Source organism: Hemitrygon akajei, chromosome 8, assembly GCF_048418815.1.
Source record: "Hemitrygon akajei chromosome 8, sHemAka1.3, whole genome shotgun sequence".
NCBI lineage: Eukaryota > Metazoa > Chordata > Chondrichthyes > Myliobatiformes > Dasyatidae > Hemitrygon > Hemitrygon akajei.
This window is the reverse complement of record NC_133131.1, coordinates 816,535-1,043,630: the sequence shown is the minus strand read 5'-3', so window position 1 is coordinate 1,043,630 and position 227,096 is coordinate 816,535. Positions and strand designations below refer to the sequence as shown.

The window sequence follows — 227,096 nt, the reverse complement described above, 5'->3', positions numbered from 1 at the left end:
CACACACACTCACGGTCTCTCACAGACAGACACACACTCTCTCTCTCTCACACACACAGGTTCTCACACTCTCCTTCCCTCCCTCTTCCTCTTGCACTTTATCTCTTCTCTCTCCCCTCTTCCTTTTGCATCCTCCCCTCTCTCCCCCTCTCTCCTCTCTCCCTCTCTCTTTCTCTTGCACACAACTTTCTCTCTCTTCTCTCCCTCCCTCTCTTCCTCTTGCACTCTCACTCCCTTCTCTCTCTCTTCCCACTTCCTTTTGCATCCTCCTCTCTCTCCCTCTTTCCCTCTCTCTCCCCTCTCCTCTCTCTCTCCCCTCTCTCTCCCTCTTCATCTTGCACTTTATCTCTTCTCTCTCCCCTCTTCCTTTTGCATCTTCCCCCTCTCTCCTCTCTCTCCCTCTCTCTCCTCTCACCCTCTCTCTCTTTCTCTTGCACACACTTCCTCTCTCTTCTCTCTCCTCCCTCTTCCTCTTGCACTCTCACTCCCTTCTCTCTCCTCTTGCCCTTTCTTACCCCCTCTCTCTCCTGATCTCTCTCTGCCCCCCTCTCTATCTCTTCCCTCTCTTCCTCTTGCACCCCTCCCCCTCTATCTTGTCTCCCTTCCTCTTTCTCTCTTCTCTCTCTCTCTCCCCTTCACCCCTTTCTCTTCTGCTTTCCCATTTTCTGTCTCTCCCCCTCTTCTTCTTGCACTCTCTCTCTCTCTCTCTTCCCCCTACCTCTCTCTCTCTCTCTCTCTCTCTCTCTCTCTCTCTCTCCTCTCTCTCTCTCTCTCTGCCTGTCTCTCTCTCTCTCATCCCCACTCTCTCTCCTCCTGCAGAGACCTGTTTAACCCAATGTCTCCACGTTATGACCAGTCCATAGATTAGAAATTGTGGAAAGTAAAGTCACACCTGCCAATTTCTGACCAAATAGAGGCAATTATTGCCCATTAAAGGGGAAAGGTCAGGGTCCTTCCTGTTTGTTGTGTGATCCGGAGCCCTGGGGGTTACTGAATTGGTAGCTTGCTGTATGGAGGCCAGGTCTCCAGGATCGCCATCCCCCCGCCCATCCAGCCTCTGCTGGACACCATGTTACCAGACAGAATCCACCCCTCTCATCCAAAGTCTGAGCTTTATGGCCACACCACACATTTTCACTGTCGAAGTGGGGGCAAGTAATTTGGTCTGCATTTGTTCCAGGTTAACCTATTCTGTCCTCCCCCCTCAGTGAATACACACAGACTCACACACACACACACACACACAGACTCGCTCACAGATGCATACAGACTCACACACACACACAGACTCACTCACACACACACAGACTTGCTCACAGATGCATACAGACTCACACACGCACACACACACAGACACACACTCACTCAAACACACACACTCACTCACACACACACAGACTCACACACGGACACACACACACTGACTCACTCAAACACACACACACAGACTCACACACACACTCAAACACACACGCACACTCACTCAAACACAGACACAGACTCACACACACACACTCAAACACACACACAGACAGACTTGCTCACACACACATACTCAAACACACACACAGACACACACACTCAAACATACACACACACTCAAACACACACACAGACAGACTTGCTCACACACACATACACACTCACTCAAACACACACTCACACACACAGTCTCAGTCAGTGAAGTTACACAGGGAACTCCCTGTCAGAGGTGGTGGTAGAGCCAAAAACATTAGGGACATTTAAGAGACTCATAGGCAGCTGGATGGTAGAAAAATTGAGGCTTTGTGGGAGGGGAGGGTTAGATTTATCTTAAAGTAGTTTAAAAGGTCAGCATAGCATTGTGGGCTGAATGGCCTGTACTGTTCTATGAACAATAATACAGAGTCAATTTGCACGATGCTATTACAGCTTGGGCCATTGCAGTACAGAGTTCAATCCTGGCTCTATCCGTAAGGAGCTTGTACATTCCCCCTGGTGACTGTGTGGGTTTCCTCCCACAGTCCAAACACGTACAGGTTAGCAGGTTAATTTGTCGTTGTCACTTGTCTTGTAATTAGACTAGTGTTAAAATAGTGGGTTTCTGGACAGTGTGGCTCGTTGGGCCGGAAGCGCCTGTTCTGCTCTGTATCTCGAAAATTCAATCACATCGGAACAACTACAGTTTTCATTTACATAGCGACTTTAGCATCAGGGCTCAGAGAACAGACAGAGGAAGGATCCCAGATGCGGAGATGGTCACTGAAGCAGGAGAGAGGTGGGGTGGTGGGGAGAGGGGGGAAGTTTGCAGACACACTCCGTGGGGAGAGGGGGGGAAGTTTGCAGACACACTCCGTGTGGAGAGGGGAAGTTTGCAGACACACTCCGTGGGGAGAGGGGAAGTTTGCAGGACACACTCCGTGGGGAGAGGGGAAGTTTGCAGACACACTCCGTGAGGAGAGAGGGAGGTTTGCAGACACACTCCGTGTGGAGAGGGGGAGGCTGCAGACACACTCCGTGGGGAGAGGGGGAGGTTGCAGACACACTCCGTGGGGAGAGGGGGAGGTTGCAGACACACTCCGTAGGGAGAGGGGGAGATTGCAGACACACTCCGTGGGGAGAGGGGGAGGTTGCAGACACACTCCGTAGGGAGAGGGGGGAGGTTGCAGACACACTCCGTGGGGAGAGGGGGAGGTTGCAGACACACTCCGTGGGGAGAGGGCGAGTTTGCAGACACACTCTGTAGGGAGAGGGGGAGGTTGCAGAGACACTCCGTGAGAGAGGGGGAGGTTGCAGACACACTCCATGTGGAGAGGGGGAGGTTGCAGACACACTCCGTGAGGAGAGAGGGAGGTTACAGACACACTCTGTAGGAGAGGGGGAGGTTGCAGACACACTCCGTGGGGAGAGGGGGGAGGTTGCAGACACACTCCGTGTGGAGAGGGGAGGTTTACAGGACACACTCTGTAGGGAGAGGGGGAGGTTGCAGACACAGTCCGTAGGGAGAGTGGGAGTTTGCAGACACAGTCCGTGTGGAGAGGGGGAGGTTGCAGACACACTCCGTGTGGAGAGGGGGGAGGTTACAGACACACTCTGTTGGGAGAGGGGGGAGGTTACAGACACACTCCATGGGGAGAGGGGGAGGTTGCAGACACAGTCCGTAGGGAGAGTGGGAGTTTGCAGACACACTCTGTAGGGAGAGGGGAGGTTGCAGAGACACTCCGTGAGGAGAGGGGGAGGTTGCCAGACACACTCCGTGGGGAGAGGGGGGAGGTTGCAGACACACTCCGTAGGGAGAGGGGGAGATTGCAGACACACTCCGTGGGGAGAGGGGGAGGTTGTAGACACACTCCGTAGGGAGAGGGGGAGATTGCAGACACACTCCGTGGGGAGAGGGGGAGGTTGTAGACACACTCCGTAGGGAGAGGGGGAGATTGCAGACACACTCCGTGGGGAGAGGGGGAGGTTGTAGACACACTCCGTAGGGAGAGGGGGAGATTGCAGACACACTCCGTGGGGAGAGGGGGAGGTTGCAGACACACTCCGTGGGGGAGAGGGGGAGGTTGCAGACACACTCCGTAGGGGAGGGAGGGGGAGATTGCAGACACACTCCGTGGGGAGAGGGGGAGGTTGCAGACACACTCCGTGGGGAGAGGGGGAGGTTGCAGACACACTCCGTGGGGAGAGGGGGAGGTTGCAGACACACTCCGTAGGGAGAGGGGGAGATTGCAGACACACTCCGTGGGGAGAGGGGGAGGTTGCAGACACACTCCGTGGGGAGAGGGGGAGATTGCAGACACACTCGCGTGGGGAGAGGGGGAGGTTGTAGACACACTCCGTAGGGAGAGGGGGAGGTTGCAGACACACTCCGTGGGGAGAGGGGGAGGTTGCAGACACACTCCGTAGGGAGAGGGGGAGATTGCAGACACACTCCGTGGGGAGAGGGGGAGGTTGTAGACACACTCTGTGGGGAGAGGGGGAGATTGCAGACACACTCTGTGTGGAGAGGGGGGAGGTTACAGACACACTCTGTGGGGAGAGGGGGAGATTGCAGACACACTTCGTGGGGAGAGGGGGAGGTTGCAGACACACTCCGTGGGGAGAGGGGGAGGTTGCAGACACACTCTGTAGGGAGAGGGGGAGGTTGCAGACACAGTCCGTAGGGAGAGTGGGAGTTTGCAGACACACTCTGTTGGGAGAGGGGGAGGTTACAGACACACTCCATGGGGGAGAGGGGGAGGTTGCAGACACAGTCCGTAGGGAGAGTGGGAGATTTGCAGACACACTCTGTAGGGAGAGGGGGAGGTTGCAGACACACTCCGTGGGGAGAGAGGGAGGTTGCAGAGACACTCCGTGGGGAGAGGGGGAGGTTGCAGACACACTCCGTGGGGAGAGGGGAAGTTTGCAGACAGCACTCCGGTGAATCTTGTGGGGAATGCTGAGGACCAAGGCTGGGAGAGTAGGGTGAGGGGGGAGGTGAGGTCGTGGTGGAGAGAGGGAGGTTTCAGGGAGTTGTCTGGTGAATCATGTGGGGGACTGAGGCTGGGATTGTGGGGACATCAGAGAGCAGGGAGGGTTGAAGCGAGAGGTGTGGAGCTGGGTGATGGGGGGGGTGGGTGGTGGTACTGACCGCTGTGGAGATGCTGACCTTGTGAGATGGTTGCGCTGAGGGGGAGAATCCAATCACAGCGGAGGGCCTCCCTTCAGCAGAGTCCTGGGATCAGTACAAGGCCAAAGTTGGTGTGCCTGTAAGCTGAGGTCCCTGGGTCAGAGGCCCGATATCTGTGTCTGGCCCCGCGGGGGTGGGGCCCGTCCTGTGGGTGGGTGGGTGGGGAAGGGTTTTGTTGTTCTCAGCTGAACGTCGTGGCCGTGCTGTGCTGGCAGTGGAATGTGTGGCCACACTTGGTCATTGATGCAAACAATCTGTGCGGTTCGATGTACATGTGACAACTGCATTGGATTCTGAGTGTGGAGAACAACAGCCCACTCCTCGTGGAAGGAAGAGGATTCCCCGGGGTCTTGAGCCAATGTTACCAATGAACCAAAGTCACAAACGGAACTGATGTTGTCGCTGTTAGTGGGAGCGGAGTATCAAAAACCAGCTCTTCTGGTACAGAACCGGCCGGCTGGCAGTGGACACGCACCAGTCCCCATGCAGAAGTCAGCAGTTTCAGCTCCCTGAGGATCTGTCCTGGGCCCAAATAATCAACACCCTTACAAAGAAGACACAACAGAGGATCTATTTCATTCGGATTTTGAGTCGATTTGGTCTGTCACCAAAGACTCTGGCAAATTTCTACCAATGTACCATGGAGAGCATTCTAACCGACTGCACCACTGTCCGGTGTGGGGAAGGGGGCACTGCACAGGATCGGAAAAGGCAGTAGAAAGTTGTCAACTCAGCCAGATCCACCCTGGGCACCAGCCTCCCCAGCATCGAGGGCATCTTCGAAAAGTGATCCATCCTCAAGGACCCCCATCACCAGGACATACCCTCTCCTCATTGCTACCATCAGGGAGGGGGTACAGGAGCCTGAAGACCCCTCTCCTCATTGCTACCATCAGGGAGGGGGTACAGGAGCCTGAAGAACCCGCTCCTCATTGCTACCATCAGGGAGGGGGTACAGGAGCCTGAAGACCCCTCTCCTCATTGCTACCATCAGGGAGGGGGTACAGGAGCCTGAAGAACCCGCTCCTCATTGCTACCATCAGGGAGGGGGTACAGGAGCCTGAAGAACCCGCTCCTCATTGCTACCATCAGGGAGGGGGTACAGGAGCCTGAAGACCCCTCTCCTCATTGCTACCATCAGGGAGGGGGTACAGGAGCCTGAAGACCCCGCTCCTCATTGCTACCATCAGGGAGGGGGTACAGGAGCCTGAAGACCCCTCTCCTCATTGCTACCATCAGGGAGGGGGTACAGGAGCCTAAAGTCACTCAGGAACAGCTCCTCCCCTTGCCATTAGATTTCTGAGTGGTCACACACCCGTGAACACTACCTCACTATTTTGCTCTCTTTCCGCACTATTTATTATATTTTATATACTTTTTGTAATTTATAGTCATTTTTATGTATTACACTGTACTGCTGCCAGACAACGAGTTTCATAACATTTCAGTGATAATAAACCTAATTTGGGTTATTTAATTCGTTTTTATTTTCAATACAGAGTGAACAGGCTCTTCGGGTCCAACGAGCCACACCACCCACGGCCCAATCACGGGTCAAAGACCAATTAACCTACAACCGGCACATCTTTGGACTGTGGGAGGAAACCGGAGCGCCCGGAGCAAACCCACACGGTCACAGGGAGAACATACAGACTCCTTACAGAGGATGCTGGAGTTGACCTCTGAACTCCAACGCTCCAAGCTGTAATGGCGTTGCGCTAATCGCTATGCTACTGTGGTGATCAGATTCTGGTCCTGAATTCATCTCCCTTGGGTCACCGGGAGTTGGGATTTTCTCAGCAGTGGGTGGTGCTGAGTAAACGGGGGGAGAGGGGCTTTCGGCACTGCCTGGGACTGCAGTGACACAGACTGATTGAGCTGGGGGACTGCGGGCTGGATGAGCAGTGAAGGGGTTAATGGCTTCAGGTATGACTCAGAGTGCAGGCATCTCAGAGAGCTGAGTGTAAATCTCCATCTGTTTGACAAGATCAGGCGCATGGTCTGTGGCGGCGGGGAGGGGGGGTTACAGCCTCCCCAACCCCACCCCCTCACACCCTTCCCCACTCTTGTACCAACCTGTTCCGCATCTGTCATATTGTGAATGCCTGACCCACAACCAGATCTCCACAGCCCCCTCCTGGCACCAAAACACACCCCACTCCGTCACACCAACCCAGGCTCCACAGAGGGAAGGTGTTTCTGAGGGAGGGGTGTCACTGAGGGAGGGAGTTTCTAAGGGAGGGGTGTTTCGGGGGGTGTTTCTGAGGGAGGGGTGTTTTCTAAAGGGGGTGTTTCTGAGGGAGGGATATTACTGAGGGAGGAAGTTTCTGAGGGAGGGGTGTTACTGAGGGAGGGAGTTTCTAAGGGAGGGGTGTTTCGGGGGGTGTTTCTGAGGGAGGGGTGTTTTCTGAAGGGGTGTGTTTCTGAGGGAGGGATATTACTGAGGGAGGAAGCTTCTGAGAGAGGGGTGTTACTGAGGGGATGTGATTCTGAGGGAGGGGTGTTTTCTGAGGGGGTGTTTTCTGAGGATGTGAGTTTCTGAGGGGGGTGTTTTCTGAGGGGTTGAGTTTCTGAGGGGGTGTTTCTGAGGGATGGGTGTTTTCTGAGGGGGGTGTTTCTGAGGGATGGGTGTTTTCTGAGGGGGGTGTTTCTGAGGGAGGGGTGTTTTCTGAGGGGGGTATTTTCTGAGGGCGTGAATTTCTGAGGGGTTGAGTTTCTGAGGGGGGTGTATAAATGAATGCACTCAGTTTCTCTGACTCCGAACTGTAAAGGCCATTTTCCAGCTGCTCGCAGTACGAATTTTGGAACGGGTAACGACAGTTGTGGGAGTCAGACTGTTCTGTAGCTACTGCCTCAATGATCCACTCCTTCAGCTTCATTACACAGTCTTAGACAGTAAGACATTGGAGCCCATCGAGTCTGCTCTGCCATTCAATCATGGCTGATCCTTTACTCCCCTCCTCAGTCCCACTCCCCATAACCTTTGATGCCATGGCCAATCAAGAACCTGTCAAGCTCTGCCTTAAATTACACCCAATAACCTGGCCTCTGCAGCTGCCTGTGATAACAAATTCCACTAATTCTCCACCCTCTGGCTAAAGAGATTTCTCTGCATCTCAGTTTTAAATGGACGCCCCTCTATCCTGAAGCTGTGCCCTCTTGATCTCGACTCCCCCACCATGGGAAAGATCCTCTCAACATCTGCTCTATGTAGACCTTTCAACATTCAAAAGGTTTCAATTAGATCCCCCTTCATCCTTCTAAATTCATTTTCAACCTCTCACTGCTATGGGCAGAAGTTCCCACTTGCTTCAAAAAGGCAACAATTATACCAGTGCCTAAGAAGAATAACGTGAGTTACCTTAATGACTGTCGCCCGGTAGCACTCACATCGACAGTGATGAAATGCTTTGAGAGGGTGATCATGCCTCGGCAATTGCAATTTCCCTATCGCCACAACAGGTCAACAGCAGACGCAATCTCCATGGCTCTTCACATGGCTTTAGACCAGCTGGACAATACGAACACCTACATCAGGATGCTGTTCGACGATAGCTCAGCATTTAACACTATCATTCCCACAATCCTGACTGATAAGTTACAGAACCTGGGCCTCTGTACCTCCCTCTGCATTGAATCCTCGACTTCCTAACCAGAAGACCACAATCTGTGCAGATTGGTAATAACACATCCTCCTTGTTAACGATCAACACTGGTGCACCTCAGGGGTGTGTGCTTAGCCCACTGCTCTACTCTCTATATACCCATGAATGTGTGGCTAGGCATAGCTCAAATACCATCTGTAAATCTGCTGATGATACAACCATTATTGGCAGAATCTCAGATTCTGTACAAGAGGGCGTTCAGGACCAAGATATGCCAACTAGTGGAGTGGTGCCGCAGCAACAACCTGGCACTCAACGTCAGTAAGACGAAAGAGCTGATTGTGGACTTCAGGAAAGGTAAGATGAAGGAACACATACCAATCCTCATAGAAGTGGGGAGAGTGAGTAGTTTCAAGTTCTGGGTGTCAAGATCTCTGAGGATCTAACCTGGTCCCAACGTATCGATGCAGTTATAAAGAAGGCAAGACAGCGGCTATACTTCATTAGGAGTTTGAAGAGATTTGGTATGTCAACAAATACACTCAAAAACTTCTATAGATGTATTATGGAGAGCATTCTGACAGGCTGTATCATTGTCTAGTATGGGGGGGGGGGGCTACTGTACAGGACTGAAAGAAGCTGCAGAAGGTTGTAAATCTAGTCAGCTCCATCTTGGGTACCAGCCTACAAAGTATCCAGGACATCTTCAAGGAGCGGTGTCTCAGAAAGGCAGCGTCCATTACTAAGGACCTCCAGCACCCAGGGCATGCCCTTTTCACACTGTTACCATCAGGTAGGAGATACAGAAGCCTGAAGGTACACACTCAGCGATTCAGGAACAGCTTCTTTCCCTCTGCCATCCGATTCCGAAATGGACATTGAACCCTTGGACACTACCTAACATTGTTAATATATATTCTGTTTTTTTGCACAATTTTAATGTATTCACTATAGGTAATTGATTTATTTAGTTATTTATTATTATTTTTTCCTCTATATTATGTATAGCATTGAACTGCTGACGCTGAGCTAACAAAAGCTGACGCATGCCTGAATTCTGAGTGCAGCAAGTACAGACCTAGAACTGTCAAACTTTCCTTGTATGATAGCTCTTTCATTCCTGGAATCATCCTTGTGAACCTCCTCTGGACCCTCTCCAATGCCAGCACATCTTTTCTTCGATGAGTAGCCCAGAACTGTTCACAATACTCAAGGTGAGGCCTCACCAGTGCCTTATAAAGCCTCAGCATCACATCCTTGCTCCTGTATTCTAGACCTCTTGAAATGAATGCTAACATGGCATTTGCCTTCCTCACCACTGACTCAATATGCAAGTTAACCTTCAGGGTGTTCTGCACAAGGACTTCCAAGTCCCTTTGCATCTCAGATTTTTGGAGAGAGTGGGAGAGGGAGAGACAGAGAGAGAATGGGTGAATGAGAGTTTGGGAGAGGGAGAGATAAGGGGAAGGAGAGATGAAAGGGAGAGGTAAGGAGAGGGAGAGAGTGGGAGAAGGAAAGATGGAAAGTGCGGGAGTGAGATGGGGAGAGGAGAGGGAGAAAAAGCTGAGGAGAGGGAAAGATGGAGATGGGGAGAGGGAGATATGAGGAGACGGAGCAATGGAGAGAGAGTGGGCGAGGGAGAAATGGGGTGAGAGTGGGAGAGGGAGAGTGGAAGAGATGGGTAAGAGAAATAGGGAGAGGGAGAAATGGGGGAGGGAGAGAAGGGGAGAGAGTGGGAGAAGGGGAAGAGAAGGATAAGGAGAGATGGAGAGAGTGGGAGAGCAAGAATTGGGGAGAGTGGGAAAGCTGGGGCAAGGGGGAGATGTTGGGAGAGTGGGACAGATATGGAGACAGAGAGGTGGACAGGGTCTGAGATAGGGAGAGATGGAGATAGTGCAAGAATGAAAGATGGGAAGAGGGAGAAAAAACTGGGGAGAGGGGGAGATTCGGAGATGGAGAGAGAGAGTGGGAGAGGTAAGAGTGTGGGGAGAGTGAGAAATGGGGTGGGAGTTGGACAGGGAGAGATGGGAAGATAGTGGCAAAGGGAGATATGGAGTGATGGGGAGGGAGAAGGTGGTAGGTGAGACCAGATGCAGAGGTAGGTGGGTGGATTTTGCATCACATACTGTAAGTCCGTGATAATAAACCTGAACTGAATTCTCGGTTAGAAACTTCTGAGCATATTTCCATTTAAAGATTAGTTTTATTTGTCACATGTACATCAAAGCATACAGTGAAATGTGTGGTTTGTGTCAATGACCAACACAGTCCGAGGATTGAGCTGGGGGCAGCCCGCGAGGGTCACCACACTTCCGGCACCAACATAGCGCGCCCACAACTCACCAACCCTAACCCGTACGTCCTGGGAATGTGGGAGGAAACGAGAATATCCCGAGAAAACCTACATAGTGACTGGGAGAATGTGTTACCTCCTTACAGGCAGTGGTGGTAATTGAACCCGGGTCCTCTGGGTTAAAATGTTATGAAAACTGTGCCTCTATTCTGTTTTACTCTAAGTAAAGGAACTGCAAGGGTTAACTGTGGGAGCAGGATGAGGTCCGAAGGTAATGGAAAATCAGCGGAGATAACTGTGTGTCAGCAGGCTGACAAGGATTTATGTTTCCCTGGGTTCTGGCAGGAGCCGATAAGGATATGATAGATGGGGGTGTAATGCTGGAGCTGTGGGAATCTCAGCTGCTTGAAGATAACATGACATCACCGGCTGAAGTGTCCCCGTCACCTCCAGGTAAACACAGAGTGCGTGGTGGGGGCAGTTCGCCGGCCAAGGCACAGTCTACTGCATCCAGCATGCCTGCCTTCCCAGAGAATCTCGCAGCCATACATTTTTGCAGCAACTTCGTCATAGGTGCAGGAAACAGAGCAGTAATGCAGCACGGTGACTGCCACAGGAACTGTAGTATGACAGCAGCATGGTCGCAGTTGCAAGAAATGGCCCAGTCCGACAGTGCAGGAATTGCAGAGACTTGCAATGCATGCACTGGTGCAGAATCTGCAACATCAGAATCAGAATGATTATAAGATCATTAGGCCAAAGTTCAAATATTCAAAGTAAATTTATTATCAAAGTACGTACAGTATATGTCACCATATACGACTCTGAGATTCATTTTCCTGTGGGCATACTCAATAAATGCATAGAATAATAACCAGAACAGAATCAATGAAAGATTGCAGCAACGGGGTGTTCAAACAGTGTGCAGAAGACAACACACTGTGCAAATACAAAAAGAAAGAAATAATAATACTACTAAATAAATAAGCAATTAAATATTGAGAATATGGGAGCAGAATTAGGCCATTTGGCCCATCAAGTCTGCTTCACTATTCCATCATGGCTGATTTATTATCCCTCTCAAACCCCGTTCTCTTGTCTTCTCCCCGTAACCTTTGACACCCTGACTAATCAAGAATCTATCAACCTCTATTTTAAAGATACCCAATGACTTGGCCTTCACAGCCGTCCATGGCAGATTCACCACCCTCTGGCTAAAAAATTTCCTCCTTATCTCTGTTCTAAATGGATATCCCTCTATTCTGAGGCTGTGTCCTCTGATCCTGAACTTCCCACTATAGAAAACATCCTCTCCACACCCACTCTATCTGTGTCCTCTGGTCCTAGACTCCCCCACTATAAGAAACATCCTCTCCACATCCACTTTATCTGTGTCCTCTGGTCCTAGACTCCCCCACTATAGGAAACATCCTCTCCACATCCACTCTGTCTGTGTCCTCTGGTCCTAGATTCCCCCACTATAGGAAACATCCTCTCCACATCCACTCTGTCTGTGTCCTCTGGTCCTAGACTCCCCCACTATAGGAAACATACTCTCCACATCCACTCTATCTGTGCCCTCTGTCCTAGATTCCCCCACTATACGAAACATCCTCTCCACATCCACTCTATCTGTGTCCTCTGGTCCTAGACTCCCCCACTATAGGAAACATCCTCTCCACATCCACTCTGTCTGTGTCCTCTGGTCCTAGACTACCACACTATAGGAAACATCCTCTCCACATCCACTCTATCTGTGTCCTCTGGTCCTAGACTCCCCCACTATAGGAAACATCCTCTCCACATCCACTCTGTCTGTGTCCTCTGGTCCTAGATTCCCCCACTATAGGAAACACCCTTTCCACATCCACTCTGTCTGTGTCCTCTGGTCCTAGACTCCCCCACTATAGGAAACATCCTCTCCACATCCACTCTATCTGTGTCCCCTGGTCCTAGACTCCCCCACTATAGGAAACATCCTCTCCACACCCACTCTGTCTGTGTCCTCTAGTCCTAGACTCCCCTACTATAGGAAACATCCTCTCCACATCCACTCTGTCTGTGTCCTCTGGTCCTAGACTCCCCCACTATAGGAAACATCCTCTCCACATCCACTCTATCTGTGTCCCCTGGTCCTAGACTCCCCTACTATAGGGAACATCCTCTCCACACCCACTCTGTCTGTGTCCTCTGGTCCTAGACTCCCCTACTATAGGAAACATCCTCTCCACATCCACTCTGTCTGTGTCCTCTGGTCCTAGACTCCCCCACTATAGGAAACATCCTCTCCACATCCACTCTATCTGTGTCCTCTGGTCCTAGACTCTCCCACTATAGGAAACATCCTCTCCACATCCACTCTGTGTGTGTCCTCTGGTCCTAGACTCCCCACAATAGGAAACATCCTCTCCACATCCACTCTATCTGTGCCCTCTGGTCCTAGACTCTCCACTATAGGAGACATCCTCTCCACATCCACTCTATCTGTGTCCTCTGCTCCTAGACTCCCCCACTATAGGAAACATACTCTCCACATCCACTGTATCTGTGTCCTCTGATCCTGAACATCCCACTATAGGAAACATCCTCTCCACATCCACTCTATCTGTGTCCTCTGCTCCTAGACTCCCCCACTATAGGAAACATTCTCTCCACATCCACTGTATCTGTGTCCTCTGATCCTGAACTTCCCACTATAGAAAACATCCTCTCAACACCCACTCTATCTGTGTCCTCTGGTCCTGGACTCTCCCCACTATAGGAAACATCCACTCCACATCCACTCTATCTGTGTCCTCTGCTCCTAGACTCCCCCACTATAGGAAACATTCTCTCCACATCCACTCTATCTGTGTCCTCTGGTCCTAGACTCCCCCACTATAGGAAACATCCTCTCCACATCCACTCTGTCTGTGTCCTCTTGTCCTAGACTCCCCCACTATAGGAATCATCCTCTCCACATCCACTCTATCTGTGTCCCCTGGTCCTAGACTCCCCCACTATAGGAATCATCCTCTCCACATCCACTCTGTCTGTGTCCTCTGGTCCTAGACTCCCCCACTATAGGAAACATCCTCTCCACACCCACTCTGTCTGTGTCCTCTGGTCCTAGACTCCCCTACTATAGGAATCATCCTCTCCACATCCACTCTATCTGTGTCCCCTGGTCCTAGACTCCCCCACTATAGGAAACATCCTCTCCACATCCACTCTATCTGTGTCCCCTGGTCCTAGACTCTCCACTATAGGAGACATCATCTCCACATCCACTCTATCTGTGTCCTCTGCTCCTAGACTCCCCCACTATAGGAAACATTCTCTCCACATCCACTGTATCTGTGTCCTCTGATCCTGAACTTCCCACTATAGAAAACATCCTCTCCACACCCACTCTATCTGTGTCCTCTGGTCCTGGAAACTCCCCACTATAGGAAACATCCACTCCACATCCACTCTATCTGTGTCCTCTGCTCCTAGACTCCCCCACTATAGGAAACATTCTCTCCACATCCACTCTATCTGTGTCCTCTGGTCCTAGACTCCCCCACTATAGGAAACATCCTCTCCACATCCACTCTGTCTGTGTCCTCTTGTCCTAGACTCCCCCACTATAGGAATCATCCTCTCCACATCCACTCTATCTGTGTCCCCTGGTCCTAGACTCCCCCACTATAGGAATCATCCTCTCCACATCCACTCTGTCTGTGTCCTCTGGTCCTAGACTCCCCCACTATAGGAAACATCCTCTCCACACCCACTCTGTCTGTGTCCTCTGGTCCTAGACTCCCCTACTATAGGAAACATCCTCTCCACATCCACTCTGTCTGTGTCATCTGGTCCTAGACTCCCCCACTATAGGAAACATCCTCTCCACATCCACTCTATCTGTGTCCCCTGGTCCTAGACTCCCCTACTATAGGAAACATCCTCTCCACACCCACTCTGTCTGTGTCCTCTGGTCCTAGACTCCCCTACTATAGGAAACATACTCTCCACATCCACTCTATCTGTGCCCTCTGTCCTAGATTCCCCCACTATACGAAACATCCTCTCCACATCCACTCTATCTGTGTCCTCTGGTCCTAGACTCTCCCACTATAGGAAACATCCTCTCCACATCCACTCTGTGTGTGTCCTCTGGTCATAGTCTCCCCACTATAGGAAACATCCTCTCCACATCCACTCTATCTGTGTCCTCTGGTCCTAGACTCCCCCACTATAGGAAACATCCTCTCCACATCCACTCTGTCTGTGTCCTCTGGTCCTAGATTCCCCCACTATAGGAAACACCCTCTCAACACCCACTCTATCTGTGTCCTCTGGTCCTGGACTCTCCCCACTATAGGAAACATCCACTCCACATCCACTCTATCTGTGTCCTCTGCTCCTAGACTCCCCCACTATAGGAAACATTCTCTCCACATCCACTCTATCTGTGTCCTCTGGTCCTAGACTCCCCCACTATAGGAAACATCCTCTCCACATCCACTCTGTCTGTGTCCTCTTGTCCTAGACTCCCCCACTATAGGAATCATCCTCTCCACATCCACTCTATCTGTGTCCCCTGGTCCTAGACTCCCCCACTATAGGAATCATCCTCTCCACATCCACTCTGTCTGTGTCCTCTGGTCCTAGACTCCCCCACTATAGGAAACATCCTCTCCACACCCACTCTGTCTGTGTCCTCTGGTCCTAGACTCCCCTACTATAGGAATCATCCTCTCCACATCCACTCTATCTGTGTCCCCTGGTCCTAGACTCCCCCACTATAGGAAACATCCTCTCCACATCCACTCTATCTGTGTCCCCTGGTCCTAGACTCTCCACTATAGGAGACATCATCTCCACATCCACTCTATCTGTGTCCTCTGCTCCTAGACTCCCCCACTATAGGAAACATTCTCTCCACATCCACTGTATCTGTGTCCTCTGATCCTGAACTTCCCACTATAGAAAACATCCTCTCCACACCCACTCTATCTGTGTCCTCTGGTCCTGGAAACTCCCCACTATAGGAAACATCCACTCCACATCCACTCTATCTGTGTCCTCTGCTCCTAGACTCCCCCACTATAGGAAACATTCTCTCCACATCCACTCTATCTGTGTCCTCTGGTCCTAGACTCCCCCACTATAGGAAACATCCTCTCCACATCCACTCTGTCTGTGTCCTCTTGTCCTAGACTCCCCCACTATAGGAATCATCCTCTCCACATCCACTCTATCTGTGTCCCCTGGTCCTAGACTCCCCCACTATAGGAATCATCCTCTCCACATCCACTCTGTCTGTGTCCTCTGGTCCTAGACTCCCCCACTATAGGAAACATCCTCTCCACACCCACTCTGTCTGTGTCCTCTGGTCCTAGACTCCCCTACTATAGGAAACATCCTCTCCACATCCACTCTGTCTGTGTCATCTGGTCCTAGACTCCCCCACTATAGGAAACATCCTCTCCACATCCACTCTATCTGTGTCCCCTGGTCCTAGACTCCCCTACTATAGGAAACATCCTCTCCACACCCACTCTGTCTGTGTCCTCTGGTCCTAGACTCCCCTACTATAGGAAACATCCTCTCCACATCCACTCTGTCTGTGTCCTCTGGTCCTAGACTCCCCCACTATAGGAAACATCCTCTCCACATCCACTCTATCTGTGTCCTCTGGTCCTAGACTCTCCCACTATAGGAAACATCCTCTCCACATCCACTCTGTGTGTGTCCTCTGGTCCTAGTCTCCCCACTATAGGAAACATCCTCTCCACATCCACTCTATCTGTGCCCTCTGGTCCTAGACTCTCCACTATAGGAGACATCCTCTCCACATCCACTCTATCTGTGTCCTCTGCTCCTAGACTCCCCCACTATAGGAAACATTCTCTCCACATCCACTGTATCTGTGTCCTCTGATCCTGAACTTCCCACTATAGAAAACATCCTCTCCACACCCACTCTATCTGTGTCCTCTGGTCCTGGACTCTCCCCACTATAGGAAACATCCACTCCACATCCACTCTATCTGTGTCCTCTGCTCCTAGACTCCCCCACTATAGGAAACATTCTCTCCACATCCACTCTATCTGTGTCCTCTGGTCCTAGACTGCCCCACTATAGGAAACATCCTCTCCACATCCACTCTGTCTGTGTCCTCCTGTCCTAGACTCCCCCACTATAGGAATCATCCTCTCCACATCCACTCTATCTGTGTCCCCTGGTCCTAGACTCCCCCACTATAGGAATCATCCTCTCCACATCCACTCTGTCTGTGTCCTCTGGTCCTAGACTCCCCTACTATAGGAAACATCCTCTCCACATCCACTCTGTCTGTGTCCTCTGGTCCTAGACTCCCCCACTATAGGAAACATCCTCTCCACATCCACTCTATCTGTGTCCTCTGGTCCTAGACTCTCCCACTATAGGAAACATCCTCTCCACATCCACTCTGTGTGTGTCCTCTGGTCCTAGACTCCCCACAATAGGAAACATCCTCTCCACATCCACTCTATCTGTGCCCTCTGGTCCTAGACTCTCCACTATAGGAGACATCCTCTCCACATCCACTCTATCTGTGTCCTCTGCTCCTAGACTCCCCCACTATAGGAAACATACTCTCCACATCCACTGTATCTGTGTCCTCTGATCCTGAACATCCCACTATAGGAAACATCCTCTCCACATCCACTCTATCTGTGTCCTCTGCTCCTAGACTCCCCCACTATAGGAAACATTCTCTCCACATCCACTGTATCTGTGTCCTCTGATCCTGAACTTCCCACTATAGAAAACATCCTCTCAACACCCACTCTATCTGTGTCCTCTGGTCCTGGACTCTCCCCACTATAGGAAACATCCACTCCACATCCACTCTATCTGTGTCCTCTGCTCCTAGACTCCCCCACTATAGGAAACATTCTCTCCACATCCACTCTATCTGTGTCCTCTGGTCCTAGACTCCCCCACTATAGGAAACATCCTCTCCACATCCACTCTGTCTGTGTCCTCTTGTCCTAGACTCCCCCACTATAGGAATCATCCTCTCCACATCCACTCTATCTGTGTCCCCTGGTCCTAGACTCCCCCACTATAGGAATCATCCTCTCCACATCCACTCTGTCTGTGTCCTCTGGTCCTAGACTCCCCCACTATAGGAAACATCCTCTCCACACCCACTCTGTCTGTGTCCTCTGGTCCTAGACTCCCCTACTATAGGAATCATCCTCTCCACATCCACTCTATCTGTGTCCCCTGGTCCTAGACTCCCCCACTATAGGAAACATCCTCTCCACATCCACTCTATCTGTGTCCCCTGGTCCTAGACTCTCCACTATAGGAGACATCATCTCCACATCCACTCTATCTGTGTCCTCTGCTCCTAGACTCCCCCACTATAGGAAACATTCTCTCCACATCCACTGTATCTGTGTCCTCTGATCCTGAACTTCCCACTATAGAAAACATCCTCTCCACACCCACTCTATCTGTGTCCTCTGGTCCTGGAAACTCCCCACTATAGGAAACATCCACTCCACATCCACTCTATCTGTGTCCTCTGCTCCTAGACTCCCCCACTATAGGAAACATTCTCTCCACATCCACTCTATCTGTGTCCTCTGGTCCTAGACTCCCCCACTATAGGAAACATCCTCTCCACATCCACTCTGTCTGTGTCCTCTTGTCCTAGACTCCCCCACTATAGGAATCATCCTCTCCACATCCACTCTATCTGTGTCCCCTGGTCCTAGACTCCCCCACTATAGGAATCATCCTCTCCACATCCACTCTGTCTGTGTCCTCTGGTCCTAGACTCCCCCACTATAGGAAACATCCTCTCCACACCCACTCTGTCTGTGTCCTCTGGTCCTAGACTCCCCTACTATAGGAAACATCCTCTCCACATCCACTCTATTTGTGTCATCTGGTCCTAGACTCCCCCACTATAGGAAACATCCTCTCCACATCCACTCTATCTGTGTCCCCTGGTCCTAGACTCCCCTACTATAGGAAACATCCTCTCCACACCCACTCTGTCTGTGTCCTCTGGTCCTAGACTCCCCTACTATAGGAAACATACTCTCCACATCCACTCTATCTGTGCCCTCTGTCCTAGATTCCCCCACTATACGAAACATCCTCTCCACATCCACTCTATCTGTGTCCTCTGGTCCTAGACTCCCCCACTATAGGAAACATTCTCTCCACATCCACTGTATCTGTGTCCTCTGATCCTGAACTTCCCACTATAGAAAACATCCTCTCCACACCCACTCTATCTGTGTCCTCTGGTCCTGGACTCTCCCCACTATAGGAAACATCCACTCCACATCCACTCTATCTGTGTCCTCTGCTCCTAGACTCCCCCACTATAAGAAACATTCTCTCCACATCCACTCTATCTGTGTCCTCTGGTCCTAGACTGCCCCACTATAGGAAACATCCTCTCCACATCCACTCTGTCTGTGTCCTCCTGTCCTAGACTCCCCCACTATAGGAATCATCCTCTCCACATCCACTCTATCTGTGTCCCCTGGTCCTAGACTCCCCCACTATAGGAATCATCCTCTCCACATCCACTCTGTCTGTGTCCTCTGGTCCTAGACTCCCCTACTATAGGAAACATCCTCTCCACATCCACTCTGTCTGTGTCCTCTGGTCCTAGACTCCCCCACTATAGGAAACATCCTCTCCACATCCACTCTATCTGTGTCCTCTGGTCCTAGACTCTCCCACTATAGGAAACATCCTCTCCACATCCACTCTGTGTGTGTCCTCTGGTCCTAGACTCCCCACAATAGGAAACATCCTCTCCACATCCACTCTATCTGTGCCCTCTGGTCCTAGACTCTCCACTATAGGAGACATCCTCTCCACATCCACTCTATCTGTGTCCTCTGCTCCTAGACTCCCCCACTATAGGAAACATACTCTCCACATCCACTGTATCTGTGTCCTCTGATCCTGAACATCCCACTATAGGAAACATCCTCTCCACATCCACTCTATCTGTGTCCTCTGCTCCTAGACTCCCCCACTATAGGAAACATTCTCTCCACATCCACTGTATCTGTGTCCTCTGATCCTGAACTTCCCACTATAGAAAACATCCTCTCAACACCCACTCTATCTGTGTCCTCTGGTCCTGGACTCTCCCCACTATAGGAAACATCCACTCCACATCCACTCTATCTGTGTCCTCTGCTCCTAGACTCCCCCACTATAGGAAACATTCTCTCCACATCCACTCTATCTGTGTCCTCTGGTCCTAGACTCCCCCACTATAGGAAACATCCTCTCCACATCCACTCTGTCTGTGTCCTCTTGTCCTAGACTCCCCCACTATAGGAATCATCCTCTCCACATCCACTCTATCTGTGTCCCCTGGTCCTAGACTCCCCCACTATAGGAATCATCCTCTCCACATCCACTCTGTCTGTGTCCTCTGGTCCTAGACTCCCCCACTATAGGAAACATCCTCTCCACACCCACTCTGTCTGTGTCCTCTGGTCCTAGACTCCCCTACTATAGGAATCATCCTCTCCACATCCACTCTATCTGTGTCCCCTGGTCCTAGACTCCCCCACTATAGGAAACATCCTCTCCACATCCACTCTATCTGTGTCCCCTGGTCCTAGACTCTCCACTATAGGAGACATCATCTCCACATCCACTCTATCTGTGTCCTCTGCTCCTAGACTCCCCCACTATAGGAAACATTCTCTCCACATCCACTGTATCTGTGTCCTCTGATCCTGAACTTCCCACTATAGAAAACATCCTCTCCACACCCACTCTATCTGTGTCCTCTGGTCCTGGAAACTCCCCACTATAGGAAACATCCACTCCACATCCACTCTATCTGTGTCCTCTGCTCCTAGACTCCCCCACTATAGGAAACATTCTCTCCACATCCACTCTATCTGTGTCCTCTGGTCCTAGACTCCCCCACTATAGGAAACATCCTCTCCACATCCACTCTGTCTGTGTCCTCTTGTCCTAGACTCCCCCACTATAGGAATCATCCTCTCCACATCCACTCTATCTGTGTCCCCTGGTCCTAGACTCCCCCACTATAGGAATCATCCTCTCCACATCCACTCTGTCTGTGTCCTCTGGTCCTAGACTCCCCCACTATAGGAAACATCCTCTCCACACCCACTCTGTCTGTGTCCTCTGGTCCTAGACTCCCCTACTATAGGAAACATCCTCTCCACATCCACTCTATTTGTGTCATCTGGTCCTAGACTCCCCCACTATAGGAAACATCCTCTCCACATCCACTCTATCTGTGTCCCCTGGTCCTAGACTCCCCTACTATAGGAAACATCCTCTCCACACCCACTCTGTCTGTGTCCTCTGGTCCTAGACTCCCCTACTATAGGAAACATACTCTCCACATCCACTCTATCTGTGCCCTCTGTCCTAGATTCCCCCACTATACGAAACATCCTCTCCACATCCACTCTATCTGTGTCCTCTGGTCCTAGACTCTCCCACTATAGGAAACATCCTCTCCACATCCACTCTGTGTGTGTCCTCTGGTACTAGTCTCCCCACTATAGGAAACATCCTCTCCACATCCACTCTATCTGTGTCCTCTGGTCCTAGACTCCCCCACTATAGGAAACATCCTCTCCACATCCACTCTGTCTGTGTCCTCTGGTCCTAGATTCCCCCACTATAGGAAACACCCTCTCAACACCCACTCTATCTGTGTCCTCTGGTCCTGGACTCTCCCCACTATAGGAAACATCCACTCCACATCCACTCTATCTGTGTCCTCTGCTCCTAGACTCCCCCACTATAGGAAACATTCTCTCCACATCCACTCTATCTGTGTCCTCTGGTCCTAGACTCCCCCACTATAGGAAACATCCTCTCCACATCCACTCTGTCTGTGTCCTCTTGTCCTAGACTCCCCCACTATAGGAATCATCCTCTCCACATCCACTCTATCTGTGTCCCCTGGTCCTAGACTCCCCCACTATAGGAATCATCCTCTCCACATCCACTCTGTCTGTGTCCTCTGGTCCTAGACTCCCCCACTATAGGAAACATCCTCTCCACACCCACTCTGTCTGTGTCCTCTGGTCCTAGACTCCCCTACTATAGGAATCATCCTCTCCACATCCACTCTATCTGTGTCCCCTGGTCCTAGACTCCCCCACTATAGGAAACATCCTCTCCACATCCACTCTATCTGTGTCCCCTGGTCCTAGACTCTCCACTATAGGAGACATCATCTCCACATCCACTCTATCTGTGTCCTCTGCTCCTAGACTCCCCCACTATAGGAAACATTCTCTCCACATCCACTGTATCTGTGTCCTCTGATCCTGAACTTCCCACTATAGAAAACATCCTCTCCACACCCACTCTATCTGTGTCCTCTGGTCCTGGAAACTCCCCACTATAGGAAACATCCACTCCACATCCACTCTATCTGTGTCCTCTGCTCCTAGACTCCCCCACTATAGGAAACATCCTCTCCACATCCACTCTGTCTGTGTCCTCTTGTCCTAGACTCCCCCACTATAGGAATCATCCTCTCCACATCCACTCTATCTGTGTCCCCTGGTCCTAGACTCCCCCACTATAGGAATCATCCTCTCCACATCCACTCTGTCTGTGTCCTCTGGTCCTAGACTCCCCCACTATAGGAAACATCCTCTCCACATCCACTCTGTCTGTGTCATCTGGTCCTAGACTCCCCCACTATAGGAAACATCCTCTCCACATCCACTCTATCTGTGTCCCCTGGTCCTAGACTCCCCTACTATAGGAAACATCCTCTCCACACCCACTCTGTCTGTGTCCTCTGGTCCTAGACTCCCCTACTATAGGAAACATCCTCTCCACATCCACTCTGTCTGTGTCCTCTGGTCCTAGACTCCCCCACTATAGGAAACATCCTCTCCACATCCACTCTATCTGTGTCCTCTGGTCCTAGACTCTCCCACTATAGGAAACATCCTCTCCACACCCACTCTGTCTGTGTCCTCTGGTCCTAGACTCCCCTACTATAGGAAACATCCTCTCCACATCCACTCTGTCTGTGTCATCTGGTCCTAGACTCCCCCACTATAGGAAACATCCTCTCCACATCCACTCTATCTGTGTCCCCTGGTCCTAGACTCCCCTACTATAGGAAACATCCTCTCCACACCCACTCTGTCTGTGTCCTCTGGTCCTAGACTCCCCTACTATAGGAAACATCCTCTCCACATCCACTCTGTCTGTGTCCTCTGGTCCTAGACTCCCCCACTATAGGAAACATCCTCTCCACATCCACTCTATCTGTGTCCTCTGGTCCTAGACTCTCCCACTATAGGAAACATCCTCTCCACATCCACTCTGTGTGTGTCCTCTGGTCCTAGTCTCCCCACTATAGGAAACATCCTCTCCACATCCACTCTATCTGTGCCCTCTGGTCCTAGACTCTCCACTATAGGAGACATCCTCTCCACATCCACTCTATCTGTGTCCTCTGCTCCTAGACTCCCCCACTATAGGAAACATTCTCTCCACATCCACTGTATCTGTGTCCTCTGATCCTGAACTTCCCACTATAGAAAACATCCTCTCCACACCCACTCTATCTGTGTCCTCTGGTCCTGGACTCTCCCCACTATAGGAAACATCCACTCCACATCCACTCTATCTGTGTCCTCTGCTCCTAGACTCCCCCACTATAGGAAACATTCTCTCCACATCCACTCTATCTGTGTCCTCTGGTCCTAGACTGCCCCACTATAGGAAACATCCTCTCCACATCCACTCTGTCTGTGTCCTCCTGTCCTAGACTCCCCCACTATAGGAATCATCCTCTCCACATCCACTCTATCTGTGTCCCCTGGTCCTAGACTCCCCCACTATAGGAATCATCCTCTCCACATCCACTCTGTCTGTGTCCTCTGGTCCTAGACTCCCCTACTATAGGAAACATCCTCTCCACATCCACTCTGTCTGTGTCCTCTGGTCCTAGACTCCCCCACTATAGGAAACATCCTCTCCACATCCACTCTATCTGTGTCCTCTGGTCCTAGACTCTCCCACTATAGGAAACATCCTCTCCACATCCACTCTGTGTGTGTCCTCTGGTCCTAGACTCCCCACAATAGGAAACATCCTCTCCACATCCACTCTATCTGTGCCCTCTGGTCCTAGACTCTCCACTATAGGAGACATCCTCTCCACATCCACTCTATCTGTGTCCTCTGCTCCTAGACTCCCCCACTATAGGAAACATACTCTCCACATCCACTGTATCTGTGTCCTCTGATCCTGAACATCCCACTATAGGAAACATCCTCTCCACATCCACTCTATCTGTGTCCTCTGCTCCTAGACTCCCCCACTATAGGAAACATTCTCTCCACATCCACTGTATCTGTGTCCTCTGATCCTGAACTTCCCACTATAGAAAACATCCTCTCAACACCCACTCTATCTGTGTCCTCTGGTCCTGGACTCTCCCCACTATAGGAAACATCCACTCCACATCCACTCTATCTGTGTCCTCTGCTCCTAGACTCCCCCACTATAGGAAACATTCTCTCCACATCCACTCTATCTGTGTCCTCTGGTCCTAGACTCCCCCACTATAGGAAACATCCTCTCCACATCCACTCTGTCTGTGTCCTCTTGTCCTAGACTCCCCCACTATAGGAATCATCCTCTCCACATCCACTCTATCTGTGTCCCCTGGTCCTAGACTCCCCCACTATAGGAATCATCCTCTCCACATCCACTCTGTCTGTGTCCTCTGGTCCTAGACTCCCCCACTATAGGAAACATCCTCTCCACACCCACTCTGTCTGTGTCCTCTGGTCCTAGACTCCCCTACTATAGGAATCATCCTCTCCACATCCACTCTATCTGTGTCCCCTGGTCCTAGACTCCCCCACTATAGGAAACATCCTCTCCACATCCACTCTATCTGTGTCCCCTGGTCCTAGACTCTCCACTATAGGAGACATCATCTCCACATCCACTCTATCTGTGTCCTCTGCTCCTAGACTCCCCCACTATAGGAAACATTCTCTCCACATCCACTGTATCTGTGTCCTCTGATCCTGAACTTCCCACTATAGAAAACATCCTCTCCACACCCACTCTATCTGTGTCCTCTGGTCCTGGAAACTCCCCACTATAGGAAACATCCACTCCACATCCACTCTATCTGTGTCCTCTGCTCCTAGACTCCCCCACTATAGGAAACATTCTCTCCACATCCACTCTATCTGTGTCCTCTGGTCCTAGACTCCCCCACTATAGGAAACATCCTCTCCACATCCACTCTGTCTGTGTCCTCTTGTCCTAGACTCCCCCACTATAGGAATCATCCTCTCCACATCCACTCTATCTGTGTCCCCTGGTCCTAGACTCCCCCACTATAGGAATCATCCTCTCCACATCCACTCTGTCTGTGTCCTCTGGTCCTAGACTCCCCCACTATAGGAAACATCCTCTCCACACCCACTCTGTCTGTGTCCTCTGGTCCTAGACTCCCCTACTATAGGAAACATCCTCTCCACATCCACTCTATTTGTGTCATCTGGTCCTAGACTCCCCCACTATAGGAAACATCCTCTCCACATCCACTCTATCTGTGTCCCCTGGTCCTAGACTCCCCTACTATAGGAAACATCCTCTCCACACCCACTCTGTCTGTGTCCTCTGGTCCTAGACTCCCCTACTATAGGAAACATACTCTCCACATCCACTCTATCTGTGCCCTCTGTCCTAGATTCCCCCACTATACGAAACATCCTCTCCACATCCACTCTATCTGTGTCCTCTGGTCCTAGACTCTCCCACTATAGGAAACATCCTCTCCACATCCACTCTGTGTGTGTCCTCTGGTACTAGTCTCCCCACTATAGGAAACATCCTCTCCACATCCACTCTGTCTGTGTCCTCTGGTCCTAGACTCCCCCACTATAGGAAACATCCTCTCCACACCCACTCTGTCTGTGTCCTCTGGTCCTAGACTCCCCTACTATAGGAATCATCCTCTCCACATCCACTCTATCTGTGTCCCCTGGTCCTAGACTCCCCCACTATAGGAAACATCCTCTCCACATCCACTCTATCTGTGTCCCCTGGTCCTAGACTCTCCACTATAGGAGACATCATCTCCACATCCACTCTATCTGTGTCCTCTGCTCCTAGACTCCCCCACTATAGGAAACATTCTCTCCACATCCACTGTATCTGTGTCCTCTGATCCTGAACTTCCCACTATAGAAAACATCCTCTCCACACCCACTCTATCTGTGTCCTCTGGTCCTGGAAACTCCCCACTATAGGAAACATCCACTCCACATCCACTCTATCTGTGTCCTCTGCTCCTAGACTCCCCCACTATAGGAAACATTCTCTCCACATCCACTCTATCTGTGTCCTCTGGTCCTAGACTCCCCCACTATAGGAAACATCCTCTCCACATCCACTCTGTCTGTGTCCTCTTGTCCTAGACTCCCCCACTATAGGAATCATCCTCTCCACATCCACTCTATCTGTGTCCCCTGGTCCTAGACTCCCCCACTATAGGAATCATCCTCTCCACATCCACTCTGTCTGTGTCCTCTGGTCCTAGACTCCCCCACTATAGGAAACATCCTCTCCACATCCACTCTGTCTGTGTCATCTGGTCCTAGACTCCCCCACTATAGGAAACATCCTCTCCACATCCACTCTATCTGTGTCCCCTGGTCCTAGACTCCCCTACTATAGGAAACATCCTCTCCACACCCACTCTGTCTGTGTCCTCTGGTCCTAGACTCCCCTACTATAGGAAACATCCTCTCCACATCCACTCTGTCTGTGTCCTCTGGTCCTAGACTCCCCCACTATAGGAAACATCCTCTCCACATCCACTCTATCTGTGTCCTCTGGTCCTAGACTCTCCCACTATAGGAAACATCCTCTCCACATCCACTCTGTGTGTGTCCTCTGGTCCTAGTCTCCCCACTATAGGAAACATCCTCTCCACATCCACTCTATCTGTGCCCTCTGGTCCTAGACTCTCCACTATAGGAGACATCCTCTCCACATCCACTGTATCTGTGTCCTCTGATCCTGAACTTCCCACTATAGAAAACATCCTCTCCACACCCACTCTATCTGTGTCCTCTGGTCCTGGACTCTCCCCACTATAGGAAACATCCACTCCACATCCACTCTATCTGTGTCCTCTGCTCCTAGACTCCCCCAGTATAGGAAACATTCTCTCCACATCCACTCTATCTGTGTCCTCTGGTCCTAGACTGCCCCACTATAGGAAACATCCTCTCCACATCCACTCTGTCTGTGTCCTCCTGTCCTAGACTCCCCCACTATAGGAATCATCCTCTCCACATCCACTCTATCTGTGTCCCCTGGTCCTAGACTCCCCCACTATAGGAATCATCCTCTCCACATCCACTCTGTCTGTGTCCTCTGGTCCTAGACTCCCCCACTATAGGAAACATCCTCTCCACATCCACTCTGTCTGTGTCCTCTGGTCCTAGACTCCCCCACAATAGGAAACATCCTCTCCACATCCACTCTATCTGTGTCCCCTGGTCCTAGACTCCCCCACTATAGGAAACATCCTCTCCACATCCACTCTATCTGTGTCCTCTGGTCCTAGACTCCCCCCACTATAGGAAACATCCTCTCCACATCCACTCTATCTGTGTCCTCTGGTCCTAGACTCCCCCACTATAGGAAACATCCTCTCCACATCCACTCTATCTGTGTCCTCTGGTCCTGGACTCCCCCACTATAGGAAACATCCTCTCCACATCCACTCTATCAGTGTCCTCTGGTCTTAGACTCCCCCACTATAGGAAACATCCTCTCCACACCCACTCTATCTGTGTCCTCTGGTCCTAGACTCCCCCACTATAGGAGACATCCTCTCCACATCCACTCTATCTGTGTCCTCTGGTCCTAGACTCCTCCACTATAGGAAACATCCTCTCCACATCCACTCTATCTGTGCCCTCTGGTCCTGGACTCCCCCACTATAGGAAACATCCTCTCCACATCCACTCTGTCTGTGTCCTCTGGTCCTAGACTCCCCCACTATAGGAAACATCCTCTCCACATCCACTCTATCTGTGCCCTCTGGTCCTAGACTCTCCACTATAGGAGACATCCTCTCCACATCCACTCTATCTGTGTCCTCTGGTCCTAGACTCCACCACTATAGGAAACATCCTCTTCACACCCACTCTATCTGTGTCCTCTGGTCCTAGACTCCCCACTATAGGAAACATCCTCTCCACATCCACTCTATCTGTGCCCTCTGGTCCTAGACTCTCCACTATAGGAGACATCCTCTCCACATTCTCTCTATCTGTGTCCTCTGGTCCTAGACTCCCCCACTATAGGAAACATCCTCTCCACATCCACTCTATCTGTGCCCTCTGGTCCTGGACTCCCCCACCATAGGAAACATCCTCTCCACATCCACTCTGTCTGTGTCCTCTGGTCATAGACTCCCCCACTATAGGAAACATCCTCTCCACATCCACTCTATCTGTGCCCTCTGGTCCTAGACTCTCCACTATAGGAGAGATTCTCTCCGCATCCACTCTATCTGTGTCCTCTGGTCCTAGACTCCCCCACTATAGGAAACATCCTCTCCACATCCACTCTATCTGTGCCCTCTGGTCCTAGACTCCCCCACTATAGGAAACATCCTCTCCACATCCACTCTGTCTGTGTCCTCTGGTCCTAGACTCCCCCACTATAGGAAACATCCTCTCCACATCCACTCTATCTGTGCCCTCTGGTCCTAGACTCCCCCACTATAGGAAACATCCTCTCCACACCCACTCTATCTGTGTCCTCTGGTCCTAGACTCCCCCACTATAGGAGACATCCTCTCCGCATCCACTCTATCTGTGTCCTCTGGTCCTAGACTCCCCCACTATAGGAAACATCCTCTCCACATCCACTCTATCTGTGCCCTCTGGTCCTAGACTCTCCACTATAGGAGACATCCTCTCCACATCCACTCTATCTGTGTCCTCTGGTCCTAGACTCCACCACTATAGGAAACATCCTCTTCACACCCACTCTATCTGTGTCCTCTGGTCCTAGACTCCCCACTATAGGAAACATCCTCTCCACATCCACTCTATCTGTGCCCTCTGGTCCTAGACTCTCCACTACAGGAGACATCCTCTCCACATCCACTCTATCTGTGTCCTCTGGTCCTAGACTCCCCTACTATAGGAAACATCCTCTCCACATCCACACTATCTGTGCCCTCTGGTCCTGGACTCCCCCACCATAGGAAACATCCTCTCCACATCCACTCTGTCTGTGTCCTCTGGTCCTAGACTCCCCCACTATAGGAAACATCCTCTCCACATCCACTCTATCTGTGCCCTCTGGTCCTAGACTCTCCACTATAGGAGACATCCTCTCCGCATCCACTCTATCTGTGTCCTCTGGTCCTAGACTCCCCCACTATAGGAAACATCCTCTCCACATCCACTCTATCTGTGCCCTCTGGTCCTAGACTCCCCCACTATAGGAAACATCCTCTCCACATCCACTCTGTCTGTGTCCTCTGGTCCTAGACTCCCCCACTATAGGAAACATCCTCTCCACATCCACTCTATCTGTGTCCTCTGGTCCTGGACTCCCCACTATAGGAAACATCCTCTCCACATCCACTCTATCTGTGCCCTCTGGTCCTAGACTCTCCACTATAGGAGACATCCTCTCCACATCCACTCTATCTGTGTCCTCTGCTCCTAGACTCCCCCACTATAGGAAACATTCTCTCCACATCCACTGTATCTGTATCCTCTGATCCTGAACTTCCCACTATAGAAAACATCCTCTCCACACCCACTCTATCTGTGTCCTCTGATCCTGGACTCTCCCCACTATAGGAAACATCCTCTCCACATCCACTCTATCTGTGTCCTCTGCTCCTAGACTCCCCCACTATAGGAAACATTCTCTCCACATCCACTCTATCTGTGTCCTCTGGTCCTAGACTCCCCCACTATAGGAAACATCCACTCCACATCCACTCTGTCTGTGTCCTCTTGTCCTAGACTCCCCCACTATAGGAATCATCCTCTCCACATCCACTCTATCTGTGTCCCCTGGTCCTAGACTCCCCCACTATAGGAATCATCCTCTCCACATCCACTCTGTCTGTGTCCTCTGGTCCTAGACTCCCCCACTATAGGAAACATCCTCTCCACATCCACTCTATCTGTGTCCCCTGGTCCTAGACTCCCCCACTATAGGAAACATCCTCTCCACATCCACTCTATCTGTGTCCTCTGGTCCTAGACTCCCCCACTATAGGAAACATCCTCTCCACATCCACTCTATCTGTGTCCTCTGGTCCTGGACTCCCCCACTATAGGAAACATCCTCTCCACATCCACTCTATCAGTGTCCTCTGGTCGTAGACTCCCCCACTATAGGAAACATCCTCTCCACACCCACTCTATCTGTGTCCCCTGGTCCTAGACTCCCCCACTATAGGAAACATCCTCTCCACACCGACTCTGTCTGTGTCCTCTGGTCCTAGACTCCCCCACTATAGGAAACATCCTCTCCACACCCACTCTATCTGTGTCCTCTGGTCCTAGACTCCCCCACTACAGGAGACATCCTCTCCACATCCACTCTATCTGTGTCCTCTGGTCCTAGACTCCCCCACTATAGGAGACATCCTCTCCACATCCACTCTATCTGTGTCCTCTGGTCCTAGACTCCCCCACTATAGGAAACATCCTCTCCACATCCACTCTGTGTCCTCTGGTCCTAGACTCCCCCACTATAGGAAACATCCTCTCCACATCCACTCTGTCTGTGTCCTCTGGTCCTAGACTCCCCCACTATAGGAAACATCCTCTCCACATCCACTCTATCTGTGCCCTCTGGTCCTTGACTCCCCCACTATAGGAAACATCCTCTCCACATCCACTCTGTGTCCTCTGGTCCTAGACTCCCCCACTATAGGAAACATCCTCTCCACATCCACTCTGTCTGTGTCCTCTGGTCCTAGACTCCCCCACTATAGGAAACATCCTCTCCACATCCACTCTATCTGTGTCCTCTGGTCCTAGACTCCCCCACTATAGGAAACATCCTCTCCACACCCACTCTATCTGTGTCCTCTGGTCCTAGACTCCCCCACTATAGGAAACATCCTCTCCACATCCACTCTATCTGTGTCCTCTGGTCCTAGACTCCCCCACTATAGGAAACATCCTCTCCACATCCACTCTATCTGTGTCCTCTGGTCCTAGACTCCCCCACTATAGGAAACATCCTCTCCACATCCACTCTATCTGTGTCCTCTGGTCCTAGACTCCCCCACTATAGGAAACATCCTCTCCACATCCACTCTATCTGTGTCCTCTGGTCCTAGACTCCCCCACTATAGGAAACATCCTCTCCACATCCACTCTGTCTGTGTCCTCTGGTCCTAGACTCCCCCACCATATGAAACATCCTCTCCACATCCACTCTATCTGTGTCCTCTGGTCCTAGACTCCCCCACTATAGGAAACATCCTCTCCACATCCACTCTATCTGTGTCCTCTGGTCCTAGACTCCCCCACTATAGGAAACATCCTCTCCACATCCACTCTATCTGTGTCCTCTGGTCCTAGACTCCCCCACTATAGGAAACATCCTCTCCACATCCACTCTATCTAGGCCATTCAATATCCAACAGGTTTCAATGAGAAACTCCAGTGAGTACAGGCCCAGAGCCATCCAGGAGCGTTCACGTGGACCCTCACAAATGCCAACACACCGTTTCTCAGATCGCTGCTCACGATACTCTGAGCGCAGTCTGACCGATGCCTGTCCACTTACATATGTTGTGAAATTTGTATTTTGCCCATGGTCCAGAGCAATACATAAAAATTCCCATAAGTTACAATAAGGACATATAAAAATAATTACAAGTGCAAACAGAGAGCGAAATAGTGAGGTGGTGTTCATGGGTTCACTGTCCATTCAGAGAACTGATGGCAGAGGGGAAGAAGCTGTTCCTGTCTTCAGGCTCCTCACTGGTGGCAGCAATGAGACCTTTGTGGGTTTGGGGTTTCGCTGACCTCCCTGCCCTGGAAGGTGAGAGTGGAGCAGGAGAAGTTCACCAAAGGTCAGAGGTAAAATAAATTTATTATCAAAGTAATATATGTCACCGTATACCACAAGGGTGGGAGGTGACAGAGGTTGGAGGTGTGATGGTTACAAGAGACTCCAGCGCAAGAAAACCCCACCCATAGTGATCCAAGCACCCAGTGAATGTAGAGGAATATGGTCTTCCTGTACATCTCGAATCTGGGGAGATCCCCTGGTCCTCTGGGGTCATCTTACACCCCAAGTTTGGCATTGAGAAGCGGAGATTGTGGCAGGCCAATAGCAGAGGCTGCAGTGGCCACTCCTCTGGGAAATGGTGGGTCAGTCACCTGTACATCATGTGTAACAATGAACAGGTGTCAGCTTGGAGAACTAAAGGGGGGAGGGAGAGGGGTGTGGGTGTGGTGAGATACCAAGACTATTATAGTTTAACATTGTAAAACTATTGAACAGTGCCTTTGTACAGTAAGATAGATTCTTGACCTCACAATCTACCTCATTATGACCAAACCGTAAACCAGACTCGATGGGCTGAATGGTCTATTTCTGCTCCTATGTCTTATGGTCTATGGTCTAATGCAGAAGAGTTCTGCAGATGCTGGAAATCCTGGTCAACACACACGAAATGTGGAGGAACTCAGCAGGTCAGGCAGCGTCCATGGAGAGGAATAAATAGTCAAGCTGAGACCCTTCATCAGAACTGGAAAGGAAGGGGACAGAAGCCCGAATAAGAAGATGAGAGGGAGGGCAAACTGGCAGGTGATAGGTGAGGGGGTCGTTGGATGGGTGGGGGAGAGGGGATGAAGTAAGAGGCTGGGAGATGATAGTTGGGAAAGGTAAAGGGTGGAAGAAGTAGGAGAGGAGAGTGGAACGTGGGAGAAAGGGAAGGAGGAGAGCTTCCAGAGGGAGGTGGGGAGAATTAAACTCAAGGATCTCGCGGCCTGTTGTCACTTCCTCTGTAACACTTTTTTCTGCATTCGGTTATTGTTTTACCTCAGTGCACTGTGTGATGATCTGATCCTTATGAACAGGATGTAAGACAAGCTTTTCAACAACTCTTGGACAATAATAAACCAATTCCTATTCTGAAAGTGTGAATCCTCCAAGCCCTGTGCTCAGAGACCTGCCATACCGAGTCCGGGCTGGGTAACTGGCCACCGGACCACCCTCTCCTTTACCGTCCCTTGGGTCGGACCCTCGTAGGGCTAATTCTACCCCCAGGAAGAGCGAAGTGGCATATTTCCTCTCTCTCACACACGGTGTCGGTGTCAAACTGACCCTCCCTCAGTGGGTGAGAGTCGGCACATCGGGGACCCGACCCCGGTGAGAGTCGGCACATCAGGGACTCGACCCCGGTGAGAGTCGGTACATCGGGGACCTGACCCCGGTGAGAGTTGGTACATCGGGGACCCGACCCCGGTGAGAGTCGGTACATCGGGGACCCGACCCCGGTGAGAGTCGGTACATCGGGGACCGGACCCCGGTGAGAGTCGGTACATCGGAGACCGGACCCCGGTGAGAGTCGGTACATCGGGGACCCGACCCCGGTGAGAGTCGGTACATCACGGACCCGACCCCGGTGAGAGTCGGTACATCGGGGACCCGACCCCGGTGAGAGTCGGTACATCGGGGACCCGACCCCGGTGAGAGTCAGTACATCGCATCGGGGACCCGACCCCGGTGAGAGTCGGCACATCGGGGACCCGACCCCGGTGAGAGTCAGCACATCAGGGACCCGACCCCGGTGAGAGTCAGGACATCGGGGACCCGACCCCGGTGAGAGTCGGTACATCAGGGACCCGACCCCGGTGAGAGTCGGTACATCGGGGACCCGACCCCGGTGAGAGTCGGTACATCGGGGACCCGACCCCGGTGAGAGTCGGTACATCGGGGACCGGACCCCGGTGAGAGTCGGTACATCGGGGACCTGACCCCGGTGAGAGTCGGTACATCGCATCGGGGACCCGACCCCGGTGAGAGTCAGGACATCGGGGACCTGACCCCGGTGAGAGTCAGTACATCGGGGACCTGACCCCGGTGAGAGTCGGTACATCGGGGACCCGACCCCGGTGAGAGTAGGTACATCGGGGACCCGACCCCGGTGAGAGTCGGTACATCGGGGACCCGACCCCGGTGAGAGTCGGTACATCGGGGACCCGACCCCGGTGAGAGTAGGTACATCGGGGACCCGACCCCGGTGAGAGTCAGTACATCGGGGACCCGACCCCGGTGAGAGTCAGTACATCGGGGACCTGACCCCGGTGAGAGTCAGTACATCGGGGACATGACCCCGGTGAGAGTCGGTACATCGGGGACCCGACCCCGGTGAGAGTAGGTACATCGGGGACCCGAAACCGGTGAGAGTCGGTACATCGGGGGACCCGACCCCAGTGAGAGTCGGTACATCGGGGGACCCGACCCCGGTGAGAGTCAGCACATCGGGGACCCGACCCCGGTGAGAGTCGGTACATCGCATCGGGGACCCGACCCCGGTGAGAGTCGGTACATCGGGGACCCGACCCCGGTGAGAGTCAGTACATCACGGACCCGACCCCCGTGAGAGTCGGTACATCGGGGACCTGACCCCGGTGAGAGTCGGTACATCGGGGACCCGACCCCGGTGAGAGTCAGTACATCGGGGACCTGACCCCGGTGAGAGTCAGTACATCGGGGACCCGACCCCGGTGAGAGTCAGTACATCGGGGACCTGACCCCGGTGAGAGTCAGTACATCGGGGATCTGACCCCGGTGAGAGTCGGTACATCGGGGACCCGACCCCGGTGAGAGTAGGTACATCGGGGACCCGACCCCGGTGAGAGTCGGTACATCGGGGACCCGACCCCGGTGAGAGTCGGTACATCGGGGACCCGACCCCGGTGAGAGTCAGCACATCGGGGACCCGACCCCGGTGAGAGTCGGTACATCGCATCGGGGACCCGACCCCGGTGAGAGTCGGTACATCGGGGACCCGACCCCGGTGAGAGTCGGTACATCGGGGACCCGACCCCGGTGAGAGTCAGTACATCACGGACCCGACCCCGGTGAGAGTCGGTACATCGGGGACCCGACCCCGGTGAGAGTCGGTACATCGGGGACCCGACCCCGGTGAGAGTCAGTACATCACGGACCCGACCCCCGTGAGAGTCGGTACATCGGGGACCTGACCCCGGTGAGAGTCGGTACATCGGGGACCCGACCCCGGTGAGAGTCGGTACATCGGGGACCCGACCCCGGTGAGAGTCGGTACATCAGGGACCCGACCCCGGTGAGAGTCGGTACATCGCATCGGGGACCCGACCCCGGTGAGAGTCGGTACATCGCATCGGGGACCCGACCCCGGTGAGAGTCAGTACATCAGGGACCCGACCCCGGTGAGAGTCGGCACATCGGGGACCCAACCCCGGTGAGAGTCGGTACAACGGGGACCCGACCCCGGTGAGAGTCTGTACATCGGGGACCCGACCCCGGTGAGAGTCGGTACATCGGGGACCCGACCCCGGTGAGAGTCGGTACATCGGGGACCCGACCCCGGTGAGAGTCGGTACATCGGGGACCCGACCCCGGTGAGAGTCGGTACATCGGGGACCCGACCCCGGTGAGAGTCGGTACATCGGGGACCCGACCCCGGTGAGAGTCAGCACATCGGGGACCCGACCCCGGTGAGAGTCGGTACATCGCATCGGGGACCCGACCCCGGTGAGAGTCGGTACATCGGGGACCCGACCCCAGTGAGAGTCAGTACATCGGGGACCCGACCCCGGTGAGAGTCGGTACAACGGGGACCCGACCCCGGTGAGAGTCAGTACATCATGGACCCGACCCCGGTGAGAGTCGGTACATCGGGGACCTGACCCCGGTGAGAGTCGGTACATCGGGGACCCGACCCCGGTGAGAGTCGGTACATCGGGGACCCGACCCCGGTGAGAGTCAGTACATCACGGACCCAACCCCGGTGAGAGTCGGTACATCGGGGACCCGACCCCGGTGAGAGTCGGTACATCGGGGACCCGACCCCGGTGAGAGTCGGTACATCGGGGACCCGACCCCGGTGAGAGTCGGTACATCGGAGACCCGACCCCGGTGAGAGTCGGTACAACGGGGACCCGACCCCGGTGAGAGTCAGTACATCATGGACCCGACCCCGGTGAGAGTCGGTACATCGGGGACCTGACCCCGGTGAGAGTCGGTACATCGGGGACCCGACCCCGGTGAGAGTCGGTACATCGGGGACCCGACCCCGGTGAGAGTCAGTACATCACGGACCCAACCCCGGTGAGAGTCGGTACATCGGGGACCCGACCCCGGTGAGAGTCGGTACATCGGGGACCCGACCCCGGTGAGAGTCGGTACATCGGGGACCCGACCCCGGTGAGAGTCGGTACATCGGAGACCCGACCACGGTGAGAGTCGGTACATCGCATCGGGGACCCGACCCCGGTGAGAGTCGGCACATCGGGGACCCGACCCTGGTGAGAGTCAGTACATCAGGGACCCGACCCCGGTGAGAGTCGGCACATCGGGGACCCAACCCCGGTGAGAGTCGGTACATCGGGGACCCGACCCCGGTGAGAGTCTGTACATCGGGGACCCGACCCCGGTGAGAGTCGGTACATCGGGGACCCGACCCCGGTGAGAGTCAGTACATCGGGGACCCGACCCCGGTGAGAGTCGGTACATCGGGGACCCGACCCCGGTGAGAGTCGGTACATCGGGGACCCGACCCCGGTGAGAGTCGGTACATCGGGGACCCGACCCCGGTGAGAGTCGGTACATCGGGGACCCGACCCCGGTGAGAGTCGGTACATCGGGGACCGGACCCCGGTGAGAGTCGGTACATCGGAGACCGGACCCCGGTGAGAGTCGGTACATCGGGGACCCGACCCCGGTGAGAGTCGGTACATCACGGACCCGACCCCGGTGAGAGTCGGTACATCGGGGACCCGACCCCGGTGAGAGTCGGTACATCGGGGACCCGACCCCGGTGAGAGTCAGTACATCGCATCGGGGACCCGACCCCGGTGAGAGTCGGCACATCGGGGACCCGACCCCGGTGAGAGTCAGCACATCAGGGACCCGACCCCGGTGAGAGTCAGGACATCGGGGACCCGACCCCCGGTGAGAGTCGGTACATCAGGGACCCGACCCCGGTGAGAGTCGGTACATCGGGGACCCGACCCCGGTGAGAGTCGGTACATCGGGGACCCGACCCCGGTGAGAGTCGGTACATCGGGGACCGGACCCCGGTGAGAGTCGGTACATCGGGGACCGGACCCCGGTGAGAGTCGGTACATCGGGGACCCGACCCCGGTGAGAGTCGGTACATCACGGACCCGACCCCGGTGAGAGTCGGTACATCGGGGACCCGACCCCGGTGAGAGTCGGTACATCGGGGACCCGACCCCGGTGAGAGTCAGTACATCGCATCGGGGACCCGACCCCGGTGAGAGTCGGCACATCGGGGACCCGACCCCGGTGAGAGTCAGCACATCAGGGACCCGACCCCGGTGAGAGTCAGGACATCGGGGACCCGACCCCGGTGAGAGTCGGTACATCAGGGACCCGACCCCGGTGAGAGTCGGTACATCAGGGACCCGACCCCGGTGAGAGTCGGTACATCGGGGACCCGACCCCGGTGAGAGTCGGTACATCGCATCGGGGACCCGACCCCGGTGAGAGTCAGTACATCGGGGACCTGACCCCGGTGAGAGTCGGTACATCGGGGACCCGACCCCGGTGAGAGTCGGTACATCGGGGACCCGACCCCGGTGAGAGTCGGTACATCGCATCGGGGACCCGACCCCGGTGAGAGTCGGTACATCGGGGACCCGACCCCGGTGAGAGTCGGTACATCGGGGACCTGACCCCGGTGAGAGTCGGTACATCGGGGACCCGACCCCGGTGAGAGTCGGTACATCGCATCGGGGACCCGACCCCGGTGAGAGTCGGTACATCAGGGACCCGACCCCGGTGAGAGTCAGTACATCGAAGACCCGACCCCGGTGAGAGTCAGTACATCAGGGACCCGACCCCGGTGAGAGTCGGTACATCGGGGACCCGACCCCGGTGAGAGTCGGTACATCGCATCGGGGACCCGACCCCGGTGAGAGTCGGTACATCGGGGACCCGACCCCGGTGAGAGTCGGTACATCGCATCGGGGACCCGACCCCGGTGAGAGTCGGTACATCGCATCGGGGACCCGTCCCCGGTGAGAGTTGGTACATCGGGGACCTGACCCCGGTGAGAGTCGGTACATCGCATCGGGGACCCGACCCCGGTGAGAGTTGGTACATCGCATCGGGGACCCGACCCCGGTGAGAGTCGGTACATCGGGGACCTGACCCCGGTGAGAGTCGGTACATCGGGGACCCGACCCCGGTGAGAGTCGGTACATCGGGGACCCGACCCCGGTGTGAGTCGGTACATCGGGGACCTGACCCCGGTGAGAGTCGGTACTGGGACCAGACACCAGGAACAGAACCACACACACAAAATGTTGGATGAACTCAGCAGGCCGGGCAGCGTCTGGGAAAAGAGAACAGTCGACGTTTCAGGCCGACACCCTTCAGTAGGACTGGAGAAAAAAATATGTGGAGTCAGAATTAGGAGGAGGGGTGAAATAAAGAGCTGGGAAGTTGATTGGTGAAAGAGATAGAGGGCTGGGGAAGGGAGAGCCTGATGGGAGAGGACAGAAGGCCGTGGAAGAAAGAAAAGGGAGAGGGAGGAGCACCAGAGGGAGGTGATGGGCGGGCAAGGAGAGAAGGTGAGAGAGGGAAATGGGGATTGAGAATAGTGGGGAGTGGTAGCTCTGCCGGAAGTTAGAGAAATCGATGTTCATGCCGTCAGGTTGGAGGCTACCCAGCCGGTAAATAAGGTGTTGCTCCTCCAACCTGAGTGTGGCTTCATCTTGACAGTAGAGGAGACCATGGACTGACATGCCGGAATGGGAATGGGAAGTGGAATTAAAATGGGTGGCCACTGGGAGATCCCGCTTGTTCTGGCAGACGGAGCTTAGATGACGGCGAAGCGGTCTCCCAATCTAGGTCGGGTTTCACCGATATACAACAGGCCACACCGGGAGCACCGAGCACAGTAAATGACTCCAGCCGACTCACAGGTGAAGTGTCGTCTCACCTGGAAAGACTGTTTGGGGCCCTGAATGATAGTGAGGGAGGAGGGGTAGGGTAGGGGCAGGTTTAGCACTTGTTCCGCTTGCAAGGAGGGAGGTCAGTGGGGAGGGACGAATGGAGAAGGGGGTCACATCGGGAGCGATCCGTACGGAAAGCAGGAAGTGGGGAAGATGTGCCTGGTGGTGGGGTTCTGTTGGAGGTGGTGGAACTTCTGGAGAATTATGTGCTGGGTGGGGTGGTAGGTGAGGACAAGAGGAACCCTATCCTTAGTGGGGAGGCGGGAGGATGGGGTATGAGCAGACGTGCGTGAAATGGGAGAGGCAGTTGAGGGCAGCGCTAATGTGGAGGAGGAATCCTATTTGTTCTGGAGTGAAGAGCCTCATCCTGGGAGCAGGCGCGGCGGAGACGGAGGAATTGAGAGAAGTGTGGGGGGGTGGTGGAGTTTTTACAAGTACTGTAACACGGTGGGAAGTCCAGGACACTGAGAGCCTGTGGGTTTATAATAGACAGCGGTAGATAAGCTGCCTAGAGAGATAGAGAAAGGGGAGGGAGGTGTTGGAAACGGACCAGGAAACTTTGAGAGCAGCGTGGAAGTTGATGAAGTCGATGAGCTGCGCATGCGCGCAGGAAGCAGCGCCAATGCAGTGGCCGATGAAGTGCGGGACGGACACCAGTCTAGACTTGGAACAGACTGTTCCACGTAGCCGACAAGCAGGCAGACAGGCAGAGAGGCCACTTTGCGAGACGAGCGAGTGCTGGGTGGCTCCGCCCAGCCAGCACTTCTGGCATCAGGTGCAAGAAGTTTCTATGTTCTGAGCTGTCAGAAGCGTTTGCGTGTCAGCTCCCGGATTGCCTTCACTCCCCCGTTCTGCGAGAGCCCAAAAAACATCTCATGCCGGGAAATCAGTCAGTATCCGGCATCGCTGGAGGCAAAACCCTGCCTGGATCAGGGTTGCAAGTGGGATGGGACTGGCTTCAGGCTCGGGGGCACGGTAGTGTGTGTAGCAGTTAGTCCGGCGGTGTACAGTGCCCCGCTGTCTGGAAGGAGTCACGTTCTCCCCGTGACTGACGGGTTTCCTCTGCGTGCTCCGGTTCCGCCCCACTTGCCGAACCGGTACGGGTTGTGGGCATCGTATCGGCGCCGGACTCTTGTGAGCAGCCCGAGACCAATCCTCGCTGATTCGACCTGACGCAAACGACGAATTGTCACTGTGTTTCAGTGCAGGTCTGACAAATACAAGTAATCTTTGAAAAGATCTTTATCTTTGTCAGTAACACGCGGGATCTGAACAAGGGTTTTTTTTTTTGTTTACTGTCTATGGGCATCTCTGTGGAGACCAAAAGTTTATCCCCATCCCGGTCCCGGTCCCGGTCCCTGAGAGGGTGGGATGTGGGAGAAACCGCTGCACACTACTGTTAGTGACCGTGAAGGAACACGAGGTCTTTCCAGATGAGGACAGAGTGTAAATGTCTTTTGTATGAAGATAGCTTCATTTGCCACGCCAACACTGAAACATGGCGTGGATGCAAGCGTCGTTTGCACTAATGACCAACAGAGATGTCTGAGGGCAGCCCGCAAGCATCGCAGGCTTCCCGCGTGTGGAATGATCTTTCTGTGCCACGGACAGAGAGCAGCTCCGCACACGTGTCTACCAATCAGACGGTGTGTTCAAAGTTCAAGTTGAAAGTAAATTCATTATTAAAGTACATATGAGGGGTGATTGATATGTCCGTGGCCTAAGGTAGAAGGAGTCAATTTTAGAAAACCTAGCACGTTTATTTTTCAACATAGTCCCCTCCTACATTTACACACTTAGTCCAGCGGTGGTGGAGCATACGGATCTTGGACCTCCAGGAAGTGTCTACAGCAGGGGTGATTGATAAGTTCGTGGCCTAAGGTAGACGGAGATGAGTTATACAGCTCTCATCACATGCACATAATTATGCAGAAAGTTTGAAGTTAATAACATCTCCTTCTACCTTAGGCCACTAAGTTATCAGTCACCTTGATGCGTTATTAATTTCAAACTTTTTGCATAGTCACTCAAAGAGTTGAACTGCGTGTGCACGTAACGAGAGCTGTATAACTCATCCATGAAAAAGATGATAAACTCTGCAAATACAAAAGAAAGAGAAAATAATAATCATAAATAAGCAATAAATATCAAGAACATGAGATGAAGAGTCCTTGGAAGAGAGTCCATAGGTTGTGGGAACAGTTCAGTGTTGGGGTGAGTGAAGTTTTAGAGTCTGATGTTTGAGGGGTTACAACTGTTCCTGAACCTGGTGGTGTGAGTCCCGAGGCTCCTGTACCTCCTTCCTGACAGCAGCAGTGAGAAGAGAGCATGTCCTGGACGGTGGGGTCCCTGATGATGGACGTGAGAGAGAACGTGTAATGGATGTGAGAGAGAGCATGTCCTGGACGGTGGGGTCCCTGATGATGGATGTGAGAGAGAGCATGTCCTGGACGGTGGGGTCCCTGATGATGGACGTGAGAGAGAACGTGTAATGGGTGTGAGAGAGAGCATGTCCTGGACGGTGGGGTCCCTGATGATGGACGTGAGAGAGAACGTGTAATGGGTGTGAGAGAGAGCATGTCCTGGACGGTGGGGTCCCTGATGATGGATGTGAGAGAGAGCATGTCCTGGACGGTGGGGTCTCTGATGATGGATGTGAGAGAGAACGTGTAATGGGTGTGAGAGAGAGCATGTCCTGGACGGTGGGGTCCCTGATGATGGACGTGAGAGAGAACGTGTAATGGGTGTGAGAGAGAGCATGTCCTGGACGGTGGGGTCCCTGATGATGGATGTGAGAGAGAGCATGTCCTGGACGGTGGGGTCTCTGATGATGGATGTGAGAGAGAGCATGTCCTGGACGGTGGGGTCTCTGATGATGGATGTGAGAGAGAAGCATGTCCTGGACGGTGGGGTCCCTGATGATGGACGTGAGAGAGAACGTGCAATGGATGTGAGAGAGAGCATGTCCTGGACGGTGGGGTCCCTGATGATGGATGTGAGAGAGAACGTGTAATGGATGTCAGAGAGAGCATGTCCTGGACGGTGGGATCCCTGATGATGGACGTGAGAGAGAACGTGTAATGGATGTGAGAGAGAGCATGTCCTGGACGGTGGGGTCCCTGATGATGGATGTGAGAGAGAGCATGTCCTGGACGGAGGGGTCCCTGATGATGGACGTGAGAGAGAACGTGCAATGGGTGTGAGAGAGAGCATGTCCTGGACGGTGGGGTCCCTGATGATGGATGTGAGAGAGAGCATGTCCTGGACGGTGGGGTCTCTGATGATGGATGTGAGAGAGAGCATGTCCTGGACGGTGGGGTCCCTGATGATGGACGTGAGAGAGAACGTGTAATGGATGTGAGAGAGAGCATGTCCTGGACGGAGGGGTCCCTGATGATGGACGTGAGAGAGAACGTGTAATGGATGTGAGAGAGAGCATGTCCTGGACGGTGGGGTCTCTGATGATGGATGTGAGAGAGAGCATGTCCTGGATGGTGGGGTCCCTGATGATGGATGTGAGAGAGAGCATGTCCTGGACGGTGGGGTCCCTGATGATGGATGTGAGAGAGAGCATGTCCTGGACGGTGGGGTCTCTGATGATGGATGTGAGAGAGAGCATGTCCTGGACGGTGGGGTCTCTGATGATGGATGTGAGAGAGAGCATGTCCTGGATGGTGGGGTCCCTGATGATGGATGTGAGAGAGAGCATGTCCTGGACGGTGGGGTCCCTGATGATGGACGTGAGAGAGAGCATGTCCTGGACGGTGGGGTCCCTGATGATGGACGTGAGAGAGAACGTGCAATGGGTGTGAGAGAGAGCATGTCCTGGACGGTGGGGTCCCTGATGATGGATGTGAGAGAGAGCATGTCCTGGACGGTGGGGTCCCTGATGATGGATGTGAGAGAGAGCATGTCCTGGACGGTGGGGTCCCTGATGATGGATGTGAGAGAGAACGTGCAATGGATGTGAGAGAGAGCATGTCCTGGACGGTGGGATCCCTGATGATGGACGTGAGAGAGAACGTGTAATGGATGTGAGAGAGAGCATGTCCTGGACGGTGGGGTCCCTGATGATGGATGTGAGAGAGAGCATGTCCTGGACGGTGGGGTCCCTGATGATGGATGTGAGAGAGAGCATGTCCTGGACGGTGGGGTCCCTGATGATGGATGTGAGAGAGAACGTGTAATGGATGTGAGAGAGAGCATGTCCTGGACGGTGGGGTCTCTGATGATGGATGTGAGAGAGAGCATGTCCTGGACGGTGGGGTCCCTGATGATGGATGTGAGAGAGAACGTGTAATGGATGTGAGAGAGAGCATATCCTGGACGGTGGGGTCCCTGATGATGGATGTGAGTGAGAGCATGTCCTGGACGGTGGGGTCCCTGATGATGGATGTGAGTGAGAGCATGTCCTGGACGGTGGGGTCCCTGATGATGGATGTGAGAGAGAGCATGTCCTGGACGGTGGGGTCCCTGATGATGGATGTGAGAGAGAGCATGTCCTGGACAGTGGGGTCCCTGATGATGGATGTGAGAGAGAACGTGTAATGGATGTGAGAAGAGAGCATGTCCTGGACGGTGGGGTCCCTGATGATGGATGTGAGAGAGAGCATGTCCTGGACGGTGGGGTCCCTGATGATGGATGTGAGAGAGAGCATGTCCTGGACGGTGGGGTCTCTGATGATGGATGTGAGAGAGAACGTGTAATGGATGTGAGAGAGAGCATGTCCTGGACGGTGGGGTCCCTGATGATGGATGTGAGAGAGAGCATGTCCTGGATGGTGGGGTCTCTGATGATGGATGTGAGAGAGAGCATGTCCTGGACGGTGGGGTCCCTGATGATGGATGTGAGTGAGAGCATGTCCTGGACGGTGGGGTCCCTGATGATGGATGTGAGAGAGAGCATGTCCTGGACGGTGGGGTCCCTGATGATGGATGTGAGAGAGAACGTGTAATGGATGTGAGAGAGAGCATGTCCTGGACGGTGGGGTCCCTGATGATGGATGTGAGAGAGAGCATGTCCTGGACGGTGGGGTCCCTGATGATGGATGTGAGAGAGAGCATGTCCTGGACGGTGGGGTCCCTGATGATGGATGTGAGAGAGAACGTGTAATGGATGTGAGAGAGAGCATGTCCTGGACGGTGGGGTCCCTGATGATGGATGTGAGAGAGAACGTGTAATGGATGTGAGAGAGAGCATGTCCTGGACGGTGGGGTCCCTGATGATGGATGTGAGAGAGAGCATGTCCTGGACGGTGGGGTCCCTGATGATGGATGTGAGAGAGAACGTGTAATGGATGTGAGAGAGAGCATGTCCTGGACGGTGGGGTCCCTGATGATGGATGTGAGAGAGAGCATGTCCTGGACGGTGGGGTCCCTGATGATGGATGTGAGAGAGAACGTGTAATGGATGTGAGAGAGAGCATGTCCTGGACGGTGGGGTCCCTGATGATGGATGTGAGAGAGAACGTGTAATGGATGTGAGAGAGAGCATGTCCTGGACGGTGGGGTCCCTGATGATGGATGTGAGAGAGAGCATGTCCTGGACGGTGGGGTCCCTGATGATGGATGTGAGAGAGAGCATGTCCTGGACGGTGGGGTCTCTGATGATGGATGTGAGAGAGAACGTGTAATGGATGTGAGAGAGAGCATGTCCTGGACGGTGGGGTCCCTGATGATGGATGTGAGAGAGAGCATGTCCTGGACGGTGGGGTCCCTGATGATGGATGTGAGAGAGAACGTGTAATGGATGTGAGAGAGAGCATGTCCTGGACGGTGGGGTCCCTGATGATGGATGTGAGAGAGAGCATGTCCTGGACGGTGGGGTCCCTGATGATGGATGTGAGAGAGAGCATGTCCTGGACGGTGGGGTCTCTGATGATGGATGTGAGAGAGAGCATGTCCTGGACGGTGGGGTCCCTGATGATAGGTGTGAGAGAGAGCATGTCCTGGACGGTGGGGTCTCTGATGATGGATGTGAGAGAGAGCATGTCCTGGACGGTGGGGTCCCTGATGATAGGTGTGAGAGAGAGCATGTCCTGGACGGTGGGGTCTCTGATGATGGATGTGAGAGAGAGCATGTCCTGGACGGTGGGGTCCCTGATGATGGATGTGAGAGAGAGCATGTCCTGGACGGTGGGGTCCCTGATGATGGATGTGAGAGAGAACGTGTAATGGATGTGAGAGAGAGCATGTCCTGGACGGTGGGGTCCCTGATGATGGATGTGAGAGAGAGCATGTCCTGGACGGTGGGGTCCCTGATGATGGATGTGAGAGAGAGCATGTCCTGGACGGTGGGGTCTCTGATGATGGATGTGAGAGAGAACGTGTAATGGATGTGAGAGAGAGCATGTCCTGGACGGTGGGGTCCCTGATGATGGATGTGAGAGAGAGCATGTCCTGGACGGTGGGGTCTCTGATGATGGATGTGAGAGAGAACGTGTAATGGATGTGAGAGAGAGCATGTCCTGGACGGTGGGGTCCCTGATGATGGATGTGAGAGAGAGCATGTCCTGGACGGTGGGGTCTCTGATGATGGATGTGAGAGAGGGCATGTCCTGGACGGTGGGGTCCCTGATGATGGATGTGAGAGAGAGCATGTCCTGGACGGTGGGGTCCCTGATGATGGATGTGAGAGAGAGCATGTCCTGGACGGTGGGGTCCCTGATGATGGATGTGAGAGAGAGCATGTCCTGGACAGTGGGGTCTCTGATGATGGACGTGAGAGAGAGCATGTCCTGGACGGTGGGGTCCCTGATGATGGATGTGAGAGAGAACGTGTAATGGATGTGAGAAGAGAGCATGTCCTGGACGGTGGGGTCTCTGATGATGGATGTGAGAGAGAGCATGTCCTGGACGGTGGGGTCTCTGATGATGGATGTGAGAGAGAGCATGTCCTGGACGGTGGGGTCCCTGATGATGGATGTGAGAGAGAACGTGTAATGGATGTGAGAAGAGAGCATGTCCTGGACGGTGGGGTCTCTGATGATGGATGTGAGAGAGAGCATGTCCTGGACGGTGGGGTCTCTGATGATGGATGTGAGAGAGAGCATGTCCTGGACGGTGGGGTCCCTGATGATGGATGTGAGAGAGAACGTGTAATGGATGTGAGAAGAGAGCATGTCCTGGACGTTGGGGTCTCTGATGATGGATGTGAGAGAGAGCATGTCCTGGACGGTGGGGTCTCTGATGATGGATGTGAGAAGAGAGCATGTCCTGGACGTTGGGGTCTCTGATGATGGATGTGAGAGAGAGCATGTCCTGGACGGTGGGGTCCCTGATGATGGATGTGAGAGAGAGCATGTCCTGGACAGTGGGGTCCCTGATGATGGATGTGAGAGAGAACGTGTAATGGATGTGAGAAGAGAGCATGTCCTGGACGGTGGGGTCCCTGATGATGGATGTGAGTGAGAGCATGTCCTGGACGGTGGGGTCCCTGATGATGGATGTGAGAGAGAGCATGTCCTGGACGGTGGGGTCCCTGATGATGGATGTGAGAGAGAGCATGTCCTGGACAGTGGGGTCCCTGATGATGGATGTGAGAGAGAACGTGTAATGGATGTGAGAAGAGAGCATGTCCTGGACGGTGGGGTCCCTGATGATGGATGTGAGTGAGAGCATGTCCTGGACGGTGGGGTCCCTGATGATGGATGTGAGTGAGAGCATGTCCTGGACGGTGGGGTCCCTGATGATGGATGTGAGAGAGAGCATGTCCTGGACGGTGGGGTCCCTGATGATGGATGTGAGAGAGAGCATGTCCTGGACAGTGGGGTCCCTGATGATGGATGTGAGAGAGAACGTGTAATGGATGTGAGAAGAGAGCATGTCCTGGACGGTGGGGTCCCTGATGATGGATGTGAGTGAGAGCATGTCCTGGACGGTGGGGTCCCTGATGATGGATGTGAGAGAGAGCATGTCCTGGACGGTGGGGTCTCTGATGATGGATGTGAGAGAGAGCATGTCCTGGACGGTGGGGTCCCTGATGATGGATGTGAGAGAGAGCATGTCCTGGACGGTGGGGTCTCTGATGATGGATGTGAGAGAGAGCATGTCCTGGACGGTGGGGTCTCTGATGATGGATGTGAGTGAGAGCATGTCCTGGACGGTGGGGTCCCTGATGATGGACGTGAGAGAGAGCATGTCCTGGACGGTGGGGTCTCTGATGATGGATGTGAGTGAGAGCATGTCCTGGACGGTGGGGTCCCTGATGATGGACGTGAGAGAGAGCATGTCCTGGACGGTGGGGTCTCTGATGATGGATGTGAGTGAGAGCATGTCCTGGACGGTGGGGTCCCTGATGATGGACGTGAGAGAGAGCATGTCCTGGACGGTGGGGTCCCTGATGATGGACGTGAGAGAGAGCATGTCCTGGACGGTGGGGTCTCTGATGATGGATGTGAGTGAGAGCATGTCCTGGACGGTGGGGTCCCTGATGATGGACGTGAGAGAGAGCATGTCCTGGACGGTGGGGTCTCTGATGATGGATGTGAGTGAGAGCATGTCCTGGACGGTGGGGTCCCTGATGATGGACGTGAGAGAGAACGTGTAATGGATGTGAGAGAGAGCATGTCCTGGACGGTGGGGTCTCTGATGATGGATGTGAGAGAGAGCATGTCCTGGACGGTGGGGTCCCTGATGATGGACGTGAGAGAGAGCGTGCAATGGATGTGAGAGAGAGCATGTCCTGGACGGTGGGATCCCTGATGATGGACGTGAGAGAGAACGTGTAATGGATGTGAGAGAGAGCATGTCCTGGACGGTGGGGTCCCTGATGATGGACGTGAGAGAGAACGTGTAATGGATGTGAGAGAGAGCATGTCCTGGACGGTGGGGTCCCTGATGATGGATGTGAGAGAGAGCATGTCCTGGACGGTGGGGTCCCTGATGATGGATGTGAGAGAGAACGTGTAATGGATGTGAGAGAGAGCATGTCCTGGACGGTGGGGTCCCTGATGATGGACGTGAGAGAGAGCATGTCCTGGACGGTGGGGTCCCTGATGATGGATGTGAGAGAGAACGTGTAATGGATGTGAGAAGAGAGCATGTCCTGGACGGTGGGGTCCCTGATGATGGATGTGAGTGAGAGCATGTCCTGGACAGTGGGGTCCCTGATGATGGATGTGAGAGAGAACGTGTAATGGATGTGAGAAGAGAGCATGTCCTGGACGGTGGGGTCCCTGATGATGGATGTGAGTGAGAGCATGTCCTGGACAGTGGGGTCCCTGATGATGGATGTGAGAGAGAACGTGTAATGGATGTGAGAAGAGAGCATGTCCTGGACGGTGGGGTCCCTGATGATGGATGTGAGAGAGAGCATGTCCTGGACGGTGGGGTCTCTGATGATGGATGTGAGAGAGAGCATGTCCTGGACGGTGGGGTCCCTGATGATGGATGTGAGTGAGAGCATGTCCTGGACGGTGGGGTCTCTGATGATGGATGTGAGTGAGAGCATGTCCTGGACGGTGGGGTCCCTGATGATGGATGTGAGAGAGAGCATGTCCTGGACAGTGGGGTCCCTGATGATGGATGTGAGAGAGAACGTGTAATGGATGTGAGAAGAGAGCATGTCCTGGATGGTGGGGTCTCTGATGATGGATGTGAGAGAGAGCATGTCCTGGACGGTGGGGTCCCTGATGATGGATGTGAGAGAGAGCATGTCCTGGACGGTGGGGTCCCTGATGATAGGAAAGGTTCAGAGGCAAGAGGACTAACAGGGAAATATGACGACTTGAGGCAGACTCCTTGGTCAGCATGGACAGGTAGGGCCAAGGGGCCTGTTTCCGTGACGACAATGTCTTTGCGAAGCACAGACACCGGTCAGTGGTTATCTGCTGCTGACAGTATGCTGTGGGTCAGCTCGGAACTGACCAGTATGTAGGTCAGGTCTGCATTGACCTTCCGCAGGGCAGGAATACGGGAACCTCGGGGTACGGAGGTGTAGAGACGCTCGCTGGGCTGGTGTGCCTGCCCCTCGGAGTGAGTCCTGCGTGCAGAGTCCCGGGCGTATACTGCCCTCTGCTGCAAAACCAAAGAACTGCTCCCTGACCAGAGCGGGTCAGTAACTTTAAATACCTTGCTGCAGAGGGTCTGTCTTCAACTGCACGTAACTGCCATTGGAAAGAAAGCTTGGAAGCGCCTCTACTTTCTTAGAAGTTCATGTAGATCCGGCATGTCATCAAAAACTGTGACGAACTTCTACAGATGCACAGTGGAGAGTACCCGGACTGGTTTCATCAGGGCCTGGTGTGGAAACACCAACCATCAGCTCCCTGAACCAGGTGTGGATGTCTTCACTCACCTTTACCACAAACTAAAGATTCACTTCCAAAAACTCTTTACAACAGTATCATTTTTATTTGTAGTTTGTCTTCTTTTGCACATCAGTTGTTTGTCAGTCTTTGTTTATGTGTAGGGTTTTTTTTGGTAAAATTCTCTCGTATTTGTTTTCCCTGTTAATGCCTGCAAGAAAATGAATCTTAAGGTAGAATATGGTAACGTACTTTGATAATAAATTAATTTTCAACTTTGAACTTTGAGCTTCTGAATTTAAAGCACTCTGTAAAAAACAATCTACCCTCTGACATTCCCCCCTAAACTTTCCTCCAAACTGCGTAAAGTAGCCCCTGGTGTCAGCCATTTCCACCCCGGAAAAAAGTCTCTGGCTGTCTACTCGATCCATGCCTCTTTTAATCTCGTACATCTTTAAAAAGTCACCTCTCACGTCCTTTCTAAGATGAGGTGACCAGAACTGAACACAAAGTTCCAAATGTGGTCGAACCGGGATTTTATAGAGCTGTAATTTTACCTCGTGGCTCTTGAACTCAATCCCCTGTCTAATGAAGAGCAACACACCAAACGCATTCTCAAGCAGCCTATCAACTTGTGCAGCAATTTTGAGGGATGAGTGGACGTGAGCCCCATTCCTCCACACTGTCAAGAATCTTGCTGAATTGCTCTATCAAGTTTAACCTTCCAAAGTGAATCACTTCAGTTCGAAGTGGGCTTTGCTTCAACCTGAGTCAGGGTATCTGGGCTGGAGGCTGCTACTAACAACTTCTTTTTACAAAATCATATTCTATTTTCTAAAGGTTGTATATCTCAGATTCTGCAATTCCAGATAAGCGAGTGTTGGTGATACTCAGTGAGTCTTGCAGTGTCTGTGAGGCACTGACCTGTCTCTACCCCCACAGATGCTACTTGACCTGTTGAACATCCTCAGGAGATTCTGTACAAGCCACGTGGCCAAGTTTGCAGAAGAGATGCATGGGGCAGGTAGTGCTGAGACTGCAGGAGGATTTGGACCGATTGGGAGTGGCAGATGGAATATAGTATTGGGAACTTTGGTACAATGAATAGGAGTGTAGACTGTTTCTGAATCGGGAACACCAAAAGTTCTAAGTGGAAAGGTTAAGCTGCAGGTTCATTTGGTGATAAGGAAGGCAAATGCCTTCGTTTCGAGAGGCAGGATGTAATGATTGATCAGACTGCACTAGGAATATGTGAGCAGTGTTGGGCCCATATTGAAAAAAGGATGTGTTGGTATTGGAGAGAGTCCAAAGCAGGTTCATGAGAATGATTCTGGGAATGAGAGGGTGATGGCTCTGGGCCTGTACTGAGCTTAAAAGGATGAAGTGGGATCTCATTGAAACCTACTGAACATTGAAAGGCCAATACAGAGTGGACATGGAGAGGATGTTTTCTATAGTGGGTGAGTCTAGGATCAGAGGGCACAGCCTCAGAAAAGAAGGACATCACTTTAGAACAGAGGACAAATTTCTTTAGTCAAAGGATAGTGAATCTATGTAATTTATTGCCACAGACATCCGTAGAACCGTCATTGAGTATATTTAAAGGAGAGTTTGATAGGTCTTGATTAGGGTGTGAAAGGTTACGGGGGGGGGGGAGGCAGGAAAATGGGGTTAAGAGGGATAATAAATGATGGAATGGCAGAGCAGATTTGATGGGCTGAATTACCTAATACTTTTTCAATATTTTATGGTCTTATGTCATTAATTTCACATCGACACTCTCCCACTCAGGCACATCTTTCACACCTTTTATCGGCGGTTGTATCAACAGTGACTCCCCAGGCCCACCAGGGGGCGATGTGGTTCCTCTGTTGCGCTTGGAGGCGGCAGGTTGCCTCTTGTCAGTGACCTGCTGTCGTTGTCGGCGGCTGGTCCTCCGGCGGTGGCGGCGGGGCTCCGAGGCTCCTCTTGCCGCCCGCGCTCCTCCTCGTTGGCGGGATGGCGGCGGTTCGCGGCCTGCGGGCCAGAGTGGAGACCGAGGCCGGCGATACGGGCTCGGTCTCGGACCCGGACCCGGAGCCCGGGGAGCACGGCTCGGCCTCGGAGCCCGAGTCGGAGCGGGGGCGGGAGGAGGAGCCGATGGAGGTGGAGGAGGGAGAGATAGAGCCCGAGGCCGACAAGTTGGGCTCCATCTCGGTGCGGCGCTCCCTGAAGGATCTGCTCCCGGTGAGTGTGTGGCCGGGGTGGAGGGGTCGGGGGCTTTGCCGCTCCGGTGTCAGTGGAACTGTGTGGAGCCGGGCGCAGGGCAGCACTGAGGGAGCGCCCTGCCGCCGGGTAACGGGGAGGCGAGGGAGCGCCCTGCCGCAGGGTAACGGGGAGGCGAGGGAGCGCCCTGCCGCCGGGTAACGGGGAGGCGAGGGAGCGCCCTGCCGCCGGGTAACGGGGAGGCGAGGGAGCGCCCTGCCGCAGGGTAACGGGGAGGCGAGGGAGCGCCCTGGTAATGAGGAGGCGAGGGAGCGCCCTGGTGGTGGGGAGGCGAGGGAGCGCCCTGGTGGCGGGGAGGCGAGGGGGCGCCCTGGTGGCGGGTAACGGGGAGGCGAGGGAGCGCCCTGGTAATGAGGAGGCGAGGGAGCGCCCTGGTAATGAGGAGGCGAGGGAGCGCCCTGGTAATGAGGAGGCGAGGGAGCGCCCTGGTAATGGGGAGGCGAGGGAGCGCCCTGGTGGCGGGGAGGCGAGGGGGCGCCCTGGTGGCGGGTAACGGGGAGGCGAGGGAGCGCCCTGGTGGCGGGTAACGGGGAGGCGAGGGAGCGCCCTGGTGGCGGGGAGGCGAGGGAGCGCCCTGGTGGCGGGGAGGCGAGGGAGCGCCCTGGTAATGGGGAGGCGAGGGAGCGCCCTGGTGGCGGGTAACAGGGAGGCGAGGGAGCGCCCTGGTGGCGGGTAACGGGGAGGCGAGGGAGCGCCCTGGTGGCGGGTAACGGGGAGGCGAGGGAGCGCCCTGCCGCAGGGTAACGGGGAGGCGAGGGAGCGCCCTGGTGGCGGGTAACGGGGAGGCGAGGGAGCGCCCTGCCGCCGGGTAACGGGGAGGCGAGGGAGCGCCCTGGTGGCGGGTAACGGGGAGGCGAGGGAGCGCCCTGCCGCCGGGTAACGGGGAGGCGAGGGAGCGCCCTGCCGCCGGGTAACGGGGAGGCGAGGGAGCGCCTGGTTGTCGGTGCTGAGGTGAATGAGGGAGCCTCTGGTGCGCAGATTGCCTGTCAGCCAGTCTCACCAAACGAGAGCGGCTGGGAGGCTCTGTGGAGAACATCAGCCTTAACGGGACACGGACAAGCTCGGGACTGTCGGACACAGAGTTAGGAATGGGCAATTATAGGCCTGCCAGGAGTGGTGGCATTTGCCCCACACATCCCTGGACTGGTCGTTCACACCAGCGACATGTTCCATCGCAGGTTTCGATGTCCGTGTGGCAAGTAAGCTAATCTAATCTTCAAAGCTTTCAGTTTGTAGATCTAGTTTACCACCTACATTATTAATATAGACAAACAACAGAGCCAGCAGCAGTTGCAGGATCGGGAAGACGCGAGTCTTTCTCCCCAAAGTGGAAATGTACGGTTCTAGCAGAGATACGTGGGAGTGGAAGCGTTTTAAAGCAATGTTTTGTGCTGGATGCGAGGAATGCACTGTTTGGGGAAAGTTGGATGGAGATGTGGGAGCGATGTTTAAAGGGAATGCAGGCATCCTCCTACATTTGCTAAGGATGGAGATACACACCGGGTGCAGGAAGATGGAGTTAATTCGGGTTGGCATTCTGGGTTGTACAGCAGCAGACAGGCTCTTCAGCAGGTGGTCAGAACTGCCCAACGCATCTCCGGTACCCGCCTGCTCACCATCAATGACATATATACAGAAAGGTGCTGGACAAGGGCCAGTAACATCATGAATTTTCATGAATATTCATGAAAATCATGAATAACATCATGTTAATTCCGCAGAGAGGTTAGAGAGACTGGGCTTGTACACGCTGGAATTGCGGAGATTGAGAGGGGATCTGATTGCAACATATAAGATTATTAAGGGATTGGACAAGATAGAGGCAGGAAATATGTTCCAGATGCTGGGAGAGTCCAGTACCAGAGGGCATGGTTTGAGAATAAGGGGTAGGTCATTTAGGACAGAGTTAAGGAAAAACTTCTTCTCCCAGAGAGTTGTGGGGGTCTGGAATGCACTGCCTCGGAAGGCAGTGGAGGCCAATTCTCTGGATGCTTTCAAGAAGGAGCTAGATAGGTATCTTATGGATAGGGGAATTAAGGGATGTGGGGACAAGGCAGGAACCGGGTATTGATAGTAGATGATCAGCCATGATCTCAGAATGGCGGTGCAGGCTCGAAGGGCCGAATGGTCTACTTCTGTGTCTATTGTCTATTGAAAGATCCCACCCACCCAGTGCGCTGTTTGTCCCACACCCATCAGGGAGGAGGCTATGTAGAATCCACGTCAGGACCACCAGACTCAAAAACTGTTACTTTCCCCAAGCAGTGAGGCTGATCAACCCTTCCATCCACTGACCCACCCCTCCACACCCCCAGTCACCACTCCTTTAACATTTCCTGTCAGTCACCTTATGTACAGACACTCCTGTGCCTGGCGTCACTTTATGGACATACAATCAATCTGTAGAGAAGCTATCTTATGTTTTTATTGTGTTGCATCAGATTCAGAGTAACAATTATTTTGTTCTCATTGTTTACTGTAAATGACATTAAACTATCTCAATCCTGAAGGACCTTTTCCTGTCATAAATTCTAAATTTTAAAATGCAGTGGATTCCAGTTATTTGGCCCTTAGCTAATCGGGGCAGCTGCTTATTTGGAAGATCTCTTAAAGAACAAAAACTAATTGAGAAAATAATAAACACGAGATTCTGCAGACGCTGGAAACCCAGAGCAACTCTAATTGCTGGAGGAACTCAGCAGGTCAGGTAGCAGCTGTAGAGAGGAATAAACAGTTGACATTTTGGTCTGAGACCCTTCTTCAGGACTGAGAAGGAAAGGGAAAGATGCCAGAATAAAAAGGTCAGGGAGGGGGAAGGAGGACAGCGAGAAGGTGACAGGTGAAGCCAGGTTTGTGGGAAAGGTAAAGGGCTGGAGAGGGAGGAATCTGATAGGAGAGGAGAGAGGACCATAGGAGAAAGGGAAGCACGGGGTTGGGGGGGGTGATAGGCGAGTGAGTAGAGGTAAGAGGCCAGAGTAGGGAATAGAAGAAGGTGGGGGGGGGGGGGACTTTTTTTTACCGGAAGGAGAAATTAATATTCATGCTGTCAGTTTGGAGGCGACCCAGATGGAATACAAGGTGTTGCTCCTCCATCCTGAGGGTGGCTTCATTGTGACTCAAGAGGAGACCGTGGACTGACCTGTCGGAACGGGAATGGGACGAAATTGAAATTTTTGACCACCAAGAAGTTCAGCTTTAGGCGGATGGAGCGGAGATGCTCGACGAAGTGGTCCCCCAATTTACGACGGGTCTCACCAATGTAGAGGAGGCCACATCAGGAGCACCGGACACAATGAACGGCCCCAGCAGGTTCACAAGTGAAGTGTTGTTTCACCTGGAAGGACTGTGTGGGTCCTTGAATGGAGGTGAGGGAGGTGCTGGATGGGCAGGTGTGTGACTTTGGCTGCTTGCAGGGATAAGTACTAGGAGAAAGATTAGTAGGGAGGATGAATAGACAATCATCTTGAAGATTCTTGAGAATGAAAATTTGAAGGATGCAGTTGTTGATATCTTTGAAGGTAGTTCATTATGTGTTCTAGGTGTTTTTGCTGGCTTTGTTCAGTTACTGTCAACCAAATGACACAAGGCAGCGTGCACTGAAGGAATTCCTCAGGCTACAGCCACACTAGACCGGATAATTTTGAAAACGCCGGTTTTGCGTAAAAACGATAGGCGTCCACACTAAAATATCTCCATCTACATTGAAATGAAGATTTTGGCGAATCTCCTCCTACTGCGCATGCACAGGACACATCTACCAAAAACAAGCGACATGTTTGGTGTCGACTCTCGTGAAAACTGGTGTGTGTTTGTTCAGTTGCAGACTAGAAAAACTTAAACGACGGGCAGCTGTTGGCTCTCATGCAGTGGGATTTAAAAGTTTTTTTAAAAAAACAAATACTGAAGCATATGGAGGCAACCAACAGGGAGTTCACGGACAGATTGATCCGGCCGACGATGAACATTGAAAAACTGACTAACTCTGTTGCATTAATAAAGCCCCTTGTTAAATGTATAAAACATGTCTGCATCAGTGTTATCTTGTATTTCCATACAATGTTACATTAGGCTGTTACACATCTATTGTCCGAGAAGTACTTGCATAAGTAGGTAAACCACCTTCATACAAGCAAGGACAGAAAACAGGGCAAAGAGAGTATACTTATTTATTCAGTAAGTTATGGGTCAAATATTGAGTGTATTTCTAACTCTTCTGGCTTCAGTCTCATTGCCGTCTGTTCTGAAATTGTTAGGGTGCGTTCAAGAAAACAATGAAATAGCGTGCTGCCGTCTGACAGCGTTTTCAGATTTCTCCAGTTACCCCATCCACACTGATCTGCCCGAGCAACGTTTTCAAAAATAACCGCCCTGGAAAGCGTTTCTGAAAAGCTCAGGTTTCGGGGGATGAAAACGCCATTTTCGTGTGGACAAAGGGTCAAAACGAAGAGAAAAAGCTTCAGTTATGGATTTATCCGGCGTAGTGTGGACGTAGCCTCAGTTAGTAACTTATAGGAACTAATACCGAATTTTATAGTCATTGTCAAAATCATCGTGTGTGCCGTATTGTATGACGTGGGTGATCGTGGTTTTCCATGACCACGATTGTACTTGGCAAAATTTTCCACAGAAGTGATTTGCCATTGTCTTCTTCTGGGGAGTGTCTTTACAGGACAGGTGACCCCAGCAATTGTCAATACTTGTCAGAGATTGTTTGCCTGGTGTCAGTGGTCACAAATCTGGGACTTGTGATCTGCACCGGCTGCTCATACGACCATCCACCACCAGCTCCCATGGCTTCACGTGACCCTGATTGGGGGCAGGTGCTTCACCTTGCCCAAGGGTGACCTGTAGATGTGCCTCACCCTGCAGTCCAAAGTTTTATAGTGCTGTGGTATTATTGCTGGTGTTCTAGTTTGTTCTGTTTCTCATCTAAATACATAATTTGTTACTCAGTTAAATGGTAGCTTGTCTATTTCCATGAAACTTTGGCTAATTGGGACAGCTGCTTCAATTTGCCAAGATGTTCTGGTCCCAATTTGTCCGGATTAACCAGAATCCACTGTCGTTTGTTTTCATTCTTAAATCTCTACGTTTTCTACCTTTTGCTGTTTCTGCTGTTCTGCCCATATCCTGTTTCCGGACTTGGTAGATAACTGCTGTGCAGGCAGAGTGAGAAAGTTCTACAAGCTGCTTGTAGTTTGCAGATGAGAGAGTTTACATGCTTCAAAGCCGGTTCTGTACAGCTGTGATTGATTCTGATACAATGCCTCAATAACTCACTTGATAGTACACTTTGAAGTGACAAGCTCTGAAAGAAGTTCTATAAATAGAAGTGAGAAGACGAAGCTGTTATTGTTGGCTAGCCAACTCATTCTGTTCCGTGTAGAGTGACTAACCCAGGCACTGCAACTTCCTTCAGCACCTTACATCTTCAACATTGAGACCGGATCCCGGGGAGAGTCGGTACGCTGCAGGGGCTGTTCCCCAGGGGGGAGTTGGTATGCTGGGGAGCTGTTCCCGGGGGGACGTACCCTGTGGAGAGTCAGTACGCCGGGGGGGAGTCACCACCATTGGAGAATGCATTAGAAGACGCACTGTTAATTCTCTCTTCTCCCTCTCCATTGGAAAAAAGAAGTAAAAAAACCTGAAAGCATGTCGCACCAGCCTCAGTGACAGAGTCTAGCCTGCTGCTAGAAGACCATTGAATGGTTTCCCAGTATAATGTGTCGGATTCCTGAGCTCTCAATCTACCTCGTTTTTACCTTGCATCGTGTCTGTGCTGTTCCACCTTATTCCTTTGCCGTTTGTAAAGGCGATGGTTGTGTGTGTTACGCTTTGACCTTGTCCTACCTCTGTGCACTGTGTAGTGATCTGATCTGTATGAAGAAGCTTTTCACTCGACCTTGGTAAATGTGACAATAATAAACCAATTCCAGTCGTAACTTACCATGGCATTGCTTTGCCAGTCCTAGACCAGTACGGCACAGAACAAGCCCTTCGGCCCACAACGTTATGCTGAGCCAATTAAATCATTAATCAAATGGCCAATCCCCCTTCCTACACAATATCCATACCCTTCCATGTTCCTCACATTCTAAACGTCTCTTAAAAGCTTCGACCACCACCCCAGGGAGCGCATTCCAGGCACCCACTACTCTCTCTGTAAAAAAAACACAACTGTTCCTCACATCTGCTTTGAAATGAACCCCTCACCTTCAAAGCATGCCCTCTAGTATTAGACGTTTCAACCCTGTGTGCGTACTCTCTCTATGCCTTTTGTAATCCGGTGTGCGGTAGTGTAGGTTTTATGATGACGGCGTTACAGCTCGGGCCCTCGGGTTCAGAGTTCAGTCCAGGCATCCTCTGTAAGGAGTCACTCTCCGCCTCCCTGTGGAATGTGTGGGTGTTCTCCGGGTGCTCCAGTTACCCCTCTCAGTACCGGGTAGGGTAGTTGGTCATGGTAAATTGTCCCTTCAGTGGGTTACAGTTGTTGAAGGGCCAGGAGGGCCAACTCTGCACTGTATTGTTAAACAAATAAATAGTCTTATAAACTTCCGTCAGCTTCCGCCTCTCCACTTTAGTGACGTGGTGCAATCTTCTTGTTTCCCTAGGACACGAGCAGGCGTTACGAAAACAAGGCTGGAACGTTCATCACCGGCATTGACGTCACATCAAAGGTAGAACCTCATTCACCCTTTGGGAGCTCGGTGAATGGTTCACCAACCTGGCAGGCGGAGTTTGAACGATGGGCTTTGATGACTATGGGTAGCTGGTGGTGGCGATTAAAGGCCTTTTGTCTGTAATGTGGATGAGAGCATTAGGTGATGTCAGATGGCACTGAGCTGTGACGTCCGTCGAGCTCGTGGTTCAGACTTAGTTGTGTTTTTAAGTTTGAAGGGATGGTTTTGAGGTCAATGTGGGGAGTCAGGTCGGGTTAGGGTTTAGGAATAGGGATGAGGGGTGTCAGAGGATGGTTTTGAGGTCAGTGTGGTGAGTCGGGTTGGGGTTTAGGAATAGGGATGAGGGGTGTCAGAGGTCACGGGCAGTAAGTGAAGGGGATTGGAAGCCGGAGGTTGCACTGTTCAGGGGTCAAAGGCCAGCGATCCCTGTACCTGGGTGTTTGGCAAGCACTGATGATGGAGACCACCGATCCCCGAGGTCAGGAGCTGAGGTTGGCATGGTCGATGGCCGACCCTGGGTTGTCTCATTCTGTTGTTTGTGTTGTTCTGCTGAACGCTGGTCGTGCTACGTTGCTACCAGAATGTGTGGCAACACTTGTGGGTTGCCCCAGCAAATCCTTGGGTATGTTGGTTATTAACACAAGCAACACACTTCACTGTACGTTTCAATGTATACGTGATGAATCTGTGGCTGCGATGGGTTGGATCAGGTGAACTGTTTGTGTGAGAGTGTTTGCTTTGGTCGTAGACACTGGCCAGCCCTGAGGCTGAGGTCACTGTGTTACATTCCTGGTAAACTTGTGCAAAGGCTGTTTAAGGCACAGGCTGGCTTCTCTCTGCGGATGTGTCCTTGGAGCATACTGAGTGAGCTGGGAGGATGTTTCCCCGCGAGTAGAAAGGTTAACGTATAGGGAGTGTTTGATGTCTCTAGGCCCGTACTCGCTGGAGTTTAGAAAAATGAGGGAGGATCTCATTGAAATCAATTGAATATTGAAAGGCCTAGAGAGAGTGGATGTGGAGAGGATGTTTCCTATAGTGGGGGAGTCTAGGACCAGAGGACACAGATAGAGTGGATGTGGAGAGGATGTTTCCTATAGTGGGGGAGTTGAGGGCCAGAGGACACAGATAGAGTGGGTGTGGAGAGGATGTTTCCTATAGTGGGGGAGTCTAGGACCAGAGGACACAGATAGAGTGGATGTGGAGAGGATGTTTCCTATAGTGAGGGAGTCTAGGATCAGAGGGCACAGATAGAGTGGATGTGGAGAGGATGTTTCCTATAGTGGGGGAGTCTAGGACCAGAGGACACAGATAGAGTGGATGTGGAGAGGATGTTTCCTATAGTGGGGGAGTCTAGAACCAGAGGACACAGATAGAGTGGGTGTGGAGAGGATGTTTCCTATAGTGGGGAGAGTCTAGGACCAGAGGACACAGATAGAGTGGATGTGGAGAGGATGTTTCCTATAGTGAGGGAGTCTAGGACCAGAGGACACAGATAGAGTGGATGTGGAACGGATGTTTCCTATAGTGGGGAGTCTAGGATCAGAGGACACAGATAGAGTGGATGTGGAGAGGATGTTTCCTATAGTGGGGGAGTCTAGGACCAGAGGACACAGATAGAGTGGATGTGGAGAGGATGTTTCCTATAGTGGGGGAGCCTAGGATCAGAGGACACAGATAGAGTGGATGTGGAGAGGATGTTTCCTATACTGGGGGAGTCTAGGACCAGAGGACACAGATAGAGTGGATGTGGAGAGGATGTTTCCTATAGTGGGGGAGTCTAGGACCAGAGAACACAGATAGAGTGGATGTGGAGAGGATGTTTCCTATAGTGGGGGAGTCTAGGATCAGAGGACACAGATAGAGTGGGTGTGGAGAGGATGTTTCCTATAGTGGGGGAGTCTAGGACCAGAGGACACAGATAGAGTGGATATGGAGAGGATGTTTCCTATAGTGGGGGAGTCTAGGACCAGAGGACACAGATAGAGTGGATGTGGAGAGGATGTTTCCTATAGTGGGGGAGCCTAGGATCAGAGGACACAGATAGAGTGGATGTGGAGAGGATGTTTCCTATACTGGGGGAGTCTAGGACCAGAGGACACAGATAGAGTGGATGTGGAGAGGATGTTTCCTATAGTGGGGGAGTCTAGGACCAGAGAACACAGATAGAGTGGATGTGGAGAGGATGTTTCCTATAGTGGGGGAGTCTAGGATCAGAGGACACAGATAGAGTGGGTGTGGAGAGGATGTTTCCTATAGTGGGGGAGTCTAGGACCAGAGGACACAGATAGAGTGGATATGGAGAGGATGTTTCCTATAGTGGGGGAGTCTAGGACCAGAGGACACAGATAGAGTGGATGTGGAGAGGATGTTTCCTATAGTGGGGGAGCCTAGGATCAGAGGACACAGATAGAGTGGATGTGGAGAGGATGTTTCCTATACTGGGGGAGTCTAGGACCAGAGGACACAGATAGAGTGGGTGTGGAGAGGATGTTTCCTATAGTGGGGGAGTCTAGGATCAGAGGACACAGATAGAGTGGGTGTGGAGAGGATGTTTCCTATAGTGGGGGAGTCTAGGACCAGAGGACACAGATAGAGTGGATATGGAGAGGATGTTTCCTATAGTGGGGGAGTCTAGGACCAGAGGACACAGATAGAGTGGATGTGGAGAGGATGTTTCCTATAGTGGGGGAGTCTAGGACCAGAGAACACAGATAGAGTGGATGTGGAGAGGATGTTTCCTATAGTGGGGGAGTCTAGGATCAGAGGACACAGATAGAGTGGGTGTGGAGAGGATGTTTCCTATAGTGGGGGAGTCTAGGACCAGAGGACACAGATAGAGTGGATGTGGAGAGGATGTTTCCTATAGTGGGGGAGTTGAGGGCCAGAATAGAGCAACGGTAATTTAGAATGGAGATGAGGAATTTCTTTAACCAGAGGGTGCTGAATCTGTGGAATTCATTGCCACAGACGGCTGTGGAGACCAGGTAATTTTGGGTTTCTTTAAAGCAGAGGCTTAATGAAACATCTCAGCCTGAAACGTCAACTCTTTATTTCTCTCCTTAGATGTTTCCTGACCTGCTGAGTTCCTCCAGTAACTACTGAGGCTGATAGGCTCTCGATTAGTCAGGATAAGGGCGTCAAAGGTGGGGAGAAGGCAGGAGGATGGGGTTGAGAGGGGTAATAAATCAGCCATGATGGATTGGTGGAACAGACTTGATGGGCCAAATGGCCTAATTCATCTCTGTCTTGTCCTATGGAAAACTAGGAAGGGTGAGATGGGTGGGGATTCTGTGACACTTTAGTCCTTGACAGTGTAAGGCTAAGCACTTCACCCCTGCAGCAGACTAATCTCTGAAGCTGCGCTGCAACATCGATGACTAGCCCAAAGCTGTTGCTGGCCAGGCTGCTGTTAAATCTGTGAGCTCTCTGTGAAGTCAGTTTGATTTTGCAGGAAGCGGTGGAGAGGAAGGAACAGAGGGCGCGGAGGTTCCACTTCAGGGCGGAGGTGAACGTCACCCAGCGCAAGGTGGTGCTCGACAAGGAGGTCCTGAGGGAAGGTAGTTCCGTTCTGAAAAGCCTGAAACAGAAAGCTTTAAAAAATGTGTATTAACCTCGGGATGGCGTTGAAATCGAGCCAGCTCAGGCAACAGTCCCTTAGCTCCCACACCAGCAGGTTCAGGAACAGTTATTACCGTACAACCGTCAGTCTCCTGAACCTGTGTGGTAACTTCACTCACCTCAACTCAACTGATTACACAGCCTGTGGACTCACTGTCAAGGACTCGACATTCACGTTCTCAGTATGAGCTGTGTTTTTGTTGTCTGCACAATTTGTCGTCCTCTGCACATTGTCAGTCTTTGAGTAGATTTTTCCAGATTCTATTGTATTTGTTCATTTTCCTGTGAATGCCTGCAAGAAAATGAATCTCAGAGTATTATATGGTGTCATACACAGTGTATAATTTGGTAATAAATTCTACTTTGACTTTGATGGCAACATTGGCTAAACATCTATCAAATCAGATGTATGTTCATGTGAACTTCTCCAATCTCATCTTCCCCTCCCACATAGCCTCCAGTTTTCTGTCATCCATGTGTCTATCTCAGAGTTTCTTAAACTAATGTATCTGACTCACTCACCACCCTTGGCAGGGTATTCCACACACCCACCAATCTGTGTATAAAAAACTCTCTGACATCCCCCAATACTTTCAATTATACTTTATATGTACAGTACCATGCAAAGGTCTTAGGCACATATATATAGCTAAGGCTTTTGCACAGTGCTGTAGTAATTTTATGTATTCCACTACTGCTGATGTGAAAAAACAGATTTTATGACATATGTGAGTGATGATAAACCTGATTCTGATATGGGTCTCTATTGTGGACTGAGAGTGGGAAGGGGGCAGGGAGAGCGGAATCATGGTTGGGAAAAGGGGAAGGGAACAGGAAGCACCAGAGAGACATTTTGTAATGATCAATAAACCAATTGTTTGGAATCTAGTGACTTTGCCTGGTGTCTCAAGGCTGGGTGTGCCTGCCCCTGACACTCCTCCCGTGGTGCTTCACCCTCACCATTCTCAACAACCTTCACTCCTGCCGGATTTACAAACTCGATCTCCGCTCCACGTTGACAAATACGGTACCGTGCAAGTCTTAGGCAGCCTGTTGTATACAGATTGTGCATAAGACAATACCGTACACACTTTGATAGCAACATTGTCCAAGCATCTACCAAATTAAATTTCTGTTTATGTGAGCATCCTTCATTGTGTCATCCTGTCACCCAGGAGGAGGAGAAAACGTCAGGGTTATACATCATGGAAACAGACCCTTTGCCCATTTTGTTTGTGCAAACTAAGATGTCCATCTGAACTAGTTCTTTTTGCCTAGAAGAAGGGTCTTGGCCTGAAACATCAAATATTTGTTCATTTCTGTAGATGCTGCGTGACCTGCTGATTTCCTCCAGAATTTTGTGTGTATTGCTGCTACGTGCCCGTGTCTGGTCCATATTCTTCCAAGGCCATCCCACCAGGCACAAGGTCAAGTTTTGCACTGTGTCTCAGTACATGTGACAGTCATAAGCCAATTTCAAGTCCAATTTTAATCCCTCAGGCCTGTCCAAGTGCCTTTTAAAAGGATTTTATTTTGCCAGCTTGCTCTGCCACTTGAGACCATGGTTAATCTTCCAATTCCTGTCAAGTTCCTGTACTTTTCCCATACCTTCATCTTCCTAAATCTCCGTCTTAACTGGAATGCAGTTAATGACCCAATTGTCAAAGCCCAACAGGATGTAAAATTGCAAAGGCTCACCATCTTTCACTCTGAGACTGTGGTCCCAGGAAGAAACACCTTCCTATGCACCCTTTTGAGACCTGATCGCCTTCCACACATCGCTTTGTTTATTGAAGTAATCTGCCTGTGTTCCTAGATTTATTTACCTATCAGCGTACAACGAAACAAACAGTGAAATGCGTTGTTTGCATTAACAACCCACACAATCTAACGCCACACAGGAGGCAGCCGGCTAGTGTTGCTACACATTCCACCGCCGGCATAGCATGTCCACGGTGTTCAGCAACGACGCAATAACAGAAACGCAACTGTAAAACAAGCCCCTTTCCTGCCTCCCATTCACAGAGACATTGGTAGCTCAGACAACCATAACACCAATGTTGGTGTGAGTTACTGTTGGTAGAGGGCAGTCTGGTGATGGTGGACGGTAAAGTTGTGTGTCCAGAAATTGTGAAGTGCTTGAAGTCTGTCAGATCTGTAATGAATGCTCCATGAATTTTGTTCTTTCCTCATTCTCATGCTTTCTGCCCTCCCTGTGGTAATGCTGAAGGGTAGGGGTGGCAGGTTGGTGTAACACTATTACAACGCCAGTGACCCAGGTTCAATTCCTGCTGCTGTCTGTAAGGAGTCTTTACGTTCTCCCCGTGACCGCATGGGTTTCCACCGGACACTCCTGTTCCCTCGCACACTCCAAAGGCATACTGGTTAATAAGCTAATTGGTCGCGAGGGTGGAATTGGGTGGTGCAGGCTCATTAGGATTGAAGGGCCTGTTACTGTGCTGAATATCCAAATCAGGGCTTCCCAAAGTTTTTTACGCCACGCAGCCTTACCATTAACCAGGGGGACCATGGGCCCCAGGTTGGGAACCCCTGTCCTAAAAAATAAAATACCTCCGCACCGTCCTTCTGGATCATCCCCAGCCGGCCCAGCCATTCACCCGTAAAGTTAACCTTCTGCTGGAACAACAGCCATGCTCCTTGTTAACCATTCCTCCTGTTACACCACACCGAAACAGGCAGTACGGCCCATCGTGTCAGTGTTGACCATTCCTCCTGTTACACCACACCGAAACAGGCAGTACGGCCCATCCTGTCAGTGTTAACCATTCCTCCTGTTACACCACACCGAAACAGGCAGTACGGCCCATCGTGTCAGTGTTAACTTCCTGTTACACCACACCGAAACAGGCAGTACGGCCCATCGTGTCAGTGTTAACCATTCCTCCTGTTACACCACACCGAAACAGGCAGTACGGCCCATCCTGTCAGTGTTAACTTCCTGTTACACCACACCGAAACAGGCAGTACGGCCCATCGTGTCAGTGTTAACCATTCCTCCTGTTACACCACACCGAAACAGGCAGTACGGCCCATCCTGTCAGTGTTAACTTCCTGTTACACCACACCGAAACAGGCAGTACGGCCCATCGTGTCAGTGTTAACCATTCCTCCTGTTACACCACACTGAAACAGGCAGTACGGCCCATCGTGTCAGTGTTAACCATTCCTCCTGTTACACCACACCGAAACAGGCAGTACGGCCCATCGTGTCAGTGTTAACTTCCTGTTACACCACACCGAAACAGGCAGTACGGCCCATCGTGTCAGTGTTAACCATTCCTCCTGTTACACCACACTGAAACAGGCAGTACGGCCCATCCTGTCAGTGTTAACCATTCCTCCTGTTACACCACACCGAAACAGGCAGTACGGCCCATCGTGTCAGTGTTAACCATTCCTCCTGTTACACCACACCGAAACAGGCAGTACGGCCCATCGTGTCAGTGTTAACCATTCCTCCTGTTACACCACACTGAAACAGGCAGTACGGCCCATCCTGTCAGTGTTAACCATTCCTCCTGTTACACCACACCGAAACAGGCAGTACGGCCCATCGTGTCAGTGTTAACCATTCCTCCTGTTACACCACACCGAAACAGGCAGTACGGCCCATCGTGTCAGTGTTGACCATTCCTCCTGTTACACCACACCGAAACAGGCAGTACGGCCCATCGTGTCAGTGTTAACCATTCCTCCTGTTACACCACACCGAAACAGGCAGTACGGCCCATCGTGTCAGTGTTAACTTCCTGTTACACCACACCGAAACAGGCAGTACGGCCCATCGTGTCAGTGTTAACTTCCTGTTACACCACACCGAAACAGGCAGTACGGCCCATCGTGTCAGTGTTAACCATTCCTCCTGTTACACCACACCGAAACAGGCAGTACAGCCCATCGTGTCAGTGTTAACTTCCTGTTACACCACACCGAAACAGGCAGTACGGCCCATCCTGTCAGTGTTAACCATTCCTCCTGTTACACCACACTGAAACAGGCAGTACGGCCCATCCTGTCAGTGTTAACCATTCCTCCTGTTACACCACACCGAAACAGGCAGTACGGCCCATCGTGTCAGTGTTAACTTCCTGTTACACCACACCGAAACAGGCAGTACGGCCCATCGTGTCAGTGTTAACCATTCCTCCTGTTACACCACACCGAAACAGGCAGTACGGCCCATCGTGTCAGTGTTAACTTCCTGTTACACCACACCGAAACAGGCAGTACGGCCCATCGTGTCAGTGTTAACCATTCCTCCTGTTACACCACACCGAAACAGGCAGTACGGCCCATCGTGTCAGTGTTAACTTCCTGTTACACCACACCGAAACAGGCAGTACGGCCCATCGTGTCAGTGTTAACTTCCTGTTACACCACACTGAAACAGGCAGTACGGCCCATCGTGTCAGTGTTAACTTCCTGTTACACCACACCGAAACAGGCAGTACGGCCCATCGTGTCAGTGTTAACCATTCCTCCTGTTACACCACACCGAAACAGGCAGTACGGCCCATCGTGTCAGTGTTAACCATTCCTCCTGTTACACCACACTGAAACAGGCAGTACGGCCCATCGTGTCAGTGTTAACTTCCTGTTACACCACACCGAAACAGGCAGTACGGCCCATAGTGTCAGTGTTGACCATTCCTCCTGTTACACCACACCGAAACAGGCAGTACGGCCCATCCTGTCAGTGTTAACTTCCTGTTACACCACACCGAAACAGGCAGTACGGCCCATCGTGTCAGTGTTAACCATTCCTCCTGTTACACCACACCGAAACAGGCAGTACGGCCCATCGTGTCAGTGTTAACCATTCCTCCTGTTACACCACACCGAAACAGGCAGTACGGCCCATCCTGTCAGTGTTAACCATTCCTCCTGTTACACCACACCGAAACAGGCAGTACGGCCCATCGTGTCAGTGTTAACTTCCTGTTACACCACACCGAAACAGGCAGTACGGCCCATCGTGTCAGTGTTAACCATTCCTCCTGTTACACCACACCGAAACAGGCAGTACGGCCCATCGTGTCAGTGTTAACCATTCCTCCTGTTACACCACACCGAAACAGGCAGTACGGCCCATCGTGTCAGTGTTAACCATTCCTCCTGTTACACCACACCGAAACAGGCAGTACGGCCCATCGTGTCAGTGTTAACCATTCCTCCTGTTACACCACACCGAAACAGGCAGTACGGCCCATCGTGTCAGTGTTAACCATTCCTCCTGTTACACCACACCGAAACAGGCAGTACGGCCCATCGTGTCAGTGTTAACCATTCCTCCTGTTACACCACACCGAAACAGGCAGTACGGCCCATCGTGTCAGTGTTAACCATTCCTCCTGTTACACCACACCGAAACAGGCAGTACGGCCCATCGTGTCAGTGTTAACCATTCCTCCTGTTACACCACACCGAAACAGGCAGTACGGCCCATCGTGTCAGTGTTAACCATTCCTCCTGTTACACCACACCGAAACAGGCAGTACGGCCCATCGTGTCAGTGTTAACTTCCTGTTACACCACACCGAAACAGGCAGTACGGCCCATCGTGTCAGTGTTAACCATTCCTCCTGTTACACCACACCAAAACAGGCAGTATGGCCCATCATGTCAGTGTTTAACTTCCTGTTACACCACACTGAAACAGGCAGTACGGCCCATCATGTCAGTGTTAACCATTCCTCCTGTTACACCACACCGAAACAGGCAGTACGGCCCATCGTGTCAGTGTTAACTTCCTGTTACACCACACCGAAACAGGCAGTACGGCCCATCGTGTCAGTGTTGACCATTCCTCCTGTAACACCACACCGAAACAGGCAGTACGGCCCATCGTGTCAGTGTTAACCATTCCTCCTGTTACACCACACCGAAACAGGCAGTACGGCCCATCATGTCAGTGTTAACCATTCCTCCTGTTACACCACACCGAAACAGGCAGTACGGCCCATCGTGTCAGTGTTAACTTCCTGTTACACCACACCGAAACAGGCAGTACGGCCCATCGTGTCAGTGTTGACCATTCCTCCTGTTACACCACACCGAAACAGGCAGTACGGCCCATCGTGTCAGTGTTGACCATTCCTCCTGTAACACCACACCGAAACAGGCAGTACGGCCCATCGTGTCAGTGTTAACCATTCCTCCTGTTACACCACACCGAAACAGGCAGTACGGCCCATCGTGTCAGTGTTAACCATTCCTCCTGTTACACCACACCGAAACAGGCAGTACGGCCCATCGTGTCAGTGTTAACTATTCCTCCTGTTACACCACACCGAAACAGGCAGTACGGCCCATCGTGTCAGTGTTAACCATTCCTCCTGTTACACCACACCGAAACAGGCAGTACGGCCCATCGTGTCAGTGTTAACTTCCTGTTACACCACACCGAAACAGGCAGTACGGCCCATCGTGTCAGTGTTAACCATTCCTCCTGTTACACCACACCGAAACAGGCAGTACGGCCCATCGTGTCAGTGTTGACCATTCCTCCTGTTACACCACACCGAAACAGGCAGTACGGCCCATCGTGTCAGTGTTGACCATTCCTCCTGTTACACCACACCGAAACAGGCAGTATGGCCCATCGTGTCAGTGTTAACTTCCTGTTACACCACACCGAAACAGGCACTTCAGCCCATCGTGTCAGTGTTCACTATTGCTCTCTTCTGTACCAGTAATTAAGAGATTTGCTTTATTTGTCACATGTACATCCAAACATACCGTGAATTGTGTGGCTTGTGTCAACAACCAGCAGTTTGAGGATGTGCTGGGGGCAGCCCGCAAGTGTCTGCACGCTTCCCATGCCCACAATTCACTAATCCTAACCCCTATATCTTTGGAATGTGGGAGGAAACCAGAGCACCCGGAGGAAATCCACATGGTCACAGGGAGAACGTACAAACTCCTTATAGACAGCAGTGGGAATTGAACCCTAGTCGCTGGGTGCTGTGAAGGATTATGGTAACCACTGTACTTCTGTGCCCTCCCCTCGGCTATCGTGGAACTCCCATGGTAGCAGATGTCACTGTCAGCATTCAAAGCTGTTTCTTTGTGCAGTCAAGCAACACACTCAAAATGCTGGAAGAACTCAGCAGGCGAGGCTAAAACGTTGACTGTACTCTTTTCCATAGATGCTGCCTGGCCTGCTGAGTTCCTCCAGCATTTTGTGTGTGTTGCTCGGATTTCCAGCATCTGCAGATTTTCTGTTGTTTTTTTTCTCTCTCTGTTTAGCTGTTTTTTTTGTCATGCATTTCCAGTATCTTTGCATTTTGTATAGTGTGATTATATAATTAAATTTCCAATCAGTTTCTCCAAAGAAATTCTTCCATTATTGTATTGAAATTCCTTCCCATCCTGTCTCCGTAATCTCTCCAGGCTCAATCTCTGTATTCCTCCAAAACTGACCAAATATCACCTCGTGTGGCTCAGTGTTAAGAACGAGCAGGTCCTTGTGATGTGTGTTAATGGTCACGTAGATCTTTGTCCATTCTCCTGTCCGTTGGCTGTGATTAACTCCTGCCTGTGCCTTGCAGCAATCCCCAAGGTACGCCTGGAAGCTCTCCACGTGATTGGGGTCGATGAGATGAGCACTGAAGAGATATTTGCCTACTTTAAGGAATACCCCCCATCCAGCATAGAGTGGATTGACGACTCTTCTTGTGAGTGTTCAGTGAGGTTCTCACTCTAGAACGAGAAGTGATGTTGATGTAACTACTGAAATCCTGTCAGAAAGCAGAAATGTTGGAAAAGCTCAGCCAGCTGACTATCTGCTGAAAGAGAAAGCGGTCAACATTCTGCATCAGGGTCCTTCCATCAGAACTGGGGAATAGTCCCTGGTTTCTAACGGTGTTTGAGAGGGTGGATGTGCCTCCTCATGGGAATAGAATCGTAGAGGAATACAGCACAGAAACAGGTCCTTCAGCCCATTTAGTTCTGTTACTCTGCCTAGTTCCGTTGACCCCCGTCTGCACCGTAGCCCTTCATAACATTCCCATCCAAAATGATGCAGTCAAACCCACATCCACCACTTGTGCAGGTAGCTCGTTCCACACACTCACCACCCTCTGAGTGAAGAAGTTCCCCCCCCCCCCCCCCCCATGTTCCTGTCAATATTTCACGTTTCACCATTAAGCCATGACCTCTAGTTCCATTCTCGCCCTACCCCTGGGAGAAGCCTGCCTACAAGTTCAATATAATCCCCTCCAACATAACTGTTTATCTTAACAAGGTAGACTGTGACATTAAGAATCCATCGTTTTCTACTAGGGAGCTATTTAATAATCTTATACCAGTGAGGTAGAAGGCACCCTTGTCCCAAGGGTTGAGGTTCAGCCAGATAGTAGAGACCGGTATCCGAAGAACTGTCCTCACTTTGCTACCCTCAATATCAGATTTGTAGTCAGGTTCCTTCACCCCAGGAATGTCCGAACCTACCTGTCCTTGATATCAGACTTGTAGTCTCTATTCCTTTCCTAGCACGTCCATCTCTCAACGCAGGTCGAGGGGGGCCAGCACTCTTTTGCAGAGGCAGAGGGTGATGCTAAGAGGAGCCAAGGTTGGCAGCATTGCAGGAGAGGTGCTGCATGGGAGACGCGTTCTGCCCTGTCAGATTAGATCCGTTCGCAGCTGCTTTCACCTCACCCAGTCCTGGAACCACGTTTGTGTGAGCGGCAAAGTGACCTGGGCCAGAATCCATCCGTGGCCAACGTCAGCTCAACTGGTTGTGTCAGTGCTGTCTGGGAGACAGTGAAGTAATAACTTCACATCAGGGTCATTGAGGTGCCTTTGGCTGGTGAAAAATTTAGAAGGAGCCCTCTTAGAGCCATAGTGAGCTACAGCGCAGAAAGAGTTGCCATATGATGGCTCTGGGTCTGTACTCACTGGAATTCTCATTGAAACCTACGGAATGGTGAAAGGCCTTGAGAGAATGGATGTGGAGAGGATGATTCCTATGGTGGGAGAGTCTCAGACCAGAGGGATGTCCATTTAGAACGAAGATGAAGAGCGATTTCTGTAGCCCCAGAGTGGTGAATCTGGAATTCATTGCCACAGGTGGCTGAGGAGGCCAAGTCATTGGATACATTTAAAGCAGAGATTGATAGATCTTTGATTAGTAGGGACATGAAGGGTTATGGAGAGAAGGCAGGAGATTGGGGCTGAGAGGGAATTGGATCAGCCATGATGAAATGGTGGACCAGAGTCGATGAGCCAAATGGCCTAATTCTGCTCCTGAATCTTATAGTCCAGAAACAGGACCTTGAGCCCATCTCGTTTGTGCTGAACTGTTAGTCCCATCAACCTGCACCTGGACCAGAGCCCTCCATGTACCTATTCAAATTTCCTTAAACATTGCAGTTGAGTCCGCACATCCATCATTCCCAGTGCCCCATCCTGTACCAAACCAACCGCTTCCTACCGGTCCGATGTCTGCTGGGTGGTGGGGAGAGGCACAGAAGCTGGTGTGAAGCTGCTGCTGTGGTGTCTTGCTTCTGAATCTCTCTCTCTCTCTCTCTCTGTTTCTCTGTCTGTCTCTCTCTCTCTCTCCCCCCCTCTCCCCGGGTGTTTCGCAGGTAACGTGGTCTGGCTGGATGATGTCACGGCTGCTCGCGCCATGATAAACCTCAGTGTGGGAGCAGACAGCAGCACCAGCGTTGATAAACTGGCTGGTGGCGAGGGCAGACACAGCTCAAGAAAGCAAGGTAGCCCCATGGACCACTCCTAGCTTGGAGTTGCTTGGCATTGCTAGAGGTGTGGTATGGTCAAGAGAGGCATGGAGTGGACAGTCAGAGCTGTGGAGGGGGTGCAGAGGAGACTCACCGGGTAACACACACAAAATGCTGGAGGAACTCAGCAGGTCAGACAGCACCAATGGATGTTTTGAGCCGAGACCCTTCTTCAGGACTGGAAAGGAAGGGGGAAGACACCAGATTAAAACGGTGGGGGGGTAGGTGAAGCCAGATGGGTGACTGGTGAGGAAGGAATCTGATTGGAGAGCGGAGTGGACCACGGGAGAAAGGAAGGAAGAGGGCACCGGGGGAGGTGATGCGCAGGAGACGAGAGGAGGTGATGGGCCAGAGTGAGGAATTGAAGAAGAGGGGGGGAAGAATAACCAGGAGAAATTGATATTTGTGCCATCAGGTTGGAGGCTACCCAGACAGAATATGAGGTGTTGCTCCTCGACCTTGAGGATGCCTCCTGGATTAGAGAACGTCTTATGAGGAGAGGTTGAGAGGACACGTGACAGAGGTGTAGGCCGGAAATGGTCAGTGCCAGAGAGCATCCATTTACGAGGATGTCAGAGATCGTTTTTTTCACACAGAGAGTAGTGAGGGTGTGGAACGCCCTGCCAGGGGAGGTGGCAGAGGCAGATACATTAGGGATGTTTAAGGGACTCTTAGATAGGCATGTGGATGAAAGAAATGTAGGTTATGGACTGTGAAGTAGTGAGGTTTAAATTGATGCTAGAGCAGCTTGGATAGGTTGCCACAACATTGTGGGCTGAAGGGCAGATTCTGTGCTGGAGTGGAATGTGGGAGGAAACCCACGTCCTCATGGGGAGAACGTACAAGCTTCTTACAGACAGCACTGAGAATTGAATCCAGGTAGTTACCCTAACTGCTATAGTGCCGTGCTGCCCCCTAAACAACCTTTTCCGACCAGGATTGAGGACATCTGATTGCTTTTTATCCAGGCTGGACTTTGTGTCTTGGAGCAGAGATTAACTGGTAGAAAGCGGAGAGTAGAACCCTGGGCACTCAGCAGTGTGAGGCTGACGGGAGTCTCTTCAGTAACACTCTTGCAGAGACTCCGCGTCGGGCTGTTGCTTGGCTGTCCGAATGTGATGGAATACTAGTGTGATTATTTAGGTGGCTGTTGTAAATTGCAGTCTGAGCTAGCTGCCCTCAATACTCCAGCCAGTGTTACACGGCCCAGGATTCCTCTTCTTGAGAATTTGGATTGAATTGGTTCACAGCCAAAGACTCTGGCTTTATAAGGCATTGGTCAGACCATGCTTGGAGTATTGTGAGCATTTCTGGGCCCCTTATCTGAGAAAGGATGTGGAGAGAGTGCAGCGGTGGTTTGTGAGAATGATCCTGGGGGTGGAAGGGTTATGAGAAGCATTTAAAGACTCTGGGTCTGTACTCAATGGAGTTTAGTCAAATGAGAGAAGATCTCATTGAAATCTATCAAATGTTGAACGGCCTAGGTAGAATGCTCATTGAGAGGATATTTACAATAGTGGGTCGGTCTTGGACTAGAGGGCACAGCCTCAGAATGGAGGGACATCCATTTAGACATGGAGGCCATGTCACTGGGTATATTTAAAGAAGAGGTTGTTGTGTTTTTGATTAGTCAGGGCGTTAGAGATTACGGGGAGAAGGCTGGAGAATGGGGTCGAGAGGGATAATAGATCAGCCATGATGGAATGGCTCCTACAGTACTGTGCAAAAGTCTTTTATACATAACAGCCTCAGACTTTTGCATACTACAATAGTAATGTTATGCATTGCACTGTACTGCTGCTACAAAAAAAAACTTTTCATGACGTGTGAGTGATAAACCTGATTCTGATATGGGTCTCTATTGTGGACTGTGAGTGGGAATGGGACAGGAATCACAGTTGGGAAAAGGAGAAAGGAGAAGGCAGGGAGCAGAAAGCATCAGAGAAACATTTCCTCGTGTTTGGTCGAGAGAAACATTCTGTAATGATCAATAAACCAATTGTTTGGAATCAATTGACCTTGCCTGGCATCTCAGGGCTGGGTGTGTTTGCACCCACACCCACACCACCACCGCCCTGGCACTCCTTTTCTGCCACCTGTCCCACACAGCCTCCCATAACGCTCCATTCCTGACATCTTTGCTCCTGTCAGATTTACAAATGCTCTCCACTCCACATTGACAAATTCAGTAATGTACATGGAACTTCAAGGAGGGGAGCCAATTGAGGCATTTAAAAGACAGTCGGATTGGTACATGCATTACATACAGAATGCTCGAGGAACGCAGCAGCTAAGGTGGCATCTGTGGAGAGAAATAAACAGTCGATGTTTTGACTGAGACCCTTCATCAGGACGAACAGCTGAGACAAATTGAGGACTCCTCAAACAAGGAGGTTCGAGGTTTCAGTCCTGGCAAGGGTCTACAAAGAAGATCAAAAGTGGGTACTTGGAAAGATTTAGAACTCATCTGGAGTTCCTCTAGCATATGTGTGTTTCTCTGGGATTCTGGCACCTGCAGACTCTCTCGTGTTTATGCACAGGTACATGGATTGAAAAGGTTGGACCACAAAAACTGTTTCTATGTGACTTTGTCAGCACCTCGACTGAATGCGGTGTATTTATTTTGGTGGCAGACGGCTCTGATGTACACGACTCGTCCGAAAAGACTGATGAGGAGGAGGAGGAGGGTGAGTTAGAGAAGGAGCCAGCGAACGCTGAGGAAGTAGTGTGCAAACTGCTGGCAAACAACGAGGTATGTCTGAGGGTCGCAGCTACACTGGGGTAAATACGGCTGTCGAAAGCATTGTACGTCAGTCCCATCGCGTTGGTGAATGGCTTCTTTCCCCAGCGGCTCAGCAAACGTACCCTTGGGCAGATGCTCCTCCTCTCGTAGCCCCTCCCTTTACTGAGGTGCTGTTCCCCGTTCTCGACCAATACTCTAACTCTCACCCCTGAGCAGGTGTGACAACACTGTTCAGCAAGGGTGTGATGCTCCCTACAGTTCAATTGCACCCTGGCTGTATAAAGAGTTTTATTTGTCACAAGTACATCAAAACACACAGTAAAATGCATCGTTTACGTCAATGACAAACGCAGTGTGAGGATGTACCGGGGGCAGCCGGCAAATGTCACCATGCTTCCTGTGTGTACGTAGGATGCACATAACTCACTAACCCTAACCCGTATGACTTTGGAATGTGGGAGAAAACTGGAGCACTGAGGGAAGCCCACATGGTCATGGGGAGAATGTGCAGGCTCTTCACAGGCAGCGGTGGGATTTGAACCCAGATCACTGGCACTGTAAAGCATTGCGCTAACTGCTACACTACCCGTGCCAGTCAGCAGAATGTCCTTTTAAATACAATCCATTGAGCAGCTCGTTCTGTGGACACCGTCAGGGAGGAGGCATTAGCAGCACCTCCTGTTTGACAGTGTATAGCAGGCTTGTCATTTGAACTTTATGTGGAGAGACAGCACTTTGGAATGTGGGAGGAACTCCACAGGGTCCTGGGGAGGGCATACCCATTCTTCACAGACAGTAGCGGGAATTGAGCGTGGATCGCTGGTGCTGTCAAAGCATTGTGCTACTGTGCCACACCCAAACATCGAGTAGTAAGGATTCATCTGTGGTGCTAATGTCTTCGGTGCACAGACAGTCTTCCTGAGACGTGGTGTTGCATTGTGTGTGTGTTTCTCTGTCTCTGCCTCTCTCATAATGGTGCCAGACACCTAGTCCAACAACCGAGGGCTCCTGTGGCTCCATGTTGCGGGAGAGCCGTGACCTTGTGTTCTCCTTGGGGCAGTGGGAGGCTGTTATGCTGCGACGTAACCTCTGCTCATTCTGGCCGGGGCACGTGCACTTACCTCTTTGTCTCATTACCCAGCTGGACACCCTGTCACAGGCTGAGCAGGCGTCAATCCTTCGAAACGACCTGAGGCCAGCGATCAGGACTCCGCAGGGGAACAAGCTGCAAGTGAGATTTGCCACAAAAGGTGAGTGAAGTTCTGCCTAGGATAGACACCTGGCCTGCTAGCCCAGAGAGAAGACCAGCTGGCTGAACGGCTGTAGTCGGCATCACATTCTTCCCAGGGTCTCCTGCAGTCAGGGTGAGGTGTGCAGGCTGCTTTTCCTGAAAGGGGAGGGAACTGTGGTAGTGTGTTACAATCTGCTATCATCCACTCCACTTAGACAACGCTAAAATGACTCACCAGGGTCTGTTTCATTCACTTTCCTTCATCCTGATTCGTCCGTTCATTATGTTTCATGTTGTATGATCTGGGTGATCGTGGTCTTTCCGGGACCATGGTTGTTCTTGCAAATTTTTCTACAGAAGTGGTTTGCCATTGCCTTCTTCTGGGCAGTGTCTTTACAAGACGGGTGACCCCAGCCATTATCGATACTCTTCAGAGATTGTCTGCCCGGCGTCAGTGGTCAGTCACATGTATCAGCTGCTCAAACGACCATCCACCTCCTGCTCCCATGGTTTCACGTGCCCCTGATTGGAGGCTAAGCGGAGACTACCCCCTGCCCAAGGGTGAGCTGCAGGCCAGTGGAGGGAAGTTACGTGCACAAGTACCCGTATGCTCATTAATACTTGCAGCAACATCACAGACAGCATCAGAAAATCAGCATTCACAAGAAAAACATAAGCATAAATTAAACACAATTTTCACAAGGAAAGACAGAACAAAGAAACGCAAACACGAGGAAATCTGCAGATGCTGGAAATTCAAACAACAACACACACAAAATGCTGGTGGAACACAGTAGGCCAGGCAGCATCTATAAGGAGAAGTACTGTCGACGTTTCGGGCCAAGACCCTTCGTTGTCTTGATGAAGGGTCTCGGCCTGAAACATTTATTGTTTATTCCTCTCCATAGATGCTGCCTGACCAGTTGAGTTCCTCAAGCATTTTGTGTGTGTTACTCCAGATTTCCAGCATCTGCAGAACCTCTTGTGTTTAAAAGAAACACAAAATCCATTTCAGTGCAAAGTGATTCAGATTTTGCCAGGTGGTTCAAGTACCACATAGCTGAAAGGAATTTGCTGTTCCTGAACCCGGGGGTGTGGGACTTTGGGCTTCTGTACTTCCTACCCGATAGACCCAGATGGTGGGGAACTTTGATAGATGTTGCTTTTTTGAGGCAGCACCTCATCAAGGTGTACGAGCTGGAACTTGGATGTATTCGAAATGATGGTGGCGAGCGACATGCCTGCACTGCATTGGGACAAGTCCACTACAGTTTACAATTACACACATTCCTGTACGTTCAGATTGCTGTACCAGACCGTGATGCAATCAGTCTGGGTATTTTCAAAAACACAAGAGATTCTGCAGATGCTGGAAATGCAAAGCTAATGCTGGAGGTACTCAGCAGGTCAAGCAGCATCCGTGGAAATGAACAGTCGACGTTTTGGGCCAAGACCCCTCTTCTGGACTGGAAAGGAAGGGGGAAGAATCCAGAATAAAATATGGGGGAAGGAGAAGGAGGACAGCTGGAAGATGATGGATATAGCCAGGTGGGTGGGAGGGGTAAAGGGCTGTAGAGGAAGGAATCTGATAGGAGAGGAGAGTGGACCGTGGGAGAAAGGGAAAGAGGAGGGACACCAGGGGGAGGTGAGGGGTGGGAAAGGTAAAGGGCTGTAGAGGAAGGAATCTGATAGGAGAGGAGAGTGGACCGTGGGAGAAAGGGAAAGAGGAGGGACACCAGGGGGAGGTGAGGGGTGGGAGGGGTAAAGGGCTGTAGAGGAAGGAATCTGATAGGAGAGGAGAGTGGACCGTGGGAGAAAGGGAAAGAGGAGGGACACCAGGGGGAGGTGAGGGGTGGGAAAGGTAAAGGGCTGTAGAGGAAGGAATCTGATAGGAGAGGAGAGTGGACCGTGGGAGAAAGGGAAAGAGGAGGGACACCAGGGGGAGGTGAGGGGTGGGAAAGGTAAAGGGCTGTAGAGGAAGGAATCTGATAGGAGAGGAGAGTGGACCGTGGGAGAAAGGGAAAGAGGAGGGACACCAGGGGGAGGTGAGGGGTGGGAAAGGTAAAGGGCTGTAGAGGAAGGAATCTGATAGGAGAGGAGAGTGGACCGTGGGAGAAAGGGAAAGAGGAGGTGGCCCAGGGGGAGATGAAAGGGGGTAAGAGGCCAGAATAAGGAATAGAAAAAGAGGGAAAAGAGAGGAGAAATCAATATTCACGCCACTAGGTTGAAATCTACCCAGATGGAACAAGAGGAAGCCGTGGACGGAATTATGGGAATGGGAATGAATGTTTGGCCACCGTGGAGCGGCAAACCAAAGCCAAAGCATCTGCTGCCGCCAGAAACCCAGTGGATTTGTTACACTGGCTCTCACTCCAGCAATGATTGTTTCAAAAGTCGAGCATCTGTATTCCATCCTTTATTAGCAAACAGATAAGCTTGAAGCGATGAAACCACAGCGTACCCCAATGTAAGCTAAGTGTTATTGAGCAATCGGCAAAAGATACGGCCTCCGTCAGTCCCCAGTACAAACGGCAATGAGCAAAGCATGAAGATGTGACTTATTCCCTTTGCTTTTACCCTGCCCCCACTTGTGGCTAGGTACTAGGTAAACGCACAGAATATAATGCAGATAGACAACGGATGCAAGGCTCCTAAATTCCAAAACCATCATTATTATACCAGAATACTTACAATGGCATGCTACTAAGACACAAAATCTCAACATTTACACTTGACGTCTTTCTGGTGAGCAGTCTATCCCAGAATGAGATCATCTCCTTATAAACCAGGTTGTTGTTCTTGACTGCATTCAGGAAAATCTGTTTTGAATCGCTGCTCCTGAAGTGCAAAACTGAAATCCCATTAACTGTCATGTCTGGCAGAGTGTGGCCATTCCCACCACCACGGTCTCCTCCCCATGGTCTGTTACCAGTCCAACCCAGCATAGGGTCCATCGTTAACACTTGCAGTGGCTGCAATGCCTTAACCTCATTCACCCCTCGGTTTCCTTCAAATGAGACCATTCCTGATGATCTCTCTGATAAGGAACGTTCCTTTTGTAAACAGGCATGCATTCCTGTGGATACATGCTTAGCCAGCCACCTTCAATCCTGAAATGATGTAGCTATTCAGAACCTTGTCATGACCCATGGTGCATAAGAGAACGCACATTTCTTTTGCTGTCAGGTTGAGCTTGTTTATGAGGCTCACTGTGCATAGTCCATAATCCAGGGAAGTATAAATACCCACCGTCTTGTTACCCTTCTTAGACATCACCTGAATCGGAATTAGAGGAAGTTTACAATCATGATCACCAGCCCCCGAAAGGCCGGTAGATACCGGGGTGGTACTCGCTGCTGTGTTTGCTTCAAATCTGTATCCTTTTCACCAGTTGCAGCTTCACTTTCCACAGTAGTGGGAAAGCTGCTTCCTTTAGCTTGAGAACCAGATTGTTCACACCTTTGCTTGCTGCTGGTGATGTAGCATTGTATTTCTTTACAAACACCGAGTGTGTAGCAATCTTTACTTGCCTTTCAATAAAATCAATACTGTCTGCGAAATTAACCTTACAGTTGTGTTTTTCTTGTTGTTTATAGACTGCCAATCTCCATTTTTCCCTAAGTTTATCGGGTAATTTATTCACAACAATCCACATATTAACAGGCATGTCCAACTCTTATGTGTCCTGCACATATCGCACGACATTGACTATAATCTTAAAGAGCTTTCACGTCTTCTGATTTGATACGTGACCAAGAAACAGCCTTTTCCATATAGGCTGCAGCAATTTGTGCTTATCACCAAAATGTTCCTGTAGTAAAGCTTGGGCCTTTAGATATCCTTGCTCTGGGTCAGCCCATTGGGAACTTTTAACAAGCTCTCTAGGGGAATCTCCAGTGAACTGTTTGAGTAATTAGCAATGGCCACCACAGTTATCAGTCTTGCCTTCGATGCTGTTCCTGAAAGCCCTGATAAACGAATGACACTGCAATGGATTGCCATTGAAGATTTGAATCTCTCTCTTAGGCAGAGATGCAATGCGTTGTTGTTCATCACTCTGCTTGTTATTTCCTTTCGCAGCGTCTTTAGACTGGTATCATCTGAATCACCGGTGTCAGTCAGTGTCCTCAGAAGCACCGTGTGCCGCTGGATACGGCATAGGTTCGGCGAGCCCCCTCCATTCAGCCTGAACTTCCGCTTGCGGTTCAATCTTGTTGCTTGTAGGAGCAGATGTATCCACATGGACATCGAGTATGTTGGATATTCTCTGTTCCATGTCACCATAGAGCTGTCCTGCTGGAGCACGTTTAGATTCAGCTCTTGTACTCTGGCCATCCTGGCTTCGGTTTCTTCCTGCAACTTAAAGCTGCTCCATCTTTTTTCAAAGTTGTTCTTCCATTTGTTTCTGGTTTCATTAAAGCTGTTCCATCTTTTCTTCTAAAGCATGTTTATCCCTCAATACTTGTCTTGCGTTTAACACAGCTATATCAGTCTCCATCCTAGTGCATGCCGATGAGGTATCGTAGTCACTCTGCTAGCAGTAGAACATGCTGCACGCATGTTAACCACGCTGTCTTCAGTGCATATGCCGTCCTGAAAGTCAGCTTAATACGCAGTCACAGCCTGTTCTGTGGCTCTATAAATATTTTCATTTCCTCCAATAGTCTGACCTTCAACATCGCATGTTTGTTTAATTTCTCTCTGTCTTGACTTCAAGGTCACTGCTTCCAGCTTGATTCATGTTGTTTAACAAGTGCACGAACCAGACAAAACATCGCCAAATTCAATTCAGCTGTCGGCAGGCGAAGCAGTATTTCAGTTCACATTTTAACAGAACCAAGCGTGAAAGTACTCAGGTAAACACCACTATACAGCTTTCAGTCCCCAACTGGACAGGCAGCGTGTTTCAAACCCAAACACACAGCATAAACCAACAAAAGGCCATTACTTGCCACGAGCTGCAATGCTTCTGATTTCACCGACCTGTCCGAATGCTGACGTTAGTTTGGTATAACTGTCGAACACTTTTGCTGACTGAGCGTAGCAGCCAGCACAGTTACTACTGCCTGTGAGGCCATGCATTGTTATACTTGCATGATGTGCCCCTTCACAGAACGGGGTTTCCCTCCTCCACGGTCACCCTGTCTTCCCACTACCTTAACAGTGATAGAGTTCCTCTTGTTTTTACCTATCACTTCACGAGCCTCTACATCCATCCTCTGAAACCTCTGCTACCTCCAAAGGGATCCTACCAGCAAACGCATCTTTACCTCCCCCAACTCTCCGCAGGGATCGCTCCCTCTGTGATTCCCTTGTCCATTTGTCCCTCCTGGCACCTATCCCTGCAAGTGGCCAAAGTACTATACCTACCCCCACACCTCCATTCAGGGCCCCAAACGGTCTTTCCAGGTGAGGCAACACTTCACCTAGGAATCTACTGGGGTCGTCTGTTGTGTCCAGTGCTCCTGGTGAGACCAGTTGCAAATCGAGCTCCTCCACTCCATCTACCTCAAGTGGGACTTCCTGGTGGCCAAACATTTTGATTCTGATTCCCATTCGCTTTCTGATGTCAGTCCATGGCTGCCTCCAGTGGGACCCTAAGGGTGGAAGAGCAACACCTGTTCCATCTGTGTAGCCTCCAACCTGATGGCGTGAATATTGATTTCTCCTTCCGTTAAAAATGTTTCCCTTCCCTCTCCACTCTTTCTGTTCCTCACTCTGGCCTCTTATTTTCTCACCTGGTGTCCCTGTTCCTTCCCTTCCTCTAGTCCACCCTCCTCTCCTATCAGATTCCTTCCTTTCCAGCCCTGGCTTCACCCATCACCTTCTAGCTCCCCTGCTTCCCTTCCCTCCCCTCACCTTTTTATCTTCCCCCTTCCTTTCCAGCATTGATGAATGGTCTCAGCCTGAAACATTGGCTGTTTGTTCATTTCCGTGGACGCTGCCTGACCTGCTGAGTTGCTCCAGCATTTTGTGGACGCTTTCAATAGTATACAGAATGTAGAACAGTGCAGCACAGGCCCTTCAGCCCATAATGTTGTGCCAGACTGGATCTTTCTGTTCTGAGGCTGTGTCCTCGGGTCCTCTCCATCCAGCCCTTTCTGTCTGGTTGTTGGAAGGTACTTCCCCTGGGGATGACCAGAACAAGGGGGCATTTCTTAACAGTCAGGCCAGTATGTAGAGGCGCAATGTCAGAAAGTGCATCTTAACACACTCCTCGGGCAGAAATCTGGAGCTTGCGTCCTTGCCAGGTGCTGAGTCAGTTGCAGTCTTCATGGCTGCTGAGCAGAGTTTGTGGGGTGAGAGTTAGGGGTACGAAGAACAATGCAGTCTGTCTGAATGATGCAGCAGGTGGGCTGCTGGCCTGCCATTACTGTATAACACGAGCTGCTGAAGTGGACGGGTAATCTCACTGAAACAGGGCCATCCTAGCTTCCTGCTCTAGCAAATTTCTACAGCGGAACTGTGGAGAGTGTTCTAAATGGTTGCATCACCGTCTGGTGTGGAGGGGCCACTGCACAGGATCAGAAAAAGCTGCAGAGGGTTGTAAACTCAGCCAGCTCCACCATGGGCTCTAGCCTCCCCACATCGAGGACATCTTCAAAAGGCGATGTCTCTAAAAGACAGCTTCCCTCATTAAAGTTCCCCATCAACCAACAAATGCCCTCTTCTCATCAGAGAGGAGATGCAGGAGCCTGAAGACACACACACATTTCAGGAACAGCTTCTTCCCCACTGCCATCAGATTTGTGAATGGTCCACGAACACTCACTATTTTTGCACTACTTATTTATTTTTTATAAATGTATTTCATGCTGTAATATATCGTATATTTAATGTATTGCACTGTACTACTGCTGGAAAACAGATTTCACAACATATACCAGTGATAATAAACCTGATTCTGATTTGGGGTTAACATCAGTAATTCCGGGGGGGGGGCTTATCGTTGGTACCTCTGCCGGGCTGTTACTGACGCCATGTGCCCTCTTCCAGATGACCGAAAGGAATTGGGAGCCGCAAGGCGGAGTCAGTATTACATGAAGTACGGGAATCCTAATTATGGTGGAATGAAGGGGATTCTGTCGAACTCGTGGTGAGTGCAGTGGGGGCACTGGGTCATGTGCCACGCTATTAGACCTGAGTACTTATGTGCTGTTCAAAGTTATAGAGCCCTACAGCACAGAACATGCCAAACTGATGTTCCGACTTGTCCCATTGACCTGCACCTGGCCCTTTATTCATTTAATACACGTGACCCCTTTTTTTATCATGATGCAGAGCGGAACAGGGGTCACAGTTTAAGGATTCCAGAACGAGGGGTCAGTTTAAGGATCCAGAATGAGGGGTCACAGTTTAAGGATCCAGAACGAGGGGTCACAGTTTAAGGATAAAGGGGAAGCCTTTTAGGACCGAGATGAGGAAAAACTTCTTCACACAGAGAGTGGTGAATCTGTGGAATTCTCTGCCACAGGAAACAGTTGAGGCCGGTTCATTGGCTATATTTAAGAGGAAGTTAGATATGGCCCTTGTGGCTAAAGGGATCAGGGGTATGGAGAGAAAGCAGGTACAGGGTTCTGAGTTGGATGATCAGCCATGATCAGACTGAATGGCGGTGCAGTCTCGAAGGGCCGAATGGCCTACTCCTGCACCTATTTTCTATGTTTCTAACAGGCTCTTCCGGACCTTCGAGCTACCAACTGCCCAGCAATCCCCTGACTTAACCCTGGCATAATCACAGACTATTTGCAATGACCAATTAACCTACCAGCTAACATGGTCTGTGGGAAGAAACTCGCGCGGTCACGGGGAGAACGTACAGGCAGCAGTGGGAATTGAACCTGGGTCACTGGAAGTATGAAGCGTGCTATTCAGTATGCTACAGTGCCGTCCCATAGGATCCTCATGTTATTGTGGATTATTTATCCATTCCTCGCCTCCAGAGAGTGTTGATAGTGGCCTTTTTGCTTTGAATATCTATCTTCCACACAGTTTGAGAGAGCTTGGTGCGACCCAGTGCTTCGCTTGCTCTCTGCAGAGGGCATAGAACATGAAATAGTACAGGCCCTTCGGCCCACAATGCTGTGCTGAACTTTTAACCTTAATCAACCTAATGCTTCTCTCCCACAAAGCCTTCCATTTTGCTATCATCCATCTGCCTATCTAAGAGGTTCTTAATTGTCCCTAATGTATTTGCCCCTCCCACCACTCTGCCTCTGACTTCCCCCTTTACTTTCCTCCAGTTACCCTTAAATGGATGTCCTTTGGCGCACTGGGAGCGTCCCTGGCTGCTCACTCCATCTTGTACACCTCAATCAAGTCACCTCTCATCCTCCTTCACTCCAAAGTGAAAGGCCCTGGCTCGCTCAATCTTTCCTCATAAGACATGCATCCAGGCAGCATCCTCAGACTGAGATTTATTTATTTATCACATATACATTGAAACATACAGAGAAATTTGTCGTTGGTGTTAAAAACCAACACACGTAAGTATTTCCTGGGGGCAGACCGCTAGTGTATGTGAGTAGCTGGAGTCTGGCGATGGGTGCAGGCTAGCATCAGTAGGGGGCAGCAGTTTCCTTCCCTGTAGATCCTGCATGATGGCTAAATGTTCTCAAACACCAGTCCATCCGCTTCCTGCTGCCTTTCAGTGATGCTGTTTATACATTTCTTCGACGACTTTGGGGTTTGACCATAATCCAGAAGTCATAGCAGCAGAATTAGGCCTTTTGCAATCAAGTCTGTGCCACCACTCCATTATGACTATCCCTCTTAACCCCATTCTCCTGCCTTCTTATGACCTTTGATGCCCTGACTAATCAAGAACCTGCAACCTCTGCTTTAAATGTACTCAATAACTTGGCCTCCATGGCCGTCTCTAACAATGAATTCCACAGATTTACCATCCTCCGGCTAAAGAAATTCCTCCTCGTCTCTCTTCCAAAGGGACGTATTCTGAGGCTATGCTCTTTGGTCCTAGACTCTCACCTACAAGAAACATCCTCTCCCTGTCCACTCTGTCTAGCCCTTTCAGAATTTGCTGGGTTTCAGCAAGATCCCCCTCATTCTTCTAAACTCCAGTGAGTATGGGCCAGACTCAAATCAAATGTTCTTTACAGGTAAACTCTTTCATTCCTGGAACCATTCTTGTGAACTCCTCCAGACGCTCTCCAATGCCAGCACATCTTTTCTTCATTTATAGGACACAAAACTACTCTCAGTCCTCCTAATGCATCTGCTCAGTGACAGGTGCAATGAAATCCTGTGCTTGCTCACCTGATCCCTTGGGGGGGCCACTGATACCTGTGTGATCGGACAGTCAGATCCCAGATTAATCTCACGTGGAGGGTGCCACCTCTGGCACAGAATGTATGTCAGCAAGATATCTGAACCCGTAAGTCTCTGCCGCAGGTGCGTTCTGCCCCTCTACTGTGGGCACGGAGGTTCTGAGTGCCTGTGGTCTTTACAGAGTCCTGGAGTAATACAGCACTGAAACAGGCCTGGGCCATGATAACCACAGCACCCTCACTACCTGCATTTGGCCCATAACACTCCCCTCTGTGCACCTATCCAAATGCTGGAGGAACTCAGCAGGTCAGGCAGCACCTAGGGAGGAGAATAAACAGTCGACGTTTCAGGCTGAGGTCTTTCATGATGTCTCCTTCCCTCTCACTTGCCAGTTTGTAGTCCTTCTCCTCCACTTACCTTATTCTAGCCTCTGCCCCCTTCCTTTCCAGTCCTGATGAAGGCTCTCATCCCAACACATCCACTCTTTACTCCTCTCCATCGATGCTGCCCAACCTGCTGAGTTTCTCCAGTATTTTGTGTGTGTTGCTCTGGATTTCCAGTGTCTGCAGAATCTCTTGTGTTGTTGATTTGCCTCTCCGGTGTTGTAATTGTACCTGCTTTGACCACTCCCTCACGCTGAATGTGGTGGGATCTCACAAAGGTGTGTGTCTCTGCAGGAAGCGGCGTTATCACGCGAGGCGCATCCAGAGGGACATTCTGAAAAGGAAGAGCTTCCTGCCCGATGATGTGGGGCTGGCGTCGCATTACAAACACCACCATACTGGTCAGTCTGTGCTGGAGCGACGGCGGGTCACTCTAATATAGTCCCGCAGATGCTGGAAAGCTGAGATAAGTCAGAACACAGGAAGTGGCCTGCATGTCCAGCGTGTCTGTGGCACAAGTGTGTTTCTAGTTAATAATCCTTGAGAAGGGCTAGAAAAATAGAACTGGCAAAGATCTTCAGCAAGTGTGGAGGAGAGGGGCAGGTCCCACCCATCTTAGGAGGCTAGCAGTTGTACCAGTCTTGGAATTATAGAAACATGCAGGACAGAAACGACCCACTCAGACATTGGCACTCTTCTACACTAATCCCCTTCGCTCGTGTCAAGCCCGTCTCCCTCCACCCCTTTCCTATCCAGGTACCAGCCCAAAATAAACATTTCAATAATATTTGTCTCCAGTGCCTCCACTGGTAGGTAAAAGAATAAGCCATGAGACGGAGGAGCAGAGTTGGGCCATTTGGCCCATTGAGTCTGTCCTCATCCCATCATGGCTGATTTATTTCCTCTCTCAACACCATTCTCCCATAACCTTTCACACCCTGACTAATTGAGAACCTGTCAACCTCCAGTGACTTGGCCTCTACAGCCGTCTGTGGCAACGAATTCCGCAGATTCACTAGCCTCTGGCTGCAGAAATTCCTCATCCCTGCTCTAAATGGGCATCTCTTTCTTCTGAGACTGTGCCCTCTGGACCTAAACTCCCCTGCTATAGGAAACGGCCTCTCCACGTACACTCCTTCGAGGCCTTTCAATATTCAATAGGTTTCAGTGAGTTCCCCCCGCCCCCATTCTTCTAAACTCCCACGAGTCCAGGCCCAGGGCCATCAAACGCTCCTCATACTTACACCCTTTCATTCACTGGATCAGTCTCATGAACTCCTTCTCTAACACCAGTACATCCTTTCTTAGATATGGTCCCAACTGCTCACAATATTCCAAATCTGATAAGACCAATGCCTTAAATAGCATTAGCATTTGAATCGGGTTCTGAATCAGTGCTTGCACTGTAGTGCACACCAGTTCCACATGTTTCCAGCTTTTGGAATGAGAGGGGGAGGGGGAGGGGGTTGAGAGTTCTTGGAGATGGAATGGATGTGTCTACAGACCAGGATACTCCCATCTGTGATCACACTCCTCAGCTGACCATTACCTTGGGTGCCTGCAGGTCTGGGGAACGTTCCTGAGGAACCCATCCAGGAGGAGGATGAAGAGGATGAGGCAGAGCAGGACATGGAGGCAGACGACCGGGTGGTGGTGGAATACCGGAACGACAGCCGCAACAGTGGACACTGGAGTCCCCGGGGCTCAGACTCTGATGAGATGGACTATGATCTCGAGCTGAAGATGATCTCGATGCCTTCGCCCAAGAAGAGTCTGAAGATGACGATGTACGCGGACGAGGTCGAGGCTCAGCTGAAGACCATAAGGTGTGTTTTCAACTCTGCTGCCTCTCCCGCTCGTGTTTGCACCCACACGTGCAAATGAAAGGTAACACGGTCCAGTCTGATGGAGCTCACACCCACACTGTCTGCTGGTGGGTGCCCAGCAGTGATTGGATGGTTTGGATGAATGAGGAGAGGTCTAGATCTCCCGGGTAGCGCAGCAGTTAACGTAACACTATTACAGCACCAGTGATCAGGGTCAATTCCCACCGTTGTCTGTACGGAGTTTGTACGTTCTCCCTGTGACCGCGTGGGTTTCCTCCGGGAGCTCTGGTCATCTCCCACAGTCCAAGGATGTTTGTATGGGGTTAGTAAGTTGTGGGGGCACTGGGACCGTGGTGGGCTGTTCCCCAGCGCATCCTCAGACTGTATTGGTCATCGATGCAAACGAGGTGTTTAACTGTGTTTTCATCTACTACATGTGACAAGTTTTAATAACATCTAATCTGGTGTGGGGATGCAGACTGAGGGCTGGGGTGTGTACACAAAAGGCAGGATGAATTGGAGTGACCAACGGGGATCTGGCTGGGGCCCCTGTTATTCTCAAAGACATAGCAACAGAATCATGACATTCGGTGCATTGGGTCTGTGCAGTCTTTATCAGGGATTAGGATGAGGTGGCAGTGTAATGTATCCCAGTTTTCCACCGATTCCATATTGTTTTCAGAATGTGGTTTGTAGGGGAGATCCAGAAGGTGGTGGGGGGAGGGATGTAACCAGATTGAATAAACTGCTGAGTGGAATATCACATGGTAAAATAGATCATGTACTTTCACAGAAAGAGTAACACAGATTCCTCGAACTTCTGGTTATTTATTTAGTTAGTTTTACACCACAGTAACAGGCCCTTCGGCCCAACAAGCCCGTGCCATCCAATTACACCCATGTGACCAATTAACCTGCTAACCGGCACGTCTTTCGACTGTGGGAGGAAACCGGAGCACCCAGAGGAAACCCACGCAGTCACGGGGAGAACGTACAAACTCCGTACAGACAGTGGCGGGAATTGAACCCGGGTCGTTGATTCTGTAATCATCGTACCGCCTTCCTTTTCTCTCATCTTACCTCCTGCTTCCCTCTTACCCCTTATTTTCTCCTCTCATTTCCCACTGGTTCCCTCTCTGTCCCCTTCTGCCATGGTCCACTCTCCTCTCATAACCGATTCCATCATAACCGATTCCATCGTCAGCTTTTACCCCCTCACCTACCAGCTTCTTACTTCATCCCCTCCCCTCCACGCCAACCTTCCCCTCACCTACCACCTGCCAGCTTGTTCCCCTACTCCTTCCCCCTCCCCCTCCCACGTTCTTACGCTGGTTCTGCCACCTTCGTTTCCAGACCCGATGAAGGGTCTCGGCCTGAAACGTCAACAGTTTGTTCCTCTCCATAGATGCTGCCTGACCTGCTGAGGTGTTTTGTTTAGTTTCTGCCAAAGCTTCCGGAGGCTGTGACAGACATGCGGGACTCCTGCTGTGAATGTATCTTCATGATTATCCGCTGCTCTGATTCTCCAGGAATTCCATAAGGCCAGAAACGAACATGACAATTGTGTCCAGCAACGTGAAGAGCCGGATCGGTTCCAGGCTTTCGGCGGAGAAGGTTTCGGACGTACGGCTGCTGCTGCAAGAGAAACGGCAACTGGCAGAGAGACAGCTGCCCAGTGCAGGGAGCAGCTCAGTCACCGGTACGGCCCCCGCTCCCACACACGTGTACAGGCCACATTCACCCCGGTCACACACACGTGTACAGCCCACGTTCACCCCAGTCACCGGTATGGTCCCAGGTCCCCCACACGTGTACAGCCCACGTTCACCCCAGTCACCGGTACGGTCCCCGCTCCCACACAAGTGTACAGGCCACGTTCACCCCAGTCACCGGTACGGCCCCGCTCCCACACACGTGTACAGCCCACGTTCACCCCTGTCACCGGTACGGCCCCCAGTCCCCCACACGTGTACAGCCCACGTTCACCCCAGTCACCGGTACGGCCCCAGGTCCCCCACACGTGTACAGTCCACGTTCACCCCGCTCCCACACACGTGTACAGTCCACGTTCACCTCAGTCACCGGTACGGTCCCCGCTCCCACACACGTGTACAGCCCACGTTCACCCCAGTCACCGGTACGGCCCCGCTCCCACACACGTGTACAGTCCACGTTCACCCCAGTCACCGGTACGGTCCCTGCTCCCACACACGTGTACAGTCCACGTTCACCCCAGTCACCGGTACGGCCCCGCTCCCACACACGTGTACAGCCCACGTTCACCCCAGTCACCGGTACGGCCCCAGGTCCCCCACACGTGTACAGTCCACGTTCACCCCGCTCCCACACACGTGTACAGTCCACGTTCACCCCAGTCACCGGTACGGTCCCCGCTCCCACACACGTGTACAGACCACGTTCACCCCAGTCACCGGTACGGCCCCAGTCCCACACACGTGTACAGCCCACGTTCACCCCAGTCACCGGTACGGTCCCCGCTCCCACACACGTGTACAGTCCACATTCACCCCAGTCACCGGTATGGTCCCCGCTCCCACACACGTGTACAGGCCACGTTCACCCCAGTCACCGGTACGGCCCCCAGTCCCCCACACGTGTACAGCCCACGTTCACCCCAGTCACCGGTACGGCCCCAGGTCCCCCACACGTGTACAGTCCACGTTCACCCCGCTCCCACACACGTGTACAGTCCACGTTCACCTCAGTCACCGGTACGGTCCCCGCTCCCACACACGTGTACAGCCCACGTTCACCCCAGTCACCGGTACGGCCCCGCTCCCACACACGTGTACAGTCCACGTTCACCCCAGTCACCGGTACGGCCCCAGTCCCACACACGTGTACAGTCCACGTTCACCCCAGTCACCGGTACGGCCCCGCTCCCACACACGTGTACAGCCCACGTTCACCCCGGTCACACACACGTGTACAGTCCACGTTCACCCCAGTCACCAGTACGGCCCCAGTCCCACACACGTGTACAGCCCACGTTCACCCCAGTCACCGGTACGGTCCCCGCTCCCACACACGTGTACAGGCCACGTTCACCCCAGTCACCGGTACGGCCCCCAGTCCCCCACACGTGTACAGCCCACGTTCACCCCAGTCACCGGTACGGCCCCAGGTCCCCCACACGTGTACAGTCCACGTTCACCCCGCTCCCACACACGTGTACAGTCCACGTTCACCTCAGTCACCGGTACGGTCCCCGCTCCCACACACGTGTACAGCCCACGTTCACCCCAGTCACCCGGTACGGCCCCGCTCCCACACACGTGTACAGTCCACGTTCACCCCAGTCACCGGTACGGCCCCGCTCCCACACACGTGTACAGTCCACATTCACCCCAGTCACCGGTATGGTCCCCGCTCCCACACACGTGTACAGGCCACGTTCACCCCTGTCACCGGTACGGCCCCCAGTCCCCCACACGTGTACAGCCCACGTTCACCCCAGTCACCGGTACGGCCCCAGGTCCCCCACACGTGTACAGTCCACGTTCACCCCGCTCCCACACACGTGTACAGTCCACGTTCACCTCAGTCACCGGTACGGTCCCCGCTCCCACACACGTGTACAGCCCACGTTCACCCCAGTCACCGGTACGGCCCCGCTCCCACACACGTGTACAGTCCACGTTCACCCCAGTCACCGGTACGGCCCCAGTCCCACACACGTGTACAGTCCACGTTCACCCCAGTCACCGGTACGGCCCCGCTCCCACACACGTGTACAGCCCACGTTCACCCCGGTCACACACACGTGTACAGTCCACGTTCACCCCAGTCACCAGTACGGCCCCAGTCCCACACACGTGTACAGCCCACGTTCACCCCAGTCACCGGTACGGTCCCCGCTCCCACACACGTGTACAGGCCACGTTCACCCCAGTCACCGGTACGGCCCCCCGTCCGCCACACGTGTACAGCCCACGTTCACCCCAGTCACCGGTACGGCCCCAGGTCCCCCACACGTGTACAGTCCACGTTCACCCCGCTCCCACACACGTGTACAGTCCACGTTCACCTCAGTCACCGGTACGGTCCCCGCTCCCACACACGTGTACAGCCCACGTTCACCCCAGTCACCCGGTACGGCCCCGCTCCCACACACGTGTACAGTCCACGTTCACCCCAGTCACCGGTACGGCCCCGCTCCCACACACGTGTACAGTCCACGTTCACCCCAGTCACCGGTACGGCCCCGCTCCCACACACGTGTACAGTCCACGTTCACCCCAGTCACCAGTACAGTCCCCGCTCCCACACACGTGTACAGTCCACGTTCACCCCAGTCACCGGTACGGTCCCCGCTCCCACACACGTGTACAGCCCACGTTCACCCCGGTCACACACACGTGTACAGTCCATGTTCACCCCAGTCACCGGTACGGCCCCAGTCCCACACACGTGTACAGCCCACGTTCACCCCAGTCACCGGTACGGTCCCCGCTCCCACACACGTGTACAGCCCACGTTCACCCCAGTCACCGGTACGGCCCCAGGTCCCACACACGTGTACAGTCCACGTTCACCCCAGTCACCGGTACGGCCCCGCTCCCACACACGTGTACAGCCCACGTTCACCCCGGTCCCACACACGTGTACAGTCCACGTTCACCCCAGTCACCGGTACGGCCCCGCTCCCACACACGTGTACAGTCCACATTCACCCCAGTCACCGGTACGGTCCCCGCTCCCACACACGTGTACAGCCCACGTTCACCCCAGTCACCGGTACGGCCCCAGTCCCACACACGTGTACAGCCCACGTTCACCCCAGTCACCGGTACGGCCCCAGGTCCCACACACGTGTACAGTCCACGTTCACCCCAGTCACCGGTACGGCCCCGCTCCCACACACGTGTACAGTCCACGTTCACCCCGGTCACACACACGTGTACAGTCCACGTTCACCCCAGTCACCGGTACGGCCCCGCTCCCACACACGTGTACAGCCCACGTTCACCCCAGTCACCGGTACGGCCCCGCTCCCACACACGTGTACAGCCCACGTTCACCCCAGTCACCGGTACAGCCCCGCTCCCCCACACGTGTACAGTCCACGTTCACCCCAGTCACCGGTACGGTCCCCGCTCCCACACACGTGTACAGTCCACATTCACCCCAGTCACCGGTACGGTCCCCGCTCCCACACACGTGTACAGCCCACGTTCACCCCAGTCACCAGTACGGCCCCAGTCCCACACACGTGTACAGCCCACGTTCACCCCAGTCACCGGTACGGCCCCCAGTCCCACACACGTGTACAGCCCACGTTCACCCCAGTCACCGGTACGGCCCCAGGTCCCACACACGTGTACAGTCCACGTTCACCCCAGTCACCGGTACGGCCCCGCTCCCACACACGTGTACAGCCCACGTTCACCCCGGTCACACACACGTGTACAGTCCACGTTCACCCCAGTCACCGGTACGGCCCCGCTCCCACACACGTGTACAGCCCACGTTCACCCCAGTCACCGGTACGGCCCCGCTCCCACACACGTGTACAGCCCACGTTCACCCCAGTCACCGGTACGGCCCACGTTCACCCCAGTCACCGGTACCGCCCCGCTCCCACACACGTGTACAGGCCACGTTCACCCCAGTCACCGGTACGGCCCCCGCTCCCACACACGTGTACAGCCCACTTTCACCCCAGTCACCGGTACGGTCCCCGCTCCCACACACGTGTACAGCCCACTTTCACCCCAGTCACCGGTACGGCCCCGCTCCCACACACGTGTACAGCCCACGTTCACCCCGGTCACCGGTACGGCCCCGCTCCCACACACGTGTACAGTCCATGTTGAAGTTGATTGGGGCTGGAGAGTCCCTTGTGACCTTGCGTGCCCCCAGCTGACGTTTACACACCAGCAGTACGGGGTTTCCCAGCAGCCGGCTTCATCACAACATCCACATGGAGACCATCAGACATCGGAGCAGGATGAGGCCATTCTGCCCATCGAGTCTACTCTACCATTCCATCATGGCTGATTTAGTATCCCCCTCTACCCCCGTCTCCTGTCTCTCCCCCCACCCCCGTAACCTTTGATATCCCGACTAATCATGAACCCACGGCCTCCGTTTTAAGTATGCTCAATGGCTTGGCCTCCACAGCCGTCTGTGGTAATGAATTCCATAGAGTCACCACCCTCTGGCTAAAGAAATTCCTCCTCATCTCTGTTCTAAAGAGATGTCCTTGCATTCTGCAGCTGACTCCCCCTCTATAGGAAACATCCTTTCCAGATCCACTCTGTCTGGGCTTTTCATTTTTTGGCAGGTTTCAGTGAGAACCCCCTCCCCCCCACCCCCCAATTCTTCTGAACTCCAGTGAGTACAGGCCCAGACATATCTAATGCTCCTTGTATGTAACACTTTAATCTTGCTTAAAGGGGCTAAAGAAACTTCAGGGATTATCGCCTTCGGCCCTCACCAGTTTTGCATGATACACCATTTGACAACAGCTGCTTTGTGCAAGCAGAGAGTTGTGAACACAGGCTCAGAACATAACAGGAACCAGCCTCCACTCCATGGGCTCTGTCCTCACTCCCCTCTGCCTTGGTAAAGCAACCACCCCAGATATTCTCTCTCCTCCCCTCTCCCTCTCCCGTCGGGCAGATACAAAAGCCTGAAAGCATGTCCCACTAAACTCAAGGACAACTTCCACCCGCTGTTATAAAGGTATTGAATGGTCACTTGATTTCAGTCTACTTCATTGTTCACCTGCACTGCACTTTCTCTGTGACTGCATTTAGTTAGTTAATCTTACGTAGTCTACCTCAGCGCACTGTTGTATCTGTATGAATGGTATTGTGTGCCTCAGTACGTGACGATCAGAAACCAATTCACATCCCTCACCTTCAACACATTCACTTCAACCCTGGGAAATAGAACTGTCAGCTCTATCTATGCCTAAACTTTTAACCCTTTATCCACTGCTCCAGAGAAAACAACCCAAGATTGTCCAACCTCCCATTACAGCACGTGCCCTCTGATCCAGGCAGCATCCTGGTGAACCTCTTCAGCACCGTCTCTTAAACTTTGATACCCTTCCTGCAGTGGGCTGACCAGAACTGTGTGCAACTGTATAAATCTCAACTCGAGCTCAGTTCTGTTATTAATAAAGGCAGGCATGCTGAACGCCTTACTTACCATCCTGGCAATCTGTGTGGCCACTTTCAGCGAGCTGTGGACTTGGCTCCCAAGATGCCTCTGCACATCAACAGAGTAATGGTCTGTTGCCCTTAACAGTGTACCTGTCTCCAGTTGGGGCATCGCCAGGTGACCTCTCACTGACGCTCTGCTTTCTGTGTTGGTTCCAGGTGTGAGGCAGAGGCTGGGCAAGCGGCCGCACTCGCCACAGACCGTCAGCGTCAGCCGGCGTGAGCCTCAGACAGATGTCCACAGCAGGCTGGGCTTTTCCAAACAGGACAGCAGGAGTTTCCCACCAGACAAGGGCAAGAAAACAGGTAAGTTCGCCATGGCGTCCCGTTTCAGCCAGCTAATCTTGCAGGGAGGTGAACGGTCAGAGGCGATGTCTGCTGTAGCTCAATCTGCACTCTTCCTTGCATCCTCAAAGAATGTCAGACATGATTTCCCTTGTTAAAAATGTCCTTAGTTAGAGAGACAGCAGAAGGCAGGCCTTTCTGGCCATCAAGCTGCATCACCTAGCAACGCACCTGGTTAACCCTCGTCCTGAGATTCTCCGACAGACAAGGCAAAGGAGAACCCTCAGATACTGGGTACTAAGAGAAAAAGGATAGCAAGGAATGATCAGACTGGTAGCATATGAGTGGAGCCAAAAGAGATGGGTGAGATCTCAAATGAATTGTTTGCATCCAGTATTATTTACTGTGGACGTGGGTACAGAATCTATAGATATATATAACCATAACAGCACAGAAACAGGCCATCTCGGCCTTTCTAATCCATGCTGACGCTTACACTCACCTAATCCCACTGACCCGCACTCAGCCCATAACCCTCCATTCCTTTCCTGTCCATATACCTATCCAATTTTACTTTAAATGACAATACCAAACCTGCCTCTACCACTCCTACTGGAAGCTTGTTCCACACAGCTACCACTCTCTGAGTGAAGAAGTAGCGGGGAAGTTATTGAAAGGTAATCCGAGGGACTGGATAGGCACAGACCGATTCGGGATAGTCAGCGTGGCAGGTGATGTCTATCCAATCTGTAGAGTTTTTTGAGGAAGCTACCAGGAAAGTTGATGAAGGCAAGGCTGTGGATGTTGTCTACGTAAACTTCAGCAAGGTCCTGCGTGGGAGGTTGGTCAGGAAGGTTCAGTCATTTGGCATTCAGGGAGAGGTAGTAAATTGGATTGGACTTTGGCTTTGTGGGCGAAGCCAGAGAGTGGTAGGAGATGGAGGCCTGTGACTAGCGGTGTCCCAGGGGATCGGTGCTGGGGCCTTTGCTGTTTGCCATCTTTATCAGTGATCTGGATGATATTGTGGTTAACCGGATCAGCAAATTTGCGGATGACACCAAGACCTGGGGGTGTAGTAGACAGCGAGGAGGACTGTGACAGCCTGCAGCAGATCTAAACCAGCTGGGGAAATGGGCAGAAAAAGATGGCAGATGGAATTTAATGCAGGCAAGTGCGACGTTTGCACTTTGGTAGAACCAACCAGGGTAGGTCTTACACAGTGAATGGTAGGACACTGAGGAGTGCAGTAGAACAGGGAACATAGGTCCATTCAGTGAAGGTGGCATCACAAGTAGGGAGGGGCATAAAGCAATTACCTTCATAGGTCAATGTATTAAGTGTAGAAGATGGGATGTTATTATTTAAGTTGTACAAGACATTGGTGAGGTCTCATTTGGAGTATTGTGTGCAATTTGGGTCACCTTCCTACAGGAAAGATGTAAACAGGTTGAAAGAGTACAGAGAAAATTTACCAGGTTGTTGCTGGGTCTGGAGGACCTGTGTTATTAGAAAAGATTGAATAGGTTAGGACTGTACTCTTTAGAATGTAGACAATTGAGGGGAAATTTGATAAAGAAATGCAAAACTGAGGGTATAGAGAGGGCAAATGCAAGCAGGCTTTTTCCACTGAGGTTACAATTAGAGGTCATGGGTTATGGATGAAAGGTGAGAAGTGGAACATGAGGAGAAACGAGAGAGTGGAACGAGCTGCCCATGCAAGCTCAGTTTGGATGGGAGGGATATGGTCTGGGTGCAGGTCGATGGGCTGAAGGACTTGTTTCTATGCTGTACTTGATGACTCTAAGCTTCAACCATCTGCATTTTGTCCAGTGCAGGAACTAGACCCTTTGCCCTACTACGCCCTGCTGAACTCATCAGTAATCAAATGCCCAACTAAACTAATCTCGTCTGTCTACACGGTGTCCACATCCTTCCATATCTCTCACAATCAGAGACTGTTAGATACCTCTACCACCCCTGAGGAAAAAGCAAATCTTACCCAATGACTGCCTCTCACCCTAAATACATGCCCTCTGGTATTAGACATTTCAAACCTGGGGATGAAAGATATTGTCTGTCTACTCCATCTCTGCCTCTCATAATCTTATAAACCTCTATCAGATCTCCCCTCAGCCTCCGTCACTCCAGAGCAAAACAACCCAAGTTTGTCCAACCTCTCATTACAGCACGTGCCCTCTAATCCAGGCAGCATCCTGGTGACCTCTTCCACGTCGCCTCCAACACCTCAACATCTGTCCTATAATGAGGTGACCAGAACTGTACGCAATACACCAGATGCAGCCTAACTGGAGTTCTGCAGTTCTGGGCAAAAGATTTGGGTACATATAGGTAGTGTGCCTCAGACTTTTGAACTGTACTGCTGCTACACAAAAAAACTTTTTATGACACATGATGATAAACCTAATTCTGATATGGGTCTCTGTTGTGGACTGAGAGTGGGAAGGGAGCGGGGGAAGGAATGGATGGGAAAAGGGGAAGGGGGGGGGGGGAAGCGGGAAGCACCAGAGGGACATTCTGTAATGATCAATAAACCAATTGTTTGGAATCAAGTGACCTTGCCCAGTGTCTCGGTGTGTCAGCATACTCACTACCCCCTGTCCTGGCACTCCTTCTCTGCCACTTGTCCCACACCCCTCCCAAGGCACTCCACCTCACCATTCCCAACATCCTTTGTTCCCACTAGATTTACAAACTTGCTCTCTGCTCCACGCTGACAAATATAGTACCGAGCACCCTAGCTTTAAACATGTATACAGTACTGTATAAACCTGAGACGTACTGTAACTCCCTGACTCTTGAACTTAGTTCATGTTCTCTGAAGTCTCCACGTCATTCCTACAGTGGGGTGACCACAATATGCCTGATGTTTACTCTCATCTGGTTTCTGTAACTTGTTTAGACGTTCTAGATAGATAGATAGATAGATACTTTATTCATCCCCATGGGGAAATTCAACATTTTTTCCAATGTCCCATACACTTGTTGTAGCAAAAACTCATTACATACAATACTTAACTCAGTAATAATATGATATGCATCTAAATCACTAACTCAAAAAGCATTAATAATAGCTTTAAAAAAAAGTTCTTAAGTCCTGGCAGTTGAATTGTAAAGCCTAATGGCATTGGGGAGTATTGACCTCTTCATCCTGTCTGAGGAGCATTGCATCGACAGTAACCTGTCGCTGAAACTGCTTCTCTGTCTCTGGATGGTGCTATGTAGAGGATGTTCAGGGTTTTCCATAATTGACCGTAGCCTACTCAGCGCCCTTCGCTCAGCTACCGATGTTAAACTCTCCAGTACTTTGCCCACGACAGAGCCCGCCTTCCTTATCAGCTTATTAAGACGTGAGGCGTCCTTCTTCTTAATGCTTCCTCCCCAACACGCCACCACAAAGAAGAGGGCGCTCTCAACAACTGACCTATAGAACATCATCAGCATCTCACTGCAGACATTGAATGACGCCAACCTTCTAAGGAAGTACAGTCGACTCTGTGCCTTCCTGCACAAGGCATCTGTGTTGGCAGTCCAGTCTAGCTTCTCGTCTAACTGTACTCCCAGATACTTGTAGGTCTTAACCTGTTCCACACATTCTCCATTAATGATCACTGGCTCCATATGAGGCCTAGATCTCCTAAAGTCCACCACCATCTCCTTGGTCTTGGTGACATTGAGACGCAGGTAGTTTGAGTTGCACCATATCACAAAGTCCTGTATCAGTTTCCTATACTCCTCCTCCTGTCCATTCCTGACACACCCCACTATGGCCGTGTCATCAGCGAACTTCTGCACATGGCAGGACTCCGAGTTATATTGGAAGTCAGATGTGTACAGGGTGAACAGGACCGGAGAGAGTACGGTTCCCTGTGGCGCTCCTGTGCTGCTGACCACTGTGTTCTATTGGATTCTAAATAAATTCTTGCCAATCTTCAACTTGAAACTTTTGCTCTTGGTGATAATGTGTGCGTACTTGCCTCTCTCTACCTTCCCTGACCTCCCTCACTCCCCCTACCTCCCACCCTTCCCTCCATGCCTCGTTGGGGAAGAGACCGGTCTCTTGTTGGCCCAAGCTGACGTTCTGCTCTTCCCAACAGGGGGTTTGTGGAGCCGTCTAGGGAAGGTACGCGGGAAAGGGGAGAAGTTGCCGGAGAAAGAGGCAGACAAGGATGCTCCTGCGGTGAAGGACAAGGAAGAGCCGGCAGCGGGAGAGGAGAAAGAAGAGGACGGCGACACAGCTCTGCAGCGAGCCTGGGGCGCCCTGATCCGGGAGAAGGAACGCTCGCACAAGAAGAGTCGACTGGACAACCTGCCCTCGCTCCAGATTGAGATCAGCCGGGAGAGCTCCACCTCAGACAGCGAATCGTGACTCCCAGGCACCCCAGTCAGGAACTTTGCTCCTCCGCCGAGAGAGAGATGGACAGTAGCCGGCCCTGGGCTGAAATCTGGCGTGTTTAATCCCCCATCCCTCAGCCCCCCCACACCCCTCCGCCATGTTACATTTCATTTTATGACTGAATTAAAGTTAACCTTGAAAGCCAGTTTGTGGGCTGGATTTACTTGTGCGGTGCTCGTCACAAGCACTGGCTGCCCCTGCTCCCCGCTTCGCCTCTGTGACGAGATACAGAGTGTAGGATCCGTAGCAATGGCTTCCTTCACAAGAAGCCGAGTCACTGGCAAAGCCAAGAGTCTTGAAAGGTGTAGTTGATGGGAAATAACTGGTTCTTTGAGTCTCAACAGTAGAGGCCTGGACACACACAGTTTTAATAATAAGGAATTTATTTACAAGGGGAAATCGGGTCAACACAAGCAACTACAATACACAGGAAGCGGTGTGGGGACAGGGTACGGTTACACAAACAAAGAACAAGGGAAAAGCACTACAACAGCTATCCCCCTTGACCTTGGATAGCCGCGGCTCCCTTACCAGGACAAACGATAGACCTTCCCAAACATAAATCAATGCACTTACCTCCAATGTGGTGGTCTGTAAGAGAGGGCTAGCCAAGGACAAGTCTCACCTTTTAAAGCATGGGGCTGGGCGAGATAATCCAATTAAGGTGACCAATAATTTAGGTGTGCATTGATTAGTTGGGAGGGACCAAATGTTGATTGGCATGTGGTGTGTCCTCCGACCAGCCAGGTGGCAGTGCGTCTGTCACGTGGCCGGTATCTCCACCCCTCGGAAGACGCACCATGTAGCCAACACACATAAGGTGGAACAAAATCGTGTATACCAGAAATAACCAATGTTGAGCAGCGAAGTAAATGCAGAGACACTCTTAATCAGCTGGCATGCGCAACATAGTGTAGAAATGGCTATGAGTGCGATGGACCAGTGAATGAGTTGCCCACCACCCCACTAGGGACCCAAACGGCCACCAATTGCCCCATGAGGTGTTGTGCTGGAGGAGCTGGTCCCTTAATTTTTGAATTTTAGCCACCGAGTCCCGAATGTGAGCGGCCAAGTGAGTGATATTGCTGGACTCATCAGGGATAAAGGTACAGCACTGCACACGGTCCACCATCAGCAGCGAGTAGGTAGTCCAGTGCCATTTGGTTCTACCGGCGACCAGTCCGAGTTCTGCTTCGAGGGCCTTCGAGACAGTTTCAGGCAGGGAATGCGCGGAGGGTGGTCTTTTTGTAAGTAGTCTTCCCCCTGCAATGCTCCTTCCACAGGGCATATAGGTCAGGGGTGGGGATGCCATCTATCTGGTTACCAGCCACCCCTGCACGCAGCAGGTCCGTGTACAGCTGCCTGCGTGTATATCTGAGAGGGATAGTGTCTAGGGCCTTGTCTCGGTCTTGCGGACCTGCGCAGGTGCCCCCCTCTGCATATATTCTAATCCCTCCAGGAGGGTGATGGCATCCCGAACGGTCCTACCGCTGGCTGGTACCATGAGGGGCAGGATTACCGACTTCAGATCGGGGCGTACGGTAGTGACCAAGTATCCCGCTAGGGCACTGGTCACTCGTGTGTTTTCAAGGAAGTTACGGTCGCAGGCACCTTGATAGATGCCGTTGACCAGTGCCCATTCCCTGATAACCCGGGTGCCCTCGCTGACCGTACCCCATTGCGGGCGCCCTTGTAGATCCCACTCCAGAAGTGTGGGATAGCGAGCTCGTACCGTGGTCACTACCCGATCCCACAGGGTTGTGCCGTCGCGGATTTCTGCTTGTGGCGCCCGCAGCGCATTGTTTATGCTCTGCTGGTCAGAGAGGCTTCCCAGGGCGCTTGCCTCCTGATGGGAGAGGCTGAGGTTGGGCCCCCCCTCGTCCCACAGCCGGAGCAGCCAGGCCGCGAGGTGCTCGCCTGGTCGTTGGCTGTAGCGATCCGCCAACTGGGTCAGCTCCTTGGGGGAGAAGTCCCGGGTCTCGGAGTGACTAGGGGAAGGTCCGAGCGTCTCCCCCTCGTTCCCTTCCTCCCTGCGGTGAACCTGGGACCGCGTGGTGACGGGTCGGGCATGTTGGAGCTCGGGTGAGAAGGGGGAAGGGTGGTTGTGGGACCTTGGCTCCTCGGGCACCCCCTCGTCGTCACTATCCAGCCAGATGTCCCCATCCCCCAGCCATGCGTCCAGCTTGTCGCCACACTGGACTAAGGCTAAGGCTCGAATCTTTAATGGGTCCGGCTGCCAGCCAGACCGACGGGCTGCCCTGGCCTGCTGAAGTTTTATGAGGCGACAGGCAAGTTCAGTTCCCCTAACTTCAAGGTCATTGGCTCGGGCCTGGGCAGCCTGTGCTGCTTCCTTCAGCGTGCAACAACGCTGACTGAGGTCTTCAATTTCCCTGTCCTTCTGACCACACAGGTGCTGCAGGTGATCAGTAATTCTAACCTGGCGTCTCAGCAGGGACGCAAACAACCAGAAGGCACCCCTTTGACTCCCCTTGGCTTTGGGGAACCCGGATTCCTTCAGGAGGGAGACCACATGATGGCCCAGCTTCTCTCCACGGGGCTCTAACTGCTCAGAACAGTCCACTGGTTTTCCGTGGTCTGCCAGCATGCTGGCCAGACTCTCAAATCCCTCCTTTTCATCAGCCCACCCGGGGATCTTATCCTGGGTGCCTGCACTGGCTTTCTTCCCCTTATTCCAGAACATTATCCCCTGTGCTTGTGTCCAGCCAAAACCTATGAGACCCTGCTCTGCAGTGCCAAATGTTGTGATGGAAAATAACTGGTTCTTTGAGTCTCAACAGTAGAGGCCTGGACACACAGTTTTAATAATAAGGAATTTATTTACAAGGGGAAGTCGGGTCAACACAAGCAACTACAATACACAGGAAGCGGTGTGGGGACAGGGTACGGTTACACAAACAAAGAACAAGGGAAAAGCACTACAACAGCTATCCCCCTTGACCTTGGATAGCTGCGGCTCCCTTACCAGGACAAACGATAGACCTTCCCAAACATAAATCAATGCACTTACCTCCAATGAGGTGGTCTGTAAGAGAGGGCAAGCCAAGGGCAAATCTCACCTTTTATAGCATGGGGCTGGGTGCGATAATCCAATTAAGGTGACCAATAATTTAGGTCTGCATTGATTAGTTGGGAGGGACCAAATGTTGATTGGCATGTGGTGTGTCCTCCGACCAGCCAGTGTCACGTGGCCGGTATCTCTGGATACAGATGGCCGGTGTTAAGAACAGTACAATACAGGTCATCCGGCCCACAGTGTGGTGCTGACCTTTTAACCTACTCCAAAATCAATCTAACCCTTCCCCTCCATATTGCCCTCCATTTTTCTATCATCCATGTAAGAGTCTCTGAAATTTCCCTATGAGACGAGGAGCTTTATTAATCACGTACTTTGAAACACAGCGAAAAACTTCCTTTGAGTCAACAACCAACACAGTCTGAGGACGTGCTGGGGGCAGCACGTCAGTGTCGCCATGGTTCTGCCGCAAACAGAACATGCCCAAACTCATCTATTTAGGATGTGGGTGGAAGCACACCCGGTCAAGCGGACAACGTACAAACTCCTTACCTACACTGTAAAGTGTCAGGCCAGGGGTTCCCAACCGTGCACCAATAACATTAAGCAATGGTCCGTGGCCTCGGGTTGGGCGGTACTGTACTGCCCCGGTAGATTGTTCCACGCACTCGCCCTTCTATGTGTAGAAAAAAACTACCTCTGATAACCCCCAGGCTTTCCTGTTCCGGGATTTACATTTGGTTCCCGAAGGAGTTCTGTTTTGTCAACGGAGGGTTGGCTAACCAATAGAGATGGGGGTAATGTATCAGCATTGATGGAGGATTGGTTAACCAATAGAGATGGGGGTAATGTATGAGCATGGACGGAGGATTGGTTAACCAATAGAGATGGGGGTAATGTATGAGGATGGACGGAGGGTTGGTTAACCAATAGAGATGGGGTAATGTATGAGGATGGACGGAGGATTGGTTAACCAATAGAGATGGGGGTAATGTATGAGGACGGACGGAGGGTTGGTTAACCAATAGAGATGGGGGTAATGTATGAGGATGGACAGAGGATTGGTTAACCAATGGAGATGGGGGTAATGTATCAGCATGGACGGAGGATTGGTTAACAAATAGAGATGGTGGTAATGTATCAGCATGGATGGAGGATTGGTTAACCAATAGAGATGGGGGTAATGTATGAGGATGGATGGAGGATTGGTTAACCAATAGAGATGGGGGTAATGTATGAGGATGGATGGAGGATTGGTTTAACCAATAGAGATGGGGGTAATGTATGAGGATGGACGGAGGGTTGGTTAACCAATAGAGATGGGGGTAATGTATCAGCATGGATGGAAGATTGGTTAACCAATAGAGATGGTGGTAATGTATCAGCATGGATGGAGGATTGGTTACCCAATAGAGATGGGGGTAATGTATGAGGATGGATGGAGGATTGGTTAACCAATAGAGATGGGGGTAATGTATCAGCATGGATGGAGGATTGGTTACCCAATAGAGATGGGGGTAATGTATGAGGATGGATGGAGGTTTGGTTAACCAATAGAGATGGGGGTAATGTATCAGCATGGATGGAAGATTGGTTAACCAATAGAGATGGGGGTAATGCATCAGCATAGACGGAGGATTGGTTAACCAATAGAGATGGGGGTAATGTATCAGCATGGATGGAGGATTGGTTAACCAATAGAGATGGGGGTAATGTATCAGCATGGACGGAGGATTGGTTAACCAATAGAGATGGGGGTAATGTATGAGGTTGGATGGAGGATTGGTTAACCAATAGAGATGGTGGTAATGTATCAGCATGGACGGAGGATTGGTTAACCAATAGAGATGGGGGTAATGTATGAGCATGGACAGAGGATTGGTTAACCAATAGAGATGGGGGTAATGTATGAGGATGGACGGAGGGTTGGTTAACCAATAGAGATGGGGGTAATGTATGAGGATGGATGGAAGATTGGTTAACCAATAGAGATGGGGGTAATGTATGAGGATGGACGGAGGGTTGGTTAACCAATAGAGATGGGGGTAATGTATGAGGATGGACGGAGGGTTGGTTAACCAATAGAGATGGGGGTAATGTATCAGCATGGACGGAGGATTGGTTAACCAATAGAGATGGGGGTAATGTATGAGCATGGACAGAGGATTGGTTAACCAATAGAGATGGGGGTAATGTATGAGGATGAATGGAAGATTGGTTAACCAATAGAGATGGGGGTAATGTATGAGGATGAATGGAGGATTGGTTAACCAATAGAGATGGGGGTAATGTATGAGGATGGACAGAGGATTGGTTAACCAATAGAGATGGGGGTAATGTATGAGGATGAATGGAAGATTGGTTAACCAATAGAGATGGGGGTAATGTATGAGGATGAATGGAGGATTGGTTAACCAATAGAGATGGGGGTAATGTATGAGGATGGACGGATTGGTTAACCAATAGAGATGGGGTTAATGTATGAGGATGGACGGATTGGTTAACCAATAGAGATGGGGGTAATGTATGAGGATGGATGGAGGATTGGTTAACCAATAGAGATGGGGGTAATGTATGAGGATGGATGGAGGATTGGTTAACCAATAGAGATGGGGGTAATGTATGAGGATGGATGAGGATTGGTTAACCAATAGAGATGGGGGTAATGTATTGGCATGGGCAGAGGGTTGGTTAACCATTAGCAGGCAGGGGATTGGAATAAATGGATGTCAGGAGCTGAGTCACTGCAGGATACCCAGCAAGTGACCTGTTCAATGGTGAAACATCTTCCTTCTAATCATTCTATGACGATGCTCTACAGTGTTTGACTGCTCTGTTCAGAGAGACATGTGAAGTGATTCACTTTGGAAGATGGAATTTGAGGGCAGAGTAGAAGGATAAAGGCAGGATTCTTAGCCGTGTCGAGGAACAGACGGATCTCGGGGACCGCGTCCTGCAAAGTTGCCGGGGTGGTTCAGAAGGCATATGGTATGTCAGCTTCCATTATTTGGGGGATTGAGTGCAGGAGCCACAAGGTGGTGTTGCACTGTACAAAACCCTGCTTAGACCTGCCGTACTGCCCGTTACATCGCTGGCATTTGGGGCAGCACTGAAGGTCCTCTATCTCTGGCGGTGTTCAGAGCTCCTTCGTTATGTCAGTCATGTGTCCCAGCTGGAGTCTCGAGAAATACTGTCACGCTCACTATAGAAGGATTTTTCATTGCTGTTTCTGTAATATTTGTGTTTTACCTGTCAGGGTGCCCCGAACCTGGAGGACAGGTGGACCTCTCTTAGTTTGGCCTCTACCCTTTGACCCGTTTGGTATGGGTGGCCCTACCAAGAGCCAAAGGGTAAAGCCCTGACTCCAGCCAGCAGAGCTCTCAGGGTTATTGAGGTACACGAGCCTCCAAACCCTACGACGTGGCCTGGTTCGACCACACTCAGAATATCGAGTTCAGTTGTGGTCACCTCATTATGGGAAGGATGTGGAAGCTTTAGCGACAGCATAGAGATCAAGATGTTGCCTGGATTAGAGAGCATGGCTTATGAGGATGGGTTGAGTGAGATAGGGCTTTTCTCTTTGGAGTGAACGAGGATGAGAGGTGACGACAAGAGGTGTACACGATGATAAGAGGCACAGATCAAGTAGACAGCAGAGATATAAAAACAAAAGATTCTGCAAATGCTGGAAATCTCGTGTAACACACGCAAAATGCTGGAGGAACAGAAGATCAGGTGGCATCTATGGAGAGGAATAAATGGTCTCAGCCTGAATCGTTGACTATTGATTTCCATAGATGCTGCCTAGCCTGCTGAATTCCTCCACCATTTTGTCTGTGGTACTCTGCATAGCCAGAGATTTTTCCTAGAGGACATCTGTTTATGGTGATTGGAGGAGAATTTAGGGGGGTTATCAGAGATAGTGTTTTTACACAGACCAGTGGGTGTGTTGAACACCCTTCCAGGGGTGGCAGTAGAGGCAGATACACGACAGGCATTTAAGAGACTCTTAGATCATCAGAAGGAGGGTTGTAGGAGGGAAGGGTTAGATTGGGGAGGAGGGAGGATTGTAGGAGGGAAGGGGTAGATTGCGGAGGAGGTTTATATATGTTGGAACAGTGTAGTGCTGTATCATTCAGTTGGCCATTTGATGACAGTTCGATACTACATTGTGGGCTGAAGATTGCTGCGTTGGGTTTTGCGCTGGTGAACAAAGTTCTGAACGGGAAAACTCCTCGTCCACCAACTGACCACCCAGCCCAATGAATTGAATTGAATTTCTTTAAATTTTACGTCCATCCCACACCGCGAAGGAGTAAAAATCTTGGCTTTATGACTCCGTTGCAATACACAGACACATGAATTTAAGTTTCATGGCTTGTATCCTGTAGCCTGTTGGTCCTGGCTTTAATGCTGTGGTACCATTTGCCAGACGGAAACAGCTGTAAGTTTATAGTTGGGGTGACTGTGTCCCCAATGATATTCAAGGCCTTCTTTATACATCTGCTGCTGTAAATGTCCTCGATGGAAGGATGTTCACTCCCACAGAGGTGCTGGGCTGTCTGTACCACTCTCTGCCCAGCGATCAAGGTTGATGCAGTTTCCGTACCAGGCAGTGATGCAGCCAGTCAGGATGCTCTCAGTGGTGCCCCTGTAGATGTCTTGAGGATCTGGGGGCTCTTGCCGAACTTCTTCAGTCGTCTGAAGTGGAAGAGACACTGTTGTGCTTTTTTTGCCACACAGCCAGTGTGTATAATTCAGGTGAGACCTTTAGTGATGTGTATACTGAGGAAATTGAAACTATTCAACTGCCGTCCCACTGATGTTGATTGGGGCAAGCCTGTCTCCATTCCTCCTGCAATCCACGATCTGCTCTTTTGTTGTTTGGACATTGAGGGAGAGGTTGTTATCTTGGCACCACCGTGTCAGGGTGTTAACCTCTCCTCTGTAGGCTGTCTCGTCACCGCTAGAAATAAGGCCCATCAATGTCATGTTACCTGTATATTCAGATTGGAGCTGTGCGTGTGTGGCTGCATAATTGTGGGTGTAGAGGAGGGGACTCAGGGCATAACCCTGGAGCTCCTGTGTTGAGGGTCAGAGGTGAGGGAGCCCACTCTTAACACCTGTCAGCGATCCGACAGGAAATCTGGGATCCAGCTGCACAAGGAGGGGTGCAGGCCGAGGTCTCTGAGCTTCCTGTCGAGTCTGGAGGGAATTATGGTGTTGAATGCTGAACTGTAGTCCAGGAACAGCGTTCTAACATGTGCATCCCTCTTCTCCAGGGGAGTGAGGACGGTGTGTAGTGCTGAATAAATGTATCACAAGTACTTGGACTTGTGCGCTGATGTGAGTTGGATGTCATCAGTGAATATAAACCATTTGGCCTTTGAGCCTATCCTATCATGGCTGATTTATTATCCCTCTCAACCCCATTTTCCCCGTAACCTCCGATGCCATGACTAATCAAGAACCTATCAACTGCCGCTTTAAATATCCCCAACGACCTGGCTTCCCCAGCCGTCTGCAGTCACGGAAATCCAGAGACTCACCACCGTCTGGCTAAAGAAATTCCTCTCACCTCTGTTCTAAATGGACGTCCCTCTATTCTGAGGCTGTGACCTCTGTACCTAGACTCCCCCACTATAGGAAACATCCTCTCCACATCCACTCTATCTGTGTCCCCTGGTCCTAGACTCCCCCACTATAGGAATCATCCTCTCCACATCCACTCTGTCTGTGTCCTCTGGTCCTAGACTCCCCACTATAGGAAACATCCTCTCCACATCTACTCTATCTGTGTCCTCTGGTCCTAGACTCCCCCACTATAGGAAACATCCTCTCCACATCCACTCTATCTGTGCCCTCTGGTCCTAGTCTCCCCACTATAGGAAACATCCTCTCCACATCTACTCTATCTGTGTCCTCTGGTCCTAGACTCCCCCACTATAGGAAACATCCTCTCCACATCCACTCTATCTGTGCCCTCTGGTCCTAGACTCCCCTACTATAGGAAACATCCTCTCCACATCCACTCTATCTGTGTCCTCTGGTCCTAGACTCCCCCACTATAGGAAACATCCTCTCCACATCCACTCTATCTGTGTCCTCTGGTCCTAGACTCCCCCACTATAGGAAACATCCTCTCCACATCCACTCTATCTGTGTCCTCTGGTCCTAGACTCCCCCACTATAGGAAACATCCTCTCCACACCCACTCTATCTGTGTCCTCTGGTCCTAGACTCCTTCCACTATAGGAAACATCCTCTCCACATCCACTCTGTCTGTGTCCTCTGATCCTAGACTCCCCCACTATAGGAAACATCCTCTCCACACCCACTCTATCTGTGTCCTCTGGTCCTAGACTCCTCCACTATAGGAAACATCCTCTCCACATCCACTCTATCTGTGTCCTCTGGTCCTAGACTCCCCCACTATAGGAAACATCCTCTCCACATCCACTCTATCTGTGTCCTCTGGCCCTAGACTCCCCCACTATAGGAAACATCCTCTCCACATCCACTCTATCTGTGTCCTCTGGCCCTAGACTCCCCACTATAGGAAACATCCTCTCCACATCCACTCTATCTGTGTCCTCTGGTCCTGGACTCCCCCACTATAGGAAACATCCTCTCCACATCCACTCTATCTGTGTCCTCTGGTCCTGGACTCCCTCACTATAGGAAACATCCTCTCCACATCCACTCTATCTGTGTCCTCTGGTCCTGGACTCCCCCACTATAGGAAACATCCTCTCCACATCCACTCTATCTGTGTCCTCTGGTCCTGGACTCCCCCACTATAGGAAACATCCTCTCCACATCCACTCTATCTGTGTCCTCTGGTCCTGGACTCCCCCACTATAGGAAACATCCTCTCCACATCCACTCTATCTGTGTCCTCTGGTCCTGGACTCCCCCACTATAGGAAACATCCTCTCCACATCCACTCTATCTGTGTCCTCTGGTCCTAGACTCCCCCACTATAGGAAACATCCTCTCCACATCCACTCTGTGGAGGCCTTTCAATGTTTGATAGGTTTCAATGAGACCCCCTCCCATTATTCTAAATATCAGTGAATACAGACCCATAGCCATCAAACGCTCGTCATGTTAACCCTTTCACTCCCGCGAATTTCCTCCGGACCATCTCCAATACAAGCATATCCTCTCTTAGATAAAACAGAGTCCTATCAATGCCTTTTCCACAGTTGTTCGGCGCCATCGCCCCTCTCGGTGATCCCGCTGGGTCAGTGTGAGAGGGGCTGTTTCAGTACGCGTGTCTGTACCTGAACGGTGCACGACCATCAGCGAGCGATGCGGCTCAGAGATTGCACCGTGGCAGACAGGAATGCAGGTAGTCAAAACTGGTCAACCACTACCCACCTACATACAGAAAGGTGCTGGAAAAGGGCCAGTAACATCAGGAAAGATCCCACCCACCCAGTGCGCTGCTTGTCCCACACCCATCAGGGAGGAAGCTATGTAGAATCCACGTCAGGACCACCAGACTCAAAAACTGTTACTTTTCCCAAGCAGTGAGGCTGATCAACACCTCCACCCACTCACCCACCCCTCCACACCCCCAGTCACCCACTCACCCACCCCTCCACACCCCCAGTCACCACTCCTTTAACATTTCCTGTCAGTCACCTTATGTACAGACACTCCTGTGCCTGGCGTCACTTTATGGACATACAATCAATCTCTGGATATAAACTATCTTATGTATTTACATTTATTGTGTTTTTTTAAATAATGTTGTTTTCTTATCTTATTTTTGTGCTGTATCGGATCTAGAGTAACAACAATATCATTCTCCCCTACTCCTGTGTACGGAAGTATCATTAAGCCATCATGAATCTCACTGTGTGAGATTGTCACGGTGAATGCGCAGTTGTTCGAACCTCTGTCGACCCATCGATCGGCGTCCGGGTGAGTTCTGTGTCCGCTGCTACGTTTAAACTTTTCTTCTCGCCGCGGGATGCGACACTGGTGGATACGGGACGGTCAGAGGCGGCGGCGGCGAGCGAGCAAAGGAATCACGGCTCAACGTGAACACTGCGCAATCTTTATTTGTATAATTACACAAACACCGTCCGCGTCCTCGACACAACCTGCTCACCGCACCGGAGTCCCCGTACACCGTGACTGAGGAGGGGACTGCGGAGCCTGCACCGTGCTCGTCTTCCCTCCCTCTCTCTTTTCCTCCACGTTTACAGTTCAGAAGCAGCCCTGTCCCATGAAAGGATCACTCCCCGGACCCAGTCGCATACTGGGTTAGCAACAGGTAAACTAAACCGCCCTCTCGTTTCAGCTTCCTCCCAACCAGCTGACCCCCGAGAGCCCAGCATGTTCACCGGGCGAATCGCGAGGCTCTCAGCGATTTAAAAACGGAGAAGTGCGCAGCTGATTCACGGCGATCCGCCTCACCCAGCCCACTGCCCCTGAGCTCCGGATCGCAGCGTTGAGAAGTGTGGGCCGGTGTGAGGCTACTTGTGGGCTGAGAACTGGTAACAGAGCGGTTAGCGTGACACTGTTACAGCTCGAGTTCGGGGTTCAATTCCGGCGCAGGCTGTAAGGAGTTTGTACCTTCTCCCAGTGACTGTGTGGGTCCCCTCCACGTTGTGAGTAGTCCCGTGATTAGGCTAGTGTTGGATAGGCGGTGCGGCTAGGCCAGTTCCACCGGTATCCCGAAATGAAATGGGGGAGAATAACGATAAACAGTCTGTAATGTTGCCCTGAACCAGAATCTCTCCAAAATGGGAGAGTGACTGAACAAACAGGATGACTTGGCTGGGATGGCAGAGGGGAGCCAGGGGGCAACAGAGGGTAGTGGGGAAATGGGGGAGTCATGGGGCAACAGGGTAGTGGGGAAATGGGGGGCCATGGGGCAACAGGGTAGTGAGGAAATGGGGGGCCATGGGGCAACAGAGGGTAGTGGGGAAATGGGGGGAGTCATGGGGCAACAGGGTAGTGAGGAAATGGGGGGCAGGGGCAGATAGAGCATTTAAACACACGGGGACACATTCAGGGAGAGAACTGGGTCTGAGCCAAATACAGACAAATGCCTCCTGTGCTGTATCACAAGGGGCAATATGGACAGGCACACGAAAGGGACTTCTGAAGGGGGTGGTCAGGGTAGAGCCAGTGGTTCTCCAGGAGAGACGGACACAGGGAATCATAGACTGCAGGAAGGAGGCAAGTTGGATTTCACTGTCCCAGGTTATCCCAAAACCTGGAAGGTGAAAGTTAGCTGAGCCTGCCATGATTCAGGCCACTGGGACGGGAGGGAGGCAGTGCTAAACCTTTACCACACACACTGCACGCCTCGGAGCCCGACTAACCACAGGGGCCTCAAGGGTATGGATGAAGTGAGGGGCGGAGGTACTGTGGCATTAGGACAAGGCCCATTAGGATGGAAACAGCTTCCTCCCCCAAACCGTGAGACGACTGAACCCCGTCACCACCCAGGTCTCATCGCAAATGAGGCACCAGTGGCGTTATGCTGTTTACTTTTTAACGTGTCGTAAATACACCTTGTTATTTAATTAACCAGTTTCCCTCGGGATCAATAAAGTACGTCTGTCTGTCTGTCTGTCTGTAGCGTAGCAATTAGTGTGAGGTTATTACAGCTCGGGGAGTTCCGTTCCAGCGCCGTTTTTAAAGAGTCTCTGTACATCCTCCCCCATTGAACATGTGGGTTTCCCTGGGAGCCTCGGTTTCCTCCCACAGTCCAAAGACATAATGGATGGTTAACTGGTCCTTGTAAGTTGTCCTGTGGTCACGTTAGGGTTAATCAGGGTTGGGTTTACTGATGCAGCTCAGCTGAAGGCTGACTCCACGCTATGTAAATAAAATTCTAGTGTTAATATCACTTCACGTACACGGTTGTGTGAGTTATGTGTACTGTGTTGGTTCAGAGGGACTTTGTCTCGTTTGGTGGTACACACGTGCACGGTTGTGTGAGTTACGTGTACTGTGTTGGTTCAGAGGGACTTTGTCTCGTTTGGTGGTACACACGTGCACGGTTGTGTGAGTTACGTGTACTGTGTTGGTTCAGAGGGACTTTGTCTCGTTTGGTGGTACACACGTGCACGGTTGTGTGAGTTACGTGTACTGTGTTGGTTCAGAGGGACTTTGTCTCGTTTGGTGGTACACACGTGCACGGTTGTGTGAGTTACGTGTACTGTGTTGGTTCAGAGGGACTTTGTCTCGTTTGGTGGTACACACGTGCACGGTTGTGTGAGTTACGTGTACTGTGTTGGTTCAGAGGGACTTTGTCTCGTTTGGTGGTACACACGTGCACGGTTGTGTGACAATAAACTGAACGTGAACTAGATAATCTGAAGAAGATTGGAGGGTGATGTCGTAGGTGGAGAGTGGTGAGTTTGAGGAATGCCACTCTGCTGGGGTGGCGGTCGAGCCAGAGACACTGGGGGCATTTGGATGAGGGAGAACTGGAGGCTTTGAGGGAGGGAAGGGTTAGCACAATATCGTGGGCTGAAGGGCCTGTACCGTTCTGTGAGAAGCGGGAAGCCCGGGTGGGACTGTAAAGGGTAAGTTTCCAGCCGCCTCCCCGTGTTCACACCTCATGACCAGCAGCGAGACCGTGTGTCGTGTTGGAGTCCCTGAGCAGGGAGCAGGGCATGGCGGGGACGGGCAACAGGGAGCTAATCCAGATGTTTCAGAACTGACACATCTGGGCCCCGATGGCCGAAAGAATCACTAGCCCCAGGACACAGCCGCTGCCTTCCAGAGGTGGGGATGAGGGGAGGCACGTCCCAGAGGTGGGGAGGACGAGGAGAGAATGTGAGCGGATGGTGGGGAGTGGGGAGCGAGGGGAGTGTGTGTTCCAGAGGTGGGGAAGAGGGGAGGCACGTCCCAGAGGTGGGGAGGACGAGGAGAGAATGTGAGCGGATGGTGGGGAGTGGGGAGCGAGGGGAGTGTGTGTTCCAGAGGTGGGGATGAGGGGAGGCACGTCCCAGAGGTGGGGAGGACGAGGAGAGAATGTGAGCGGATGGTGGGGAGTGGGGAGCGAGGGGAGTGTGTGTTCCAGAGGTGGGGATGAGGGGAGGCACGTCCCAGAGGTGGGGAGGACGAGGAGAGAATGTGAGCGGATGGTGGGGAGTGGGGAGCGAGGGGAGTGTGTGTTCCAGATGTGGGGATGAGGGGAGGCACGTCCCAGAGGTGGGGAGGACGAGGAGAGAATGTGAGCGGATGGTGGGGAGTGGGGAGCGAGGGGAGTGTGTGTTCCAGAGGTGGGGATGAGGGGAGGCACGTCCCAGAGGTGGGGAGGACGAGGAGAGAATGTGAGCGGATGGTGGGGAGTGGGGAGCGAGGGGAGTGTGTGTTCCAGAGGTGGGGATGAGGGGAGGCACGTCCCAGAGGTGGGGAGGACGAGGAGAGAATGTGAGCGGATGGTGGGGAGTGGGGAGCGAGGGGAGTGTGTGTTCCAGAGGTGGGGATGAGGGGAGGCACGTCCCAGAGGTGGGGAGGACGAGGAGAGAATGTGAGCGGATGGTGGGGAGTGGGGAGCGAGGGGAGTGTGTGTTCCAGATGTTGGGGTGGGGGAGGCACGTCCCAGAGGTGGGGAGGACGAGGAGAGAATGTGAGCGGATGGTGGGGAGTGGGGAGCGAGGGGAGTGTGTGTTCCAGATGTGGGGATGAGGGGAGGCACGTCCCAGAGGTGGGGAGGACGAGGAGAGAATGTGAGCGGATGGTGGGGAGTGGGGAGCGAGGGGAGTGTGTGTCCCAGATGTTGGGGTGGGGGAGGCACGTCCCAGAGGTGGGGAGGACGAGGAGAGAATGTGAGCGGATGGTGGGGAGTGGGGAGCGAGGGGAGTGTGTGTCCCAGATGTTGGGGTGGGGGAGGAGGTAACTGTGTCCACGATGAAGGAGCGGAGGTCGATGGGAGGACACATCCATTTGTGAGAGTGGTGCAGGTCCTAGAAGTGCTTCTGGAAGATTCTGTGCCCAGGGACTGAGTCTCAGACCAGTGCCGGGAGAATCTCGGAGTAACACACACAAAATGCTGGAGGAACTCGGCGGTCAGACAGCATCTATGGAGAGGGGTAAACAGTCGACGTTTTGTGCCGAGACCCTTCATCAGGAGCCCCTGCATCCTGCAGATGTCAGCCACCAACCACCAGATAACAGAGCGGCTCCCGGTCCGATCCCCGAGCGCAGGAGGCGGAGTGGGGGGTGAGGTCCGGCACCCAAAAGCCTCCACACTGACCTCAGGGGCCGGGTCCCCCTGTCCTCAGGGGCCGTTCCCGTACGAATAGTCAGCTTTGTTGTGCATCACCAGCTGGTTCTCGACAAAGTAGAAGCTGTCCGAGCGGGTCTGGTACGGCTGTGCCACCATCTCGCGGACTGCGGGCAGAAAGGAGAGCCACGTTTAGACAGTCTGAGAGCCGCGGAAACTGCCCGCCGAGAAACAGGAGGCAATTCACCCCATTGAGTCTGTGTGTGTGTGTGGGGGGGGGGGCTCTCCAAACTGCAACACACACCACAGATTTGAAAATGGTCACAGAGGGTCATGAACTCCCTTTTCCTGGACAGGCCTCACCCACACTCACTTCCAAGGCACTGAAAAGGTTCAGCTGCCTGGAATGGTTATGGGACTTCTGGAATGTTGGGAACAGGAATCAAACTCCAGTGTTGTGGAATATCTTGGGAATTCTCTGCACCAGCGGTGTCTAACGTGACAGGGGCACAGGTGAGGCGGGTGGACAGTCGTTGTGCCAGGCTAGGGCAGTCCAAAACTAGAGGGCGCACGTTTAGGGTGAGTAGCGAAAGTTGCAGAGGCTGTGAGCGGAGAGCGGCGCGGTAATGTGCAGTGCCAGGGATCAGTGAGAAGGATTCACTTCCTTCAGCTGCCTGTGAGGAGTTTGCACGTTCTCCCCGTGACCACGTGGGCTTCCTGTGGGTGCTCCGGTTTCCTCCCGCATTTTAAAGACGTACAGGTTGTGGACATGCTGTGTTGGTGCCGGAAGTGTGGTAACTCCTGCGGGCTGCCCCCAGCTCATCCTCGGACTGCGTTTGTCGTTGACACAAGCATCGTGTTTCACTGGATGTATGAGTGACAAGTAAAGCTAACCTTTACTCGGTAATCTTTGAGAGATTTAAGGGGTCCCGAAGGACTATGTTTTCCACGCAGAGATTGGTGGGTGTTTGGAACAGGCTGCCAGAAGAAGTGGTAGAGATGGGTACAACTGCAGTGTTTAAAATTTGTGTCTAGTTTTTCATAAATTCCATTCCAGTTCTTTACTTTCCTGTGAATGCCTGCGAGAAACTGAAGCTGATTGTGGTATATGGTGACGTATGTGTAACTTGATAATAAATTGACTTGGAAGATATTTTGGTGGACAGGTACATGGAAGGGGCACCCCTGCAGTGTAGTGGCTAGTTCACAGTGTCAAAGTTCAGAGGTCAATTCCGGCGCTGTCTGTGAGGAGTTTGCATGTTCTGTCCATGACCTATGGGTTTCCTCTGGGTGCTCTGGTTCCCTCCCACAGTCCAAAGGCACACCCGTTAGTAGGTTAATTGGTCATTGTAAATTGTCCTGTGATTAGGCCAGGATTAAATCGAGTGTTGCTGGGCAGTCAGGCTCGATGGGCCGAAGGGCCTGCTCCACAGAATCCCTAAATAAAAACAGATCAGAAAGGCTTGAAATGATGTGGCTCAAAGAGCAGCTCAGGAGGCTAATGGCTCGGCTTGGACAAGCCAGGTTCCACACATCCCATAACAGGAGGGGAGGTGTCGTGGCAAATGTACAGATTGAACAGACTGAAGGGTTCAGTGATGTCGTGTGCCCCGGGTGGGAGGTGACGGAGTGGTGTGTAACCCCTTGGCTGTACTCACTCAGCTCCCCGGAGAGCGGGGGGGGGGAGGATCTACTCACTCAGCTCCCCGGAGAGCGGGGGGGGGGGATCTACTCACTCAGCTCCTCGGAGAGGGGGTGGGGGTAACCCTCGGAAGGACTCACTCAGCTCCTCGGAGAGCGGGGGGAAGTCGTAGATGTGCTCGCAGGTGTTCCTGCTGCAGGGTATACAGAAACCAAATTCAAAGTCGAAGCTCTTGAGCAGCCGGTCCTGGAAATAATGTCTCTCAATCATTCGGAAGTTTTTCATCGGTTTCTCACCCACAGTAAACTCCACCCTGGCAAGAAGAGGAGGCAGAGTCACTAGGCTGAATGTTCTCACACCAGCACCCACCTCCCGACTGTCCTGGGCCCCTCCCCCAGGGAAAGCTCAGGATCCCACAGAAACACACACAAAATGCTGGTCGGGCAGCATCTGTGGAGAGGGATAAACAGTCAACGTTTCAGGCCGAGATCCTCCATCAGGGCCTCCTGATTCTGATGAAATGTCTCGGCCCAAAATGTCGACTGTTTATTCCTCTCCACAGATGCTGCCCGACCGGCTGAGTTCCTCCAGCATTTTGTGTGTGTTGCTGTGGATTTCCAGCATCGGCAGAATCCCAGGCTAGGGGAGGGGGCTGCTCTCTCTACAAGGCTAGGTTAAAGAGTGTGGGTGACATCCCCTGCTGGCCACAGGAACACAGTCAATGCCAGCAACCCAGGTTCAAATCCTGTCCGTAAGGAGCATGTACGTTCTCCCCGTGACCTCTGGGTGCTCCAGTTTCCTCCCACAGCACAAAGTTGTTCAGGTTGGTAGGTTAATTGGCCAGGTGGGTGTAATCGGACAGCGCAGGCACCTTAGGCCAGAAGGACCTGTCTCTAATTAAACAGAATAAAGCCATCAGTGTAGGATGTCCCCTCACAGCCACAGAAGTGGTCCAAATGTCCAGTTCTTCCTCCTGCCATTCTATCCCTGACCCCATCTGTGACCTCCCACACTGAACCTCCATGATTTACACGCTCCCCCCCACCCCACCCTCAAATTAAAAAATCAGGGGCGCAAAGGACTTGGGACTCCTTGTGCGGAACACGGTAATGGTCAACGTGCAGGTTGATTCAGCAGTGAGCAAGGCAAATGCAATGTTAGCATTTATTTCGAAAGGACTAGAATATAAAAGTAAGGATGTAATGTTGAGGCATTATAAGTCACCGGTCAGATCACACTTGAGGTATTGTGAGCAGTTTTGGGCCTATTATCTGAGAAAAATATCTAATGCATTGGAGAAGTTCCAGAGGAGGTTCAGAAGAATGATTCTGCGAATGAAAGGGTTAATGTACGAGGAGCGTTTGATGGCTCTGGGCTTGTATTTGCTGTAGTTCAGAAGAATGAAGGAGATCTTACTGAAACCTATCGAATATTGAAAGGCCGAGATAGAGTGGGTGTGGAGAGGATGTTTCCTATAGTGGGGGAGTCTAGGACCAGAGGACACAGATAGAGTGGATGTGGAGAGGATGTTTCCTATAGTGGGGGAGTCTAGGACCAGAGGACACAGATAGAGTGGATGTGGAGAGGATGTTTCCTATAGTGAGGGAGTCTAGGACCAGAGGGCACAGATAGAGTGGATGTGGAGACGATGTTTCTTATAGTGAGGAAGTCTAGGACCAGAGGACACAGATAGAGTGGATGTGGAGGGGATGTTTCCTATAGTGGGGGAGTCCAGGACCAGAGGACACAGATAGAGTGGATGTGGAGAGGATGTTTCCTATAGTGAGGGAGTCTAGGACCAGAGGACACAGACAGAGTGGATGTGGAGAGGATGTTTCCTACAGTGGGGGAGTCTAGGACCAGAGGACACAGATAGAGTGAATGTGGAGAGGATGATTCCTATAGTGGGGGAGTCTAGGACCAGAGGACACAGATAGAGTGGATGTGGAGAGGATGTTTCCTATAGTGGGGGAGTCTAGGACCAGAGGGCACAGATAGAGTGGATGTGGAGAGGATGTTTCCTATAGTGGGGGAGTCTAGGACCAGAGGACACAGATAGAGTGGATGTGGAGAGGATGTTTCCTATAGTGGGGGAGTCTAGGACCAGAGGACACAGATAGAGTGGATGTGGAGAGGATGTTTCCTATAGTGGGGGAGTCTAGGACCAGAGGACACAGATAGAGTGGATGTGGAGAGGACGTTTCCTATAGTGGGGGAGTCTAGGACCAGAGGACACAGATAGAGTGGATGTGGAGAGGATGTTTCCTACAGTGGGAGAGTCTAGGACCAGAGGACACAGATAGAGTGGATGTGGAGAGGATGTTTCCTATAGTGGGGGAGTCTAGGACCAGAGGACACAGATAGAGTGGATGTGGAGAGGACGTTTCCTATAGTGGGGGAGTCTAGGACCAGAGGACACAGATAGAGTGGATGTGGAGAGGATGTTTCCTACAGTGGGAGAGTCTAGGACCAGAGGACACAGATAGAGTGGATGTGGAGAGGATGTTTCCTATAGTGGGGGAGTCTAGGACCAGAGGACATAGATAGAGTGGGTGTGGAGAGGATGCTTCCTATAGTGGGGGAGTCTAGGACCAGAGGACACAGATAGAGTGGATGTGGAGAGGATGTTTCCTACAGTGGGAGAGTCTAGGATCAGACGACACAGCCTCAGAATAGAGTGATGTCCATTTAGAACAGAGATGAGGAGGAATTTCTTTAGCCAGAGGGTGGTGAATCTCTGGAATTCAAACCACAGATGACTGTGGGGGCAAAGTCATTGGATATACTTAAGGCAAAGGTTGATAGGGTTCATGGTTAGCCAGGCCATCGAAGGTTACGGGGAGAAGGCCGGAGAATGAGGTTGAGAGGGGCAATAAATCAGCCATGATGGAATGGCGGAGCAGACGGGTTGGACCGAGTTCTAATACTGCTCTAATACCGTATTATGATCTCCCCCGGACAGTTTCAGCCCTCAGAACTCATCTGGTACCCAGCCCCTGCAACTCCTACCGTCTCCCTCTCTCCCCGCAGTTCCCCGCTCCCTCTCTCCCCGCAGTTCCCGTCTCCCTCTCTCCCCGCGGTTCCCGTCTCCCTCTCTCCCCGCAGTTCCCGCCGCCCTCTCTCCGCGCAGTTCCCGTCTCCATCTCTCCCTGCAGTTCCCGTCTCCCTCTCTCCCCGCGGTTCCCGTCTCCCTCTCTCCCCGCAGTTCCCGCCGCCCTCTCTCCGCGCAGTTCCCGTCTCCCTCTCTCCCCGCAGTTCCCGTCTCCCTCTCTCCCCGCAGTTCCCGTCTCCCTCTCTCCCCGCAGTTCCCGCCGCCCTCTCTCCGCGCAGTTCCCGTCTCCCTCTCTCCCCGCAGTTCCCGTCTCCCTCTCTCCGCGCAGTTCCCGTCTCCCTCTCTCCCCGCAGTTCCCGCCGCCCTCTCTCCGCGCAGTTCCCCGCTCCCTCTGTCCCCGCAGTTCCCGCCGCCCTCTCTCCCCGCAGTTCCCGTCTCCCTCTCTCCCCGCAGTTTCCGCCGCCCTCTCTCCCCGCAGTTCCCGTCTCCCTCTCTCCCCGCAGTTCCCGTCTCCCTCTCTCCCCGCAGTTTCCGCCGCCCTCTCTCCCCGCAGTTCCCGTCTCCCTCTCTCCCCGCAGTTCCCGTCTCCCTCTCTCCCCGCAGTTCCCGCCGCCCTCTCTCCCCGCAGTTCCCGCCGCCCTCTCTCCCCGCAGTTCCCGTCTCCCTCTCTCCCCGCAGTTCCCGCCGCCCTCTCTCCCCGCAGTTCCCGTCTCCCTCTCTCCCCGCAGTTCCCGTCTCCCTCTCTCCCCGCAGTTCCCGCCGCCCTCTCTCCCCGCAGTTCCCGTCTCCCTCTCTCCCCGCAGTTCCCGTCTCCCTCTCTCCCCGCAGTTCCCGCCGCCCTCTCTCCCCGCAGTTCCCGTCTCCCTCTCTCCCCGCAGGTCCCGTCTCCCACTCTCCCCGCAGTTCCCGTCTCCCACTCTCCCCGCAGTTCCCGTCTCCCTCTCTCCCCGCAGGTCCCGTCTCCCACTCTCCCTGCTGCCCACCCACGTCACTGTGGGCCCTCCCAGTTTTCGCCAATTGCCTCACCCATTCCTGTTTGGTCAGCCCATGTCCTGTTCGCTCAGAGTGGGGTGGGGTGGGGGGGAGTCTCAGGGGATTTGGCCCCAACACTCTGGGGTTGTTAGGAGGGAGTTGAGGGGTAGGGTCAGTCCAGACTCACGTTGCTCCGACCTGTCGCAGCCGCAGAAAGGCTGGCGTGAACTGGTAGCGCACAAACCGTCCCGCATTGCCTTCAGCCTCCTTCCGGTCAGCAGGGCCTCGCTCTGCAACAGACCACAGCACGGGGTCAGCAAGCTGTGCGGCCAGTCCTGAAACGGCTGATGACTCCCCCAGCTGACCGCAGTGGCCCCTGTGCAGGTCCCCTGATATCCAGCCCACACCGCACAGTTCACCCACTCCCACCGACACACAGTGGCAGCAGGTGGCACCTTCCACGGGATTGTTAGAAACTCGGATTTGTGGACAACTCAGCCTCCCCTCTATGGACTCTATCTGCACCTCTAAGTGGCCAGCATAATCAAAGACCCCTCCCACCCTGGACATTCCCTCTTCTCCCCCCTCCCAGGCTCAAAGACAATTTATAAGACTACTAAAAACTAGGACGATAAGGGTACGATAAGATGGATTTTTGACGTCATGATCTTGCACCTTACTGTCTCCCTGCACTGCACTCTCTCTGTCGCTGTTACACTTTCATCTGCATTGTTATTGCTTTATCTTGTTCTGCCTCAACGCACTGGGTAATGAGTTGGGTGACGGAGTGGAGATATGTCTCTACCAAACGGAGGTGTAAGGCACTCGTTCCGTCCGCTAGCCTGCAGGTCACTCCTGAGCAAGGTGTAGCACCTGCTTAGCCCCTCCACCCCTGTTCAGGGTCACGTGGGAGCAGGTGATGCATGAGAGAAGGTGGTGGATGGTATGAGCAGCCGGTGCAGATCACAAGTCCTGATTATGTGACCACTGACACCCGGCAGACAATCTCTGAAGAGTATTGATAATGGCTGGGGACACCATTGCCAGAAGAAGGCAATGGCAAACCACTTATATCAAAAAATTTGCAAGATCAATCATGGCTATGGAAAGACGGTAATCACCCGGATCATACGACACGGCTCATACTGTACATGACAATAATAAACGATTCCAAAAGCAATACCCACAGGACACACAGTGTGCATCTTCCAACCCAACACCTCTAGCAGCTGGAAGATGGAGCCACAGGGATCACCACCTCCTGGACATTCCCACCAAATCACACACGTACCATCTTGACTTGGAAATATATCCGTGTTCTTTCACCGTCGCTGGGTCAGAATCCTGAAACTCCCTCCCTAACAGCACTGTGAATGTACCCTCTCCTCAAGGACCCCAGAGGTTCGAGAAGCCATCTCACCACCACCTTCTCCAGGGTAACTGGGGAAAGAGTCACAGAAACTTTGCCATGGAATTGGGAACCTAAGAGGTTGGACAGGCTGTGACTTTATTCCTTAGAATTTAGGAGACTGAGAGATGACCTGATAAAACAGGGATAGGGTGAATGTATTCAGTCCTGTCCTGGGGTAGGAGAAATCAAGACTTAGAGGGCAGAAATTTTAGATGCAAGAGCAGAGATTTAATAAAAACTTACCACAGTGAGAAACAGGCCCTTTGGCCCATCTAGTCCATGCCGAAGTTTTAAACTGCCTAGTCCCATCAACCTGCATCTGGAGCATACCCCTCCCATCTACGTACTATCCAGACTTCTGCTAAATGTTGAAATCAACCCCACATCCACCACTTCTACTGGCAGCTCGTTCCACACTCACCACCCTCTGAGTGAAGAAGTTTCCCCTCATGTTCACCTTTTCACCTTTCACCCTTAACCCATGACCTATGGTTCAAGTCTCACCCAAACTCAGTGGAAAAAGCCTGATTGTATTTACCATATCTATACTCATAATTTTGTATCCATCTATTCTCCTACACTCTGGGGAATGAAGTCCAAACCTATTCAACCTGTCTCTATAACAGAGGACCCCTCAGTTCTAGCAACAGCCTTGTAAATTTTCTCTGTACTCATTCAATCTTATTGATATCTTTCCATAAGACTAGAATACCATTAGATATAGGAGCGAAATGAGGCCATTTGGCCCATCGAGTCTGCCCTACATTTCATCGTGGCTGATCTATTTTTCCTCACAGCCCCAGTCTCCTGTCTTCTCCCCGTATCCCTCCATACCCTGACCAATCAAGAATCTACCAAATATACATAAATATTATTTTCACTCTTTGCCTCTTAGCAGTCAGGCAATGCTCTAGCCTGTAATATACTGCCTTAAATATACATGAAGACCTGGCCTAAACAGCTGTCTGTAGCAACGAATTCCACAGATTCTCTGGCTAAAAAAAAACCCCTCCTCACCTCCATTCTAAAAAGACATCCCTCTATTCTGAGGCTGTGTCCTCTGGTCCTAGACTCCCCCACTATAGGAAACATCCTCTACACACCCACTCTATCTGTGTCCTCTGGTCCTAGACTCCCCCACTATAGGAAACATCCTCTACACATCCACTCTATCTGTGTCCTCTGGTCCTAGACTCCCCCACTATAGGAAACATCCTCTACACATCCACTCTATCTGTGTCCTCTGGTCCTAGACTCCCCCACTATAGGAAACATCGTCTCCACATCCACTCTATCTGTGTCCTCTGGTCCTAGACTCCCCCACTATAGGAAACATCCTCTCCACATCCACTCTATCTGTGTCCTCTGGTCCTAGACTCCCCCACTATAGGAAACATCCTCTCCACATCCACTCTATCTGTGTCCTCTGGTCCTAGACTCCCCCACTATAGGAAACATCGTCTCCACATCCACTCTATCTGTGTCCTCTGGTCCTAGACTCCCCCACTATAGGAAACATCCTCTCCACATCCACTCTATCTGTGTCCTCTGGTCCTAGACTCCCCCACTATAGGAAACATCCTCTCCACATCCACTCTATCTGTGTCCTCTGGTCCTAGACTCCCCCACTATAGGAAACATCCTCTCCACATCCACTCTATCTGTGTCCTCTGGTCCTAGACTCCCCCACTATAGGAAACATCCTCTCCACATCCACTCTATCTGTGGCCTCTGGTCCTAGACTCCCCCACTATAGGAAACATCCTCTCCACATCCACTCTATCTGTGTCCTCTGGTCCTGGACTCCCTCACTATAGGAAACATCCTCTCCACATCCACTCTATCTGTGTCCTCTGGTCCTAGACTCCCCCACTATAGGAAACATCCTCTCCACACCCACTCTGTCTGTGTCCTCTGGTCCTAGACTCCCCCACTATAGGAAACATCCTCTCCACATCCACTCTATCTGTGTCCTCTGGTCCTAGACTCCCCCACTATAGGAAACATCCTCTCCACATCCACTCTATCTGTGGCCTCTGGTCCTAGACTCCCCCACTATAGGAAACATCCTCTCCACATCCACTCTATCTGTGTCCTCTGGTCCCGGACTCCCCACTATAGGAAACATTCTCTCCACATCCACTCTATCTGTGTCCTCTGGTCCTAGACTCCCCCACTATAGGAAACATCCTCTCCACATCCACTCTATCTGTGTCCTCTGGTCCTAGACTCCCCCACTGTAGGAAACATCCTCTCCACATCCACTCTATCGAGGCCTTTCACCATTAGGTTTCAGTTAGGGCTCTGCCCATTTTTCTGAGCCAACAAATGCTCTTCCTGTGACAAGCCATTCAATCCTGGAATCATTTTCACGAACCTCCTCTGAACCCTCTCCAGTTTCAGCACATCCTTTCCAAGATACGGGGCCCAAAACTGCTCTCAATACTCCAAGTGAGGCCCCACCGGAGCCTTATAAAGTTTCAACATGACAACCTTGCTTTTATATTCCAGTCACCTGGAAACGAACGCTAACATTGCATTTGCCTTCCTCACCACCCACTCAACCTGCAAATTAAGTTTTAGGGAATCCTGCACAAGGATTCTCAAGTCCCTCTACACCTCAGATTTTTGTATTTTCCCTCCATTTAGAAAATAGTCAACCCTTTTATTTCTTTTACCAAATTGCATGACCGTATGCTTCCTGACACTGTATTCCATCTTCCAGTTCTTTGCTCATTTTCCTGATGTGTCTAAGTCCTTCTGTGGCCTCTCTACTTCCTCAAAACTACCTGCACCTCCACCTATCTTCATATCGTATGCAAACTTCACAACAAAGCCATCAATTCCATCATCTAAATCATTAACATATAATGTAAACAGAAGCAGTGCCAACACAGACCCCTGTGGAACACCACTAGTCACCGGCAGCCAACCCGGAAATTGTTTCCACTCTTTGCCTCTTATCAGTCAACTAATGCCCTAGCCGGCAACACCATGGGCTTGTAGCTTGTTAAGTAGCCCCATGTATGGCATCTTGTCAAAGACCTTCTGAAAATCCAAGTGCATAACATCAACTAATTATCCTTTATCTATCCAGCTTGTTATATCTTCAGAGAATTCCAACAGATCAGTCAGGCAAGATTTTCCCTTGAGGAAACCATGCTGACTTTGGCCTATTTTATCATGTGCCTCCAAGTGCCCCGAAACCTCACACTTAACAAACAATTCCAACATCTTTCCATCCACTGGGGTCAGACTAACTGGCCTATAGTTTCCTTTCTTCTGCCTCTCTTCCTTCTTGAAAAGAAAAGTGACATTTGTAATTTTCCAAACTCCAGAATCATTCCAGAATCTAATGATTCTTGAAAGATCAGTACTAATGCCTCCACGGTCTCTTCAGCCACCTCTTTCAGAACCACCATCTGGTCCAGGTGGCTTATCTACCTTCAGACCTTCTTTGTAGTTATGGTAACTTCACACACTTCTTGACCCCTGACAGTTGGAACTTCCACCATACCGCTAGTGTCTTCCACAGTGAAGACTGATGCAAAATACTTATTCAGTTCATCCGCCATTTCATTGTTCCCCTTTACTACCTCTCCAGCATCATTTTCCAGTGGTATGATATCCACTCTCGCCTCTCTTTAGCACTTTATGTATCTGAACAAACTTTTGGTATTCTCTGTAATATTATTGGCTGGCATATTTTTATATTCCATCTTTACTTTCTCAAATTCCCATCCTGTAGGCGACCGGAACTGCACACGATACTCCAAACTCAGCCCCACCAATGTCTTACACAACTTCCCAACCCCTGTACTCAGCACCTCAGTGTGACTGGGGTCCCGGGAGACAGTCCCCTGTTTGGATGAGGGAATCGGCATGAATTTCCCACGGGACTCTCAGCTTTCAGTGGCTGAGATCGTTTCTGGAGAGAGGACGGCCTTGGACAGAATCCCACTCTGCCTTACGGATCGTTGTCCCGTCCTCAGCTTCTGCCCACACCCCCCCACTCAGTCAAGCCCCTTCAGGGAGGGGTGGCTGGCCACTGAGGCGTGACGATGGCCATTCCTCCAGCAGGTGGGGAACAGCAAAGACCCACCTGAGGCCGGAGGTTTGGTGATCTCGAAGAGCACAGCGCCGGACTCCATGTCTCGAATCTTAAACCTGGTGAAATCAATGTTGTAAATGTTGTCCTCAGGGGCACAGAGATACCCTGGAGGGAGGGGGTGGACAGGGAGACAAAGATCAATCAACCTTGCTGGCCAAACCCTAGTGTCACTGCCCTCACCCTGGGGACACAAAGCAATACAGCCCAAAACAAGCCCCCCACCACTTGCATACATTCAGACAAACCCGCTAGTTTCAGAAAACAATTTTAACAGCAATTTACATCAACAAGATTTCTGACATCGTATTGTCCTGGGCAAATGGAGGTACTCTACCCCAGTGTTATACAGTGACGGACTCGTCCCCACCGGTACCGTACCCCGGTGTCACACAGTGACAGACCCATCCCCACCAGTACCGTACCCCGGTGTCACACAGTGACCGACCCGTCCCCACCGGTGCCGTACCGCGGTGTCACACAGTGACAGACCCATCCCCACCGGTACCGTACCCCGGTGTTACACAGACACATCCCCACCGGTACCGTATCCCGGTGTTACACAGACACATCCCCACCGGTACCGCACCCCGGTGTTACACAGCGACAGACCCATCCCCACCGGTACCGTATCTCGGTGTTACACAGCGATAGACCCATCCCCACCGGTACCGTACCCCGGTGTTATACAGTGACGGACCCGTCCCCACCGGTACCGTACCCCGGTGTCGTACAGTGACAGACCCGTCCCCACCGGTACCGTACCCCGGTGTTACACAGTGACAAACCCGTCCCTACCGGTACCGTACCCCGGTGTTACACAGTGACAGACCCGTCCCTACCGGTACCGTACCCCGGTGTTACACAGTGTCGGACCCGTCCCCACCCGTACCGTACCCCGGTGTCACACAGTGACAGACCCGTCCCCACCCGTACCGTACCCCGGTGTTATACAGCGACAGACCCGTCCCCACCCGTACCGTACCCCGGTGTCACACAGCGACAGACCCGTCCCCACCCGTACCGTACTCCGGTGTCACACAGCGACAGACCCGTCCCCACCGGTACCGTACCCCGGTGTCGTACAGTGACAGACCCGTCCCCACCGGTACCGTACCCCGGTGTCACACAGCGACAGACCCGTCCCCACCAGTACCGTATCCCGGTGTTATACAGTGACGGACCCGTCCCCAGCGGTACCGTACCCCGGTGTTATACAGTGACAGACCCGTCCCCACCGGTACCGTACCCCGGTGTCGTACAGTGACAGACCCATCCCCACCGGTACCGTACCCCGGTGTCACACAGCGACAGACCCATCCCCACCGGTACCGTACCCCGGTGTCACACAGCGACAGACCCGTCCCCACCGGTACCGTACCGCGGTGTTACACAGTGACAGACCCGTCCCCACTGGTACCGTACCCCTGTGTCGTACAGTGACAGACCCGTCCCCACCGGTACCGTACCCCGGTGTCGTACAGTGACAGACCCGTCCCCACCGGTACCGTACCCCGGTGTCGTACAGTGACAGACCCATCCCCACCGGTACCGTACCCCGGTGTCGTACAGTGACAGACCCGTCCCCACCGGTACCGTACCCCGGTGTCGTACAGTGACAGACCCGTCCCCACCGGTACCGTACCCCGGTGTCACACAGTGACAGACCCATCCCCACCGGTACCGTACCCCGGTGTCGTACAGTGACAGACCCGTCCCCACCGGTACCGTACCCCGGTGTCGTACAGTGACAGACCCATCCCCACCGGTACCGTACCCCGGTGTCGTACAGTGACAGACCCGTCCCCACCGGTACCGTACCCCGGTGTCGTACAGTGACAGACCCATCCCCACCGGTACCGTACCCCGGTGTCGTACAGTGACAGACCCGTCCCCACCGGTACCGTACCCCGGTGTCACACAGCGACGGACCCGTCCCCACCGGTACTGTACCCCGGTGTTATACAGTGACGGATCCGTCCCCACCGGTGCCGTACCCCGGTGTCACACAGCGACAGACCCGTCCCCACCGGTACCGTACCCCAGTGTCACACAGTGACAGACCCATCCCCACCGGTACCGTACCCCGGTGTCACACAGTGTCAGACCCATCCCCACCGGTACCGTATCCCGGTGTTACACAGACACGTCCCCACCGGTACCCGCACCCCGGTGTTACACAGCGACAGACCCATCCCCACCGGTACCGTATCTCGGTGTTACACAGCGATAGACCCATCCCCACCGGTACCGTACCCCGGTGTTATACAGTGACGGACCCGTCCCCACTGGTACCGTACCCTGGTGTCGTACAGTGACAGACCCGTCCCCACCGGTACCGCACCCCAGTGTTACACAGTGACAGACCCGTCCCTACCGGTACCGTACCCCAGTGTTACACAGTGTCGGATCCGTCCCCACCGGTACCGTATCCCGGTGTCACACAGCGACAGTCCCGTCCCCACCCGTACCGTACCCCGGTGTCACACAGCGACAGACCCGTCCCCACCCGTACCGTACCCCGGTGTCACACAGCGACAGACCCGTCCCCACCGGTACCGTACCCCGGTGTCGTACAGTGACAGACCCGTCCCCACCGGTACCGTACCCCGGTGTCACACAGCGACAGACCCGTCCCCACCGGTACCGTATCCCGGTGTTATACAGTGACGGACCCATCCCCAGCGGTACCGTACCCCGGTGTTATACAGTGACGGACCCGTCCCCACCGGTACCGTACCCCGGTGTCGTACAGTGACAGACCCATCCCCACCGGTACCGTACCCCGGTGTCACACAGCGACAGACCCGTCCCCACCGGTACCGCACCCCGGTGTTACACAGCGACAGACCCGTCCCCACCGGTACCGTACCCCGGTGTTACACAGCGACGGACCCGTCCCTACCGGTACCGTACCCCGGTGTTACACAGTGACGGACCCGTCCCCACCGGTACCGTACCCCGGTGTTACACAGCGACGGACCCGTCCCCACCGGTACCGTACCCCGGTGTCGTACAGCGACAGACCCGTCCCCACCGGTACCGTACCCCGGTGTTACACAGCGACAGACCCGTCCCCACCGGTACCGTACCCCGGTGTTATACAGTGACAGACCCGTCCCCACCGGTACCGTACCCCGGTGTTATACAGTGACAGACCCGTCCCCACCGGTACCGTACCCCGGTGTTACACAGTGACTGACCCGTCCCCACCGGTACCGTACCCCGGTGTTGTTCAGCGACAGACCCGTCCCCACCGGTACCGTACCCCGGTGTCACACAGTGACAGACCCGTCCCCACCGGTACCGTACCCCGGTGTCACACAGTGACAGACCCGTCCCCACCGGTACCGTACCCCGGTGTCACACAGTGACAGACCCGTCCCCACCGGTACCGTACCCCGGTGTCACACAGCGACAGACCCGTCCCCACCGGTACCGCACCCCGGTGTCACACAGCGACAGACCCGTCCCCACCGGTACCGTACCCCGGTGTCGTACAGTGACAGACCCATCCCCACCGGTACCGTACCCCGGTGTCGTACAGTGACAGACCCGTCCCCACCGGTACCGTACCCCGGTGTCGTACAGTGACAGACCCGTCCCCACCGGTACCGTACCCCGGTGTTACACAGTGACAGACCCGTCCCCACCGGTACCGTAACCCGGTGTTACACAGCGACGGACCCGTCCCCACTGGTACCGTACCCTGATGTTATACAGTGACGAAACCGTCCCCACCGGTACCGTACCCCGGTGTCACACAGTGACGAAACCGTCCCCACCGGTACCGTACCCCGGTGTTACACAGTGACCAACCTGTCCCCACCGGTACCGTACCCCAGTGTTACACAGTGACAGACCCGTCCCCACCGGTACCGTACCCCAGTGTCACACAGTGACGGATCCGTCCCCACCGGTACCGTACCCCGGTGTCACACAGTGACAGACCCGTCCCCACCGGTACCGTACCCCGGTGTCACACAGCGACAGACCCGTCCCCACCGGTACCGAACCCTGGTGTCACAGAGTGACGGACCCACCGGTACCGTACCCCGGTGTCACACAGTGACGGACCCACCGGTACCGTACCCCGGTGTCACACAGCGACAGACCCGTCCCCACCGGTACCGTACCCCGGTGTCACACAGCGACGGACCCGTCCCCACCGGTACCGTACCCCGGTGTTACACAGCGACGGACCCGTCCCCACCGGTACCGTATCCCGGTATTATACAGTGACAGACCCGTCCCCACCGGTACCGTATCCCGGTGTCACACAGCGACGGACCCACCGGTACCGTACCCCGGTGTCACACAGCGATGGACCCGTCCCCACCGGTACCGTACCCCGGTGTTATACAGTGACAGACCCGTCCCCACCGGTACCGTACCCCGGTGTCACACAGCGACGGACCCGTCCCCACCGGTACCGTACCCCGGTATTATACAGTGACAGACCCGTCGCCACCGGTACCGTACCCCAGTGTCACACGGTACCGTACCCCTCAGCCCACCCATTCCGTCCAGCACTCACTCTGTGTGACCCGCTGCAGCCCCAGAACATCCTCTGGGGTAACGCGCTCTTTCTTCAGCAGCTCCTCCTCGGTGGTGACCCGGAGCCCCTCCGGCGCCGGCTTCACTTTCATGCCGACCGCCTCTGGTGCCTGGGCGCCGCTCTTCAGGGTCCTGGTGCTCATGTCCCAGTGTCAGGCCGGAGCTGAGATCCCGCCGCCGCTCTCGCTCCGTTGTGCCGGGCTGAGATCCAGCCCGGGCCCTCGGTTCTCCTCTCCGCTCCGCTCCGCTCCACCTGTTCAGGTCAGTTACGGGTTCCGCCCCCCGGTTCTGCCTTGACTCCGGCTTCTGGGCGCCGCTTCCCTCAGTCGGGTTTTTTTCTGGTATGAGGGCTTTGCTCCCCCGGCCTGGTTCAGGTTCAGCGCTCCGCTCTTTAGATCCGATTCCGGTCCAGGCTCCGCTCCCCCCGATCCGGTCCGGATTCCGGGCTCCGCTCCGGAGTGGCCCCAGTGTATGGAGCTCGTAGCGCCGCACTGCCCCGGTGCTGGGGAGGAGCGGTTCAGCTACCCACGTACGCGGGCTCCCATTCACAAAACGTGTCCGAATGCTCAGCGGGGGCTGCGGGATTCACGGCTGCCGGCTCCGTCAGTCCCGCCCGGCCGGCCGCTCATTCAGAGGCTCCGGGCTTGGCTTGGCTTGGCTTGGCTTGCCGCTGCCGCTGCCGCAGGGCTGCTGTCCGTGCATGCATGCGGCAGCGAATCCTGCAACCCGGCTGCAGCGCCTCCGCACGGCAGAGGGGGGCGAGAGAGATTCAGCCTCCTGGAGTTGAGATGAAGCTCCCCGAATCAGGGCCGTTCAGCCTCTCACAGACCCAGTGAGGCAGGAAACTGCAGCGAGGGCAGAGCCCGAACTCCATTGCTGACACTTGCGGGCTGCCCCCTGCACATCCTCGGACTGTGCTGGTCGTTGGTACAAACGACACATTTCGCGTCTCCACGTACAGATGGTAAATAAAGCTAATCTTTTTAAATCTTTTTATCTCTTTAAAAAGACTTACAACCTCAGAAAACCTCACCTCCCGTGTCTTAAATGACCCCTTTCCTTATTTTTAGACAGATATGACGTGAAACGTTGATCTGAGCTGGCTGATTGATTCTTTGGGGAGAGATTAAGCCTCCTGGAGTTGAGATGAAGCTATAAGAACAAAACATTAAGAAATAGAAGCCGGAGTCGGCCATTCGGCCCATCGAGCCTGTTCCACAATTCCATAAGATCTCGGTTGAACTGACTCAGCTCCAGCCACCTGTCTTTTCCCCATAATCCTTAATTTTCCTGCTGTGCAAAAATCTATCTATCTGGGTCTTTCATGAGGTAGCCTGTACTGCACCCCGGGCAGAGAATTCCATAGAGTCGGCAATCTCTCGGCCTGAAACGGCGGCTGTTTATTCCTTTCCGTAGATGCTGCCCGACCTGCTGAGTTCCTCCAGCCTTGTGTCTGTCTGTCTGTGTATGGGAAAAGCAGTTTCTCCTCAGTTCCCACCTAAATATATTCTTCCAGAATCTTAGGGAAATGTTCACACCAAGGGACATGGTTTGAAGGGACATGGAGGATAGCTGAGGCTTTTCACGCAGAGTGGTGGGTGGCTGGCTGCCAGCAAGGATGATAGAGGCAGACAGTAGGGTCCTTTAAGAGACTCTGAAGTACATGAAGCTTAGGAAAATAGAGGGCTATGTAGTAGGGAAATTCTAGGCAACTTCTGGGGTCGGTTACAAGGTCAGCACAACATTGCAGGCCGAAGTTTCTAGTTTCAATGTTTCTAGTCTCACCTACCAGTGGAAACAACATTCCTGTCTCTACCTTATCCTGTCCCTATTACAATTGGATTTGTTTCAATAAGATCCCCTCTCATTTCTTGGAATTCCAATGGTCCAACACGGAACTGTTCCCACAACCTATGGAGTGGATTCAAGGACTCTTCATCTCAGATTCTCCATACTTACTGCTTGCTTGCTTATTTAATTGTTTATTTATCTATCTATCTCGGCTCGTGCTGGTAAATCCTGAGGTGTGGGCATAGTAAAACACATTTCTCAATTGCTAGGAACTTTCGGACTATTCTAGTGGTGTTTAGTATTGAGGCTTTCTGGAGATCTACAAACATATTGCTGTGTAGGCCTAATTGTTTAACATTATTGTGCAGTGATTTTGGGATGATACCAGTTGTAGATATTATTATTGGGACAATGTATATCCTGTTCATCTTCCAAAGTCTTTCAATTTCCTCCTTTAATTCAGCATATTTCTGATGTTTTTCACATTGATTTCGGTAAGTCGTGTGTGTTTGGAATGGCGATGTCTATCAAGTTGTTCTTGTTTGTTTATCCTGTGTGTTATACCTGGACTGTTATTACGGATTATCCCAGCGGTAAATCAGTTGTAATATCACTTCTAGGACTCGGACTCTAAAACCACATCAGGCTTGTATTTTTAGTAAGGTATAGTGTCTTTTATGAGTTTATATTTGAAAGCAAGGTTTTGGTGAATGATGTTTGTGCCTGTGGAAGTAATCAGATTGAGTTCAAATGCTCGTTATTATTATTTTTTTTCTTTCTTTCATTTTTTTGACCAGCTTGTTGTCTTTTGCACGCTGCTTGTTCACCCTGTTGGTTGTGGTCATTCATTGATTCTGCTATGATTACTGGATTTGTTGAGTTTACTCACAAGAGGGGGAATCTCAAGGTTTAAATGGTGACGTATCTGTTCTTTGATAATAAAGTTACTTTGAGTATAGTCCCAGGCAGCTCACCATTTTCTTATTTAATCGTAGAACAGTTCAGTGGCAGGTAGACGGTTCCTGGCTCTGGTGCAAAGCAGTGGTCCTGGCCCCAGAATATTGGGTCAGCCATTCAGGGCAGAACTGAGGAGAGTCGCCTTCGCCAAGAATCTGGACAGTGGAGGCTGTGTCACCGTGTATTCTCAAGGTCGGAGAAGATTCATTCTTACATGCTAACGGTATGAATTAACAAGGTTACAGTGAAGCAGTCAACACTTTACAACAGCAGTGGTCACCGATTTCCACCACTGTCTGTAAGGAGTTTGTTCACTCTCCACATGACCACGTGGGTTTCCTCCTGTGTTCAAAAATGTGTGGGTTATGGTTAGTAAACTGTGGACATGCTGTGGCAACAATTGTGGGCCACCCCCAGACTGTGCTAGTCTTTGATACAAACGATGCATTTCACTGTGTTTCGATATTTTGATGTAAATGTGGAAAAATTAATCTTTACAGTGGTGCTGAGATAAAAATTCAGTCCCAGATGTACTGAAACTAGGACAAACACGAGAGGCCGAATGGTCTCATACAGGTTATATTTTATACTCTTTGTTATATAGAGGAGTAAGTATGAAGCATAAAACCAGCCAGGTCTTCCCTGTTCTTCTACACAAAGCTGCTGGGATTATCCACTTCATGGAGCAGGTGAGATTGTAACGTGGGGGGGGTGGGGGTGGGGGGTCCAAGGTCATTAGGGACGTCTTTGTCAGTAAGGAGTTTGTACTTTATCCCTGTGACCGCGAGGGTTTCCTCCCACATTCCAAAAACATACAGATGAGGGTTAGTAATTTGTGGGCAAACTACAGAAGCATGGCGATACTTGCGGGCTGCCCTCAGCTCATTCTCAGACTGTGTTGGTCATTGATGCAAACCACACATTTCACAGCATCTTTTGATGTACATGTGACATTAAAATGGATGTATATGTGGGAGGGACGGGTTAGATTGAAAAAGAGCACAACAATGGGCCAGTTCTAACACACACCAAGGTTCCGCTTCCTGCCTGTGCCGACACAGAGCGCTCACTGCTGAAAGATCGTTGGATCCAGTTTCACAGGATCATGTCTCTCCAGGGGAAAGCTTGATGCAATGAAACACTGCCAATGGAAACCAGCGCAGAGCTGGACTATTACGTGCACAAGAGGGACAACTGATCCTGAGGACAAGATATCAGAACACAGGACAACAGAACAGAGGCATCTGGGAAAACAGGTCCAGAGTCCCTTGAAAGTGGCGTCACAGGTTGAAAGGATTCTAAAGAAAGCTTTTGGCCTTCATCAATCAATGTATTGATTACAGGAGTGTGAATGTTTTATTGGAATTGTGTAAAACATTGGGGAGACCTGATTTGAAGTGTTATCTGCAGTTTTGGTCACCTACCTACAGGAAAAATGTAAATAAGATTGAAAGAGTGCAGAGAAAATTTACAAGAATGTTGCTGGGACTTTGTAAGGGTTGAATAGAGCACTTGGTAGAGATATACACAATTATGAAGGAGGGGTATAGATAGGGTAAATGCAAGCAGGTGCTTCCTCTGAGGTTGGGTGAGACTACAATTAGAGGTCGTGGTTAAAGGTGAAAGGTGAAATGTTTAAGGAGAATGTGAGGGAGAATATCTTCAGAGGGTGGTGAGAGTGTGGAATGAGCTGCCAGCTGCAGTGGTGGAGTTAAGCTCGATGTCAACATTAAAGTGAAATTGAGATAGGTACACGGAGGGCAGTGGTCCAGGTGTAGGTAATTGGGACTAGCCACAGACTAGATGGGCCAGAAGACTTGTTTCTGTGCTGTAGTGTGCTGTGACTATTATACACTCAGTGGCCAGTGTATTAGGTAAACATTAGACCTAATAAAGTGGCCACTGAGTATGTTCGTGGTCTTTTGCTGCTGTAGCCCATCCACTTCAAGGTTTGACGTGTTGCCACCACTGTCGTAGCATGTGGCTAAGTTACTGTCACCTTCCGGTCAGCTTGAACCAGTCTGGCCACCTGGCCATTCCCCTCTGACCTCTCTATTTAACAAAGTGTTTTCACCCACAGAACTGCTGGTTTGTTTTTTTTGTTTTTGCACCATTCTCTGTAAACTGTAGAGACTGTTGTGCATGAAAACTACACAACAGCAGTTTCTGAGATACTCAAACCACCCCATCTGGCACCAACACTCATTCCATGGTCAAAGTCACTTAGGTCACAATTCTTCCCCATTCTGATGTTTGGCCTGAACAACAACTGAACCTCTTGACCATGTCTGCGTGCTTTATGCATTGAGTAGTTCTCACTTGATTGGCTGCTTAGATATTTGGTTTAACGAGCAGGTGTACCTGATAAAGAGGCCTCTGGGTGTATATCCCAAGGGACAGATTTATCTGGGATCAGCATTTCCAAAGCAGAGGTGACGACTTTCCAGCCAGTGTGGCCACTGTTGTAATGTAGGAAGCCTTCCAGCTATTCTATGCATAGCAAGATCTCATTCCTTGGGTTAGTGAGATCATTCAGTGATCCTTGTTGAGGGGATAGTCAGTACAGAGATGGGCTGAAGGGCCTATTTCTGTGCTGTGTCATTCTAACGAGGGATAAACATGTCAAGGGCCCTTTCCCACCCAACTTATATTTGTGGCTGGGGCTGGCTTGCCACTTCTAGGCCTTTTCTCTGCTGAGCAAAGGAGAATGAGAGGTGACTTGGTAGAGGTGTACAAGATGTTAAGAGGCATAGATAGAGTGGACAGTCAGAGACTTTTTCCTGGGTGGAAATGGCAGATACCAGGGGGCATAATTCTAAGGTGACTGGTGGAAAGTCAGAGGGAGGATTTTTTTGGAGGGGAATGTGCTGCCTGGAGCAGTGTAGAGGCAAATACACTTAAAAGATGCTTAGATAGAAACATCAAAGGTGATGTGGGAGGGATAGGTTAAAGGGTCAGCAGTTTGTGGGCCGAAGGGCCTGTACTGTTCTGTCTAACACCCAGTGGTCCAGCCGGCCTATGTCCATCGTGAGAAGTATTAGATGGGAACCATCCCTTCCTGACCCTCTTGAAGAGATCACACCAAGAGCTGATGTAGCTTGGGGACCCATCACTGGCCAGGCCAGATTCTCGGTGATCAGCTGGTCCCGTGGTCGATGCCACGTATCAAGGCCCAAGGGGCCAATTGAAAGTATGTTAGTCTAGGCACATTGGCTGATACCCCAGACCTGAAAATCTCCGAGAGTAGTCAAAGGTCTAATGTCTGAGTCCACTGGAGACGGTGTCCCAGGTCTGCAAGTCCACTGGGGTAGTTGAAGGGTCATTGTCTGAGTGTTGTCCACTGGAGACGGTGTCCCAGGTCTGCAAGTCCACTGGGGTAGTTGAAGGGTCAATGTCTGAGTGTTGTCCACTGGAGACGGTGTCCCAGGTCTGCAAGTCCACTGGGGTAGTTGAAGGGTCATTGTCTGAGTGTTGTCCACTGGAGACGGTGTCCCAGGTCTGCAAGTCCACTGGGGTAGTTGAAGGGTCAATGTCTGAGTGTTGTCCACTGGAGACGGTGTCCCAGGTCTGCAAGTCCACTGGGGTAGTTGAAGGGTCAATGTCTGAGTGTTGTCCACTGGAGACGGTGTCCCAGGTCTGCAAGTCCACTGGGGTAGTTGAAGGGTCAATGTCTGAGTGTTGTCCCAGGTTCTCTCCTCTTTTGGGGAGAGTTTAAACTAGAATTGCGTGGGGGTGGGAACTGAACTGAAGAGACAGAGGAAGGGGCTCACATATAGAGAAAACTTGGGAGAGACAGTACGAAAGAGAGGATAGGCAAGTGAGAGAGAAGGGACGCGCTCAGACCAATGGTTTGAGATGTGTCTATTTTAATGCAAGAAGCATCAAGAACAAAGTGGATGAGCTTAGAGAGTGGATCAGTACTTGCAGCTATGATATTGTGGCCATTACAGAGACTTGAATGGCTCAGGGGCAGGAATAGTTACTTAGATTGCCAGGCTTTAGATGTTTCAGAAAGGACAGGGAGGGAGGCAAAAGAGGTGGGGTCATGGCACTATTGATCAGAGATAGTGTCATGTCTGCAGAAAAGGAGGAAATCATGGAGGGATTGTCTACAGAGTCTCTGTGGGTGGAAGTTAGAAACAGGAAGGGATCAATAACTCTACTGGGTGTTTTTTTTATAGACCACCCAATAGTAACAGGGACAGGGCAGATAGGGAGGCAGATTCTGGAAAGGAGTAATAACAGCATTGTCGTGGTGGGAGATTTTAATTTTCCAAATAGTGATTGACATCTCCCTAGAGCAAGGAATTTAGATGGGGTGGAGGTTGTTAGGTGTGTTCAGGAAGGTTTCCTGACACAATATGTAGATAAGCCTACAAGAGGAGAGGCTGTTCTTGATCTGGTATTGGGAAATGAACCTGGTCAGGTGTCAGATCTCTCAGTGGGAGAGCATTTTGGAGATAGTGATTATAATTCTATCTCCTTTACAATAGCATTGGAGAGGGATAGGAACAGACAAGTTACGAAAGTGTTTAATTGGAGTAAGAGGAAATATGAAGCTATCAGGCAGGAACTTGGAAGCATAAATTGGGAACAGATGTTCTCAGGGAAATGTACGGCAGAAATGTGGCAAATGTTCAGGGGATATTTGCATCAAGTTCTGCATAGGTACGTTCCTATGAGACGGAAAGGAGGATAGGGTACAGGAACTGTGGTGTACAAAGGCTGTTGTAAATCTAGTCAAGAAGAAAAGCTTACGAAAGGTTCAAAAAACTGGGTAATGATAGAGATGTACAGACAGACAGACATACTTTATTGATCACGAGGGAAATTGGGTTTCGTTACAGCCGCACCAACCAAGAATAGTGAAGAAATATAGCAATATAAAACCATAAATAATTAAATAAAAATACGTTAATCATGCCAAGTGGAAATAAGTCCAGGACCAGCCTATTGGCTCAGGGTGTTTGACACTCCGAGGGAGGAGTTGTAAAGTTTGATGGCCACAGCCCTATGACGCTCAGTGTTACATCTCGGTGGAATGAGTCTCTGGCTGAATGTACTCCTGTGCCTAACCAGTACATTGTGGAGTGGATGGGAGTCATTGTCCAAGATGGCATGCAACTTGGACAGCATCCTCTTTTCAGACACCACCGTCAGAGAGTCCAGTTCCACCCCCACATCATCACTGGCCTTATGAATGAGTTTGTTGATTCTGTTGGTGTCTGCCACCCTCAGCCTTATACCCTCAGATTATAAGGCTAGCAGGAAGGAGCTTAAGAATGAAAGTAGGAGAGCCAGAAGGGGCCATGAGAAGGCCTTGGGAGACAGGATTAAGGAAAACCCCAAGGCATTCAACAGGTATGTGAAGAGCAAGAGGATAAGGCGTGCGAGAATAGGACCAATCAAGTGTGACAGTGGAAAAGCATGTATGGAACCAGAGGAGACAGCAGAGGTACTTAATGAATACTTTGCTTCAATGTTCACTACGGAAAAGGATCTTGGCGATTGTAGGGATGACTTGCAGTGGACTGAAAATCTTGAGAATGTAGATATAATGAAAGAGGATGTGCTGGAGCTTTTGGAAAGCATCAAGTTGGAGACTGTGGGAGGTGAGGGAGGAGATTGCTGAGCTCTGGCGATGATCTTTGCATCATTAATGAGGATGGGGGAGGTTCCGGAGGATTGGAGGATTGCTGATGTTGTTCCCTTATTCAAAAAAGGGAGTAGAGTTAACCCAAGAACTTATAGACCAGTGAGTCTTACTTCAGTGGTTGGTAAGTTGATGGAAAAGATCCTGAGAGGCAGGATTTATTAACATTTGGAGGCATAATATGATTAGGAATAGTCAGCATGACTTTGTCAAAGGCAGGTTGTGCCTTATGAGCCTGATTGAATTTTCTGAGGATGTGATTAAACACGTTGATGAAGGTAGAGCTGTAGATGTAGTGTATATGGATTTCAGCAAGGCATTGCTGAATCCTCAGGGATCTGTTCTGGGACCCCATCTCTTTGTGCTTTTATAAATGACCTGGATGAGGAAGTGGAGGGATTGATTGTGTGGATAGTCAGAGGCTTTTTCCCAGGGCTGAAATGGCTAGCTTGAGAGGGCACAGTTTTAAGGTGCTTGGAAGTAGGTACAGAGGAGATGTCAGGGGTAATTTTTTTACACAGAGTGTGGTGAATGCGTGGAATGAGCTTCCGGCGACGGTGGTGGAGGCAGATACGATAGGGTCTTTTAAGAGACTCCTGGACAGGTACATGTAGTTTCAAAAAACAGAGGGCTATGGGTAACCCTAGGTAATTTCTAAGGTAAGGACACATTTGGCACAACATTGTGGGCCGAAGGGCCTGTATTGTGCTGTAGTTTTTCTATGTTTCTATGTCTGAAAATCTCTGCGAGTCCACCAGGGTAGTTGAAGGGTCAATGTCTGTGTGTCCGAGTCCGAATCTGAGGCCGGTGGATACGTACTGTCATACATACTATCTCGGGGTTAGAAGACCGTGGAAGGAGAAATGGGGTTGGTGTCGCTGCTGTTGTTTTGTTGCTTGTCATGTTCTGTGTTGTTCTGCTGAACATTGTGGGCATGCTATGTTGGCACCGGATTGTGTGGGGACACTTGTGGGCTGTCCTCAGTACATCCTTAGTTATTAACACAAAGTACCGGTACTCATTTCACTGTATCATGTGACAATTAAACAAATCTTGAGATCAGATCACAGAGCCAACCCAGTCTCAGTGACTCCTGCCCTGGCTGGAAGCGTCTCACCCAAAGGAACTCAGGGACCCTGCAGACGACCCACTATGAACTGCCCACCTTCTATGCCCCAGTCACCATGAGTGTGGAGCAGCACGTATGACGGGCTCCAAGCTGAATAACTGCTCCCCCGTCAACACAGTCTAGGCTCTTCCTTATTTTATGAATGTAGAGAGCCTTTGGCACATTGGTCTTCATAAATCAAAGTATTGAGTATAGAAATTGGGATGTTATGTTGAATTTGTACAAGACGTTGGTGAGGTCTAATTTGGAGTATTGTGTGCAGTTTTGGTCACCTACCTACACGAAAGATGTTAACAAGATTGAAAGAATACAGAGAAAATTTACAATGATGTTGCTGGGACTTTGGAAAGGTTCAATAGAGCATTGGTGAATAAGGGGACCCGAGTTATAGGAGAAAGGTTGAATAAGTTAGAACTGTATCCATAGGAGAATGAGGGGAGATTCGCTAGAGGTAAATGCAAGCAGGTGTTTTCCACTGAGGTTGAGTAAGACAAGAACTACAGGTCATGGGTTAAGGGTGAAAGGTGAGATGTTTTAGGGGAAACCCCCTCACTCAGAGGGTGGTGAGAGTGGAACGAGCTGCCAGCACAAGGGGTGGATTCAGATTTGATTTCAATGTTTAAGAGAAGTTTGTATGGGTACATGGATGGGAGGGGTATGGAGGGCAGGTCAATGGGACTAGACCGATTAATAGTTCAGCACAGACTAGATGGGCCAAAGGGCCTGTTTCTTTGCTGTAGTGCTCTATGACTTTGTCAACCTTGAACAGGTTGAACAAACCGATACGCCAGAGCCAGTTTGTTGAGTTTGTACTGCGAGGCAGTCCAGTGCCATCTCCACAGCTTCCATACCTCCCGTCAGACACGGAACCTGAACAAGGACAAACTGCTGTTCCAGAAACCCTAACGAACACCTCTGTCATTTTAAATCATTATTGTGCATGAATTGGTTAATAATGAGTCGATTAAACACAACATTACAAGGTCAAACAGAACATTTACTGAAGAGCAGTTCTGTCTGACTAAATGGCTCACATCAGGGAGCTGGACAGATGTGAACACTGAGGGTGAAGACGAGGGGAGAGAGGGAGTGAGAGGGAGCGATGGGGAGGGGGAGGGGGAGAGAGGTGGGGCGAGGGGGAGAGGCGGGAAGAGAAGGAAAGGGGGGATGTGGAGGGGAGGGGGTAGGGGCGAGAGGGGGAGGGGAAGGGAAGGTAGAGGGAGATGGGGAGGGGGGGGAGACAGGAAGAGGAAAAAAGTAGGGGAGTTGAAAGAATAATGCCATGTGAAGGAGCTGGGATGAGAGGAATGGCAGAGAAATGAGGTGAACAGGGTGACCATACGATGAGAAATGCCAGGCACTACACTGGGATGTGTAGACCTCAGGTCTCAGCTCCAAGTATGCCAAACACTGACTGTACAAATCTGCCTACTGTACACAACTTAGACACAAAGTATTTACAATAGCAATGGCACAGAGGGTTGAGTTTCGGTGCGTGTACAACAAACACAGATTCCCCCCGTCCCCGTCCCCCCCCACTCTTGTCCCGACTCTCCTGGGCCTGTCTCCAGTGCCTTGGCCTTTGCCAGGGTTTTGGGACTCTCATGAGATCTAATTTGGTGGAAACACACACAAAATGCTGGAGGAACTGAGCAGGTCAGGCAGCATCTACAGAGGGGAATAAACAGTTGACTTTTTGGGCTGAGACCTTTCGTCAGACCCTTCCTTTCCAGGCCTGATGAAGGGTCTCAGCCCCAAGGCATTGACTGTTTATCCACAGACGCTGCCTGATCCGCTGAGTTCCTCCAGAGTTGCTCTGGATCTGTGTTTTTGTTCTGGTGACACTTGCTGTATTTTCTGTGGGTAGTGTGAGGTAACTGAAGACTGCACGCTCTCTGATCCAGCACGATTCCGTGACATCCACCATCCCGATAAATTAGATCACACAGAATCAACACTGCAAGTCGCAGTGTATCCTCTTCAATCCACCTTTCGTCTCCACTTGCGATCCATCCCCGCCTTCGCCAGTGACAGCACGATGGGGACACACATGGGCAGGAAGAGGGGGATGTAAATGGCAAACTTCTGATCGTCCGGGAAGTACAGGAGGTGCAAGAGTGAAGGATCGAAGAAGGCTTTCTCAGACGAGGTGATGGCCTCCTTGCTGGCCTGGAATGCAGGCAAGAGCCTCCCGGCCTCCAGTTCCTTGAGCGACTGCTGCACAGAAGCCACAGCGCTGTAAACCTGGTGTTACAGAGAAGGAACAACAAGCTGGAAGTTAGCCAGGTAGGAATCAGGTCATAGGGTGATACTGCACAGAAGCAGGTGCGTCACCCCATCTGGTACCTGTCAAACTATTATTCTGCCTCGTCCCACCAGCCCACACCCAGCCCATATCCCTCCCATCCATGTACCTATCCAAATTTCTCTTAAATGTTGAAATCAAACCCACATTCACCATTTCCACTGGCAGCTCATTCCATACTCAAACTACAGAAGTTGTTTCCCCTCACGTTCCCCTTAAATATTTCACCTTTCACCCTTAACCTATAACCTCTAATTTTCATCCTACCCAACCTCAGTGAAAAAAGCCTGCTTGCATTTACCCTATTTTGTATACCTTTTATCAAATCTCCCCTCATTCTCCTATGCTCTGGGGAATAAAGTCCTAACCTATTCAACCTTCCCTGTAACTCAGGTCCTCAAGTCCCAGCAACATCCTTATAAATTTTCTCTGCAATCTTTCAAGCTTATTTAGTTCTTTCCTATAGGTCGTTGACCAGAACTGCTCACAATTCTCTAAGTTAGGCTTCACCAATGTCTCATACAGCTTCAACACAATGGAAATGCTAACACTGGAGTTAACATACAATGTGTTCTCATTATAGACCACAGGCTGAGAACATTCACTATGCCAGCTATTCAAAGAACCCTCCAATCAGACAACACTTCGCCCTTTCTTGTCTAATTGCCTTTTAAATTCCTCAGTCCGATTCCACTGACCTCTTAAGCAATGTATTTCAAATCCCTGGAACTTAACACTCTCTCCGATTATCAACCCTTCCACCACTGATAACCATCTCTACAGCATCTTACGAATGAAAGGGTCAACGTTTGAGGAACATTTGATTGCTCTAGGCCTGTACTTGCTGGAGTTCAGAAGAGTGAGGGGGGATCTCATTGAAGCCTATCAAATATTGAAAGATCTAGATAGAGTATGGAGAGGATGTTTACTATAGTGGAGCAGTCTAGGACCAGAGGGCACAGCATCAGAGGGACGTCCACTTAGAACAGAGATGAGCCAGAATTTCTTTAGCCAGAGGATGGTGAACCTGTGGAATTCATTGCCACAGACGATTGTGGAGATCAAGTCAAGATCAAGGTACAGAGGAGATGTCAGGGTAAGTTTTTTAAGCTGAGAGTGGTGAGTTCGTGGAATAGGCTGCTGCGGTGGTGGTGGAGGTGGAAACGATAGGATCTTTTAAGAGACTCCTTGATGGCTATATGGAGCTTAGAAAAATAGAGGGCTACGGGTAAAGCCTAGGTAGTTCTAAGGTAGGGATATCTTCAGCACAGCTTTGCGGGCTGAAGGGCCTGTATTGTGCTGTATGTTTTCTATATTTCTATATTTAAAGCAAGGGTTTATAGGTTCTTGCTTAGTCAGGGCTTTAAAGGTTACAGGGAGAAGGCAGGAGAATGGGTTGAGAGTGATAATAAATCAGCCATGATGGAATGAAGGAGAGGACTTGACAAAATGGCCTAATTCTGCTCCGATGTCTTATGGTCTTTGTTGCATATTTGATACTTCAATATTTGAGTAATCTTGTATTTATATACACTTTGTATATACTGGTTGATTAAGCTTTCCTGTTGGTTTAAAGAATTAACTATGGGTTAAGTGTATAAATACATGAATTACATACATCGTCACGCTACCCGTGATACGTGCGTACTTCACTTAAAGTACACATTTCGGACTCCAGATTCTAAAGGCCTCATAACTTATGGTCCATTTCAGAATATCTTCCTCATCATCCCACACCAAGGAACACCAATCTCTGAGCGCACCGGTTTCTCAGAATCCACCCGGTCTAGTGCCCTGGCTGGGCCAATCCCAACCCCTCATTGACAGGAGATACCAGGTGAAGGGAGCATTAGCCCTTGTACGAGGGCAGTGGAGAGTCAGACGAGATACTGGTGGACATGTACAACTGCGCTCGAGCACACAAAGCGGTGGGCATGAGGGTGACAAAGAACCTACCTCAGAGGCAATGTTGTCATTGATCACGATGTTCCCAATTTCGTCGATGAGCTGTGCCAGGGAGGTCAGCGTGTTTGTGGCTGTGGCGATGTTTTCCACTGTCCTGACGCAGAGGAGACGGTCAGTCTCCCAGTCAGTGACGACCATGTTCCCGGGGCTTTGGATGACGGTGTCTGGGGGGGGCTGCACCTTCTGTATCCCCATCAACAACCTGGCAGCAGGGAGAAGAGGGACAGACAGTGTGAACGTGAGGGAAGAAAAGCAGGTCACTTGCCCTTTCACACATGTTCCGCACTTGGGTGCAGAAAGAGGCCATTCGCCCATCTAGTCTGTGCTAAATTGATTTTTTGCCTCGTCCCATCGAGCATAGTGCATCCGGACCATAGCCCTCCATACCTCTCCCATCCGTGTACCTATTCAAACCTCTCTTAAATGTTGAAACCAAACCCACATTCATCCTCTACGTGAAAACGTTCCTCCTCAGGCTCCCCTTAAAAATTTCATATTTCGCCCTTCACCTACAACCTGTAGTTCTAGTCTCTGTGGAAAAAGCCTATCTGCATTCACCTTATCTATACCCTCATACTTTTGTTTACCCGTTATCAAATCTTCTCTCAGCCCAGGAAATAAAGCCCTAATCTACTCAACCTCTGCCTGTAACTCAGATCCTCAAGACCCAGCAACATCCTTGTAGCACAGTTCCTCAGAGGGAGCGACATCTACACACGCGGGAGGCAGAGCACGAACGAATACGTGAATGGTTTAGAGCGTACATAAAGAGCTCCTATTGGCCAGTTGAATGGCAGCTGCTCTTGAGAAGTTTTAAATGTTGATTAGAATGAATTTTTGTCATTTAAAAAAATTTCATCAAAGAATTGAATAACTGCGTTGCAACAAATCAGCACTGGGTGGGATCGGAGTGTTTGCATGTTTTTCCTGTGATCACGTGGGTTTCCTCCCACAGTCTAATGACGTACTGGTTAGTAGGTTAATTGGTCATTGTAAATTGTCCTGCGATTAGACTAGGGTTAAATAGGTGGGTTGTTGGTCAGTGTGGTTTATTGGGCCAGAAGGCCTGTTCCACGCTGTATCTCTTAATCAATAAATAGATAGATAGATAGATAGATAGATAGGATCTTGGCCAGAAACGTTGATGATTTATTCCTCTCCATAGATGCTGCCTGACCTGCTGAGTTCCTCCAGCATTCTGTGTGTGTCATTCGGTGCTACAGTCACGTACACAAATCATCCAACAGGCACGTACCGGACACCATAGACTGTGTTAGAGCAGGTGGGTGGGAAATGGATGACAGGGGAGTTGACAGGAGAGAGAGTAAATCACTGGGCTACCTGGAAAAGGGGAGCAAATGGGAGCCAGCAATGAGGCAAATGCCCCCTTTCTGTGTCAGAGTCAGTAGTTAAGCAAATTCACTGCAAACTGACATTATAAACCCAGGTTTCAGTGTCCCTTGAAAGATGTGACGTCCCTGAGAATGCAAAGTTCCTTATTTCCCTTACCGCAGCTGAGACAGAAAGACCTCCATCACTCGAGCCATGTCCACCTTGACGGAAACCGGGAGGAGAGTTTTGTTCACCTGCTGTTGGTCCACATTGTAAATCTGACCAGAAACAAGATTCATGGCTGTTTATTGCCATTCTTCAGGACACAAGTGTGGAGGAGAATGAAGTAATTGTTACTCTAGATCCGAAGCAGCATGCAAAACTTATAAAGAACACAATAAATATTAATACATCAGATTAGCTAACATACACAGACTGGTTGCATGTACTTGACTGTAGCTATCAGAATCAGGTTTACTATTACTAGTGTGCATGAAATTTGTTGTTTTGCAGCAGCAGTACATAATAGACTATAAATCACAGTAAGAAATATCTCTTATACATTAAATTAGTTGTGAAAAAAGAGAAAAAACTTTGAGGTAGTGTACATGGCTTTATCATTCATTCAGAAACATGATGGTGGTGGGAAGAAGCTGTACAGGAGTGACTGACGGGAAACGTGGATGAAACTACTGCAACAACACAGCACATGGCACTGATGTAATGTGGCTGACAATATTTGCAACTCTGCGGGTAAACTCTTCACTGAACAATCAGGAAGTAAAGGCCTTTCTCTCTCACAGCCCCTTCATAAACTCCTCACCTTTGTCACTAGCTTTATCTCAGTACTGGCTACCACCAATCCCTCCTCACTGAAGTGGCCATTTGTTCATTATCATGTTGATGCTTGTGAGAGCTTTAGAACATAGAACAGTACAGTCCGGTACTGACCCTATGACGTTGTGCCAACCTTTTAACCTATTCTAAGATCAGTCTAACCCTTCCCTTCTCCCATAACCCTCCAGTTTTCTGTCATCCATGTGCCTATCTGAAAGTCTCTTCAATGTCCCTGATGTACCTGCCTCCACCACCACCCGACAGTGCGTTCCACACACTCACCACTCTGTGTAAAAAAACTACCCCTGATAACCCTCACCCCAATACTCTCCTTCAACCACCTTAAAATTATGCCCCCTCGTATTAGCCCTCTCCACCATGAGAAAAAGTCTCTGTCTGTTCACCACATCTATGCCTCCCACCATCTTGTACATCTCCATCAAGTCACCTCTTATTTTCCTCCACTCCAGAGAGGAAAGTCCTGGCTCACTCAACCTATCCTCATAAGACATGCTCTCTAATCCAGACAGCATCCTGGTCAATCTCCTCTGCACCCTCTCTAATCCAGGCCACATCCTGGTAAATCTCCTCTGCACCCTCTCTAATCCAGGCAGCATCCTGGTCAATCTCCTCTGCACGCTCTCTAATCCAGGCAGCATCCTGGTAAATCTCCTCTGCACCCTCTCTAATCCAGGCCACATCCTGGTAAATCTCCTCTGCACCCTCTCTAATCCAGGCAGCATCCTGGTAAATCTCCTCTGCACGCTCTCTAATCCAGGCAGCATCCTGGTAAATTTCCTCTGCACCCTCTCTAATCCAGGCCACATCCTGGTAAATCTCCTCTGCACCCTCTCTAATCCAGGCAGCATCCTGGTAAATCTCCTCTGCACCCTCTCTAATCCAGGCCGCATCCTGGTAAATCTCCTCTGCACCCTCTCTAATCCAGGCCGCATCCTGGTAAATCTCCTCTGCACCCTCTCTAATCCAGGCAGCATCCTGGTAAATCTCCTCTGCACCGTCTCTATTCCAGGCAGCATCCTGGTAAATCTCCTCTGCATGCTCTCTAATCCAGACAGCATCCTGGTAAATCTCCTCTGCACCCTCTCTAATCCAGGCAGCATCCTGGTCAATCTCCTCTGCACCCTCTCTAATCCAGGCCGCATCCTGGTCAATCTCCTCTGCACCCTCTCTATTCCAGGCAGCATCCTGGTCAATCTCCTCTGCACCCTCTCTAATCCAGGCAGCATCCTGGTAAATCTCCTCTGCACGCTCTCTAATCCAGGCAGCATCCTGGTAAATCTCCTCTGCACCCTCTCTAATCCAGGCAGCATGCAGGTAAATCTCCTCTGCACCCTCTCTAATCCAGGCAGCATCCTGGTCAATCTCCTCTGCACCCTCTCTAATCCAGGCAGCATCCTGGTCAATCTCCTCTGCACCCTCTCCAATCCAGGCAGCATCCTGGTCAATCTCCTCTGCACCCTCTCTAATCCAGACAGCATCCTGGTAAATCTCCTCTGCACCCTCTCTAATCCAGGCAGCATCCTGGTCAATCTCCTCTGCACCCTTTCTAATCCAGACAGCATCCTGGTCAATCTCCTCTGCACCCTCTCTAATCCAGGCAGCATCCTGGTCAATCTCCTCTGCACCCTCTCTAATCCAGGCAGCATCCTGGTAAATCTCCTCTGCACCCTCTCTAATCCAGGCAGCATCCTGGTCAATCTCCTCTGCACCCTCTCTAATCCAGGCAGCATCCTGGTAAATCTCCTCTGCACCCTCTCTAATCCAGGCAGCATCCTGGTCAATCTCCTCTGCACCCTCTCTAATCCAGGCAGCATCCTGGTCAATCTCCTCTGCACCCTCTCTAATCCAGGCAGCATCCTGGTCAATCTCCTCTGCACCCTCTCTAATCCAGGCAGCATCCTGGTCAATCTCCTCTGCACCCTCTCTAATCCAGGCAGCATCCTGGTAAATCTCCTCTGCACCCTCTCTAATCCAGCCAGCATCCTGGTCAATCTCCTCTGCACCCTCTCTAATCCAGACAGCATCCTGGTCAATCTCCTCTACACACTCTCTAATCCAGGCAGCATCCTGGTCAATCTCCTCTGCACCCTTTCTAGAGCAGGGGTTCCCAACCGTTTTTCAGATTCAGTTTATTGTCACTTAGAAACCACAAATGCAATGCAGTTTAAAAAATGAGACAACGTTCCTCCAGAATGATATCACAAAAGCACATGACAAAACAGACTACACCAGAAAATCCACATAACATTTGGCAATCCCCAATCCAGAGTCCAGAGAGGCTGCTGCGTTTTAATATCGTGCTACAGTCTTAGCGCGTTCCCCGGAAAGGAGCTCCAAATCCACCAGACAAAACAAGACTAAAAACTAAAGCTGCACAAAACCACATAGTTACAACAGTGCAAACAATAGCATAATTGATTTAAAAAAAAACAGACCATGGGCACAGTAAAAATAGTCCAAAGATGTTAAAGGACTATAAGTTCAAAAGAAATCACCACACAGTTTCCACAAGTCCCCAGAGTCCCGACAGACTCGCCATCCCACGCCATGGACCCCTACCATTAACCGAGGGGTCCCTGGACCTCAGGTTGGGTACCTTCACCTTCCTATAATGAAATGACCAGAACTGAAGACAATATTCCAAGTGTGGTCTAAGCAGGGTTTTACAGAGCTGCAGTGTTACCTCACGTCTCTTGTACTCAGCCCCCTTGCACAAACCTTATCTCTGCCAGTGGACTCTGACCAACCACTGAGCTCAGGCTGACTGGTTTATTAGAGAAACAGAGCGAGCTGTAGCTCACTCAGCCTTTCCTCCAGACATGCCCTCGTCATGGTGGAGATACGGGTCCACAAGAATGTACAGCTTCTTCCTCTCCACCATCAGCTTTCCGAACCCCATCTCACTGTGGAACTACCTCATTAGCTTTGCTCTCTCTATGCACCACTTATTTAATAAATATCTACAGCTCTGGCACAAGCTGTATGTGCAGCCAGGGTGCCTGAGACTTTTCACAGTCCCTTAGGGATTTTATGTACTGCTGCCACAAAATAAAAACAAGTTTCATGAGATATGTGAGTGACGATAAACCTGGTTCTGATCTGGGTCTCTATTGTGGACTGAGAGCGGGAAGGGAGCAGGGAGGGTGGAATCATGGTTGGGAAAAGGGGAAGGGAGAGGGGAGGGAGCGGGAAGCACCAGAGAGACTTTCTGTAATGATCAACTGGAATCAAGTGACCTTGCCTGGTGCGTCAGGGCTGGGTGTGTCTGCACTTGGGCCACCAGCACTTCTCTGCCACCTGACCCACACCCTCCTCCAGCACTCCACCCTCGCCTATTCCCAACACCTTTTGCTCCTGCCAGATTTACAAGCTTGCTCTCCGCTCCACATTGACAAATACAGTACAAAATCTTAGGCTATGTGTGTCTAGGACCCTTACTGTACACACACAGTATATCTCATTGTAATTTATAGTAATTTTTAATGTATTGCACTTTTTTTTCTTCTAGATTATGTATGGCATTGAACTGCTGCTGCTAATTAACAAATTTCATGACACATGCCGGTGATAGTAAACCTGATTCTGTACTGCTGCAACAAAACCACACTCTTCATAACATTTGCCAGTGATAATAAACCTGATTCAGAGCCACTGATACAGCTGACAAGGCAGTACATTCAAACAATGGGCAGGAAAGGGTTAACGAGCTGATGCAGGAGGCAGTGACAGACACACAGAGACAGGCTAGACTGCCTGTTAAAACCATGCTCTCAATTAAATGAACTGGAAGGGGACAAATTTTGTGGTATTTGTGTTGATGGTGCTTGTAATAATGCTCATGGCTGATTTTGCTACCAATTCTGCTGGTTATGGAGGCAGCAAATGAACAGGAATCACCCTGGATTTAGGGATTTTGCAGATGGGGGTCCTTCTCTGGAAAAACAGGAAATTAAACTGGGTGCTATTTTCAGCTATGATGCACTCAGGGAGTGGCTAAGAAACACGGTTGCTATGGCCACTGTTGCCATGGATACTGCCTCACAGCACAGTACTGGCCCTTCAGCCCACAATGTTGTGCTGACCGTTTAATCTAGCAACGGAGGATGAGAGGTGACCTGATAGAGGTGTATAAGATGATGAGAGGCATTGATCGTGTGGATAGTCAGAGGCTTTTTCCCAGGACTGAAATGGCTAACACAAGAGGGCACAGTTTTAAGGTGCTTGGAAGTAGGTACAGAGGAGATGTCGGGGTAAGTTTTTTTACACTGAGAGTGGTGAGTGTGTGGAATGAGCTGCCGGCAATGGTGGTGGAGGCAGATACGTTAGTGTCTTTTTTGGAGTCTCACGGATATGTACATGGAGCTTAGAAAACTAGAGGGCTATGGGTAACACAAGGTAATTTCTAAGGTTCGGCACAGCTTTGTGGGCTGAAGGGCCTGTATTGTGCTGTAGGTTTTCTATGTTACTCTAAGATCAATCTAACCCTTCCCTCTGACACAGCCCTCCGTTTGCCCATCAAAGTCTCTTAAATGTGCTTGCCTCTATCAGCACCTCTGGCAATATGTTCCACACACCCATCACTCTGTAAAACACTACCCCTGACAACCCCCTATACTTTTGTCCAATCACCTCCACACTGCCTAGAATCCTTTATTAACTTTCAACTCTGCCTTCAAATTCATCCTTCCAAAGTGAATCACTTCACGTTTCTAACGCATCCCTTTGGCCCATGATGCCTGAGGTCAGGATCACTGTCTACCACCCTCATCAGTGGCCAGAGAAGGCAGTGCTCCAAAGTGAAGAGGAGTTCACTCTGTCAGGGTCATTCTGGTGTTATGTCGTTATGAACAGCATAATTATGATGAACTAAACTCAGATCCAGTCTTCAGGAGATAAAACGTGTACAAGTTCACACCCAGCTGATACTGTGTGGCTGGTGAAACCGATCACTGGGTGTGGGGCATCCTGATTCTGTCCTGGAGGAGACAGTAGATAAACAATGTTAACAGTGTATCCCTGTAATTAGTGCACAGTTCAGCACAGATCTCTCTTGTCACTGAAGCTCACACACACTGAATATTGGAGGAACTCAGGTCAGGCAGCATCTATGCAGTCAAAGTTTCTGGCCGAGATCCTTCAATCCAAAACGTTCTCCTCCATAGATGCTGCCTGACCTGCTGAGTTCTTTCACCATTACTCTGGATTTCCAGCATCTGCAGAATCTCGTGTGTTTGCCCCTTAACTGTTCGGTTAGTTGTCTATTCATGGAGCCTCCCTGAAAGCTGGAACAAAAAGGGAGTCCTTTGAATATTCTGCTAGTTGGGAGGTGTTGCCATTGTAATATGTAATTCTGTAAATATACCTGACTATATTACGTAACCTGCTTAGCAAACCCCCCCCCCCCCCGCCCCCCAACTGATCAGAGCAACGTGAAGCCATGGGAGCCGGTGGTGGACGGTTGTACGAGCAGCCGGTGCAGATCACAAGTCCTAGTTATGCAACCACTGACACCAGACGGACAATCTCTGAAGAGGATACCGTAGAGGAGGTAAGATACAGTCTGTATGGCCATTTTGCTAAAACTGAACACTACAAAAGGAGAGTGACTAGCCCTCCCAGCACTATGGCAAAACACAGCCATCGTGATTTCACCAGCGGACAAAGGAAACGTGACAATCCTGATGTCTTCAGAGGAATACCAACAGGGAAGTCCAATAGACTCGGGACAATCCCACCGGGATCCCAGGGATTTGATTGTGAGGATGACATCCATCCATAAGGCCATATGATATGATAGCAGAATTAGGCCATTCAGCCCATCGAGTCTGCCTTGCCATTCTATCATGGCTGATCTATTATCCCACTTAACTGTACTCTGTCTTCTCCCCACAACCTTTGACACTCTGACTAATCAAGAACCTATAAACCTCTACTTGAAATATACCCAATGACGGCCTCCATGGTCAACTGTGGCAATGAATTCCACAGACTGACCACCCTGTGGCTAACATAATCTCTGCTGGTCAGGGATATCCTTCCATTCTGAGGCGGCACGCTGGCGTTGTGGTTAACAGAGTGCTCTACAGCACCAGTGAACAGGGTTGAATCCCCGCTGCTGTCTGTAAGGAGTTCGTACATTTTCCCCGTGACCGTGGGGATTTCTTCCAGATGCTCCGGTTTCCTCCCACATTCCACAGACATATGGATTAGTAAGCTGAGGACATGCTACGTTAGTGCTGGAAGCATGGTTATGCTTGCGGGCTGCCCCCAGCACAATCCTCGGACTGTGTTAGTCATTGACACAAACAACACATTCAACTGTGGGGGTTTCCAAACTTTTTTATGCCAACGAGTCTCACCATTAACCAAAGACCCCAGGATGGGAACTCCTATGTCATTGTATGTTTCCATGTACTGTATGTGTTGCAAAAAAAGCTACCATTTAATCTCTGGATCTTTAGAACAGGTTAATTATCTGCACTTACCAGGATTCCACCCCAGCGGGGGCTGTGAAAAGCGTTTGACTCAACAGGAGAGCCACTGCTGTCACGGATGTACAGAGGAGAATGAGAATACTCAGGAACATAGAGAAGAAAATTCAAAACCGGATAGGATGAAGCGACATTGGATCCTGGGAATGAGTAGAGAGAAAGGTTAATTCAGGCTCCATGACTACTGGTGGCTCTTCCCTGTAATTCTCTTGAACGACAGTGTATATCTCAGGAAAAATCAAATCCACCCACAAATCTTTTCCCGTGACAGCTACCAGGATTTTAACATTCTGCAGAAGGCAACAGACATGCGGGATTTGCTCACTGGTCTCACAAGAGGGAGATCTCCAGTGTTGGCTCCCTGGAAAATAAGCTGGCCTGCCTTCACCGGCGGCTGACTCAGCACGAGATGAGCAACTGCTGCGTGCTTGTCTGGCAGAAACGTGGTTTCAGCTCAATGTCCCACGGATCATCGATCTCCAGGCCAGGTCTCTCAGGGACTATTATTCTGTGACTGGATGTGCTGGATTGTAACTGCAGAATCTGTGCTGTGTGTGACTGGACGTACTGTGGTCTGTACCTTGGTCCCAGAGGGACGATGTTTTGTTTAGCTCTATACGTGTGTATGGTTGAATGACAATAAACTGGAACTTGAACGATCCACTGCATAAACACAGGAGATTCTGCAGATGTTGGAAATTCAGAGCAAGATGCTGTTGGAAGTCAGCAGGTCATGCAGCAACTAGGGAGAAGAATAAACAGTTGACGTTTGGACAGAGACCCCTTCTCAGGACTGAGGACACAAGCCAGAATAAGGTGAGCTGAGGGGGAGGAGTACAAGTTGGCAGGTGATAGGTGAGAGCAGGTGAGGGGGAAGGTGGGTGGTGAGGGAGGGGACAATAAAGTAAGGAGCTGGGGAGGGGCACGTGGAAGAGGGAAAGGGCTGAAGAAGGAATCTGGTAGGAGAGGACAGAGGACCATTGAAGAACAGGAAGGAGGGGGGAAACTGAGGGAGGTGATGGGCAGGTCAGGAGAAGGGATGAGAGGGGAACCAGAAAGGAGAATAAAGAAAGAATTGGAGGGGGGAAATTACCATAAGTTAGAGAAATCGAGGCTTCTCAAATAGAATAAGAGGTGTTGCTCCTCCTCATCGTGGCAGTAGAGGAGGTCACGGACAGACGTGGACCAATGTCGGAATGGGAACGGGAAGTAGAATTGAAATGAGATCCTTTGGGAGATACAGTGTTTTGTGGGGGACACAGCAAACTCTATGGCAGTTCCTCACGATCACAGGGAGGAAAAGGAAAAAGAGAAACAGATGAAGGAGAAAGCCAAGGAAAGGAAGAAGAGCCCATTGTATGTTCAGGGGTTGGGATGGGGCCTATCAAAGGTTATTGTTGAGAATAAAAGCTGTGTAGTGGTTTCATTCTCCTTTACATTTGTTCATTGGAAACAACAGTAAACAATCTTGAGGCCTGCATGAACGGAAGAGTGGCTGGCAAGTGACCCACCACAGGGACCGGTGTGGGCTCTCTACAGCTTATGGTACATTTAAATCCCTTGGTAAAGCTGCAAAATCCAAATGGAATGGACGGGGTTTCTTATGGGTAAAGGCAGGACAGACTAGGCTTGCTACTGCTGGATGTTTGAGATGTGACAGTCATCTCGATCTATATGTTTGTGTAAATGCTGAGGTGGTGTGGGAGTGTAGAGACTAGTTAATCTCTTTAACGTCCTGGAAAACCCTTCAGCAGGCTGACCACATTCTTACCGAGTTTGGCTTCGACTGGATTGATCACATGGGACAAGCTGCCCTCAGTCAGTGAGAAGCTCGATGAGGCTTTATCAAAGCGTGGTGTCACTCCAAGAACTGCGTAATAGAGTATCTGTAAAGAGAGTCAGGTTCAGTCAGAAGCCATCGTTCGCACTAAACTCAAAACCTGACAGTGATGAAGGTCGTGAACCTGCCAGATTCAACCCAAAGTAAATTCATTATCAAGGTCATCACATACAACCCTGAGATTCATTTCCTTGTGGGCATTCACTGTATGTACAAATAAAAGCAAAATAATAAACAAGAAATAAGCAATAAATATCGAGAGCATGAGATGAAGAGTCTGTGAAAGTAAGTCTTTAGGTTGTGGGAACGTTTTCAGTGTTGGGAGGGTCAGGTACGGGGTGAAACATGGCTGTGGGGTCCAGGCCCACAGCGTATCAACGCAACAGAGCATGGGTCTTAGAACAAGAAACGACCTGATGTTTGTACAATTTAAACACCAGGCCAGATGGATTGGTATCGGGACCAGGGGCAAGGATCAGGCCAATTCTGCTCACTGCTCTGCGACAGTTACTTCACTCTTCACTGAGCTGAGGCTCCGGGCCTACTCCAGGCTGCGTGTCTGCGGGCTCTGTGACATTTACTCTGCTACGCTCTGAGCTGAGGCTGTGGGCCTGCTCCAGGCTTCGTGTCTGCGGGCTCTGTGACATTTACTCTGCTACGCTCTGAGCTGAGGCTGTGGGCCTGCTCCAGGCTGCGTGTCTGCGGGCTCTGTGACATTTACTCTGCTACGCTCTGAGCTGAGGCTGTGGGCCTGCTCCAGGCTTCGTGTCTGCGGGCTCTGTGACATTTACTCTGCTACGCTCTGAGCTGAGGCTCCGGGCCTACTCCAGGCTGCGTGTCTGCGGGCTCTGTGACATTTACCCTGCTACGCTCTGAGCTGAGGCTGTGGGCCTGCTCCAGGCTTCGTGTCTGCGGGCTCTGTGACATTTACCCTGCTACGCTCTGAGCTGAGGCTCCGGGCCTGCTCCAGGCTTCGTGTCTGCGGGCTCTGTGACATTTACTCTGCTACGCTCTGAGCTGAGGCTCCGGGCCTGCTCCAGGCTTCGTGTCTGCGGGCTCTGTGACATTTACCCTGCCACACTCTGAGCTGAGGGTCTGGGCCTGCTCCAGGCTTCGTGTCTGCGGACTGAAGATATGTTTGTTTAGGGAATTATCAGAAGGTACCAGTAGAGACAACCAACAAAATCACTGTGGTGTACAGGATGACCTGCGAGAAGGACATCACCCAGGCAGCACGTTTTCAGGAAGACAAACGGGCAGTATGGAGACCTGATCCACTGTCACTGATCTCAGTACATGAAGACCAAGGACACTACTTCAACCGGGACACCACGGAGGATCTGGCGCAGCCAAACATGAGGCAGGCACGAGAACTTTTAGAAGCGTGGTTCTCTGCTGATAACAAACATATCGAAATAGGTGCCAACTACAAACCTCCGAGAGCCAAAGAAACGCAAAACGATAGAATTCAAAGGACAGTTGCAGGGTTAGCCAAACAGACCAAGGCTAACAAATGGGGGGGGGGGGGGGTGACTATATAAATACGAGGACTCCCAGACAGAAACACTAACAGCTATGCACAGGGTTGTCACCTTGACTGGTGATGAAACATCTACAAGCTAACTGGGGAGGGGTGACACTGTCAGAGGGGCAACACTGGGGAGGAGTGACACTGTTAGAGGGGCAGCACTGGGGAGGAGTAACACTGTCAGAGGGGCAGCACTGGGGAGGAGTGACACTGTCAGAGGGAAGCACTGGGGAGGAGTGACACTGTCAGAGGGAAGCACTGGGGAGGAGTGACACTGTCAGAGGGAGGCACTGGGGAGGAGTGACACTGTCAGAGGGAAGCACTGGGGAGGAGTGACACTGTCAGAGGGAGGCACTGGGGAGGAGTGACTGTCAGAGGGGCAACACTGGGGAGGAGTGACACTGTCAGAGGGGCAGCACTGGGGAGGAGTGACACTGTCAGATGGAAGCACTGGGGAGGAGTGACACTGTCAGAGGGAAGCACTGGGGAGGAGTGACACCGTCGGGGGAAGCACTGGGGAGGAGTGACACCGTCGGGGGAAGCACTGGGGAGGAGTGACACTGTCAGATGGAAGCACTGGGGAGGAGTGACACTGTCGGAGGGAAGCACTGGGGAGGAGTGACACTGTCAGAGGGAAGCACTGGGGAGGAGTGACACTGTCAGAGGGGCAGCACTGGGGAGGAGTGACACTGTCAGAGGGAAGCACTGGGGAGGAGTGACACTGTCAGAGGGGCAGCACTGGGGAGGAGTGACACTGTCGGAGGGAAGCACTGGGGAGGAGTGACACTGTCAGAGGGAAGCACTGGGGAGGAGTGACACTGTCAGGGGCAGCACTGGGGAGGAGTGACACTGTCAGGGGCAGCACAGGGCAGGAGTGACACTGTCGAAGGGAAGCACTGGGGAGGCAATTTAACGTTAGAATGGATAACTTGTCACAGGGTCAGCACTGAGAGCTTCTCAGTGTTAGAGGGGGAGGACTGAATGAGTGATGATCTGTTGGGTGGGTAGGAGAGGGTTCCTGCTCGTCATCTGCAAAGGAGAGTTCACCCGGTGTATCTTCAGCAAACATAGGTGAAAGGAATGGAGTGCGGATGCCAGGAACTGGAGCTACGCTCAATTTCCTGCAGAAACTCAGCAGGTCCAGCTGCATTAAGCAGATGCCGCTCGACAGGCTGAGGTCCTCCAGAAGATTGACTGATGTTATGTAAAGGGAGTGAACTGATCTGCTGCTGTTCATGAATTCCAACTGCTGTCAAACTTGACAACAACAGCAATCGAGATTTTCTACTACAAGGGTGAACCTGAAGGCAGAACATGGGGTTAGTGGCGGGATTCTTCGCAGTGTGGTGGAAGACACGCATCCACAGATCCGTCAGAGTTTCCACACACGCTGACAGGCTGTATGGTGTGCTAGTCTTCATTAGTCCGGTGACCTGAGTATGAGTGAGATGAGGAAACGTTGCAGCTCTGTAAAACCCTGGTTAGACCACACTGGGAATATTGTCTTCAGTCTGGTCCCCTCATTATAGGAAGGATAGCTTTAGAGAGTGTGTACAGGAGATTTTCCACGATGCGGCCTGGATTACAGATTGTGTACAGGAGATTTTCCACGATGTGGCCTGGATTACAGAGTGTGTACAGGAGATTTTCCACGATGCGGCCTGGATTAGAGAGCATGTCTAATGAGGATAGGTTGAGTGAGCCAGGACTTTCCTCTCTGGAGTGGAGGAGGATGAGAGGTGACTTGACAGAGGTGTACAAGATGGTGGGAGGCATAGACGTGGTGAACAGACAGAGACTTTTTCCCATGGTGGAGATGGCTAATATGATGGGGCATAATTTTAAGGTGGTTGAAGGAGAGTATTGGAGTGAGGGTTATCAGAGGTAGTTTTTTTACACAGAGTGGTGAGTGTGTGGAACGCACTGTCGGGTGGTGGTGGAGGCAGGTACATCAGGGACATTGAAGAGACTTTCAGATAGGCACATGGATGACAGAAAACTGGAGGGTTATGGGGGAGGGAAGGGTTAGACTGATCTTGGAATAGGTTAAAAAGCTAGCACAACATCATGGGCTGAAGGGCCTGTATTGTGCTGCACTGTTCTATGTTCTGTTAGAGGTATATCTGCTCTTCAAAGAAGTACTTCATCAATCTTGAAATGCTTTAGGAAGCATAAAGCTGTATAAGCATGATATAAATCAAAGCCGAGCTTCCCTATTTATTCACAGAGCTCTGTTCATACAGGCCACACAGTTCAACAATGGAATAAAGTGCAAACCTGAAAATACAATTAAAAATCAGGAAAATAAAAGACAGAAAGATGCTACCTGAGAGCAACGTTAAATAAATAGGTTTGGAGCTGGCGTTTAAGTGCATCAATTGAGTCTGCATCCCTTACAGTTTTAGGTATCGAGTCCCAGCTTAGCAGCTTAGTTAAAAAATGCTGACCTGCCAATTATCTTTCGAGGGAGATTGATTAAATTTAAGAGACCGGCGGAAGAAGACCTGAGAGCTCGAACAGGGTTCTAAAACAAAAACAATTCTGTGATGTACTCCACTCCCAGACCTTTGAGAGCTTTAAAAACAAGCCAGCAAACTTTAAAATCAATTCTAAATGATACAGGAAGCCATTGCAGAGTAGTTAGGAAGGGAATACGTTCCTCATCCTGGTTTTGGTTAAAAGTCTAGCAGCGGTGTTCTGCATGGGTTGAAGTTTGTCAATAGATTGCTTTGGAAGGCCAGTGAGAAGTGCATTGCAATGATCTAGTCTATCTGATATAAAGCCGTGAATTAGTTTTCAGCATCGTTACCTGACAGAAATAGATGTACCTTTGCAATATTTAAACGTACAGATGCTGCTGTGGTCTCTTACTTTATGTGGAATTTAAAATTCAAATCAGAAACAACAGCCAGGCTTGTTATTTCCGATTGTACAAGAGGTGCCAAGTTCCCAAGTTTATCAAGACATTTATCTCCTGTGGCGTTGTGATTCCCCTCTCCACCAGCAGAGACCAATGCCACACTGACATTTTGCAGGTCTCATTAACTCAGTCCTACCTGAGAGTCTACGGAAAAGTTGGCAACGAATGACAGCTTGTCCAGGAAGGGCTGCACGTAATTATTCACAGCTCGTTCGATATCCCAACAGATGTCATGGGACTTGGGATCAGGGTTCAACAGACTGAAGGTGATTTCGTATCCTGGCACAGAATAAAAGAAGCAGAAATTCAAATGGCCCACACATCCAGACAAATCAGACATCTCCTGCAAGGCACACACTGCAGCTGACTATGGTCATACGCTCAGTGGCCATTTTATTAGGTGTACCAGCTCGTTAATGCAAGTATCTAATAGCCAATCATGTGGCAGCAACTCAATGCATAAAAACATGTAGACATGGTGAAGAGGTTCAGTTATTGTTCAGAACAAACATCAGAAAGGGGAAGAAACGTGATCTAAGAGATTGATTGTTCATGCCAGACGGGGCAGTTTGAGTATCTCAGAAACTCCTGGGCTGATCTCCTGGGATTTTCATGCACAACAGTCTCTAGAACTTACAGAGAATGGTGTGAAAAACAAAAAAAATCCAGTGAGCAGCCATCCTGTGGGCGAAAACACCTTGTTGATGAGGAGAATGGCCAGACTAGTTCAAGCTTACAGGAAGGCAACAGTAACTGAAATAACCACGCACAACGACAGTGGTGTGCAGAACAGCATCTCTGAATGCAGAACATGTTGAACCTTGACGTGGATGGCCACAGCAGCAGATCACGAACAGACCCTCAGCGGCCACTTTATTAGGTACAGGAGGTACTGAATAAAGTGGCTGCTGAGTGTATTTCAGCAAATATCGGTGACGTTTATATTTTGGAAGTTGTAGCAAAGCAAGGGTTAAGATAATGTTCAGGCAAAGACAGATTGCAGATGAATGCAGACAGCCCAGGTCTTCGAAGAGCAGAGGTTCCCTCTGCACAGCATGGGGATCAGAGTCATTTGGTGTATGGAGACGAGATCAGGATGCAAACGAAGGATTGTAGGGTGACACTTACTATTGGTCAGTTACTTTACTAATTCTGAAGTATTATTGGATATAGACGTGCAGATGCTATTGGCTATTGTTGTAGAGTGATTGGTGATTGATCAGCCAATAAGGAATTTGAACATCCAGTTGGTCAGTATCCGGTTTACTCTGTATAAAGATGCCATTTCTTTGTTCAAACTTTAGAACAGATTGGTGACAGGGGCTAAGTTGTTCTCCTTGTTCACAGGTAAATAAAGTCTGATTGAGGAACGAGTGTGAGTTTGCCGAGTCCGGTTAATCGGTGGTGACAATACACCAGTTCCTTTACCTTGCTAACAAGGTTGACAGTACTCTCTCTATAGCTGCCACATTCGTCCTGCGATGTCATGAGCCGAGCTGTATACAAGACTTCCAACGAACAATGTCTCAGTGAAGTTGTTCTGATGTGCTAGCTGAGGAGAGCAGTGATCTTCTCCAGTTTAGTTTTTATTTCAACCTATCCTGCCTGCCTGAGAGCACATCACTTTTACAAACGGTAACTTTCCACTTCAGTGGTAACTAACACACGAGGGCAGTGGGGCAGCAGGGTAACTAACACACGAGGGCAGTGGGGCAGCAAGGTAACTAACACACGAGGGCAGCAGGGTAACTAACACACGAGGGCAGTGGGGCAGCAGGGTAACTAACACACGAGGGCAGCAGGGTAACTAACACACAAGGGCAGCAGGGTAACAAGGTGGTTAGGATAATGCTATCACAGCACCAGACACCCAGGTTCAATTTCCGATGTCTGTAAGGAGTTCCTCCCACTTTCTAAAGATGCACTGGTTAGCAGGTTAGTTGGTTACATGGGTGCAATGGAGCAGTGCAGACCTGTTGGACTGGTAGGACCTGTTACCGTGTTGTATATGTGGATGATAGAAAATGGAGGGTTCTGTGGGAGGGAAGGGAGGGAAGAGTAGGTTAAAGGGTCGACACAACATTGCGGGCCGAAGGGCCTGTACTGTGCTGTATTATGTACCCTGTTTATGACATTTTTCCATCACCATGATTGTTCTTGGCAAATTTTTCCACAGAAATGGTTTACCATTGCCTTCTGGCCAGCGTCTTCACAAGATGGGTGACCCCAGCCATTATCAATACTCTTCAGAGATTGCCAGCCTGGTGTCAGCGGTCGCATAACCAAGAATTGTGATATACACCGGCTGCTCCCATGGCTTCATGTGACCTGACCGGGGGTTAAGCAGGAGCGACACCTTGCCCAAGGGTGACCTGCAGGCTAGCGGAGGGAAGGAGCCCCTTACATCTCCTGTGGTAGAGACATATCTCCACCCTGCCTCCCTATGTTCTAAGTACCCCTAAGTAAAAACAAAACAAACATTAGTCAGGATGTAGGTCAGCAATCTGTCTGATTGCACGGTTATAAACGAGGTTACAATGACGCCTGTCCTGTTTCAGTTATTGGGTAAGGCACTAGAGTAATGAGCGGCAGCCTCTGTGTGAAACAGCAGGTACAGTCAATCACCAATGGCAGGAAGCAAGAAGTTGTTCTCACCCAGACTGGATTTGAATGCTGTCGAAGTCGCCGTGAAGCTGTCAGCGCCGAAGGTTCCCGAGGGAACGCGGTTGGACAACGCGGCAACCACCATATCGTCAGTGAAGGACACCGTCTGCAGGATCTCCTCTATGCTGTCATCGATGTCCCGAAGCACATCCTGCACACTGTGCGAGCCAGTCACGGGAGAGCGTAGCAAGCTGGCCCTGTGCTTCCCGATGTAAACGCTGACTTCATCTGGCATCAGCTGCGAATCCGTGGGCACGACATAGATCACCACTGAACCCGCTGGGCTCTCGTAAACCTGCGATAAAGTGACAACTGCCCCTGAAAATACAGGAGGGAGCAAGTTAGAACATAGAACTGTACAGCACAGGAACAGGCCCTTCAGCCCACAAACCAATTACATTAGTAATCAAATGGCCAACTAAACTAATCCCCTCTGCCTACACAACGTCCACATTCATGTGCCAATTTAAACATCCTAAAGAGTCCCTAATGTATCTGCCTCTACCACCATCCCAGCCAGGCATCCACCACTCTATGTGAAAAAACAATTGCCCCTCACATCTCCTTTGACATTAGCCCCTCTCACTGGAAATGCATGCCCTCTGGTATTAGACACTGGGAAGAAGGTACCAGTGCAGTGGTTAAATTAATGGTCAGAGGTTTAGACCACAAATTCAAGTCCCATCAAGACAGCTGGGAATTTAAATTCAAGCAATTAAAGTATGAGAGATCATTCTGGAGCTATGACATTATGGATAGAATAATTACGGATTGATTAAAATTGCAACCAGTTTTTGAGAAATAAAACCTGTGCACAATTTAATGGGACATAAACACGAGAGATTCTGCAGATGCTGGAAATCCGGAGAAAAACACACAAAATGCTGGAGGAACTCAGCAGGTCAGGCAGCATCTGTGGAGGGTGTGAAGGGTGGACGTTTAGGGTTGAGACCCTTCATCAGGACTTGAGACTCATTCTGAGTCGCTCCCATTGAAACTCCATAGGGGAGGACAATAGGTGAACATTCCTGCTATTAACTCATTGCTAAAGATACATATAGATCCTTGTCACTTAACACACAGTTCGGGACAGAGCAACACACAAAATGCTGGAGGAACTCAGCAGGCCAGGCAGCATCTATGGAAAAGAGTAAATAGTTGACGTTTTGGGCCAAGGCCCTTCATCACACCAACTGGAGAAAGAAAGATGAGGAGAAGGAGTTTTTCCTTCAGTTCTGATGAAGGGTCTTGGCCCAGTACTCTTTTCCATTGATGCCGAGTTCCTCCAGTATTTTGTGTATGTTGCCTGGATTTTCTCGTTTGTTCAGGACGGATCCGTTTTGTCACTGAACCTAACACACAAAACGCAGGAGGAACTCAGCAGGTCAGGCAGCGTCCATGGAGAGCCAGCACTTCAGGCCGAGACACTTCAATCCGAAACGATGACTGTTTATTCCCCTCCACAGAAGCTAGCTGACCTGCTCAATTCCTCCAGCATTTTACGTGTGTTAATCTAGATTTCCAGCATCTCTTGTGCTTGTCCCTTAGCCTGCTAGTTAGTTGTATATTTATGGAGCCTCCCTGGAAGGTGGAGCAGAAGAGTACCTGGCTTTTAAAACAGACACCGGTACTGAATGTTCAAAGGAGTTCTGGTAGTTGAGATGTGCTACCATTGTAAATACATAATTCTATAAATTTACCTGATTATATTCTAAGCGTTAAAGTTAAGTATGTGATCATAACTACAGAAACTGTAATTTGTGAACTTTGTGTTGAAGTATAAAATATCTTGTCAGGAGAGTGAGATTCTCTTGGACTCTCCTGGAGATTGCTGTGTGAATAAAGACTTTAATATTTCCCACTTACAGCTCCTGTGTGACTCAGTTTTAGTCAGACACAACTTAAACAAATTTTAACTTTCAGTATGGAAAATCTCACCAATGGTCACTCAGAAAATACCACAATCTGGTTAAATAATGCAATGACAGAGGAAGTGTGATATCATTAAATAGAATGAGTTACTCTGACTGCAAGACTTTCTTTTAGAGATACAACACGTTAACTGGCAATTTCACCCAACTACACCGATGTGAACAGTTAACCTATGGAATGTGGGAGGGATCGCAGGACGATGAGAAGAGCTTTGACAGGCATACAAGATTATAAGAGGCATAGATCGAGTGAACAGAGACCCTTTTTCCCAGGGTGGAAATGGCTAGTACCAGGGGGCATAATTTTAAGGTGATTGGAGGGAAGTATAGTGAGGATGTCAGAGATAGGTTTTCTTACACAGAGAGTGGTGGGTGTGTGGAATGTGCTGTCAAGGGTGGTGTTAGAGGCAGATACATTGGGGGCATGTAAGACACTCTTAGATAGGCAGATGGATGATAGAAAAATGGAGGCTAAGTGGAAGGGAAGGGAAGGGTTAGGTTGATCTTGGAGTAGGTTAGTAGGACAGCACAATATTGTGGGCCGAAGGGCCTGTACTGTGCTGAACTGGAAATGTTCTATGACATCTATCAGAGAAGGTACTAATATCAGATTTGAGACATATAACCTATACCTTCCACATCTTTGCTCATTAAGGCATCTTGTTCTAGCCCAGTTACAGCTCTGTACGTCTTCTCGTACCGGTACTTCAAGCCTGTTTTACCTGTGAGGAAGACAGAACAAGGGTTAAAGCTTTGGTAAATTACATATTTGAAATTGTACGAGGATCAGATGGTGATAATCCTATCTCTGACTACAGTACCTACATAAGTAACCTTTCTCCTGGCTTCCGACCATGAGTAGATGCACGGAGTCAACAACTATGGAGCTGAGAACAGGCCCAGGAACCGGGGCCAGAGACACTCAGGTCAAAGGTGAGCTTACTGTCAGAAGCACGAGAACACCACTGAGCACATCTACATGAAACGCTGCCACAAGGAAGCAGATTCCACCTTCAAGAACCCCCACCATCCAGGCCGTGCTCTCTTCTCACTGCTGCCATCAGGAAGCTCAGAAACCTCGCGACCCATGCCACCAGGTTCAGGAACAGTGATTACCCCTCAACCACCAGGTTCAGGAACAGTCATTACCCCTCAACCACCAGGTTCAGGAACAGTCATTACCCCTCAACCACCAGGATCCTGAACCACACGGGATAACTTCACTCACTTAACACGGAACTGACTCCACAACTTATGGACTCATTTTCAAGGACCCTAGCACTCATGCTCTCAATATTATTATTTGTACACACAGTTGTCTTGCTTTGAACAGTGTGTGTGTGTGTGTGGGGGGGGGTGTGGGTGTGAGTGAGTGTGGGTGTGAGTGTGAGTGTGTGTGTGTGTGGGTGTGAGTGTGAGTGTGTGTGTGTGTGGGTGTGGGTGTGTGTGCATGTGTGAGTGTGTGGGTGTGTATGAGTGTGTGTGTGTGTGTGTCTGTGGGGGGGTGGGTGTGGGTGTGAGTGTGTGTGTGTGTGTGTGGGTGTGAGTGAGTGTGTGTGTGGGTGTGAGTGAGTGTGTGTGTGTGTGTGCATGTGTGAGTGTGTGGGTGTGTGTGAGTGTGTGTGTGTGTGAGTGTGTGTGTGTGTGAGTGTGTGGGTGTGTGTGTGGTGTGTGTGTGAGTGTGTGCATGTGTGTGTGTGTGTGCATGTGTGTGTGTGTGGTGTGTGTGCGCGTGTGTGTGTGTGTGTGTGTGTGTGTAGATTTTCAATGATTCTATTGTATTTCTTTCTTCTACTGTGAATACGTGGGCCTACATAATGAGACCCTACATGTTGACATTTGATTATAAATTTAATTTGAATTTTGTACGTGTCTGAACAGGTGCAATGAAGATCTTACAACAGCATCACAGGTAAAAAGTATTGGCATTCACAAGAAAAACACATCAAACACAAATTATACACAACCTTTTACAAGAAAGAACACAATTAGAAAAAATTAAGACAAGTCCATTATCGTGCCAAGAAACCATGGTGTTGTTAAACTCCAGTTGATTAGGGATCCGACTGGTTCCTGATCCTGGTGGTGTGGACTTTGGGCTCCTGAACCTCCTGCCCATGGGAGGAGTGGGAGGATGGTCTGGCCCGGAGGGTGGGGATCTTTGATGATGGATGCTGCCTTCTGAAGGCAGTGTCTCCTGCAGACTGCTGGTGGGGAAGGACGTGTCTGTGATGTATGAGGAAGCAACTACTATGCTCTGAGTTACTTGCATTCCAGCACATTCAAAGTTATTCTGACCAGTAAATAACTGGTTGAAAGTACCAGCCTCCCAGCACCATGGCCCATTCCTGCTCGAGTGAGCTGAGTTTTAGAAATAGTGGTGGAAAATGCTTGTTGAATATCAGAACAACAGTAATCAGATTCAGACTGAGATTTATTTGTCACATGTATATCGGAACATACAGAGAAACGTGTCACTCCTGTTAGCAACCAACATACCCGAGGATGTGCCGGGGGCAGTTCATGAGTGTTGTTATACATTCCAGTACCAACATTGCATGTCCATAATACTCAACAGAACACAGGAAACAAAACACTACAGAATAAATAACAAAACAACAGCAAAACAAGTCCACTTGCTCCTCCCTGCTCACCCGCACACACACACTCACGACAGCCCTCCAACTCCAGCACTTGCCTCTGGACATCCACCTCCAGGCTTCGGCTAAACTTAGACTTCAGTCTTTGATCTCCGGTACTGACGCCCAGACTAATCATTCACCAGCCACTCATGCCCTCTGCTCACACGGACATCTCATCCCAAAACCCATAAAATGGAGCAGCCCGGCATCCACAGAAGCCCTTCATCACCCGTCCATGTCACTGGCCTTCCAACTCGGAGCGTGGAGAGGAGGCCTGCACTTCGTCACCCATCCACATTGCTGGCTTTCAAGCATGAAGCAGAGGTCTAATTCTTCAACATCCCTGTCCCTAAACCTTACTCTGACCTCCAACAGCCCCCTGTCTCAAAAAATATCACTATGAATTAAAAAAGCACAATCTCTGCAGAGACTGCAGTTCCGGCACCTGGACCAGAACACAGAGGTCCAAGCTGCCAGAACCAGGTCCATGTTCTGCACACTCACCATCCACCTGGGTCCGTTTATAGCTGAACTGGGTCTGCGGTAGCAGCTTCTTCTGTTGTTCTGGTGTCAGTGTGCCCCTCACAAAGACCACCTCCACCGGCACGCTGATATCCAGCTGCAGGAGAAAGGACAACACAGAGAGAACGTTACACTAAACAGACTGGACAGTGTACTTTCCACACTCCCCATTCCCACAGTGAACAGACTGGACAGTGTACTTTCCACACTCCCCATTCCCACAGTGAACAGACTGGACAGTGTACTTTCCACACTCCCCATTCCCACAGTGAACAGACTGGACAGTGTACTTTCCACACTCCCCCATAGTGAACAGACTGGACAGTGTACTTTCCACACTCCCCCACAGTGAACAGACTGGACAGTGTACTTTCCCCATTCCCCCACAGTGAACAGACTGGACAGTGTACTTTCCACACTCCCCATTCCCACAGTGAACAGACTGGACAGTGTACTTTCCACACTCCCCCATTCCCACAGTGAACAGACTGGACAGTGTACTTTCCACACTCCCCATTCCCACAGTGAACAGACTGGACAGTGTACTTTCCACACTCCCCATTCCCATAGTGAACAGACTGGACAGTGTACTTTCCACACTCCCCATTCCCACAGTGAACAGACTGGACAGTGTACTTTCCACACTCCCCATTCCCACAGTGAGCAGACTGGACAGTGTACTTTCCACACTCCCCCATAGTGAACAGACTGGACAGTGTACTTTCCACACTCCCCATTCCCACAGTGAACAGACTGGACAGTGTACTTTCCACACTCCCCATTCCCACAGTGAACAGACTAGACAGTGTACTTTCCACACTCCCCATTCCCATAGTGAACAGACTGGACAGTGTACTTTCCCCATTCCCATAGTGAACAGACTGGACAGTGTACTTTCCACACTCCCCATTCCCACAGAGAAAAGACTGGACAGTGTACTTTCCACACTCCCCATTCCCACAGTGAACAGACTGGACAGTGTACTTTCCACACTCCCCATTCCCACAGTGAACAGACTGGACAGTGTACTTTCCACATTCCCATTCCCACAGTGAACAGACTGGACAGTGTACTTTCCACACTCCCCATTCCCACAGTGAACAGACTGGACAGTGTACTTTCCACACTCCCCATTCCCACAGTGAACAGACTGGACAGTGTACTTTCCACACTCCCCCATAGTGAACAGACTGGACAGTGTACTTTCCACACTCCCCATTCCCACAGTGAACAGACTGGACAGTGTACTTTCCACACTCCCCATTCCCACAGTGAACAGACTGGACAGTGTACTTTCCACATTCCCATTCCCACAGTGAACAGACTGGACAGTGTACTTTCCACACTCCCCATTCCCACAGTGAACAGACTGGACAGTGTACTTTCCATACTCCCCCACAGTGAACAGACTGGACAGTGTACTTTCCACACTCCCCATTCCCACAGTGAACAGACTGGACAGTGTACTTTCCACACTCCCCCATAGTGAACAGACTGGACAGTGTACTTTCCACACTCCCCATTCCCACAGTGAACAGACTGGAAAGTGTACTTTCCACACTCCCCCACAGTGAACAGACTGGACAGTGTACTTTCCACACTCCCCATTCCCACAGTGAACAGACTGGACAGTGTACTTTCCACACTCCCCCATAGTGAACAGACTGGACAGTGTACTTTCCACACTCCCCATTCCCACAGTGAACAGACTGGACAGTGTACTTTCCACACTCCCCATTCCCACAGTGAACAGACTGGACAGTGTACTTTCCACACTCCCCATTCCCACAGTGAACAGACTGGACAGTGTACTTTCCACTCTCCCCATTCCCACAGTGAACAGACTGGACAGTGTACTTTCCACACTCCCCATTCCCACAGTGAACAGACTGGACAGTGTACTTTCCACTCTCCCCATTCCGACAGTGAACAGACTGGACAGTGTACTTTCCACACTCCCCCATAGTGAACAGACTGGACAGTGTACTTTCCCCACTCCCCATTCCCACAGTGAACAGACTGGACAGTGTACTTTCCACACTCCCCATTCCCACAGTGAACAGACTGGACAGTGTACTTTCCACACTCCCCCATAGTGAACAGACTGGACAGTGTACTTTCCCCACTCCCCATTCCGACAGTGAACAGACTGGACAGTGTACTTTCCACACTCCCCACAGTGAACAGACTGGACAGTGTACTTTCCCCATTCCCCCACAGTGAACAGACTGGACAGTGTACTTTCCCCATTCCCCCACAGTGAACAGACTCGACAGTGTACTTTCCACACTCCCCATTCCCACAGTGAACAGACTGGACAGTGTACTTTCCACTCTCCCCATTCCGACAGTGAACAGACTGGACAGTGTACTTTCCACACTCCCCCATAGTGAACAGACTGGACAGTGTACTTTCCCCACTCCCCATTCCCACAGTGAACAGACTGGACAGTGTACTTTCCACACTCCCCCATAGTGAACAGACTGGACAGTGTACTTTCCACACTCCCCATTCCGACAGTGAACAGACTGGACAGTGTACTTTCCACACTCCCCATTCCGACAGTGAACAGACTGGACAGTGTACTTTCCACACTCCCCATTCCCACAGTGAACAGACTGGACAGTGTACTTTCCACACTCCCCATTCCCACAGTGAACAGACTGGACAGTGTACTTTCCACACTCCCCCACAGTGAACAGACTGGACAGTGTACTTTCCACACTCCCCATTCCCACAGTGAACAGACTGGACAGTGTACTTTCCACACTCCCCATTCCCATAGTGAACAGACTGGACAGTGTACTTTCCCCATTCCCCATTCCCACAGTGAACAGACTGGACAGTGTACTTTCCCCACTCCCCATTCCCACAGTGAACAGACTGGACAGTGTACTTTCCCCATTCCCCCACAGTGAACAGACTGGACAGTGTACTTTCCACACTCCCCCACACTAAACAGACTGGACAGTGTACTTTCCACACTCCCCATTCCCATAGTGAACAGACTGGACAGTGTACTTTCCCCATTCCCCATTCCCACAGTGAACAGACTGGACAGTGTACTTTCCACACTCCCCATTCCCATAGTGAACAGACTGGACAGTGTACTTTCCACACTCCCCATTCCCATAGTGAACAGACTGGACAGTGTACTTTCCGCATTCCCCCACAGTGAACAGACCGGACAGTGTACTTTCCACACTCCCCATTCCCACAGTGAACAGACTGGACAGTGTACTTTCCACACTCCCCATTCCCACAGTGAACAGACTGGACAGTGTACTTTCCCCATTCCCCCATAGTGAACAGACTGGACAGTGTACTTTCCCCATTCCCCATTCCCACAGTGAACAGACTAGACAGTGTACTTTCCACACTCCCCCATAGTGAACAGACTGGACAGTGTACTTTCCACACTCCCCCACAGTGAACAGACTGGACAGTGTACTTTCCCCATTCCCCATTCCCACAGTGAACAGACTGGACAGTGTACTTTCCACACTCCCCATTCCCACAGTGAACAGACTGGACAGTGTACTTTCCACACTCCCCCACAGTGAACCGACTGGACAGTGTACTTTCCCCATTCCCCCATAGTGAACCGACTGGACAGTGTACTTTCCCCATTCCCGCATTCCCACAGTGAACAGACTAGACAGTGTACTTTCCACACTCCCCCACAGTGAACAGACTGGACAGTCTACTTTCCCCATTCCCCCACAGTGAACAGACTGGACAGTGTACTTTCCACACTCCCCATTCCCACAGTGAACAGACTGGATAGTGTACTTTCCACACTCCCCCACAGTGAACAGACTGGACAGTGTACTTTCCCCATTCCCCCATAGTGAACAGACTGGACAGTGTACTTTCCACACTCCCCCACAGTGAACAGACTGGACAGTGTACTTTCCACACTCCCCATTCCCACAGTGAACAGACTGGACAGTGTACTTTCCACACTCCCCATTCCCACAGTGAACAGACTGGACAGTGTACTTTCCACACTCCCCATTCCCACAGTGAACAGACTGGACAGTGTACTTTCCACACTCCCCCATAGTGAACAGACTGGACAGTGTACTTTCCACACTCCCCATTCCCACAGTGAACAGACTGGACAGTGTACTTTCCACACTCCCCCATAGTGAACAGACTGGACAGTGTACTTTCCACACTCCCCATTCCCACAGTGAACAGACTGGACAGTGTACTTTCCACACTCCCCATTCCCACAGTGAACAGACTGGACAGTGTACTTTCCACACTCCCCCACAGTGAACAGACTGGACAGTGTACTTTCCACACTCCCCACTCCCACAGTGAACAGACTGGACAGTGTACTTTCCACACTCCCCATTCCCATAGTGAACAGACTGGACAGTGTACTTTCCCCACTCCCCATTCCCACAGTGAACAGACTGGACAGTGTACTTTCCCCATTCCCCCACAGTGAACAGACTGGACAGTGTACTTTCCACACTCCCCCACACTAAACAGACTGGACAGTGTACTTTCCACACTCCCCATTCCCATAGTGAACAGACTGGACAGTGTACTTTCCCCATTCCCCATTCCCACAGTGAACAGACTGGACAGTGTACTTTCCACACTCCCCATTCCCATAGTGAACAGACTGGACAGTGTACTTTCCGCATTCCCCCACAGTGAACAGACTGGACAGTGTACTTTCCCCATTCCCCATTCCCACAGTGAACAGACTAGACAGTGTACTTTCCACACTCCCCCATAGTGAACAGACTGGACAGTGTACTTTCCACACTCCCCCACAGTGAACAGACTGGTCAGTGTACTTTCCCCATTCCCCATTCCCACAGTGAACAGACTGGACAGTGTACTTTCAACACTCCCCATTCCCACAGTGAACAGACTGGACAGTGTACTTTCCACACTCCCCCACAGTGAACAGACTGGACAGTGTACTTTCCCCATTCCCCCATAGTGAACAGACTGGACAGTGTACTTTCCACACTCCCCCACAGTGAACAGACTGGACAGTGTACTTTCCACACTCCCCATTCCCACAGTGAACAGACTGGACAGTGTACTTTCCACACTCCCCATTCCCACAGTGAACAGACTAGACAGTGTACTTTCCACACTCCCCCATAGTGAACAGACTGGACAGTGTACTTTCCACACTCCCCCACAGTGAACAGACTGGTCAGTGTACTTTCCCCATTCCCCATTCCCACAGTGAACAGACTGGACAGTGTACTTTCAACACTCCCCATTCCCACAGTGAACAGACTGGACAGTGTACTTTCCACACTCCCCCACAGTGAACAGACTGGACAGTGTACTTTCCCCATTCCCCCATAGTGAACAGACTGGACAGTGTACTTTCCCCATTCCCGCATTCCCACAGTGAACAGACTGGACAGTGTACTTTCCACACTCCCCCACAGTGAACAGACTGGACAGTCTACTTTCCCCATTCCCCCACAGTGAACAGACTGGACAGTGTACTTTCCACACTCCCCCACAGTGAACAGACTGGACAGTGTACTTTCCACACTCCCCATTCCCACAGTGAACAGACTGGACAGTGTACTTTCCACACTCCCCCATAGTGAACAGACTGGACAGTGTACTTTCCACACTCCCCCACAGTGAACAGACTGGACAGTGTACTTTCCACACTCCCCCATAGTGAACAGACTGGACACTGTACTTTCCATACTCCCCCACAGTGAACAGACTGGACAGTGTACTTTCCACACTCCCCATTCCCACAGTGAACAGACTGGACAGTGTACTTTCCACACTCCCCCACAGTGAACAGACTGGACAGTGTACTTTCCACACTCCCCCACAGTGAACAGACTGGATAGTGTACTTTCCACACTCCCCCACAGTGAACAGACTGGACAGTGTACTTTCCCCATTCCCCCATAGTGAACAGACTGGACAGTGTACTTTCCACACTCCCCCACAGTGAACAGACTGGACAGTGTACTTTCCACACTCCCCATTCCCACAGTGAACAGACTGGACAGTGTACTTTCCACACTCCCCATTCCCACAGTGAACAGACTGGACAGTGTACTTTCCACACTCCCCATTTCCACAGTGAACAGACTGGACAGTGTACTTTCCACACTCCCCATTCCCACAGTGAACAGACTGGACAGTGTACTTTCCACACTCCCCATTCCCACAGTGAACAGACTGGACAGTGTACTTTCCACACTCCCCATTCCCACAGTGAACAGACTGGACAGTGTACTTTCCCCATTCCCCATTCCCACAATGAACAGACTGGACAGTGTACTTTCCACACTCCCCCATAGTGAACAGACTGGACAGTGTACTTTCCACACTCCCCCATAGTGAGCAGACTGGACAGTGTACTTTCCACACTCCCCCACACTAAACAGACTGGACAGTGTACTTTCCACACTCCCCCATAGTGAGCAGACTGGACAGTGTACTTTCCACACTCCCCCACAGTGAACAGACTGGACAGTGTACTTTCCACACTCCCCCATAGTGAACAGACTGGACAGTGTACTTTCCCCATTCCCCCACAGTGAACAGACTGGACAGTGTACTTTCCACACTCCCCCATAGTGAACAGACTGGACAGTGTACTTTCCACATTCCCATTCCCACAGTGAACAGACTGGACAGTGTACTTTCCACACTCCCCATTCCCATAGTGAACAGACTGGACAGTGTACTTTCCCCATTCCCCCACAGTGAACAGACTGGACAGTGTACTTTCCCCATTCCCCCACAGTGAACAGACTGGACAGTGTACTTTCCACACTCCCCCACAGTGAACAGACTGGACAGTGTACTTTCCACACTCCCCATTCCCACAGTGAACAGACTGGACAGTGTACTTTCCACACTCCCCATTCCCACAGTGAACAGACTGGACAGTGTACTTTCCACACTCCCCATTCCCACAGTGAACAGACTGGACAGTGTACTTTCCACACTCCCCATTCCCACAGTGAACAGACTGGACAGTGTACTTTCCACACTCCCCATTCCCACAGTGAACAGACTGGACAGTGTACTTTCCACACTCCCCATTCCCACAGTGAACAGACTGGACAGTGTACTTTCCACACTCCCCATTCCCACAGTGAACAGACTGGACAGTGTACTTTCCCCATTCCCCATTCCCACAATGAACAGACTGGACAGTGTACTTTCCACACTCCCCATTCCCACAGTGAACAGACTGGACAGTGTACTTTCCCCATTCCCCATTCCCACAGTGAACAGACTGGACAGTGTACTTTCCCCATTCCCACAGTGAACAGACTGGACAGTGTACTTTCCACACTCCGCATTCCCACAGTGAACAGACTGGACAGTGTACTTTCCCCATTCCCCATTCCCACAATGAACAGACTGGACAGTGTACTTTCCGCATTCCCCCACAGTGAACAGACTGGACAGTGTACTTTCCACACTCCCCCATAGTGAGCAGACTGGACAGTGTACTTTCCACACTCCCCCATAGTGAGCAGACTGGACAGTGTACTTTCCACACTCCCCCATAGTGAGCAGACTGGACAGTGTACTTTCCATACTCCCCCACAGTGAACAGACTGGACAGTGTACTTTCCACACTCCCCCATAGTGAACAGACTGGACAGTGTACTTTCCCCATTCCCCCACAGTGAACAGACTGGACAGTGTACTTTCCACACTCCCCATTCCCACAGTGAACAGACTGGACAGTGTACTTTCCACACTCCCCATTCCCATAGTGAACAGACTGGACAGTGTACTTTCCCCATTCCCCCACAGTGAACAGACTGGACAGTGTACTTTCCCCATTCCCCCACAGTGAACAGACTGGACAGTGTACTTTCCACACTCCCCCACAGTGAACAGACTGGACAGTGTACTTTCCCCATTCCCCCACAGTGAACAGACTGGACAGTGTACTTTCCCCATTCCCCCACAGTGAACAGACTGGACAGTGTACTTTCCATACTCCCCATTCCCATAGTGAACAGACTGGACAGTGTACTTTCCACACTCCCCATTCCCACAGTGAACAGACTGGACAGTGTACTTTCCACACTCCCCATTCCCATAGTGAACAGACTGGACAGTGTACTTTCCCCATTCCCCCACAGTGAACAGACTGGACAGTGTACTTTCCCCATTCCCCCACAGTGAACAGACTGGACAGTGTACTTTCCACACTCCCCCACACTAAACAGACTGGACAGTGTACTTTCCACACTCCCCATTCCCACAGTGAACAGACTGGACAGTGCACTTTCCACACTCCCCATTCCCACAATGAACAGACTGGACAGTGTACTTTCCACACTCCCCCATAGTGAACAGACTGGACAGTGTACTTTCCACACTCCCCCATAGTGAACAGACTGGACAGTGTACTTTCCATACTCCCCATTCCCATAGTGAACAGACTGGACAGTGTACTTTCCACACTCCCCATTCCCACAGTGAACAGACTGGACAGTGTACTTTCCACACTTGTTATGCCGACCCTCAAACCCTGCCTCCCATATAACCCCCCACCTTAAATTCCTCCATATACCTGTCTAGTAGTCTCTTAAATTTCACTAATGTATCTGCCTCCACCACTGACTCAGGCAGTGCATTCCACGCACCAACCACTCTCTGAGCGAAAAAACCTTCCTCTAATATCCCCCTTGAACTTCCCTCCCCTTACCTTAAAGCCATGTCCTCTTGTACTGAGCAGTGGTGCCCTGGGGAAGAGGCACGGGCTCTCCACTCTGTCTATTCCTCTTAATATCTTGTACACCTCTATCATGTCTCCTCTCATCCTCCTTCTCTCCAAAGAGTAATGCCCTAGCTCCCTTAATCTCTGATCATAATGCATACTCTCTAAACCAGGCAGCATCCTGGTAAATCTCCTCTGTACCTTTTCCAATGCTTCCACATCCTTCCTATAGTGAGGCGACCAGAACTGGACACAGTACTCCAAGTGTGGCCTAACTAGAGTTTTATAGAGCTGCATCATTACATCGCCTCTCTTAAACTCTATCCCTCGACTTATGAAAGCTAACACCCCATAAGCTTTCTTAACTACCCTATCTACTTGTGAGGCAACTTTCAGGGATCTGTGGACATGTACCCCCAGATCCCTCTGCTCCTCCACACTACCAAGTATCCTGTCATTTACTTTGTACTCTGCCTTGGAGTTTGTCCTTCCAAAGTGTACCACCTCACACTTCTCCAGGTTGAACTCCATCTGCCACTGCTCAGCCCACTTCTGTATCCTATCAATGTCTCTCTGCAATCTTCGACAATCCTCTACACTATCTACAACACCACCGACCTTTGTGTCGTCTGCAAACTTGCCAACCCACCCTTCTACCCCCACATCCAGGTCATCAATAAAAATCACAAAAAGTAGAGGTCCCAGAACAGTTCCTTGTGGGACACCACTAGTCACAACCCTCCAATCTGAATGTACTCTCTCCACCACGACCCTCTGCCTTCTGCAGGCAAGCCAATTCTGAATCCACCTGGCCAAACTTCCCTGGATCCCATGCCTTCTGACTTTCTGAATAAGTCTACCGTGTGGAACCTTGTCAAATGCCTTACTAAAATCCATGTAGATCACATCCACTGCACTACCCTGATCTATATTCCTGGTCACCTCCTCAAAGAACTCTATCAGGCTTGTTAGGCATGATCTGCCCTTCACAAAGCCATGCTGACTGTCCCTAAATTCTCTATGATTCTCTAAATTCATGTCCATGATTCTCTAAATGCCCATAGATCCTATCTCTAAAAATCTTTTCCAACAGCTTTCCCACCACAGACGTAAGGCTCAGTGGTCTATAATTACCTGGACTACCCCTACTACCTTTCGTGAACAAGGGGACAACATTCGCCTCCCTCCAATCCTCCGGTACCATTCCCGTGGACAACGAGGACATGAAGTTCCTAGCCAGAGGTTCAGCAATCTCTTCCCTCGCCTCGTGGAGCAGCCTGGGGAATATTCCATCAGGCCCCGGGGACTTATACGTCCTAATGTATTTTAACAACTCCAACACCTCCTCTCCCTTAATATCAACATGCTCCAGAACATCAACCTCACTCATATTGTCCTCACCATCATCAAGTTCCCTCTCAGTGGTGAACACCGAAGAGAAGTATTCATTGAGGACCTCGCTCACTTCCACAGCCTCCAGGCACATCTTCCCACTTTTATCTCTAATCGGTCATAATCATAGGATGCCCTAACTTTTGTCAGCCATCATTTGGCCCTCTGCAACTCCAGCATATCCTTTCTTAAATCTGAGGCCCCAAACCACTGACGATACTCCAAATGCCATCTGACTGATGTTTTGTACAGCCTCAGATACTCAGCATGAAGCACGTAGAAGCGATCGCTGACAGAAGGGAGTCTTACCAAGAGCAGGTCCAGCTCACTGATCTGGCTGTAAGGCAGGGAGGCACGGTAGGTCTCTGTTGTTTTCCACCAGAGAGGCAGCCCGACCAGTACCACCACCGCAGCAATACAGGCTGCAGACAGCTTTCCTCGGCACTTCTCTGAACAAAAGCAAGAAAAGGTTTGTTTGTCATTCACACCCGAGTCATGAAGAATTAACTAGAAACTACTAAAATTTCTCTGAATATTACCTAAACTCTGTAAAGTAGTTAATATATTAAGGCTCACCCACCTCAGCTGATCTCAATTCCCAGATCAAGTCAGTCACAATGAACAAACCTCCAGCTGATTTTCATAGAATATGACAGGCCTTTTGGCCACAACATTGTGCCGACCTTATAAACTATCTGACATCAATCTACTTCCCTCCCACAGTCCTCAAATATTTCCTCATCAATGTACTCACCAAAGAGTCTCCTAATGACTCTACCTGCCTTCACCACCACCCCTGACTCTACCTGCCTTTACCACCACCCCTGACAGTGTGTTCCACTCACTGTGTAAAAAAACACACATACTTTCCCCCCATACTTTGCTCTAACCATCTTAAAATTCCACTTGCTCTACGCCTCTCAACACAGGGCATTCTGCAGACGCTGGAACCTGCACAAAATGCTGGACGAACTCAGACAGACACCATCCATGGAGAGGAATAAACAGTCAATGTTTTGGGCCGAAACCTTTATCCTATACACCTCTATCCAGTTACCTCTCATCCTCAATTCTCTAGGTTGAGTGAGTGAGGGTTTTCTCGTTGGAGCACAGGAGGACGTGAGGTGACCTTGTAGAGGGAACAGCCCGAGTCCTCTGGCCAGGCCAAAATGGCTAATATGAGAGAGTGTAATTTGAAAGTGACTGGTGGGAAGTCAGAGGTAGGCTGCCCAGTACAATCCTCACTGATTTGATTTGATGCAGAACATGCATTTCACTGGATGTTTCGATGTACACGTGACAAATAAAGGCAGCAGCTGTGCTGAAACCGGTGTCACTGAATGACAATGCAATTATCCCCACTCACCACACGTTATCAGCAGAGATGGTCAATAAAACACCGATACAGGTGCCACCCCCTCACAGGTAACAGGACACAGATACAGGTAAACACGAGGAAATCTGCAGATGCTGGAAATTCAAGCAACACACACAAAATGCTGGTGGAACTCAGCAGGCCAGGCAGCATCTATAGGGAGAAGCACTGTCGATGTTTCGGGTAGAGACCCTTCGTCAGGACTAACTGAAAGGAAAGATAGTAAGAGATTTGAAAGTAGGAGGGGGAGGGGAAAATGTGAAATGATAAGAGAAGACCGGAGGGGGTGGGGTGAAGCTGACAGCCGGAAAGGTAATTGGCAAAAGGGATACAGAGCTGGAGAAGGGGAAGGATCATGGGACAGGAGGCCTAGGAAGAAAGAAAGGGGGAGGGGCGCACCAGAGGGAGATGGAGAACAGGCAGAGTGATGGGCAGAGAGAGAGAGAAAAAAAGGGAGGGGGGAAAAAACAAAAAAACTAAATATATCAGGGATGGGGTAAGAAGGGGAGGAGGGACATTAACGGAAGTTAGAGAAGTCAATGTTCATGCCATCAGGTTGGAGGCTACCAAGCCGGTATATAAGGTGTTGTTCCTCCAACCTGAGTGTGGCTTGACAGATACAGGAGCTGTCCCTCACAGGTAACAGGACACAAAGTGCTGTCCCTCACAGGTAACAGGACACACATACAGATGCTGTCCCTCACAGGTAACAGGACACAGATACAGGTGCTGTCCCTCACAGGTAAAAGGACACAGATACAGGTGCTGTTACAGTCAGTTCAACCAGTTCATACTGTAACATTAACTGGTCTCTCAGATCACCAGTTCTGGTAATTAAAAGACTACTGTCCTGAAGAAGGGTCTCAGCCAAAATCATTTCCATAGATGCTGCCTGACCTGCTGAGTTCCTCCAGCATTTTGTGTGTGCTCCTCCGATTTCCAGCATCTGCAGACTTTCTGTGGTTATGACAAGAGATTTGTATTCAGTTCTAGTCACCTCATTAGAGGAAGGATGTGGGTGCAGAAGAAATTTACCAGGATGCTGCCTGGACTAGAGAGCATGTCTTTTGAGGATAGGTTGAGCGAGCTGGGGCTTTTCTGAATGGACATTGAAGCCATGAGCACTATCTCTTTTTTTTTGCATTACTTACTTAATATACGTAGGTATAAATATTTACTGTAATTTATAGTTTTTATTATGTATTGAAAAACAACAAATTTCACAAAATGCCAGTGATATTAAACTTGATTCTGATTCGGAGGATGAGGGTTGATTTGATAAAGGTGTACTGCACTGTCCTGTTCTATTGCCTGTGATGAGGTGGATGATCATCAGGATTCAGGGGAGAGAGGTTACAAAATGATAGAGGTAGCAACAACTAGTCTCTGGCACGCTCTGCTGGTGGAAGGGGGGGGGGGTCACTAAGTGACAAGAAACCTACATTGCTAGGCTGACTGCCTTTAGGGAACAGTTACTGAAGTCCATGCTTGTCTACCACCCTCTTTGGTCTTCTAGGTCACATCATCAAAGAAACTCAGCTAAATTCACAAGTTACCAAGTTGTGCCAACTGCCCCAAATCAACCCCTTCCCAAATTTGCAAATGTGTGTATATCTTATTCCTCAGAATTCTCTTCAGACACTTACTCACCCCAGGTGTTAGGCTTACTGGTCTATAATTCAAAACAATTTTTGCTGTATTTTAAAAATAAAGGCACAAAATTCACTAATCTTCAGTCTACTGACGGTTAACGATGATGCAAAGATCCCAGCCAGCACGCCTGCAGTTTCTTCTCTAGCCTCCCACAAGCTTCTTCAATATGGCTGGTCGGGCCTTGGCGATATGTCTACTCTCAAATATTTTAAGCCATTCATTGCCTCCTCCATTGTAATGTTGACAATCGCCAAGACTTCTCCATTTAGTTTCCCTGTTCCTGAAATCTTCATGCCTTTCTCCACAGTAAGAGCAAACAAGAAATGTCATTAAGGACCTCACCAACCTCCCACAGCTCCATCATGCAGATGTACCGTTTTGTCTTTGAGGAACCCTGTTCTCTCTCAAGTTACTCTTTTTCCCTCAACATACATATAAAATCTCTTTGGATTCTCCTTTATTTCCTTTGCTAAAGCAATCTCATGAACACTTTTTATTGCCCTTCTGTTTCAAAATACATTCTGCATCTTAATGCTCCTCCAGATATTCCAGCCCATCCCTGCTTGTACATGTTCCATGCCTCCCACTTTTTCCTCACCAGAACCTGAGGATCCTTCATCATCCAGAGTTTTTTTACACCCAATTTTATTATCTCTAATTATCCAGGGATCCACACCCCTGCCTCCCTGAATATTTCTGATATCCAGGGATCGCTGTGCCTGTTAACCAGGATTCCCTATTCCCAATAGCTGGGACTCCATGCACCTGTTATCCTCAGTATCCCTGACATCTGGGATTCCCTACCTCTACCACCCCCAATATCCCTGATATGCGAGATGTCCTGTCCCTACCACCACCAGTATTCCTGATAGTCCTGGATTTCCTGACCCGGCCACCCTCAGTATTCCTTTTATCCAGAGTTCCTTACTCCTGTCAGCCTCAGTACCCCTAATATACGAGATTCCCTGTCCCCCTGATGTATCCGGGATTCCGTCCCTGCCACCGTCGCCCTTCACTTTAACACAAATACAACATTAACTCTCGCACCTTCCGCCGCGGCATCGGCTGCCGCCATCTTTCTTCCTGTTTGCGCTCCGCCCCGGTGGACAGATGTACTGACAGACGACTTGCCCAATCACCGTGTCGCTCATTTTTTCACCCTTAGCCAATCATATTAGAGTTGGGGCGGGTCTACCGTGGAGCCGCCAACATCCGGGGCTCACGATTCAGTTGCTCAGCGTGTTCGCGTGCGCGGTTTTGGCGGGGAAAATGGCGCAGGCTTGGAGTGGGGCTGGAGCTTATCTTCAGTCCGCATAGTGGTGTGTTCTCCCGCATCTCCGTACGTATTGTTATGTGGTACTGGGAGAAATTAATACATTATTACTTCTGTAGATGCTGGAAATCTAGAGCAACACACACAAAATGGTGGAGGAACCCAGCAGGTCAGGCAGCATCAATGGAGGGGAATAAAGATCCTGATGAAGGGTGTCGGCCCGACATGTTGACTCTATATTCCTCACCAGAGATGCTGCCTGATCTGCTGAGTTCCTCTGCCACTTGGTGTGTATTACTCTGGATTTCCAGCATCTGCAGATCTCTTGTGCCTATGTCTACCATTGATGTGTCCTCGCCCACATCTCCTCCATTTCCTGAAAAATCTCATCTTCCCAGAGCCATAACGGTGATAAAGTTCCTTTTGTTCTTACCTACCACCCATGAGTTCCTCTTATCCATACCATGAGCATCTGCATCCAGCACATCATCCTCCATAACTTCCACCATCTCCAAAGGGTTCTTTGGTTCACCCCCCCCCCACACACACACACACACACACACACACACTTTCCCAGGGATCACTCCCCTTCACCCATTTTTGCCTCCTTCCCTGTCCCTTTGGAAACATTGAAATCCTGTAACATCAAGTAGTCAACGTCCTTGCGATAGTTGTTCTCGGTAATGGCCACAAGCTGTAGTTCCACGCACACCCCAAATCCATGTACTGATCTATCCTCTCTAACCTCACTGTACACTCAGTGGCCACTTTGTTAGGTACCCCCTGTCATACAGGGAACATCTGAGTCAGCGAGGGAGGGAACTGGAAGGGAGCAATCATTCTACTGGGACTACTCTATCGACCAGTCCACTTCAAGATTTGACGTTGTATGTTCAGAGATGCTGTTCTGCACACCACTGTTGTAATGTGTGTTTACTTGAGTAACGATTTCCTGTCAGCTTGAACCAATCTGATCATTCTCCTCTGACCTCTCTCATTATCAAGGATTTTTTGTCCATCGGGCTGCCGCTCACTGATATTTTTTGTTTTTTGCACCATTCTCTGTAAACTCTAGAGACTGTTGTGTCTTAAAATCCCAGGAGATCAGCAGTTTCCGAGATACTCAAACCACCCTGTCTGGCACCAACAATTATTCCATGATCAAAGTCACTTAGATCATATTTTTTCTCATTCTGATGTTTGGTCTGAACACCAATCGAACCTCTGGACCATGTCTGCATGTTTTTATGCATTGAGTTGCTGCCACACGATTGATTAGATATTTACATTGACAAGCAGGTGTGCCTAATAAAGTGGCCACTGGACATGTGTCAGGAAAACCATCTCCCTCTGGTGCTACTTTCAAGGAATAGGGATCTGTATTCCCAGGTCCCTTTATTTTGTTCACACTTCAGTGCCCTACTGTGGAGTCTGGAAGTAGACGGTGTGAAAAAAATTGACCATTGGCATTAATAATTTGGATAACAATGTGGAAAACTGGATCATTTTTGCAGATGACACCAAGATTGGGGGTGTAGTGGACAGCGAGGAAGACAATCAAAGCTTGCAAAGTGAACTGGACCACTGGAACATGGGCTGAAAATGGTAGATGGAAGTCAATGCAGACAAGTGTGAGTCATTGAGCTTTGAGAGGATCAACCAGGGTAGTGACCAGCAGGCATTGAGGAATGCAGTAGAACAGAGAGATCTGGAAATACAAATCCATAATTCCTGGAAAGAGGAATCTCAGGTAGACAGGATTGAAAAGAGAGCTTTTAGCACACTGGCCTTTATAAATCAAAATACTGAATGTAGGAGCCCCTTGGTTAATGGTATGGGTGCATGGCATGAAAAAAGGTAAAATGAAAGGTGAGATTTTATGGGGAACAGGTGAACATCTTCTTTCAGAGGGGAGTGCGAGTGGAACGAGCTGCCAGTGAACGTGGTGGATGCAGGTTCAATTATTCATTTCAGAGAAGTTTGGATAAGTGCATGAATGAGAGAGGTATGGAGGGATATGGTCTGGGCGCAGGTTGATGGGACCTGAGAAACAGACTAACATGCTAGCGGAGACTAGATGGGCTGAAGGGCCTGTTTCTGTGCTATAGTGCTCTATGACTCTATGATAGCAAAGAAACAGGATTTATTTGTGGTTTTAACCCGGCCTCTCTTGTCTCTGCTATTGGGCAGAAGATACAAAAATCTGAAAGTACATTCCATTAGGCTCAAGGACAACCTCTTCTGGGTTGTAAGAAGACTATTAAATGGTCTCCTAGTAATGATAAAATAGACTCTTGACCTCACAAGCTACCTTGTTATCATCTAACACCTTATTGTCTACCTGCACTGACTATAACACTTCATTCTGCATTTTGTTATTGGTTTACCTTGTTCTACCCCAATACATTTGGTAATGATTTGATCTCTATGAACAGAATGCGAGACAAGGTCCTCACTGTATCGGGACATGTGACAGCAATAAACCAATTCCAATTCAACCGGGCGTCATGTCAAACAGTGCTGGAAATCCAACATTGGAAACAAACAAGCAGGAAGACTTGGCTGTGTGGATTCAGAACTGGCTCGCCCATTCCAGAAGGTGATAGGTGAAGCCAGGTGGGTGGGAAAGGTCAAGGGTAGGAGAGGAGAGAGGGAAGGAGGAGGGGGCCCTGGGGGAAATAATAGGCAGGTGAGAAGTAGTAAAGGGTCAGAGTGGGGAATAGAGGAAGGAAGGAAAATTTTTTTCACTGGAAGGAGAAATTGATATTCATACCATCAAGGTGGAGGATAGCCAGATGGAATACAAGGTGCTGCTCCTCCATCCTGAGGTTAGCCTCATCTTGGCACGAGAGGAGGTCAGGGAGTGACATGTCGGCACAGGAATGTTTGGCCACCGGGAAGTCTTGCTTGTGGTGGATGGTGCAGAGGTGCTTGTGTGTTTCCATGTGGTAACAGTATTGTGGTCAGCAGCTCGCTCCGGCATTCCTAGTGGCCAGTACTATTTATTATTCTTGTGTTAAAGTACGTTCATGGGATAATAGTGGGATGTTCAAGCTCACTTATTGTTACATTTTAGCTCGGGTTATATAGCTGTTCGCTTGTGTGTTTGTGGGTCACGCATTAGCAGGTCAGATAGAAACATAGCAGGTCAGACAGAAACATAGCAGGTCAGATAGAAGCATAGCAGGTCAGACAGAAACATAGCAGGTCAGATAGAACAGACAGAAACATAGCAGGTCAGACAGAAACATAGCAGGTCAGGTAGAAGCATAGCAGGTCAGATAGAACAGACAGAAACATAGCAGGTCAGACAGAAACATAGCAGGTCAGGTAGAACAGACAGAAACATAGCAGGTCAGATAGAACAGACAGAAACATAGCAGGTCAGGTAGAACAGACAGAAACATAGCAGGTCAGATAGAACAAACAGAAACATAGCAGGTCAGATAGAACAGACAGAAACATAGCAGGTCAGGTAGAAGCATAGCAGGTCAGATAAAATCTGAAGGAAGAGAAATGGTTGATGTTTTAGGTCCAGGGCCCTTTGGGAAGAATATCAAAGAGAAGACACAACAGTGGCAAATAAGAGGTACTGGAGGCAGATACAGTGTGGAACAGGCCCTTCTGGCCCAACGAGTCACACCCCCAACAACCCACCCATTTAACCCCAGCCCTGCGCTGTTCTGTGATTAGGCTAACGACTCTGACTGGTGAAAAAAAATTGTTACAGAAACTGCAATGAATAATCCTATGCAACTGTATGGAAGACAGAGATAGAGGAGATTCTGGTTTGGGAGGGAAGATTTCCTTTTGCACAAAGGTTTGAGAAAGAATCTTGACTATTTTCCACCTGAATTACAAGTTTAAACATATTTAAATGTAGATGAACTGAACACACTGATGAGGAAGAGGGAGGAGTGGAGAATCCGTCATTGTGCCTGGTGCCGGCCCCCTAGGCCTGAGTCGACGTAGTAGTAGTAGCAAATATTCACCACAGTAGGGTAGCAGTTAGTGAGACGTGATTACAGTTGGGGCATTGGAGTTTAGAGCTGAGAATCAGAATCAGGTTTATTATCACCGGCATGTGACGTGAAATTTGTTTCAGCATCCTCTGTGAGCAGGTTTGTATGTTCCTTCCTTGTACGTGGGTTAGTACTAGTTAGTCAGTTAATAGGTCATTGCAAATTGTCCTAGCAAGAAAGAGGAATGGATGGTGGTTGGGAAGAAAGCTGTTTTTTTTTATTTTGTGATAGAGAACGAAGTAGGCCCTTTGAGCCGAGCCATGCCTTTCCGGCAACCCCAATTAACCCTAACCTAATTTACAATCACCATTAACCTATCCGGTACGTCTTTGGACTGTGGGAGGAAACCAGAGCACCCGGAGAAATACCAATGCATTCCACGGGAACGACATACAAGGTGTAGGAAACCTTGGTTTTCTAGTGATATTGAGGCCCTGGTTAAGGAGGGTAAAAAAGGAGACGCATAGCAGATAAACACAGGTAGGGACATATGAGGTGCTTATGGAGTATAAGAAATACAAGAGAACACTTAAAGAAATCAGGAAGGCTAAAAGAAGGCATGTGGTTGCCCTCGTAGACAAAGTGAAGGAGAATCCCAAGGGATTCTACAGATATGTTAAGATCAAAAGGATTGCAAGGGACAAAATTAGTTCTTGGGAAAACCAGAATGGTAATCCATGTGTGGAGTCAGAACAAATAGGAGAGATCTTAAATGCATTCTTTCCATCTGTATTTACTCAGGAGATGGACCCAGATGTGAGGCAAATCGGCATCAACTTCATGGATCCTGTACAGAGGAGGAGGTGCTTGCTACCTGGAGGCAGATCAGGGTGGACAGATCTACAGGGCCTGACAAGGTGTTCCCTCGGACTCTATGGGAGGCAAGTGCAGAAATTGCCAGGACCTTTGCAGAGACATTTAAATCCTTAGCAACAGGAGAGGTACTGGAAGCTTGGAGGATAGCCAATGTTATTCCACTGTTTAAAAAAGACTCTAAACAGAAACCGGGAAATGACAGCCTGGTGAGTCGGACATCAGCTGTGGGAAAGTTATTGGAAGGTGTTCTAAGGGACCGGATATATAAGCATCAGGATAGATATGAATTAAGGATAGTCAGCATGGTCTCATGTGTGGTAGGTCATGTCTAACCAATCTTAAGAGTTTTTCATGCAAGTTACCGGGAAAGTGGATGAAGACAAGGCAGTGGATATTGTCTACATGGACTTTAGCATTTGCCAGGGTCCTGCATGGGAGGCTGGTGAAGAAGGTTCAGTCACTTGGCATTCAGGATGAGGTAGTAAATTAGCTTTGTGGGAGAAGCCAGGGAGTGGTAGTAAAGGGTTGCCTCCCTGACTGGAGGCCTGTGACTGGTGGTGTGCCACTGGGTCCATTGTTGTTTGTCATCTACGTCAATGATCTGGATGATAATGTGGTTAACTGGATCAGCACATTGGCAGATGACACCAAAACTGGAGTGCAGTGGACAGTGAGGAAGCTGTCACAGCTTGCAGTGGGATATACACCAGCTGCAAAAATGGCAGATGGAATTTAATACAGACAAGTGTGAGGCTTTGTTCTTCAGCAGGACCAACCAAATAGGTCTTACACAGTGAACGGTCGGGCACCGAGGAGTGTGGGAGAACAAAGGGATCTGGGAATACAGGTCCATAATTCATTGGAAGTGGTAGATAGTGTTGTAAAGAAAGCTTTTGGCACATTGGCCTTCATAAATTGAGTACAGGAGATGGGATGTTATGTTGAAGTTGTACAAGACGTTAGTGAGACCTAATTTGAAGTATTGTTTACAGTTTTGGCCACCTACCTACAGGAATGATGTAAACGCGGTTGAAAGAGTACAGAGAAAATTTACAAGGATGCTGCCAGGACTGGAGGACCTAAGTTATCAGGAGAGATTGGATAGGTTAGGACTGTATTCCTTAGAACATAGAAGATTGATAGCAGATTTGATAGAGGCATATCAAATTATGAGGGGTATAGACAGGGTAAATACAAGCAGGCATGAGATAAGCATGAAAGAGGAACACGAGGGGAAACATCTTCACTCAGAGTGTTATGAGAGTGTGAAATGAGCTGCCAACACAAGTGCTGCATGTGAGCTCGATTTCAACTTTTCAGAGAAATTTTGACAAATGCATGTAGTACGGGGTATGGAGGGCTATGGTTCCGGTGCAGGTCAATGGGAGTAGGCAGTTTAATTGGTTTTAGCATGGACTAGATAGGCCAAAGGGCCTACATCTGTGTTGTATTTCTCTATGACTCCTTACAGAATTGAACTGCAAACTCCAGAACTTCCTGAGCTGTAGGTGTCACACTAACCACTACTCCAATGTTTTGCACAGAGGTTTTGAGAAAGGAGCCTAAGAGATTTGCTACATGAATTACAAGTTGAAACATATTTAAATTGAGTAACAGAGAATAATATGAGAGTTTCTTCCCCGTTTATTGCAACTACTAGTAGGTGTAAAGTCAGTACAGTTATATATAACAAAATACTTTCCAACACAATACTCAGTGCTCCCACATAATCACATCTACAGTTGTGTGTTTTCACCACACACAATAAATACACAAACAGTGCATCTTCTGGGAGAAACGCCGTCTGTTTAACGATGTATGGATTAGTAATAAATAGTGTTAAATTTCCAAGTGTATAGCCACCTCTGGGATTTCACTGACAAGCTACGGTAACAGCTTCACATTGTGACACAGCAAACCGCATTGAGTATCTGATCTAAAGGAGGTTGTTGTTCATCACAAGCCTGGGTGAGTAAAAGGCAAGGCAGCTAACATTATAACACGGTTTAAACCTTTCAGAGAAGCAAGAACACACTGCGTTATATCAGAGGTTAGTACATCCAATAAGGAGCTGTTCATTTCTATTGAAAGGTCACGATAGAGGGTGAGACAAACTGAGCAGGGGTTATAGGAGATGGAGGGACAGTGAGTAGTCTTGCCCATTCTCTTAAACTTGGGTCACATCTATGCAGATTAACAATGCAGGCAGGCAGTGTGATCACGGTGTACGAGGCAGCAGAGGGTCAGCTGATTAGGAAAAGCCTATTGTAGAATTAGTTTTTTTATTGATTTTATTCCCTTCAGTAAGCATGATTTTCGATGTAGAGAGACTGGCTGGCTGCACCTTCTCCTTCACTGCTTGCTTCATACTGTCCAAGGGCAGCCAAACTGTTAACCTACAAAGTAATGACAAAGGTGATGAAGTAGAAAGTCTAAGTATACATTGTTTAGAAATGAGTCAGAACAATGCAGCCATTAAGCCCAGAAGAGTACCAGACTGCTGCCATTATAATGGGGTGTCTAAAATACTACTGTACCCCCAGTCACTAAAATAGACAGTCCCTGAGGCTTGTTGATTCTCATAGGGCCCTGTTACAGCAGCATCTCATAGTTCAGATTCGTATTTATTTACCACATGTACATCGAAACATTCAGTGAAACGTGTCACCTACATCAACGACCAACACAACCTCTGCATGTCGCACCACGCACGTGTACCAACGTAGCAAACCCACAATGCTCGGCAGAACACAACAAGCAATAAAACAACAGTAGCAAATCAAGCCTCTTCCCCCCTCCCCCTCCCACCCACATACACGGACAGTCTTCCAACTCCAGGATAGGCCTCCGGACCTCCAGTCTCCAGAGTTCAGGCTTCAGATCTTCAGTATTGAGTCCCGGGCCAGCCCAAGATGGAAACCAGAACCCCAGGCTCAAATTCCAGGAGCACCGACTGGCTAGGCCTCATGCCTCCGTGTGCCGCCTGCTCAAATAGACACCTGCTTGCTGGACCTCAAGTGCAAAGCGGAGGGCTGAACTTCAAATGTCCTCATCACCCATCCACAACATGAAGCAGAGCCCTGAGCTCTAACTCCCCCATATCTCTGACCCTAAACATTAATCTGACCTCTAACTCCCCACATCACTGTCCCTAAACCCTAATCTGACCTCTAACTCCCCACATCACTGTCCCTAAACCCTAATCTGACCTCTAACTCCCCCATATCCCTGTCCTTAAACCCTAATCTGACCTCTAACTCCCCACATCACTGTCCCTAAACCCTAATCTGACCTCTAACTCCCCACATCACTGTCCCTAAACCCTAATCTGACCTCTAACTCCCCACATCACTGTCCCTAAACCCTAATCTGACCTCTAACTCCCCACATCACTGTCCCTAAACCCTAATCTGACCTCTAACTCCCCACATCACTGTCCCTAAACCCTAATCTGACCTCTAACTCCCCCATATCCCTGTCCTTAAACCCTAATCTGACCTCTAACTCCCCACATCACTGTCCCTAAACCCTAATCTGACCTCTAACTCCCCACATCCCTGTCCCTAAACCCTAATCTGACCTCTAACTCCCCACATCATTGTCCCTAAACCCTAATCTGACCTCTAACTCCCCCATATCCCTGTCCCTAAATTTACCTCTAACTCCTCACATCCCTGTCCCTAAACTCTAATCTGACCTCTAACTCCCCACACCTCTGTCCCTAAAGTAAGATGCTGGGAGGTGATAGGTGGAAGAAGTAAATGGTTGAAGATGAAGGAATTTGATAGGAGAGGACAGTGGGCCAGGGATGAAAGGGATAGAGGGAGACAAATCACTGAATGTTAGAAATAACATGCACTGCTGGCGGCAGTAGTGGAAGCGGATACAATAGGGTCTTTTAATAGTGTCTTAGGTAGGTACATGGAGCTTAGAAAAAGACAGGGCTGTGCACTAGGGAAATCCCAGGCAGTTTCTGGAGTAGGTTACATGCTGGGCATACATTGTGGCCGAAGGGCCTGTAATGTGCTGTAGATTTCTATGTCCTATTTTCTAATAACAATGTCCATGCTATCAGATTGGAGGCAACCAGACAGAATACGAGGCAGTGTTCTCAACCTGGGAGCGGCCTCATAATGGCATTTTACCGTGTGAAGACCACAGTGCAAATTCAACTTTCTCTTCTTGCAGATCTGAGTGCCAGTAAGCTAAATAGTTCCTCAAAGAGTCAGTAAAGTGTCAGATTGGAGCAGCTCGGATTACAAGCCCATGTCCATGGTGGATGGTGATCCAGGGCAGAGTCCCTACCTCACCCACCCATAAAATCTGTGTTCCACCGACATACTACACGTGACACCAAAACTGGGGGCACAGTGGACAACGAGGAAGACCATCAAAGCTTGCAGCTTTATTGCACCAGCTGGGAAAATGGGCTGAAAAATGGCAGCTGGAATTTAATGCAGGCAAGTGTGAGATATAGACTCTTGAAGGCCAAATCAGAGTAGGGCTTACATAATGAACAGTAGGGCACTGAGGAGAGTGCAAGGGATCTGGGAATATCGATCCATAACTCCTCGAAAGTGGCCTCACAGGTAGACAGGGTCATAAAGTGAGATTTTGGAACATTGGTATTTATAATTCAGAGTACTGAGTACAGGAAATGGATGTTATGCTGAAATTGTAAAAGACCTAATTTGGAATATTGTGTACAGTTTTGGTCACCTGCCGACAGGGAAAGTATCAATTAGATTGAAAGAGTACAGGGAAAATTTACAAGAATGTTTCTGCAACTTGAGGACCTGAATTATAGGGAAAAGTTAAATAGGTTAGGACTTTATTTCCTGGAGTATAGGAGATTGAGGGGAGATTTGAAAGAGGCGTATCAAATTATGAGGGGCACAAATAGGGTAAATGCAAGCAGTTTTTTTCCCATTGAGGTTGGGTAAGACTAGAGCTAGAGGTCATGGGTGAAAGGTGAAATATTTAAGGGGAACCTGAGTGTAGAACGAGCTGCCAGCAGAAGTGGTGAATGCAGATTTGATTGCAACACTTATGAGAATTTGACTTTCCAAAGTGAATCAGTTCATACTTTCCTGGGCTGAGCTCTTTCTGCCACTTGCCCAATCCTATCAATATCCCACTGAACTCTCAACAACTTTCTATACTACCCACAACAATTTAAGAAAAGTTTGGATAAGTATGTGGATGGGAGGAGTATGGAGGGCTATAGTCCAGGTGCAGGTCGATGGGACCAGGCCGGATAACAATTTGGCATGGACTAGATGGGCTGAAGGGCCTGTTTCTAAGCTATATAACTGTGTTTTGTTTGGCATAGAGCATAAGTTCCCAGTATGATCGCTGGTCCACGACCCCAGCACACAGGTAGAAATCATTCCCCGAAAACACTTACCTCAGCTCGCTTCATGAACTCATTCTGCGCTACCTGCATATTCTCCTTCTCTCCACGCCAAGTGTTCAGCGCTGAGGCCTGCAAAGCTCGGCCATATGAGAAGGTCAGTGCCCATGGTTTTGGCAGTGGGCATTTATTGATAGCGTTGAGATTGATGGTAGCCTCCTCCTCACTCTGGCCTCCAGATAGAAATGTGATTCCTGGGAGAAAACAGACAATGTGAGTTTGTAGAACGAGGGAGGTCTGACCTGCATTTCCACCCTCCTCTTGTTAGGTGTGTCTTGTTAGAATGTCTGTTTAGCCTCATCATGGTAACTCCTGCCACGTGATATGGTGCATGGAAAGAAATAGAGAAAAAGGATGTTTTCTGATAAATATGCTCTGTGAAGATGTAGGACTCTTGGGGTATGGTGTTACCCTAGCTCTTGGGCACAGTGAGATCCACAAGGCCTATTTTCCAAGTTTCTTGGATAATTGCTAAGCAGTGGGGTATAATTTTATACACCAAGTCCACTCAAAACATAAACAATCTGCACCCACTTAAGATTTTAAAGAGATGAATTTTATGTCACACGCACATCGAAGCATACAGTGAAATGTGTTGCCTGCATCAAATCAAATCAGTGGGGATGTACTGGGGCAACATAGCATGGCCACAACTTAGTAACCCTAACCTGTCTGTATGTGTTTGGAATGTGGCAGGAAACCCAGGTGGTCATGGGAAAACTCCTTACAGACAGCGGCAAGAACCGAACCGAAATCCACGATTTCTGGTACGTTAGCCGCTACGCTCCTGTGCTGATATCAGTCAGCTCAGCAGCAGGTGCCTGTCATACTCCAGGTGACTGAGGTCCACATACCTGGAACGGCAGGTGGAACAGTGCGTCTCAGTGCAGTAACCGTGGCGGTGGCAATCTCCTCCGGGCTGTACTTGGTGGGGCACGAATGTCCGGGAGTTACCATGTTGGGTTTCAGCAAAGTACCTTCCAGGTAGATGTGATGGTCGCTCAGTGCTTTGTAGACAGCACCCAATACCTAAAATGCAAAGGCCACACATAGTGTTCTAATTACAGCTCAGCTCACAGAAAGATTCCCTTCTCCCTATTTAAAGATTCAAAGATATGTATACAGAATACAACTCTGAGACATGTCCTCCCGCAGGCAGCCATGAAACAGAGACACACCATGGAACACATCCAACACCCAATGCGTGAAAAGAGAACAAATTGCGCCAATGGCAAGGAGCGAGCGAACAACACATAGAATATCAAACACCAGAGCAGGACTCCAGCTGAACGCCTCATCGCCAGCCTGTTGCAGCCCGCAGAGCCGTTTTCACCAAAGCACCACTGTCTGCATTGAAGAGGGACAAAGCCAGAATAAGAATGCATGGGGAGGGAAAGAACACGTTAGAAGGTGATGGGTGAAGCCAGGTGGTTTGGGGGCGGGGGATGAAGTAAGAAACTGGGAATCTATAAGAAATCTGACAGGTGAGCAGAGTTATCATGGGAAAAGGGAAGGAGGAGGGGCACTAGGGGAGGTGATAGGCAGGTGAGGAGAAGAGGGAAGAGGAGGAATTGAAGAGTGGAAGGGAAGGAGGAGAAATCACTGAATGTTAGAGAAATTGATATTCATGCCATCAGTTTGGAGGCTACCCAGATGGAGTATGAGGTGGTGCTCCTCCAGCCTAACAGGGGCCTCATCGTGGCAGTAGAGGAGGCCGTGACCCCCCCGTGACGGAATGGGAATGGGGACTGGAATTTAAAAGGTTGGCCACTGGGAAATCTTGTTCTTGGCACTTGCTGTGCGTTACTGTGTTATACGGAGTTGTAGCGTCCTTTTGTAGGCATATCCAGCAAATGGTTACAGCAGATTAATGTCAAAAAATCTGTTATTAGATTTACTCACTGACTACTTTTGTTTCCTGTAACACCCTGCATTCATCAGTTTCTACCTCGTACCCCAGTTTGCATCACTGACTGGTGTGGAGGCGCCACTGCACAGGATCAGAAAGAGCTGCAGGAAGTTGTGAACTCAGTCAGCTCCACCGTGGGCATCAGCCTCCCCAACATTCAGGACATCTTCAAAAGGCAATGCCTTTAAAAGGTGGTGTCTATCATGAAGGACCCCCCTCACTCAGGACATGACTCTTCTCATTTCAGCAGGGCATTTGATAAGGCACCCCATGCAAGGCTTATTGAGAAAGGAAGGAGGCATGGATGGGATCCAAGGGGACATTGCTTTGTGGATCCAGAACTGGCTTGCCCACAGAAAGCAAAGAGTGGTTGTAGATGGGTCATATTCTCCATGGTGTTGGTGACCAGTGGTATGCCTCAGGGATCTGTTCTGGGACCCCTACTCCATGATTTTTATAAATGACCTGGATGAGGAAGTGAAGGGTTAGGTTTTCTGTTTCTATCTTTCATTAGGGAGGAGGTACAGGAGTCTGACGACACATAGCAATTCAAGAACAGATTCTTCCCCTGTATATCTATATTTGTATACACACACACACACACACTCACACTCACACTCACACTCACACTCACACTCACACTCACACTCACACTCACACTCACACTCACACTCACACTCACACTCACACTCACACACACACTCACACTCACACTCACACTCACACACACACTCACACTCACACACACACACAGAATGTACTCTGGTTAATTGGGTCACTGGTTAATCGGGGCAGCCACTTATTTGGGACAACTGTTAAAGAACAAAAATGAATGAAGAAAATGGCCCAAATTCCTTTTGTTGGGACACCATGCTGCTTAATTGGGACAGGAGAATGTTGCTGACATGTTCTGAAATAACATCAGCTATGTGGCCGTTAGACACTACACTGTGCTTAGAGCGAACGGTATTTAAATAGCGTCAGTTGTGTGCTCGTGTTATGAGTCTATTTGGGAAGATTCAAAGAGCAGTGACGTACTGTTCTGATCAGTGCTGCATATACACAAGCCTACCTTCTCTGTGACATACTGACATCGTTTCAGGTCGTGATCACCATCAGGCAGGATCTCTGGCTCCACAATAGGAACGATACCATTCTGGAACACACAATGGACAGAGGTAAGGGGATTCTGGAAATTACCATTCAGGATCTGTTTTTGGTTTGAGCTTTCCCTGTTATTCTTTACCCATCTACAGCTCAATGGGACATCATTAAACTCAACTGGTTTGACAGCTAACTTTTCAATAGAGCACTGAGCCACATCAGAAATCCAGGACAATGTGACCATCTCTAACCACCAATAGTTCCCACCACCCCCACCCCCCCACACACACACACACCCCATGTCCTAATCCAGTTATCTAAGGCAGGATGTGCTGGCATTGGAGAGGATTCTAAGGAGGTTCACAAGAATGATCCTGGGATTGAAAAGGTTAACTCTCAAGATCTGGGCCTGTACAGTACTCACTGGAAGAGGGGGATCTCATTGAAACCTGTTGAATATTGAAAGGCCTAGATAGAGTGGATATGGAGAGAGTGTTTCCAATGTTGGGGGAATCTACACTGTCCATCAGTGAGGGAGGAATGTGTGTGTGGTGGGGGGAGGGTGATTACAAGACATAGTGATGGGAACTGCAACTCCAGCTTCAATAACACTCAGGAGAAAGCATCGTTGAAATTTTTCCACGTTACCTGCTGGCATATGCTGGCGTAACGGGCCAGGACATTTGCGTTCTCCATGATGGCAAGAGCAGATGGGGTTGTTGCACTGATTTTCAGTACACAACGCCACTTTGCAAAGTCTGCACCGTCCTTCTTGTACTGAGCACAACGCTCCGCTAATCCATCCAAGCCTTCAAGATGGAAAGACACCAGTTTGTCAGACTCAAAAATAAAAATACAAATGCAAATCTTCCATCTCTAACAAATAATTGTTTTCATTTTGTAACACAAGACATGATTGGTCAAACAAAATTATTTTTGGCTGAAAGCAATTCGGATGATTATGTTTAAACAGTGACTATTACCATTTGATCACTGTTCAACTCATTCAGTGGGAAAGTCCATATTCAGCAATTCCGAAGGCAGCCCTGAAGCAATTAACAATAAATCATGCAATGGGAATTCACTAAAATACACACCAGCCACGTTGGCCGAGTTTCATCTTCATCACCACACTGGTAACACTCCCCAACTCTTCCTGCACTGCTCTGATGGCTGCATTGGCACTGCTTCATACACCAGTGCTGAGCTCAATTTCATCAACTTTGCCTCCAGATTCCACCCTGCCCTTAAATTCATTCGGTGTATTTCTGTTACATAGAAACACAGAAAACTTACAGCACAATACAGGCCCTTCAGCCCACAAAGTTGTGCTGAAACATGTTCCTACCTTAGAAATTACTAGGCTTACCTATAGCTCTCTATTTTACTAAGCTCCGTGTACCCATCCAAAAGCCTCTTAAAAGACCCTATTGTATTCACCTCCACCACCGTTGCCGGCAGCCCATTCCACGCACTCACCACCCTCTGAGTAAAAAAATTACCCCTGGCATCTCCCCTGTACCTACTCCCCAGCACCTTATACCTGTGTCCTCTTGTGGCAACCATTTCAGTCCTGGGAGAAAGCCTCTGATTATCCACACGATCAATGCCTCTCAGTTAGATAGATAGAGTTAGATAGAGCTCTTAAAGATAGTGGAGTCAAGGGATATGGGGAGAGGGCAGGAACGGGGTACTGATTGTGTATGATCAGCCATGATCACAGTGAATGGCGGTGCTGGCTAGAAGGGCCGAATGGCCTACTCCTGCACCTATTGTCTATTGTCTATCACTATTTATGTTACCTCCCTCCCCTGTCTCGATCTCTGGAGAAAAACTGTCTACTGATATCTTTTATAAACCCTTCGACTCTCACAGCTATTTTCACTATACCTTTTCCCACCCTGTCACTTGAAAACTGCTATTCCCTTCTCTCAGTTCCTCTGTTTCCACCACATCTGTTCTCACCCAAGAGCCTCCACATCATTCTCCCTAACCTCTGCCATCTCCAACAGGATCCTACTACCAAGTACATCTTTCCCTCCCCCCTCCGCTCTCTGCAGGGATTGCTCCTTCCATGATCTAGTTGTCCACTGATCTCCCTCCCTCCCTGGGAGTGCAACACCTGCCCATTCACCACCTTCCTCACCTCCATTCAAGGCCCAAGCCACACCACCAGGTGAGGCAGCACTTCACCAGTCAGAGTCTGTCGGAGTCAGCTACTGTATCTGGTGCTCACATTGGTGAGACCCGACGTAGATTGGGGGACAGCATCGTCGAGCAATTTTGCTTCATCTGCCATGGAAAGCAGGATTTCCTGATGGCCATCCATTTCAATTTGATTCCCCACTCGCATTCCGGCATGTCAGTCCATGGCCTCCTGTACTGCAACATGACGAGGCCAAACTCAGGTTGGTGGAGCAACACCTCACATTTGGACTGGGTAGTCTCCAACCTGATGGCATGAACTTCGATTTCTCAAACTTCCAGTAACTTTCCCCCCACCTCCCCATTCTCTCTTTTTCCATTCCTCATTCTGGTTACTACAGCTCCTTCTCTTCTCCCCACCTGCCTACCACCTCCCTCTGGTGCCTCTGCTCCTTCCCCTTCTCCCACTGTCCACTCTCCTGTCAGATTCCTTCTTCAGCCTTTACCTCTTCCACTTATCACCTCCCAGCCTCTCACTTCACGCCATCTTCCCCCTCACCTCTCGCTGTGAAACGGAGACACCTCTTTTTCCCTTATGAGAGAGCCTGCAGTATGTTGAATTACCGGGTGAACGAGTAGCCTTTGGGGTACTGCAGGTCTGTGTCTTTATTGATGCTTTGCTGCAGCTTGAGTGCTCGGTGGGGGGGGGGGGGGGCGCCAATGCTTTTTGCTGGAGGGGGGAGGGGAGATCGTTGCTCGCTGCCGCTTACGCATGGGAGGGGGGAGCGGGGGGGACTTTGGGGTTCTAACATTTAACTGTCATTCATTCTTTGGGGCACTCCTCTGTTTTTGTGGTTGGTTGTGAAGAAAAAGCATTTCATGATGTATATTGTATACATTTCACTGACATTAAATGTAACCTTGAAACCTATCACCTGCCAGCTTGCATCTCTTCCCCTCCTCCCCCACCCACCTTCTTATTCCTGCTTCTTCTCCGGTCCTCACAAAGAAACTCATCCTGAAACATCGACTCTTTATTCTTTTCCATTGATCCTGCCTGACCTGCTGAGTTCCTCCAGCATTTTGTGTGCATTGCTCTGGTTTTCCAGCATCTGCAGAATCTCCTTTGTTTCCGATCTTTCAGTAAGCTTTGGTCAAGCCCCACCCCAGGGGTCTGAGCAGATAACCCAGGCATAAACAGTGTCATACAGGGATCTGTGGGATGGGATATTGTACCATGGTGCCCTCTGCTCTCTCAAGTAGTTATAAAAACATTATTGAAAGAGCAGAGAGGTTAACCTTGTTGTCCTTATAGTGAACTTGTAGATCACAGTTACTGTTGTAAACATCGGGATCCCATAAAAGCATTTTGAGATGATTGGATGAATTATTTTAAAGCTGAAGAGGCCTGATAGAGAGCAAGTGGCAGCTCATGTTTCATTCAATGACCTAACTTCAGTTCAAAATCAGAGAAACAAGACCTTCGACCCATCTAGTCCATGCCAAACAGTTATTCTGCCTATTCCCATCGACCCACACCTAAACCATAGCCCTCCGTACCCCTCTTATCAATGGATTTATCCTAACATCTCTTAAATGTTACAGTTGAACCCGCATCCACTACTTCCACTGGCAGCTTATTCCACACGCTCACCACCCTCTGAGTAAAGATGTTCCACCTCAAGTTCCCCTTGAACATTTCACCTTTCACAATTAAACTATGACCTCTGATTCGAGTCTCACCCAAACTTACTGAAAAAGCTTGCTTGCATAATTTTGTAAACCTATATCAAATCTTCTTTCATTTTCCTGTGCTCTAAGGAATAAAGCCCTGACCTATTCAACCTTTCCCTATAACTCAGGTCCTCTAGTCCTGACAACATCTCTGAACTCTGTCAATCTTATTGACATCTTTCGTGTAGGTAGGTGACCAGAACTACACATAATACTCCAAGTTAGACCTCACCAATGTCTTAAACAATTTCAACATAACATACCAATTCCTGTACTCAATACTTTGATTTATGAAGGCCAACGTGCCAAAAACTCCCATAACAACTCTATCTAGCTGTGACACATTTTCAAGGAATACAGATCCATTCCCAGATCCCAAAATGTTTTAAGCTGCAGAGAAAGGGAGAAATGAGGGGACAACAAAATAGCAAGATGGGTAATCACAGTGGCAGGCAGGAGAGAGGAATCCATAGAAAGTTGTAACACTTTCCCCCCATCTCCCACCACACCAGACAGATGTCCCACACCCCTGGAGCAGCAGATTGTCTACCTTGGGTGGTGGTCTCGCCATTGGTTCCAGACAAGGGGACAACGCCTTTATCAACCTGGAAATACATGACAGTTTAGTCCAAGAACCCTGGATTAGAAATACAACATTGACATTTATAATTGGTGTGTAATGTTCACAGAAAAAAATTCAAACTCACATCACTCTCAAATAATCATTCCTTCTCAGAGAGAAAATTTTAATTAAGAATTTGAAGACCTTACACAGTGGGTGGGAGGAGTGTGATAGAACAGAGGGATCTGGGAGTACATAGCCATAATTCCTTGAAAGTGGCATCAGAAGTAGACAGGGTCATAAAGAAAGCTTTTGGCATCACACACAAAATGCTGGGGGAGCTCAGCAGGCCAGGCAGCATCGATGGAAGAGAGTAAACAGTCAACGCTTTGAGCCGAACCCTTTGCCAGGATGCTGACAGCCCTGCTGAAGGGTCTCGGCATGAAATATCGACCGTTTCCATTGATGCTGCCTAGCCTGCTGAGCTCCCCCAGCAATTTTGTGTGTGTTGCTTTGGATTTTCAACATCTGTAGAATTTCTCAGGTTTGTGAAAGCTTTTGGCATATTGGCCTTCATAAATCAGAGTCCAGGAGTTGGGATGTTATGTTGACATTGTATAAGATGTTAATGAGGCCTAATCTGGAGTATTGTGTGCTGTTCTGGAAAGATATCAATAAGGTTGAAAGAGTACAGAGAAAATTTACAAGGATGTTGGTGGGTCTTGAGGGCCTGAGTTATAGGGAAAGGTTGAATAGGTTAGGAATTTATTCCCTGGAGTGTAGGAGAATGAGAGGGGATTTGATAGAGGTGTACAACATTATGAAGGGTATGGATAGGGTAAATGCAAGCAGGCTTTTTCCACTGAGGTTGTGCGAGACTACCACCAGAGGTCATGGGTTAAGGGTGAAAGGTGAAATGTTTAAGGGGAGGGTTGTGAGAGTGTGAAATTGGTGGATGTGCTATCAGTTGTAATATTTGGAACACAGAACAGCAGAGTACAGGCCCTTCGGCCCACAATGTACCCACTTTTTAAAATACTCCAAGACCAATCCAACTGTTCCCTTTCACATAGCCTCCATTTTTCTATAATCCATTTTAATATTTAAAAGACTCTTAAATGTCCCTAATGTATCTGCTTCTGCCCCCACCTCGGCAGGGCGTTCCACACACCACCGCTCTGTGTGTAAAAAATCCTACCTCTGACATCCCCCCTATACTTTCTTCCAGTCACCTTAAAATTATGCCCCTCCTTCCTATTAGCCATCTCCACCCTAGGAAAAAGTCTCCCACTGTCCACTCCATCGATGCCTTTTATCATCTTGTACACCTCTCATCCTCCTTCACTCCAGAGAGAAAAGCCCTGGCTCGCTCAACCTATCCTCATAAGACATGCTCTCGAATCCAGGCAGCATCCTGGTCAATCTCCTCTGCACCCTCTCTAATCCAGGCAGCATCCTGGTCAATTTTCCACATCCTGCCAATAATGAGGTGACCAGAACTGAACCAGTACTCCATGTGGTCTAAGCAGGGTTTTGTAGAACTGCAACATGACCTCACAGCTCTTGAACTCAATCCCCCAACGAATGAAGGCCAACACACCATGTGCCTTTTTAACCAGCCTATCAACTTTAAGGGATCTATGGACGTGGACTCCTAAATCCTTCTGTTTCTCCACATTGCTAACAATCCTGCCATAAACCCTGTGTCTGCCTTCAAGTTCGAACTGCCAAAGTCAATCACTTCACACTTTTCTGGCTACTGCTCCATCTGCCACGTCTACATCCTATCAATGAACCACTGTAACTCTCAGCAGCTTTCCACACACTGCACAACTACTTAAGCAAAGTTTGCATAGGCACATGGATGGAATGGGCATGGAGGGCTATGGTCGGGGTGCGGGTCACACTGGACCGGACAGCAGGTCCGTGGGTCGGGGTGCGGGTCACACTGGACCGGACAGCAGGTCCGTGGGTCGGGGTCTCAGGCTGTCACACTGGACCGGACAGCAGGTCCGTGGGTCGGGGGGGATGACCCAGGCTGTCTGACTGGACCGGACAGCAGGTCCGTGGGTCGGGGGGATGACCCAGGGTCGCAGGCTGTCTGACTGGACCGGACAGCAGGTCCGTGGGTCGGGGGGGGATGACCCAGGCTGTCTGACTGGACCGGACAGCAGGTCCGTGGGTCGGGGGGAATGACCCAGGCTGTCTCACTGGACCGGACAGCAGGTCCGTGGGTCGGGGGGAATGACCCAGGCTGTCTGACTGGACCGGACAGCAGGTCCGTGGGTCGGGGGGAATGACCCAGGCTGTCTCACTGGACCGGACAGCAGGTCCGTGGGTCGGGGGGAATGACCCAGGCTGTCTGACTGGACCGGACAGCAGGTCCGTGGGTCGGGGGAGATGACCCAGGCTGTCTGACTGGACCGGACAGCAGGTCCGTGGGTCGGGGGGAATGACCCAGGCTGTCTGACTGGACCGGACAGCAGGTCCGTGGGTCAGGGTCGCAGGCTGTCTGACTGGACCGGACAGCAGGTCCGTGGGTCGGGGGGAATGACCCAGGCTGTCTGACTGGACCGGACAGCAGGTCCGTGGGTCAGGGTCGCAGGCTGTCTGACTGGACCGGACAGCAGGTCCGTGGGTCAGGGTCGCAGGCTGTCTGACTGGACCGGACAGCAGGTCCGTGGGTCAGGGTCGCAGGCTGTCTGACTGGACCGGACAGCAGGTCCGTGGGTCGGGGGGAATGACCCAGGCTGTCTCACTGGACCGGACAGCAGGTCCGTGGGTCGGGGTCGCAGGCTGTCTGACTGGACCGGACAGCAGGTCCGTGGGTCAGGGTCGCAGGCTGTCTGACTGGACCGGACAGCAGGTCCGTGGGTCGGGGTCGCAGGCTGTCTGACTGGACCGGACAGCAGGTCCGTGGGTCGGGGGGGATGACCCAGGCTGTCTGACTGGACCGGACAGCAGGTCCGTGGGTCAGGGTCGCAGGCTGTCTGACTGGACCGGACAGCAGGTCCGTGGGTCGGGGGGAATGACCCAGGCTGTCTCACTGGACCGGACAGCAGGTCCGTGGGTCGGGGGGAATGACCCAGGCTGTCTGACTGGACCGGACAGCAGGTCCGTGGGTCGGGGGGGATGACCCAGGCTGTCTGACTGGACCGGACAGCAGGTCCGTGGGTCAGGGTCGCAGGCTGTCTGACTGGACTGGACAGCAGGTCCGTGGGTCGGGGGTCGCAGGCTGTCTGACTGGACTGGACAGCAGGTCCGTGGGTCGGGGGGAATGACCCAGGCTGTCTGACTGGACCGGACAGCAGGTCCGTGGGTCAGGGTCGCAGGCTGTCTGACTGGACCGGACAGCAGGTCCGTGGGTCAGGGTCGCAGGCTGTCTGACTGGACCGGACAGCAGGTCCGTGGGTCAGGGTCGCAGGCTGTCTGACTGGACCGGACAGCAGGTCCGTGGGTCGGGGGGAATGACCCAGGCTGTCTGACTGGACCGGACAGCAGGTCCGTGGGTCGGGGTCGCAGGCTGTCTGACTGGACCGGACAGCAGGTCCGTGGGTCAGGGTCGCAGGCTGTCTGACTGGACCGGACAGCAGGTCCGTGGGTCGGGGTCGCAGGATGTCTGACTGGACCGGACAGCAGGTCCGTGGGTCGGGGGGGATGACCCAGGCTGTCTGACTGGACCGGACAGCAGGTCCGTGGGTCGGGGGGATGACCCAGGCTGTCTGACTGGACCGGACAGCAGGTCCGTGGGTCGGGGGGAATGATCCAGGCTGTCTCACTGGACCGGACAGCAGGTCCGTGGGTCGGGGGGAATGACCCAGGCTGTCTGACTGGACCGGACAGCAGCTCCGTGGGTCAGGGTCGCAGGCTGTCTGACTGGACCAGACAGCAGGTCCGTGGGTCGGGGGGAATGACCCAGGCTGTCTGACTGGACCGGACAGCAGGTCCGTGGGTCAGGGTCACAGGCTGTCTGACTGGACCGGACAGCAGGTCCGTGGGTCGGGGGGGATGACCCAGGCTGTCTGACTGGACCGGACAGCAGGTCCGTGGGTCGGGGTCGCAGGCTGTCTGACTGGACCGGACAGCAGGTCCGTGGGTCGGGGGGGATGACCCAGGCTGTCTGACTGGACTGGACAGCAGGTCCGTGGGTCGGGGGGAATGACCCAGGCTGTCTGACTGGACTGGACAGCAGGTCCGTGGGTCGGGGGGAATGACCCAGGCTGTCTGACTGGACTGGACAGCAGGTCCGTGGGTCGGGGGGGAATGACCCAGGCTGTCTGACTGGACCGGACAGCAGGTCCGTGGGTCGGGGTCGCAGGCTGTCTGACTGGACCGGACAGCAGGTCCGTGGGTCGGGGTCGCAGGCTGTCTGACTGGACCGGACAGCAGGTCCGTGGGTCGGGGGGGATGACCCAGGCTGTCTCATTGGACCGGACAGCAGGTCCGTGGGTCAGGGTCGCAGGCTGTCTCACTGGACTGGACAGCAGGTCCGTGGGTCAGGGGGAATGACCCAGGCTGTCTGACTGGACCGGACAGCAGATCCGTGGGTCGGGGGTCGCAGGCTGTCTGACTGGACTGGACAGCAGGTCCGTGGGTCAGGGTCGCAGGCTGTCTGACTGGACCGGACAGCAGGTCCGTGGGTCAGGGGGAATGACCCAGGCTGTCTGACTGGACCGGACAGCAGGTCCGTGGGTCAGGGTCGCAGGCTGTCTCACTGGACTGGACAGCAGGTCCGTGGGTCGGGGGGAATGACCCAGGCTGTCTGACTGGACCGGACAGCAGGTCCGTGGGTCGGGGGGAATGACCCAGGCTGTCTCACTGGACCGGACAGCAGGTCCGTGGGTCGGGGGGGATGACCCAGACTGTCTGACTGGACCGGACAGCAGGTCCGTGGGTCGGGGGGATGACCCAGGCTGTCTGACTGGACCGGACAGCAGGTCCGTGGGTCGGGGGGATGACCCAGGGTCGCAGGCTGTCTGACTGGACTGGACAGCAGGTCCGTGGGTCAGGGTCGCAGGCTGTCTGACTGGACTGGACAGCAGGTCCGTGGGTCAGGGGGGATGACCCAGGGTCATTTGGGACAACATGCCGAGCTGCTGTGCCAGCGCTGGAACACTTGGCGACGTTTGCGGGCTAACTGCCGCACATCCTCAGGTCTCCTCCAGCTGCTCTGGTTTCATGCCACATCCCAGAAACGCGAGGGTTGGAGTTTGGGTTAGTGAGTTGTGGGCAAGCTATAGAGTCAGAGTCATAGGGACATAACTCTACAGAAAAGAACCAGACCCATCGGCCCATCTAGTCCATGCTGATCCATTAATCCGCCTAGTCTCATTGACCCGTGTTCAGACCAGACACCATACCCCCCTGTGTTGGCACCAGAAGCATGGCAACACTTGCCCAGCACAATCCTCACCGGTTTGACGCAGACTACATATTTCACTGTACATTTGACAAATGACACTAATCCTTAAAGATCTCTTTACATTCTGTCTATGGTGCTCAGTGATTAGGAATTCATTTAATCTCATCTCATTCCTACTTCTCGGGGAGGCCAGAATCACTGCCACCGTTATTTACTTAATTCATTTGGAGAGAGAGTGCAGAACGGGCCTTTCCAGCCCAGCAACCCTGGCCTAATCACAGGACAATCTACAATGACCAGTTAACCTACTAACCCGTACACCATTGGACTGTGGGAAGAAATCGGAACACCCGGAGGAAACCCACGCAGTCACGGGGAGATCGTACAAACTCCTTACAGAGGGGCCAGATTTGAATTCTGAAACTCTGGAATTCCCTGAGCTGTAATCGTGTCCTAGGAATCACTGCATTGGCGTGATGCCATGAGTTGCCCAAGAGGCCTGGGCCACATACCTTGATCCCTGCCAGAATATTCTTCTCTTTAATGACGTTTATGAAGGGCGTCCCGTCGTCGGTGCTCTGGTACAAAGTCTCGTGGAAGAAGATAACACCCCCGATATAGTTCTTGACCCGGTCATCAGCCGTCATCAGGATCTGCCGATAGAGACGGCGGTTTTCCTCGGTATTCTCCACACCGATTTGGGTCAGGCGCTTGGCCATACTCCCTGTGCAAAGGAAGAGAAGGCCTCAGGTCAAAAATAAAACTAGTAGACTGATCATTGGAGAGTGACAGAGCGAGGACATCTTCAAAAGGCAGAATGCATCATGAAGGACCCCCATCACCCATGACTTGCCCTCTTCTCATTGCTACCATCAGGGAGGATGTACAGGAGCCTGAAGACACACACCCATCGATTCAGGAACAGCTTCTTCTCCTCCACCATCAGATTTCTGAATGGACACTGAACCCATGAACACAGCCTCGCTATTTTGCTCCCTTTTTTCACTGTTTATCTTTTTTATCTTCTTATTATAATTTATAGTAATTTTTTTTTAGGTCTTGTGCTGTACTGCTGCCACAAAACAATAAATTTCATGCCGTTTGTCAGACATAATAAACCTGATTCTGACTGTGCAGTTTTCCCAGGTTTCTGCACACACACACACACACACACACACACACACACACACACACACACACACACACACACACACACACTCACACACCCCCACACACACACACACACACACACACACACACTCACACCCCCCCACACACACACACTCACACCCCCCCCACACACACACACACACTCACACCCCCACACACACACACACTCACACACCCCCACACACACACACACACACTCACACACACTCTCACACACACACACACACTCACACACACACACTCTCACACACACACACACACACACACACACTCACCCCCCACACACACACACACACACTCACACCCCCACACACACACACACACTCACACACCCCCACACACACACACTCACACCCCCACACACACACACTCACACACCCCCACACACACACTCACACCCCCCACACACACACACACTCACACCCCCACACACACACACACACTCACACACACTCTCACACACACACACATTCACACACACACACACACTCACACCCCCCCACACACACACTCACACCCCCACACACACACACACTCACACACCCCCACACACACACACACACACACTCACACACACTCTCACACACACACACACTCACACACACACACACACACTCACTCACACACACACACACACACACACACACTCACCCCCCCACACACACACACACTCACACCCCCACACTCACACCCCCACACACACACACTCACACACCCCCACACACACACTCACACACCCCCACACACACACACACTCACACCCCCACACACACACACACTCACACACACTCTCTCTCACACACACACACACACACACACACACACACACACACACACACACACACACACACACACACACACACACACACACACACACACACACACACACACAACAGCCACTTTGACGACATCCCTCTGCCCATCACCAATACTTCACATGCAGGAAAGAATGTGACAGTGTAGACTAACCCACAGATTCATCGGCAGCCAAGATGCCCTTTCCGGGTGACACAATCTGCAGGGCAATATCATTTAATTCCTTCTTCTGCTCAGGAGAAAGCGCTGGAAACTGGTGCGTCATCTTCAAACGGTGCGCGCCCAAAGCTGCAGGAGAGTGCAAAATCTGCAGGTCAGTACTACGTTGGTGATTCAGAACAGAACTGTAAAACCCTCAGACACAGGAGCTTTCAGACCATCGAGTCTGCTTTGCCAATCCATCATGGCTGATTTATTGTCCCTCTCAACCCCATTCTCCCCATAACCATTGACATACTGACTAATCAAGGACCTATCAACTTCTGCTTTAAGTATACCTAATGACTTGTTCTCCACAGCCGTCTGTGGCAATGAATTCTATAGATTCACCACCCTCTGGCTAACAAAATTCCTCCTCATCTCTGTTCTAATGAGACATCCTTGTATTCTGAAGCTCTGCCCTCTGGTCCCTCACTATAGGAAATATTCTCTCCATGTCCACACTTGTCTGAACCTTTCAATATTTGATAGGTTTTAATGGATTCCCCCTGCTATGCTTCTAAACTTCAACGAGTACAGGTCCAGAGCCATCATACGCTCCTCATACATTAACTCTTCCATTCCCAGAATTCTTCTTGTGAACCTCCTCTGGATCTTCTCCAATGTCAACACATCTTTTCTTAGGTAAGGCATCCCAAACTGCTCACAGTACTCCAAGATATAAAGCCTCAGCATTACATCCTTGCTTTTGTATTCTAGTTGTCTCAAAATTAAATCCCCTGCACTTTCCACCCCAAGCAGCAACAGAGTTTAGCCCCCCCGCCCCGCACCCCAGATCAGGATACGTGAAACCATGGGAACAGGTGATGGTCGTATGAGCAGCTGGTACATATCACTAGTCCTGGTTATGTGACCACCGACACTAGGCAGACAATCTCTGAGGGGTATTGGTAAAAGTTGGGGCCAATCATCTTGTAAAGGAACATCAGTCCTAAGTGGCCAATTACTGAGATGGTGATCTCTGCTTTGAGCCATGCTAGCCAAAGAACATCAGCCTGTCAAACATTGTAAGAATTTTGTACATTGCAATGACATCCTCTCATTCTGCTAAACTCTAGAGAGAACTGGATGGAGAGTGCTATCTGCCTAACCATACTGATAGGACAGTCCCACCAATCCAACATGACAAGCTTCAGTCTATGCCAGGGGTGTCAAACTCATTTTAGGTCACGGGCCGGATTGAGCAAAATGCAGCTTCATGCGGGCCGGATCAGTCGGACGCGTGCGAACGCAGCTTTCGTTGCCTCCGTTTTTTCAGCCTGCTCTCATGTGTCTCAGTCTCTGCTATAACTACAAAGTGTTTCACTTTACAAATTCCATTTCTTATGAAGAAGACTACCGAGCAAGACTGCCGAATAAACACTAAAAACCCTGAAAACCTGGTACCTGAATAAACTCAGCATTAGCCATATCATACTCCATAGGCGCTTTGATTACTGGGGCCAACTTTAATAGTAATTAGATATTATCTCGCGGGCCAAAGATAATTCCACTGCGGGCCTTGAGTTTGACATATATGGTCTATGCCCTCTAACAAGTAAACACTTCGTCAGGGAGGGAGGCCTGACCTGTGGACATTTCACACTTCCCACTACTTTGCTAAATCAGCCAGCAAAACCAAACAAGTCTCCCATACCGGATGTTCTCTTTTCTCCCCTCCCGTCGGGCAGAAGATACAAAAGCACGAAAGCACGTCCCACCAGGCTCAAGGACAGATATTGCCTCGCTGTTACAAAACTATTGAATGGTTCCCTAGTATGAAGCAAGATGGCAGCACATTCAGATGCAGCAGCCTCTCTGGGGCCAACCAATGCTGTTTTTGTCTTTTTTTAAACCTATTTTTTATAATCAGAATGCTGGACATTAACTGCAGGTCTACCCCATTAGCAAGCTGCTCCTTGGCAAACTTTGTTGCTACCTGCTACTGTGAGGCTTTGGAATTGTGTGAAGGCAGTGCCCAATCCAACGTGAATGATTGTCTCGGTCATTTCTCTTGCCATTGCAAGACCCTGTTGGAAATTGGTAATGTAAAATGCTGCAGGTCCATTCCCCTTGTTTATTGGTGAGACAGATGGCAGGGGAGCTGTGTGGCCTCGGTTGTAGTGCAGACTAGGCCTCAAGCCGTGGGCTTGCCTATTGCGGCAGTCCGAGGGTACAGATGCCAGAAGCGGTGTAGCGAGGTTGGGGATTAGCCTTCTTGTTGGTGCTGCCCTCCAGTGTTTGCTTGGTGGAATGACAAATTGGACTGCATATTTGTCTGCCTACCACTGACTGCTTGTTCTTGCCAATAACACCCATAAACCTTCGATTTACCAAACATGTCTCTCAGGCACTTGGGCTATATATATTTATATATTTGTGTGTGTGTGGTGTGTGTGTGTGTGTGTGTGTGTGTGTGTGTGTGTGTGTGTGTGTGTGTGTGTGTGTGTGTGTGTGTGTGTGTGTGTGTGTGTGTGTGTGTGTGTGTGTGTGTGTGTGTGTGTGTGTGTGTGTGTGTGTGTACTGTATGTTTACTTGGTATTGTACATGCACTATATGTGCCTTGTGCTGTGTGTGACTGTTGGCTCTGTGATTTGCACCTTGGCCCCAGATGGACGCTGTTTCGTTTGGCTGTATTCATGTGTGTGGTTGAGTGACAATTAAACTTCAACTGGTGTGTTTGACCTCACAATCTACCTCATTAAGACCTTGCACCTTAGTGCACTGCAGGCAGACAATTTCTCTGTAACTGTAATACTTTATTCTGCATTTTTATTGGTTTTCTTGTATGCCCTCAGTGCACTGTGTCATGCATTGATCTGTATTGGATAGCATGCAAAGTTTTTCCCTGTAGCTCAGTAAATGTGACAATAGTAAACCAATTTCACACACAGAATGCTGGTGGAACACAGCAGGCCAGGCAGCATCTATAGGGAGAAGCGCTGTCGACGTTTCGGGCCGAGACCCTTCGTCAGGACTAGTAAACCAATTTCACACACAGAATGCTGGTGGAACACAGCAGGCCAGGCAGCATCTATAGGGAGAAGCGCTGTCGACGTTTCGGGCCGAGACCCTTCGTCAGGACTAGTAAACCAATTTCACACACAAAATGCTGGTGGAACACAGCAGGCCAGGCAGCATCTATAGGGAGAAGCGCTGTCGACGTTTCGGGCCGAGACCCTTCGTCAGGACTAGTAAACCAATTTCACACACAGAATGCTGGTGGAACACAGCAGGCTAGGCAGCATCTATAGGGAGAAGCGCTGTCGACATTTCGGGCCGAGACCCTTCGTCAGGACTAGTAAACCAATTTCACACACAAAATGCTGGTGGAACACAGCAGGCTAGGCAGCATCTATAGGGAGAAGCGCTGTCGACGTTTCGGGCCGAGACCCTTCGTCAGGACTAGTAAACCAATTTCACACACAAAATGCTGGTGGAACACAGCAGGCCAGGCAGCATCTATAGGGAGAAGCGCTGTCGACGTTTCGGGCCGAGACCCTTCGTCAGGACTAGTAAACCACTTTCACTCACAGAATGCTGGTGGAACACAGCAGGCCAGGCAGCATCTATAGGGAGAAGCGCTGTCGACGTTTCGGGCCGAGACCCTTCGTCAGGACTAGTAAACCAATTTCACACACAGAATGCTGGTGGAACACAGCAGGCCAGGCAGCATCTATAGGGAGAAGCGCTGTCGACGTTTCGGGCCGAGACCCTTCGTCAGGACTAGTAAACCAATTTCACACACAAAATGCTGGTGGAACACAGCAGGCTAGGCAGCATCTATAGGGAGAAGCGCTGTCGACGTTTCGGGCCGAGACCCTTCGTCAGGACTAGTAAACCAATTTCACACACAAAATGCTGGTGGAACACAGCAGGCTAGGCAGCATCTATAGGAGAAGCGCTGTCGACGTTTCGGGCCGAGACCCTTCGTCAGGACTAGTAAACCAATTTCACACACAAAATGCTGGTGGAACACAGCAGGCTAGGCAGCATCTATAGGGAGAAGCGCTGTCGACGTTTCGGGCCGAGACCCTTCGTCAGGACTAGTAAACCAATTTCACACACAGAATGCTGGTGGAACACAGCAGGCTAGGCAGCATCTATAGGGAGAAGCGCTGTCGACATTTCGGGCCGAGACCCTTCGTCAGGACTAGTAAACCAATTTCACACACAGAATGCTGGTGGAACACAGCAGGCCAGGCAGCATCTATAGGGAGAAGCGCTGTCGACATTTCGGGCCGAGACCCTTCGTCAGGACTAGTAAACCAATTTCACACACAGAATGCTGGTGGAACACAGCAGGCCAGGCAGCATCTATAGGGAGAAGCGCTGTCGACATTTCGGGCCGAGACCCTTCGTCAGGACTAGTAAACCAATTTACCTGTTTACTTCATGAAGTTGTGCAATAATCTTCTTGCAATACAAAAAGGCAAAAAGAAATGAGGAGGTTTCCCCTCCTAATTGTTCAGTACAAGTACGATCGGCCCTCTCAGCACTGCATCATGCATTAGGGTAAATCGCAAACTCAGTGACTAAGGAACAGCTTCTTCCCCCGCCATCAGATTTCTGAACGCCACATAAGCACATCACTATTTTGCTGTTTGTTTATTTTTTCTGTTTTTCTTTATATTTGCTCTGTGGAGTGAAGGAGGATGAGAGGTGATTTGATAGAGGATAAGAGGCAAAGATTAAGTGGACAGAGATTTTTTTCCCAGGGTGGAAATGGCTAATACTAAGTGCATAATTTTATGGTGACTGGAGGAAAGTACGGGGGGAGGGGGGGCGGATGTCAGAGGTAGGTTCTTTACACAGAGGGCGGTGGGTGAGGGGAACACGCTGCCAGGGGCGGTGGGCGAGGGGAACACACTGCCAGGGGTGGTGGGTGAGGGGAACACACTGCCGGGGCAGTGGGCGAGGGGGAACACGCTGCCAGGGGCGAATGTCAGAGGTAGGTTCTTTACACAGAGGGCGATGGGCGAGGGGAACACACTGCCGGGGCGGTGGGCGAGGGGAACACACTGCCGGGGCGGTGGGCGAGGGGAACACACTGCCGGGGCGGTGGGCGAGGGGAACACACTGCCAGGGGCGGTGGACGAGGGGAACACGCTGCCAGGGATGGTGGGCGAGGGGAACACACTGCCAGGGATGGTGGGCGAGGGGAACATGCTGCCAGGGATGGTGGGCGAGGGGAACACGCTGCCAGGGGTGGTGGGTGAGGGGGAACACGCTGCCAGGGATGGTGGGTGAGGGGGACACACTGCCAGGGATGGTGGGCGAGGTGAACACGCTGCCGGGGCGGTGGGCGAGGGGAACACGCTGCCGGGGGTGGTGGGCGAGGGGAACACGCTGCCAGGGGTGGTGGGCGAGGGGAACACACTGCCAGGGGTGGTGGGCGAGGGGAACACACTGCCAGGGGTGGTGGGTGAGCCAGATACTTTAAGAGAGACTTAGGCACATGGATGACAGAAAACTGGAGGCTCTGTGGCAGGGAAAAGTTAGACTGATCTTGCAGTAGGTTAGAATGTTGGCACAGCATTGTGGGCCGAAGGGCCTGTACTGTTATTGTAATTTATAGTGATTATTATGAATTACACTGCACTGTCGCCACAAAACAACAAAGTTCATGGCATACGTCAGTGATGATAAACCTGATTCTGATTCCGTACTGACGGGAACATTATCACACCCAGAAAAGGGCTGTCACTCGTAGGTTTCAGAGAATATAGTGTCATGGTCCTGGCTGGAATTTCCCAGCTTTTCCCTTTCCTCCCTAATTGGTCCTTAATCCCCACACTCGATTCCCAATCTATCCCAATTCCTCTCAATCGCTGGCACCTGGTTTCCATTAGCCACTGGCGGATAAGACCCCGACAGCTTCAGTCAGCCCTTGCCAGATTGTTGGTCGACTCTCAGAAAGAGAGGAACCTTGCTCCAAGTCTCCAACCCCTCATCTCTTCGTGAATCAAGCCGCCCTAATCCTGACTCAGCCTGGTCACGATTCTGCCTCCTGATCCTGTCTCCGTGTCAGAGTCCTGAACTTGGGTTCATCCTTCCTGCCACTTCCTGGTAACATATAGTCCCAGTACAGGAACAGTGATCCAATTGCTAACTAAACTCTTCTGCCCACACAATGTCCTTATCCTTCCATTTTCCTCACATTCACGTATCTATCTTAAATGTCCCAAATATATCTGCCTCTACTATCACTGTGTGAAAAAACTCGCCCCTCATATAACCTTTGAAGTTACCCCTTCTCACCTTGAATGCATGGCCTCTGTTATTAGACATTACAACCCTGGGAAAAGGATAGCGGCTATCTACTCTATCTGTGCCTCTCATTATCTTTAAAACCTCAGTGAGGTCTTCAGTATCTGTAAAAGTGGAAACAGAACTCCAGGGAAGAGACAGCAGAGATTTGAACCAGCAGTGGCAAAGTGAGGAAAGCTGGAGAGGCTCCAGATGCCAGAACTGTGAGAACACAAAAGAGGGAAATGGAGAGCAGTGGAGATTACAATGATGGGAACTGCAAGGACAAATAAGGATTTGGAAAGGATGGTGAGGATTTTAAATAACAAGGGTTCTGCTTAACTCTTTGACAGTGCAGATCTATAAATATCTATGGGGTCACAGGGCTTAGATAAGCAGAGACGGGGCAGGGGAGATTCAAATCAGAGAGAGGGACAGGGACAGACAGTCAGAGAGGGACAGGGGAGATTCAGTCAGGGACAGGGACAGACAGTCAGAGAGGGACAGGGGAGATTCAGTCAGGGACAAGGACAGACAGTCAGAGAGGCAGGGGAGATTCAGTCAGGGACAAGGACAGACAAAGAGAGAGGCAGGGGAGATTCAAATCAGAGAGAGGGACAGGGACAGACAGTCAGAGAGGGACAGGGGAGATTCAGTCAGGGACAGGGACAGACAGTCAGAGAGGGACAGGGGAGATTCAGTCAGGGACAAGGACAGACAGTCAGAGAGGCAGGGGAGATTCAGTCAGGGACAAGGACAGACAAAGAGAGAGGCAGGGGAGATTCAGTCAGGGACAAGGACAGACAGTCAGAGAGGGACAGGGGAGATTCAGTCAGGGACAAGGACAGACAGTCAGAGAGGGACAGGGGAGATTCAGTCAGGGACAGGGACAGACAGTCAGAGAGGGACAGGGGAGATTCAGTCAGGGACAAGGACAGACAGTCAGAGAGGCAGGGGAGATTCAGTCAGGGACAAGGACAGACAGTCAGAGAGAGAGGCAGGGGAGATTCAGTCAGGGGCAGAGAATCAGAGAGGGACAGGGGAGATTCAGTCAGGGACAAGGACAGACAGTCAGAGAGAGGGATGGGAGATTCAGTCAGGGACAAGGACAGACAAACAGAGAGAGAGGGACAGGGGAGATTCAGTCAGGGACAAGGACAGACAGTCAGAGAGAGAGGCAGGGGAGACTCAGTCAGGGACAGGGACAAGGACAGACAGAGAGAGAGGGACAGGGGAGATTCAGTCAGGGACAAGGACAGACAGAGAGAGAGGCAGGGGAGATTCAGTCAGGGACAAGGACAGACAGTCAGAGAGAGAGGCAGGGGAGACTCAGTCAGGGACAAGGACAGACAGAGAGAGAGGGACAGGGGAGATTCAGTCAGGGACAAGGACAGACAAACAGAGAGAGAGGCAGGGGAGATTCAGTCAGGGACAGGGACAGACAGTCAGAGAGGCAGGGGAGATTCAGTCAGGGACAAGGACAGACAGAGAGAGAGGCAGGGGAGATTCAGTCAGGGACAGGAACAGACAGTCAGAGAGAGGGATGGGAGATTCAGTCAGGGACAGACAGATAGAGAGGGACAGGGGAGATTCAGTCAGGGACAGGGACAGACAGTCAGAGAGAGGGGCAGGGGAGATTCAAATCAGGAGAGAGATAGCGAGTCTTCCACAGGGGAAATAGAACCAGGACGTGAATGAGGGCATCTACAACAAAGGAGAATGGACTGTGTCCGATGGAATGAAGGTCAGAGTGGAAATCAGAGACACATCCCTGATTCGTTCAGAAATCCACCAGGGAGTGGGAGGGTGTCGGAACCAATAAGCGGGATTAGTGACTTCAGTCAACACAAAAGGTCCTGCTCACCGAGAACCGGGAGCTGGAAAAGCCGTCAGAGATAGCGTGGTATTGGCAGCACAAAGGTTCACGGCACCAGCAATTCCATTCAATTCTCACCGCTGTCTGTAAGGAGTTTGCACGTTCTCCCTGTGACCACGTGGGTTTCCTCTGGGTGCTCTGTTCCCCCCACCCCCACATTCCAAAGACGTACGGGTAAGGGTCAGTAATTTGGGGGCGTGCTATATTGTCATCGGAAACATGATGACACTTGTAGGCTGCCCCCAGCACATCCGCGGACTGTGTTTGGTTGTTGACACTAATGAGACATTTTACTGTGTTTTGATGTACATGTGACAAAGATAATCTTTAAAATGTTCTGTGGAGACTCAGCCTGTGCAGGGGAAAGGAAAGGGTGAATAAAGCAAAGGCCTGTATTCCAGTATTCTGCAGAGACAAAAGATAGGAGGCCCACTCCGATGCTTGCACAAGTTCTTTCTTGTTTATGAGCTGGGGTCTGAATACTGATGCACTCTGCTTCTCTGCACACAGCTCCCTGCCCCCTTCCCTTTCCGCCTGGCTGAGGCTCAGACGCCAGTCTACCCAAACGGATTACCTCCTCCCTGTCCTCCATCTTCTAGGTCTGGCAGTTGTTTTAAGTTTTTGCTGTGGTGGCCAGTTCTGACCACCTTGTGTCTGGTGCAGGAATTCCCCCATTACTGTAACCCTGCATTTTGCATTCTTGACAGACAAACAGACAGACAGACATACTTTATTGATCCCGAGGGAAACTGGGTTTCGTTACAGTCGCATCAACCAAGAATAGTGTAGAAATATAGCAATATAAAACCATAAATAATTAAATAATAAGTTAATCATGCCAATTGGAAATAAGTCCAGGACCAGCCTATTGGCTCAGGGTGTCTGACACTCTGAGGGAGGAATTGTAAAGTTTGATGGCCATAGGCAGGAATGACTTCCTATGACGCTCAGTGTTACATCTCGGTGGAATGAGTCTCTGGCTGAATGTACTCCTGTGCCTAACCAGTACATTATGGAGTGGATGGGAAACATTGTCCAAGATGGCATGCAACTTGAACAGCATCCTCTTTTCTCAGCTATATATGTCCTATATAGCTGCAACATTACCTCTCAGCTCTTAAACACAATTCCACGATTGTCATACGGGGAGTGGGCGTTGAAAATGGACCCAAATGCAAGGCACATACACTGCAGTATTGGGAACTGGATTGGACGAGAGTTAGGGACGGGACAGGGCACAGACTAGGAGCTAGAACAGAAACACAGACATGGGCTAGGACTTTGGCTAGGAAAGCGGGACCAGGACAAGTAACTGGGAACTAGGCGAGGACATGATATGGCTGCAGGACTGGACGAGGCTAGGGTTTTTAGAAGCTAGGACCACCATCAGAGAGTCCAGTTCCACTCCCACAACATCACTGGCTTTATGAATGAGTTTGTTGATTCTGTTGGTGTCTGTTACCCTCAGCCTGCTGCCCCAGCACACAACAGCAAACTGGAATTGGAATTATTACCACATGAACCGTGAAAAGCTTGTCTTGCAACCTGTTCATATCGATCACATCATTACACAGTGCGTTGGACTGGAATGCGATAAAACAGTAATAAAGTGTGTGGAGCGGGTGAACAGTAACGTGCAGGATTATAACGAGGCACAGTCCTGTGCACACTGGATTTTTTATATGGTTCCAGATGGTACGGCTTCCACAGAGCCCTGATCTCAACATTATTGAGCTTGGCTGGGATTACCCGGGGAGACAGAAGCAAGCAAGATGGCCAAAGTCTGCAGAACAGTAGCAAGTTCTCCAAAATGCTTAGAACACCAGCCGATTTTCTTATAAATACTGCATGCCAGTGTCCCCAAGAGAACTGATGCAGTTTTAAAGGCAAAGGGAGGTCACACCATTTCTTATAGGAGATTCTGTATGGTTTTATAGGAGAGTGACGCTGAGAGGGAAACAGATTAGCCACGATGAAATGGCCAAGCAGACTCGATGGGCCAAATGGTCTAAATCTGCTCCTACATCTTATGGTCTCACACCAAATATTGATTTGATTTAGTTTATTGTTTACTGTCATTTAAAGTTTGTTTTTTAGATATTTAGAAACTTTTAATTTGAGTATTTTTGAAAGCATCAACACACACAAAATGCTGGTGGAACACAGCAGGCCAGGCAGCATCTATAAGAGAAGCACTGTCGACGTTTCAGGACCTGATGAAGGGTCTCGGCCCGAAACGTCGACAGTGCTTCTCCTATAGATGCTGCCTGGCCTGCTGTGTTCCACCAGCATTTTGTGTGTTGTTGTTGTTTGAATTTCCAGCATCTGCAGATTTCCTCGTGTTTGATTTTTGAAAGCATCTTTGCTTTACAGAACTTTGTTTACATGTGCTGAAGACTTTTACACAGCACAGTAGATTATGAGGCCAAGAGTCCTTCTATGTTTTACATTACAGAGTCCAGCACAGTACAGGCCCTTTGGCCCACAATGTGGTGCCAAGCCTTTAACCTACTCTGATCAATCTAATCCTTCCCTCCCAAATAGCCCTCCATTTTTCTATCATCCCAGAGTTCCTTAAATGCTCCTAATATATCTGTCTCTACCACCACCCCTGGCAGGGTGTTCCACGTCCTCACCACTCACTGTGTAAACAAAACCTAACTCTAACAACCTCCTACAATTACTTTTAAATTTTGCCCCCTCCTATTAGCGATTTCCACCTGGGGGAGCCTCTGGCTGTCCACTCGATCTATGCCTCTTATGTTTCACTTCTGTTGAGTCACCTTGTTCTACCTCAGTGCATTTTGATCTGTTTTGACAGTGCTCAGCACAAACCTTTCACTGTTTCATGGTACAATTAACAGTAATAAATCAATTTACTGGTTCACAGATGTCTGCTGACAGAGCACTCCTGTTCTCAGACTCTCAAGCATGTGAGCCCAAGTTGCAAGCATAACCGAGACAATGAGGGACTGCAGGTTTTGACTCTAAATGTTGATGATTCCCTCCCCCCACCACAGAAGATTCCTTCCCTCCCACTCCCCAACATATATGATTCCTTTCACCACCTTACTCCCCAACACAGATGCTGCTCAACACCAGCGGGACCAGAGAAAGATCCAAAATCAAGGGGGAGGATCTTAGAATTGAGCCCCTGTCTGAGCGTGAGCCAGTCCCAGACAATCAGTGCAGGGGTGACTGCCTGTCAGTTGAAAGTAAATTTACTATCAATGTGATCACCAGCTACAACCTGAGATTCATTTACTTGCAGGCATTCACTGGAAAAAATAAAGAAATACAATAGAATCCACATAAAACAGATGAAGAGAAGATAAAAGATATATAATATTGAGTAAATGTTTTGTAAAGGAGTCTTTGGGATCTAGTGCACAGGCAGACAGGTTTCACCTTGGGGAGGGCAGATCTGATGGTGGCCAAACAAGGACAGGAGGGTTACAGACCTGAGGGATGAGATGGAATGAATGTGCAGAGCTTGTCTCTAGTAATGGGGGAGTCTAGGACCAGAAGACTCAGTTTCAGAACAGCAATGAAGAGTAATTCCTTTAGCCAGACGGTGGTGAATCTGTAGAAATTCATTTCCACAGATGGCTGCGGAGGTCAGGTCATTGGGTATATTTGAAGCTGAAGTTGGTAGGTTCTTGATCAGTCAGGGCATCAAAGGTTATGGGGAGAAGGCAGGAGAATGGGATTGAGAGGGAAAATGGATTGGACAGGAGCAGCATTTGTCAAAGACACAGAGGGCAGCAGTTCCTCCTCAACAACAGTCAGCTATAGACAATTCTCAGGGTCAGCTGTTGGGTCGACAGGGTGGGGGCTGGGTACAGCACTCACATATTCTAGATAGGTCCCAGTTAGAAACTGTGTAGGGAGAGGGGGGTCCAATACTTCAGAAAGGTGTCATCCATCATTAAGGACACTCCACACTCCCCACCCAGGACATGTCCTCTTCTCATTCCTACCATTAGGGAGGAGATACAGGAACCTAAAGGCACACACTCAACACTTCAAGAACAGCTTCTTCCCCTCTGCCATCGGATTTCTGAATGGACACAGATTTCCATGGGCAGTGATCAGTGGTCAAGGAAAGCCAACTCCTGTGGTCACTTCCAGCGACGGAACTCCTGGCTGATGTGAAACCTGGGGGTGCGGGAGTGGGATAACTGGGGCCGCGCTGAGACTGAGAACATGATGTGTCAGCATTGGCAAATCCAGCACAGAATGGCAAATAGGCTCACAGTTACACAGCTGCCACAGACTCTTCAAAACACTCCATGGGCAAGGGACAGTAAGATCCCACAAAGGATAATAGTGACCAGATGCATTGTTGGTATTCTCCAAGGCATCAGAGGTTGGTGAAGTGTGGGAACAATGCACCTGAACATTTACAGACCCCGGGCTCATGGTGTAACATCAGTGTCTGTGATACTGCTGTACTCCCCAGGCACTGCGCTGGAGTTTGGATTATCATCTTAGAACAGGAACAGGCCCTTCGGTCCACAGGGTTGTGCCCAAATGCATTCGTAACCAAACGGCCAACTGACTGCCTACACAATGTCCTTTCCCCTCCTGTTCCTGTCTCTGTGGCTGTCAGTCAGGGTGCCAGGAGTTGGGGCACTATGTTGCAGTTGGGATATGGTGCTCAGTTCTAGTTACCTCATTATAGGAAGGATGTGGAGGCTTTAGAGAGGGTGCAGAGGAGATTTACCAGGATGCTGTCTGAATCAGAGAGCCTATAAGGATAGGTTGAACGAGCTAGGCTTTTCTCTTTGGAGTGAAGGAGGATAAGAAGTGACTTGATAGTACAGATGATAAAAGGCATAGACAGGGCGGACAGCAAGAGACTTTTTGTGTGGAAATGGCTAACAGCAGGGGACATAATTTTAAGATTATTGGGAAATATAGGAGAGATCTCAGAATTAGGTTTTGATTTTACACGGAGGGTGGTGGGTGCGTGGAGGCAGATACACGAGGGACATTTAAGTGATTCTTAGATAGCACCCGGGTGAAAGAAAATGGAGGAGAAAGTTTAGATTGATCTTAGAGTAGGTTGGCACAACATTGTGGGCCAAAGGGCCTGTACTGTAAATGTTCTATGTTGCAGTTATAGAAGACACTGAAGTATTTGAGGCACACTATTTAAGTTACAGCAAAGACATAATTAAGCTGGAAAGAGTTCTGAGAAGATTTACGAGGATCGAGGACCTGAGGTTGGCTAGGCTGGGTCTTTACGCCCTGGAATGTAGGAGACCGAGGGGAGACCTGGTGACAGTGTACAAGATCACAAGGACATGGTCTTTCCCCCGGGAGGAGGGAGGGCATACAGAGTGTCCTAATCACAGAACAATTTACAATGACCAATTGACCTACTGGACTGTGGGAGGAAACCAGAGCACCAGAGGAAACCTGCACGTCACGGGGAGAATGTACAAACTGCTTACAGGCAGCAGCGGGAATTGAACCAGAGTCGCTGTAAAACGTTGCGCTAACCACTACGCTGTGAAAAGGGACATTAGCAGCAACTTCTTCACACATGGGGTAGTGGGGGGGGGGGTGTAGTTTGAATGGTGGTTCAGGCAGACACATTGGCACCAAGCTGTCTGGATTAGTACATGGATCAGAGTGGTATGGGGGGCTATGAGCCCAAAGCAGGTGGATGGGACTAACACGCTGGGAAAAGACGGTCAGTATGGACCGGTTGCACCAAAGGGCCTGTTACCACGCTGTCTGACTGGCCTTCATCAACCATGGAACTGAGTTTAGGAGCCGAGAGGTAATGTTACAGCTAAATAGGACCCTGGTCAGACCCCACTTGGAGTACTGTGCTCAATTCTGGTCACCTCACTACAGGAAGGATGTGGAAACCAGAGAAAGGGTGCAGAGGAGATTTACAAGGATGTTGCCTGGATTGGGGAGCATGCCCCAGGTTGAGTGAACTCGGCCTTTTCTCCTTGGAGCGACGGATGATGAGAGGTGACCTGACAGAGGTGTATAAGATGATGAGAGGCATTGATCGTGTGGATAGTCAGAGGCTTTTTCCCAGGGCTAAAATGGCTGCCACAAGAGGACACAGGTTCAAAGTGCTGGGGAGTAGGTACAGAGCATATGTCAGGGGCCAGTATTTTATGCAGAGAGTGGTGAGTGTGTGGAATGAGCTGCTGGCAACGGTGGTGGAGGCGGATACGATAGGGTCTTTTAAGAGACTCCTGGACAGGTACATGGAGCATAGAAAAAGGCTATAGGTAACCCGAGGTAATTTCTAAAGTAAGTACATGTTCGGCACAGCATTATGGGCCGAAGGGCCTGTATTGTGCTGCAGGTTTTCTATGTTTCTATCTCCTGTGGGAAGTGATCACAACCCGGCCTTTCCCAGGACCCGAGATCGCTGCGGATAACCGTGCTGTGCCGCCGCTGAAAGGTGAGCGAGGTGGGACCGGGTGGCCCAGGCTGCAGGTCGAACAAAACGGGCACGGGGTAGACACAACAGAGAGACTGGAACAGCCGCAGGGCCAGCCAGACAGTGTCTGTTTCTGGTCACTCTGACTTCGCCTGCGCAGTGGTCGACTCTGCAGATACCGGTGCCATTCAGCTACAATTATAAAACCCTCGCAAAATGGTGGAGTCAGGCAGCATCTATGGAGAGGAGTAAAGATCCCGATGAAGGGTCTCAGCCCCAAACAATGTCTGCTTATTCCTCTCTAGAGATGCTGTCCGACCTGCTGAGTTTCTCCAGCATTTGCTGTGTGTTATATCAGATCTCCTGGAGCTGGCCTCCCCTCTCCCTCCGCGGTGACTGCGGTTCAGACGCTGGAAGTGTCGGTATGCAGGCTAACCCCTGCCGTGTCCTTCTCGGCGGCTGATCTCAAGGTCAAGGAGGCAACCTGGTGTCTGGACGTCTGCGAACTGACATCACCAGCGACAAAACCTGGCCTTCCCATGAATTGGCTCCCGGGAACGGATGGATAGGCCGGTGGAGTATGTGGGAGCTGCGGGTAAAGGCAGCACAAACGTCTATGTGGTTCTGGGTGGGTTCGGGCGGGGGTCGAACCTCCCCAGAGGGCACACGCAAAACAGCCCTGTCAAAGGTTACGGGAAGAAGGCAGGAGAACGGGGTTGAGATGGTTAATAAATCAGACACGACGCAAACCTGACGGACCGAACGACCCAATCCTACACCCAAATCTCACCGGATGTTTAAAATCTGAAATCCATGAGATTCCAGATTGTCAATCGGTCTAATTGAGTTTAGGGTCGCCGTGTATCGAGTTGGGATTTGAACATCCCCGTAGGTCCGGGGCCAGGCGCATCGCCCCCTCACTATTGCGGACTCTCAGAGACTCCAACACACCGTATTGCTACAGACTGCCGGCACGGAGCCATTTTCCTCAGGGGTAGTCAGCGGACCCACACTTAATCATTACCGTATTTAAACAGACATCGAATTACGTATCTTTCATCAGAACATTTACGTAGCTCTCGGATTAAAATATTTTTGTGCAAATGCATTTCAGATAATCCTGTGTCCACCGGTTCTGTCCCAAGAGTGTGATGAGACGGTGTGGAGGGAGATTCACTCTGTGTCTGACCCGGGAGTGTGTGACGGGATGGTGTGGAGGGAGTTTCACTCTGTGTCTGACCCCGGGAGTGTGTGATGGGACGGTGTGGAGGGAGTTTCACTCTGTGTCTGACCCCGGGAGTGTGTGATGGGACAGTGTGGAGGGAGGTTCACTCTGTGTCTGACCCCGGGAGTGTGTGATGGGACGGTGTGGAGGGAGTTTCACTCTGTGTCTGACCCCGGGAGTGTGTGATGGGACAGTGTGGAGGGAGATTCACTCTGTGTCTGACCCCGGGAGTGTGTGATGGGACGGTGTGGAGGGAGATTCACTCTGTGTCTGACCCCGGGAGTGTGTGATGGGACGGTGTGGAGGGAGATTCACTCTGTCTGACCCCAGGAATGTGTGATAGGACGGTGTGGAGAGTTTCACTCTGTGTCTGACCCCAGGAGTGTGTAATGGGATGGTGTGGAGGGAGTTTCACTCTGTGTCTGACCCCGGGAATGTGTAATGGGACGGTGTGGAGGGAATTTCACTCTGTGTCTGACCCCGGGAGTGTGTGATGGGACGGTGTGGAGGGAGTTTCACTCTGTGTCTGACCCCGGGAATGTGTAATGGGATGGTGTGGAGAAAGCTTCGCTTTTGCAGAATTCCACTGGTTTGTCTCCTAGTCTCATTGACCTAGTCAATGGACACTGGTTTGTGTCCATTGCGCAGGATTTCCCGTGTCCGGTCCGAGCGATACTGCGGGAGGATGTGAATCCGGGTGCAGAGGAATCGCCCGAACTCTCCATCCTTCACCCAGTAGCCGCCCGGACCCGGTGAGTGAGTCGCCACCGAATACCCGCATCCCCGGCGCGGAAAATCCCAGCTACGCACCCCCGTCCTCCTCCCCAAAAGCGCGTCTCCAAACCCCTCACCAGCCGCCGCTCCCCGTGGTCGAGTCTGCCGCTCCGCTCCGCTCCGCTCCGTGTCCCGTGTCCCGGGTCCCGGGTCGCTTGAATGCGCTACCCCCCCGCTCCGCCGCGGGTTAATAACGCGATTGTGATGCCGCAGAGTTACGTGACCGGGCAGACTCCGCCCCGGGCCGCCCGCACAGCGAAGGCGGGGAGGGGGGGTCCCGCACATCCCCGCCCACCGGCAAGCGGGCAGTCCTGCTGCAGAACGCTGGCTGTCGGGGGACACCGAGGGCGGAGGCGCGGAAAAAACGGGGGCAAAATCCTGGAGGTGCTAGGTAAAGGCAGCGGGGGGAGGTGGGGTAGCGGTGCCGAGCTGGGGGAACGATCGGTGGGCGGGACACTGCGTCTGCATCAAATCCTCACTTGCAACCAGCCGTTTAAAATGCTTTTGACAGGGGTGGAGGGTTCCGGACGACGTGCAGGCGGAGGGGATTAGTTCCATTGGAACCATAGTCGGCACCACAAATAAGGTGGGCCGAACGGCCTGTTAACGTGCTGTCCAGTGTTACGATTAAGAGTGTAGTCTTGAGGAAGGGGCTGTGAGATTGCCCGCGGCGACACGGTAACGTAGCGATTATCAATACAATAGACAGTAGGTGCAGGAGTAGGCCATTCGGCCCTTCTAGCCAGCACCGCCATTCACTCTGATCATGGCTGATCGTACACAATCAGTACCCCGTTCCTGCCCTCTCCCCATATCCCTTGACCCCGCTATCTATAAGAGCTCTATCTAACTCTCTCTTGAATGCATCCAGAGACTTGGCCTCCACTGCCTTCTGGGGCAGAGCATTCCACATATCCACCACTCTCTGGGTGAAAAAGTTTTTCCGCATCTCTGTTCTAAATGGCCTACCCCTTATTCCTAAACTGTGGCCTCTAGTTCTGGACTCACCCATCAGCAGGAACATGTTTCCTGCCTCCAGCGTGTCCAATCCTTTAATAATCTTATATGTTTCAATTAGATCCCCTCTCATCCTTCTAAATTCCAGTGTATACAAGCCCAGTCACTCCAATCTTTCAACATATGACAGTCCCGCCATCCCGGGAATTAACCTTGTGAACCTACGCTGCACTCCCTCAATAGCAAGAATGTCCTTCCTCAAATTTGGAGACCAAAACTGCACACAATACTCCAGGTGGGGTCTCACCAGGGCCCTGTACAACTGCAGAAGGACCTCTTTACTCCTATACTCAATTCCTCTTGTTATAAAGGCCAGCATGCCATTAGCTTTCTTCACTGCCTGCTGTACCTGCATGCTTGCTTTCATTGACTGATGTACAACACCTAGATCTCGTTGTACTTCCCCTTTTCCTAACTTGACTCTATTTAGATAGTAATCTGCCTTCCTGTTCTTGCCACCAAAGTGGATAACCTCACATTTATCCACATTAAACTGCATCTGCCATACATTTGCCCACTCACCCAACCTGTCCAAGTCACCCTGCATTCTCATAACATCCTCCTGACATTTCACACTGCCACCCAGCTTTGTGTCATCAGCAAATTTGCTAATGTTACTTTTAATCCCTTCATCTAAACATTAATGTATATTGTAAACAGCTGCGGTCCCAGCACCGAACCTTGCGGTACCCCACTGGTCACAGCCTGCCATTCTGAAAGGGACCCGTTAATCGCTACTCTTTGTTTCCTGTCAGCCAGCCAATTTTCAATCCATGTCAGTACTCTGCCCCCAATACCATGTGCCCTAATTTTGCCCACTAATCTCCTATGTGGGACTTTATCAAAAACTTTCTGGAAGTCCAGGTACACTACATCCACTGGCTCTCCCTTGTCCATTTTCATAGTTACATCCTCAAAAAACTCCAGAAGATTAGTCAAGCATGATTTTCCCTTCATAAATCCATGCTGACTCGGACTGATCCTTCTACTGCTATCCAAATGTGTCATAATTTCCTATTTTATAATTGACTCCAGCATCTTTCCCACCACTGACGTCAGGCTAACCGGTCTATAATTCCCTGTTTTCTCTCTCCCTCCTTTCTTGAAAAGTGGGACAACATTAGCCACCCTCCAATCAGCAGGAACTGTTCCTGAATCTATAGAACATTGGAAAATGATTACCAATGCGTCCACGATTTCTAGAGCCACCTCTTTAAGTACACTGGGATGCAGACCATCAGGTCCCGGGGACTTATCAGCCTTCAGACTCAACAGTTTATCCAACACCGTTTCTTGCCTAATATAAATTTCCTTCAGTTCATCCTTTACCCTAGTTCCTTTAGCCACTATTACATCTGGGAGATTGTTTGCATCTTCCCTAGTGAAGACAGATCCAAAGTACTTGTTCAACTCGTCTGCCATTTCCATTTCTGTCTTCAATGCCCAATTTTGGTCTTAACTAATTTTTTGCTATTCACACACCTAAAGAAGCTTTTACTATCCTCCTTTATATTCTTGGCTAGTTTACCTTCGTACCTCATTTTTTCTTGGCGTATTGCCTTTTTTGTTATCTTCTGTTGCTCTTTAAAAGCTTCCCAGTCCTCCGGTTTCCCGCTCATCTTTGCTATGTTATACGTCTTCTCTTTTATTTTTATACTGCCCTTTACTTCCCTCGTCAGCCACGGCCGCCCCTTACTCCCCTTAGGATCTTTCTTCCTCTTTGGAATGAATCAATCCTGCACCTTCTGCATTATTCCCAGAAATACCTGCCATTGTTGTTCCACTATCTTCCCTGCTAGGGTATTGTTCCATTGAACTTTGGCCAGCTCCTCCCTCATAGCTCCATAGTTCCCTTTGTTCTACTGTAATACTGACACATCCGATTTTCCCTTCTCCTTCTCAAATTGCAGGTTAAAACATAATATATTATGGTCACTACCTCCTAATGGTTCCTTTACCTCGAGGTCCCTGATCAAATCTGGTTCATTGCACAACACTAAATCTAGAATTGCCTTCTCCCTGGTAGGCTCCAATACAAGCTGTTCTAAGAATCCATCTCGGAGGCACTCCACAAACTCCCTTTCTTGGGGTCCAGTACCATTCTGATTCTCCCAGTCTACCTGCATGTTGAAATCCCCCATGACAACTGTATCATTACCTTTGCGACATGCCAATTTTAACTCTTCATTCAACTTACACCCTACATCCAGACTGCTGTTTGGGTGCCTGTAGATAACTCCCACTAGGGTCTTTCTACCCTTAGAATTTCTCAGTTCTATCCATACTGACTACATCCCCTGATTCTATGTCCCCCCTCGCAAGGGACTGAATATCATTCCTCACCAACAGAGCCACCCCACCCCCTCTGCCAGTCAGTCTGTCCTTTCGATAAGATGTATATCCTTGAATATTCATTTCCCAGGCCCTGTCCGCTTGAAGCCATGTCTCTGTTATTCCCACAACATCGTACTTGCCAATTTCCAACTGAGTCTCAAGCTCATCTACTTTATTCCTTAACGCTTATCGTGACGCTTTATAGCGCCAAGGTATAACACTGAAGATTGTCACAATGGGGAAGGTAGAGGGTAGCTGCCACTACCTATTAAATGCGTATCAAGCAGCCTCTGAGAACTAAGTCATGCTCCTGACCTTCACGTGTGGTTTAGCTATCAAGCCTGGCTGAACTGTTTTGACTGACAGAAGAAGCGCAAAGGCTTGTTACTGGAGCCTTAAACCATAAGACATGAGAGCAGAATGAGGCCATTCGGCCCATTGTGTCTGCACTGCCATTCCACAGTGACTGATTTATTGCCCCTCTCAACCGCACTCTCCTGCCTTCTCCCGGTAACCTTTGATGCCCTGACTAATCAAGAATCTAGTAACCACCACTTTAAATATACACTATGACCTGGCCTCCACAGCCGTCTATGACAATGAATTCCACAGATTCACCAGCCTCTGGCTAAAGAAATTCCTCATCTCTGCTCTAAATGGACGTCCCTCTATTCTGAAGCTGTGCCCCCTGGTCCTAGACTTCCTACCTCACACACACACTATAGGAAACATCTTCTCTACATCCACTCTAGTGAGGCATTTCAATGAGACCCCCCCCTCCCATTCTTCTAAACTCCAGCGTGTACAGGCCCAGAGCCATCAAACACCCCCCCCCCCCCGTACATTAACCCTTTCATTCCCAGAATAATTCTCGTCAAGCTTATCTGGGCCCTCTCCAATGCCAGCACGTCCGTTCTTAGATCGCCAGCAGGTGGTAAGAGTGGACTCTGTCACCTCTGACCCTCAACAGAGGTGCCCCTCAGGGCTATGTCCTAAACCCCCTCTTTTCCTTTCTATCTACTCATGACTGTGTCGCCACCCACAGCTCCCAATTTGCTAATTAAATTTGCTGACGACACTACATTGATTGGCCTGATCTCAAATAATAATGAGGCAGCCTACAGGGAAGAATTCATCTCTCTGACACAGTGGTGTCAAGAAAACAGCCTCTCCCTCAACGTCACAAAAACAAAGGAGCTGGTTGTGGATTACAGGAGGAATGGAGACAGGCTAACCCCTATTGACATCAATGGATCTGGAGTTGAGAAGCTTTAAATTTATCAGCATAAACATCACTGAGAATCTCA

The 227,096-nt window shown here is 50.6% G+C and overlaps 4 protein-coding genes across 8 annotated transcripts; 1 reads left to right on the top strand and 3 right to left on the bottom strand.

Moving 5' to 3' along the window:
• Positions 1-50,959: 50,959 nt before the first annotated feature.
• On the top strand, positions 50,960-98,881 carry ncbp3 (nuclear cap binding subunit 3). 3 transcript variants are annotated; one of them, XM_073053007.1, is made up of 13 exons: positions 50,960-51,278; positions 57,929-57,994; positions 61,449-61,554; positions 69,187-69,312; positions 71,224-71,352; positions 74,010-74,128; positions 75,261-75,369; positions 82,347-82,446; positions 85,316-85,422; positions 86,586-86,847; positions 88,377-88,546; positions 94,197-94,343; positions 98,438-98,881. In XM_073053007.1, the coding sequence occupies exons 1-13, from the start codon at positions 51,051-51,053 to the stop codon at positions 98,707-98,709; spliced, it is 1,941 nt and encodes a 646-aa protein (XP_072909108.1). In that variant the 5' UTR covers positions 50,960-51,050; the 3' UTR covers positions 98,710-98,881. The 3 variants fall into 3 exon arrangements, with proteins under 3 accessions (XP_072909108.1, XP_072909109.1, XP_072909111.1); XM_073053008.1 differs by lacking the exon at positions 71,224-71,352; XM_073053010.1 differs by lacking the exons at positions 69,187-69,312; positions 71,224-71,352.
• A 10,943-nt stretch (positions 98,882-109,824) lies between these two features.
• On the bottom strand, positions 109,825-130,448 carry LOC140731535 (protein unc-119 homolog A-like). Of its 3 annotated transcripts, none has more exons than XM_073053004.1 (5): positions 129,698-130,432; positions 125,155-125,268; positions 119,829-119,931; positions 115,712-115,930; positions 109,825-114,142 (listed from the first exon to the last, which is right to left on the bottom strand). In XM_073053004.1, the coding sequence occupies exons 1-5, from the start codon at positions 129,858-129,860 to the stop codon at positions 114,055-114,057; spliced, it is 687 nt and encodes a 228-aa protein (XP_072909105.1). In that variant the 5' UTR covers positions 129,861-130,432; the 3' UTR covers positions 109,825-114,054. The 3 variants fall into 3 exon arrangements, with proteins under 3 accessions (XP_072909105.1, XP_072909106.1, XP_072909107.1); XM_073053005.1 differs by having other exon boundaries at positions 115,758-115,930; positions 129,698-130,412; XM_073053006.1 differs by lacking the exon at positions 125,155-125,268 and having other exon boundaries at positions 129,698-130,448.
• Positions 130,449-137,257: 6,809 nt separating this feature from the next.
• On the bottom strand, positions 137,258-180,518 carry pigs (phosphatidylinositol glycan anchor biosynthesis, class S). The gene is made up of 11 exons (XM_073053003.1): positions 180,423-180,518; positions 176,657-176,796; positions 166,228-166,342; positions 163,714-163,803; positions 161,142-161,468; positions 158,623-158,765; positions 153,970-154,084; positions 152,193-152,338; positions 145,027-145,127; positions 143,509-143,719; positions 137,258-141,491 (listed from the first exon to the last, which is right to left on the bottom strand). The coding sequence occupies exons 1-11, from the start codon at positions 180,448-180,450 to the stop codon at positions 141,228-141,230; spliced, it is 1,680 nt and encodes a 559-aa protein (XP_072909104.1). The 5' UTR covers positions 180,451-180,518; the 3' UTR covers positions 137,258-141,227.
• A 6,594-nt stretch (positions 180,519-187,112) lies between these two features.
• LOC140731533 (fructose-bisphosphate aldolase C) lies at positions 187,113-222,652 on the bottom strand. Its single transcript, XM_073053002.1, has 9 exons — positions 222,516-222,652; positions 205,855-205,989; positions 204,228-204,439; positions 198,342-198,396; positions 194,561-194,721; positions 193,881-193,964; positions 191,754-191,928; positions 190,894-191,093; positions 187,113-187,882 (listed from the first exon to the last, which is right to left on the bottom strand). Exons 2-9 carry the CDS (start codon positions 205,964-205,966, stop codon positions 187,787-187,789), a joined length of 1,095 nt encoding a protein of 364 aa, XP_072909103.1. The 5' UTR covers positions 205,967-205,989; positions 222,516-222,652; the 3' UTR covers positions 187,113-187,786.
• Between the last annotated feature and the right edge of the window lie 4,444 nt (positions 222,653-227,096).

What these genes read in the sequence shown, in the direction of transcription:
- ncbp3 (XM_073053007.1), top strand. Translation starts at nt 51,051, where the DNA reads ATGGCGGCGGTTCGCGGCCTGCGGGCCAGAGTGGAGACCGAGGCCGGC. An exon ending in AACTGCTGGCAAACAACGAG is followed by an intron (nt 74,129 to 75,260) that starts GTATGTCTGAGG and finishes CTCATTACCCAG; the next exon opens with CTGGACACCCTGTCACAGGC. An exon ending in AGGGAGCAGCTCAGTCACCG is followed by an intron (nt 88,547 to 94,196) that starts GTACGGCCCCCG and finishes TGTTGGTTCCAG; the next exon opens with GTGTGAGGCAGAGGCTGGGC.
- LOC140731535 (XM_073053004.1), bottom strand. Translation starts at nt 129,860, where the DNA reads ATGAGCACCAGGACCCTGAAGAGCGGCGCCCAGGCACCAGAGGCGGTC. An exon ending in GCTGCAGCGGGTCACACAGA is followed by an intron (nt 125,269 to 129,697) that starts GTGAGTGCTGGA and finishes CCCTCCCTCCAG; the next exon opens with GGTATCTCTGTGCCCCTGAG. An exon ending in CTGCGACAGGTCGGAGCAAC is followed by an intron (nt 115,931 to 119,828) that starts GTGAGTCTGGAC and finishes TCTTCTTGCCAG; the next exon opens with GGTGGAGTTTACTGTGGGTG.
- pigs (XM_073053003.1), bottom strand. Translation starts at nt 180,450, where the DNA reads ATGGCGGCAGCCGATGCCGCGGCGGAAG. An exon ending in AATGAGCAAAGATGTGGAAG is followed by an intron (nt 161,469 to 163,713) that starts GTATAGGTTATA and finishes CTGTATTTTCAG; the next exon opens with GGGCAGTTGTCACTTTATCG. An exon ending in AGCATTCAAATCCAGTCTGG is followed by an intron (nt 158,766 to 161,141) that starts GTGAGAACAACT and finishes ATTCTGTGCCAG; the next exon opens with GATACGAAATCACCTTCAGT.
- LOC140731533 (XM_073053002.1), bottom strand. Translation starts at nt 205,966, where the DNA reads ATGACGCACCAGTTTCCAGCGCTTTCTCCTGAGCAGAAGAAGGAATTA. An exon ending in GGCTGCCGATGAATCTGTGG is followed by an intron (nt 204,440 to 205,854) that starts GTTAGTCTACAC and finishes TCCTTTGCACAG; the next exon opens with GGAGTATGGCCAAGCGCCTG. An exon ending in ACGCCAGCATATGCCAGCAG is followed by an intron (nt 193,965 to 194,560) that starts GTAACGTGGAAA and finishes TGTGTGTTCCAG; the next exon opens with AATGGTATCGTTCCTATTGT.